The sequence below is a fragment of the Urocitellus parryii genome, chromosome 3 (genome assembly GCF_045843805.1).
Source record: "Urocitellus parryii isolate mUroPar1 chromosome 3, mUroPar1.hap1, whole genome shotgun sequence".
In the NCBI taxonomy this organism is placed as follows: Eukaryota; Metazoa; Chordata; class Mammalia; order Rodentia; family Sciuridae; genus Urocitellus; species Urocitellus parryii.
In genome coordinates this window covers 111,419,984-111,708,341 of record NC_135533.1, presented here as the reverse complement: position 1 = coordinate 111,708,341, position 288,358 = coordinate 111,419,984, and the positions used below count along the sequence as shown (strand labels likewise).

At 39.6% G+C, this 288,358-nt stretch overlaps 2 protein-coding genes across 13 annotated transcripts; one reads left to right on the top strand and one right to left on the bottom strand.

Moving 5' to 3' along the window:
* Positions 1-16,253: 16,253 nt before the first annotated feature.
* On the bottom strand, positions 16,254-59,566 carry Ascc2 (activating signal cointegrator 1 complex subunit 2). Of its 3 annotated transcripts, none has more exons than XM_026413366.2 (20): positions 59,488-59,566; positions 54,177-54,274; positions 47,398-47,556; positions 46,873-47,043; positions 45,359-45,488; positions 40,362-40,429; positions 39,031-39,141; positions 37,800-37,912; positions 33,075-33,149; positions 32,086-32,193; positions 31,791-31,859; positions 31,500-31,574; positions 29,758-29,950; positions 28,016-28,230; positions 26,991-27,110; positions 20,810-20,903; positions 20,615-20,736; positions 19,973-20,075; positions 18,502-18,581; positions 16,254-16,782 (listed from the first exon to the last, which is right to left on the bottom strand). In XM_026413366.2, exons 2-20 carry the CDS (start codon positions 54,255-54,257, stop codon positions 16,611-16,613), a joined length of 2,259 nt encoding a protein of 752 aa, XP_026269151.1. In that variant the 5' UTR covers positions 54,258-54,274; positions 59,488-59,566; the 3' UTR covers positions 16,254-16,610. The 3 variants fall into 3 exon arrangements, with proteins under 3 accessions (XP_026269151.1, XP_026269150.1, XP_026269152.1); XM_026413365.2 differs by lacking the exon at positions 59,488-59,566 and adding an exon at positions 59,096-59,182; XM_026413367.2 differs by lacking the exons at positions 47,398-47,556; positions 59,488-59,566 and adding an exon at positions 59,096-59,182.
* Positions 59,567-81,250: 21,684 nt separating this feature from the next.
* On the top strand, positions 81,251-224,332 carry LOC113200070 (phosphatidylinositol-3,5-bisphosphate 3-phosphatase MTMR3). 10 transcript variants are annotated; one of them, XM_077796007.1, is made up of 23 exons: positions 99,177-99,391; positions 166,153-166,205; positions 170,379-170,438; positions 172,770-172,854; positions 179,742-179,831; positions 180,217-180,333; positions 183,223-183,255; positions 187,439-187,521; positions 189,991-190,157; positions 197,274-197,370; positions 200,277-200,390; positions 205,913-206,121; positions 206,795-206,926; positions 207,873-207,984; positions 211,266-211,461; positions 212,566-212,751; positions 215,017-215,187; positions 216,391-216,536; positions 217,220-218,612; positions 219,688-219,798; positions 220,264-220,352; positions 221,086-221,112; positions 222,925-224,332. In XM_077796007.1, the coding sequence occupies exons 4-23, from the start codon at positions 172,852-172,854 to the stop codon at positions 223,094-223,096; spliced, it is 3,648 nt and encodes a 1,215-aa protein (XP_077652133.1). In that variant the 5' UTR covers positions 99,177-99,391; positions 166,153-166,205; positions 170,379-170,438; positions 172,770-172,851; the 3' UTR covers positions 223,097-224,332. The 10 variants fall into 10 exon arrangements, with proteins under 10 accessions (XP_077652132.1, XP_077652131.1, XP_077652133.1 ...); XM_077796006.1 differs by lacking the exons at positions 99,177-99,391; positions 170,379-170,438 and adding an exon at positions 81,251-81,303; XM_077796005.1 differs by lacking the exons at positions 99,177-99,391; positions 170,379-170,438 and adding an exon at positions 92,022-92,096.
* The last annotated feature ends 64,026 nt before the right edge of the window (positions 224,333-288,358 follow it).

Here is a 288,358-nt window from a genome sequence, read left to right as displayed (position 1 = left end):
AACCTAACTAACTAAAGAAACAGTCTTCCACATCAGGAAGAAAAACACGATTAGTGGTGAGGGTGAGCTGGATATTAGAATGCTTGTATAGCATTCATGAAGCCTTGGGTTTGATCCCCAGGACTGTAAAAAGAAGAGAAAGCATGATTAACTCAATAGAAACTAGGCCAAATGAATAAAGAAATGAATAGATAGTCAGTCAAGACAGGAACTACAAATGACCACAAACATGAAAAGATGCCCAGTTTTACTAAACACACACACACACAAAAAAAAAAAAAAAAAGAAATACTATATTTTTATTGGTGCAGGCCTGTAACTACAGCTACTCAGGAGGCCAAGGCAGGAGGATCACAGGTTCAAGGTTGGCCTGAGCAACATAGCAAGATCCTGTCTCAAAATTAAATTTTTTATAAAAAGGGCTGGGGATGTAACTCTGTGATATGCATGAGGCCCTGTACAGCCAAAAATAAAGCACATTTTTTTGCCCATCAGATTGACAAAGATGAAGAAAATGATCAACCCCAGTTTTTGGTGAAAGTGCTGCCCATGGACACCAGAACAATGGTTTGGGGAAGGCACTTCCTCAATTTTATTTTAATTTTTTACGGTGGTGGGGTTCAAACCTAAGGCCTCACACCTGCTAGGAAAATACTCTATCACTGAGCTATGTCCCAGTTTGCAATATATTCTTTCTTTTTGACTCTGAAATTTCACTTCTGGAAAACTATCCTCAGAATCACATATATGTGCGCGCACACACACACACACACACACACACACACACACATAAAGAGTCATGGGGGCATTGTTTGTAATTAAAAGAAAACATAATGAAGTGGCTAACTAAAAAGTAGATTCACACCACAGAAATCTATATAGACATTAAAAAAATTGAGGTGAGGGTTGGGGATGTGGCTCAAGCGGTAACGCGCTCGCCTGGCATTCGCGGGGCGCTGGGTTCGATCCTCAGCACCACATAAAAATAAAGATGTTGTGTCCACCGAAAACTAATAAATAAATAAATATTTAGAAAAATTGAGGTGAGTCATGTTGTGATGGTAAAGAACGATTAAGTGGGAGGAAATTAAACTGTAAAATGGAGTGTTTAGTTTAGTCCCATTTGTGTAAATCCATATACAGTGATAGGTGCACACAAAAAATTCTATGTGATATGCACCAAACTTCACAGTGGTTAGCTCTCAGGATTTCAAGGGACTTTCACTTATACAACAGATTTCTTTCTTTTCTTTTCCTCCCTTCCTCCCTTCCTCTTTCTTTCTTTCTTTGTACTGGGGGTTGAACCCAAGGGTGCTGAACCACTGAGTTACATCCCCAGCCCTTTTTATTTTTTATTTTGAATCAGGATCTCTAAGTTGCTGAGGTGGCCTCAAATTTATGACCCTCCCACTTCAGCCTCCTGAAGTGCTGGGATTATAGATGTATGCCAACATGCCTGGCAAGATATTTTTTCCTGTGACAAGCAGATATTGATCTTCTAATTAGAAAATATTTTATAAAAATGAAAACAGATAAGTAAAAAATGATTTCATCAATCCTAGCAGCTCAGGAGGCTGAGGCAGGAGGATCGCAAGTTCAAAGCCAGCCTCAGCAAAAGCGAGGCGCTAAGTAACTCAGTGAGATCCTGTCTCTAAATAAAATATAAAATAGGGCTGGGTGTGAGTTCAGTGATCTAGTGTCCCTGAGTTCAATCCCTGGAACCAAAAAGAAAAAAAAAAGATTTAGTTCAATGTTCACAGAATACTCAAAAGATATGGTTAAGTGGGAAAAAAATCACAAAATCATATGAAATATGTATAAGAAAAATTGTTAGAGCCCCATGTGGTGGCTCATGTCTCAGGAGGTTGAGGCAAGAAGATCACCTGTGCCCTGGAGTTCAAAAACACAAAAACAAAAACAAAAAAATGCTGCCTCAAAAGAAAACAAACAAACAAACAAAAAACAACAAGCCAGGTGTGGTAGCACAGGCCTGTAATTCCAGCTGCTCTGGAGGCTGAGGCAGGAGGATTGCAAGGCCCTAAGCAATTTAGCAAGACTCTACCTTAAAATACAAAATAACAAAGGCCTGGGGAGGACTGGTGATGTGGTTCGGTGGTTAAACACCCCTGGGTTCAATCCCCAGTACCAAGAAAAAGGGGGTGGTGGCTCAGTGGTAGAGCACTTGTCTAGCACGTGTGAGGCACTGGGTTTGATCCTCAGCACCACATTAAAAAAAAAAAATTAAATTAAATTATTGTGTGCATCTACAGCTTACAAAAAGGCCTGGGGATTTATGTAGCTCAATGGTAAACTACTGCTGAGTTCAATCCCTAGTACAAAAAAAGAAAAAAAAGAAAAAGAAAAAAAATTTTTTGAAATGCTTACACCAGATTGTTAACAGTAGTTAGCTTTGGGCAAGTCAGCTTTCTTTTCCATTGTATTTCTTCGATTTCTAGGTTTTCTGCATCAAGCATGTATTGTTTTTGTAGTGCTGAGTAAATAAGTTAAAAGGGAGCTGCCCCGAGAAAGAGCAAACACAGAACTGTGAAATGTGAGCCCCAACCCTGGCTCCAGGCCTGGAACCCCAGCTGCCTGGCCCAGGGTTCCCCTTCCTAAGATCCAGTGATGTCCTTGGGTGGCACCTCAAATGTGAGCTAGGCCTCCCCAGAGCTCCCTGGACAGGTCTGCCATGCAGGTAGGTAAGCAAGGATTAACACCCTCCTCCTCAGACTGGCTCCAGCAAGCTGTTCATTACTAGAAAAAAGATCTGTCTCCCAGGCTCAGCCTGAGTCATTTCCTGGAGCCAAGAGCTGGGACAGTCTTTGAGGTTAGAATGTCCCCAGCACCTCCTACCTGCTCCCCAGGGTAGGGGCATTATATAAACACATGGATACTGTGAAAAGCAAGTTCCAGAAGGTCTCTGAAATCCTCTTCTGAGGAATTGGCCTCCTGTAGAGCTCTGTGTAAGAAGGATCACCCACTCACATCTCAGTCCCCAACTTTACTCATGTTCCAAAATACCTCTCCAGGGGCTGGGATTGTGGCTTAGCGGTAGAGTGCTCGCCTAGCACGAGTGTGACCCGGGTTCGATTCTCAGCACTACATTAAAAAAAAATAAAAAAGGCATTGTGTTGTGTCCATCTACAAAAAAAAAAAAAAAAAAAGATTCTCTCTTAAAAAAAAAAAAAAAAGAGTATTACAAAATACCTCTCCAAACTGAGAGTGTCACACAGTGATAGAGCGCTTGTCTAGCATGTGCGAGGCCCTGGTTCCATTCCCAGTGCTGCAAAACAACAACAACAACTCTCTTCAGATTTGTGAAAACCGGGCTGGTGATATATCTCCGTTGATAGAGTGCTTGGCTTGCATGCACAAGGCCCTGGGTTCAATCCCCAGCACCGCACCCCCCAAAAAAGTTTGTAAAAGCCATTCATTCATCCATCCATCCATACATACATACATTAATTCAGCTGGTACATCTTTATTGAACGCCTATTCTACCTGGCACTGTTATAGGTTTCTGCTCTCTTAGAGCTTACATTCTGGTAGGGGAGACAAGAAAATAAGAATTTTAGTAAATGTCAGAGCTATGAAGAAAATAAAACTGAGTAATGTAAGGAGGGATCAGGTTTGAAAAGCAATCTTAGATGGTAGTCAGGAACGAGTTCTCCATAGAGATGATATTTGAGATGAGATTTGAGTGGAAATCTCCACTGGGCAGAAGATGAAGAATAGGCACATTCTGGGCTGGGATTGTGGCTCAGCAGTAGAGCGCTCACCTCGAGCGGGCGGAACCCGGGTTCAATCCTCAGCACCACATAAAAATAAAGGCGTTGTGTTGTGTCCATCTATACCTAGAAAATAAATATGAAAAAAAAAAAAAGAATAGGCACATTCTGAGAAAAAAGAATAGAATGTGCCAAGGACCTGAGGTGGGCATGAGCTTATAGTCCCTGAACCAAAAGAAACAAAGGAGTCATAAAGAGGTTTAGTACTGTGCAGTCTTGTAGGTCAAGCTAAAAGAGTTTGGATTTTATTTTAAAGAGAATGGGCAGGCCTTCGGGCTAGAGTTGTGGCTCAGTGGTAGAGCACTTTCTTGGCAAATGTGAGGCACTGGGTTCAATTCTCAGCGCTACACATAAATAAATAAATAAATAAATAAATAAATAAATAAAATATAGGTCCATTGATAACTAAAAATATATATATTTAAAAGAGTAGTAGAAAGGACAGCCCTTGGAGGTTTTTTTTTTCAACAACTAACATTTATTGACCATTTACTATGAGTTCAGTCATTGTACAAGTGCTTTGCACTTTACCTCTCATTTAGTGTGAATAATAACTCATAAGATCATATTATTCATCCCACTGAATAGTGAAGTGTAAAGAGCACTGATTTTAGAACGGACAGTCCTGAGTTAGGCTTCAAGCCTCACAATTCACTGACTGTGTGAACACAGGCAGGTGGCTTACCCTCTCTGAGCCTGTTTCCTTATCTGTAAAAGAAGTGATAGTGCACAATGGCAGCTACGATGCTTGTTATTTCTGGAGACCCTTGTTATTTCTGTCATCTGGGAGGGGTATCAAAGGGAGTAGGAATACTGTGTACAGTAAGTCTCCACCCAGATACCTGCTTAAGTAATCCAGTTAGAGGCAACCCTGGAAGCTTCTGGAATTTTGGAGATGCCTATCAAGACCCAAAACTTTTCAGCTCTTGGGTTATCTTGGCAGATCAAAGAAAGAAGGCAGGCAGGCCCAGGCCTTGGAACATTTTTAGGCTTGCACACCGCTCACATATTGAGATTGTCCTGGGGAGATACAGGATGCTCCCTATTCACAGCCTGGGCTCCTGGGAGATGGATTCTGAGCTCAGGGTTGGCGCACAGTAAGCTTGGGAGGCAGCGCTCTTACATTGTGTAAGGGAAAGGAGAGAGGGAGAGGCAGAGGGCCATGTCAGACAGAGGCCTCAGGAGACCCTGAAAGTCTTTAACGACCCCACGGCAGGTCTTGGTGGAGGCTGCTGTCCAGGAAGCCAGCTGACCAGGGCAGCTCGGCCAGTCCCTAAGGGGCCCGAGGCCAGCCTGCAGGCTCCACCTCCAGCATTGGGGTGATAAATCCTTCATCCCAAGGGAGCATGGGCAACAGATCTGACCATCTGCCACATCTCCTCACTCCCTCCACATCTTTCTCAGGCCCACATCATGCGTCAACCTGCATCTGCTTTCTGAGCATTTCTGAGTGAAGCCTGTCCTTGTCCTGGAGAGGAGGAGCAGCAGACTGGACCGGCTGGAGGGTAGGCAGTAAGCATGGGCCGTGGCCCTGCGGGGAACCTACCATGCCAGGGGGCGCCTGAGGTGCACGGAACCAGCATCGAGGCAATCCAGGGTGCCCGACATGTCACCCCGTGGCATTGCAGCTGGGACAGTGTGGGACACCTACTCCACACAGCCCTGCAGCCCTGAACCTCCAAACATCCACCGTCTATGGGACCTCAACCTCCTGGGGAGCTGGGATTGCAGGACAGCAGCAAAACAACTGGCTGGGGCTGGGGCTCAGTGGTAGAGCACTTGCCCAGCACGTGTGAAGTGCTGGGTTCAATTCTGAGTACCACATAGAAATAAATGAATGAAATAAAGTTTCATCAACAACTAAAAAGACTATAAAAAATAAAAATAATAAAAAAAAGAAAACCGAAGTTAGACAGACCTGAATGGAAGTTCAGGCTCAACAGTTAAGCAATAGCATCAGTTCTTTTCCAATCCTAATTAGCATAAATTTGGACCAATAGCATTGACCCAGTTGCTATATAAGCTCTTAGACTAGCCCATTCTAGCAGCAACCCCATTAGGTGCCCCCTGACCTCTCGAGAGTTCTGTCTCCTTTCTTCCCACATGAATAAATCCCACTCTTTTATACTCAGTCTTTCAGGTCCATGAATTTTTTTTTTTTGGATTTGCAAGACAAAAAGCTGGAAGGAAGATGGTGTGAGCTTCTGGGGTCTGCTGCACTCCTGCCATTCAGAGCTGTGACATGTGCCTCTATAGTAGTGGAGAAGAATCTGGCTGCAACTCTTGGAGCCAACGATGGCAGGCATTCCCTGCCTTGTTGAGCAACTAAACTACAACAGGCTTTCTCTGCTGCAGAGTCCTGAAGCTTATGCAGATCCTACCCACCAGCAGAAGAGAAGAATCTAGATTCAATTTAAACTCCGGTTACACAAAATGTGGGAAATAAAGGCAAAAAGATATATTTTGACTTATTAAATTCACCAATATTTTTGTTTGTTTGTTGGGGTTACCAGGGTTTGAACTCGGGGGCCCTCGACCACTGAGCCCCATCCCTGGTCCTATTCTGTGTTTTATTTAGAGACAGGGTCTCACTGAGTTGCTTAGGGCCTCACTTTTGCTGAGGTGGTTTTGAACTCAGCCTCAGCCTCCCTAGCTGCTGGGATGACAGGCGGGCACCGCTGGCTTATTTTGTTTTTTAAATGAGTATAATACCCATGTGAGCAAAGATACGGGAGATTGTCTCAAATCTGTGGCCCTGGAAAACACATTCAACACTGGCAATCTCTCCCTCTGGAGGTGGCCCACATTCTCCCTTGAATATGTATCTACCTTCCTGAATAAACCTGTCTATGCCTCTGGGGGAAAAAAAAAATTTAGCCCTGTAATTTTTTAGTGGTACAGGCCTGTAATTCCAGTTTCTAGGAAGGCTGAAGCAGGAGGATCACAAGTTCAAGGGCATCTGGAGCAACTTAGTGAGATCCAGTCTCTAAATAAATAAGGGCCGGGGTGGAACTCAATGGTAGAGCCTTTGTCTGGCATGTGTGAGGCCCTGGCTACCATCCGCAGCACCGCCAAAGAAAAAAAATAACCCCACAATTCGATTTCTAAGAATTTAAATTTATCCCGAGAAAATATAATCATGGATGTGGCCAAATACATAGCCGGGAGGCTCTTCATTGTTGTCTTATAGCAAATAATTAGAAACAACCTAAATGTACAACACTTACAGCACGGTACAATAGAAAACGGGCAAGTCATTAACAAGATGTAGAGGAGAACTGGAAAAATGTCCCCAGTCTGATTAACTGAATAAATGATTATAATTGCATGTGTAGTGTGATTCCATTTTTGCAGAACACCAATGTGTATATTCCTTTTTTTTTTTTTTTTTCCAAACAGTGCTGGAAAGATAAGCACTCTAATCCTAACAGTGACTATTTCTATATGGTGGGATTATCAGTGTTTCTTTTTTTTTCTTTGCTTACTTGTAGGAACCATACCCAGCGTGTTACTGCTTTTGTAATGAGAGGCAAAAGCAATGCAAGTTATTAAAGAGAAATGGATTCCATCCCATTACTCAGTCAGCCCTTCCAAAAACAAGGGGCAAGGACTGTCCTACAAATGAGTTTGAAGTCTTCCGAGAAAGGGACAGAAATCAATGAATTTTAAATGTCTGAGAGATGCGCGTAGCTGGAAGGAATACAAATTCCTTGGGCAAGATGGAGGTGACGGAAGCTGCTTGAGGGAGAGAGAAGGACGAACACTCTGTACCAGGGCAAGCAACCAGCACACACTGAAGATCACACACACAAAAATAGCTGCCTTCTCTGGGCACTCACCCAGGGCCAGGCCTGAGCCAGGTGCTGTAAATGTACTCTATGTCTCTGGATCTGCATTTCTGGTGGGCGCTGCTCTTCCTTTTATTTTATAGGTGGAAAATGAGGCTCAGAGAGGTTAAGTGGCTTGCCCACAGTAACACAGCTAACGGAGAGCCAAATGCGGGACAGTTGGTTGATAGGCTACTACTGTTCCATGCCAGGTAAAAATCGTATTTCTCTTTTCAGTGGGGCCTTGGCCTGAGAGGCTTGAATTTAGATACAAACTGAACTGCCAAGGGCAGACTCCAACCAGCACCAAGGACAAGGCAATGATGGAATGTAGGGGAAATGTTGGCTGGAAGCCATCAGTGGACAGTCCATGCTGACCGCCTTCCTACTGCTCCCTGTCCCATCCTCCTTTCCAAATTCCTGCACAGAATCATCTCTGATGCTCTGGACCCTTCCTCTCCACGGCACCTTTGTAAGGCTGCCAGGCCAACGACCCTGCTCACATACCTTCTGTGGCTCCCCACTACTTATAAGATCAAGTTCAAATTCCTTAGTCTGGACAGGCAGAGGCTTCTTCAAAACTCACTTTGCAAACCTGCCAAATAGGGTCCTTGCTGTGCCTCCCTTGGCTCTGTCCTTTTGGACCGAGGCAGTGAATGCCTGAATTAGAATCCTGGTCCTGCTAGTCTCCAGTTGGGGGACCTTGGGCAGGTTGCTTCCCCCTCTTGAAGCCTCGGTTTCTTCGTCTGGAAAATGAACTATCAACAATAACAACACCTCTCTGGGTGGCCGGGAAGGTACATAATAGGGCTTGGGATGTCTTAGAGCAGGTCTATTGGGGCGGTTTTATTATGTTAGCTCAGTGAAGGAATTAACGGGGGCTCCCTGCACAGTCTTCAGGGACCAGTGCCTAATTAGCATACTTGATCCACAGAATGCAGGCAGAGCACTTTGGGGATAACTGTGCAGCTGAATCATCCAAGTGCCTCCCCCTCATTGTCCCAGCTGCTTTAAAACCGTGTCCCTGGCATCCTTTCCAGCCCTCCGAGGCCTGATCCCATTCCCGTGTTCTCCTTTGTGTCCCTTGGCAGTGTCATGTTCAGCGTCTCTAACACTGTTTTAAACTCCAGCAGCTTCGTGTCCCCCTCGGGCGGCCCTTATCTTTTCCCCACACCTTTCGCTGTGTAACCGAGTCCTCTTTGCTTCCCTTGGTCCCCGATGTCTGAACAGATTTCTGACTCCCTCTTGTACAGGCCTCCAACAGTGAGGGCCACCTCCTGCCCTTGGACTGCAATTGCACATGATGCTTATCGTCCTTATCTCATTAAGCTTTCCTAATGAACACCTTCAAACTGAGCCCTCTGAGGGGCATTCCTTCCCCCCACTGAAAAGAGAGGCTATGGCAAAGTGGAAATTAGGGAAATATATTATGCCCAGCTTCTTTTCTCTGCTCCTTGTCCATGGAGTGACTTGAATTATAGGTCGTATCTGCAGAGATATGGTGTTTAGAATGAAGGAGGTGATAAGCCCTCTTTTCTGGTCTAAGCCAACCACATGTGGAATATTATGTCTTCTAGTTCAAGTGCCAAGCTACAGAGAAGCAGGAAACCTGAGGGACTTGAGAGCAGGTACTTTGGATGCTGATTGGAAAACCTGGGTTTGAATTCGGCCTTGAACACTTTGCAGCCACAAGCAAGCAATTGAACTTTTAAACAAGGCTTATTGTCCCATTTGTCACCAGGCCTTGTTCTGAGGATTCAGTGAAGTAATTTCCAGTCCTACAAGGCTACATGGGGCATCTTTCTAGGTTCCTGGGGTACCCGTCACACATTGACCAGACGGGCCCTGTCTCTTCTTGTCCTAACCCTATGTGTCCAGTCCATCTGGAGCCTGGAGGCTTCTGGGAGGATAGCCCTGAAGGAGTCATGGAAGTCATGCCAAGAGCGTGCACAGAAAACCAACTGGAGCGTTGGCAGGAGGTACCTGACACCCCTCTCCCAGGTCCCCAAGGGTAAACCCTGTGCGTTCATTAACTTGTGTCACAACCGGCTAAATACCAACCTACATATCCCAGCCAACCTGACTGCATCTCTACGTACAGGTAAGACACTGTGGCTTAGCAAGGTGAGTCCACCTTGCTCCATCTCCCATAGCCAGGGAGTGGCTGAGCCCAACTCCATTCTGACCCCAGCCCCAGCCATTGCAAAGCCCAATAGACTGAGCAGGGTCTTTGCATCTCCCTCTCAGTTAGTGTCTGTGGAGGGGGCATGTGGCTTTCCAGGTGTGACATCCCATACAGTTGGCTCTCATCTATTGCTGCTGTCCTGTGACAGAGGCCATCTGGCTCTGGAGACCATGCTGTGCCCACTGGATGTGTCATGTGGCACCTGGGGAGTCCATTAAAGGGCAGAAGTTTCGCCTACTTCTAAACACACTCCCATCCGAGAGCATCTCAGTGAGAGAGTCCTCAGCTTCCCCACAGGCGGGGGCCTGGGAAAGGCTGTTTCATGACACAGTTTGTCCAGGGAGGCAAAGGCCTTGGAGGTTCGGCCATCCGCAGATGAAGAATCCCTGGCCAAAACCCAGATAGAGGCCGCTCTAAAACTGCCCATTTGTATCCCTGGGACCCCAGGATTCTGTTTGAGAATGTGCTCCCGGGAACAGCAGGTGGTTTTGCAAAGAGATTTCTGGCAGGGTGGTTAAAAGAGAGGATAGCTGGGCACGGAGGGGCAGCCTGCAATCCCAGCTACTTGGGAGACTGAGGTGGGAGGATCACAAGTTTGAGTCAGCCTGGGCAACCAGTGAGACCCAGCCTCAAAATAATAATAATAATAAAGGCTGGGGATTGAGAGTGTTTTGCATAGCATGCACAAGGCCTCAGGCTCACCCCCCAGTACTAAAAATAGTAATATTAGTAGTAGTAGTAATAATAATAATAATAATAATAATAATAATAACAACAACAACAACAACAACAACAACAGGACTGGGGTTGTGGCTCAGCGGTAGAGCACTTGCCTAACACGTGTGAGGCCCTGGATTCGATCCTCAGCACTACACAAAAACAAATAAGTAAAATAAGGGTCATGTGTCCAACTATAACTAAAAAATAAATAAAAATAACAATAAAAATAATAATATAAAAGAGGGAGAGGTGGGAACTCTCACAAGTGCAGGGTAGATAGGCTGCCCATTATACTTTTCATCTCTTCTATTTGAACAGGGTTCACTACTTTCAGAGTCTCCTTTGACCTTCATAATAATGTCATCTGACCTTCACAATTGCCTGTGCTCATGAGGCAACAGGGCAGGGGAGAATGCCCTTCTCTTCTCTTCTCTTCTCTCTCTCATACCAGGCATTGAACCCAGGGGTGCTTTACCACTGAGCTACATCCTCAGACCTTTTTATTTATTTATTTTTTATTTTGAGAGAGGGCCTCACTAAGTTGCTGAGGCTGGTCTCCAACTTGTGATCCTCCTGTCTCAGCCTCCTGACTCATGAGAATTACAGGTGTGCACCACCATCCCTGGCTCGTTCTTATTTCTTATAAGAAATGGAGACCCAGAGAGGCCCAGTGATAGATCCAAGGTCACACAGCTTGTTGAAATCTAGGGCATGGTCTCTAGCCTCTTGACTTTCAATCTGGTGTTCTTTTCATTAGGGCCCAGCCACTTTTATGAGCAAATTAGCAATAAAAAAAAAATGAATATGATGAGGCCTGGGACTCTGTGTGAAAGATGCTGAGTAAGTAGATCAGGGTGAGAGATGGGAGATAGTGTGGGAGCCTCCGCGGAAACATTGCAGAGAACATTCCTAAATTTACAGGAATAATTGGTGCTCAACCCACTGGGGGCTCCTTCTCTGCCTGGCTCCTCTGTGAAAACCACTTTCCGGAGGAGAAAACCATAATTACCTCCTTGGGACAGCAGAACACTTAAGGGACATGTCACAGTGTGGAGGGCGGACTCCTGCAGCTAGAAAAAGCAGACTGGGTATCAGAATTTCTTATTTGGAAAACTAGAATTTTGTACCTATAGTTTTTTTTTTTTTTTTTTTTTGTCATTCAGACCGCAGGACCAAGTCTCTGTGGCTGGGAGAGAGACACAGAAGCCCAATGAATTCTAAAGCAGGGCAAAGCTCCCTGTCCCCAGGGGAGGACAGAATATCTGAAATGCCAGGACCTGAGATGGGGACTGTGGAGGGTTTAAATAGGCTGAGAAAACCCGCACTAACTGCCCTTTCGGGTTCTCTGAGGCCTGTCAGTCTGTGTCAAATTCTCTGAATGATTATTGATTGTTGGAAGACTATTTTCTGTATGATGTGAAGTTAGAATTTCATGCCATTTTAAGGACCATCTCTCGCTGCCCCCAGACCCAGACCATCCTCCCTACTCTACCCTCCCCAGCTGCCAGCATCCCATACACATTTAGGGGTGCAGATGGCAAAATTTAGACAGGATGAAAAAAAAATTTTTTTTCAGTGCTGGGGATTGAACCCAGGACCTTACATGCCAGGCAAGCACTCTACCAATGAGCTACATCCCCAGCCCTTTTTATTTTTTGAGATAGGGTCTCACTAAGTTGTACAGGTTGGCCTCCAACTTGCGATCCTCCTGCCTCAGCCTCCCCAGCAGCTGGAACGGAAGTCATGGTCCCTATGCTCAGTTCAGGAGGATTTTTTTTTTTTTAAACCTTGATTCAAGATGCAGGATTTCAACAATAACCTCTGGCCATAGTTAAGGCTTCTCCCTTACTTCCCAAGGATGCAGGGCTCTAGAAAAGATCAGAGCTGGCTGGGGCAGCTTCTGAAAGGGTCCTGCCTACCTTTCCCACTTACTGGGTGTGCCTGAGCTCCCGCTCCTTCTAGGCATCCCACAACAGGCTGTGGGTACCAACACTCCCCCTGAGCCTCTCTGACAAAGCCGGGAACAGAGCCCAGTGAGGCCCATTGCCTTTGCCTGGGTGACCTCTTCCCTTCTGCCTGATGCTGCAGCCTCCCCCTGCTTCTGGAAATGTCTCTTTCCTCTTGGTCTCTTTGTGTTGACCTTGTGTTTTCCCTACTACTCATTTCTTCATTCATTCATTGCAATAAGCAAGTTATTACAAATTGTTTTTCCAAAATTATGTTTTATTTTCATGTCTATGAGCCCTTGTACAATGAACTCCAAGAGGGGACAGAGGTCAGGTCTTTTCCACACATGCCTGCCACCTAGCAGGTCTCACCAATGTGCCCTGAATATAGTCACTCTCCTCCTCTTTCCTGGCCCTCCAGGGGGCCGGCTGCCCAGGCCCCGATCCCTGACAGCAGGCAGCAGGCATGGACGGCAGCTGCTCTGGGCCAATGCTGGCATCTGGCCTGGTTGGCCCCGTGGCTTTAACTCTGAGGCCCCCTTCTAGGTCTCGGGGTCCTTAGGCTCTGCTATTATCATCTCAGCTGAGGATGCCCAAACCTTCTCCCTGGAGAGGGATTAGGTTAAAAAAAATGAATTATTCAATGGGCTTAATAGCAGACTAGACAAACAGAAGAAAGCAGAAATGAATATGAAAACAGAACAGAGTGAACAAATTGGAGTAGCCTAGCTCTGTGGGGCACTGTCATAGAGTCTGACGTGGCCTAATGAGAGGGGACTTCACCTCTTGTTCTGCACCCATTTCACTGGGTTTTATTCTTCCACTAGAAGGAAGGGTCCAGTAATAAGGATGTGTAGTTGGGGAGAGTGGTACAGAGGTCGAGAGCTTAGGGGTTAAGAGTGGGATTTTAAGAGACAACCGTGGGACTGGGGTAACTTGCTGCATGGCCTTGAGCAGGTCATCTAACCTTTCTGTACCTTGATTTCCTCATTTGAACCTACCTTGTGGGATTGGACAACAGAATGCAAGGAAAGAACCCAGAAGAAACTCTGGCCATGGCAGGTGCTCAATAAGTACTTCTATTCTTATTACAAATATCATAATCTCAGCACCACAGTCATCCGCACTATTTCCTCTGTGCACACTCCTGCCACCTAGCAGGTCTCACCAATGTGCACTGAATATAGTCACTTGTGTTTCCCTTTCTTGGTCTGTATGCAAAAAAAAAAAATTAAAATACACAGGTATTCTACATTTTTGTGTGTGTGTGCTGGGATTGAACCCAGAGGGACTCTACCTCCGAGCTGCATCCTCAGCCCTTTCTATTTTTCATTTAGGGATAGGGTCTCATTAATTTGTCAAGGCTTCCCTCAAACTTGGGATCCTCCTGCTTCAGCCTCTGGAGTCACTGGAATTATAGGTATGTACCACTGCTACTGGCCGTGTACTCTACTTTTAATTTTTAAAAAAATTTTGAATACTTTCCCAGGTTGCTTTCAAGTTTCTGTTGATGTCATTTTAATAGCCTCTGCATTTTCTTTCTTTTTTTTTTTTTTTTTTGTGGTGCTGGGGATTGAACCCAGGGCCTGGTACATGCGAGGCAAGCACTCTACCAACTGAGCTAGATCCCTGGCTCATTTTCTGTGGATTGGCCTTTGTTTTTCCTTTCCCTTCTTATACTATTAAAGCCAAGCTCCTGGAGTGGCAGTGACATGCAGGTTTTGGCCCACCATTTCCTCCCCCAGGTTGCATCTGCTCTTTCAGAGGACAATTCAGAAAGGACGTGTATCCAGGCTCTGCTGCTAACTTACTGTGGGCTTTGCTGCCCTGTCTTCTCTGTGCCCTGACAGAATAAGGTTATCATAGATGTTTCCTGGGAAGCTTTGTACCTCCAAGAGGACTTGGGACCCCAGTGTCAATTTCTAGCCACGAGCGTTGAAACAGTTTCTGATCTCCTGTGAAGTGGGGGGCCAGAACCAATCCTAGTTTATAAAAAGGGACTCAGAAGCCAGCGCACAGAGAAGTCACTTAGCAAATACCTACACAGAAGCAAGTAGTGGGGATGGTGGGGTCCAGGGACTGAGCAGGGAGGGGCGAGGCTCTCACCCCACTCATAACACTTTTTGTAGTTGCCAATCTTAAACCTTAAATCTCCTCTGAGAATCTCTTTTTTTCCTTTTGCTTGCTTTTTTCTTTCTTTGGTACCAGAGATCGAACTCGGATGCTTAGCCACTGAGCCACATCCTTGGCCCTTTTTATTTTGAGACAGGTTCTCACTAAGTTGCTTAGAGCATCACTAAGTTGCTGAGGCTGGCTTTGAACTTGCAATCCTCTTGTCTCAGCCTCCGGAGTTGCTGGGATGACAGGCGTTCGTCACTGTGCCAAGGATTTTATTGGCACCAATGTGGAAACCATTCATCTGGTCTAATGGTTAAACTGAGTCCCTAAGTGGGGCGGCATGCCTCCAAGCACCGTTCTGGATGTCTCCTGAGCTGTTTTCCTTGAGTAGGTCCCCTCAAGATCTGAAAGGGGAAAGCAACAGTTCCTCTAAGGAGACCTGACTCTAAAACATTCTGAAAAACATGAGAAGTGGCTTGCTCAAATTCTTTAAGTCAGGAGGCTCATGGGAAACCTGAACACTAACAGGTGGCTGGGCAGCACACATGGACCAACTGAAGGTGTGAGGGGCTATACGAACAGCAACAGGTAAGGCAGGTAAAGCCAGCAGCTCCCCAGCCCATCTCACCTCCCTCCAGGGATGCAAGTTGGGTCTCCTGACCTCAGTGGGGAAGAAAAATGGCTCTGTCATTAGGCAGGTCACAGGCAAATGCCTCCAGGAGGAAACAGCCTTCCCGTAGCCTGTCAGGATGGCTAACTCTGAGCCTGATCTCAGTTAATTCAGTAGCTCGCAGGGAGGACACCACCCCCCATATCTGCTCTGCATCTCAAACACGCCAAGAGAATTGCGAGACGTGGAGGAATTGCTATTGATTTTCACTTGTGCGGGCTGACCTAACAAAACCAATCCATCAAGGGCCTGTCTGCCTCTGCCTCACACACTCGTCCTAACCACGTGCAAATAAATTGTACTGGCTTCCAGGGTGATTCATCAAGGTCCAGCTGGGCCTTGGGTTCAGCCGATGGGCTCCAGGCCAGACTGGGCTAGGATCAAACACCTCACTAGCAAACAGCCCCTGTTGATTTGCCATTCATCAGTGACATTCTCAGAGGCCTCGCAGCTATTGCCACACTAGGAACTGGCTGGTCATACCTGAGAAGGGGCTTTAAGGAACCAGGCCCAAGATCCACTCAGGGCCTGGCAATGACATCCTCAATTGATTCCAACCTCTCAGTTTTAGGGGTCAAACATGAGGCACTGAGTTCTGGTCCAAGTGTCCTTGGACCAGCTGTGAGATGGATATGACATCATCTATGGGGGTCTAGGATGCATAAAGGCCAGGGATCGGACTGGACATCTGTGTCCTACCATTTCTCACTTTCCTCATCTGTACCTACCTCCTAGGGCAGAGGTCATTGGACTGAATGAGATAGCAGAAAGGACCCCAGAACTCCATGCGCTCCAGCTCTTCCTTCAAACAGGCAGGGACTGGGGGCTTGGAAGGGATACACAGCAAGACAAGCAACGCTGGGAGGAGTTAAACTGAGAGCAAGCACAAAAGGTCTATGGAGGGAGCACGGGGCATCTGCCCTCTTGCCCTTCAGTTGGGGGCTGTCACTGAAGAATGAGACACGGGGAGTTGCTCATAGGCACGTCATGGATCACTGCTTGGAAGGGTCAGAAACTTTATTGGCAGGCCTTTTGTTGTTTCTGAAGATACAGACTTCAGGGAAGTGGAAACTTGCCACACAAGGTCTGGGGAGCTTGCCTGGGGCTCCGTCCCTATCCCTTTCCCACCAGTGCAGCTGGGGAAGGAGACTGCTCGCTGGCCCCACAGGTTCTTCCACTGAGGGGTAAGGCACTGTGTGTTCCTTTGGAAGGCGCTCACGGCTGGCTGGTAGATGACAACGAGGTGGCCTTCTCAGGGGCTGCAAAGCTGAGGCTGTTGAGGGGTGGAGTTGAACTTGGTGCCCCGGCAAGGAGACAACTGGGTGAGGAGGCCCTGCTGGCTCTGGCGTGGTGGCCTCAAGATGGGATCATGCCCTTGCTTCTCTTGCGGTCAGCCATGGTCCTCCGGTTGTGGTTGGCTCTCGTCGCCTTGTTGGCTTCCTTCTTCCTACGCTCCTGGGTTGTCTCGCGGCTCTGCCCATGACCCCGGGGGCCGCCAGCCACTGCTGTGGAACTGTCATGCCGATACCTGAGGGGACACAACCCATCCCCAGGAGAACTCATTGGTCAGAAGTCTTCTGGAAGAACCCACAGCCTACCTCAGAAGTCACCAGGAAAGGACACACCTCTAGGCCAGGCCACCCATGGCCCAATTTCGGATGGGAGGGAAAATGGAGCCCCAAGAGGCAAAGCTCTGGGGCCTGTGGCCAGCACCACACCTGGGGTTTCCTCTTCTCCAAGCCTTGTTTCCAGATGGGTCCACACAGCTAAGCTGGGGGAAGGAGCAGCCAGTAGACTGACTGAAGCCCACAGGAGAGGAGGAGGGCTTAGAGTGTGTCCCCTCCCGTTTGCATCTAGGGCCATCTGCTACAGATGAGACAACCCTCCTGTTCTACACCCCAGGGCCTTGCTTGGTGGCATCCAAAAACCAAATGTGCTCACAGACATGACCTGGGATCTTTGTGGCCTGACTCAACTGCTGGGATTTGCCCAGAGCTTCATGCTCTGGGGGTTGGGATGGGTGTGAAATCAGAGTGGCTTTGTTTCCTGCTCAAGAACCTTCTGTGGCTCCCACTGCCTTCAGAACAAGATCAAAGTCTTCCCTCCTGTGAGGCCTCCTGTATCCAGATGGCAGTGCTGTATGAGCTCCAGGATGAGGGGACTGGAACTCTATCCCTGCTTTGGAGGCAGATGCTTGTCCCTTCTGGATAGTTTCCTTACTGAGAAAAAGAGGGGGCTAGACAGGGGAACTTGGGCTGCCTGCTGAACACCCTCTTCCTGACCATACCTGTGCCTTGCGCTTTTACCTTCACAACAAACTCCTCTGTACCCTTTCCACTCTTAAGGGTCCAGTTCAAGTGCTCCTATGTCCCTGTCATGTGTCTCAGCCATAAAGAATGTGTGCCTGTCTGTCTAGGCATACTTGCACTTTATACTCTGCCCAGCACTAGCTAGCCCTGGACACACTGGGTTCCCATGCTGGTGATACACCTTGCAACAATATCTGTCAAGTAATGGTCATGAGTTTGAACCCCAAAGTGACCCATTTGAGCTCTTTTTTCTTTTTCTTTCTTTTTTAAGAGACAGGGTCTCACTGTTGACAAGGTTGCCAACCCTGACTCCTGGATTCAAGTGATCCTCCTGCTTCAGCCTCCTCCTAAGTAGGTGGGACTATAGATGCACACCATTGCTTCATTTTTTTAAAAATATTTTTTTAGTTGTAGATGGACACATGCTTTCATTATTTTTATATGGTGCTGAGGATCAAACCTAGTGCCTCACATGTGAAAGGCACACGCTCTACCACTGAGCCACAACTCCAGCCCCATCCATATTGATCTTTGATCTAACTCCTACTAGCTGTGTGATCTTTGGCAGGTTATTTAACATCTCTGGCCTTAATAACAGTAGCTACTTCCTAGGGTTCTTATGAGAATTAAATTAACACACAAGCAGTACTTTGGGTTGATGTGTGGGTTTCCTGGGTGGTCAGCTGGGCCTTCCTCAGATGGGTTCCCTCTCATCAGAATTAGATTCTTTTTTTTTTTTTTTTTTTAAAGAGAGAGTGAGAGAGGGGAGAGAGAGAGAGAGAGAGAATTTTTAATATTTATTTTTCAGTTCTCGGCGGACACAACATCTTTGTTGGTATGTGGTGCTGAGGATCGAACCCGGGCCGCACGCATGCCAGGCGAGCGCGCTACCGCTTGAGCCACATCCCCAGCCCAGAATTAGATTCTTGAATGCTTACCCTTTCCTGGCAAGGAAGGCCATGCGCCTGGCTTCTGCCTTCTCCCTCAGCACTGCAGGGTCCTGCACAAAATGGTCAGGCTGCGGAGAGGAGAAGAAACAAAATCTGGAATCATGAACTGTCCCATTTCCCTAAACTGTGCTGGGAGGTGCTTGAATAAATCTTGTTGATGAGTGTGTGCCAGGCACAGGGATGCCCTGGAATGGAGCTGGACTTGCTGCTGTCTGGCGCCTCACTGGGACCCTACTGTCCTCCTTCCTCCCCAGGGAGGGGACAGCTGAAGGAACTGAAGCTCTCTGGACAGGCTGGTGGGGTGGACTAACCATAGCTAAGAGAATGTCAGTGACAAATGGGAGCAAGGAGGCAAGGCCATGGAGGGGCATGGAAGCCAAGACAGCTCCTGGTGGGTGACCAGCTTGTCCTGGGAGCTGGAGGTCTGGCCTCACTTGAGTGCCAGCAGCAGGGTGCTATGCAAGAGCCTGCTCCCTAGGACTTCTTTTGGTTTTGGTACTGGGGATTTGACACAGGGGTGCTTTACCATTGACTCACATTCCCAGCCCCTTTAATTTTTTAGTTTGAGACAGAGTCTCACTAAGTTGCTAAGGCTGTCTTGAACTTGCAATTCTCCTGCCTCAGCCTTCCAAGTTGCCGGGATTACAGGGGTGTGCCATACACTCCTGAATTCTCTAGAACTTCTAGGAGAACAAGAAGCCTGGGACCAGTGCAGGGAAAAATGTGACCTAAGGACCATAGGACCACAGGCAGTCTTTGGTGGCCAGAGTTTTGTTTTCTTTTTAAATCCAAACCCAAAAAAGTAGAATTAGTAGTATAAAAACTGGGAGATTTTTCATCTGGGCTGACCCCTGGGCTGCTATTCTTGCCAGGCCCCCCTACTCAGTGACACTGGTAACCTGGCCACAGAAGCATCTGAATTTGTCATCTTGCTGGGAGGGTAATAAGGGCTCCAGGGTCCCTGGCTGATGCCCCATTCAACCTGAGCAGAGCTGCTTTTATCTGTTTTATATGCTGAAGTTCTAGCTAAGATTCGATTGAAGAAGTTTAGCTACTAGAAAACAGGGCTTTGAAACCCACTGGTCCAGATGATCTCCAAGGGTCCCTGGGCTCTAACGCTTCTCAAATCTTAAGAATTGCCACCCCAGGCACAGTGGCTGACAGCATCTCTTTTCCTAGCCCCCAGGCTTGTGGGCCTAATGACCCCGGGCAGATCAAAGGCCCAGCCTCTAATCTGTCCCCTGGGCCCCAACTGGCAAATTCTAAGAGGCAAGCTCTAAACCAGCAGCTCTCTAAGCAGACAGCCTGGGCTCAAAGGACCCCCCCTCCCTGTGATGCTGGGGCTGCCTCAGGGCCAGATGCAGGGAGCCGGGAGGGACACAGAGCTACTGATTCATTCTTCAGAACTGCACCCTCCTCTTCATCCACCACCCACCCCTGCCACCTGCCAAGGAGGTACCTTGGGAGCCTCTTCTTCAGCTTCTTCCTCCTCTTCATCCTCCTCTTCCTCCTGCCCTTCTCCAGACACTTTAGTCCTCAGTACCTGAGGGATGGTGAAGGGCCTGAGGGTGTGGAGAGAAAGCAAGATCAAAGACTAGATTAGACCTGGAGGGAGGGCTCTGGGAGAGGGGATCTGGCTGGGGCGAGGAAGCCACTGGGAGATGATCAGCTCAGGAGGCTGGGAAATCCCAGAGGGCTTTTCGAGTTAGCTTTTGCACCAGTCCCAAATTCTTTGAGGTACCAGGTTTGACACCAGGGATTAGGGGGAGACTGAGCTGGGGCCTGGGGCTGTCCAGGGAAGCTCTTCTTTGATCTGTATTGAGGAAACTCTGCAAGATTCCACTGGGAAATGTTTTCTGTACTTTAAAAAGAAAAATGCAAAACTACTTCCTGAGCCCAAATAAACACTGCCCCACTGGGGTGAAGAAGCGCTGGACTAGGAGTCCGGAAGCCTGGGTGTGGGCCCGGCTCTGCCCTGACTCGCTCACACGCCCAGGCCTTGTTGTCCTCATCTGTATAAACAGAAGGCTCAGAGCCCCCGTTATCCTCCAAGGCCAGAGAGCCTTTCTTCCCCTGGAATGCCACCACCTTGTGGCCTCACCTGCGGCTGATGAGCTCATCATCTGAGTCTACGTCGTTGGCTCCCACCTGGTTGCCATCATAGGTGTCATCGTACTCGTCCTCATAGTCATCACCACGGTAGTCACCTGGCTGTAGTGGCACCTGCAATGGCAGATACAGCTCAGGGGCTGGCTGGACCTCCCGTGCCCAGTAGAGGCCTGGCTCAGGCACCCACCTCTTCCACCACCACGCTGTATTGCTCATAGCGCTGCCGCTGGGACACCACCTCCCGCTTGTCGTTCAGCAGGCTCCGTGTGTTCCCCTCCTTCCTGGGCCAAGGAAATGGCAGGGAGAAAGGATTAAAAACATCAGGCTTCTAAGCTTTGGGTTCAATGGGTCCAGAGAGACTGGGGATCACTTCTCCACCCATCAGATTGGCCCACAATGAGGCTTGTGCTGTCCTGTACCGGGAGGTGCTGGTACCTACAGGTACCTGCATGAAGGGGCACAGCCCCTCTGCAGGACATCTCACAAACTGTTAAATTTAATACATATACACAGTTCAACCAGGACATTCCCTTTCAAGGTGTCTACCCTAGAGTAACACTGGCTGCATGTCAGGAGTTTTCTTTATAGCATTGGCTGGAAACATTAAGAAACGGAAAGAGACTAATATCTATCATGAGTGAAATGGCCAAATGAACTGTCTCAACTGTCTTATAGATTGGCCATGTGTACTTCTCAAGAATGATGTGGATTTACTTGTGCTGATGGGCAAAGATTTATTGCCAAGGAAAAAAGCAAATTATAGAAAAACACACCCAGAACGATCCCAAAAGCAAAGGTACCCCATTTCGTTTCTGTGGGTATATGTTGATGTATGTGAATGCAGAGGGCCAGGAGTCACGGTAGCAAATGGTGACCCCTAGGATGGCTTGGAGTCTTTGAACTTTTAAAATAAGCAAGAAATAATTAAGGCTACGTAGGGCTTTCTTGGTGAATGTACAGGAGCCCTAGGAACGTTTGGGGTGTGGAGAGAAGAGGCATCCTGGTCTCCTCCTCTCACCCCTGCTTCATTAGAGCAAGTCTTCTATGTTCCTGTTCCACAAGTCCAGCTTCTACAGGAGAATTCACTAGAAGCCAGGCCTGGTGGCATACACCTGTAATTCCAGCTACTCGGAAGGCTAATACAGGAGGATCGCAAGTTCAAGCCAGCCTTGGCAACTTAGGGAGACCCTCAAAACAAAACATAAAAAGGCCTGGGGTGCAGCTTATTAGTAGAATGTCCCTGCATTCAATCCCCACTATAACAAAAGAAAAAAAAAAAGAATTCACTGGAAAAAAAATTCTGGAAGTCCAAATTCCATCATATCACAGGCAAGGAAACTTAGGTGAAGTGGAGGAAGAAGGGGTGTTCTTGGGGTCACAGTGAGCTGTAGTGCAGCCCTTAGAGGGGACTCAAGTCTCTTGACCATGGTTTTGCAAACCTGTAGAAAAACTTGGCTTGTCAGACACATACCCAGGCCTGTGGAATGTAGTTTCTAGCCCTGCAGGAGAAAATCAATATGAGATGTCAGGCAAGAAAATCCAGCTTAACTATGAAATCGGGACTCTGGAATGTATCAAGGGTAATGGGAGAAAAAAGGGGGAGACACAAAGTTGTATGCTGCTTCCACAAAAATCTTAACTGGCTTTTGGGGATGGGAGGAGCTGGCACCTGAGTCTGTGGGGCTATCTGCCTAGGACAAGGGCCTGGGGCAGGTCAGTGTTGTGGTCCCAGTGTGGCAGGCTAAACTTTGCTTCTCTGCAAGTCTTTACTAAGGCCTTACTACATGTCAGGCAAGGTACTGAGGCTGAATGGGGAAGAGATTCAGAAATGCGTAAGATGGAGCTGCTGCCCTCACACTACAGTGGGGGTGACAGGCAAAGAATAACCAACACAAAACGTGCTGAATGACACAGAATGGAATGGAAACAGGAGAAATGAACTCTGGCTTGGAGGCTTAATGGGTCTGGGGGAAGAGGTAATGAGGCTCTGTGGTAGGAAGGGTAGATTGGACCAGGAGCCCCAGGGTATGGTGGAAAAGATAGTGCACTTGATTTGGATCAGGGAGAGATCTTGATTCATAGAAATCTTTCACAGTCACCAAGGAAGAGGGTCTGTGTCCATGGCTCTAGCCTTCTATCTGGCTCTCTTCACCAAGTTGGAAAACAGAGAGGAAGTGAAAGGGGCCCCAGCTTGTCCAGGCAGCTAGTGCCACTGGCAAGAACATATCCATGGGGCTGGGGATGTGGCTCAAGCGATAGCGCGCTCGTCTGGCATGCGCGGGGTGCTGGGTTCGATCCTCAGCACCACATAAAAATAAAATAAAGATGTTTTGTCCACCAAAAACTAAAAAATAAATATTAAAAAAATTCTCTAAAAAAAAAAAGAACACATCCATGAATTCAGCACACGCTTCCTGAGGGACTGCCAGTTGCCAGGATTTCTGCTGGGCCAGGAACCAAAATGAAGGCAAAGGTCACTGTCATTTCTGCCACACTCTGGTTGGTCCACCCCTGGTTCTGGGCAGTGGGGCCATTCTTTTGTACTGGGTGGCCTCTGGTGACATGGCTGCCTGACAGGACCAGAAAGAAGCCTGACAACCTGCTGGGCCCTGGAAAAGAACACAGGTAAGGGCAGTGGTACCTGAGTAGCCTGTCTGAGGAAGTGGGGCTTTGGCCCCATGAACTCATTTGGAGCTAGAAAGGAAAAGAAAAATAAAATAAAGAAAAATAAAAATCTGAGAAAAGATTAGTCTAGAAATACAGGCAGCAGTGGCTCCGGAGCAAGTTACCCAGTTGGCCTGCTGCAAGATCACAGTGAGTGCAGGAACCCTGGCTCCCCTGAAACCCAGTTAAGACCTTGTCCCTCATCTCCTCACCCTTGTTCTTCAAGGCCCATCTCAAATTGTTCCTTAGGGACCTACAGAGACAAAAAAACCCTCATTTTTCAGTTGAGGTGTTAGGGGATCCAGAGAGGCAGAACAACCTTTCCAAGGTCACACAGCTTCTAACAGCACAGGGTTTAGGGCACGCTTATAACCCCAGCGGCTCAGGAGGCTGAGGCAGGAGGATTTTGAAAGCCAGCTTTAGCAAAAGCAAGGCACTAAGCAATTCAGTGAGACTCTGTCTCTGTACAAAATATAAAATAGGGCTGGGGACGTGGCTCAGTGGTTGAGTGCCCCTGAGTTCAATCCCAGGTACACCCCCACCACCACCACCAAATTCTAATAGCACAGGGCTGACACAGGTCTCCTGACTAAGGTCTGCTCTGCTACTTCTTGACCAAGCTCAAGTCTCCTACCTCACTAAACCTCAGTTCCATCTCCAGCATCCACTTCTCAGAGTTGAAATAAGATGATGTACAGAAGTGAACCAAGTGAACCCTGCTTCTTTACTACAGGGTGTATCAGGGCCTTTAAATGTTAACCTGCTCTATGATTCTCCCAGAGGTAGAGAGAACATACATTTTTGACCACAGAACCAAAAATGAGGGAAAAGACTTGTTATCTTCTAGGGCACCATGGAACACTCCAAGGGAATTAGTTAGTTGGCTTCCTTCCTTTATTGGCTTTGATACACCTGCAACACAGTTGCTTTGTGTCTACCCAGCAGCCACCCTCCACCTCAGTCACACCCCCATAGACCCTCATTTTGTTTAGGCCTTTCCACCATGGCACACCATGTTAGAGCCCTATGATTCAGTTCTCCTGATGAGAGAGAAATTTCTTTCTTTTTTTTTTTTTTAATATTTATTTTTTAGTTCTCGGTGGACACAACATCTTTGTTGGTATGTGGTGCTGAGGATCGAACCCGGGCCACACGCATGCCAGGCGCGAGAACGCTACCGCTTGAGCCACATCCCCAGCCCCAAGAGAGAGAGAAATTTCTAGGCAAGGTTTTCTATTTTCTTTTTTTTTTAATATTTATTTTTTAGTTCTAGGTGGACACAATATCTTTATTTCATTTATTTTTTAATGTGGTGCTGAGGATCGAATCCAGTGCCTCACTCATGCCAGGCTAGCGCGCTACCACTTGAGCCACATCCCGAGCCCCAAGGTTTTCTATTTTCTAAGAGAGATAGAAACACACTGCTCTGGAGTTCCTCCTAGCATTAACATTTCAGGAAGCCTCAGTGAAATAGCTGCAGCCCCACTGAAGCCTCAAGAGACCAATGTAACCACCAAAAGGAAGCCTCAAAACACAGAACTGATGTGTCCTGGACCATGCTCCCACAACACAGGTGAACCACGCCCACATGGTCCTGTTTCGCAGCTCCTTGTCATGCAAGGGAATGGGTCTCCTTACTACCTAAGCCTTTGAGTGCACCCTACGGGATCCAACAACACACGTGAGTGTGATCAGCCTTGTGCTACTTAATTTTTCAAGGTCTCTGGAGGGTGGGGCCATGAGCCAGCTGCCCTGCCCTGATTAACACAGGTGTCCCTGCTGAACTTCCAGTGTACCCCATCCCAGGCCCTTCCCACTCGCACCTGCTTGTTTAATGGTCTGTCTTTCCCACGGTTTCTGCCTTTTAAGGGCAAGGCCCAGGAGGCTGGCTCACCTTGTTTCTCTTGTGTTTAGCACAGGATCTGGTGCTAGTAAATCGCTTAATAAATATTTGCTGAATGAATAAATAAATAATGACTACATGAATGGAGGCTTTGCCTCTTTGCAATCCACAGCCCCTGGATTACCTAGCACAGTGGGTTCAGTGAACACAGGCCAGCCAGTCTCTGCCTGACAGCCTTGAGTGCCTCAGCACCAGCCCTTCTGGTAACCCTGACAGCTGGAACCAACCCCTTGGCAAATGCTTGTGGGTGATCTACAACCTAGGTGTGGTGAGGTAGGTTGATTCTGGGAAAACCCACAGATCAAAGACAAGGGAAAAGGCCAGGTCCAGAGATGCCTAAGTTCTGTGGGGGTCCTACCAATCAGGTTCCCTGGGTTGCACTAGGGGCTAGCCTTCCATCAGTTTGGGGGACACCTGTCTGCTTCTCTCCCATAGCAGGAGCTGCTGAGGGTCATGCTGGCTTGGCACAGTGGCCAGTGAGACATCTCTGGTGGGAATCTGGGGATGTTGCAACGTGTGTGACTAAGCAGTTTGCAAGTGCTTCCTGTCCAGCCGGCCAGATGGCTTAAAGATGCCCTGAGCCTGCTCCCTAAACCTTTGGCCAGCCAAGCTTCCAGCATTGGACAACCCAAGGAAGAGGGCACAGCACAGGATTCTAACCAAATCAATAGCCTCAAGAACACAGCCAATCTCCTTCCTCTCTGAACCATCTCCATCCCATTATTATGACAGGGGAAAAGGCAGGCAGCATTTGTCCAGAGGTTTCCAGATTTCTGAGTTCCATGGACCAACACCACTTCAGCACTCTCAGGGAATAGCATAGTGCTGCAATGTCTCACTTTGCCATTCTCAACTTGGCTGTGTACTCCCCACCATCACCACTGATTCGGTTTCCTCCAGTGGGTCACTATTCCAAAGCCAGGTGATCTTTTCAAAGCATAAAACACATCAGTGGATGGGAGCCTCACCATGCTCACAATAGCCCTGGGGCCACTGTCCCTGTTGTTTAGTCTGCTTGGAGAGCTTCTCTTTCCGTCCTTCGCAGAACTCAACCCTCAGGTCTTTTAGCTTTCTGTCCCATGTCATTTTCTCAACTCTTCCTGTCCAGGTTGAAGCCCCCACTAAAAGCACAGAAGTTTGTGCACATCTACCTGATAGCCCTTGTTCTATCTGCAATGTGACATTTCTTGTTTGACAAGCTGATTAATGCAAACTCCATGTGGGCATGGGCCATATCTGTTTCGCTCCCCACTACAGTTCCAGAAACTAATTAATCCAGGGCCTAGAATGCTGTAAGTACCCAGCAAATATTTGTTAAATGAATCAATAGGCATGAATGGACTTTTCAGTGCTGAAAAAGTAGGATAGGCATATACTAAAAATAAATAGAAAAGGCCTTAAAATGGAATATGTTCACCTCGGAAAAACTCATTCAGTGCAAATCCTTGATTTTCTCATTTTGTCACAGCCTGGGGAACATCAGGTCAAAGAGTAGCTTCTGGGAAGCACTGTCCAATTCTACCACCCAGAATGTCAATGGTCAATACATCAAAAGATACAATAAAAAGGGAAGAGAGGGACAGATTTGGCCCATCTGTCCTTTTGCTATTAACAAGGATTCACCAACAATCTTTCTGCACAGCCAGAACCTGAAGCACAGTCATTAGAGAACCCGTTCCTGTCTGCTGGGAGTGCCCAGGGCCAGGCTTTAAAGGGACCCCTGAGCCCACACCCCAGAGGCCAGTTCTGTAAAGATGGGCTCTTTTGTTTCTCCAGCTTCCCTAGGACCCAAGGCACTCACCTCCTGCCCTTGTGCACTCGGCTCAGGTCCACTGAGTCCCTGCTGAACACATCAAACTCATCGTTCTGGAAGATGTTGTGACGAGATGTCAGCAGGGGAGTGGGGTCTGGATTCACCTGTCTGGGGGTATAGGACAGAAATCCATTTAGGGGACCCTGTGTACCTGGGTCCTATTCCCCACTGCCATTCTATCCATCAGATTTTTCACTCCCTTCAATAGCCACACCTAGGAAACAAGCTGAAAACCTTTAACAGGGAGACAAGGCCCTGCCCCATCTGGGCCTGCCTGAGAACACAGCCACCCTGCAAATGAAGCTCCCCCCTCAGTCCTAAGGGACCACACACAATGATTTTCATTTTATCTCTTAAAAAAAGCTCCACCCTCACTGAATGCTCACAATGGCCCTAAGAGATAGGGAGTCATAGATTGGTCATAGATTGGTCAACCTCTTTTTTTTTTTTTTTGGTACTGGAGATTGAACCCAGGGTTCTATGCGTGCTAAGCACATGCTTTGCCACCGAGTTATACCCTAGCTCTTTGTGCCTCAGCACCCTCCTCTGTAAAATGGGGGCCAAGGAATCTGAGAAACTTGACCAAAGGCACAGAGCTAATTTCACTCTTTCATTCAGTAAACATTATTTGTTCATGGAAGAACCACTCAGTGATGCTCTTAACAGTGGGCCAAAGTCCGAAAGGGTAGGGGTGATGGATATGAGAAGAGCTTTGGCCATCTTCTTTTAGAAATCTACCAGTGTGTCTGTAATCCGTCTTCCCACAACACACAGCAGGGACATCCAAGTGTGCACTGAGAACTTTCTGGGGGCCTTGGGTTTTGTGTTTCCCCAAAGAGGATTCCCAAAGAGGATAATTTAACATTAATTAAATTGTTGGGAAACTCTGCTGTGGGGAAGAGAGAACAAGATGAGTCCTGGGGCACCAGGGAAGAAAGAGTAGGAGGCAGAAAAAAAGGCCCCAGCCCTGAGGCAGGTAGGCCCTGGGGCCTCCTCCCACCTGTCTCTCCTACCTGTCTAGGCTACGGTCCAGCTGGCTGAGGGCAGGGGCCAGCCGCTCCTCCAGGATGTTGTTGATCACCTGCTCTGGGTCATAGGAGTAATGTTCTAGGCAGGCCAGGATGAAGCCTTCCCCAAGGTCTGGCAGCAGGTCCTTTACTTGAGAGATGAGTGAGTCCAGCTCCACGCCACACACGGCAGGGCCCGGGGCAGCCGCTGCACCCATGCACTGTAGTAAGAGCCAGAGTGAGGGAAGGGAAGGTGAAGCCCAAGGGTGACAGCGCGACAGACTCCAAACAGCACTGTGGGATCTTGATCTTAACTGAGTGACTCAAGTCTCTCTGAGCTTCCATTTCCTCCTCAATGAAAGTGGGACTCTTAAGATTTACTGGCTGAGCTATTTCTAGCTGTGTGGATTTGGGTAGGTACTTCCTTCTTTGAACCTGTTTCCTCTTTATAAAGCAACATACTACGTACGACTCACCTCATGGGGTTGTTTCAAATGGTTCAAAGAGAAAATGCTCATAAACCTGGTGTAGACAAGGGATTCCATAAATGTGTTCTACTAAAGATCCTTTACCAATTCTTTTTTTTTTTTTTGGTGGCGGGGTACTGGGGATTGAACTCAGGGGCACTCGACCACTGAGCCACACCCCCAGCCCTGTCTTGTATCTTATTTAGAGACAGGGGATCACTAAGTTGCTTAGTATCTTATGACTCCTGAGCCACTGCGATTATAGGCATGTGCCATTGTGCCTGGCTCTTTACCAACTCTTATCAAGATGGATGATGTTGGAAGGAATAGCAACCACCAGGCAAGGTTTGTGGAGTTTTCCTTTTTAATTATGTTCTTTTCAGTAAGGGGGATTCATTTTATATACTATTCAATGTGGAAAAAGTCTTTTTATAGTGTGGCTCAGTAGTTAGCACTTGGCTAGCATGTGTAAGGCCCTGAGTCTAATCTCCAGCACCACAAAATAAATAAATAATAATATAGATCCTCCATGACTCAGATAAAAAGACAAATGGGGAAAAGGATGGGAAAAGGTAGAGGGGGCTGTGATTCTCCAAGGCTCTGGGAGAATCATGGAGCATGGGGCCTCACAGGAATCAGAGCCTCAGTTATTAATGGGCACCAATGTCTAATTGGGCTCAGACGTGGGCCCTGAATCTATCCCCACCTTACAGATGAGGAACTGAGGCTCAACAGGAGTGACAGGCCCAAAGCTGCTCATCTGGTGAGTGGCAGAATAGATTACAATCCGAGCAACCTGACCTGAGTCTGTATGGTCTCCATCCCTACATCATGCTATGTTGCAGACAACGTAGGGGGGAGAGTTTTGGAAAAGCCTGGAGAGGAAACACTAGATCTAAAGCCTCCAAACTTGCTCGAGGAGCTTTCAAGGATACGATGGGTGGGACCAAGCAGCAAAGGAGCTCTACTTTTACCTGTATGAGGGAGAGCTTGGGAAAGCATTTCACATGGATAAAGCTTCATCTCTTCATTTTATAGAGGGGAAATCGAGACTTCACTGGCTTAAGTGACTTGCTGTCTCTTCATATTCACTCTAGCTTAGTCTCAGCTTTGGAATCCCTAAAGGCAGAACAGAACTGACCGCAAACTAGAGGCTATCAATTCTAAAAGAAACCTTTACCCTGAGTGCAGGAGTAAAGAAGGAGGTTGGCCCATGCCCTACCCTCAGACAGACCAAGTGGAGCCAGGAAGCAGTGTATAGCACCTCCCCAAGACATATACCTCCACTTCCTCTGAGTTCTCTGGATGTGATGGTGTTTGACTGATTGCCTCTGCTGTTACCGTGACCCCATTAGAATCCCCGTTAGGATCTTCGGCCACTGATGGTTCTTTAGTGTTCATTGCTTTCCTTCTGTCCACCCCTTCCCAAGCGCTCTCCACTGCCTGGAGGATGTAGGCAGTCCGGGTCTCATCCCTGTAAGGCTGTGTTAAGGGCTCTCTTTCTTGGGTCCCATGTCCTTCTCAGCTTTCCCAACTCTGAGGCAGGCAGATTTTTCAGTCTCTCCCCAGGATTCAACCATGTAGCTCTTGCCAGGGGCTTTTGGGGCTGAGCCAGTGGATGTCACTGGTACCTGGGCTGTGTCGGCACTGGGTCAGACAGACCACAGTCATGCTGGCCTTACAGCCCAGTACCTGCCACTCAAAAGAAAGCAGCTCTGGGCAGACGAATCAGGGGCCACCATCAGTGTCAGGTGTTTAAATGAACCAACAGCAATTCTTCTGCACTGACCTCCAGGAGGACAGCCAATGGAGCCACTGCCATTGAGCCTCCTGTTCAACTTTGCAGGGCATTCTGCAAAGGCTGGGAACCCAGAGAGGTCCCTGAAGCAAAAACGAATAAGCTATTCCAGATACCCAAATGGCCAACAGGCTTCCTGTCCTTTCTCCCTTTCTACCACCCAAGGTACTGTCAAACCAGAAATCCAAGAGTCACCTCCAGTACCCTCACTCCACTTCTAGTGCAAACTCCATCATCCATCCCTGGATGCTGCAGCAGCCTCCTTGCTGGCCCCTGGACTTCCTGTGGTCCCAGACCAGTGTGTTCTTCCTATGCTGGATGGAGCTTTTCTAAAGTATACACCTGACCATGTTACCTGCTTTACAGCTACAGCCTTCCATGCTCCCCAGTATTGTAGAACAGAAACCAAACTTCTCAACAAAGGTCATCCCATGGCTGTGCAGTTCAGCTGGCCCCTATATCATGTGCCATATTCTCAATACCCTCCTGTAAAGACCCTTCAATACACAGCTGCACCATGTAATCCACACATGACATCAGTGGGTTCCTCAAAGAAGCCAGTTCTCTTTGCCCTTTAACCCTTGGGAATACCTGCTCTTGCCTTAGCTATTGGTTTGATCATCTCTTATTCCTTCTGTTCTCAGCTTGGGCATCACTTCCATTAGACACCCTCACCCTGACCTTTGCTAGGTGAGATGCCATCTGAATTCTTTTCTTTTTTTCTTTTTCTTTCTTTCTTTTTTTTTTTTTTTTTTGGACTGGAGGCACATCCCCAGCCCTTTTTATTTCTTATTTTGAGACAGGGTCTTGCTAAGTTGCCTAAGACCTCACCAAGTTGCTGAAGCTGGTCTCAAACTGGAATATCAGGCATGTGCCACCATGTCTGGATGAATTTTTTTACATGATACTCTCTAACTGCCTGTTTACTAGTCTGTCCCTCCTACAATACGGACAATGAGGATAAGCACAAGTCCAACTTGGTCACATAGGCCCAGATACTCAAGAGACACCTAGAAAAAGCGGGGCTGTACCTTCCCTGCATCAAGCATTAGAGCAGTCATCTTTTCTAGAAAAAGCAGGGCTGAGTCCTTGGTAGCCTTTAAAGTTAGCTGGCTGATCCATGAGTTCTGGGACTAACCCTCTTTTTGCCTCTCTGGCTCCCAGGAGGTTGTGTCTGACCTAATCAGGCCAGACCCCATCCCAGAGGGCTGTGGAAGAAGGATACAAGACTGACGAGGCCTGCTGCAGCAAGCTGATGTCTTCAGCCACAGGGAAGAGTGCGTCATAGTCCCGGAGGAACCTGGGGGGCAGAGAGCAGATAGTAGGGACAGGGATGGGACCACAGGGACACTGTTCTACTGCAGGGCTACTCCCGGTTTATGTCTATTACCCAACCACCAAGTGTCAGAAACTTAGCGCTGTGGTGAGCATATGGCAAAGGCTCCCCTCTGTAAGGCCTTGTGGGGATTGGTGGGAGAACCATGGCCACTACTGGTCCAAGCTTAGCCACACTTACCTTTTCTCCTGCAGTAAGGAGCTGAAGATCTGAAGGAACTCTTCAATGAAGCCCTGAACATTGTCACAGCTGAAATGAGACACCAGGGAAAAGAGCCCATGCAGTGCAAGATGATCTACAGGTCCCTTCCATACCCACCCTGGTCCTCTGCAAGGCTCTGGCCAATTGGAGGAAAGAGAAATTTTTCTGGGTTTTCTATCTGCTCAGTGAACCTCAGAGCAGGGAAAGAAGCCAAGATAGAGTAATGGGAATGCTCCTTCTGGGTTTGGGGAGGGGGTCTTAGTCCAGGGGTTACCTGCTTTCTAGAATGGGAAGGAGGCAGATCTGGCTCAGGATAATGTGAAAAACTTCCATTAGCTTCTTCTTGGAATGGGAGAGCCTCTGCCACAGGTCACTTAGAAGCCTTTGACAGCAAAGAGAAAAAAAGAAACAGATTAGGAAAGAAAAAGGCACTAAAGGAGCCCCTTCCCAGCAGTTGTGGGTCCTTCCTAGGGAGCTAGCTCCAAGGCTGTTTCTCAGTTCAAACAGTGGGTCAGGAACAGGGACTTAATCACAGGGGCAGCCCATCCTATTGACTGCCAGTATTTGGGGACACTGGGTTAATGGACTTAGTGGCCAGCAGAACTTTAGAACCTTTGTGCACTTAACTCTCTACTTGTTGAAATCTTTCTTCTCAGGTCCTCACACAATTCCTTACAGCATTTACTTCAAAATAGGAGTTAGAGAAGATAATGCTAAGTGAAGTTAGCCAACCCCCCAAAAAACCAAATGCCGAATGTTTTCTTTGATATAAGGAGGCTGATTCATAGTGGGATAGGGAGAGGGAGTATGGGAGGAACAGACGAACTCTTGATAGGGCAGAGGGGTTGGAGGGGAAGGGAGGGGGCATGGGGTTATAACTGATGGTGAAATGTGATGATCATTATTATCCAAAGTACATATATGAAAACAGGAATTGGTGTGAAGATACTTTGTGTACAACCAGAGATATGAAAAATTGTGCTCTATATGTGTAATAAGAATTGTAATGCATTCTGCTGCCATATATAATTAAAAACATAGTCTTAGTAGGTAAAGAAGTAGCTCAGTGGTAGATTGAGAAATGGAAAACAAAAAATGTAGGGGCCAAGAAGCTGCTAGGTAGGGATGCATGAGTTTGAAGCTACACAGTTCTTGATCCTGCCCCCTTGCATTAGTGGAGGGCATGATGCAGCTGGGGAAGGCAGGCCCTGTGCTCAGGCCTCCCTTTCCCACATAATGTTCTTAGCTTTATCCCCGCCTCACTTGCAATCTTCAAGCCTCCTCTTCTTAATTGCAGACTCCATTTCAGGAATTGCCACTTCATAAAAGGAAGCTAGTCTGTGGAAGCACATATGGGCAAAACACCGGATTAGTTCATAAATACCACACTTTGTTAAAAAAACCAAAGCCAATTCAAGGGAGGGGAAAGGCCCTTTTGTTGCTCCCACAACCAGTTTCTCCTGGGACCATGCTGGTGCTTCCCAGACTGAGTCCAACCCAGACTGATTCACGATGCTGATCCCACCAACAACCTCATGGGAATTGGCCTATAGCTGTCCATTCTATCAGAGAACCCAGAGGGATGTCCAGAACTCTCTGAGTTTTGAGAAACATACATAATTATCCTTTTTTCTTGCTCTCTATAAACCTTTCTTATCATGCTATGGGATATAAAGAAAAACCTTTAGTTTGTGCATGATTTGCAATCTTTATTTTTACTTTTTATCTTTTTTGTGGTGCTGGGGATTGAACCCAGGGCCTTGTGCATGTGAGGCAAGCACTCTACTAACTGAGCTATATCCCCAGCCCATGATTTGCAATCTTTTTTTTTTTTAAATTTATTTTAGTTGTACAAAACACAACCTTTATTTTATTTATTTATGTGGTGCTGGGGATGGAACCCAGTGCCTCATACATGCAAGGCAAGCTCTCTACCGCTGAGCCACAACCCCAGCCCCATGATTTGCAATCTTTAAAAACTGTTTTAATATGAAAATATCAACCCGATATTTGTATTTGTTCAAAACAGACTAAATGTGCTCATGATTTAAATGTCTACACTGGTTTATAAGTTAATTCAGTTAGAATTATTTCTATAACTCATAAAATAAAATAAAAATTATATATGTAAACTCAGTTGGTGTACGCCTGTAGTCCCAGCAATTAAGGAGGAAGAGGAAGGATCACTTGAGCCCAGGAGTTCAAGACCAGCCTGGGTAACAGGTAACAGCCTGGGTAACAGGAGAGACCCTATCTTGAGGGAAAGGGGAAATAAACAGGAATCTTTCAGACAGAGAAAAAGGTTGCAATGGCAGGAAGGATGTTTTAGGTAGACAAAGTGAAGCATGTAGAGGCCTGGAGCTTGGGGAGTGTCGGGGAGTAAAGCAGGACAGCAGGAAAAGGAGCTGGTAACCATGAGAGATGATTCTAGTCAGTAGAAGGAAGATTGCGAGGAGCTGTGAAGTGCTGGCGGGGGTGGGACAGTCGAAGCCAAGGGAGGCTTTATCCAAAGGATCCTGCTGGGGTGAAGAAAGACACGGAGGAGAATATAGGGCAGGGAGGGAGACCACTTTGCCCACTTGGCACCATGAGTATCTTCCTTGTGAAGTAAGAAAGGGGGCACAGGCACAGGCATTTAGTGTGAAGGGGCTGGCAACCTGCATGTTGCCAGACACTGGCCTATTCTCAGTGGCCTCTGGTTGTCACTCTTGCTGGGTGTCTCTTTCTACTATTCTCGCAGCTTCTGGGATCTGCTCAACTCTACCTACCCATCCATATATTCATCTATTCTGTCATTTACTTACCCATTCAACAAAACATTTATCTAGTGCTGACACGTGCCAGAGATGGCAGCTGGTGTTCTGCCCTCCTTGGTCTCCTCTGTTTGTGAAAAATGAGACACTAGGATTGATCAGCCTCCCAGATAGAATAAAGTGCTGATCAGCATTTCACCCTCAAAAAGGGGGTAAGTCTGTAGCTGTCCACTTGGGAAAGAAAAAAAAAAAAAGGTATTTTTTCCTCATGATAAAAGCAACACATGCTGATAGGAAATTTGGAAAATACACAAAGTAGAAAATTAAAATCACCAAGAGGATTTTACTGTTCTTGGAATTTTGTGCCCTGTGTGTTTTCACTTATCAGATTTTCCCATTTTGTTAAAACATCTCCCCAAACGGGGTACAGATGTCTTCTGAAGGTCTTTGGAGATGGAGGTAAGTTTTAGAAGGGTAGATTTTTTTTTGTGAGGAGCTGTGGAGGTAGGGAAGAGCCACCACCCATCTTGGTGAGGGGGAAGAAAGGAAACACTTTGACCGAAAGTAACTCTGCCTTTGACCCACAAATAGCCTGTGGCTGGCCCAGCCTGTTCCAGCTGTGCTGAAGGCCAAGAACGGCTGCTGGCAAATGCAGTGACCTCTGACTGCTTTCTGGAAAGGACTGGAGTCACCCATGCAGCTCTGTTGCTCCTCCCTCTTTTACCTTCCTCTTCTTCCTTCTCACATCTACCCAATGTATCCCTGTTATGTCTCTCTTGGCCTTTTAACTTTGTGAATAAATAATATATTCACATGGTTCAAAACTCAAAAAGTATAATATATACTGTGAAAAGTCTCCCTTTCCCAATTCTGTTCCCTACACACAACTACTGCCACTAGTCCTTTTGTGGAATTTTCTAAAGATGCATTTATACATGCATATATAAACAAATATTCACATTATATATCACCGCCTTTTTAACTGCTGGGGATCGAACCCAGGGTCTGAGCATGCTAACAAGTGTTCTACCACTGAGTTATACCCCCAACCCTCTCCCAGCTTTTTAAAAATTGAATACTGGCAAATGATGAGTACTATACATGTTATTTGCTTTTTATTGTTTTATTTAATGGCAGGGCTGTGGCAGTGCGTAAAACACCTTCAGTATGGATGGGTAGAATTTCACTGTACACATTTGGATACCAGACCCCACAGATGGATCTTTAGGTTTTTTCAATTGTTTGCTATTACAAGAATAACTGCCCAGAATAACTTTGCACCTTTGCAGATATATCTGAGCAATAATTCCTAGAAGTAACATTGTAGGGGCAGATGGTATGTGAATCTTTTAACTCTCAGAGATCATGCCAAATCACTCTACATAGAGGATGTTCCAATTTACGCTCCCACCAGCAATGTATCCTGGCAACAACTCAACCTGCCGGGGCCAAACTGCCCTCTTTGTCCTCTTCTGGTGCCAGGCCTAGTAGGGCCTGCCTCTTTTGGCTTAGTTATCTTATGGTACGTATGGTACTGAAATAAGATAGATTGCCAGAAACCAGTCAAAGGATAGATAAGTGGTTGCAGAATACCTGCTACAAATTCAGCACTGACCGAGGCACTTAAGCTTCAGTTCAGGCCTTGGGAAGCTTAAGACATTTGGAGGAAGAATTACATCATAGAAAAGAGGCAGTTGTTGGGCTGGGGTTGTGGCTCAGTGATAGAGTGCTTGCCTAGCATGCATGAGGCATTGGGTTCAATCCCCGGCATCACATATAAATAAACAAGTAAAATAAAGGTATCATGTCCATCTACAACTAAAAAGAAATATATATATATATATATATATATATATATATATATATATATATAAAGAGGCAGTTGCATTTTCAATTACCAGAGCAGCGTATTCTATGTATAGCACATCTGGTTTTAGGAAGAAGGAATCCCATGTGTGAGCATGACCAGGAAGCACACAGGGAGGAGGTGGACCTGGAATACTACATGGCAAGGAGGAGTGGAAGGAGAGAGAGGAAGAAAGATAGGTAGAGGAACAGATAGAGGAAAAGGAGAGCCATGACCAGGGTTAGCCTGAGAGAAAGAGAGAGAGGGCTTTGGGAGTGCTGATCTTTAGGAGGATGGTGAGGGACTGTGTAGATGGAATGAGGAGTTTGAATTTGAGTTGGGAAGGGGCGGATGTGAGATGACCAAGGTGAGAAGCCAGGTATAGATATACCCCAAAGAGCTGCTAATAGTTGTTCATTTTTATTATTAGTATAATTATTTGAAAATGACTTCGCATGTATATAAATTTTTATATATTTTACATACACACACATATGTGTGTGTGTGTGTGTGTGTGTGTGTATATATATATATATATATTTTTTTTTTTTTTACTTTTTTTAAAAAACAAAAACAAAAACAAAAAAAAGATCTATGCTATGTTGCTATGTTGCCTAGGCTGGCCTCAAACTCCTGGGCTCAAGCAATCCTCCTACATCAGCCTACTGAGTAGCAGGTATTAGAGGTACGCATCTGGTTCCCTGTTCATTCTTTTTTTCTGGGTACCAGGGATTGAATTCAGGAGCACTCAATAACTGAACCACATTCCCATCCCTATTTTGTATTTTATTTAGAGACGGGTCTCACTGGGTTGCTGAGTGCCTCACTTTTGTGAGGCTGGCTTTGAATTCAAGATCCTCCTTATGGGGAAAGAGCCATTAAGCAAGTATTTCAGAAGGGCACATGCCAGGTGTTGTAGGAGCAAATAATTTTACCTTTCTGAGGCTCCGTTTCCTTAGCCTCTGAGACACTGGGATTATAGGCATGCGCCAAGGTGCCGGCCGGGCTTCCTATTCATTCTTCAAGGGTCATTTTGGGATTCCAGTCAGGAGCACCTCTGGGGTCTTCTTGTGTGTTCTCCCCTGAGCTAGACCACTTGGTCTTGACTGTCACTCCCTGAGTCTGCCCATCAGAGGGGCTTTGAAACAAAGCAGAATTGAAACTGCCCTCTTCTTGATTATGTTTTCCTCCTTCCTTGTACCGTTCTTAGATAAAATTGGCAGTGCTTCTAAAATATACACTCCACATGAACAAAAAGCCGTATCTGTCTTCCTCACTGTGGCATCCCCAAGCTGGAAGGGGACTGGCACATTCTAAGAAACTAGTAAATGTTTGTATGAGTACCTGGGACCAGAGCCTCTATTTCAACAGCCAAAATTTCTGCTGTACCTGTAACAGAAGTCGTGTTTCTGGAAGGTCTGGCAAGCCAAAGGGAAGATATCCAGAAAGGCCCAGAGTGTAGTGCAGGTATCACAAAGGTAGAGAACAATGTCCTTTAATTCCTGTTGCCAAAAGAAAACACTGCATTATTCTTCTCCACCTCATAGACAGCTCTGTAGAGGATACGAGGCACAGCTGACAAAGTCAGGATTCCCAGCAGGCAGAAAGTTGCTAAGGGGAAAGGGAAAGAGAACAGTAGAGGCCCCAAGCACAGCCTGGCTGATTCATCTCTTAAGAATGCCAATGTGGGAGAGCCAGCTAGCCTCCCACATTGTAGTAGCAGGGGTCTTGCTACTACAGTCACAGTAGGTCTCCACCTGGTGATGGCTAGGGTTACTTCTATTTTAAGATAAGAGTCTCTCTTCTAATCTCCTCACGACACCTCTGGTCCCACAAAGAGAAGGCATATCCTAATGAGGACAAGAATATCAAGACCAGCTTTCCTCACATTTTGAAGAGGGTATACAGGACATGGGATGCTTGCTTATTCACTGATTCTCACAACTACTCTAAGAAGTAGGCTGGGCAGCTGTTAGGATCTCCACTTTAGAGCTAAGGAAACTGAGCCTTAGAAAAAGGTAAAATGATTTGTTCCCATACCACTTGGCACATGCCCTTCTGAAACACTTGCTTAATGGCTCTTTCCCCACCAGATTGCAAGCTCCAGGAGTGCTGTCTACGGCTGCCTTGCTGCTCTGTCTCCAGTGCTTAGCACAATGTCTGAAACATGTCCCAGGTTCCTTAAATATCTGCCTTCTGTCTGTCATCCTCATTAGACTCCTAAGTTCTGCCAGAGCAGGTGCTGTGTCTGCTTTTGCTTACTGCTTTACCTCCAGGGCCTGGTCCATGCTGGGTGCTGAATAAATGACTGGCTCAAGGAATAAAGCATGAATGAGCCTACTGAGATGAACTAAGTGAGGACTACTCCCTCTCCTTTGAATTCTAGTTTCCTGTTCTTGCCAGTACCCTATAAATAAAGCTCCCAGAAAAATGCAAGCCTGCTGAAAACATTCTTCACCTGTGTGAGGGGAAGAACCAGCTGCTCGCTGGGTTATAGAAGTTGTGAGTAAAGGAAGAAGCCACTGGGACCTCTATCATGGCAATCTTCCTTACCTTGGAGCAGTTAGGCTCTGGCTACAAGGACTCAACAGAAAGAGGATGGGCTGGAGGACAATCTTACCAGGAGTGGCATGTCGCTGGGGGTCAACCGGCTCTTCTCCTCAAGCTTCTGTGGTGTGGTGCTGGCCCCTTCCCCTTGCAAACCACAGTGCTGGAGGATATTGCTGAAGACCTGTGAAAGGCAAGAAGGGACTCTCACGTCCTGTTGAACCATCATCTGAGACCCCCCACCCCCACCCCACACTCACAGCCAGGGACAAGTGATTTGAAAACTGCCTTGAATCTTGGAAATATATCATGTTCCTGGATACCAACTGAGACAATGACCTTCTCAGAGAATGGGGTAGAGTAAACTAAGTAGGGAACGATGAAACCATCCTTCTTACAGGACTGTGGAGAGAATTAAAACTATTACATGTGGGGCTGGGATGTGGCTCAGTGGTAGAGTGCTTGCCTAGCATGAGTAAAGCCCTGGGTTTGATCCCCAGCACACAAAACAACCAACCAACCAACCAACATGTATGTGAAGCCCTGACAATTCTGCAGATATGATGTGACTGGATAGGCTGGGCAAGTATATGATAAGGAATTTTTGATATACCGTCAGCAATAAATAATGGATTTTTGGATCCCTTGTAGATGGATATTTATGAGAGCCATTTTGAAATAAAATACAAATCAACAGTGAGGGGGAAAACAGAGACCATTGTAAAATCAGGCAAATATTGAAGTGACAATGCTGGCTTTAAGTAGGCTAGCATGTGACTATTCCCAGGGTTATTGAGAATGGCAGGCATTTCTTGGTTGTGGGATTACGGGAAATAGTAATATTCTTATTTCTGATTTTTAACATATCCCACATTTTCTATAATGAACACTATTTTTTCATGAAATGATTTTGTAACTTTAAAGCTCTTATTTGAGAAGCATAGGTCGCTTAGAGGGATATCCTTAGAGTCATATGGCTGTTGGCAAACAACACAGAATGCTAACCAAGCTCATTTTGTATGAGAGTCAGGCAGCTCTTAGATTTCAGTCCTTTTAAGAAGGGGAAAGGGGGCTGGGGTTGTGGCTCAGCAGTAGAACACTCGCCTAGCACATGCGAGGCCCTGGGTTCGATCCTCAGCACCACATATAAACAAATAAAATAAAGGACACATTCACCTATAACTAAAAAATAAATATTAAAAAAAAAGAAGGGGAAAGGGAGAATTTGAAGGGGTGTGGTCAGGGGTAAGACAAAGAGACCATCTGGGGAGATGGGTCTAGAGAGGGACGCTGGGAATAAACATTTTCCCCTGGCTCTTCCAAAAAAGCCAAAGAACACCATCGAGTGGGGAGGGGGTCTGTTTCCTCAATTCACTTCCCCTAGCTAGGGCTGAGAGCTGGTACCTGAAGGATAGTGGGCATGGTTTCATCCAGGTCATTATAATAATTTGGCTGCTGAGTAAAGATGTTTCCTGGAAAGAAAAGAGAAATGTAAGGAGTGGGGAAAGGTAGGAAGGAATGGAGAGGCTACATTGTAAGCATGTTCTGTGACCTTTCTCCCTTTTCCTAAGCCTCTCTGTGGCTGTGACCTAAGATGAGTCCTGGCCTCAGGTCCTGCTACACTGAGGTTTGGTTCAGATTAGTGACTTCCCCAAGTTTGGAGAGAGACCTTGATCAGTACAATTTAACCCTTTAAGTACCACTGCCTAGCGAATTATGTTTTTAAAAGAGCGGCTCTGATCAAACCAGCTCACCCTGCTATCCCCAGGGAGTGATCATACTTAGGCACCATGCCACATATGACAGCATGGGCTTTGGAAGTGGGCAGTCATCCAGGAAAATTAGGAAATATGATCTCCTTGTTCAAGAAACCTGAATGCAACAACCCAGTTCTTGCCAGGCCACACCTGCAAAATGTGAGCAGACTGCAGGGAGAAATTTCTCTGGAAATTCTCTTACCTTTTGCTTTTGAATATGCTACCATCCCAATCCATCCTACTCCAAAGCAAGAGGCCTGGGAAGGACCTGGAGGTGGACTTAGTGCACATTTGTGGTTGTTCCTGTAAGATGGAGCTCATCTCCAAGTGTTTACTATTCTCCAACTGCTGCTGCTGTGCATGCGTAGGTTAGAGCATATGGCCACTGGAACAGAAACCGAGTGTTCCACTGCCCAAATGGTGAAGGAGGGAGAAAGGGTGGAGAAGACAGATAGATGAGGACAAGATGATAAGAAATGCCAATGCCCTTAAGAGGCCAGGGTTCTTCATCTCACTGTAAGCCTCATATTTAAGGCTGTGGTCAGATGTTCTGTCTCTGGGCAGGTCTGTACATGGTTTCCTTATTGATAACCTTGATCTCAGTGTATCCAAAAACGAAAAAGATCAAAGGCCAGATGGGGCTGGATGAGTAAGCAAGTCACTAGGTAGCTGGACTTTCTGGCAACACTTTCCTGGATGCCACTTTGTTCTTTGATTCCAAAATGCTGAGTTTCACCAGCCTGGGCTTGCTCAGAGCCTCCCACCTTCAGATGGGCGCCGATCCCTCAACCTCTGAAGGTGCCCCTGGACGATCTATACATGCCCTCCTCCTCCAGACAGGTAAGAAATACCTGAGCTATCCCCCCACCAACCTCTGATATTCCTTGAAAATGCTCCTGTTCTGATGGTCAAGGTCAAGTTTGAACTCCTGACCATGGGCATGAAAGACTCTGTGAGCTCTGGCACCCTGCTGGCATCCTGGGCCATCCTCTCTCCATGCCCTGCATTGCAGTCTTCCCACACTCCATCCCCACTCAGACAACAAGCTCTGTCCCCTCCCTTTCCCTGGAATGCCCTTCAGAGCTAATTCTACTATAAAGCAGGTGTCCTCACCTCCAGGCATTGCCTCCTGACACAACAAGAGACAGACAACAGGAAAAGTCTCCTCCCACAACCCCTAGGGCCACACAGTGTTCTCCATGGCATTCTGACCACCTGGCGCGGGGAAGACACTCTCTCATAAGCCTGCCAGTGCTAAAGCCTGAGAAACAGTGATGTTTTTCAAGCATTAAGATCACTCAAATTACCTAAAGTGGTGGCACACACTTGTAATCCCAGCAACTCAAATTCAAGTCAGCCTCAGCAAATCAGTGAGGCCCTCAGTAACTTAGTGAGATCGTGTCTCAAATTTTTAAAAATTTTTAAGAAAGACAAGAGATGTACCTTAGTGGTAAAGTGCCTCTGTGTTAAAGCTCCAACACCAAAAAAACAAAATTCACTCAAATTTTCTTGCAGCATCTGAGTCCCTTTCCACTCCTTTATCTGATTCCAATGACAGTAAAAATCTCTCTCATTTTTGATCTCTTAAAGAAATAATAAAAAGGTAGGGGTCTGCAGTGACAGGCTTTGAACTGCCTCTTCTCAGGTGAAAGCAGTTCAGAAACCCAGGGGGAATGAGAGATTCTGCCAAGCAGATCAGTGCAGTCCATGAAAGGGCCAAGACCCAGTTAACTCCTGGTGTACAAAGCAGCCTCAAGAGACTAACTGAAAGGCCCTGTGTTCAAAATTACACTTGCTGTTTCACAATGCCAGCCTCAAAGTTAAAAAAAAAAAAAAAAGGGCAGGGTAAGGACTGGGTTTGCGCCCTTACAATAATCATCAAGTTCCCATTCTCTTGCCTTCTCTTCCTTATCAATCCTCTTAGGAGTAATTGCTTTGCTCAAGAATTTTGTGGTACTAAAAGTGGCTGCTTCTTGTGCCTTCTGTTCAAAGGTTGAAAAGACAGCTGCCACGTGTGTGCATACGTGTGCAAGAAAGAGTGTGAGAACCAGATATGGTGGTTCACACCTGTATTCCCAGCAGCTCAGGAGGCTGAAAGAGGAGGATTGTGGGTTCAAAGCCAGCCTCAGCAACAGAGAAGTGCTAAGCAACTCAGTGAGACTCTGTCTATACATAAAATACAAAATAGGGTTGGGGATACACATCAATGGTAGAGGGACCCTGGGATCAATCCCCCAGTACCAAAAAAATTCTACAAAATCTAAAAGACTGGCTAGGTACAGTGGCACACGCCTGTAATTCCAGCAGCTCAGGAGGCTGAGGCAGGAGAATCACAAGTTCAAAGCCAGCCTCAGCAAAAGTGAGTTGCTAAGCAACTCAGGGAAACCCTGTTTCTAAATAAAATACAAAAATAGGGCTAGAGATGTGGCTCACTGGTTGAGTGCCCCTGAGTGCAATCCCCAGTATCAAAAACAAACAAACAAACAAACAAAAAAAAAACCAAAAACAATTGAAAGACTGGTGATCCCAGCAGCAGGCAGAACTTTCTTGCTTCACCCCCACCATGACATCTCCCCCTAGATTCACAGCCATCTTACCCCTACGATGACTTTGCTTCTACTTATAACCCAGGTCCCCCAACCACCACCTCTTAAAAGTCCTTCTTCTGCAATCAACATATTTTTCTCTAGAACTGTTAAGACTTTTCTTTCTAGTGACCTCACTGAGCCCTGCTTTAATCTGCCTCCCGGAGGTGCTTTCCTGCTCCAATAGCCAATCAGCTGATGCACCTGCCTCCTATGAGGCCCCCGATCTCCACCCTGCACACTTGTATTCTCCCAGATTAATCTTGTCACCAGATGGCTCCTTGCCTTGCTCCAAGCTCCTGGAGGCTTGATGGTCTCATCACAATAAGAACTCACTCACCAAGTTCTTGCCAGTCACTGTGCTACACATGTGACTCATACTTACCCTTCTATTTAATTTCCATGACCAACTTATGAGGAAGATATCAGTTTTCCCTTTCTCCAGATGAGAAAACTGAGGCTTCCAGTGGCTCATTGACTTGGTTAAGTGGACCGAACCAAGACTACAGCTGGGATGAGAACTGAACAGTTCAACTCTGGGGCTGGCCATCTTCGTCACTTAGCAATACTGCTCTTCCAGTGCTGAAGCTTGGCATGGAGCCCTGCCAAATGGTGCTGGCTTCTCCCTCCCATCTCCTGCTATTACTCTCCTGGAACGCTTAACTCTAACCAAACTAGTAATTGTTTTCCTAACTAGTCACACCTACTGTTGTTCACTCACCCATCCTCTCAGTCTACAGTAAAATTATTACAGATCTTTCGGGGGGGGGGGCGGAAATAACTAATAATCAGTTAAGAACCAAAGGTATTCCAATGAAACGGCTGGATACAAATTTCATGTATGTAATGATATAATATATCTTCTGAAAAAATAGAGTCTCAGAACTGGGGATATATAGCTCAGTTGGGAGAGTGCTTGCTTTGTGTGTACAAGGCCCTGGGTTTAATCCCCAGTGTTACCAAAAAAAAAAAAAAAAAGATTGGAAGGAAAAAAATAGTTGTCTTGCAGTAATTTGGTAACTGTTTCCCTGTTTTTTTTTTAATGCTTTATCTCCTTCCAAAATTTTCTACACTAACATACCTTAATTATTAGGAGGAAAAGAAAAAAAGGAAAGAAGGAAGTAGGAGAAAAGGAGGGAGGGTGGGAAAAGGAAATGAGGGAGACCATCACAAGGGATAACTCAATTTTGTAAAAAGATATTTAGAAAATTGTTCTGTGTCCTACAATCTCAGGGTGAGGAGGGCTGACAGGGATGTCCAGATGCACACTTCTCTGTGCCAAGCCCAACACAGTACGTAGGCTGCAATCAAAGAGGAATCCACTGGGGCACTCCCTCTGTCATCCCACCAACGCTTCCATTTCTGATTGAACCTTCAACCCACTGCCGCCTGACAGAATCCAACTGCTAACATTTGTTCCTTTTTCAAACCAGAAGATGGGAACTCTGTCCCCATCTTCTCTCAGCAATATTGCAAATTGTGCCATTTTTGAGGTAGCCCCATCCATCATCCCGGAAGCAAGCAACAGAAAGAACAAGAACTTGAGGGGCAGGTCTCCATGGCCACATGTCCCAGCATGGCTACTAATTAGTTCTGTGCGCTCAGGCAATTCCTTACAGTCTAACTTCAGTTTCTTCTGTGAGCAGGGAAGATGACAGCACTGGTCTGAAGGCTGCTGGTGTGCTCAGCATGCAAGCGGCCTGGCCATGTGCAAATGAAGGTTAGCTATCACTGCTATTCTGACTCTCACTGCCAAAGTAAACTTCCCCATTCCTGTGATTGTTTGACACCTGGCCTTCCTCTAAGACTCCCAGATCCCTGAGGAACTGTCTGGCACACACTTTTTTTTTTTTTTTTTTTGGTCTCTACTATCTAACCACTACCACCTAGCCACTTCTTTCAGAGTTATCACTCATATATATCTGTCAAGTATTTTCCAGTACTACCTATCCCTACTATCTCAAATCCCTTGTCCTACCTAAGCACCAACCTTTGTGACCTCTGATTTGACTCATGGGGCCTTCTCTGGGCATCCCCCCAGGCCCTGCATCCTACTCACCTATCATCTTCTGGAGCAACAGTGAGTTGCCTTTTCCAAAGAGCACACAGAGGTCCAGGATCTTTGGGATATCAAAGAGGAAGTTGTTGTAGAGGATTTCTCCAAACACAGAGGGGGAAAAGAAGTGATCCTAAGGGAAAGGATAAAAGAGAGAAACAATGGAGACTATATGTTAACACATTGTACAGTTACAGCAAACTCATGAGAAAAAACCTCAGGCCCTTCAGCTGGGGACTGGCTAATCAATGATGATCTGCCCACATGGTGGACATCCATGTCTGAGCAGACCCAGCACAAGTCATTCTCCATTTTAACATAAAAAGAAGCAAACACAGCTGCACGTGATAGAGCACATCTGTAATCCCAGTGAATGGGGAGGCTAAGACAGGAAGATCATAAGTTCAAGGCTAGCCTCAGCAAATTAGTGAAACCCTGCTTCAAAATAAAAGCAAAAAGGGCTGGGAATATAGCTCGGTGGTAGAGAAGCCTTGGGTTCAATCCCCAGTTTGGGGGATAACCTAAGTCAGGGGAAAGAAGTCACAACATACTCTGAAACAGACATGGAGGATTTGTTCTGAACACTTACTAGTAAACCAGCATGATATCTTAGATTTCATAAAAATATTCCAGGGGGAAAAAAAATAAAACTCTGGAGAGATAAAATACAAGATGGAGGAGGGGGAGGTTGTGGCTCAATGGTAGAGCACTCGCCTAGCACAAGTGAGGCACTGGGTTTGATCCTCGGCATCACATAAAAATGAAATACAGATATTGTGTGTCCACCTACAACTAAAAAATAAATATTTAAAAAAAATACAAGATGGGGGCTGGGGTTGTGGCTCAGCGGTAGAGCGCTTGCCTCGCACATGCGGGACCCTGGGTTCGATCCTCAGCACCACATACAAAATAAACAAGTGAAATAAAGGTGTTAAAAAAAATACAAGATGGACAAAATGTTAGAAATTGTTAAAGCTAGGAGAGGAGTACATGGAATTCATTGTATGTGAAAATTTTATATAAATATATGTATATATTTGAAAATTTCCATACTACAAAGTTCTTAAAACAAATATATATATTTTTTTTTCATAGTGCTGAGGATGGAACCCAGGTCCTTGTGCATGCTGGGCAAGTGCTCTCCTATTGAACCATGTTCTCAACCCAGTAATGATTTTTTTTTTCAGCAATGATTTTTTGAAAGGGCATACAAGTTCCTTTAAAAAGCCAGAATTAATGACTTTACCCTCTGACGCACAAGAAAAGGCAGGCACACGTCACCTGGCTAAGGGCCCTCGGATCTCATTGATGAAAACACTTGGTGTAATGCAGATGGCCTGGTGAATTAAGAGGATAATAGAGGTGGCACAGATTTCTTCGCCAACAGTGGGAATAAAGGCAGAGGGAAGACAAAGAGGAAACTTGATGCTTCTAAGAGCCTTGCTTCCCAGGGGCAGAGAGTCCACATAGAGGTGTCGGGTGTTGGACGGTGACCTGTCATGGGATCAGAGGCTTACTTTGGATTCCTTGTGAGTGGACATTCGAAGGAAGGTGAGGAAAACGCTTCGATGTAGGTGCTTCTGCATATCAGCAACCTCAGGGGTGGGGGCCACCCACTCATCAAACTTTCTGGGGACATAACGCAGGTAGGAATCCAGGCACTTTTGCAGGGTCTCGTCAAAGATAACCTAAATCAGGGGACAGGGGAGAGAAAGGATTTATCCCTGAGACTCACAGGTGGACTGAGCTGGGGCTCATGGCCCATCAGCCCTTGCCTACTGCAAACACTCCAACCCCAGGGGACCAAGGAGGTACGAATGAGCTGAGGGATAAACACAAGTTTCTAAAAATGACACTCGGGAAGGTGTGTAAACATCACTAAGATTGTGATACGAGACGAGCACTCCAAACCACAATTTGCTGTTAAGAATCCAGTGTAAGAAGTAGACAAAAAAGCACCTCCTGGGGAAAGAAAAACCACAGCAACCAACCAACGACATGTCATGGGCTTTGTCTTAGCATTAATTTTGATAGAATGTTACCTGGCACCAGAATTTATCGTGAGGCAAGGCCAGGAGCCAGTCGAGGTCATTGGCTACGAAGGTGGCGCGTTCCAGGTACTCCTCCACTAGGGCAGGAATGTTGTCTTTAGGGGGCGGTTTGTATAACACAAAATACCGGTCTGCCTTCTGCTCGGGGTGCTACGGATCCAAAAACCACGTGTTAACGTGGCAGAGGTTAGTCAGCGAGGGCCCATTTGCCAACCCACAGCAATGACAACACTTGGCTGTTCCAACCAGTGACCCTCCAAGGAGCTTTTAAGCATAAAGAACCAAGTGTATCTAACAAAGGGGGCATGGTTGTATCCAGGGAACACGAGACGGTTGTTAAAAACCATGTTTTGGGAGAGTATTTAATGCCATGGGGCCTGGGGAAAGGTTAGGGGAAAAGAAAGCAGGACACAAAACTCTTTAATATAATCAGTTTGGGGGTTATTTTAAGTACATATGTTTGTACACTGGTACAGAGTTTAAAAAACAGGGCAATGAAATCCCAAAGCTAATAGGGGTTATCTCCAGGCTGGAAAAGAGGAGATTGTGACTTGAATATATTTTCCAATTTTTAAACAATGAACTTGTATTATTTTATAAATTAATTTTTAATTATACAAGTGAAACAAGAGTGTCTTTTCTTTCAAAAAATTACAACATGCCCTGGGGTATAACTCAGCGGTAAAGTGTGTGCATGAACCCAGCACTTAAAAAGAAAAAAAAAGGAGCAAAACAATGCTATAGAGAAGGTGATGAGTCACACCATTCACTGGGTGTCTTGGCAGATCTTTTCTAGGTGTTTACATTAAAATATAGTCATATGAGGACTGGGGTTGTGGCTCAGAGGTAGAGCGCTCTCCTAGCACGTGGATCCTCAGCACCACATAAAAAGATAAATAAAGGTACTGTATCCAACTACAACTAAAAAATATATATTTTTTAAATACAGCCATATGTTGTTTGGGTCTGTTTCTTCTTTCTGAAACAAATAACATCATACTGTACATAGCACTTTTTTTTTTTAATAACCAGAAAAAACAAATCTCACTTTTTTTTTTTTTTTTTTGAAGAAAAGATTCTAATCAAGTAGCTGCAGGTCTCAGCTTAGAGTCACAAGTTCTCTCCTTCAGGCCTTACCATGCCATGAACAAACCTCACTTTGTTCATCATAAAGAAAAGAAGATAGGCTCAGTTTTCACCCCATCTACATAAGGGTGACTTTCTCCAGGGGAAATGGTAATAGAAGGAAGGCCAGGCAACACCTCAGCTCTTATCAGTAACAGTCCCCCCAATCTTCGGCTGTTGGTCCAGAGGGTATGGAACAATTGAGAATAATGGATCAGACTCCTCAAGTACCACCCAGGTCTTTCTCCTGCCCAATGCAAATGCTCAAACTGTGAAATCTTTGGGAAAGTCTTTGGGGTCCCAACTACAAATCTGTTGAAAAGGGAAGTCTATTGATGGTAACACATTCAAAACAACTATCTGGAGCCTAAATTTGTTTCCTTGGCTTCCAAACTTCCCTCCTCCTCCATTCATTGACACTTTGCCTCTCAGGCCAGGCTACTCATTTCCCCAACACACACACACACACACACACACACACACACACACACACCCTTGCGATTCTACCTTCCCTCCAATCCTACTAACATTTACTGGGCTCCCACTGGACCAGGTGAGGGCGCATGTGAATAAAAGAATCCAGGTGCTCATAGGGCCCACACTGGGAAAGAAGCACATCTAAGCTACCAAGGGAGCACTGAACAGAGGAAGCGACCGCTCAAACCTGACAGAGAACACCGGGAACACAGAAGGAAATTAATGGTGCCTAGAGGACAAGGGATGGCTTCCTAGGCAGGTAACATCTGAGCTGAGCCTTAGATGAGAGGAGGTAAAGGACTTTTAGGTGGAAGAAATTACATTTTTTTTATGGAGGCATACAATTGGGACATAAGGGCTGGGGTTGTAGCTCAGTGGTAGAGCGCTTATCTTGCATGCGTGAGGTGCTGGGTTCAATCCTCAGCACAACAGAAAAACAAATTAAAAAAAAATAAAAAGGTACTGTGTCAGGCTGGAGCTGTGGCTTGGCAGTAGCGCACTTGCCTTGCATATGTGAGGCACTGGGTTCGATTCCCAGCACAGTATATAAACAAATAAAATAAAGGTCTATCAACAACTAAAAAAAATTCTAAAAAAAAAAAGGTATGATGTCCAACTACAACTAAAAAAAATTTGGAAAAATAGGCCATAAAAAGCGCAGAGATTGGGGGGCTGGGGATGTGGCTCAAGCAGTAGTGCACTCACCTGGCATGCACGAGTCACTGTGTTCGATCCTCAGTACCACATAAAAATAAAATAAAGATGTTGTGTCCACCAAAAACTAAAAAAATAAATATTAAAAAACTCTCCCTCTCTTAAAAAAAAAAAAAAGTGCAGAGATTGGGCTGGGGTTGTGGCTCAGCAGGAGAGTGCTTGCCTGGCACATGCGAGGCTTTGGGTTCAATCCTCAGCACCACATAAAAATAAATAAAATATTTTTTTTAAAGTGCAGAGATTGCACTGGGTGTTGGGATATGAATTTGGAGAATGTTGGAACCATAATAATGAAAGCCACCATACTGAGGACCTATCCTGTGCTGGTTGCTGAGTAGGTATGTCCCATAGCCCACTTCTTCTTTTTTTTTTAATCTACAACCAGTCAAAAGGGAGATGGGGGCTGGGGATGTGGCTCAAGCGGTAGCGCGCTCGCCTGGCATGCGTGCGGCCCGGGTTCGATCCTCAGCACCACATACAAACAAAGATGTTGTGTCCGCCGAGAACTAAAAAAAAAAAAATAAATATTAAAAAAAAAATTCTCTCTCTCTCTCCTCTCTCACTCTCTTAAAAAAAAAAAAAAAGGGAGATGGTATTCACCCCATTTTACAGAGGAGGAAACAAAGACCCAGTAAGGTTCAGGAACTTTCCCAAGGTCATTGGATTAAGGAGGCAATTGAGGCAGAATTTGAAACAAAGCTTATGCTGTAGATGTACTAAACAATCTATGGAACCCATGTGCTACCCAAGTTTAACTGCTTGTCCTTCTGACCCCAGTTCACCTTCTCCAGGAAGCCTCTCTGACACACACCCTGGTTGGAATAGTTCACCTGAGCTCCCTACAACTCCCCGCACCTGCACTCTGTGCTCACCTGTGACACTTGTTGAACAGCATCAAGAGTGCTTTCAGATCAGCACTTGTTGGGGACAAGGAGAGAAGAAGACACAGACTAGAGAAGGGCACAAGCAGACTTTTGTTTTTAGTTGTTAGTGAACCTTTATTTTATTTTTCAAATATTTTAACTGTAGTTGGACACAATAACTTTATTCACTTTTATGTGGTGCTGAGGATGGAACCCAGGGACCCACACGTGTGAAGTGAGTGCTCTACCGCTGAGCCACAACCCTAGCCCCAGGACCTTTATTTTATTTATATATGTATATGCAGTGCTGAGGATTGAAACCAGTGCTTCATCCATGTGAGGCAAGCACTCTACCACTGAGCCACAACCCCAGCCCAAAAGGAGACTTTTGGGGAAGGTAGAAACGTTCATTGCCTTGACTGTGGTGATGGTTTTGTGGGTATATACCATGTCAAATTCAATCAAGTTGTATATTTAAATAGGTAAAGTTTACTGTCCTTCAATGATACGTCAATAAAATTACATAAAAAGGAGTGCCTAACTTCTCAACTGTGACCCCCACTAGCTATAGGTCTTGGGAGCAGTCAAGAGCTTTTCCCACCTTAGCATCCCCAGTTCCTAGAACAGTATCTGGTAATGAGTGGACTTTCTATATTCATTTTCTTGCTGGGCAAAGGAATAAATGGAGGTTACAAATGACCAGATCTTGCCAAAGTCTTTGAAGGTCCTTGAATACCAAGCTCAAGAGCAGGGACTTCTTTTTTTTTCCTTGTAGGTAATGAAGGAAGATTTCAGAGAGGGGAGCAGCAGTTGCGCCCTCTCTCCTACCCAAGTCCATCCCACCTTTCAGTGAGCCTGGCTTAGGTCCTATCTGCTCTGTGAAGCTATAAGAAAATCTGCTGCCCATCAGACTTTCAGGTATCTTGTAAGGAACTCTTTTGCACTGTTTTCCAAATGTTCTTATTGTATGAGACTTGTCTTCAGGAGCACAGTCACCCATTCTGGCCCCAGACTATGTCTTGTGGGTCTTCAAGTATTTGCTATTCGAATAGTAGCTACTCAATAAATGCTAGTTCTACGTACCATCCTGCTGGGGGTCTTCTGTTCCCAACTTGAGACTTAAGAGACAAAATAGGGCAGGAACATATTTCAAGACAATTCTTTAGGATTGTGCCTGTAGAATAACATTCTTCAGTATGACCAACGAGATCCTTCCTCAACCAGGCAGCTGTCCTTCTCCATTCATCCCTCTTCTCCCCATTCAATGTTGCTATTGTCATCACCACCATAACTGCAATTTATTGTGTGTGCCAGGTTCCACGTACAGTGCTAATTCACAAATGTTTCAATTAGTCCTCATAGCCACCCCACAAAGTTTGGCCTATTATTACTCTTTTTGGATCCTGGCTTAGAGAGGTTAAATAATATACCAAATATGTGTGAGATTAATGCAAAGCCTGTGCTCATTCACTCTGCTGTACTGCTGCCACTTACAGTGACTAGTGGTTGGTGTAAGAGTCAGGGTCTCTCAACACTCTGGCATTGCAGACTTGAGTCCTCCAGCCAGGTCCTCCCTTCTGCCACTGCTCTGCCCAGCTAGTGCTTATTTGTCCTTCAATGACCAGCGCTAAATTCCTTCCTCCAGGAAGTCTTCCCTGGCTGCATGTGCCCTCCTGTTACCCTAAGACCTTCTGTCACCACCACCACCCCCCGCCCCCACTGATCTAGAGAAACAGCCATAGGTTTTGACTCATGTCACAGCCTGGCCTTCCTTCTATCACAACCCTGATCACACTGTCAAAAAGCTACTGGTCTGTTTCTCTCCTAGGCCATACACTCCACAAGGGCAGGGACTATATCCTTTCTCTTTGTAGCTCCAGCACCTGGCATTAGGTCTGGCTTTCATTTACTGACCGTTTTCTGAGAGCCTAATATGCACCTAGCACTGAGAAGCCAAGAGTAGAGTAAACAGAACAGGCCCCTGCTCTCTGGATCCCTCAGTTAATAGCCTAAGTATTCATTGAGTACATAGGAAGAATGGAGGTAGTAAATCAGACCCAACCACCCAAGGAGCCAGTCTCCACCAACACAGTCCAACAGAACTTTCTGTGACATCGGAACTGCATATCTCATATCTGGCTGGCCTATGCAATAGGCCACTTAAATTTATTAAATTAATTTAATAAATATCCATTTAAACTTATTAATTAAAAATCCAGTTCTTGCCGGGTGCAATGGTGCACTCCTGTAATCCCAGCAGATTGGAGGCTGAGACAAGAGGATCACGAGTTCAAAGCCAATTCAAAGCAAAAATTGAATAGCTAAGCAACTCAGTGACACTGTCTCTAAATAAAATACAAAACAGGGCTGGGGATGTGGCTCAGTGGTTGAATGCTCCTGAGTTTAATCCCTGGTATCCACTCACATACTCCCCCCAAAATTCCAGTTCTTCAGTCCACATTTGTAGCAATAGCAACATTACAAGTGTTCAATAACTACAGGTGGTGATGACTTCCTCTTGAGTGGCTACCATACTGAACAGCACAGTTCTAGATTTTCTGATAAATATACTCCCTATATAACAAGGTCATGGAAAAGAAACAAGAGACCATATAACAGAAAGATTAAGGGCATGGGGTTCTGGGACCAGCCAAGCTGGGTTCCCATCCTGGTTCTTCTAATTTTCTAGTTTTGTGATCCTGAACTCTCAATTTCCTCATCTGTAAAATGGGAACAATCAAAATATCCATTCACAGGGCTGTGATGTGGCTTAAATGAGATAATCCAGGGGAAGTGTTTGGATAGGTTTGGCCCAGAGCAGGTATGCAATAAATGTTAACTACTACTATCAGTGACTGTTTAGGAAGTAATAAGAAGCTATCCAGACGGCAGGAAATAAAACACTTAAGTTGTGTTTCCCACGACATTACTTTACGCAAGTCCCTGGAAAATACTTCCTCCCACCTTATTTAAGTAAGCTCATATGCTTGGGAAATCAACAAGTGAGTACAGGAACTCCAGTCCCTATGACTATCTCCTTCTTTAGTAGCCTGGCACCTCTTTGCAGTTTTAATCTCTCTCTGCAGCTGGGAATCAACAGGTTCACAGCCTCCTTAGTTTTCAGTCTCACAAGCCCTTCTGGAGTCTCTGTACGTCTCTGTGCTTCTTAACCCAGGTAAGATAAAAGACGGCCCAACCGCTGAAATCAGCATTCCCACCAAAATGTGGCCAGCCTGACACCCAACCACTCCCACAGGATCAAATCCCCAAACCTGGCTTGGAGCCAGATCCATTTCTAGCCCAGCTTGGGCTGAGTCAGAATTGCCATTGGACTGATTGGAAATTAAATGCTTTGGGTGGGAAGGAGGAATTGGGGGTGATGACATGGAAACTACTACTCAAATTCAGGCTGCCGCTCGGAAGGAAACTTCTACACTGGGCCTGAAAGGGCCTAGTAGTGTCTTAGCTACTGAATTACTGACCATGGCCCTAGGGTCATTCTTGCAACATATAAGAAAGGAATTTACTTTTTGCTTCTGAAATTGCAAGATTGATAGTATCAGGCTGAACGGCCTCAAGGCACCGGCTCACCAGCGCTGGTGAAGTCCTTGGTTTTCCTGTCTTCGGGTCCTTGTGAGTGATCTGGAGTTGGTCCAGAGGCAAAGCTGGCATTGTGCTGCGCGACCCTCCTGAAAGGAATATGGATGGGAAGAAGAGAGCAGACACACAAACTCCTGGGAACAGGACCCGTTCCAGGGCTGATCCCACAGCCCGTCAAAAAGCATCCCCCCCTGGCCTTCTATGTTGCTCCTATGAGGGCCTCCTGATCCAGACAAAGTGATCTTTTCCCTGCCTAAAGCAGTAGTTCCCAACTGTGAAGGAAAATACTTCCCAGGTGACTCCTGCCCCCTTTGAGAAGTACTGACTAAAAATTCCTAAATTACCATCCTTCCTTCATTCTGGGGACTCAACTCAGGACCTTGTGCATGCTAGGCAAGCACTACTACCACCCACCTACCACCAGTCCCATATATTATCTGTATTAACAGCTCCAGCTCTGCTCAGTAGCCTATGACCTCTGGGAAGATATTGCTTGGAGCTCTTCTCTTGCTACCTTTCCTGTGGCCAGAACAGGCCTGGAACAGATGTAACCTCATCAAATGTTTGATGAATGATTAACTATGAGGACACTCTTCTTATAACTCTCACTGGATCATAAGTCTTTTAAGAGTTAAGATCTTAGTTCTTTTAAGAGCCATGAGCCTTTTCTTACTTGTACAGGGTGTTAAGATTTTACCTCTCTAGGCTTCAGGGAAAGTCTTGATGAACAGAAGGATAAAGGAGAAAAAAATTCAGAGAAACCTGCAATCACAAGTTTCTCTTCACAGAAGCCTAAAGGGGCCTCAAAGCCAGGGACCTGGAGCTGAGAGTGTAGCTCAGTGGTAGGACATGTGCTTAGCATATATAAGGCCCTGGGTGCAACCCTCAGCACCAAACAAAACAAGAATCCATGGAGTGTCAGATCCCAGGACTCTTGTCTTCCCATTCAATGTTCTTTTTACTATAAGCTTAGCCTGACCCATAAGAGGGGCACACTTGTTGGCTAAATCATGAAACAGCAGTGACTAAGGTCCCTCAAGAGACATGTGCATTAAAAGGCCAGCCTGGGGCCTCAAGTGACACAAAGAGCCTGGCATGGTGATGCACACCTATAATCCCAGCAGCTCAGAAAGCTGAGTCAGGAGGCTCACCAGTTTAAGGCCAGCCTCAGCAATTTAGCGAGACTGTAAGTAATTAAGTGAGACCCTGTCACAAAATAAAAAAGGTTGGGGATGTAGCTGAATCCCCAGTATCAAAAAAAAAAAAAAAAAAGACACAAAGACAGATCAATCAAGGTTGAGAGGAGGAAATAATCACTGCTCGAGTCCTCAGACAAACTGAGGGGTGTGATCTGCCATATTTTACCAGATGTCCTATATCTCAGATGTTAGGCCGTGCCCTGGTAATAACAAAGACAGACTAATAAGAATAGCAATATGGGGGCTGGGGTTGTGGCTCAGAGGTAGAGCGCTTGCCTCACACATGCGAGGCCCGGGTTCAATTCTTAGCACCACATATAAAAAAGTAAAAAATAAAGGTATTATGTCCAACTACAACTAAAAAATAAACATTAAAAAAAAAGAATAGCAATATGTTTTTTTTTTTTTTTAAGAAAGAGAGAATTTATTTTTTTAGATTTCGGCAGACACAACATCTTTGTTTGTATGTGGTGCTGAGGATCGAACCCGGGCTGCATGCATGCCAGGCGAGCGTGCTACCACTTGAGCCACATCCCCAGCCCAAACAATATGTTTTTTAGATAATGAGTGCTCTTCTAAGGGCTTTTCTTTACTCATGCTACCTTGCTTTACATATATTAATGTTTGCTACTCCAAGGATAATTCTATTTTATGTGTATGAATATAAACACGTATGTATCTTTATATACATAAATGTGTGTGTATGTATATATGTGTGTGTGTGTGTGTGTGTGTGTGTGTGTATATATATATATATATATATATATATATATATTGTGTGTGTGTGTGTGTATAAATTTTGTTTTGGTTTGGTACTAGGGATTGAACCCAGGTATATTTTACAACTGAGATACATCCCCCGTCCTTTTTATTTTTAATTTTGAAACAGGTATCACTAAATTGCTGAGGCTGCCTTGTGATCTTCCTCCTCAGCCTTCCAAGTCACTGGGATTGCTAGGATTATAGGCAAGTGCCACCATGCCTGGAAGCCACTCTGACCTTCAAAGACTTTATGAACTGTATGGCCTCTATTATTATCCTCCTTTTATCAGTGAAGAAATAGAGGCTCAGAGAAGATAAGAAACCTACTCATAGTCTCACAGTGAGCAGGTGGTGAGGCAGGGTAGCTCTTAACCATTTGGTATACTATGCCATATACACTATGCTGTGTAGTGTCTAGTGGAACTTAGGGATGGGGTGGGGGACAGGAAAGCATTTCCACAGGAAAGGCTAAAGAATCAGGAGAGGGAATATAGGTGTCACTCAGTGTAAAGCACTTGCCTAACATGAATAAGGCTCTGGGTTTGACCCCCATCCCCATCACTGCAAAAAAAAAAAAAAAAAAAAAAAATCAGGAGAACCTCAGTAGTGTCAGTAGTGGAAACTAGCCAGGGAAGAAGCATGCAGAGAAAACAGCATAACAGAGGGAAGGAGATGTAAGCAGGTAGGTACACAGGAACCTTAGTTCTGGTCTGGTTTTTTGTTTATTTGTTTTAAGAGACAAGGTCTTACTGTATTTCCCAGGCTGGCCCCAAACTCCTAGGCTCCAGTGATCTTCCTGCCTTAGCCTACTGAGTAGCTGGGACTACCAGGACATGCCACTGTGTCTAGCTATGTATGTTACTTCTAATCAAGTTACTAACTTACTAGCCTCTCATAACAACCCAAATAAGGATCACAAGAATTACTATACTCAGATGTCCAAAGAGCATCCTGATTTACACAAGGCAAATAGATAAGTGGCCAAGTTGAATCTGATGCCAGTTCTTTTGCCCAGCATGCCAAAATATATCCTTTTTTTCCTAACCTCTAGTGATGCTGAGAGGACAGTTAGAAAAACTAGTGGGATCCAGATGCAGTGGTATGCACCTAGGATCCCCGCCATTCAGGAGGCTGAACAGGAGGGTAGGAAGTTCAAGACCTGCTTGGGAAACTCAGCAATACCCTGTTTCAAAAAAAAAGGGGGTGGGGTGGGGATGTAGCTCAATAGTAGAACACTTGCCTAGCATGTGTGAGCCTTTGGGTTCAATCCTCAATACTGCAAAAACAAAAAAAGAAAGAAAAAAGAGGAAACTCTAATGGTTTCAAACCAGTGCAAAAGTCTAAATGATTCACAAGTCTAGTTATTTCTAGGCTCACCTACCAGAGAGGGTAGTGGGAGTGTTAGGGGTGGAGGCTGAAGGTGGGGAAAGAGTCATAACGGGAGGCAGCTCTCCACCATTTAAATTCTAGGACCCAGTGTCCAGGCCTAGACAGGTAGAGACAGCGCCTGCTTTCAAAAAAAATTCACTCATACAAACCAGTATCTGCCAAGAGCAATTTAGGGTAAGGCTGGGGTGGTAATTGAAAACAGCTCTATATTCCTAGAACCTGGGTCCAAGCCTGGCTCCATGTGTTCTCACATATGTTGTAACTTCAAGACAGTTCTTTAATTTCTCTAACCCTTGATTTCCTCATCTATAATATTGGAATAGTAACAGGAGCTGATCTTTTAGGGTTGCTGTGAGAAATGATTAATGCTAAGTGTTCAGTACAATCTCTGGTACATAATAAGCACCCCATCAAGTTTAGTTGTTGCTATCATTCAAGTCCCAACCACAGACAGAGCACTTTGGGCTTCTTCATTTATTTAGCAAACAGTGACTGAAGGCATCCTGTATTCTGGGCTTATAAATGACTATCATTCAATGATGGAGCTATAACAGGAAATCACCAAAACTGGAGCTCAAAAGAAAAAGAAAGTCCCAGAGAAGGTAATCTATAACCTGGATGTTGAAGGTCAGGAAGAAAAGTTGGGCATTCCAAACAGAGAATAAAAATGAACAAAAACTCTGAGCCATAAAAAGTATGGCTTTGAAGAAAGAGGGAGGCATCTGGTGTTGCTGAAAATGCAAGGTCAAGGAGAAGATGACAGAAGTGAGGAGAGAACAGTCAGATAGGGAATACAGAGTCAGTTTAAAAAGAGTCTCGAATGTCATGCTAAAAATTTGCCTTTTATGTGAAGCAGTGACAAGTCACTTAAGTAGGGAAGAGACATAATCAAAAGAGATGATGATAACCTGCTGGCAGGAAAGACCTATGAACTACCTGAGAACAAATACTAACGTATTATTCATCTTACCCATTCAGAGCTTTTCAGTATCTACGATAAAGTAGGCACCAATACCCAGAGAATACTAAGGTTCACAAACAACAGTTCTGATTCTGCCCTTCAGAGAGCTTTAGTCTTTATGGGAATTATGGATACAAATCCAAGAGCCAAACAAATAAAAACCAATAGCATACTATATAAAGAAGGCTCAAAAAGCATTTAATATGGAGAAATGACTTGAGGGAAGGAGGATGTCAAGGAGTATTTAAGTTTTCATCTAAAGTATGGGTATACATTAACTAAGCAAAGATTAAACTTACTTCCAAAAGGACAAGAGACAATGATAATGACTGTGTCTGTGCCCATCACTGTATCCTTTATGTAGGCAGGACAACAGAAGCCAAAAAAGTTAGGAAAGGGCTTTCTTTAGGAAGGGAGCTGGGAATTCCAATATGGAATTCAAGCATCCCCAGGGATATTGTTGCCTCAATTTCTCTCACTGCCATCACTCTTCTAGTCTCAATTTAACATTACTCTTCTCAGAAACCTTCTTAGATCGCTCATCTAAAGTAGTCAGTCTCCCAATTACTGTTATATCTTTGATTATATTGTGTACTTACTTGTCATTGGCTGTCTCTACTTACTAGACTGCAAGCTCCATTGAGGGCAGAAGTCTTGTTTGCCTACTCTTTGCCTGGCACTTAGGAGGCGCTCAACAAGTATTTACGAATGAATGAACTCCAAAGAAACTAAAGCCCCGAACGCGGGGCGTGGGGACTACGGCTCCAAGGTCATTCTGGAGCCAAGTCTCAAACTCAGGACTCCTGACTCTAGCTGACTAGCCTCAGGGGGCGGCTCACGGTCCCAGGTGGGGCTCACGTTCCCTGGGGCGGCTGAAGCCTCGGCCCCGCGGTGGAGGCCAAAGACAGGGGATGCCAAAGCCGCCAAAGTGCGGCTGCAGTTCCTCCCGAGCCCAGGCCCTGCATCCGGCAGGGCACAGCCAGGAACTCACCTCGCCGGCTCCACTACCGGCGTTGTGCCGCCGTCGCCGCGGATCACAGTGACAGCTCTCGGAGCTCCCGCACTTCCGGGGTCAAACAGCTATTCCGCAGGCGCAGACAGGAAGCCCTGGCCTGGCCCCGCCCCCGGCGCTAACTGCCGCGGGGAGGCCAAGCCCGGGGCCTCGCCCTCATACTTGAAACTCCGCCTCTTCGAGGAGCCCGGCCTAGCGGAAGCCACGCCCCCTGCCCCCTCCTGATCAGCCGAGGCCGGGTTACTTGAGTTCATCTTTTGGAAAATCCAAGTACGGTATCCCTAACGGCTTCTCAAAACCCCGGGCTTTCCATCTCCTCCATCACCGTTTTACAAACTTAATGCAGAAGAGAAGTTAAAACAAGTCAAAAGCATAAACATGATGTTCAGCGAAAAATGGCATGCCCTACGTACAGACTGAGCTTTCATTTATAGGAAGTTCTAGAACAGGTAAAACTAATGACTGGGGATGGGGTTATGGTTGTTCCCTCAGGCTGGTGAACTCAGACCACAAGCAAGGCGGGGATGTTCCCCATCTTCATCTTGGTGTTGGTTGCATAGACGGGTTAGAAAATTCATCAAATTGTACACTGAGATTTGTGCACCTTTCAGTATGTATGCAATACAAAATAGTTTGTTTGGCTTGGTTTTAAATCAGAAAGGCATTTTAAGAGCCAAATGCAATTTTTCCATAGAATATCTGAGGTATATGTAGGGTTAATGGTGCCCAAGCCTAGATATTGATCAGAATTATCACGAAAAGCTAGTTTTATCACGAAAAGCTGGCTTTATTTCAGTGCCTTGCACACAATAGTGGTTCAAAAAAACAATCATCTCCATTATCATTAGGATGTTATGGAAGCCCTAATGGAGCACAAAACCCAGTGTTAGGGAGTGTGAAATATTACCCAATACTCTCCTAGTGCCAGCCCCCACTGTCTCTCCTAGGACTCCAAGAAATGCTCAGTCCAGTGCCTGTACTCAAAGAGCTTACAATGCAAGAAAACCAACAGCTTTGAGACAATGTGATAAATGAAGATCACTAAGGAAGTAGGGGATATGGGCTATAAAAGGGGGTTGATGATTATATATTGCTTCACAACAAAGTCCATAACCTTTGCAGCTTAGAACAACACATACTTATTAGCTCACATTTTCTGTGGGTCAGGAATCTGAATATGGCTTAACTGGTTCCTCTGCATCCAGGTCTCCAATAAAGCTGCAACCAGGGTGTAAGCCAGAACTGTAATCTTATCTGGAGACTCAATTAAATATGGATCTGAGCCAGATGTGGTGGTGCATGGCTGTAATCCCAGTGACTCAGGAGGCCAAGGCAGGAGGATAGCAAGTTTGAGGCCAACCTCAGCAACTTAGTGAGGCCCTGTCTTAAAATGAAAAAATAAAAAGTGCTTAGGATGTGGCTCAGTGACTAAGTGCCTCTGGGTTCAATACCTAGTACCAAAAATAAAAAAGGATCAGCAGAATACACATGCATGTAATTCCAATGCCAGCAGAGGTGGAGGCAGGAAGATCACAAGTTCAAAGCCAGCCTGGACAACTTAACGAGCGAGACTCAGTGTCAAAGTAAAAAAAGTTCAATGAAGTGACAAAATAAGAAAAGTTCAAGGTGTAACTTAGTAATAAAGCATCCTGAAGTTCAATCCCCAGTAACACACACACACACACACACACACACACACACACACACACAGACTCTGCCTTTGAGTTAACATGGTCGGGTTGGGGATATAGTTCCCAGTGGCTGAGTACCTGCTTAGCATATGTGAGGCCCTAGGTTTGATCTCCAGCATCACCTACATACACAAAGACAGGCCATGTTCAAATGGCCATAGGCCAAATTCAGTTCCTTGAGGGTTTTTGGACTGAGAGTCTGAAGTCCAATTTAGATTTTGGTTAAAGACTATTCTTAGTTTCTGATCACATGGCCTTCTCCAGTATAGTAAATTGCTTATTAAAGCTCTCAATCTGAGAGAACAGTCGGAAGCATCTGCTAGCAAGACAGAAGTTGCACACTTACCTAATTATGAAAGTAGTGTCACCTTTGCCATGTTGTATTAGTTAGAAGTAAGTCACAGGCCTTGCCCACAGGCGATTATACAAGGGCATAAATACTAGGAGATGGGGATCAGTAAGGGCCATCTTAGAGTCTTCCGATGCCTCAAGGACACAGAACATTACATACCCAGGTCTGCAGCAGAGGAAGTAGAGGTGCAGGGAGGTAAAGTCAACTGTGATAGTAATGATCACATCCATCATACCCTTACTTCATCCAAGGCAATGGACTGGACATTACACATATGTTATTTCTTTGACTCTTTATAGGAATTATAAGAGGTAGAAACAGTTATCATCCCCATTCTGTAAAGAGATTTAAAGACTAGATTAGAGTCACACAGCTGCTAAGTGCATAGAATAGGAATATAAGCATCTCTGTGGTTCCAAAGCCTTCCTCATAGCTTTTCCAAGAGCCTTTCCAAGCTCCAAGAGGCAAATTTGGGGGTCTGGAGTCCAGGAAGAACTCCGAGGTCAAGCGCCATAAGGTGTGTTAGGACAATGTATTCTTCCCTCTTTTGTTTCTTCTTCCTCCTCCTCCTCCTCCTCTTTTTGGGAAATCTGATCTCCTATTGACATGGAGGGGACAGAAAAAAGTGCTGGGAACTCTTTGGCTTTGTTTTTCTGTCACCACATGCATTGAACACACAAAAAACACAATCTTTGTCTTGGTGATCAGTTGGGAGGAAATCATTTATAGCAGCCTTTGGTACAGGGAAAACTTAAAATAGATAGGACTTCTGGAAAAACATGTATGTACTATTTCCATTTTTCCCTATCGGTACAAAGATATTCATGTCACTGAAGTTTTGGAGCTAAATAACATGACTATAAAAAGACAAAATATATCAAATAAAACAGTAACTTCGCCAAACATAGCTTAGTTTCTTCATCTTTAAAAGGTGAGTCATTAATGAGTCATTAATGCTCACCTCATCATCTTTAGAGGCTTCAATGAGGTAATACAGAAATACAGAAACAATGCCAAGCACATAGTAGGGCTCAAAAATTTTTGATAGGAAAGAAGGAAGGGCTGGAAAAAAAAGAGAGGGAACCAGAGAAGGAGGAAAGAAAAAAAAAGAGAGAAAGAGAGAGGAAACTCCTTATCTATTGGAGTTTTATTCCTTACATTTTAAAATTTTTTTCTTTTTTTTGCAGGAGATTGAACCCAAGGCCATGCATGAGCTAGGCAAGCCTCTTCCACCAAGCCTAACCCTTACATTTTTTTTATCTTTCTCTTTTGCCTGAAGAGATTAATAAGGAATGTGAGCTTACAAAGGAGACATCATTGTCTGAGCTAACGTGTCCAACTGAAATTAAATTAAAAAGCAAATTTAATAGGAGAAGGCTCAAACCATGCATAAAGTTTACATGTAAATTATTCAGGCTGAAGAATTTCTTGGCCTGAATTTTTCTCCAGATGAAAAGAAAAACAACAAGAAGTAACTTACTTTAAAAGCAAATATTAGGGTTGGCAAAGGAGGGGAGCATCCATGGTGCTTATAGGCAACCAAATCTAAAGTAACTAGGAAGAGAACTGTCAGTAATTGGAACCAGAAAATCAGTATAAGAATATGTGGGCCTGAGTCCTTCCTGGCCCAGGCACTCTGAGTCACCTCAGATGGATTACTGTTGCTTTCCTCTGCTTTTCAGTCCTTTAGCAAGTGTGTGTTTATGGAGCACTTTTGAGGTTGGCCGTTGTGTGGCCCATCCTGTGTTAATTTCTTCAATTTTCTCACCAATAGCACTTGATTTCTCCTTAGGGAACCATCCCTCCCACTTCAGTCCACATGGAGAAAGTTGGCTCCTTAACTAGTCTTATCATTTGGATCTGGAATGTCTCTAAAGGTCCAAGTGTTAAAGGCTTGGTCCCCCGTGGTGGCACTATTGGGAGGTAGTGGAACCTTAAGTAAGAGTTTTTAGGTCATTGGAGCATGCCCTCACAGGGGGACTGTAGGACCCTAGTCTCTTCCTCTTCTTCTTTTGGTTCCTCATCATGATATGCCACTACAGGTGCAAAGCAATGGGGCTAATTGCTCATGGACTGAAGTCTCCAAAAGCATGAGCCAAAGTAGACCTTTGTAAAAATAAGTTGATTGTCTCGGGTATTTGTTTTAGTAACAGAGAGCTGACTAACACATCCAGAATTTAGGGATTTGAGTTTTGTTAGATATCTAGTGCTATGCAACAAATCATCCCCAAATGCAGTAGCTTAAAACAGTTTTAATAACTTATTATCTTACATGGTGTCTTTGGGTTGGAATTCCAGGGTAGCTTGTTTGGGTGGTTCTGGCTCAGAGTCCTTCAGGAAGATGCAATCAGATGTCAGCTGTGACTGCAGTTATCTGAAGGCTTGAGCAGAGCTGAAGGATGTCTTTCAAGGTAGATCAATCAATCATGTTGCTGACATGTTGGTACTGGCTGTTGGCAAGGGGCTTCATTTCAGCTCCTCTCCCGGAGCTACTTGAATATCCCTGGCTTCCCTCAAAGGGAACAAGCCAAGAGATCAAAATAAAAGCAGCAATCCCTTTATGACCTAGCTGTGGAAGTCACACACAATTACTTCAGCCATATTTTTATTGGTCACATAGACCAGCTTTGGTTCAGTGATGGAGGGGACTATACAAAGGTATGAATATCAAAAGGCAAGATCATTGGATGTGGGTGTGGTGGTGCACACCTATAATCCCAGTGGTTCAGAAGGTTGAGACAAGAGGATTGTAAATTCAAAGCCAGCTTCAGCAACTTAGTGAGACCCTGTCTCAAAATAAAAAATGAAAATGCCTGAAGATATAGGTCAGCAGTTAATTTCTCTGGGTTCAATCCCTGGTACCAAAAACAAAACCCAAAACAACAACAACAAAAAAATGGGAACCATCTTAGAAGTGGGCTATCCCATGATTTAACATTTGTCTGGCCAATTGGCATATTCCAAGTCCTCAAAATGATTGGCTCAAGAATAGATACATAATCAAAATTTATCCACTGATACCCAGTTCTGGGATCTTTATTTGCAGTCAAAGTTAAATTGAAACTCTATTTCTGATGCATGCAGTATTAAGAATAAATTAAACCTGGAGTCACCAAAGGCCACTACCTGGAATCTAAAAATTAAGCCAACATAAGGGTAGCAGAATTGAGAAAAATAACAAGAAGCAGGTGGGGAAAGGGGTTGTGGGGCGGGGCAGGGAGGAATGAAAGAGAGAGATGACATACTTGAGACCTGGATCCAGATGCACCTGAAATCAGACACCTCCTAGACTTTTCTCATTTCTATTTTGCATAAGCCACTTTGAGTTGGGCTTCTCTTGCAATACCAGTTTTAGATTCTCAGTCCTTCTTGCGTCTAATTGATCAGCATTTTCTGAAGATTATGACTGGTACCCAGTGGAGTAGGAGGGATAAATTTGCATAATATTCAAGTCAATGATCACAAGGAATAGTGGGAATGACAAGTCACTATATAGGAATGGAAAGACGTTAGTTTGTGGATTGAACTTCTTGGGAATTAATGAATTGGTTCCCACCAATTGGTATTCTTCAACTGGTCTTGTGTGTTAATTCCAGGTGTGTATCCTATTCACTGAGTAAAGTTGGATAGGATGCTTGCCTTTTTTTTTTTCACTTTATAAAATTGTTTCTTTTTATTACTTTTTTGAGAATCTCACTTTTAAATAGCATTATTTATTATTTTGTTTTGGCTGTTGCTTTTTTAACTGTGAATGAAATAATGGGATAGGAAGTGTCAGAGACACTGGTATTTCTTTTTTTAAATATTTAATTGATTTTATTTTTAAGTACATGATAGTGGAATGCATTACAATTCTTTATTTTATAATTTTTTAAAATATTTTGTTTTAGTTATAGTTGGACACCATACCTTTATTTATTTATTTTTAATGTGGTGCTGAGGATCGAATCTAGGACCTCTCCTGCTCTAAGCAAGCACTCTACTGCTGAGCTACAACTCAGCCCCACATTACAATTCTTATTACACATACAGAGAACAATTTTCGTATCTCTGTTTGTATATAGAATATGTTCATACCAACTCATGTCTTCATTCATGTACTTTGGATAATGATGTCCATCACATTCTACCATCATTGCTAACCCCCTGTCCCCTCCCTTCCCCTCCCACCCCTCTGCCCTATCTACAGTTTGGGCTGCTTTCTTTCTTGAGTTTCCATTTTCTGTCTGCATCATAGGAATAGTAGTTATTTGTTAACTTATATCTATCCACTCCACCAAAATTCACTGAGCACCTACTATGTGCCAAGTACTATCTAAAAAGTAAGAAAATAGTTCAGTTCTAGCCCTTAAAGTTTTCATGATCTAATCAGAAATGTGAATAAAATGTGAATCATGACACAGGTTTGAGAAGTGGGGTGACAGATGTGTTTTTGTGTTTCAAGGTCATAAAGGGAAAAGCCTTTCATGTGGAGGGATATATATGGACTTTCTAGAGGGGATACTGTTTAATCTGAGTTTTCAGTGACTCTTGGAACTACAGGTTGGAAGAGCTGAACAGGCAAGGAACAGAATCTAGAAGAAGACCCAGAGGTGTAAAAAAAATTGGACCATTCAGTAAATTGCATAAATGAATAGAGTTTGAATCTCAGGGAATGATGATATCTTAAAGAGAGGTCCGATTATTACAGGTTTTTGTGGACTGTGCTAATGAGTTGATAGTGGGGAAGTCCCCAGAGGTTTTGAATAAAGCAAACAAATTCCAGGAAGATATTTTAGAAAAATAACACCAGTAGCTAAGGCTGGTAACAAGAATGGAGCTAGGCCTGGATAGCAGTTACCTATTGCTGCATTGGTATCCTAAGACTTAGTGGCTTACAAAGGTTTATTATTGTTCATGGTTCTTTAATTGACTGGACTCAGCTGAGCAGTTCTGTTTCAGGTGGTATCAGCTGTGCTTATCACTTAGTTACATTCTACTGGGTGCTCAGTGGAGGCTTAAAGGAATATCTAAGCTTCATGCTTGTGTCCATTATCACAGCAGCAGGGACGTCTATAACAGAGGGAAGCTCAGTAAATGGCCCCTCATCATTCAGTATACTACTGCAGTGAATCTCAAGCATAGATGATTTTCTCCTACAGGAGCACATGGCAATGTCTGAAGACATTTTTTGGTTGCTAAAACAGGAGCATTGGGCTGGGGATATAGCTCAGCTGGCAGAGTGCTTGCCTTGCATGCACAAGGCCCCGGGTTCAATCCCTAGCACCACAAAACAAAAAAACAAAACAAATCAAAACAACAACAACAAAAAACCCAACAACAAAAAAAACCAGGAGAATCTAGTAGGTAGACACCAAGAATGCTGTAAAACATCCTATAATACAACGACAGCTCCCACTATAAACAGTTGTCTGGCTCCAAATCTCAATAGTGCCGAGATTAAGAAACCAAGCCTGAATTTTTACATGGTGACTTGGACCCCAGGAGGGTAAGATTAGAAGCTGCCAGATTTCTTAGGCGTAGGCTCTGGAACTCACACATCATTTCTTCCACATTCTGTTGGTCAAAGCAAGTAACCAAGGCCAGCTCTGATTCATAGGGAGAGGCATTATTCCTCCTCCCCCTTCATGTACAATCACCAATCTGCTTTCTGTCTATGGATTTTTGGTGGTCATTTTTACAGGCAATCAACCAAAGCCAGGGAGATTACTGAATGAGAGGATTCATGCGAGAGGTGAGAGTGTTTGGAGATCAGGCAAAAAAATATCCTCATGAGAAAATGAAATAATGGCAGTTGAAATCTCTTTTCAAAGTGTTACATAAATATACTAGTTTCATAATCCACACTGTCCCCAGCCAGCAACTGCTGTCCCCAGCAGTTTTCCATTAAGCCAGGCTTTCTTTCAATAGGCCTCTGCTCTGAGTCTGCCCAATCCCCCTGCCCTCTGTCGAGTTCATCAAAGCTTCTGCTGACTCCAGAAGAATCTAGAGAATGATCATTGCAGTGAAAGTCTCAAATCATCCCCCAGGGCCTCTAATAAAAAAAACATCTGCTTGTCATTCTCCCTCACCCCTCTGGGTTTTATGCGAAAACTGTGTTAAATGATGATAATGATAAACAATTTAAAACCAGTCCTCCTTGCTTCTTAGGAGGGAGGTTTAATTTGAAGGCAGCTCATTATAATTTTCAAATAGTCATTGTCTTCTTGCCTCCCGTCGCTGGTCTGTGAACAACAGAAAGATGAAAAAAAAAAATAGTCCCCAAGTTAACACATTTGAGAAATTAGAAGGCAAAGGATTCCCAAGTCGAAGAAGAATCTTATTGAACATGTAATGCAAACTCTTATTTTATGGATGATAGAACTGAAGCCCAGAGCAGAGATAGGACTTACCCCAGCAGCTGGAGGGTAGAATGGGCACTGAAACTGAAGTCTTTCTGCTGGATCTGTCCTTAAGCCACACCCAGAGAGATGAGAGGGTAGTCCTGTCTGCCCCATGCAGCCTGGAGACTCAGACCACCCATCAAAGTGGCAATTGGTGTGTCCTGGTCTCTCCATAATCATTAGTGTGGGACAAAAGAGCCACAGAACCAAGAGGTGGAACAGTTCCTCAAGGGTTGGGACATGGTTTAAAAAGCAGAGGGGGCTGGGTCAGGGAGATCATTGCTTCACATAAAGATTGAAGATCTTGGGGCTGGGGTTATAGCTCAGTGGTAGAGCGCTTGCCTTGCACTTGTGGGGTACTGGGTTCCATCCTCAGCTTCACATAAAAATAAAGAAAGAATGATATTGTGTCAATCTTTTAAAAAAATCTTAAAAAAAAAAAAAAAAAAGATTGAAGATCTTGCTGGGTGTGGTAGCACACGGCAGTAATCCCAGCGGCTCAGGAGGCTGAGATAGGATTGTAAATTCAAAGCCAACCTCAGCAACTTACTGAGGCACTTAGCAACTCAGCGAGACCCTGCTGTAAATAAAAATTTTAAAAGGGCTGGAAATGTGGCTCGGTGTTTGAGAACCCTGGGGTTCAGTCTCAGTACAAAAAAAAAAAAAAAAGATTAAATATCTTTATTTGGTAATATCTTGTGATTTTCACATAGAGTCTGAGAGAAAGGATTTCCAAGACACCTCCAGCAACTCTGGTGATTTTTTTGTTTGTTTTTTGTTTTTTTGCCATTAAACCATGGGGTTTAAATCCAGTGGAATTTTGCCAGCTCTTTAAAAAGATTCCCTTGGGAGAATATGAAAAGATGTTACTGGAAGATATGCCTTAACCATTGTGAAAAGAGAGAAACCTACTTTCTCTTATTCCTGTGGCCTACTCTGTGGGCTCGCGCTATTTGCAGAGCACTTCAGTACCCAACTGCTCCAACTCTTGAATTCCTTAAGTCCAATGCCTTCCTCACACTTCAAGGCACTAGTCAATGAGTCAATGCAGCTTCCTCTGCCCTCCTTGCAAGATCAAGCCTCCTCTTCATCTCATCTTTCCCCAGGCCATAATCATTCTCTGGACATACACAGACTTAGCTAGCTCCCTCCATTCCCCTTGTGTAGCACTGGTCACAGCTTATAATTTTTTTCATTGACTACATGATTATTTAATGAATGCCTCCCTCATCAGGCTGTGTTCTGACAAGTGAAGGACCTCATCTATTTTATTTATCAGCCCTATCCCCAGTGATTAGCTTGGTACCTGGCACCAATACTTTGCAATTAATATGGATGTGGCTCAGTGGTAGAGCACTTGCCTAGCATGTTCAAGGCCCTGGATATTTGCATCCCAAAATCAAACAATCAATCAATCTTTGTTGCATGAGTGAATGATTGAATTAAAGGGCCAGGACTGATTCTTCCAATTCCAATTAAAGACACTATAGAGCAATGACTTCCCAGGGTCACACAGCAGGCTTGTAATAGTTTCTTCCTGATTATTCACTTCCTTAAAATGCTTTGGAAATACAGGGAATTGAAATGGAGCCATTTATATTTTATGCATGTATGCATAACCCCGCTATTATGTATAACAATAACACAAGAATAAAAAAACAAAATAAAATACCTTGGCCCTGAGACTGGGTAAGGAGGTGTGAAGCTGAGAGACTGACCTGTTTTCATGCTGTCTTGATCTGTTTTTGTTGCTGTTAAAGAATTCCTGAGGGCTGGGGTTGTGGCTCAGTGGTAGAGCGCTTGTCTACATGTGTGAAGCACTGGGTTCAATCCTCAGCACCACATATAAATAAATGAATAAAATAAAGGTCCATCAATGTCTAAAAAAATTTTTTAAAAATTCCTAAAACCAGGTAATACATAAAAACAGAAATTTATTTCTCACTCTTCTAGACTCTCAAAAGTCCAAGATCAAGGTAGCAGCAGGTTTGGTTATCTGGTAAGGATGCTCTCTACTTCTAAGATGATGCCTTGATTCTGCATCTTCTGGAGAGGCTGAATACTGTTTCCTCACATGGCAGAGGGTAGAAGGCAAGATGGTTAAGCTCCATCAAGCCCTTTAATAAGGGTACCTAATCCTATTCATGGAGGTAGAGACCTCATGACTCAATCATCTTGAAGGCCCTGCCTCTTAATACTGTCACATTGGCAGCACCAGAATTTTGGAGGGGGACAAACCTTTACTCATGTTCCATAGTCCCCCTCCTTACAGGAGATTTCCTATGAGGCAGGAATTCTAAACCCAGGTTCATGAAGGTGATCCCATGATCTATTGTGAATAGATTCCCTGAACTGTGAGTAGATATATTGGGGAACACATTTCAGTAGAGAGGCTGTAAGGCCTTTACCCAATCCTCAAAGAAGCATCCTCCAAATGCCATTACCCCTTTACATTGGCACTCTGCTGAAGTTCTTCCCTTTTAGCCTAAGAATCTCTGGTGACAGGAACATAGCTTAGTGTGAGGGCAAAGTAACACAAAGGATCAGAGACAAATGAGTTTTCAGCTTCATTTGCTTGGGGATATCAGGGAGAGCTTCCTGGAATAGGTGTCAATTAAACTGGAGTTTGGACTGTAAAAGATTGAAGTTGATTGATGTGGTGGGTGCAGTCCTGAATTCCCTTCTAGTAACCCTGATGTTTCCATCAACTCCCATGCCCCCCAAAAGGGCTTTTTTGAATTGTCCAGTGTTTGAGTCATTTATCTATCTATCTATCTATCTATTTTTTACATACATGATATTGGAGTCATTTTTATCCAGAGACCAGTCTAGTTGTCGAGTTTCTTTTTCCTTCCCTCTTTAGAAGAAAAAAAAAATGAACTGGTTTTATGATGCCAACTATTGCTGGTGGCCCTTTGTCCTCTTTATTGAATTATTCATCCTGTGCGATGAATTATTAATTTCTAATTTCATACAGCAAATGCCAGGCAAACAGGTAGAAATTGAGTTGAGACCCTGGGCATGGAGCCACAGACCTCCTCAGGTCCCCTGAGGCACAAGCCACCAGGGCCAAGAAATTATGCAAGAATCCATCAGGGGCTCACCCTGGAATGCACTTGACTGAGAATGAAGTTGGCACAGGATTAGCATGCCCCTGAAGTGGCTAGACTCCATTATCCTCTGGCTTGCAGGCTTCTCACTTCCCTGAGCCATAGCTGTAGAACTCCTGTCTGGCTCTGGCAGCTGTAGCTGGCTCTGGCACAGGGCTGCTTTCCACATCCAGAGTGGGCTCAAGCAGGATTCAGTGGAGTCATTTGAATTTAAATATGAGCCTTGTCTTCAAGTGACTCTTGCTTAGTCAAGCTGTGTCTCAACCTCAGCCCTAGTCACATTTTGGTATGTATCATTCTTTGTCGTGGGTGACTGTTCTGTGCACTGTAGAATGCTGAATATTATTTCTACATACCAGTAGCTTCTACCCACTACAGGTCTCCCACTCTCCATCCCAGTTATGACAATCAAAAATACCTCTACACATTATCAAGTGTCTTCTAGTCCCCTGGGCAAGACTGCTCCTACTTAGAGAACCATTGGGTAGGTGCCTTTACTTTGAGTCTTTTTTTTTTCTCATCTGTTAAGAGGGGATCAGAGTAATTGTTACCAGGGTGAGATGGCAATCAAGTGAGATCACAGATAAGTTTAGCTGATTCAGAATGTCTCTATCTACCCTGTGGCTTTTTAAAAAAATTATATGAACTAATGTTCTCTTTCATGTTTAAGTTCAGACCTTGGTTAAGATTGCATTTAGCTACAGATAACAGAATATCTACCTTAAATTGCTTTAAATAGTGGAAGGGAATGATTGGTTCATGTAACTGGAGGTCCAGAAGTAGTAGGTTGAGCTTCAGGTTTGGCTGATCCAATGACTCATCCATGTTCTCCAGGTCCAAATATTTCTGTACCATAGATAGTGAGGGATTCAACTGGTTTACCTTGGGATCCTAGTATGCCTTGCAATAGCAATTGGCACTATGGGCTTCCTTTCCTTCAGTGAGAAGGAACACATTTGTTCCAGCATTCTTTTTTTTTTTTGGTGGGGGTAGTACTGGGCATTAAACTCAGGGGCACTCAACCACTGAGCTACAACCCCAGTGCTATTTTGTATTTTATTTAGATACAGGGTCTCACCGAGTTGCTCAGTGCCTTGCCATTGCTGAGGCTTGCTTTGAACTCCATGATCCTCCTTTCTCAGCCTCCCAATAAGCTGGGATTACAGGCGTACCACTATGCCTGACCTGTTCCAGCATTCTAAGGGAGAGTCCCAAGAGTCACACTGGCTGGGGCACTTTGGTCACTTGCCAACTCTAAAATTAGTGTCTCCATTCAGTGAATGGCTGGGATTGGTGTAATCCCAGCTACTCTGGAGGCTGAGGTATGAGGATTGCAAGTTTGAGGCTAGCCTGTTCAATTTAGCTAGACTAAAATAAAATAAAGGGCTGGGGAATGTAGCTTAGTGGTAGAATGCCTATGGGTCTAATCTCCACTACTGCAAAAGGAAAACAAAACAATGATAATTATAACAAAAACCTCTGTGGAATGGGTATGTTGTTGGTTTAAGCCTATAAGGTCTCAGTCCTGGAACTTGGGATGGAATTATAAGTATGTGATTGTGTAAGATAAACAAATGAAGACCTAAGAACCGACAGGATACAGTGATAGTTCCTGAACCAATCATTGTAGCTTATGGGGAGGAACAGACTGTGTTGATTGGCTAAACCTGAGACTTGATCAACCCTTAGAGTTGAGGTCATGGGAAGATGGGGAGGTCAACCTCACTCAACCACAGGGACTGGAAGTAGGGGTGGGTGTTTTCCTAATCCCCAAACACAGATGATGCTACCAGAGAAGGGGATGCTGGGCAGGCAAGAATAAAAGGTGTCCAATGCATAGGGTCAAGAAAGGGCCATAGTGGAGCATGTTAGTACATCTATAGAGCAGGTCAGACACCTTTTCTGTACTACTTTGATCCTTTTGGGTTCACCTTTTACTTTGTCCTGCTGAAGGTGCTCTCAGGTTCAACTTGACAGCAACTTGCCTCTCTTATATTATGGCACAGGGGTGTGAGGTTCCTGCCAGGTTTAACACTGACCCACGTGCAATTAAGAAGTAGGGGACTTTAATCAATGCCTCATGAGGCAATTCTTGACCAATAGGGATAGGAGCCGATGGATAAATGCTTTGTCCTTCTTTTTGTTGATACTGAGGATTTTTAACTCAGGAGTGCATTACCACTGAGTTACATCCCAGTATTTTTTTTTTTAGTTGTTGACAGACCTTTATTTTATCTATCTATCTATCTATCTATCTATCTATCTATCTATCTATCTATTTATATGTGGTGCTGAGAATTGAACCCAGTGCCTCAAACATGCAAGTGCTCTACCCCTGAGCCACAAACACAGGCCCTCTTTTTGTTTTTTTATTTGAGACAGGGTCTCACTAAGTTGCTGAGGGTCTCGCTAAGGGCTAGTCTCAAATTTATAATCCTCCTGCTTCAGCCTCCCAAGTAACTGGGATTACTGGTGTGCTCCACTGTACCCAGCAATCTTTTATTACTTAGAGTGCATGTTTCCAAGATATATTTCTATAGTCATCTTAGACCATTTCCAGGGCTTATGCTACTAGTTACCCATATCAGGGCCACTCAAAGCACCAACTAATCCTGGTCCTTGCTCCTTGCCTGTCCTTTACTTCTGCTACCTGGAGTCACTTTCTAAATAAACTATTCACATGGAATGTTTTGTCTCAGACTCTACTTTTAGGGGAATCTAAGATAAGTCAAAGACTTAGCTAGTCTGAGATTTAGATTTGTCTTTATATTTTTTAAATACTACATGAAAAATAAATAAAGTAAGTTTTGGGAGGGTGTCGTGGGTGTAACTTGGTGTTAGAGCACTTGCCTATTATGCATAAGGTGCTAGGTTTAATCTCCAGTACTGGAAATACATACACACTCACATGCATATATATGTATAATAATAAATTTTGTGGCCTTACATTGGTCTCTTGCCTTCTGATCAGGGACTACACTCAGAAGATGCTATAGTCAGAGGTTGAAATAAAAGATTCTGGAATCCTAGTGAGGCCTAGGCCTTTCCTGGCAGGAGGCAGCAGCCTGCCAGCTGCTGTGTCTGGGGGTGGGCAGGCCGATAGTAGAAGTGTCCCAAGATGAACTGCTGCCCAGAGAAGCTGTCAGGGACTGACTGCAGGCATAAAGACTTTATCAGGATATTACCAACCAAACAAGGGAAGGCTGCCCCACCTCCAGCCAAGCTCTTGAACACCAACATGTTCCTGATGCCACTTGAGCACCAAGTTTGCTGGGGGTGGCTTTCCAATGACAAGGCAAAAAGCAGCTTTCACATAGATCGGAGGCTGGATCATGGATTGTCACCCTGTCTCTAGTGACTTTGTCTCTTTCTGACTGGCTACAGACATATTACCATACATCTCTGCTTCCTGCTTTCCTGGGCTTCATTTCTTCTCCAGATGCCCACTGTCAATTACTGGTACTCTTTGCATGAATGCCTCCTTTTCTTAACTCTTTAGCCCCTGCCCAGTACCTAGTGGGCCCTCCTCCTGGTAGGGCCCTTGGTTACCTGTCCTGAACTCAAATCCTTTTTTTTTTTCAATATTTTTTAGTTGTAGATAAACAAATAAAATAAAGGTATTGTGTCTATTTTTTTGTGGTGTGCTGAGGATCAAACCCAGTGTCTCACATGTGCCCGGCAAGTGCTTTACCACTGATCTACAACCCCAGCCCCTGAACTCAAATCTTGCTTGCTCCTTGCTGATGGCCAAAGAGGCCCAAAGTCCAAATTCTTCTTGCCTTCTTTTTTTTCGTTGTTGATGGACCTTTATTTATTTGTTTATTTATATGTGGTGCTGAGAATCGAACTCAGTGCCTCATACAAGTAAGGCAAGCGCTCTACCTTGAGCCACAACCCCAGCCTCTGCTTCTTATCTTTTGGCAATCCTCTAGTTCCCTAACAGAAAACAACAATAGTACTTTCAAGTCCCAGTTAAGTGCTACCTCCTCTAGGAAGTCTTCCTTACCTTTCCCAACTGAGTAAGTTTCCTCCTGTAAGTCCATAAGTTGCCTAAAATAAACCTTACTATATTACCTTGTATCCATCTGTTTATGTATTTGTTTCCTGTAGCAAGTGATAAATTCCTAGAAATTCAAGTACCATTTTAAATTCACCCATTGGGCCCTCAGGGCCAAGCCTTGTGCTTAGCATAGGAAAAGTACTTTGTAAGTATTTGTTGAATAAATATTAGGAGGCTACAAAGTATCTAAGAATTCAAGTAGAAATTATGTTCGGATGAAATTAAATATCCAGTTTTATATGATATATAAAAGTGAAAATTAATTTATATGTTGGTATGGCATATTAACAGCAGGGTTGGGAATCTAGCTCAGTGGTAGAGTGCTTGCCTAACATATACAAGGCTCTGGGTTCACTCTCCAGTATTGTAAAAAAATTTTAATTGAAAATCTCTATTTGATGCTGGGCAGAGTGGCACATGCCTGTAATCCCAGTGGCTCGGGAGGCTGAGGCAGGAGGATTGTGAGTTCAAAGCTGGCCTCAGCAACTTAACGAGGCATTTAGAAACTCAGTGAGACCCTGTCTCTAAATAAAATTTTAAAAGGCCTGCAAATGTGGCTCAGTGGTTGAGTACCCCTGCGTTCAACCCTCAGTACCAAAAAAAAAAAAAAAAAAAAAATCTGTATTTGCATATACAAATATCTTAAAACTCACATAAGCACAGATTTAAAACAGAAAGAAAAGAAATATGCTGCACTCTAATAATATCTTTTTTTTTCCCTTTTCCCAACTAGTGGTGCATGCTCTTTCTACACTTTCACTTAACATTACAACATCCACATACTTCATGTTGGAATAATGACCTTTGGAGCTAAAAAGAACTTTAGAAATAGTCCCGTCCATCTATGTTATTTTTAGAGATAAGTAAACCAAGGCACCAAGTCTTCCAATGAAATGACAACGCTAGTTTCTTACCTTCTGACCTGTGATCTTACCTTTATGCTCCAGAGCCTTTGAGATTTATTAGATACTGCCTCCACTTTTCATTCTGAACAGGAAAACACTTTTTTAAAAAATATTTATTTATATTTTTAGTTTTCAGCGGACACAACATCTTTGTTTGTATGTGGTGCTGAGGATCGAACCCAGGCCGCATGCATGCCAGGCGAGCGCGATACCGCTTGAGCCACATCCCCAGCCCCAGGAAGACACTTTTAAATGAAGATCCGGAAACACAGATGGAACACAGTTAAACTTGCGTTCAATCATTTGTTAGAGTTTAATTACATAAAATTATATACACCCATGGCACTCTCATGCTGCTAGTGTTATTTAGCCACTTTGGAAAACCTTTTGGGAGTTTTTCCCAAAGCTGAGTTTTTTCAAAGACCAACAATTCCTATCCTGCATATGATCTCATCAGAAATGAGTACTTAGGTCCAATAAGCAATATATATAAGAATTCACAGCTTCCTATTTACAGTGCCCAAAATTGGTACAACCCTTATATCCTTCCCCAGTATGACAGATAAATATTAATAAAATACAAAACAACACTGAAAAAAAATGAATTTCTACTACATGTCAAATCATGAATGGGTCTCATGAACACAATGTTAAGTGAAAGAAACTAGGTATAAAAAGGAATATATAGTATGCCTAGCATACATGAAGCCCCAGTGGTAAAATCTCACATAACTTCTCATGTTGTCAAGGTTTGATGCCCAGCACTAAAAAAAGCTCAGTGACAGAGCATTTGCCTAGCATGCATGAGGCCCTGGATTCAATCCCCAGTACTGCAAAAAAAAAAAAAAAAAAAATCATAGGGCTGGGGATATAGTACAGTGGCAGGGACTTGCCTGGCACGCACAGGGCCCTGGGTCCATTCCCAGCACTACAAAACAAAATATGAAAAGCAACACCCAAACCAACTCATATACACACTTAAAAAACAAAGATATATCATTTCAAGCATGAGAATAATAATGTAATAACATTCTATAACTTGGTATGGGTGTTGGTTACATGGGTGTTTACATACATAAAATTGATTTATGCTGTCTTACTCAGGTTTCTGTTACTAGAATGAAACACCTACAGCAATTAACTTATAAAGATAAGAGGTTTATTTGGCTCATAGGTCTGGAGGTTTCAGTCCATGATCAATTGACCTCATTACTTTGGACCTTTGATGAACAAGCATGTTATGACCAGATCATAGCAGAGCAAAATTTCTCACCTCATCCTCAGGAATCAGAGAAGAGAAAAAGGAAAGCGTTGGAGTCCCATAATCCCTTTTGAGGGCATATCCCCTGTGACTTAAGGATCTCCCACTAGGCCCCACTAGGGATTAAACCTAGGAGTGCTCTACCACTGAGGTACATCCCAAACCTTTTTATATTTTACTCCCTAAATTGCCCAGGCTCCACTGGAACATGTGATCCTACTGCCTCAGCCTCCAGAATGCTGGGATTATAGGTGTGTGCCAACACATGTGGCTAGATCACCGCCTCTAGGGCCCTGTGGACCAAATCTTAAATATATAGGCTTATGGAGGACATTCAACATCCACGCTATACAGGTTGTATAATTAAAATTTCTGCAATTTATGCATAAAAATAAAATTTTAAACATATTACGCTTTCCAAATTTTTACAATCTGAGTAAGGTTTTGTAGTCTTGTTAATTGTATTGTAACAATTAATTTCCTGTTTTTGATAACATGAGAAGTTATGTGAGATTTTACCACTAGGGAAGTTGGGTGTTGGACACACAGAACCTCTCTGCACTATTTTTGCAAACTTCTTATGATTCAATATTTTTTTTAATGGTTTATTTATTTATTTATTTTGCAGAACTGGAGATTGAACCCAGGGGCAGTCTATCACTAGCTACATCCCCAGCCCTTTTCATTTTTCATTTTGAGGGAGGGTCTCCCAAAATTGCCCAGGCTGGCCTTGAACTTACCATCCTCCTGCCTCAGCCTCTGGAGCCATTGGGACTATAGGTATGTGCCTCTGCACCCAGATATAATTATTTTGAACTACAAAGTTAAGGGGGGAAAACATGTATCTTTCTTACTTTACATTTAAAATCATGTAGTTTAAACGTATTGCCCTTTCAATTATATTCCTTCCATCTTCAACGAAATTTATGAATCAAATATTTATAGTATTTTCTAAGTGGTTTCAGGCCCTTCATCCATCCATATGTTCATGGTTTTTTTGTGTCTTCCCCACATGTCCATCTCCCTTCCTTTCTTTTCTTATATCATTGAGTTTTACTGCTTTCCTCTTTTCTGATCCCTCTAAACACTCCATTCAGTGAATATCTACTATTAGGGGGCATTTTCATTTTTGCTTCTCATAGGTTCTTCCCACAACTTGGTGAATCCAAGGGCTAGGAAATCCAGAATTCTTAATTCCACTCTCCTCCCTGTTCTAACTCCTGGTGACCTAATGGTCAGGCCTCTAATTTGTAAGTCTGGGTTTACCTGTTTGGAAAATGGGCTGAATAATAGGTGCCTCCTCCCTCACCAGGGTGTTGAACTTTAATTACTGTTTGCAAAGTTGCTTAAGATGTGGAGATAAAAGGCAGTTTTTAAAGTCCATGTTATTGGCATTAGTAATAAAACTGAGGAATTTGTTTGAGAGTTTGCAAGGTTGTCATAACTGGGAAAGGGGGAAAAAGGTCGATTTTATGTGGAAAAACGTCGCCCAAAAAACAGCCACAGGTCCTGGTTGGTATAAATAGCAAGAACATGTTGTACCTCAAAGTACTTAGCAAATTTCACATTCTTCCATGCCCCTGAAAAGATAGAATCCACACTTCCAAAATTGAAAACAAGGAGTTACCTAGGGTTATAAAGCAGGAAATTCAGGGGCCAATATTTGGCTGAGACCTTTTCTTAGCTCTCTTTAGTTTATAAGAAAAATGCTGCTAAACTACAAGATTTTTCATTTTTACTCTCAATACCTTGCCTTTTTTTTGCATTCTGGTCACATTTCTACCAACATCACAACTAACAAGAACTTTTAGAAAACTGTCAGTTTTGGGATCACTTTATAAAGGAAGTTAGGATAAAATAAAAGGTTAAAACTCAGCCCAAGCCCTCAAAGCATTTGCCATCAAACCAGAAGATAAATAGGAGTGAGTGGCCTATATTTAGAATTTACTTCATGGTGCCCTGTTATTAATAATAACTGCCCCCTTTGGTGTGTCCAAAGCCCTTTGAAATGCATTACTTCATTTGATCCACTGACAATGCTGGAATTTTGAGCTCTGATTTAAGGGTGAGGAAACTGAAGCTTAGAAAGAAGTGACTTTTTTTTTTTTTCTTTTTTAGAACTGGTGTTTGAACCCAAGGATACTTTACCACTGAGCTACATCCTCAGTCCTTTTTATTTTCTATTTTGAGACGGGGTCTCCCTGAGTTGACCATGCTGACCTCGAACTTGCAATCTCCCTGCTTCATTCAGCCTCCTGAGTAGCTGGGATTACAGGTGTGTGCTACAACGTGTGCCTAGTTCAAGATGTGCCTTTTTAAAGGCCACGAACGTAGCTGGCAAGTGATGATGTTAGGACTTGAACTTAATCTTGGGAATTAGAATGGCCTAGGGGAATCTAGAGGAATTATACAAAATGAGAGCCTTGGCCTTTTGTCTCAGCTTCAATGCTCATCTAGGCCAAAATCCAATGTCACACAGCATCTAGTCAGAGAAGAGAATGTAATGCAAAAATTATGGGCGGGGGACTTGGCCTCAGAGGCTCTGGTTTTGTTCCTGACCCTTAATTACTATGTGGATTGGAGCATTGACTTGACTTTCCTGAACTTCAGTTTCCTCATCTGTTAAATGGAAACATAATTACAGTGCTTCCTTTCTTCCTATGTTCTATTAAGAGAGGTGATGTATAGACAGCAGTTAGTCCAATGCTTGACAGACACAGACTTTGCTTAAAGTTATCAGGTGAGTTTTTTTTAATATATATTTTTTAGTTGTAGTTGAATACAATACCTTTATTTTATTTATTTTTATGTGGTGCTGACAATCAAACCCAGGGCCTCGAATGCTGTGTGAGTGCTTTACCACTGAGCCACAACCCCAGCCCCAAAGTGAGATTTTAATAGACAAATGAATGGCAAACACATCTTCAGCCATGGAATGAACCATCTTGAGTCAAGAACTCAAAGGAATTTAAAAATCAAGCAAAAACAACAACAACAATTTTTTTTGAGATCTCTATACATTTCCATGCAGTTGTAAGAAATCCCACAGAGCAATTTATGCCCTTTGCCCATTTTTCCCCCAGTGGCACTATCTATATAACTATAGTACAATATCAGGAATTTGACATTGGATACATTTCATCCACCTTATTTGGGTTTTACCAGGGTTTTTTTGTCGTTTTGTTTTGTACATGGGATTGAACCCAGGGGCACTTTTCCACTGAGCCATATACCCAGTCCTTTCCACTGAGCCATATACCCAGTCCTTTTTTATTTTTTATTTAGAGACAGGGTCTTGCTAAATTGCTTAGGACCTTGATAAGTTGCTGAGGTTGGCTTTGAAGTTGTGATCTCCCTGTCTCAGCCTCCTGAGCCACTAGGATTACAACTGTGTGCTATCACATCTGGCTTCAGGTTTCATCAGTTTTACATGCATTCATTTATATGTATATCTTTGTGTGTGAGTGTGAGTGTGTGTGTGTGTGTGTGTGTGTGTGTGTGTATTTCTATGTAATTTTAGTACATATGTAGAATTGTTTGACCACCACCAGAGTCAAGATACAAAACAGTTCCTTCCCTCACAAGGATGCCTTGTGTGTAACCCTTCTCCTTTTCTCACAGCCTAATTCCTGATAACCACTAATCTATTCTACATCTGTACAACTTTGTTCTTTCAAGAATGTTATATAGGAGCTGGGAAGATAGCTCAGTGGCATAGTGCTTACCTAGCATTCACAAGACTCTGTGTTTAATTCCCAGAACCATGTTCCCCCTCACACACACAAAAATGTTATGTAATAGAATGTTATATAAATAGAATCATACAGTGTGTGTTGCCTTTCGAGAGTGCTTTTTTTTTTGATACAGAGGATTGAACTGAGTGCTTAGCCACCGAGCCACATCTCCAGCCCTTTTTGATATTTTATTTAGAGACAGGGTCTTGCTGAGTTACTTAGGGCCCCACTAAATTGCTGAGGTTGGCTTTGAACTTGAGATCCTTCTGCTTCAGCCTCCCAAGCCTCTGGGATTACAGGTGTGTGCCTTTTTTTTTTTTTTTTTTACACAGCATAATTTCCATAAGATCCAACAAAGATCTGCAACTATTGTTGCAGGCATTAATAGTTGCTTCTCTCTTAATGCTCAGTGGCATTCTGTGGAATCAATGTACTCATTTATATTTACCAGTTGAAGAATACCAAGGTTGATTCCAATTTGGGGCTATTATGAGTAAAACTGCTATTAGCAATATGTACAAGATTTTGTGTGAACATTGCATTTCATTTCTCTGGGATAAATGCCCAAGACTAAGATTGCTCGACATAAGTATTTAGTTTTGTATGAAATGGCAATACTTTTCCCCAGAGTGATCTTTTTTTAATATTTATTTTTTAGTTTTTCTACAGACACAACATCTTTGTTTGTATGTGGTGCTGAGGATTGAACCCGGGCGGCATGCATGCCAGGCGAGTGAGCGCGCTACCGCTTGAGCCACATCTCCAGCCCCCAGAGTGATTTAAAAAAAAAATATATATATATATATATATATATATGTTTTTAGGTTGTAGATGGACACAATATCTTTATTTTTATGTGGGGCTGAGGATTGAACCCCAGTGTTTCACACGTTAGGTAAGCGCTCTACTACTAAGCCACAACCCCAGCACCCCCAGACTGATCTTGCCATTTTTCATTCCCACCAACATATGAATTATCCAGTTTCTCTGTAACCTCACCAGCATTTAGTGTTATTGTTATTTTTATTTTAACCATTCTGATGACTTAATTTTAAATTTTAAGATGATTTTTTATTATCACATCATAGTTATACATAATAATGGGCTTCCTTTTGACAAATTCACAAATGCATATAACATAATTTGCTCCACAAAGAAGTACTCTAGTACTTCTTTCCTTCCCCTCCTCTCTCTTGCTGGTCATTCTGATAGGTTTGTAGTTGTATCTCATTGTAGTTTCAATTTGTATTTCCCTAATGACTAATGAGGCTGGACATCTTTTCATGTGTACATTTTCTTCTGTGAAATATTTTGTTCATGTTTTTTTGCCCATGTTCTAATTGGATTGTTTGATTTTTACTGTTGAGATTTTAAGAGTTCTTTACTGGATATGTAGTTTACAAATATCTTCTCCAGGTCTGTAGCTTGCTATTTCATCTTCTTTGCAGAGTCTTCTACAGAGTATATGGTTTTAAATTTAATGTGGTCCAATATATTAATTTTTCTTTTTTTGAGTTGTAATTTTAATGTCAAATCTAAAACTTTTTTTGCCTACTCTTAGATCTCTATGGTTTTCTCTTATTTTTCCCCCAAAAGTTCTATAGTTTTATGCTTTACATTTTACTTCTAGATCGGTGTTAAGCTAATTTTTTTATATGTTCTAGATAATTTTCTCCCCTGCTATGATGTCCAATTGCTCTGATACATTTTTATTTTTTTGGTATTGCAGATTGAACCCAGGGCACTTAACTACTGAACCACATCCCCAGCCCTTTTTATTTTTTATTTTGAAAGACAGTTTCACCAAGTTGCTTAGGCTCACTCAGCTGCTGAGACTGGCCTCAAAATTGTAATCCTCCTTCCTCAGAGGCTCCTGAATCTCTGGGATATATGGGGTATGTCATACTGCCTGGCCACATTTAATTATTTATAATTTGGATTTGTTCCTGCCACTTTATTTTATGTTTTGTATTTACTATGCTTCTTGTGTTTACCCTTTTCTTTTTCTTTTTTTTCCTGTGTTGGGGGGAGTGGGTACCTGGGGAGGGGCATTCGATCACTGAGCTACATCCCTAGCCCTATTTTGTATTTATTTAGAGACAGGGTCTCATTGAGTTGCTTAGCACCTTGCTGTTGCTGAGGCTGGCTTTGAACCCACAATCCTCCTCTCTCAGCCTCCCGAGCTGCTGGGATTACAGGCATGTGCCACCTAGCCTGGCTGTGTTTTCCCTTTTCTAGAATAATTTTTTTTTTTTTGAGAGAGAGAGAGAGTTTTTTTTAATATTTATTTTTTAGTTTTCGGCGGACACAACATCTTTGTTTGTATGTGGTGCTGAGGATCGAATTCTGGGCCGCACACATGCCAGGCGAGCGCGCTACTGCTTGAGCCACATCCCCAGCCCTAGAATAATTTTTATTGTTCTTTCTGTTTTCTGCTCTTTCATTTTTCCTCTCTCTCTTTCTTGAGTTGCTGGGATTACAGGCATGCACCACTGCACTGGGCTCTCTGATATCACTTTTTTAAAAAGCTATTTTTTAAAAAAGCTATTTTTCCCCTTTATTGAATTGCTTTTGCACCTGTCAAAAACCAATTGGCCATATTTATGTGAGTGTATTTCTGAGCAGCCAAGAACCCAAAGGAATTTTGCCTCAAATATTGAACTCGGATAAACAAAACACAAATCGATCCATACAAAGACTGAGTAAAGACTAACATGTTAAACATTTATCAAACAACCTAATGCTCTATGTAATTAAGGATGAAAGTGGAAGAAATTGGCTGTGAGTGCCCTGGTCATTCAAACATAGTTCAGGGAAGTAGTTCAAATTGGTAGCATATATTGAAACAGGTTCTGACTTGGGAGTCAGAAAGATCTGCCATTGGACTGTGATTCCACCATTTATAACCTGAGTGACACTGGAGGTACACAAGTTAACAGGCCTCTTGGAGCATCCCTTCTCCATGATTCAGTGGAGGTCACATTACTTACCTCATGGAATTAGTTTGAGGACCACTGGGATGAGGGCCTGCAAAGTGGTTGTCACTAAGCTTAGTCTATAGTAGCAACAGATCCAAGGAATGGTTTGGAGATTTTATCCCATATTCTCAGCCCCCTCCCAAGCATCCAAATCAAAGATCTACTTAAGTAAAAAGTGGATGCTTGCAGGGTATAGTGGCACGTTCCTGTAATCCCAGCTGGTTGGAACCTGAGGTAGGACAATTGGAAGTTTGAGACCAACCTGGGCAAATTAGTGAGACCCTGTTTCAAAATGAAAAATAAAAAGGGGGCTGGAGATGTAGCTCAGTGGTATAGGTTTTGCTTAGTATTTATGAGGCCCTGAGTTCAGTCCCAGGTATTGAAAAAATAAAATAAAAATCGGTGTGATGTTCAAATGTGCCCACAAAAGCAGCTTCAGAATAAGTTACTAATTTTGTTTTTAAATTTTTACTTTTACTTTTTTTTTTTTTTTTTGGTAATGGGGATTGAACCTGGGGGTGCTTTACCACTGAGCTACATTCCCAGCCCTTTTAATTTTGAGCCAGTTGCCACAGAATTGCTTAGGGCCTTGCTAATTGCTGAGGCTGACCTCAATCTTGAGATCCTTCTGCCTCAGCTTCCCAAGTTGCTGAGATTACAGGCATGCACCACCATATCCAGCTGACAATCAACCTTGTTGAGTCCCAATCAAGGGTACCACTATTTTTTTTTTTTTTTTTTTTTGGTGCTAGGGATCCAAACCAGGGCCTTGTACATCTTGTGCATGCTAAGCAAGTGGTCTACTGCCGATGTCTTGGGGGGCACCAGAATCAGGAGGCACCACAGCTTTGTAGGTTCAAACAGCCAATTCTTTATTCCGGATCTCACACCAGCTTCCACACGCGTTCAGGGGCAATTCCCAATATGTCCGTTCCCAAATCCTACTCCACGAGGCTTTTTCCAAATCCCATTCTAATCTCACGAGAACTCAACGGGAACAAGCAGCAGGAACACCCTAATCCCAGCAGCCATAATCTTCAACCTCAACTTCCCTAAAACCCATATTCTTAAACCGGGAAACGCCTTAAACCGGGAACACCCTAAACCCAAGGACCGGGATACTTCCTCAAACCTGCAGGATACTTCCTCAAACCTGGATCCACCCTCGATCACCTTGAGCAGGGTCATCTTACTAAAGCATACATGCAATGTCCCATCGAATGTCCTCTAAGCAGCATGGGGTACGCTGGCAAGGAGATTTTGATGCGTCATACCTACTTGGTAATGGCCCTCAGCAGTCTACCACTGAAATACACCGTAAGTCCCCAACCTACTGCTTTTAAATCTTTGCCTCATAGAAATAACAGAGATGTTGGAGTATACACTATAGGTTTGTCATCTTTTCTAAAAAACATCAGGGTCTGGTGGGTTTCTCCTCAGGACTGGTCCTCATTCCAAACTCTTCTGGTCATTCTAGTTACCCTGAAAATCAGGAGAATTATTTTCATTCTCTGGATGTCATCTTTTTCATAGAGAGGGGGTACAACTTGGTGTCTACCTTCTAAGATGGCTTAAAGGTGGATCAAAAACATAACAAAATGCAGGATACCGACAAATTTCCTCACACCTCATACATGGATAGATGAGTGCGTTGAGCATGACTCAGCAATCTATGGCTCGGACCCAAATCCTCTTGTTCTTCTTTCTCTCTAGCCTGTTTTCTTAGCCTGAGAGCCAAGAATGGCTTTTACATTTTAAAGAGGAAAAGAAGGAAGGAAGTAAGGAAGGAAGACTTATGCGGTCTGCAAAGACTAAAACACATATTATCTCATCCTTTACAGAAAAAGGTTGCTTTCCCCTGTAGAGGAAAAAACTGAGGCTCCAAAAGGAGAGGATGTTATATACCTGAGGTCACAACAAGGCAGTGATCAATCTATATATTCACTCATCTATCTAAATATGTAGAATGGACTCCCTTTATAAATAAGGATATAAATGCTTATAGGATCATGGAATAATTAGTGCAATGTTTTCTAGAGTAGGTTCCATATCCCAGAAGTTGCCCAAGAGCAATGTGTCCTTGGCTCAAATGAGTTCTAGAAATTCTATAACCGTCTCTTAAACATCTTGCAATGTATATTAGTATCTCAAAGCTCTGAGAAGTTTTGCAGCAATTAAAAAAAAAATCTGGCGACTTTGTTAAACTCAACATGTCTCAAATTTATTCAACTGGTAAACTCTTTTTCCATTCTGTTTATTTTGAGGATAGCTATGCAATATTATGCCTTAGAAACATTTGGGAAACTCTGAAGTCACAGGCCAATCACTTGGGTTTGAAAGCTGGCCCAGTCACTTCTTTGAAAGGAAACAGAGCAAATCATTAGCCTTTCTTAGCCTCATTGGTGGAAAATAGAGATTAGTTTCTAGATATATTACTGATCACCTGGTTCCTGTCTTTAGAGTCACATTTCCTGCAGAGTGTTGGACTAAGGATACACAATGACTTTTATTTTTTCTCTATAGTTGGACATAATTCTGTAATTTCCCAGAAAGAACAAGGCCTCCACATCATACCCTTTTATACTACATATGCCCTGATATAGGAAGACAGTGTGTCACTTTTTAGAAAATTTGACTTTAAAAAGTGAGGAATTGGGCTGGGGCTGTAGCTTAGTGGCAGAGAGCTTGCCTAGCATGCGTGAGGAACTGGGTTCAATCCTCAGTACCATATAAAAATAAACAAATAAAATAAAGGCACTCTGTCCATCTACAACTACAAAAATATTTTTAAAAAGTGAGGAATTTGGTACCCAGGGAGACTGATGGAAGAAGTGCAATAAAAGGATCCATCAACATTCAGAGACTTGTTGGGACAGGGTTTGTTCCTAGAGGTGCTGATGAAGGAATTTGTGATATGAAAAGAATGTAACCTTATGATATCTTGCATGCTATGATTAATGTAGCATTAAATCATAGAATTTCAATAAGATCCTCCTCTGAGAATGTCTCACAGTAAGATGCGTAAAAACACCCATGTCAGTTGGTTGGTTCAGGGAATAGGCCAGCTTTCTTGTGCTTCTTGGTCATTGCATGTACTGTGCCCTCCACTTGAGTCACCTTTTCCCTTGACTTTTGCCCCCCAAATCCTACCAGTCTCTACATGAATGTTACCCGAACCACCATAAGTCTGGAGTAGGTTTCTTTATATTACTGCTGCCATAAATCCTCTATCTTCTCCATCTGAACCCTTACCTGGGCTTCTGTTGACTTTGTCTTGACAACAAGGCTCTGTCTCAGGAGGGAAGGGACTAGTTTTGTCTTGTTCACTGTTGCATGGGCAGAGCTTATCCTGGTGCTCAAACAAGGGAGTGCTCAATGGATGTCTGCAACAAGCAGAGATTGACTGAAGGTGGAAAGTAAAGCTCAGTAGTAGAGTGTTTGCCTACCATGCATGAGACCCTGGCTTCAATCCCCATCACTACAAAAAGAAAAAAAAATAATAATTGAGGGAGTATATGTATCTCTTTTGACTCTTGGTTCCCAGACACACTGGGGGAAACTGGGGCAGCTTTGCAGACTTCATAGGGCTGAAAATGGAATCAAGATGCTCTTATATTAGGTGGTAGACTCTTCTCATATCTCTCAACCATTTCTTAAATAACTTAATCCCTACCCCCACCCCCACCCCCAGCATAGCTTCCTTGGCCTTATTCTGTTCTTTTTTTTTGTCTTCACTGCAAAAGGCTAAGACTGTTTCAGAGAATTATTTTATAACAAATGGGATCTTGGAGTAAAAGAAAATTTGTCTAGCTCTCAAGGGTAGGAGAAATGCAAGTGCCCTTGGACCTTGGATTTAAATGAGCCAGCAAATCCCTGCTAATTCTCTTCCCTTGCTGGGTCCCGTCTGCTTCATATTCAGCAAAGGAGAAAGTCAGCCTGTGTCACCCGTGATTTATGCCCTGCTGTTTGCTTTCTTCCCCTAGAACATTAAACACCCTGAGCAGAGGGGGAAGAAGAGGTAATCTCAGGATGCCTGGCTGCCAGACTGGTGTCTGGGAGCCGGGGGTGGGGGGGGGTGGGGGGTTGCAGTGGGGAGTGGGGGGGGGACAGGATCTCTCTGCTCTGTTGGGAAATGGGAGGAGGTTGAAAAGTTAAAAAAAAAAAAAAAGAAAAGAAAAAGACCCATAGGGCTTCCACATAAAAGGAACAAGGGAATCTCTGTTTGCCTCAACCTCTGCAAAAATAATTGGCCTCTGAGCCAAGAAACCTGGATGCTTGATTTACTCATTTACTAAGTGCTTGCCTTTGGGCAAGACTCCTTTCTCTGGGCCTCAGTTTCCCTGGCTGTTAGGAAGGCCTGGAGGTTTTTCTCCAGCCTCATGGATCTGGGACTAATTGTCCTTGCATGGAGACATGAAGTGCATTGTAGTGGTTTACTGTGAACTATAATCCTCTTGCAGGGAGGATTTGGAATTCATCTCCACCTCCCACTTGCTGAGTGGCCTTGAGCAAGTTCCTTACTTCTCTGAGCTTCATCTGTACCATTGGACCTTCCAATGGTGCTGGCACTGAGACAACACTCAAGAGTCAGCTATTATTGGGGGGTTGTTCTTGAAATGATCCCTATCCCTGGGCTTAGTGTACCTCTACCTGAGTTCACTGCTTGAGGCCTGCTCAGTGAGGGCAGGGTGTTCTAGCAAGCACTTGGAAGTTCTGGGCAGGAGGGAAGAGGAGCTATTTTCGGTGGGTTCTGATTCTATTTGTAGCTGGTGAGTTGGCCCAGGCGGCAGGGAGGCTTTGGGCAGAGCAAGCGGGGTGCTGAGAGGGGTGTGTTGTCCTACATTGGGGAGGGAGAGGGAAAGGACAGGGAGAAGTCAGGGAGGACAAATGGAAAGGAAGAAGAAAGTGCTACCCTCAGACCCCTCCCTTCTGATCTCTTTTAGCCAATTTCATTTCCTCTGCCTTTCCTTTGGGAATTTAGAAGGGGCACCGTATCTTTTTAAAGGTGGATTTAGTTAGTAACTTGAAGCAGTCCATCAAGCCTGCTAACCCAGTGTTCCCACCCCTAGAGCACTGATTTTCACAGGCTAAACTGAGAATCACATTCCCAGTGGAATTGCCGAGTATTTAAAACCTGTAGTGGTTAAACCACCAAACACCAAAGAAGTTATTTCTCAAAGAGGAAGCACTCTCATTTCCTCACTAGACCCTGGGTGCAGAACCTGCCACCTTCCCAACTCAACAATATGGATAAACAAGTTGTTTAGTCTCTGTGGGCCTCAGTTTCCTCATTTATGAAATGAGATGGGATGCCAAGGAGAAATATTTGGAACTCCTGAGTCCTTTCCAGCTGCAATTCTGTCACTCTGTGATGCAATCATCAAACAAGGTAAGGCTTATCCTTTAATCAGAGGATGGTTGGTAGAACTGGGAAGCTCTGGAGAGAGGATGACATCTTACTTTTCTTTTCTGGATGGAAAAACTGAAGCCCTAAGGGTGAGGTCAGATCAGGCAGTAAGTCAGAAGCTCAGTTGTGTCAGTTAGTGACCCAGGTCTCCTACCTCCTACTTGAGCAGATTTTCCTTGTTACTGGACTGTCAGTTGCCTTTCCCTGGGAGGACCATGGGAACCACATCTAGTAGTGTCACTGTACATTCATTAACACATTTCATTCCCTCGATCATCTGTTTTATTTGGGGGGGTACTAGGGATTGGATTTAGGGGCACTTGACCACACGGAGTCACATCCTCAGCCTTATTTTGGATCTTATTTAGAGACAGGGTCTCATAAGTTGTTTAGTGCCTTGCCTTTGCTGAGATTGGCTTTGAACTTGCAGTCCTTCTGCCTCAGCCTCTCAAGTCGCTGGAATTACAGGCATGTGCCACTTTACCTGGGGCCAATCAAATTTTTCAGATGAAAGCCCCCAACACAGTTAGAAATGGTAGCAGGTCTAATTCAAAAGCTCGATCGCTGTTTGAGTGTTTCCTAAAGTCCAGTCATTTGGTACCAACCTCATGAATTTCGGACATAATCTGCTTTATACTAACATTTACTTCATTTTCCTTTAAATCAATTCATTATTTTATGTAAATAACTTCAGCCTCATCCTCAGCAAAGATATCTGTGATATTAAGTTTGATGTTATATGTCACATTCCACGATTAAACACTCAAGGTCACTCCAGGTGAACTGAGTTGGCACGAAATAATCACAGAGAAATTCCTTTTTCTTTGGGTCCTATGACAGCTTTTCTGACCTTAGGGGTCCGTGGAAAGAGAGAGGGAAGCACGTGCTGAAACCTTTTATTGGGAAGAAGCCATTCAAATGAGGCAAGGGGTTGGATTACAATAACTAAGGTTATATGCCACCTTGCCTGTCTTCCCTTATAATATATAATAGGTGAGTATAGCTCAACCTCTGTGGGTGACACCTACACCTGAAGACCCGCCTTGCTATCCAAGCTGGGACAACCCCCAAGTCACCACAAAATGTAGTGATTGGTCAGAGCCTCATGCTTCAGGACTGGAAGGTGTGGTCATTCAGAGCAGCTCTCCACAGTTACATTTTTCTAAATATATATCAAATATAGCTATTTAAAAATTTAAAAATACCTATGTTGATTAAAAATGACTTGACTGTTAGAAAACTTGAATGACTATTCTACAGTAGTGGTTCTCAAACTTGTTGGTTTCTTTAAAATTATTGAAGACCCTAAAGAGCTTTTGTTTATCAGTTATATCAATGGATATTATCTTGATAGGAATTAAAAGGCAATAAATAGTTTATTAAATTTACAAAGCAAAAATGTTTAGCATACTATTTTTAATTAACTGCTTGGTACATTTCTGTAACACCTTCCCCTTACAATATTATTATGTGGTACTGGGATGGAACTGAGGACCTCATGCATACTAAGCTAGTATTATTCCATTGAGCTACATTCCCAGTCCTGTTTATTTTTTTATTTTGAGACAGGGTCTCAATAAGTTTTATGGGGTGCTGAGGATTGAACCCAGTACCTGTATTTCTTTCTGTGCCTGGCTTATTTCACTAAGCATAACCTTGCAGTTCTTCTGAATAACTGGGATCACGGGTATGTGCCACAATGCCTGTCTTCCCTTACAATATTATTATTATTGTTATTTTTTGCTATGTTGGGGATCCAACCCAAGGCCCTGGAGCTTGCTAGGCAAATGCTCTACCACTGAACCACATCCAGCCCTAGAATATTATAATATTGTCTTTGAATGTGTTTTCATATAGTTTTATATTTTTTGTTTTTAATTGATAAATAAAAACTCTGGTGCACCACATGATAGTTTGATATAGATTATGGAATTGCTACATCAAACTGTTTAACATATGCAATTAGCTCACATGCTTATCTTTGTGGTAAGAACACTTAAAACTTACTTTCTTACACAATATATTGTTACAATATAGCATACAATGTACTATACACCATATAGTATGCTGTATAACTGTAGTCATGGTAACGTACACTAGACTGCTTGAACTTATTTCTCCTATATAATTGATATTTTAAATCCCTGGACAATCGTTTCTCTATCCTCTCACCCCCAGCCCCTGATAACCACCATTTTTACTCTGTTTCTATGAGTTTTACTTTTTTTAGATTCCACATGTAAATGAGTTCTTGCTGTATTTTTTTCTGTGCCTGGCTTATTTCACTTAGCATAATGTCCTCTGACTTCATGTCATCACAAGTAACAGGATTTCCTTCTTTTTTTAAGGCTGAATAATATTCCATTGTGTATATATACAAAATTTTCTTTATTCATTCATCCGCTGTTGGGCACTTCGATTGATTCCATGTCATGACTATTGTGAATAATGTCACACAAATCTAAGATTGTAGATATCTGTTGTATATGGGTTTTATTTCCTTTGGATATATACCCAGTAGTGGGATTGTTGGTAGTTCTATTTTTATCTTTATTTATTTATTTTTGGTTCCCAGGGGTGGCCTACCACTGAGCTACATCCTCACCCCTTTTTATATTTTATTTTGAGACAGGGTCTTGATAAGTTGCTGAGGTTGACTCTGAGCTAGCAATCCTCCTTCCCCAGGATCCTGTCACTGAAATTACAGGTAGGTGCCAGGATTGTGCAGCTTTGTCTTTTTGTTTTCTCTTGTGTTGCCTGTGTTTTTTGGGGGGGTCATATCTAAAAATCATTGCCAGACCAATGTCATGGAGGTTTTGCCCTATGTTTTTGTAAGAAGTTTTAGTTTTAGGACTTACATTTAATTCTTTAATCCATTTTGAGATTTTTTTGATATGATATGAGTTGAGGGTCTAATTTAATTCTTCTTCAAATGGATATCCAGTTTTCCTAGCACCATTTACTGAAAAGACTTTCCTTTTCCCATTGTTTTCTTGCCATCAATGGTCTGTAAATATATGAATTTGTCTGTGGGATTTCTATTCTGCTCCATCAGTCTGTGTGTTTTTTATGCTGTCCAGGCATAGATCTATTTTGACTACTATAGCTTTGTAGTAAATTTTGAAAATAAGAAGTGTGATGCTTTGTTCTCTTTGCTGGAGATTGCTTTAACTCTTTGGGGTCTTTTGTGGTTCCATACAAATTTCAGCATTAAAAATTATTTTTTACTGCTGAGTGCAATGGCACACACCTGTAATCCCAGCAGCTAATGAGGCTGAGACAGAAGGATTGCTGGTTTGAGGCCAATAGCAGCAACTAAGCAAGGCCCTAAACAACTTAGTGAGACCCTGTCTCAAACTCCAAAAAAAAGGGCTGGAGATGTGGTTCAGTGGCTAAGCACCCCTGGGTTTAATCCCTGCCACCCAAAACAAAACAAATACCTAGTTTGTTGAGATTTTTTTTTGTTATGAAAAGATGCTGAATTTTTTTTAAGGACATATGTTGTATGTTTCTTCTTTTTTAACCTTTATTTTATTTATTTATTTTTATGGGGTGCTAAGGATCGAACCCAGTACCTCACACATGCTAGGCAGGTGTTCAGCCACTAAGCTACAGCAGCCTCCGTGCTGAATTTTTTTGAAATGCCTTTTCTGCATCTATTGAGATGTTTATATGACTTTTGTTGTTCATTCTGTTAATGTGGTGTATGACATTTATTGATTTGCATATGTTGAATCATACTTGCATCCTAATGATTCATGTCACTTAGTCATGATGAATGATCCTTTTCATGTGCTGCTGTGTTCAGTAGGCTAATATTTTGCTTAAAATAACATTATTAAGGGCTGGGGTTATAGCTCAGTGGTAGAGTGCTAGCCTAGCATGTGTGAGGCACTGGGTTTGATCCTTAGCACCACATAAAAATAAATAAATAAAAGATATTGTGTCCATCTACAACTAAAAAAATTTAAAAAAAATTTAAAAACATTATTGGGCTGGGGGCATAGCTCAGAGATAGAGTGCTTACCTAGCATGCTCAAGGCCCTGGGTTCTGCATTATTAAAAAAATAAAATAAAAATAGCCAGGCATGGTGGAGCATGCTTATAATCCCAGCGACTCAGGGACCTGAGGCAGGAGGATCACAAGTTTAAAGCCCTCTCAGCAATTTAGGGAAGACCTAAGCAATTTAGAGAGATTCTGTCTCAAAATAAAAAATAAGCCAGGCTCAGTGGTGCATACCAGAGACGTAATACCAGTGGCTCAGGAAGCAGAGGCAGAAGAATCACAAGTTTAAAGCCAGCTTCCACAACTGAGTGAGTCCCTAGGTAACTTAGCAAGATCCTGTCTCAAAATAAAAAATAAAAAAGGCTGGGGTTGTGGCATAATGGTTAAGCACCCCTGGGTTCAATCCCTGGAAACAAAACAAAACAAACAGAATTAAATAAAAGTAACATTATAGATCCATGGCTTAATATAAATAACATATTTTCACATGAAATAACTATGTTTTCAGAAAAAAAATTGAGAAGAATGGCTTTGTTTTACCCATTTGTTCTCATGGGGTTTTTTTCTTCCTTTTTTTTTTTTTTTTGGCATTGCTGTGTCTTGAACCCAGGACTTTTCACAAGCTAGGCAAGCACTCAACCACTGAGCTACATCCCCAGCTCTATATGTTTATAAGACTCATTAAAAAACTGCATTATCATATTTGCTTCTGCATTTAGTTTGTAGCAATTTACTTTGGTTAAAGTAGGTGAAGAAAATTCAGTTACATGTGGTGGTGCATCCCTGTAATCCCAGCAATTCAGGAGGCTGAGGCAGGAGGATTGCAAATTCAAGGCCATTCTCAGCAATTTAGGGAGGCCTGAAGGAATTTAGTGAGACCCTGTCTCAAAATAGAAAATAAAAAGGCTGGGGATGTAGCTCAGTGGTAAATTGTTCCTGAGTTAATTCCCAGTACCAAAAAGAAAGAAAAAAGAAAAAAAAATCAAGTCTCATACAAATCAGGTAATCGTGAATATTCTTTCGTGATATTATACCAATATTTGACAGATTTTTTTTTATTTCAGTTGGATAAATCCTATCAATCAATTTTTAGTACTCAGTTGCACTAAAAATTTATTGGCCTATCTTACATTTGGAATGGATCTTTTATTCATGCAGGGTTTGATAACATCATGACTTGGTCATGTGGAAAATATTTGTTCACTGGGTTATTTAGCCCTTCTGAATGTTGGCACATATCATTATTTGATATCAAAAATTTATTTTTGCTAATATCACTACTCATCTAGACTTTATAAATCAGTGAGAGTCATGGTAGGACATTCAGTTTTTCCAAAACTAAAATTAAACTTGAATTTTGAAGTGACAAACTTACTTCCTTTTCTCATTTTTGAGAAATTATCTGTCAAATACCCAACCTGAATAACTGTTGTTTTCCCTCTACTGGGCATTGACTCTCTCACTGAGTCATATCCCAAGCCTTTTTTATTGTGAGACACTTTTGCTCACAATAAAAGGCTAACCTTGAACTTGCAGTCCTCCTGCTTCAGCCACCTGACTTGCTGGGATTATAGGTATGTGCCACTGCACCTGGCTTGAATAATTATAGTTTACATATTGACCATTCTTTCAAGTAAAAATAGAGTTCCCTGAAGGAACTCTAGCTCAAACAGTTGCACAAGTGTTTCTTCTTGAGACAACTATCTACTTCTGCACACAGCAAAAGTGCTTTATGCATAGAATATAATTGCTTAATGGAGCATAGTTTTTTATTTTGAAGTGTTGAAAATGTTTCGGAATGGGATAGAGGTGTTGCTTGCATAATACTGTGACTGTATTAAATGCCAATGATTTATTTGCCTTAAAATGGTTAATTTTCTGTTATGTGAATTTCAACTCAATAAAGAAATTGACCAAAATGCTTTGTATGTAATTTTCATTTCATTCCGCACAATAGTAAAAAGACTTGTATTCAAAGGTCTAGAATTAATAAAATTATGTATTTTTTAACTACTTTATAAGGTACATTCTTAAGTGAAACTGACATTCTGTTTACTATATGCATGCTGGTGAAGAATACAATGGCTACTAGTACATATTGTACCATCACTTTGATTTGTGATAACCTTCCAGAAATTTTACCACCACTGCTTTTGCATCGTTACTACAAATGTCAACATGGTAAAAAGGCAAATAATTTATTAGTATTATTATGAAGACAGTTTTGATCCATGTAGACCCCTGAAAGGGTTTCAGGGATCCTTAAGGACATGTGGTCTACAGAATCACTCCTGTAACACTGAATTGGAGCTGCACTGACCCACCCTAGCAGTAGACGGGTAATGTTATTTTGAATCACAGAGATATTATTTAATTCTCATTTCTGTCTTCCCCAAACAAGTTGTTCTTTCATATCTGAAAGCCATAGTTACCCCTGTTTACTAGCTGAGTCGGAGGTGCAGGATATGTTGCAGCATTGAAGGAGTCTGGGGATAAGCCATACGAAGTGCTCACTTTTAGCATTAAGCAGAAGGAGCTAAGGTTGGGACATATGCATTTTGGGGGGCTGAGGGACCTCTGCCTTCCAGTGGCATTGCATGACTCTGTTCTCCATCAATCATCTTTCCATCTAAGACTACTTCAAATATTCCTGGAGTAGCTGGAAGAACGTTTTTCAGCTTTGAATACAGTGGCCAGGGGTGGGAGTGGAGTAGGGGGGAGGTGAGGCTGAAAGGATATTAATAGGAGGAGAGGAAGGTCAGATGGGTAACAGAGCCCTTCACATGAGAATGAGGCAATGAGAAGATGCCCTCACTGAACATGGGTGGGTTCACCCTCCACCTTTTCTTTTTTTGATATCAGGAATTGAACTCAACCACTGAGCCTTATCCCCAGCCCTTTTTGTATTTTATTTGGAGACAGGGTCTCACTGAGTTGCTTAGAGCCTTGCTAAATTGCTGAACTTGAGGTCCTCCTGTCTCTGCCTCCTGAACTGGGATTATAGGCATGTGTCACCGGACCCAGCATCCCCTCTTTTCTTAACTCATGGTATACAGTGCTTTGTCTTCAACAAGAGTCAAATAGATCCTCTCTGCTGGTTTAGCTTTTTCATAGGGTACAAAATGTTTTAAATTTGTTACCTCAAAGAACCCGTATATACTTCTTTGAGGTAAGCAAGATAGTTCTAACAACTGCATAGGGTGATGAGGAAACTGAGGTGTATGAAAAGGGAAATGAGGTTCCCTCCTCCCATTCTTCTAATGTTGACGATTGAACCCAGGGCCTGGTGTGTGCTGAGTATGCATACTACCACTGAGTTTTACCCATAACTCCCCTGAAATGAGCTTTCAAGGCCATGCAAGCAGTTTTCTCTTTCTTAGAGAAAATTTACTAATGTCTGTTTTAAAGGTGAGCAGGTGAACCACAGTGGGGATGAAGCCTTGTATTTGCAGTCAAATTGCTTAGGTTTAAGTCCAGACTTTTACATGGAAAGTGCTTGCATTTGTGCAGGGCACATTGAAAGGTTCAATCCATGCTAGTTTTTGTGGGAAATAGCAGGCCAAATACTGTGATTTCATGGGTACAGAGAGATTGCTCCAAATGTTCTAAAAACTGGTTGAAGATTCAGTTGAGATTTCCTTAGCCCAGATTAAAAGGTAAGTACAGCTATAGTCTGTCTTTTTAAACAGAGGTGAAAGTGACATGCCAACACTTTTGCTTCAAGTGGATTTCTGAGAGCTCTGAGATTGGCTGAGTGGATTTTCACTGCCTATTGGCTGAACACTTTGTTCTGAGTCACCTCTTGGGGAGCTAGCTAGCCTAAGGATGGGCTGCCCTGATGTCAGGTGCTACCTTTGTTCTAATCAGTGGCTCCTTACCTGTGGAAGTGTATCCTAACGCCTGTGAGCAAAGGGCTAGGCAGGGAATTTCCGCCTACAGGGGACTTGGTGACTGAGGGGAAACTTAGAAATGGGATAAATATGTGGGAAAAGACTTTGTTGTTGTTGTTTTTAAGTAATTCATCTATTCTATGTACTATTTCTTTTTCCATTAAGAAAAAGAAAGATGGGCTGGGGTTATGGCTCTGTGGTAGAGTGCTTGCCTAAGGCACTGGATTTCATTCTCAGCACCACATATAAATAAATGAATAAAATAAAAGTTCATCAACATCTGAAAACATTAAAAAAAAGATAAAAAAGAAAAAGAAAGGCTATATTCTTATACAGAAAGGAAAAAGCAGAACAGCAACATATAAATAAAAGCTCAGGGTGTGATCCTGGGGAAAACACACATACAACTCACGCAGGTGCGTGAGAGCACACACACACACACACAATTCAAGCAGGAGATAACTTTAAGGACCAACAAGAGGACACTATTGGACCACAAATTTAGTTCTAGGCTGTCTGGAAGCCAAGATGAAAACAGAGACACAATTGGGGGACATTAATACTAGTTATCAGAAAGGAGGAAGTCACCAGTTTCTCTGAGAGTAAACCATTTTTCCTAATTTTGAACGGTATTGTTAATTTCTTACTTTTGTATTTGTACTGGGGATTGAACCCAGGGCACTTAGCTACTGTGCCACATCCCCAGCTCCACCCCCCCCCCCACTTTTTTTTTTTAATTGCTCAGAGCCTTGCTAAGCCTCTGAGGCTGGTTTTGCTGATCCTTCTGCCTCAGCCTTGCAAGCCACTGGGATTACAGGTGTGCACTACCATGCCTGGCTTTTACTTGAAATTTTATTTTAGGTGACCATGTCATGTAGTGGATGGTACAATTGAGTGAGTGAGGGCAGTTTTTGTTGTTAATTGGGTTTGGGTTTGAATTTTGTTTTAATAAACACAACCTATTCTAGTTTTCACTTTTTTCATCCATAAAATAGAGACAACAGCATCTACCTATAGTAGTTGTGGAGATTCAATTAGATGAATTGTATAAATAAATGTTATCCTTTAGTTGTGAAATCCAACTGCCTACTACTTGTCTTGCACAATTCTAGGTGCTGGAGATATAGTGATAAACAAGACAAGTTCTTTATCTTCAAGTGCTCTTACATTCTAGTAGGGTAAAAGACGATAAGCATTGAAAAATAATTTCAGAAAGTACTGTGGAAATAATGCAACAAATACATTTGACTTATTCTCTAGTCATCCCCACCCCCTCACCTCCCCCCTCCCCCCAAAAAATCAAAGGCATAATGTTAAAATGCATTTGAGAGGAGTTGAATCTGTTAGGACATGAGGTAATATAGTTTTGGAATGTGTAATTCTTTTGCAGGGTAAGTTCCAGTTTTTTTTTTTTTTTGCATTTGCTTTTGTTGAAAACTCACGTCTTTTCTACTGTGCTTTTGACCAGGAGCTGAGGTTGAGGCAGTTTGATTGTATTCTAACCACACCATATTTACAAGCATTATAGTAAATTAGTTTTATCCTGACTATGCCTGCAGGTAAAAGATACCACTATTCTGTAGAGTGAGCAGAAGGACTGCCTAGGTCTATAGAGTCAGGAAAAGATGCCTCCTAAAAACCTGTAGGTCCACATTTGATTTTCTTCTGATTTGTCATCGTTCTACCTTTGCCCTTGTCCCATCAGTCTAACTCTTTCTCGGCTGGGCTTCTCTAGGAGTCTCCCAAGTAGCCGGCATTACGCGCGTCTACAGCCCCTGCTCACTTCAAGGGGCGGGTCAGAGGCCTAGGCCACGCCCCGTACGACTCGTGGTGGCCCGCCCCTTTACTCCTCAACCGAGCGCTAGAGCCTACGCACGCGCTCCTGCTCGCGTCCCGGCTCAGCATCGGGAGCGCGCTCTGTGTGGCCGCTGCCGCCATGTTGTTGTGGTTGTGAGAAGGCGGTGGCAGGCGGCGGCGGCAGCGGTGCAGCCGGACTAGACGCTCCTGCGGCCCAGGCGCTGCCCCCCCGCCAGCCCTGGCTGGGAGCCTCGTGGGGGTGGCGGAGGAGGCCGTGCCGTGCCGAGCCTCGCCATGTCTTGCTCCCTGGTAAGAAGCCCACCCCCGGTCTTCTCGGGTGGTGAGAAGGAGCTGGAGGAGGGGCCGGCCTCGGCCGTGGCGCTGGGGCTGTCACCCTCTGAGGAGGCGTCGGCCTGCGGGGTTCTGGGGATGGTGTGCAGGGCCCAGGGAGAGGCGGTCTGGGTGGCTGCCGCCGCCAGGGGGAGGCGCGGGGAGTGGGAGCCCAGCGACCGGGCTCGCCCCAGACCCTAGGCTCGAGGGAGGCGGGGTCCTGGGCCGTGGCGGCCTTCCCGGTCCAGGCGAGGACGAGCTCGTGGAGCTCCTGGAGTGGGGAGCTGCCATTGGGGCCTGGTGAAATGCCGGCCGAACCCCGGGAGGTGGGTGTGCGCCCCTCCTCCTGCCCTGGCTTTGTGGAGACTGTGGAGAGGCCGGAGGTCGGGGGCCTTAGGAGCCCCAGGCGAGCAGTGCGGGCCCGGGCCTTGTGGGAAGGAGGAGTGGCCCCCTGACTGCAGCAGGGCATCCTCCTGACCTGGTAGTACTTGGGTGGGAAGGATACTTCGGGGGCGGTTGAGGAGCTCCAGAAACACTGGTCAGACAGCTCCACAAAAGATTACAGTGTTATTTCTTGGGGAGAAATTGTGCTGGATGTTTGCATCTCAGGACCCATAAGATGATATTGTTGGTTGTACTTTGGGCTGGAAACCTTATCTTAAAATTATGGGGTAGATTTTATGGTCACTTTAATGGGTTCTCTGAAGTTTGATAATCTTGTGAGTTTTGCACGTGGGCTACTGACTCAGGGCTAAATTCTTACTGTTTGACATCCACTTTGTTTTCTGACATAAGTGCACATATTCTAGTTGAGGTTCAGTTTAGTTTCTCCTAGCGTGAACAATGATTCCTTTAGAGGCTATGGTTGAATTCCAGGAGATTTTTTATTTTTATTTTTTTAATGTAAAATGTTTGTGATGGAGAAGTGAGGGGCACCTTTCCCTTTTAGATTCAGGGCCGTTTCCATAGGGCAAAAGACATGTTCTTTTTGCTTGGAGACTAAGTAAGCTGTGTTGGTAGTCTTCCCTTCTAGGGTCTATGACTTGGATAGGTAGGAAATTTACAGAATGACAGAATAAATTGGTTGCCTGCGAAGGCTTCTTTCAAGTGACCCAGAGCAATTTGAATGACCAGCAACCAGGGTGGTGTAGCCTCACTTGTACTTAATGGCAAACCATGGGAGAACTTGTCTGCCAGGTTCTTTAGTTCAGTGGCTACCTAGAAGTATTGTGGACTGTCTTACATGCTGATTGCAGGGACTTATGCAGTACCTGGTGAATTAAAATCTGAGCATGGGGCTTGGGAACCTATCATTACAAAGCTCACTGAATGATTCAGGTCATCCAGGTATGTGAACTGCCTTAGGTTGGGTTTTCTAAAGAATTCATATTAATTAACTGACTTCTGAGAGAGCCCTTTTAATTGTGTATAGATCTCTTTAAGAATTTGAGAGGTTGGGAAGAAGAGAATGCATGAGAAACTGGAAATTGCAAATTGAACATCTCTTAAAATACAGTAGATTTATGTAGGGAAAGTAGGTTTGTTGCCAAGAAGTATTGGTTCACAAGTCATTAGGAATACATTTAATTAAATTACATGCTTCTTAACTGGAGGCATATCCAGAGATAGAGAATCCAGAGCAAAGAAGCTAAGTTTGCTTCTGGCTCATAGAAGCGTGTATTGAAATTGCTTTCTGCCATCCTAACATCATGTTTGCTTCTAAACCATCTGACTCAGGTTTCTGGTAAAGTGAAGGGCGGAATGGGTGTGTTAGCAGTTATTGGAGACCAGGACTGTGAATTAGGAAGGTTTACTGTGCTTCAGGAAGTTTTTGAAATTTGCCCCAGGCTGTAAAGGGTGGTAAAGTCAGTTAAAATCTGTTTAAGTCCTGGTTAACATCTTCTGTGGTAAAGTGGAATCCCAAGTTACTAAAGGAAGTATTCAAAGGGGGTGCGGTGAGGTTGTTATAAGTTTGAGAGAGGTGGAAGTGTTCTTATAGTTGTGTAGTGGAAGAGTTTGGTAAATTTCCTGTCAGAAATATTTTTAGAGAGATGCACTTAGTTGTTCACTTCCAGAGTCAGAGATGGTATCTGTTTTGTTCCTTGGTGTCCCTAGTACTTAGCAGTTCTTGGCATATTTTATGTCCTCACATATTTTTTGAGTAAATATATAGTGTTGGTATGGGAAAAAATAGCTATGGTGGTTGATAGCATTAGTTATTAAAAGCTACTTGATATCTTGCATTGGATTAAAGAACCTGTTTTTAGTCCTTGTTGTTTGTAACTTTTGGTGTTCTGTAGTCTACCACTGAGCTATGTCCCCAGCCCTTTTTATTTTGAGATAGGGTCTAGCTAAGTTGCCCAAGCTGGCCTTGAACTTGTGATCCTTCCGCCTCAGTTTCTTTTTGTCTTCTGTTTTTGAGTCTTTGGGTGTTCTATGTTTTTTAGGTATCAGTCACTTTAAAAAAAAGCAATTTTATTAAATGCAGCAGTAGTGTGAACTCATAGGAAACTCTGGATTGGCAGTCAGATTTAAATTCTAATTCAGTTTGTGTCATTAATTGCTGTTGGGAATGTCACTTAACTTCTTTGGGCTTCAGTTTCCTCATCTATGCAATTAAGGGCCTAGACTCATTGACTAGCCTGATTCTGCACATCTTTAATAATTTCTAGTTTGGTATTCATCTCATGTAGGTAATCTTTCATTTTAAAGAAACAAACTGTATTTGTCTTGAGTTTTGCTTTTAACCTGCAGATTTTATACATTGTCCAAAAGTGTTCTGGAAATTGAGTGCATGTTGTAAGTATTAGAGACAACATGCTTATGCTGTTGTAATTCATTTAGTGTTGAAATCAGATTGGTTTCAAATAGGGAACTTCATAATTTGGTGTGAAGTCATAAGAATGGTTTGGGAGAAGTTTGTGCAATTTATGTGGTGAGTTGTTTCTTACAGACCACCCAGTTCTGTATTTTCTATGGTGAATTTATATATAAATTTGTAATTGGTAAAACATCAGTTTAAGACAAAGTATGGTATCACATTTGTATTGAATTGAACTAGGACTCTTGGTAATTTTAGAGGCTACCAAAGTTATTAGCTTGTCATTGCTATTTTTAATCTTAATTTTGTGATACTAATACTGGTATCATACTTTCGTCTTCACTTTTGTTCTGTGTCCAGAAACTTAATATACCTTTTAAGTTCGTATTTATATCAGATATTCAGATGAAAACTGTTTTAACATGACAGTGGGTTCATCAATATGCCTTGGGTTCAAGTCTAGGTTGGGCTCCTTACTAGGCCTTCTGTTTCTGGAATGCCACATAACCCCTTTGAGCTCCAGTTCCCACATTAGTAAAAGGAGAAAGAGCAACCTCTCTGCTTGTTTTGCAGGTTGTCAGTGAAGATCGAATGGAATGGTGTGTATGAAAAGCAATCTAAATATGTAGGAGGATGATATTAGAATCCTATTTTATTTTCTTGGAAGTGTTGAGTTGTGAAGCAGTAGTAAATGTGGTATATGTTGTTAAGTGCAGAATTTCCTAATGCCATTGATAGGGCAACAGAAACAGTTTCGGCTTCTGTGCTCTGTAGACACCTTTCAGCACTTGCAACTGCTAATAGAAACAGTCAGTGTTGCAGAGACTTTAGGGGTATCTGGGATATCTCATACATTTGCTACATTTCACCCATTTTCTTATGTTGGAGCTGTGATAGAAGGTGTTTGGGGTAAGGAGTTCAGCACTTTTTATGTAGTTTTAGAACTGTGTTGTCTAAATGACAGGTGGCAGTGTCATAGAGTAATGACATCATTGTGGTTATTTAGTGAGATCCTGTCTCAAAAAAAAAAAAAAGTGGGGGAGCTGGGATATAGGTCAGTGGTAGGGTACTTGCCTACATGTGTGGAGCCCTGGGTTTAATTCCTAATACCTCCAAAAAAATTTTTTTTTCTTATTTTTGTGTGGTAAAACTTTGAAAGCATGGTACCTTGGCAGTGCAGATGGAATGATTGTAAAATAGTATGACAAAACAAATGAAGTCAGAAGAAAATTGTAAGGTTGAGTTATATTAAATCTATTCTGTTAATGATGAAATATCTCATAGTTCTAAGTTGTTGATTTAGAACAACTTTATAAACAAAGTTAGCACATAAAATTATGCTAGTATGGGGCTGTGGCTGTGACTTATGGTAGAGGGCTTGCCTAGCATGTGGGAGGCACTGGGTTCGATTCTCAGCACCATGTATAAATAAAGGTCCATTGACAACTAAACAATATTTTTAAAAAATTATGCTAATATTCCTAAACACTTTTCCCCTTAAGATGGAGTATTGTCTTGGTGCTCTTGCAGAGCAGCATCTTGGATATGTCTAGGTTTAGATTTATTATGTACCTGCTTAAGTCTTTACACAGTGTTCAGAATGATTCTATTGTAAGATTTTCTGATTTTATTTCTCTAAGGTTCAAATCTAACTTATTAACTAAAGCATTGTAATTTAGTTGCAGAAGAGGTGAAAGTTCATTTAGTTCTCTGCATTGTTAATAGATTGATAATCTGACAAAATATGAAGAAATTATAAGTGTATATATCTTAACTTTTAAATTAAGTATTGAGGAATCCTGACTTAATTGGAAAGAATTGGTATTAAGACATGATGATTAGCTTGAAAATAAGATTGTTCTTTTTTTGTTCCTTGCCTATTATTTTTCTGTAAGGTATACCAAATATGTAATTGTTAAGTATTTATACTGATTCCACAAACCACATTGGAAAGAAGACTGTTTTTAATTTTGGAAGTGATACAGGGGTTTTAACTTGATTTTATTTTAAATTTAAAAATGAAATTATTTCTGATTATGAAACCTATCATATGTATTCACTATAAAAAAACCCCACAAGAAACCAAAAAACAACAGTTGAGATAAAACAGGAGAAAAAAGTAGAGATGGCTAATTCTACCATTAATATTTGGTGTTTTAATTTTTTCTTATTCATTATCTATTTTTTTTTTTAAATTTTTTTTTTTTTTAAAGAGAGAGTGAGAGGGACAGAGAGAGAATTTTAATATTTCTTTTTCTTAGTTCTCGGCGGACACAACATCTTCGTTTGTATGTGGTGCTGAGGATCGAACCCGGCCCGGCCGCACACATACTAGGCGAGCGCGCTACCGCTTGAGCCACATCCCCAGCCCCTTATTCATTATCTATTGAAGTGTTTTTTTTTTTTTTTTTAAAAGAACTGTTTTACCAGGTGTGGTGGTGCTTACCTGTAATTCATTGACTCCAGAGGCTGAGGCAGGAGGGTCAAAAGTTCAAGGTCAGCCTCATCAAATTAGTGAAGCCCTAAGCTACTTAGTGAGACCCTGTCTCAGAATAAAAAATAAAAATTACTGGGGATGTAACTCAGTGGTAAAGCACCGGTCTGTTCAATCCTCAGTGCAAAACAAAGACAAAAACAAAACAACACAATTTTCTTTGTGATATTAATGTGATATACCCTCAATGGGTAGTGCTTTGTAATATGGAAACATTATATTTTTGTTATGGATGCATTATAGTTTATAGCAATGTCAGTGGACATTGCCAACTTTTTTTTTTCTTAAAACAGTGTTGTGATGAATGTGTTTGGACATTTTTATATGATTGTGGTATTTTTTAAACCTTTTTAGTTGTAGATGGATACGCAATACCTTTATTGATTTATTTTTATGTGGTGCCGAGTATTAAACCCAGTGTCTCACATGTGCTCTACCACTGAGTTAGAACCCCAGCCCAATTGTGGATTTTTTTTTCTTTTTAAGGATAAATATTTAAAAGTGGACTTAGTTCAGAGGGTATATGGATTTCTTTTTTTTTTTTTAAGTTTTTTTTTTTTTGAGAGAGTGAGAGACAGTGAGAGAGAGGGAGAGAGAGGGAGAATTTTAATATTTATTTTTTAGTATTCGGCGGACACAACATCTTTGTTTGTATGTGGTGCTGAGGATCGAACCCGGGCCGCACACATGCGAGATGAGCGCGCTACCGCTTGAGCCACATCCCCAGCCCCATCTTTTTTTTTTTTTTTTTTTTTTTTTACTGGTGAATAATACTAGAGCCTTGCATATGTTAATAAGCAGACATTGTTAATGAACTGCACCCCAGTCTCTGGTATGTGTGTTTTAAATTTGTGTACACTCAGAATACCCTATAGATGTGATGTCTATTTTAAAATCCCACAAATAGCATATTAGTACCCAATTCCATATATTCTTTCTAGTGATTTACCATCTTTAGTTTCTTGTTGGGAGTTTAAAATAGTTTGGATTAGTTTTCCTGTTGTTTTTTTCGGCATCAGGACTTACTCTACAGTTAATTCTTCTATCTGCCCCCTCCACAAAGTTTAAGTAACAAAGGAGTACTTAAGATCAGTGATCTCCAAACTTTTTGATTGCTCTTTCCATCAGTAATAAAAAATTATTAATCCTCAATCCTTAGTATTTTTATAAGAATATACATATAGTACCCGATTATTGTGTATTTTATAGATTATAAGCCAAAAACTTAACTAGGATGAGAATTAAAATTCAGATGTCTTCTTCCTTTACCCCAGTGGAGCATCTTGGTACTCCTTGAGGTATATTATACTCTGCTTTGGATACTTAAAATTTACATTTGGATAATTAAAGAATTTAATAATGGGTTTTTATGGATCATTGAATTTTTTTTTGGTATTTACTAGTTTTACTGATCATCCTGTTTAGTTGGATTATGATAGTCTTTAAAGTGTCCCATGCTCTTGAGACTTATGTTTGTGATAAGAACAAATATAAATTTAAGGCACTTACTTGATACTTTTTGTCTTTGTTGAGATAGCTGAATTTGAAAAGTCTAGGAAACAATGTAAATAATTACTCTATTTCTTTTAGATATGAAGAATTGAGGGCTGGAGTTTTGCCTCAGGAGTAGAGCGCTTGCCTATCATGGTGTGAGGCACTGGGTTTGATTCTCAGCACTGCATATAAATAAATGAATACAATAAAGGTCCATAAATATCTAAAAATATTTTTTAAAAAAGAATTGATTTTATGTGGAGTATATTCTTAAAAATCTATGCTTTATAGAAGTTTAGTTTTATGTCCCTGTTTTTTTAAGAGCTGAGGTCTTAAAGACTGAGTGAAGGATGAATAATTACTACTTGCTTTCCTTTGCTTGCAAAGTACCACAATTAACCTGTCACTCCAACTCTGTTTGGAAGAGTTGAGCCTATAACATTTCAAGAATGCTTTCTTGGGTTGAAACTTTCCATGATGAGTCTTAAATTAAAAGGTAACTTTTTTTAAAGTTTGAATTAGTTGCTTTTGTGCCCTACCCCGTAAGTTATTAAATCAGAAACTGACTTTTTAGTTATAGAAGGACACAATATTTTTCTTGTATTTTTATGTAGTGCTGAGGATCCCATCCAGTGCCTCACATGTGAAAGGAAGGCTTTCCACCTCAGAGCTACAACCTCCCCCCTCGTTTAAAAGTAGAAAAAACACGTTTCTGAAAACTTATTTTCAGTTATTTTGTATGGGTCATTATCAGAGAAAGATAATGTTAATATATTAGAGATTATGGAGAGAGATTATTAAGCAACTTTAGTTGTTTTTTTTTTTTTAATTTTTTTGGTGCCAATTAAAAGAAATGAGAGAGCTGGGTGTGGTGGGACATGCCTGTAATTAGAGTTACTTGAAAGACTGGGGCAGAATATTTGCAAGTTCAAGGCCAGCCTGGCAACTTAGTGAGACTCTGTCTCAAAATAAAAAATTAAAAGGCCTGGGATATAACTCAGGGGTAGGTAGCACTTGCCTAGCATGCATTAGGCCCTGAGTTTAAGCCCCAGTACCCTCCCCCCCCCACACACACACAAAAGGAATGAGATAATTTATATTGAAGATGATTTACTACATACAGTATGATTTACTACACACAGTACTTTGGACAAAAGGCCAGTATCCCTTTTTTCCTATAGTAGCATGATTTATAAGGCACTTTCATATGTATCTTCTTAGATCCCCACACAGATTTGAGACCAACCTTTACAAGGAATGTTATAACTTGCTTAGGGCCACATGTAGAGGGTATGATAAAATTTTTAAAGAGGTAGATTCAAAGCTTCAGAAGTAAGGCTCTTCTCTCCCTCACTCCCTAGAACATAACCCATTTTATCCCATCCTTCTAGATGTGCAACACCTACAAAAAACTTAGATTGAGCAACAAAACAAGTCCCACTTATGGTAACTGAAATAAGTATGTTTGCAGAATTGAAAATGTGGGACTTAATGGGCTAATCCACTGCCTGGTACAGAGTAAGCTACAGAATTTATATACTGTTTAAACTCTTACATGTTTACTTACTCATGTAAATAAGTTTATAGTGTTATATTAACAATTAAATTTTCTGTGGTTAGAGTATTCATGTGATGTGAACAGAAAATATTAATTTTAGACCAGTATTTCAGATATCCTTTATTTTTCATACCAGGGATTGAACCCAGGAGTGTTTAATCACTGAGCCAATACTCAGCCCTTTTTATTTTGAGGTAGGGTCTGAGTTGTTGAGGCTGACTTTGAAAATGCCATCCTCCTGCCTCAGCCCTCCCATGTTGCTGGGGCTACTGGTATGCATCACTGCGCCTGACTTGAACTTGTAGATGTCCTTTTACCTTCTCTTAAGATACTTTCAAGGGACAAAAAAGTTAGTATTGATATAATTTTTACCTCTTATTGGCAAGAGTGTGTATGTGAATATATGAATATTATTTACATTGTGGACTACTACTCAATAAGGAAACCATACTCAATTAGTTGGTTCTTTTTTGTAGTTCTGGGGATTTTTAACCCAGGGCCTTGCACATGCCAGGCAAGAGCTCGCTCTACGACACTGAGATACATCCCCAGCCCTGTATACTGGTTCTCTAAATATGGACTCCGTAGTTTGCCATGGGGTGAATGTAAAGTAGCAAGTATGATTCCCCTTATCTGTCTTATTTTTTTCAGTTACCTGTACACATGATTTTGACTTATTCAGTAAACATTGAAGAAAATTATTCTTTCAGAGAACTAGTATACTGTTTTCTCTGGTTCTGTGATTACTTAAAATCCTGTTCGTAAGTGAATTACCGTACCTTTTATACACAGGAGTAACCCTGGAAAGACATGAGGGGAAATACTAATAGTGATTATTTTTGGGGACTTTTCTGCTTCATATTCTTTTATAGTTTCCCAGTTTTCCATAATAAGCATGTATGACTTTATAGTTCAGAAAAAGTGAATTTTGAAGGTTTCATTTTTCATTGGGTATCTTATGAAGATTTAAGTCAGTCACCAGTGAGAAAGGGGTAAAACTGGCTCCAGTTTCTAAGCAGAGAGGCAGCTGTAGGAGTGGTTTGGAAGGAATGGGGCAGGCAAGCTGATTTGAACTTTCTCATTGTAAACTCCACTCTGACTGAAGACGGTCTGGGTTTTGATCACAATTAAACCCAACAGGACTTTCAATGTGTTTTTTTTTTCTTCCTAATAGGCTGATTGAATGATACATTAAAAAAATGTGTTTCTATGAACTAGGTCAACACAGGATTCAGCCTAAACAGTCTAAGTCAGTTCTCTTGCTGAGTTATAACTAACTTGAGCAAATTATGTAGATTGTGTGTATTTAAAATATCAAGTGATGTTACCACAACTCAGCTCAGATGTGATATGAATTTTGTATATGTAATACGAATTGCAAGATATTTGGACAGACAATTTTATTAAGACAGTATGGTCTCATTGAAGTTTTGATCTTAAGGTGCATCTGGGAGTTGTCATTAATTTATATACTCACATCTGGAAATATTTTTCGGAGCTCTTTAGAGTTTAAGTGATTAGAGTTTGTCAGCTTTTGCTGTTACTGTACATTTATAGTGCCATAAATACTGGTGTGAATGGATGACATATTCAAAAGGGTTAGATTTCCATGTTAAAATAGTTGTAATTTTCTACCCTTACTTTATCCTTTTTCTTTCTTTTTGTATGGTATTAGGGCAGGAGCCCAGGACCTTATGCATGCTAGGCAAGTAGTCCATCACTGAGCTACATCCCTAGTCCTTTAAAAAAATTTAATTTTGAGATAAGGTTCCTTAGCTGGCCTTGCATTTTCAATCATTCTCCTTTAGTTAAGCTGGGAATACCACTATGCCTGCCCTTACTTTATTTTTATTTATTTTTTAAAGAATAAGATTAAAATTGAAGACTATTTGATAATAAAGGTAGCACCAGCATACATTTTTAGGAGTTAGGTTGGAGTGTGTGTGTGTGTGTGTGTATGTGTATATATACACACATACACACGAGAGAGAGAGAGAGAGAGAGAGAGAGAGAGAGAGAGAGAGAGAGAGAGAGAAGGGGGGAGAGGGGGAGGGAGGGCGGGAGGGAGGACACACATACACGGGAGAGAAATATATATTTTCAATGATGGGTATTGAACCTAGAACTCCATGCATGCTAGGCAAGTGCTCTACCACTGAACTATACCTCCAGCTACTTAGGAACTTTATGGTAAAAAAAAAAACAGGCTTGTTAAAAATAAATCCGTAATAGAAGTTGATAAAGTGTGCTGGGTATGGTGGCGCACTCCTGTAATCCCAGTGATTATATATTTGAGACCAGTGTCAGCAATTTAGCGAGACCCTGTCTCAAAAAGTAAAAAGGGCTAGGAATGTGGCTCAGTGATTAAGTGTCCCCTGGGTTCAATCTCGATACTCCCCCATCCCCCCCAAAAAAGTCTGTAAGGTATATTTTCCTCTTTTCTCCAAATTCTACAATCCTGGCTTAAGGGTAAATTGGAAATATTTTTTAAATTTAGAAAAATTTACAGAGTAATTTCTTGGGGAATAGAATTACGTTTGACTTTTAAGATTTTTTTTTTTTTTTTTTTTTTTTTTTTTTTAGTTATAGATGGACACAATACCTTTATTTATTTACTTACTTACTTTTGTGGTTCTAAGAATCCAACCCAGGGCCTCACACATGCTAGGCAGGCACTCTACTACTGAGCTGCAACTCCAGCCCAACAATTTTTTTTTTTTTTTTGCATTTGACAACTATTGATGCTTTTATATTAAAGTTAACTACTATACTTATTTGTACTATTCCTGGTTCATGAAGGTCTGTTCAGAAAGGGGGGTATCTAAGAGCTGCTGAGATAGAAAGCTTCATAATATAAGACAATTAATGTGTTAAGATTATATGGTAGAGACTAGGAGGAGTCTTGGGTTTATATAGATAAGGCATACAAAGTTATGTTTGGGAAAATTTTAGTTTTGTTGAATAGAAGATAAGATAAAGGAGTCGAAGATAAGCTTGTAAAAGTGTTGGAATTTTCGGGCTGGGGTTGTGGCTCAGTGGTAGAGCGCTTGCCTCACATGTGTGAGGCACTGGGTTCGAATCTCAGAACCACATATAAATAAATGAATAGAATAAAGGTTTGAGGTAGGAAGAATGGTAAGCCTAGAGCAAGTTGAGGACCACATTTGGGGGGATGATGGGAGAAAATAGAAGATTTAATATTCGATTAATGAGACATGATGGAAGCCAAGGAGATGAGAAGATTTTGGATTTGGTGGTCCATACTGGTCATTTGTCACTAAGGGCTAAGTAAGTAGGAGGTAACATAGCACATGTAGAAACTAGTGCTGTTCAGTAGAACTTCTTGTGATGAAATGTTTGCTATCCATGGTGTCTAGTACATATTGAACACTTGGAATTTGGCTAGTGAAATCAAGGGACTCAATTTTAAATTTTCATTTAATTTTAATATGTTTATTATTTTTTCCTTTTTAAAAAACATATAATACCTATATTTTATTTATTTAGTTTTTTTAATGTGGTGCTGGGGATTGAACCTAGTGCCTCATGTGTGCTAGGCAAGCATTCTACCACTGAGCCATAACCCTAGCCTCTCAATGTAAGTTTAAATAGTTACATGTGGCTAGTGGCTACCATGTTGGACAGTGCTGATTATGGCATCATAAAATGAAACAGTGTATGTAGATAGCAGTTGGCAAGATAAAATGGAAGCATTTAGTTATTTAAAAATTTCATTGCAGTGCTATTAAAATGCTATTGGAATTATATAGTGTAGTTTTTTCCTTTTTTGGAATTGGAGACGGAACCCAGGGCTTTGTGTATGTTGGCTAGTTTTTCAAACACTCAGAATTGTATGTTTTTTTTTCCATCTTGTTCAGTGTTGGCTGTAGTTAATTGATGACAATTCTTTAATGGAATTGTAATATGAAATATTTTTGTGACTTCTCTATCCTTTTTTCCCCTAGTCTTTAAAAAAGTTATATACATTTTAGTTATGAAAGACTAATATATTTCTTGAGACCATTTGGGTATCTGTGTTTTCTGAAACTAAAAGTAGCTTTGGGAATTTCTTAGAAATCTAATTGGAAAGAGGAATTGCCAGCAATATTGTATTTGCCTTTTAAGTTAATATTTTACATATTTTATTGCTTGAAAAATAGTTTTCTTTGAGAATAATTCATGATTTGAATTTGAAATTTTTTTCCTAGTTTTTTTTTTTTTTTGGTTGATGGATCTTTATTTATATGAGGTGCTGAGAATCGAACCCATTGCCTTGCACATGCCTACCTGAGCTATAACCACAGCCCAGAATTTGAATGTTTGATAGTGTTGATAGAACTACTTTTTTACTTACTTAAATGCATTATATTTGCAAGATGTGGCTCTATTTCAATAACGTTTTAAAGACAGACAAAATGATTAGATGGGAATGAAAGTCAGAATAATGATTGTCTTTGGTAGTGAGAACAGTGGAGATCACAGAGGTCCTGGTAATGACTTGATCAGGGTTGTTGATTTAATGGTTGTGATTAGTTTATGATAATCATTGAGTTGTGTAATTATGATGTACATTTTTTTGTATATGTGTCATATCTCAGTTAAAAACGTTTGCCCCTAGGCTGAGGTTATGGGTCAGTGGTAAAGTGCTTGCCTACTACATGTGAGCCACTGGGTTTGATCCTCAGCACATTAAAAATAAATAAAGGGGGCTGGGGATGTGGCTCAAGCGGTAGCGCGCTGGCCTGGCATGCGTGCGGCCTGGGTTCAATCCTCAGCACCACATACAAACAAAGATGTTGTGTCTGCTGAAAACTAAAAAATAAATATTAAAAAATTTATTCTCTCTCTCTCTCTCTCTCTCCCTCCCCCTCCCTCTCCCTCTCCCCCCCCTTTAAAAATAAATAAATAAATAAATAAATAAATAAATGTATTGTGTCCATCTAAAAATATTAAAAAAGTTGTTCCCTATATTATGGTCTTAGAGCTATTTGTTATATTGGAATAAAATTAAGATGCTTATACAGAAAGCACATTTCTAGTATAAATAAAAGGCAGATCCATTTCCTTAAAATTTCATAGGTGTATGAATAACTTCCTGAGTTTAAGAAAAATTTTTTGTAGTTGTAGATAAACAAATAAAATAAACGCATTCTATTTTTCCAGTGCCTCACATGTGCTAGGTCAGTGCTCTGTCACTGAGTTAGAGCCCCAGCCCTCTTCCTGAGGTCGTTTACCATTTATAATTTTATTTAATTTTTTTTGGTGCTGGGAATTGAACCCAGGGTCTTGAGTATACTAAGCGTATGCTCTACCACTGACCTAAATCCTCAGCTCAGTGTGTTTAAATCTTAAAGGCTAGGGAATCTGAAATAAAAGCTACAAGGTTATCCCATTTGGTGCTTATTATATATTTGGATAAAATATTTCCTTAGTGTAAGGTAATGTTCTTTCAAACATTCTAAGTTAAAGGCAAGTTGTTTGAATTTACTTGTTAGGGAATGTCTTACCTTTAATATAATACTGCTATATAGAATTATGTATTTTAGGGCTGGAGTTGTAGCTTAGTGGTAGAGCACTTGCCTAGCGCATTTGAGGTACTGGGTTCAATCCTCAGCATCACATAAAAATAAATAAAATAAAGGTATTTTTTCCATCTACAACTAAAAAAAATTACATATTTTATGTATCCTAAGTGTCCTTGAATTTGCATCTTTATTATTGTATCTGTATAGCTTACTCCATTTGGATATTGAAGCAGCTTTTTATGACCTTTCAGTGCATATTTAAATTTATGCACCAAAACCCTGCATAAGCATATTTTAAATTATAGCAAGTATATTAATTCATATATATTAGGTTCCCCCCAACTCCGCAAATAATTACACAGGCATTTATTGATAAGCCTGAAACAAGCTCTGAGTATTTGAAAGTTCAGATTTATCCAGAGTATTTGCTCCCATGTTAGTTTTTTTTTTTTTGGTACCAGGGATTGAACCTAGGGACACTTAACTAGTGAGCCACATCCACAGCTCTGTTTTTGTATTTTATTTAGAGACAGGGTCTTGCTAAGTTGCTGAGGCTGACTTTGAACTCACAATCCTCCTACCTCAGTCTCCTGAGTTGCGGAACACTGGGATTACAGGTGTGTGCCACTGCACCTGGCCCTGTGTTATCTCTAGCCCTTTTTATTTTTTCTTTTGAGATAGGGAGGCCCTAAGCAACTAAGCAAGGCCCTAAGTTGCTGAGGCTGGCTTTAAACTTGCAATCCTGCCTCAGCCTCCTGAGCTGCTGGGATTACAGGCATTTACCATTGCACCTGGCAGTTTTTAAAGTTTATAGGAAAAACTTTGGGGTCTTCTGAAAGATATGAATAATAGTAAACGAATGAGTAGTTATTTAATCTCACTTTGTACACCTGAAAGCATCAGCTATCTATTATTTTATTCAGAGTATGGAGCTTCCCAGTCTTGCTCAATGGATGTTCATCCATCCCTCCCATTATTCCCAGCAATTTTTTATCTTTTCAAAACTAAGAATTAAAAAATTTTAAAACAGATCCCTTTAAAAAGGTACAACAAAGTATATATATTTTTCCTCCAGTGTTATTACTTGATATAGAAACATTAAGGTGACATTACCTTCTTCAATGATATACAAAAATTTACATGTACCCACTTGTATAAAATCTCAAATAAAATTATCAGGAGGTTTTTTTTTTGAGAGAGAGAGAGAGAGAATTTTTTAATATTTTTAGTTTTCGGCAGACACAAAATCTTTATTTGTTTGTGGTGCTGAGGGTCAAACCCAGCGCTGCGCGCATGCCAGGCTAGCGCGCTACCACTTGAGCCACATCCCTAGCCCAATCAGGAGTTTTTATAGAACATTTTTTGATACTTGCATATAAGAGAATCTTTTAACATGATGACATAACTTTTGTATTATTCAAAATCTCATCTCTTACTAAAACGTGAATGGCTTGCTTGGGTATGTACCTATCTTTTCTATAATAAATACTTTGAGTCTTTTGAAATGCAGTGTTTTGGCCACATTCCAGCTCCTTACTGAAGTATGGTTTCATGATAAACCTAGCAAAAAGCACATTGGCAGTAATTCAGAAGCTGACTCACCAAGAAGTAATGATAGACACTTTGAAGGGAATGACCTATGCCAGGATCGCATTTCAAAGCTTCTTGCTATGATTACATCAGTGAAAAGCAGCCAAGAAATCAAGATGAGATCTTGCTTGTACCTCCTGGGAGTAATGGTACATAGGAAGGATGTCCATTGTAGGATACAAGTAAAACTTTTTCCCTGACGATCTTGTAAAATTTGGGGGGTGGGGAACAAATTGAGAAGTCGGAATGGTGGTGACCCTTTGAGACTTCAGTGCCTGATATGCCTTTTTCCTTTTCTGGGTCTGGATGGGAATTGCTAAGGGTTAACTAAAGAAGCTCAATGTGTATCAGTTTTCTAGAGCTAAGGGAATATACTTAGCTCAGTAGTAAGCACAAGTATCATGTTTGTGTCAGACACTACAGCTACTGTTTCCTAATTAGACCAGAAGAAACCAAAGCAAGACCAATATCAGTTCAGTTTTGAGGAACAGTTCCTTTGCTTGTTAGCATTGCATGTTTTAGAAGTAAAAATAGTATGAAAGTGAACTTGCTTCAATACTGTGAAATGCATGCTAACTCTGATGGTTTTTGTGGATTAGTGATTGCAGCTTCATTGTAAATCCAATTTCATACCAGTTTTTCTAGGTGGCCAAGTAATGTTTTATAATTGCTTCCAAAGATCACTAAACTGTTGGCTGTAAGTGAAAATAGCAGAAGTATGCCTTTTTCATGTCAAAGTTGTCCTCAAAGATAAGAAATCACCTAAATTACCTCAAAATGTTTTTCAAGGTAAGGCTAAGTGAATATGCCACAGTGACAGACTGACTCATTTTATTACAGAACTATTTTTCAATAAAAGGTGTTAAACATGATAGTATTTTAATATAGAATACTGTGGAAATTGCTTTTAGTTATTTGCTGTTTTCTCTTAAGCATAATATTTAGGAATAAAAAGTTTTCAATATTTTCTCTAGAATGTGCTTCTCAAAAGTTAAAAGTGAGCTGGCATGGTAGTGCACATCTGTAACCCCAGTAGCTCAGGAGGCAGGAGGATTAAGACCAGTCTCAGGGCTGGAGATGTGGCTCAGCGGTAGCGCGCTCGCCTGGCATGCGTGCGGCCTGGGTTCGATCCTCAGCACCACATACCAACAAAGATGTTGTGTCCGCCGAGAACTAAAAAATAAATATTAAAAAAATTAAAAAAAAAAAAAAAAGACCAGTCTCAGCAGTTTAGTGAGGTGCTAAGCAACTTTAGCAAGACCCTGTCTCAAAATAAAATATAAAAAGGGCTGGGATGTAGCTATGGTAAAGTGCTCCTGGGTTCAATCCCTAGAACAAGAACAACAAAAAAGTTTAAAGTGAGCTAGGTATGGTGGTCCACATGCCTATAATCCCAGACACTTGGGAGGCTGAGACAGGAAGATTGCAAATTAGAGACCAGACTGGGAAACTGAGTGATGTATTGTCTCAGAATAAAATTAGAAGGAGCTGGGATGTAGTTCAGTGGTAGAGTACTTGCCTAATATACAACAGGCCTTGGGTTTGGGCGGAGTTTGTCGGTGATGGTAGTTTAAAATGCTTTTTTTAAATTAAAGAAACATTCTACTTTGTAGCATTTGAGACTACAAATCCCCAATAATTTCTCTTAAAATTTTTTCAGCCTTTTTGAGATGTTGTCATTGCCCCCATCTTTATTTTTTTATTTGTAGTTGGACACAATACCTTTATTTACTTTTATGTGGTGCTGAGGATTGAACCCAGGGCCTCGCATGCACTAGACGAGCGCTCTACTGCTGAGCCACAACCCCAGCCTGCCCCCATCTTTAAACTTTTTTTTTTTTTTTTTTTTTTTTTTTTTTAGGTTCTGGGTATGTACCCACAGCTTTGCACATGCTGGGCAAGTCATTTATCACAATTACACCCAGTCTTGCTCTTTTGCTTTTGCATTGGCCCCATCTATGCTATTTCTACTTAATTTCTTATGATCTAACTTGCATCTGTAAATTATTTATTAGCTAGCTTTATGACTTGGGCAAGTTATCTCTGTGTCTTAGTTTTCCTCTCTGTAGAATGAGGATAATAATATTACTTATCATAGTAGTGTTGTAAGATTAAATGACCAATAAATGGTGTTGTAAGATTAAATGACCAATAAATGGTGAAGCACTTAATAGAATGTTCTGTGTGTATTGGCTTAAAATTATTATAAGCAAAGACCTTGACTCCTCCCTTACAGCAGCTCTTCATTTATTTTTTAATTTTGGGTAAACAGGGTTTACTCAGAACGTAACAGAACTTTGTAATTAAGGAATAATAATTTTTTTTTCTTCAGTACTAGGGATTAAATCCAGGGCTTTGCACATGCTGGTCAAGGCCTTATCATTGAGTTATACCCCTAGCCCTAAAATTTTAAAAATGGGTCTTCCCTTTCTCTTGGCTAAAATACCATATATAAGCTTACTAAATTGACTTTTTAATGCACATTTTCCCTTTTCTCCCACCGTGTTAGACTTTTCTGTAATTATAGGTAAGTGGTTTAGTATCAGGAGTTAGATTATTTTTTATAATTAGTAGATTATTACTAATTTTTAGATTATATTTTTTTGTTGTTATTTTGGTACCAGGAATTGAACCCAGGGGCAACCACTGAGCCACTTCCCTAGCCCTTTTTTATTTGAAGATAGAGGACCTAAGTAACTTAGGGAGACACTGAAGTTCTGAGGCTGACTTTGAACTTGCGGTCCTCCTGCCTCAGCTGCTGGGATTACAGGTGTGCACTACCTCATCTGTTTTTCTAGGTTACATTCTTTTTTTTTTTTTTAATATTTTTTAGTTGTTGATGTACCTTTACTTTTTATTTATTTATATATGGTGCTGAGGATCAAACCCGGTACCTCACACATGCTAGGCAAGTGCTCTGCCACTGAGCCACAATCCTAGCCCCTAGATTACATTCTTAAACCAGATTTTTTTGAACATTTAGGGGTCCCTTCTTAACACTTAATTATACCAGTCAAAGGAATATAGTATTCACTGAATCTTTTTTTTTTAGATTTTTTATTACATAATTTTTATTCACATAATTGTTCTGTTTTATTGTTATCTCTAGTTCATGATATCAAAAAAAGTTAACATTTATATAGTGGGAAATTTTCACTTTTAGATTATTTAGCAAAGATTCCCATTCCTAATTTCTGTTGCCTTATAACTTGAAAATGTATGTCAGATGTGGCCAGTTTTGTATTGCTTTTCCTTGTAACGTTGATAGAAGAGATTGGCATTTGTCACTAAGTGCCAGTAGGCATTTTTTTTTTCCCTCTCATTGGTATTGATACAGATAAGAGGAGCAAGCCTTTCCTTTTCCTGAAGCTCAGACTGCTCACACCTTCACCCTGTTCTGAATGAGGACAAAAAGGGAAAGAGGAGCATTAGATGAGAAAATGAGGAGATGGCACTGAGCCTTTGAGGCCCTGAGGTCTTTAGTTCTTTGTTTCTATGCACCACCTCCAAATCCTGTAAGACAATAAGTTCTGATTTTGTTTGAGTTTGACTTGGGTTTCTTTCACTTTAATTTGAAACTTCTAGTTCATCCTATATTAATCTGAATTCTTATACTGGGCTTCCAAAGTATTTAAAGATAATCCGGATTTTAATCTCAGGGTAACATACTAAGGTAAACTCAGCTTATATATGAATTAATAGTCAGAATCAGTGGAATGGAAATAATAAAGCATCTCATTTATTAATGACCCTTGCTTAGAAGAAAAATTATTTATAAGGAATATTATTCCTTTCTCTATATACTTACACAGAGTAGGAGTTTCCTTTAAAGAGAAAGGAAGAGATAAAGTCAGGATATTAATAATTTCATTGATTAGGTATAAATATCTTTTTTATGCCTGGGGATTGAACCCAGGTGCCTTACTTCTGATCTACATCCCTTAGTCCTTATTTAATTTTGAGATGGGATCTTTTGCTGAGACCGGCCTTGAATTTGTGATTCTCTTGCCTTAGCCTGCCAAGTTGGTGGGATTACAGGTGTGCACTGCCATGTGTGACTTATTATTTTTAAATAAAGTAGCTATGGTAGCTATAGGAGGGGCAGAAAGGAGGTAAGAAAACCTGGGTGAAAAGCATGACAGAAGAGAGCTAAGTTTGGTAGACATTGGGAAACCATTAGTAATTGATTGTCAATTTTAGAGAGGTATGATTTGTCAAATTTTACTTTTCTTGAGTGTCATATTGTCTCCTTCTGGGTTAAATGCTAGGCTTCTTTGAGAGGAGTTGGTGACAGAAATGAAGAAAAATTTTTGTTTTCTTTAGATTGACATTTTGTTGTTGTTGTTGTTACCTGGGATTGAACCCAGGGGCACTTAATGAGCCATATTTCTATCTCTTTTTTTTATATTTTAGGGACAGGGTCTCTAAAGTTGCTTAGGGCCTAAGTTGCTGAGGCTGGTTCATGTTGATGTAGTTAGGTATTATGATCAGCTTTCTTGTATTGCTTTTTAATAAGCTGACGACATATTGACTTAGAAAATCTGCTTCTTGTATTACTTGACTCTGTTTGCTTGAGGGTAACTATGAGGTGGGAACTGAAAATGAATACAGTAATTCCCCCTTATTCACAGTGTATACATCTTCCAAGATCCCCAGTAGATTGCTGAAACCACATGTAGTACCAAATCCTTCTATATATAACTATGCTTTTCCTATCTATCATAAAGTTTATAAGTTAGGCACAATTGGAGATTAACAACCAAGTCTAATGATAAAAAAGACCAGTAATATTCTGTAGTAAAACTATGTGAATGTTTTCTCTTTTAAAATATCTTAATTCCTCATTGCACCCAAATGTCAGAGTGTGGTTGACTGAGTAATGAAATCTTGGAAAGCAAAATCACAGATAAGGGGACTATACTGCTCAAAACTTTCAGGACTGTTTTGTTAGTCTTTGATGAATGTGGTTAATGAGTAGGAGTTGTGGTGAATATGAATTTTTAATTTTAACTATTTCAGTCCCAAAACAAACTTGACCCTTGACAACAGAATGTGTAAGCCAGGTATTTGATATGTCTATGCCACACTATCCAGTTTTTACTGTTTGTCCCTATGGAAATTGAAATTTTAATGCGTTGCTATGGGTTAAATATGGTTCCTGGTGCTCTGTTGAAAAGGTTTCAGTTATACACACCTTTGTGGTCATTTCTAAAGCATACATTCCAAGATTATATTTATAGTAAAGTGGTCTGTATCCCAAAATATGACTCTGGTTACTAAAGGTATAATTTTGACAAGTCATTAACTTCTTATAGGTCCTATAACTAAGATACAGAGAAAATCTTGTCTTACCTGAGCATGCATGTATGTTTGGACTTCTTTGTTGCTAAATCTTAAACAAAATTTCAACTTTAGAGAGGTATGATTTGTACAAATTTTACTTTTCGTGGAAGTCATATTGGAATCATACAGGATGTTCTATTTTGTGTGTGTCCTCTTTTAATACTTTGAGATTCTTCCATGTTATTGAAAGTAGTAGTGCTTGTTTTATTTAATTGCTAAGTAGGAGTTTAGCATGGATGTTTCACATTTCTATATCTGTTTACTAGTTGATGGATATTTGGGCAGTTTCTAGTTTTGGATAAAGTTCCTATGAACATTTGCATACAGTTCTTGGGAGGGACATGTGTTTTCATTTTATTAGTTGAATATCTAGGAGTAGAAATTGCAGGGTTGCATGATAAGTGTACCTTTGTAACTTTAAAATAAACCACCTATTTTGCATTCTCTAGTAACTTCTGAGGAATTTCTTGTACTCTGCATCCTGTCAACACTTGGTATTATTAGCCTTTATTAATTTTAGTTACTGGTGGGCCTATAGTGATATAACATCATGGTTTTAATTTGTAATTTCCAAAGACTAATGATGATCATCTTTTCATGTGCTTATTGATATATTAAAAAAGAATAGGTTTTTTTGTTTATTTTTAAATTGGAGTTTTTTTTTTTTTGTTTTGTTTTGTTGTTGTTGTTGTTCTTACCTGGGATTGAACCCAGGGGCACTTAATGAGCCATATTCCTATCCCTTTTTTATATTTTAGAGACAGGGCCTCTAAAGTTGCTTAGGGCCTAAGTTGCTGAGGCTGGCTTTGAATTTGATCCTCCTGCTTCAGCCTCCTGAGCTCCTGTGATGACAGGTGTACATCATGGTGCCTGGCCCCATGTAATTTCTTGATTACCAGTCTTGGAAATCACATGTTTTGCAAATGTGTTCTCATAGTTTGTGGTTTTCTTTTTTCTTAATAGTGTCTTCAGAGAACAAAACAATTTAATTTCTATGTAGTCCAAGTGGCTGTTTTTCACTACCCCCCCTCCCCGGCAATAGATAATGCTCTTTGTATCTTATTTAAGGATTTGTTTCTAAGGTCACTAATGTTTTCTTTATTTGTCTTCCAGTTTTTTTTTTTTTTTTTAAACCAGGGATTGAACTAAGGAGTACTCAATCACTGAGCAACATACCCAGCCCTATTAGGTATTTTATTTAGAGACAGGGTCTGAGTTGCTTTGTACCTCACCTTTGCTGAGGTTGGCTTTGAACTTGTGATCCTCCTGCCTCAGCCTCCCTAGCTGCTGGGATTACAGGAATGCACCACCACACCTGGCTATTTTTTTTTTTTTTTTAACTTTTTATAACTTTAGGTTTTACATTTAGGTCTGTGAAACGCTTTGAATTAAAGTTTGTATAATGAGTGAAGTAATGATGGAGGTATTTTTTTTTTTTTTTTTTTTTTTTGGTACTGGTGATTGAAACCCAGTAGTGCTTAAACACCGAACTGAGCCCCATCTCCATATCTCCCCAGACCTTTTGGAAAGGATCTCACTAAGTTGTCTAGGCTGGCCTCAAACTTGTGAACCTCTTGCCTCAGTTTCCCTAGTTGTTGGGACTGTAGATGTGTGCTACTGTACCTGGCTTGCTATTTGCTTTCTATTTATCTCATATATTTTGTTTTTCTCTCATGGACTTGATTAAGTATTTTGGAATATTTTATTTTATCACCTCTACTGTATTAGCTATATTTAATTGTAATTTTTAATTAACCCGGTGGTAGAGTCCATGTTTAGCATTAAACTATATCCCCAGCCCTGTTTTATTTTTTCCATGATTACTATAGCATTTACAAAGGCACAACCTACTTTAAAGTATAACTATACTACTTCATGTATTAAATAAGAACTCTATGGTAGTGTATCTCTGTTTTCCCACCTCCTGTCCATTTTCCTATTGTTTTACATTTTATTTTTAGATATAGTACAAACCGGTATATTTTAGTCAGCTTTTTCACTGCTGTGACCAAAAGGCCTGACAGAAACAATTTTAAGAAGGAAAGTTGATTTTGGGACTTACGGTTACAGAGGTCTCAGTCCAAAGGTGGCTGACTCCATTCCTTAGGGCCTGAGGTGAGGCAGAACATCACAGAGGAAGTGTGTGGCAGAGGAAAGCAGCTGGGGACATGGTACCAGTAAACAGAGAGAGCTCCCCTCACCACAGACAAAATATATAAATCCCAGAGGCACACCCTCAGAGACCTACCTCCTCCAGCCACATCCTATCTACAGTTACCACCCAGTTAATCCCTATCAGGAGATTAATGCACTGACTAGATTAAGGATCTCATTACCCAATCATTTTACCTCTAAACCTTCTTGCAGTGTCTCACAGGTGAGCTTTTGGGGATCATTTAATATCTAAACCATTAACAACCATGATTCATTGTTATTATTATTTGTTTTAAACAGTTGCTCTTAAAGAGGAAAAGATGCATTTATCTGAATTCTTCAAGGCTTGTTTTTATTAAAACTTTGTTAGAGTAGGCCTGGAGAGAGAGAGACCTTTGCCATAGGGCTAGTTTAGCCCAGTTTTTAAGGTCTTAGCTGAATGTCCTCAGCTAAATAAAACATCTTTGGTCAGAACCAAAATGTCTGTGTTGACTTTGATAATTAAGTTTAAAGTTCTCAAGTAGTTGCTTGTTACCTAATGATTGTTTCTTTATCCATGGAATCTCACCCATCACATGTGCAGCTAGTTTAAGTATTAAAGATAAAAGGGTGTCCCACAAATTACAGCCTTCCAAAACTCATCAGCGTTTCTGACTGGGTTTCTGCTCTGCTTGGATTCCCAGATTTGGAGTCTGGAAAGTGCCTCAAAGCACAAAGCTTGAACATTCTTAAGGCTAAGGTAATTTGTTTTCTCTTGGGAATCACAGTTCTTTTCTATTATTCAGTATTTAAGAATGGTTATTCCATATATTTTGCCAATTTTTTAGTTGCTTATAGTATGGGGAGTTCTAGTCTCAAGTTACTCACTCCATCATGGTCAGACTACTTTAATCTTACAGGTTGTATTTTTGTAGGTAGCTTTCTAACAGCACTTGTCCTGGTATAGCCAATATTCATGTTCTAATTGCTCACTACTAGATTTTATATAAAATAAGAAATGTTAGCCTTCCTAATAGTATTGTAAATAGTACTCTGAATGTACTATTTTACCAGTTGCATTTTAATGCCTACAGTCAATAACCAGAACTGTCTCACTGGTCCTTATACCTAGAATAGTTTGAACTTTAAGATATAATCTCATTATTCAATTTTGGATTATTGTGTTCTTGTTTAATAATATTCTAGTACATTTAATAAGATTTTTGTATTGGCTCTAACCACCTGATATTCATTAAAATATGGAAATAATTTAAGCGCACTAGGCTTTTAAAAATCTGCTTTAATATTGGAGGAGAAAAATGGCTAATTTTTATATTAAGGAGGCATTAAATTACTTTTTTTCTTTTTAAAGAGAGAGGGGGGAGAGAGAGAGAGAGAGAGAGAGAGAGAGAGAGAATTTTTAATATTTATTTTTTTTTAGTTCTCGGCGGACACAACATCTTTGTTGGTATGTGGTGCTGAGGATCGAACCCGGGCCGCACGCATGCCAGGCGAGCTCGCTACCGCTTGAGCCACATCCCCAGCCCGGCATTAAATTACTTAAGGAAAAAGTGTTGCTAGTAGTATCTCCTAGTTGGAGCATTGTTTAGGTTTACAGGCTTCAGTTTTGTTTTCTTAGCAGAATTAACCCAGTCTCTACTCATCATCTAAGAAAAAACCCTTCAGGTAAGATTTTAAATATTACACTGGGATTCACATGCGTTGTAATACATACCTCTGAGAATTCATAATCATAACGTGGTTTTCATCTGCCTAATAAATCATGCTTGTTTTACCAGTTATTTTATTTCATTGTAACAAATCTTTGTGCCACATTTGGCATTTAAATATTGACAAATGAGGACAACTAACTTCCCCTCATTTTATCATCATCATTATTTCTAGGCAACTAATATTGTTATAAAAGTATTATGCTTTTACTTAATACTTTTTTTAAAATGTCTTGGTAAAAAGTCATTTATAGGCAAATATACATATTCACAATATGTAAGGGTAAGTAAGATCTTTGGGTAGCTGGAAGATCTTATGAGTAAATAGTATTTGTTATTAAGTGGGTTTTGAATAGTTGTTGAAGGATCACTTAGTAAAGGGAAGTTGCTTATATATTTTGAAACTGTAAAATGGTTTTCCCTCTGAAATTATCAAATGTCTTATACTGTTAGTGCAAGGAATTAAAGTGTTTAATTTAGAAAAGATTAGTAACTGCTGGTGTTATTCTGGCATCAGAAAAACCTGAAGTTGGAGAGCATTATCTGTACTTGTCTCTTGGTACTTCAGAGATGGATAGTTCTTCTTCTTCTTCTTCTTTTTTTTTTTTTAAAGAGAGAGAATTTTTTTTAATATTTATTTTTTAGTTTTCGGCAGACACAACTTTATTTGTAATGTGGTGCTGAGGATCGAACCCAGCGCCGTGCGCATGCCAGGTGAGCGCACTACCGCTTGAACCACATCACCAGCCCCTGGATAGTTCTTCTTATACCAATCTCCTACAGCATGCCTGGATAACATTTTTCTTGTACTGAAAAATAAGTCCATGGTGTTAACCAGGCATCTCTACATTGATCATCTGATTTCCATAGCTTCCATGAATTCAAATTAATTTTGAAATTTAAAATCTTATTTAATTAGCAGGTAGGAATTCTTTGAAGTATTTCTCTTGCCTTGAAACATCTTCTCTTTGATACCATTACCTTTTTCCTTTGCAAGACTTAGCTTAGGCTTGTTAGTACAATAAATATTTATCTGTGTCACTTATTTACTAGGAACTGTTATGCAGTAGACTCTGGATGTATTGTTGAACAAGGTGTAGTTTCTCACTATAATGTAGCCTATGAAGGAAAAGGAATAGGAGTTGGAAAATAATATTCTAGTATAGGTGCTTTTTTTTTTTTTTTTTGCATCAAGTAGGTAGATTTTTCTGGATAGTCAGTAGTTTTCTACCTTCTTTTGGCATGGGGATTTTACCAAAATCTTAGTCAACTCAATTTAAAGGGAATATATCATGTTAAATGTTAAGAGTAAAGGGAATTTTAATTAGAATCCATAAGGCATAGCATTTTTTAAGTACAAAAATACTATTTGCTTTTAAGAATACAAAGATTTGTCTGTTTTAATGTAGTTAAGTTATGGTGTCTTATTTCTTTTCTTCCAGGGACATAGTATAAGGTAAAAACCTAAAATTATTGCTCTTAATGTTTTGGGGACAAATATGTGACTACATAGTTTTGCTAATAGTCATTGACTTATTAAGTTAATTATCTCATTTTATGTTTCCTGTCTTTTTTTCTGGGGAAGAGGTTTCGAGGCCCCACCACTTGACATGGAGCACTTTTATTCTTAGTACCATAACTGTACATACTTAAAAGTAAATGATGTTTTGTCTTGCCATGGGTTTCTCACTTATGTATCTAATGAAGTGGTTTAAACTGTCCAATTTTATGTACAAGAAAGGAGAAAGGAGTATTTTGTCAAGAGATTAATACAGTTATCTTCTTAAAATAATGATATTTGCTCATTAAGACATTTGGACTGTTAATTTATATTCACATGTTTCCAGTCTTTAGTTCAATCTTTAGAAAATATTTTTCTAGATTAAACTCAAACTCAAGTAAAATTATGTTTATAGTGTATTTGAAATATCTAACTGTACTAGGATGTTAGATGATGACCATATATGTACATTTTACTCTTTTATCATCATTATTATTATTATTATTTGGTATCTGGGACTGAACCCAGGGCTTAACCACATCTCTAGCCCTTTTAATTTTTAATTTTTGAGTAGGGCCTTGCTGAGATCCTGACGCATGTCTTGAACTTTCTATTCTCCTGCCTCAGCCTCTCAAGTTGCTGGGATTACTGGCATGTGCCTCCATACCCCACACTTTTTAATTTTTTTTTTATTTTTAAGAGTAAGGAAGTTAAGAATTTAATCATCTGGATGTGGTATCACATGCCTATAATCCCAGTGACTCAGAAGGAGGATCACAAGTTCAAGGCCAGCCTCTGAAGCTTAGTGAGACCCTGTCTCAACAAATAAAAAGGGGTTGGGCCAGGGTTGTGGTTCAGTGGCCGAGTGCTTGCTTAGCAGATGAGAAACACTGGGTTTGATCTTTAGCACCACATAACAAAATAAAGGCATTCTGTCCATCTACAACTACAAAAAATCATTTAAAAAAATAAAAAGGGAGCTCAGGTTGTAGCTGGGGTTGTAGGGTCAGTGGTGGAGCGCTTGCCTTGCATGTGAAGCACATAAAAGTAAAATAAAGTTATTGTGTTCATCTACAACTAAAAATATATAAAAAATAAAAAAAAGGACTGGGGATGTAGTTCAGTGGTAAAGCACCCTTGGGTTCAATTCCCAGCACACCCCCCAAAAAATAAAAAATTAGATAAGTTATGAACACATCAGTTTTTTTCTTATTAGCTAAAAATATTATTAGGTCATTGCATATTGTGCTAATTAAAGTGAATCATTTCTGCTAGTTAAACCATGTATGGCTAGAGAGAACATTTTGCACACTATATAAAAAAATAAGCCTAACAGAAAATTCATGGCTGAGATTAAAGACTCTAGGAACACAAGGTGCTTAAGTTGAAGTCTAGATGGATGTGGATTTTGTTTTTTGGGGGTGGTTCTGGGATTGAACCCAGGGGAGCTTAACATCTCCAACCCTTTTTAATGTTTTATTTAGAGAAGGGGTCTTGCTGAGTTGCTTAGAGCCTCACTAAGTTGCTGAGGCTGGCTTTGAACTTGTGATCCTCTAGCCTCAGCCTCCCAAGCTGCTTAGATTATAAATGTGCCTCTGCACCCAGCTGGATCTGGAATTTTAATAAACAGTATCTTGCTAAATTTGTGTATTCAGTTTTGGAACCTGAAAGATTACTGGTATTTAGAATATTTGAATGTTGTATTATATTTGTTAGGGCATGTACATAACAAAAATGATATGGTTGATATAGAAACTTGTAAAAAATATTTAAACTTTTTGAATGGGGAAGAAGAGAATCTTTACCACGGAGTCACATCCCCAGCCTTTAATTTTTTATTTTGAGATGGGGTCTTACTAAGTTGTTTAGGGTCTTGTTAAGTTGCTGAGGCTGACTTTGAACTTGCCATCCTTCTGCCTCCCAAGCTGCTGGGGTTACAGGTCACCACACACTACAAAGCTTTAAAAAAAATTTTTTTTTTTTCTTTTGCAGTACTGAAGGTTGAGAACAGGGGTGCTCTACTACTGAGCTACATCCCAAACACCTTTTATTATTTGAGATGGCCTCTCACAAGATGTCTCGGCTGGCTTGGACTTGTGATCCTCCTGTCTTAGCCTCCCAAATTTGACAGTATTATAGGCATGCACCAATGACTCAGCTTTTTTTTTTTTAAACTATATATAAATAATTGTCTATAGAGTAGAAATTGCTCAAACATCATGTAAAGCATAGGTTTAACTCACATTTGGCCTAAAGATTGATACTAACAAAATACAAAGGTAAGCTTTAGGATTTTGCTTTTCCTTCTAATTTTCCTTTGCCTTTTAATAGTCTTCTTTGAGGCCAGAAGGGCTGGGGATGTGGCTCAGTGATTGAGTGCCCCTGAGTTAAATCCTCAAGTACCCTCCCCACACAAAAAAAGTCTTCTTTGAACATATCTGAATGGCTGCTTAATTTCTTAAGGTTTTGCTTTTTTTTCTTGCAGTGCTGAGGATTCAGTCTGGGTCTTGGTTTATGCTGAGCAAGCACTCTTCCACTGAGCTGCATCTCCAGTCCATCAGTTTTGTTTATTTTAAAGTTTTTTTTTTTAAAAGCTTAGAGGGTTGGTTTGGGATATAGCCTAGAGGTAGAGGACATGCTTAGGATGCGTAAGGCCTTAGATTTAATCCTTAGCACACATGCATGCTTGCACACACAAACCTTAGAAATTTAGGAACTCTTTTTTTTTTTTTAAATATTTTAGTTGCACACAATACCTTTATTTATTTTTATGTGGTGCTGATGATTGAACCCAGCGACTCGTGCATGCTAGGTGAGTGCTCTACTGCTGAGCCACAATCCCAGCCCCAGAAATTTAGTAATTTCTGGTCTCTTTTATTTATTTTTTTGAGGTGCTTGGGTAGCCTGTAATAATTTATAATATCTTTTAAAAAATGTTATAATATCTTAATGAATATTCAGTTTGTCACTTGGGGAGTTTCTTTTGAGAATGCTTAGGATTTTATTATTTTTTTAATGGATTGCTCATTTATTTCCCAAAATTCTTAATTCACTTATGTTTTTTCAAGTGTATAGTTCTGTAAGTACATTCAGTTGTTGTGCAACTCCCGCCATTTTCAGAACTTTTCATCCTTTTCAACTAAAACTCTGGACTCATTAAACTCTAATTGCCTGTTTTCCCCTGCCACTCATCTCTGGCAACCACCATTCACATTTTCACTACTTCACTACTGTAAGTATCTCAGTATAAGTGGAAACCTAGAGTATCTGTTGTTTTGTGACTAGCTTATTTCACTTAGCCTGAAGTTTTCAAGATTTATCTATGTTGTGACATGGGTCAGAATTACCTTTCTTTTAAAGACTGAATACAGTACGTATTATATATATGTACCACATTTGTTTCTTTATTCATCCATTGATGGATACTTGAAACCATTTAGCCATTGGGAATAATGGTGTTATGAACATCCAGTTACAAATATCTATTCAAGTTCCTGATTTTATTTCTTTTGGGTACATACCCAGAAGTGGAATTGCTGAATCATATGGTTATTCTGTGTTTAATTTTTTGAGAAATATCCTTGTCATTTCCATAGTGACTGTAGTTTACATTTCTACCAGCAGTGTGCAGTTTTTTTTTTTATATCCTAGCCAATATTTTTAAAAATCCTTAATTTTTTTAAAAAAAGTAGCAATCCTAATGGATGTGAAGTAGTATCCCATTGTGGTTTTGATTTGTGTGACTCTGATTACTAGTGGTGTTGAACATCTTTTCTGGCACATATTGGCATTTTGTATATCTTTGAAAAATGTCTGTTTAAATCTATGCTAGTTTTCCAGGCTACCATAACAAAATACTGCAGGCTGGGTGGCTTAAACAACAACTTTATTCTCTTAGTTCTGGAGGCTGAAAAGTTCTAGATTAATGTTCTGACAATATTCAGTTTTTGGTCAGGCTTTCTTCTTGGAGAGCAAGCTTTCTGGCGTCTCTGATAAACTCAATAATCCTGTTGAATGAGGACTCAACTGGATGATCTTATTTAATCTTTATTGTAACTAAAGATTTTACCTCTAAATATATTGTCACATTAGGGATTAGGGCTTCAACATTTGAAATTTGAGGGGGCACAAAGTCCATAACAAAGTACTTTGTCCACTTTTGAGTTGAATTTGTTGTTGATGAGTTATTTTAAACTATATTCTGGATATTAATCCTTTATCAGATACATATTTTCTCCCGTGGAGTTGCCTTTGTATTCTGTGATAGTGCTCTTTGAGACACTAAAGGTTTTCATTGTGAGATAGTAATAGTTTATTTTTCTTTGTCCTTTAGTCACTTGATAGTCATGTCAACCAGCAAATCAACTGTTGCAGTATCACAGTGCTTATGTTCCAGTAACCTTTACCTATAGCCTAACATTACATCACAAAAACCTATCATTTACCTCTCTTCATCTTGAGACACAGACATTGTATCAGCTCATATCATGACAGGAAGGATAAGAACAAGAAGATATTTTAAGAGAAGAAGCCACATTCATATAACTCTTGTTGTAGTATTTTTACTTTTATTATAGTATTTTGTCTTTGGTTGTCATACTCAAGAAATCATTACTAAATGCAGTGTCATGAAGCTTTCCCCACTTCTTTCTTTTTAAAAAATTTTTTAGATGACCACAAATACCTTTTATTTATTTGTGGTGCTGAGAATCCAACCCAGGGCCTCATGCATGCAAGGCAAGCGCTTTACCACTGAGCCACAACTTTAGCCCCTCTGTTTCTTTATAAGAATTTTAAAATTTTTAGCTCTTATGCTTATGTCTTTGATCATTTTGATTTATTTTATGTATTTGGTGTAAGGGAAGTGTCCAACTTTATTCTTGTATTTAGGCACATGCAATTTTCCTGGACTATTGAAAAGATTGTTTGATACCAAATAGTCTTGGTATCTTTGTTAAAAATAGTTTGATCAGATAGTAGTCACTTTTATCCATGGATAGGATGTTCTAAGACCTGTGGATGCCTGGAACTGTGGATAGTACGAAACCCTGTATTTACATTGTTTTTACCTATTTTGTGAAAAATCATATGATAATTTATAAAACAGCCACAGTAAGGGATTACTGATAATAATAAAATAGAACAGTTAATAACAATATACTGAAGTGTGGTTTTCTTCCTATACTGTACTAATCTTTTCTGTCATGGTGTGAGATGATAAAGTACCTGTGATGAGATGAAGTGAGGTGAATGACAGTCTTTGTGAGTGTTCATCTATGAATAAGAGTTACTTGAACACAAGCACTGTGATACTGCAATATTTGATTTGATGGTTGACATAGCTCTTAATTAACTGAAGGATAAGTAGTGCATGTGCTGGACAAAGGGATGATTCATGTCCTGGGACCGAATGATATTTCTTTTTTTTTTTTTCAGAATGACATTTCATTATGATATTCAGAATAGTATGTGATTTAAAACTTGTGAATTGTTTCTGGGATTTTAATATTAATATTTAATTTCATACTGTGGTTGACCTCAGGTAACTGAAACCACAGAAAGTGAACTGGGCAAGGGGGACTACTGTATAAGTGTTTATTTCTGGACTTTATACTTTATTCCATTTGTTTGTATGTCTACACTACCTTTCACACTGTTTTTTTGGTTTGGTTTTATTTTACTTTTTTGTGGTGCTGGGGAGGGAACTTAGAACAGCTGCCTAACATGAGCAAGGACTCTATTTACCTCAATACTACTTGACTGACTGACTGTAGCTTTAGTATATTTTGAAATCAAGAAACATGAATTCTCTAACATTGTTCTTGATCTTCATGGTTGTTTTGGCTATATAGGGTCCTTGAAAATTCTATATAAATTTTAGGATGAAATTATCTATTTCTGCAAAAAAATGAAATGATTGAAAAAATTTTAAAAATATATACTTTTTTTTATTTGTGGATGAACCTTCATTTTTATTATATGTGATGCTGACAGTTGAACCCAGTGCCTCACACTTGCTAGGCAAGCACTCTATCACTGAGCACTCTATTACAACCCAGCCCATGATTGAAATTTTGATAGGGATTGTATTTCACTTTGGGTAGTATTGACATCTTCATATGGTTATCTTTCCATTTATTTGAATATTCAATTTTGGGAAGCATTTCATAGTTATAAATGAATTAGTTTTTTGCTTCTTTAGTAAGTTTATACCTAAATGTTTATTCTATTTGAGTCTATTGTACATGGAATTGTTTTCTTAATTTCGTGTGTGTGTGTGTGTGTGTGTGTGTGGTGTGTGTGTGTGTATCCCCAGCTCCCCCTTTTATAGTTTTGTATCATGAATAGAATTGCTAGATTTTATTTGGTTATCATATGATGTTTATCATTGATTTGGTTGTCTTAGGAATAGGCTGAACATTTTTCCCTTTTCCTTTTTTTTTTTTTTTTGTCATGCTAGGAATCAAGCCCAGAGTCTTGTGCATGCTGTACTACAGCTACATCCCCAGTTCCTCTTTAGTTTGTTGATGTTTTTGGAAGCTGATGTAACTTTGTGTCTCCTGTTTTGTTTAAATATGGAGGTTCAAGGTGTTGAGCCTTGATAATTGCAAACACACTTCAAAGGGGTAAATTCTGTTTTTTAAGAAAAGGAAAAAAGAGTTAAGAATGTAAAAACACTACCTTTTTGTTTTTATTTAAGAAAATATAATTTTTTTAGTATGTTCAGAGCTGTGCAGTTTCATTACTGATTTTAGAACTCCCCAAATGTTCCATGCATATTACTCCAGTTTACTACCTCTCTATCATTGGTAGCCACAAATTGAGCTTTTGTTTCTATGGATTTTGTTTTTATGGATTTATCTGATTAGGATAGATCATGTAAATGAAATTATACAGTATGTGACCTTTTCTGTCTGTCCTTTCACTTAGAATAATGTTGTAAGATTCATCCATATGAAAGTGTTTTGTCAGTACTTCATTGCTTTTAAGGTCTGATTAATAATATTCCATTTTATCGATATACCATATTGTTTATTCATTCATTGGCTATTTCTTACTCTTTTACTATTATGAGTATTGTTTTTATGAACCCTTATGTACACATTTTTGTGTGAACACACATTGTTGGTTATTTTGGGTGTATATCTAGGGTTGAAATTACTGGGTCATATGGTAACTATACATTTAATTTTTTTGAAGAGCTACCAGACTTTTTTCTACAATGGAGCTATTTCAGAGTCTTATCAGCAGTATATTAGGGTTCTAATTTCTCTGTATCCTTGACTACATTTTTTTAAATTAAAACTTTTTTTTTTTGGTAATACTGGGGTTTAATACTGGGGTTGAAACCTCTATCAGTGAACTGTATCTCCAGCCCTATTTATCTTTTTTGACTCTAGCCATCCTAGTGGTTTTGAAATATCCCATTTGTGGTTTTGAGTTATAATTCCTTAATGATTAATGATGTGTTGAACATTTTTCCATGCTTGTGGCCATTTGTATATCTTCTTTGGAAAAATGTCTGTATAGATCATTAGCTTATATTTTAATTGGAAACTTTGAAACATTATTGTTGAGTCTTAGGAGTTATTTATTATAGACAAAAATGCTTGCCAGACACTGTGGTCCGAGCCTGGAGGTTGAGGCAGAAGGATCACAAATTCAAAGTCTCAGCAATTTATCAAGGTCCTGTTTAAAAAAAAAAAAAAAAGGAGTGGTGGTGTGGTGCTGGGGATGTAGCTCAGTGGTTAAACACTCCTGGGTTCAATCCCCAGTACCCCAAAACAAAACAAACAAAAAATCCCCCAAAACAAAAAACCAAAAACTTTACCCTTGGGTGGACTTTTCCTTTGTCTTGATTATGACCTTTGGAGCACAAAAAACAATTTTAATGAAATCCATTTATCTATTTTTTCTGTATTTTTGCCCTTTTGGTTTTATGTCTTAGAAACCATTGCTGAATCCAAGGTCATAAAAATTTTCTCCCGTTTTCTACAGCATACTACAGGGACACAGCCACATCAGTGTTTATAGCAGCACAGTTCACAATAGCCAAACTGTGGAGCCAACCTAGATGCCTTTCAATAGATGAATGGATAAAAAAATGTGGCATATATAAAATACACGATGGAATATTATTCAGCAATAAAAGAGAATAAAATCATGGCATTTGCAGGTAAATGGATGGAGTTAGAGAAGATAATGCTAAGTGAAGTTAGCTAGTTCCAAAAAACCAAATGTTTTCTCTGATATAAGGAGGCTGATTTATAGTGAGGTAGGGAGAGGGAGCATGGGAGGAATAGAGGAACTCTAGATAGGGCAGAAGGGTTGGAGGGTAAGAGGGAGCATGGGGTTATAAATGATGGTGGAATGTGATGATCATTATTATCCAAAGTACATGTATGAAGGCAAGAATTGGTGTGAATATACTTTGTGTATAACCAGAGATATGAAAAATTGTGCTCTATATGTGTAATAAGAATTGTAATGCATTCCGCTGTCATATAAATAAAAAATTTTAAAAATTTACTTGTGTTTTCTTATAAAAGTTAAAAAGTTTTTGTTCACATATTGCTCTTATGTAATTTAAAAAAAATTTTTAAAAATATTTTTTAGTTTTTGGTGGACACAAAATCTTTATTTTACTTTTATGTGATGCTGAGGATCGAACCCAGCACCCCGCGGATGCCAGGCGAGTGCGCTACCCCCTGAGCCACATCCCCAGCCCCTTATGTAATGGTTTTTAATTTTATGTTATTCATCACTTGTTGAAAAAAACGGGATGATTCTTATTGAGCTATCTTAGCATTCCTGTAAAAAATCAGTTGACCATATATGTAAGGGTTTATTTCTGGACTTCTATTCCCTTGATCTATGTCTATTCTTATATTAGCACCACATTGTCTTGATTGCTGTCTTTTGTAATAAGTTTTGAAATTGGAAAGTGTGTTATTCAACTTTGTTTTTATTTTTTTGAATGCTTAATAAATGTGTATCTTTTCTTTTTCTTCTTCTTCTTTTTCTTTTTTAATATGGTGGTCTCTACTTGTTGCCAGGCTGGCCTTGAAACTCAGGATCCTTCTGCCTTAATCTCCTGAATATCTGGGATTACAGATCTGTATTACTACTATGCTTGGCTAAGAATATTAAAAAAAAAAAAATTTTTTTTTTGGGTTGGTACTGGAAATTGTATGCTGGGCAAGTGCTTGCTCTACCATTGAGCTACATTCCCAGGCGTAGCCCCATTTTTTAGTTGGGGGTTTTGCTGTGTTGCTCAGGCCGGCCTTGACCTTGAACTCCTGCTATCCTCATGCCTTGCCCTCATGAATACCTGGGACAACAAGTGTGTGCCACCATGCCCAACTATGTTTAGTGGTTTTAGAAACTATTTTTTAAGTTGTCAACTAAAATTGCACATATATTTATGAGTTACCATGTGATGTTTCTATATATAATATATATGCTGTGTTTTGTTCAGTTAGGGTAAGTTTATCTATGTGCTTAAATATTTGACATTTCTTTGTGGCAAAAATGTTTCAAATCTTTTCTTCTAGCATTTTTTTAAGTCTTCTAGAATTTTTGAAGTGCACAGTATAATATTGTTTTCTGTAGCCACCCTACTGAGCAGTACAACACCAGGATTTATTTCTGTTGTCTTACTGTATTGTGGTGCCTACTGACCAACCTTTCTTCATCTCTCCTTTTCTCTCCCCTGCCTCTAGTAACTGCTATTCTTTTCTACTCTCAACTTTGAGATCACTTTTTCTAGATTCCATATATAAATGAAATGATGTAGTATTTGTCTTTCTGAGCCTGGAATCACAGCCATTATGGAAAACAGTATAGGGATTCCTCAGAAAATTAATTGAACTACTACAAGATCCAGCAGTCCCACTATGGGTTAACCTATCCAAAAGGAATGAAAGTGTATAGCAATCTCACATTCCTTGCAGCATTATTCATAATAGCTAAGAAATGGAATCTGCCTAAGTGTCCATCAACTGATGACTAGATAAAGAAAATATGATATATAAGTATATAATAGAATTTTATTTGGTTATAAGAAAGGATGAAATCCTGTCATTGGTACATTATAATTATAATGGTGGCATTTGTTGTTACATATTTACACATGCACATTATATATGGCCAGTATCGTTCCCCAGTATTCTTTTGACTTTTTCGAGTATTTTTCCTTTGTTATGGAACAGATGAAATTTTTTAATGGATATACTTCAGATTATTTTCTTGTGGATGGGTTAGAAAAGTGTGCATTTGGTCTTTTCCCAGACATCATTTTTAAAGTATTCTAATGCTTAAAGGAAAGGTTTATATTTTGACTGAAATGCTTCTCCTATAGTTGGGCAAATAGTTGAGGGCCAAATGACGCTGGGAGAAACACTGGGTTCCATACAGATTGCCTTTTAATTTAAGTTAAATTCATTGAAGTTGTTTCTTTCTTTAAAAAAAAAAATATACACACACACACACACACAAAATTAGTTGTAGATGGACATAATACCTTTATTTTATTTCTTTTTATTTTCATGTGGTGCTGAGGATTGAACCCACTGCATCATGCATGCTAGGCAAGCGCTGTACTACTGAGCCACAACCCGAGGCCCAAATTTGTTTCTTAATATTTAATTTCCTGATAATATTTTGAAGCTTGATTTGTATCTGCATATTTTTACTTTTTCAAGTGAACTTTATTAATGTAAATTTGTATATAACAACATTCACCTAACTTTTTTAAAGAGATGTACACACTTGTAAAATCATTGCCCAGTCAAGATACAGAATATTCCCATCACTGCTAACAGGTTCCAGGTGCCCATTGGCTATCATTTCTCCCTCCTGCCCCAGTGAATTACTGATGTGATCTCCTTGTTGCCGTGGGTTAGTTTTTTTTTTTTCCCTTCTTACAGAATTTAATAGAAATGTTTATTTCCAGATCTTTTATAACAACTTCTGGGTTTGTGATTATATTGTTTGTTATTAAGAACATAAACTAAAAATCATTAACTTTAAGAATTATTGGTTTAAATCTTGAATTTTCTTAGTTAAGAGTTGTTTCTAAATGGTGACCTGATAATCTTACTTCACTATTAGATGAAATTTTTGTGTTAAATTCTGCAGTAGAAATACTGACATAACAAGGTTAACAGTGAATCTCTGAAATGAGATATAGGACAGGGGAAGGAAGATAGCAGAAATAATCTACCTCTATCCATTTCCATACTTGCCTTGAAAAAGTTAGTTTCATGGTTATTTAACCATTAAATACATTTTTAGGCTTATATTTTCCCTGTATATATGTATATTTGAACAAAGGACAAGATTCAAAGTGATGTTGTAATAAGTTTTGGTCAAAGCTATGTTTTTAAAACAATGCTCTATTCCCATAGTCTTCCCCAAGGGCACTAAGGGACCTTTATTTTTATTTTTTTTTCCCAGAATGTGACTGAGGCAGTGAAGGAGAGGAGGAGTATGTCCAACTTGATTTCTAGCACCCTCCCTTGAAAATATCTTTATTGAGATGTAATTCACAAATAATATATTAATATATCACCAATTCAAAATGTAAAAGCCAGTGGTTTCTAGTTTGTTTGCTGCATTGGAAAGATATCACCACAACTTTAGGATTTTTATTGTCCAAAAATGAAACCCTGTAACCATTAGTAGTGACTGGGTTTCCTTCCAGGTACTCTTCCCTTTCCTGGCCCCAAGCAACTACTTACCTACTTTCGGTTTCTATATATTTGCCCATTTAGGACATTAAAAAACAAAACAAACAAAAAACCCCCCAAACTCCTATCTAACTAGATTTTTTTTTTTTAACTAACTAGAATTTTATAGCCTTTGACCAACATCTTCCATCTGCCTCTCCTTCCTAATCACCTAAACTTTTAGTAAACACCATTCTACTTGTTCCTTCTGTGGTAACTTTTTAAAATTTCAGGATTAAGATCATGTGGCAGCTGAGGACAGTGGCCCACCCCTGTAATCCTAGCCTTTTCTCCTCTTTTCGTCTCCTCCTTCTCTCACTCTTTCTTTTCTAAAAAATTGTACCACGGATTAAACCCACGGGTGCTTTATCACTGAGCTACATCCACAGCCCTTTTTATTTTTTATTTTGAGATAGGGTCTCACTGAGTTGCTTAGAACCTTGCTAAATTGCTAAGGCTGGCCTCAAATTTGCAATCCTTCTGAGTCACATGGATTACAGGTGTGAGCCACTGTGCCTGGCCGAGTATTTTTTTTTAAGGTTAAAATACAATTCTATTGTATATATACACATCGAATTTTCTCTATCTATTCAACTGTTGGTGGACACTTCTAGATCTTTTGTAAGACATTAATTTTACAGATTTATCAAGATTTCATGTTATTATGTCAGAACTCGTGACAGCCAATTCTTCATTCTTCCTTGCAAGTACCTTGATCTTACTGTATGCCTCCTACTCAAAAGTCTGAAATGATTATTCTAAAACCAAGATGAAACAAACCCCCCAAAACTAAGATAGGTTGACGAGAATTACAAGGACTGGTTATAAATCTGAGTGCTCATATAATCTATTTCAGTTTATTGAATTGTAGATTTTGGGATTTGAACCAAGAAGTTCTATGTTTTCTAAGTACTTATGCACAATAGTGTGATGTAATATCCACAAAGTTTAGTATTCTTAAAGTAAAACCTTTGTGTATCATTTTACATATGTTTAGAGGCATGTAATTATATCCATATTAGGATACAGAATGTTTCTTTTCTTAGATTTCCTTTCTTTCTTAGTCAGAATGTACTGTTGTCTTCTATCATGATAAAACCTTTGGTTCTCAGTTTTCATTTTATAGTAAAGTCTTTTTTCAGGATATTCCTTTTTTTGGTTGTAAATAGGGGCTTACCTAACCTATTAGTAAAGTTACAATCGGAGGAAGGCAAATTATAATTCATATGATGACTAGCATCATCCTAAGTAACATTCCTCATGGTCAGAGTATATTTTACTGGAACTAGAGTATAAAGTTTTTTATCATTTGGATTTTCTTTATCATAAGAAAAATAATGAAAAAAATAATGTGATGTAATGAATGTTTATGTACTTATCTATAACTTAACAAATATTTACCTTCTGTCATATTTGTTTCAGGTTAAAAAAAGTTTTGCTAGAGTCCAATTTAAAATTTAGTATAAGTTACAGAAATAATTCAAGGTCCTCTCAGTGCTCTTCACCAGTTGCTTGCATTTTGTTTCATATGCATTTCTCTCCATTTTTGTCTCCTGAATAAGTTGGAGGCATTGTGTCCTTTTTCTGTAATTATTTGAACATATATTTACTAAGAATAAAGACATTCTCTTATATATCATAGCTACTTTATTGTTTTTGTTTTAATTTTTTTGTTAGTTGTAGGTGGACAACATTTATTTTATTTATTTTAGTATGTCATGCTAAAGACAGTGCCTCACACAAGCTAGGCAAGTGCTCTGCTACTGAGCCCCAACCTCAGTCCCTCTTTATGGGTTTTTATAGTTTAATTTAAATGTTAGATATACCTCAGAGTTGGCAAAATATTTCACATAGTACCTCAGATATGCCATCAGAATTTTTAGTATGTTTAGTATTTGTATTAAAGTACTTGAAGGTGGTACCCTGTCTGGATATTTCAGAACCCATTTTTCCTCTTATATGTATAAATTCTGGTATTTTCCCTTGTCACATTTACATTTTAATGTAAAACTGATAACAATAATCTCTTTTCCTTTTTGTCTAAGTTTTAAAATTTTGTTATAGATTATAATATTTGGAGAATTTGAAAAGATCCTATCATTGGTTTAGGGGGAAAGTGGGGCATGCAGGTAATATTTTCACATCTTGGGGAGTTTTTTTTTTTTTTATATATAAGAATCTAGAAACATACTAACTTTATTACCTTGGTCACGTTACTTGATTCTTTGGAAAGCTGAAGCCTCTACTGTGATATGAGGATAAGTAGCACCTACCTCAACAACCCTATGAGGATTAAATGAGATACTGTGTGTAAAGTACATAGCCCAGTGATTGGTACATAATTTAGTAAATACTAGATTTAAAGTTAAAGCATAATGATATTTATTTGGAGTTTGATTTTGATTACCAAAGTAATCTTTGTATTTAGAATAGGTTTTACTAAGCATATGTATTATAGTATTTACATAGTTTTTATATGCATTTCTATGTATATTTTAGCTGTAGTTCTCATGTGAACTTAGAAGTTGATCCTTCTGCAATAAACACTTTTTAAAGGGATTTTTGATTATTGATTCTACAATTAGGCTGTTAAGGGGGATGATTATATTTGTTTTGAGAGCTCAAAAAGGATACCTAGAAAGTGTATAGTTTAACTAGTTACTGATCCACAACAGGGCATTAGTGGCAATAGCTAAAATATGTGGATATCGGCTCACTTATTCCTTGCAACATTAATGAGATACTGTTGCCATTGGAATCATGAGAAAGAAAAAGTGACTTAGCAACTTTGCAAAACTAATAAGTGCCTGAATTGAGTTTTGAGGCAGGTCGGCTGACTCTAAAGCTGTGCAAGTATCTTATAAGCCAAGATTATTTAAAATACTAGTGTATGTCTTCAGTTTCTGAACACTAGAATTACTCAGGAATGCTTTAAAACAACAGAAAGTGAAGTGATAATGCAGAGTAAAAGAGGAAATCATATTCTTCCACAAGACTAAAGATGTAAAGAATAGGAGTAATATAATTTCATAAATTGTGGGGAGTAGAATAAAGTAAATTGGGGGGATCACGCCTTAAGTCCTGATTTTTGTAAAATAATTTGCATTTCTGATGAAGTTTATTATTTTCTAGAATACTTTTTTCTCCCCTTTTTCTTCAGAAGAAAAGTTCAGAAGATATAGACCAAATCAGCTATCCATTCTGAAATCCTTTAGATAGGTTGATATCTCTTTCTATTTTGTAAGCCTGTACTTGTAATGTGGACCCAGATTAGATTAGATAAAAACGAAAGACCCCTTAACCTGTGTATTATTTTTACACTACCAACCCTAATCCAGTAGTTAATTTTTGGGAAAAGTCAAATTATTTGGGTATGCTTAAGAACTTTTAGGTAGTTTCAGTCTTATTAATATGCTGGTCACATGGACCAAATTATCTTCTCCAGTCAGCTTCTACTTCCTTGCTCTTACTTTTGCTCTATTGTGCTGGTGCCCATAACAACATAAACTTACAGCCCAGTAATGCAGGGCAAATAGACTTCCTTCCTGCCCTGGCGTTTTTTTCCTGTACTAGATGCCAGCTTAGGATGGTGAGCCTCAAAGTTTAATGGAAAACCTGATTTCCTGACTTTCTCCCACTAGATTAGATTGTCTTAGCTGTTGAAATAAACAGGCTCTAAGAAGAGTAGCTAGAAAGTGATGTCTGTCTTGGATTGTTTTCCCTGCTGTATATAAACAAATCTTGTCAATTTTTTTAAAATGACCAAGATTTACAGAGGACAATAATTTACGCAAAAATAATTAATTGACACCAGGCTTTATTTACCCATGTTTTGGTAACTACATGGGTTTCTCTGTTGAGAATTGATACTACTCACGCTTCTAACCTGTGGGCTCTCCCAAAGCTGAGCTAATTTTCAGGATACTGAGTATCAGAAAAAGAACTGAGAGCACATCTTTTCTAGTATTTGTCTATAACAGGGTTAAAAAAAAAAGGGGCTGGGGCTCTGGGTTGGGAGTAGAGTGCTTTTTTGGCACATGTGAGGCACTGGGTTTGATCCTTAGCACTGCATAAAAATAAAGGTATTGCGTCCACCTACAACTAAAAAACTATATATATTAAAAAATATAAAAAAGACCTTGGGCTGGGTTGTGGCTCAGCGGTAGAGCGCTTGCCTTGCACGTGCGAGGCCCTGGGTTCGATCCTCAGCACCACATAAAAATAAATAAATAAAGGTATTGTGTCCAACTACAACTAAAAAATAAATATTAATAAAAAAAGACCTTAATCCATACCCCCCCTCCACTCTTTTGGTACTAGGGATGGAACTCAGAGGTGCTTAACCTTGAGCCACATCCCCAGCGCCCCTTTTTAAATATTTTATTAGAGACAGGGTCTCACTGAGTTGCTCAGGGCCTCACTAAGTTGCTGAGGCTGGCTTTGAACTCAAGATCCTCCTTCCTCAGCCTCTTGAGCTGCTGGGAGTACAGGTGTGTGCCACCATGCCCGGCTTCCCCACATTTTTTATTGGCGCCTTGTTGTTGTAGATGAGGGGATTTATTGTTACATATTTGTGCAGGCACACGATATAACAATATAATTTGGCCAATATCATTTTCCAGCACTTCTGCCCTCCTTCCCTCCCCACCTCTTACCCCTCGGTCCCTTTTGTCTACCCATCTCTCTTTTTGAATTTTATGAGATTTATTCCATCTTTGTTTCCCTTTTCCCTCTGTAGCTTCTGCATATAAGAGAAAACATAAGACTTGACCTTCTGAGTTTAACTTCACTTCACTTAACATTATAGTCTCTAGTCCCATCCATTTCCCTGCAAGTGACATTTTCATTTTTCTTTATGGCCAAATAAAGCTCCATTGTGTACATATACCACATTTTCTTTATTCATTCTTCTGTTTATGCATACCTAGTCTGATTCCATAGTTTGGGTATTATGAATTGTGCTGCTGTAAACACGGGTATGCATGTATCACTATAGTAAGATGACTTTAATTCTTCAGGATAAATACTGAAAAGTGATTTAGCTGGGCATATGTTGGTTCCATGCCTAGTCTTTTGAGGAGTCTCCACTTTGATTTCCATAGTGGTTTTACTAATCTACAGTCCTACCAATGGTGTAAAAGTGTTCTTTTTTTCTCCAGTCTCTCTAGTATTTATTATTTTATTCTTGATGACTGCCATTCTGACTGGTATGAGATGAAATTTCAATGTAGTTTAGATTTCATTTCTCTAATTGCTAATGATGTTGAACATTTTTTCAACATATTTGTTGGCCATTTGTATTTCTTTAGAAAAGTATGTTTGGGGCTGGAGATGTGGCTCAGCGGTAGCGCGCTCGCCTGGCATGCGTGCGGCCCGGGTTCGATCCCCAGCACCACATACCAACAAAGATGTTGTGTCCGCCGAGAACTAAAAAATAAATATTAAAAATATTCTCTCTCTCTCTCTCTCTCTCCTCTCACTCTCTCTTAAAAAAAAAAAAAATAGAAAAGTATGTTTAATTCATTTGCCTATTAAGTAGGTTATTTATTTATTTTTTTGATGTAAAGTTTTTTGAGCTCTCTCTATATTTTAGATATTAATCCTTTGTCAGAGAAACTAGCAAAGGTCTCTCTCCTATTCTGTAGGTTCTCTTCACATTCCTTATTGTTTCCTTTGCTGTACAGAAGCTTGTTAGTTTGATGCTGTCACACTTATTAACTCATGGCATTATTTCCTGAGCTTTAGAGTGTTGATGCTATGTTTTTTTCCTAGGACTTGTATAGTCTCAGGTCTAAATTCTGTGGTCTTTGATCCATTTTGAGTTGAGGTTTTTTTTTTTTTTTTTTTTTTTTTGTTGTTGTTGTTTAAGTTTTGATATTAGATTAAGCTTTTGTTGTCTTTTTCTATGTCATCTTGGTAATCATTTCTACTAATGTTTTAGCTTTATCTTGTATCTCAATTGGATTTGCAATTTTAAGATCCTTAGCAGTGCTGAATCATGTTTCTTTGGAGGATGTTGACTTTTTTTTAAAAAAGAGATAAGAGAGAGAGAATTTTTTAATATTTATTTTTTAGTTTTCGGTGGACACAACATCTTTATTTTATTTTTATGTGGTGCTGAGGATCGAACCTAGCGCCCCGCGCATGCCAGGTGAGCGCGTTACCTCTTGAGCCACATCCCCAGCCCCCCCCCCTTTTTTTAACTTTTTTTTTGTGTGTGTTTGAACCTAGGGCCTTCTGCAGACTAGGCAATCACTATACTATTGAGCAATATCCCCAGCTCCTGGCACTTTAAATGGCTGTGAGTATCAGTTGAATGCCTGCTGAGTACCAAGACATCCATTGTCTTTGATCATAGTTCTGAGGCTCAGGAGCTCTTTGTTTTCTCCTTTTTGTGCTTGTTTACTTTTTTCTTTCAAATAACGTTTAATTTTTTTAAATAAAAAGCTAGTCCGTAGAATATAAAGTAGGTGAATCATATTACTACATATAATTCTTGATCTCAAGTAGACATCAAAATATATTTCATAAGTATATATAAAGGATTTAAAGTCATTGAATGATGGTATACATTCTCAAAAGCCTGTTTTTTAGTTGATACTTCTTAATTTGGCATCATTCTCTGCTGGATCGATGCTTCAGTAGGTCTAAGGCCTCTCTGAAATCAGTCTCTGATTGGTAATCATACATGTACTTCTAGTTATATCTAAGGAGAATACGATTTTATTCATTTGTGAGCCCAAAGATAAGTGTGTTTTTCTTTTCTTTTAAAAAATATATTTTTAGTTGTAGATGGACACAATATCTTTATTTACTCATTTTTTTTTAATGTGGTGCTGAGGATCAAACACAGTGCCTCACGCATGTGAGACAGATGTTCTATCACTGAGCTACAGCCCCAGCCCATAAGTGTGTTTTTCTTGTTTACCTTTGCCACTGTTTTTAGTACCTATAAATGTAAAAGTTAGTGATGGTTTTAGCTCTTCTAAGGAATTTTGCCTGACGTCTTGGAGAGAAGTGTGTTCAGCAAGATGAGCTTGTCAGAGAAGGCAGGCATTAATGATGTATTTATCTTCATATATGTATCCTCTTTACCATGAGAACTTGTTGTTTCAGGTAAATTTTTTTTTTCTGACTTGTATGTTAATTTTGTAATGTTTATTCTACACCGTTATTCTACACCATGTATCCTCACTTGAAGTCATGTTTCTGATCACTGTGGGACAAAAAATCTTGAGTTTGCTGTCTTTTCTTTATAACCCATAAGGAAATACAGAATGCATTGGGAGATATTGAACTGAGTTGGAGACGGATAGTATTTATGTTCTTACAAAAGAATCCTATTATCCTTAGGACATCTGTGGCTTCTGGCAACATGACTTTTGGAAATGAGACACCATTTCTTACTTCTGTGGCATATTAAAGTTTTGGGAACTGCTTTGCTTTGTTGCCTTGAAAGTCAATTTGCTTTTTTCCCTCTTCTAACCAATTAAACCCTGTTCTTCTTCCAGAATTGGTTGAAGCCTTTAAATATCTTTCCCTTGATCCAAAACTTATGCCATCACAGACTCGTTATCATTCCCATGCATTTATTTCTTTTCCCAAGTTGTCTTTTTTAGAACACTTTTTATAGTGAAGTGTAACATAAAATGCATGAAATGCAGATGTACAGTGTAATGCACGATTCTGAAGTGAATACTTATGTCACTGCCAAGCAATCAGAAGAAGACTAACCCATCTCTGTTTTTTGTTAATCATCTCTCTTACTCTTTTAGTAGTTACTATTGTCCTTAGTGTTTTTTTTAATTACTAGCTTTTATTTGTATTGTTACCCTTGTGTACATCCCTAACAAAGAGGAGTTTTTCTTGTTTTTGAACAAAAACATACTGTATATATTTTTCTTTTTCATGTTTCTATGGGTTGTTGCATATTGCTCTAGTTTTTTTTAAAAATATTAGCTGTCAATATTTCTTATTTATTTGCAGTGCTGAGAATTGAACCCAGTGCCTCACACATGCTACGCAAGTGCTCTACCGTTGAGATACAACGTATAGTACACATTATTAATGTTATTGTTGTTGGACATTTGGGATGTTTCTAGGTTTGTTGCTATAAATATTCGTGTAAATTCTCAGTGTATTACTGAGGAACAGAGTTGCCAGACTGCAGTATTTCTCTTTTTTTAAAAAAAAATATTAATTTTTTTTTACTTGTAGTTGGGCACAGTACTTTTATTTATTTATTTTTATGCAGTGCTGAGGATTAAACCCAGGGACTCACATGTGCTAGGCTCATGCTCTACCACTGAGCTACAACCCTAGTCTGAGACTGCAGTATTTATCTATCTTTAACTTTCATGTTTTGTTGGTTCCCAAAGTGTTTTGTTAATTCACATTTCCAATGGCAGTATGTAAGAATTCTTCTTGGACTGGGGTTGTGGCTCAGGGGTAGAGTGCCCACCCTGCATGCATGAGGCCCTGGGTTCAATCTTCAGCACCACATAAAAATAAATAAACAAAATAAAGGTATTGTGTACAACTAAAAAATAAATATTTAAAATATTAAAAAAAGAATTCTTCTTGGTTCACATCATCATAAACACTTGCTATCTTCAATATTTTAAATTTTTGAAAATCTGGGAAGATTTTAGTATTACCTTGCGATGAACTTGCCTGAGTAGGGTTTTCTCCTTCCACATATCAAGAATTTGATTTTTGGTAAGAGCTTACTGTCCCATATAATTCTTTCTTCTTTTTTTGGTGTACTGGGGATTAAACTCAGGGGTGCTTAGCCGCTGAGCCAGGTCTCCAGCCCTTTTTTATTTTTTATTTTGAGACGCAGGGTCTTGCTAAGTTGCTTAGGGCCTCACTAAGTTCCTGAGGCTGGTTTTGAACTCGTGAACTTGCTGCCTCAGCCTCCTGAGCTGCTGGGATTACAGGCATGTGCCTCTATGCCCAGCAGATCTTTGTTTTTAAGAAAATATATTTTAATATATATTAAAATATGTATTCTAAAATATATTTGATTTAAAAAATTCAGCATCTTGTCCTCCACAGGAGTGCTGATTTGATTTAGACTGAGAATCTCAAATCTGAAACCAAAATGCTCTGAAGTTTGAAACTTTGCTGGCATTTCAGATAGGAGAGTATTTCAAATTTTTAATTTTCAGATTAGGGATGTTCAAATAGTAAAGTCTATGTAAATATTCCAATTTCGGAAAAACTCCAGGATCTGAAACATGTTTGCTCCTAAGCATTTCGGGTATGGGGTACTTAGCCTGTACTTTGGTTTTGTTGGAAGTGTTATAACCAATATTTTGGCTTTCTGCTTGGAATTCTGTAATGAGATTTGTGTGTATGAATTTCAGTGAAAGATTGAGCTTTTAACTACTTGGGTAGAGTTTAAGAGAGTTACGTGCAGTTATAAGATACACTGGTGTCAGGGTGGTGTGAATGGATGTGTTAGAGGTCGAAGCGTAATGTTTAGGTAGTCCGTGAAATATTGAGCAAGTGTATTTTTTGACTTCATCCTGAGATCAAAGATATTTCAACTTGTATAATATTGGTTTTATAGTGAAAAGCGGCTTGATCCTTCTATTACTCGGTTGAGAAGCACTAGGTAAAGAATGGAAGCAGGAGAAACATGTAGCAGTGCTGGAATGAAAATGGAATGAATCTACTGAAAATTGCCATTTCATTCCAGTGGTAACCCAAAATATTTTATAATAATGTTTGACAAATTATTTTTCTGTTCAGGTTACATGAAATCTCGAAATGAAATTAGAATTTTTAAAAAATATTTATTTTTTAGTTGTAGTTGGACACAATACTTTATTTTTGTTTATTTATTTTGATGTGGTTCTGAGGATCAAACCCAGGGCCTCGCACATGCTAGGTGAGCACTCTACTGCTGAGCCACAACCCCAGACTCTGAAAGTAGAATTTTAAAGAAACTTGGAGGGGCCCTTATATCTGCTTATTGGATAGCATAGGAATAATTTAGAAAATAGGTTGTCAAAGCATTAGGGTTACAACGTTTATAAAAGTAGTTGTGTATGAACTGATTTAAATACATGGAGAAGATTAAAAGCAGAGGTTTATTGGATAACTAGGAAACTCATAGTTTGCATTGGGGAGGGAGAAATGATTAACCTAAATTTGTGCATAGATAACATGATAAAAAGATCAGTTTATTCTATTTTTTTTTTTTACCCTGGGAGCTGGATTTTTCCTTCTTTCTTCACTTCCTACTCTAATTTCCCCCCTTTTCTTCTTTCCTGACAGAGAAAGACACTAATGGACTGTTTACAAACCCCAGTTGCTTTACTTCAAACATAATCCAGATTACTGAATTCTGTCTCCATCTATTTTTTTCTCTCAAGTAAATGTCTAATGTTTGTTTCTTTCTTTCTTCATCTTTAGACCTGTAGGATCTTTTACAACCCAATAGGTTGAATAACCCAGTTTCCTTCTTGGGGAGGTTTAAATGCGTATTAATGATAGTCTTCAGAGATGTCTATTTAACTTTAAAACACTGACCTGTATATTTCACCCTAGAAATTTTAGTCAGTCTCATATAAGATTACAGTTACTCTTAGGGAAGGTTTTTTTTAAATGTTTAAATTTTAACTATTTAAATAATATAAGTAGGCAATAAATTATAAACAGTGCTCCATAAACATAAGCATTTGTCTAGGGGGAATATAAATACAGTCAAATATAAGTTATGGGGGTAAAACATTTACACTTGATGTTACAGAGGAGTGCCAAATACCTGAATATATACAAAGTGTCAGATCAGTTAGAGAAATTTCAACTTTTTTTGAACAAGGAATATGAATACACAGGATAAAAATGAATATGGATACTGTAGGGAAGCAAAATGGTAGATTGTGTTCTTCAAGATGGACATAAAGAGTAAGTTCATTGTTAGGATTTTTTTTTTTTTTAAGCTAGTGTGACCAGGTGGAATACCAGAAGAGTAGATTTGTGACATATTAGCTAGCTAAGAAGTTACTTTTCATCCTAATAAAACTGTATTGTTAGTAAATCTGTACAAACTCTTAGATTAGTTGTAATTGTATTTTTAATTGGTAGATTTCTGATTTAGTTTTCTCATTTTTAGACGTGTTTACTTGTACTTGTTAAATACAGTTTTATTTCAGTCATAATTTACAATGGGTGATCATCAGTTAAAATGAATGAATGATCATCAGTTAAAATTAATGAACTATATATAAAGTATGCTCATTGCTGAAGTCACTTGTGTGAATTATAATGATAGCAGATTTCTCCATAAAGTCAGTACAGTATTCACATAAATTTATTTCTGGAAATGAGTTGTTTAAATGTTAAGAAAATATATGACTTCTTTTAATATTTGTATCATAGAATGTTTCATTTGTTTTTTGTTCTTTGAAGCTGTAATTTTTGAGTAGATTAGAATTCTGGATCATTTAGAATATTGCCTAATTTTCTTCTTTTCATTTATTTTTCTGTGATTCTGTGCTGGGTATCAAACCCAGGTATTGAACCCTTGAACATGCTAGGTGAGCACTCTTACTACTGGCCTACCCCCCAATCCTGATTTCTAATGTTAGTGTAAGGAGAAAATAATTTATAACTTACATTACCGTGGTTATAAAAACTTATTCAAATGAGTATTTTTGTCAAAAATTCTATAACGTTAAAAACTAAAATTTGTGATGCATTCAGATAGGAAAAGTATCCTGTGTTTAGTTGATACAGAAAATAGTAAACAAAGATTTGTATTGGAATTACAGTAATTTTCTAATCCTGTCTCTGGTTGTTTTTATAAAACCTGATACATTTGATTCAGATATGGTTTGTTTTTCAGGACTTTGTTATTGATGACAAACTCAAGAGCTTCAACAAATAAACCAAAGGGGAAATGATGGATTTATTGGCACCATACTGAAACATCTTACATAATTGAAAGAAGAACTGAAACAGGCAGCTTGGGGATCTTGAGGACTAGAAGTGGAGGTGTAGTGTCTCAAATATGATAGGTTTGCATCTCTCGGGGCATTAGTGCCATTCTTTCAGGCTTCCCCTGGTTTGTGATGTACAGTTCAAATTCCCTTCTTCCTTCTAGTGTCTGATTGTTTCAGTGGCATCACTAGACCAAAGAAATAACTAGTAGTTCCTTTTATTAAGTAGTGAGGCCTAAACAACTTAAATATTCATATTCTAATAATAGCTATTTGAAAAATTAATACACATAATTTGAAAAAAAATTTTTTCATTGGTGTGCCTGTTGGATATTGTACAAATTCTGTATCCTTGGAATCATATTAGACATTAGCACTTTAGTTTCTTGTTCCACATTGATTTTATGGGGTACTTGCTTTTTATCAGATAAGCTACTAAAAACCCAGCTTCTCAAGGAAATGATATTATTGAAAAGAATGTTTTGTGAGCTAATTTTGAAACTGTGAATTACCTCAGATGTAGTTTGTATCATCCAGTAGATGTCAATTATTGCTCTTTCCCTAAAAAATTAATGCAATCCTGTAATGTCCCTGTGAAATTACTGTAGTATCCCAGTGTGCCTTAGTGCACAACTGGGGAACCATAGTTCTAGGAGAGAAGGATTCTGATTGGTTCCCTTCTGGGTGATATGGTCAAGGGAATAGGTTATGATTTGGTTAACCTGGGTCATTTCCCACTCCTTTGTTTGGAAGGGTATAATATTCCATTGTCTTAATATAGAGATTTACCTTTTTCCATTTAAAAATCATAAATAGAACAAAATTTAACATCTTTGTATACATACCTTCCTGTCTCTTTCTATAACAAAGTCTAGTAAGTCTCACCTGTTTTGAAAGCATGGTATGTGGGCTTTTAAAGGTAGCTGGGTAATTAGAATCAAATACCTAAATACAAGAGCTAAAACTATAAAATTCTTAGGATAAAATAGGGGAAAATTGCCATGACATTGCACTTGGCAATGATTTCTTGGATATAACACCAGAAACAGTCAACAAAAGAAAAAAATAATTGAACTTCATCAAAATTAGAAACTTGTGTGCATCACCAGGTACTTAATAGAGTGAAAAGGCAAATCAAAAGAGGAAATATTTGCAAATTATGTTTTTAAATGTATCTAACAAGAAATTAATATCTATTCTATATAAAGAACTACAGTTCAACAATAGAAAACAACATAGTTAAAATAAAGGTAAAATAATTATTCAGCAATTCCGCTTCTTGGTATGGGTAACATAAGGGAAATCAGTAACTCAAACAGATTTTTGGACACCATTGTTCATAGGATTATTCAAAGTAACCAAAAGGTAGAACCTAAATGTCCATCAGCAGGTGAATTAACCAACAAAATGTGCTATATTTTGTTGGGATGGAATAATACTAAGTCTGAAAAAAGAATGTAATGCGGATACATGCTACATATAGAGGAACCTTGAAAATAATGCTAAAAGCTAAAGACGTAAAGGAACAAATACCATTAGTTCACTTATTTGACAAGCTTAGAATAGACTAATTCATAGAAACAAAGTAGAATGGTGGTTACCAGAAATTGAGGAAGAAATAATGTGAAGTTATAATTTAATGGGTGTAGAGTTGCACTTTGGGATGATGAAAAAGTTCTGGAAATAGATAGGGGCAGTGGTTACACAGTGGTGTGAATGTACTTAAAACTTTTAACCATTTTTAAGTGTATAGTTTAAAATTGTAAATATTAGACATGTTTTACCACAGTTTAAACATGGAAATATGTACACTCTAAATATGTGCAGTTTGTCAGTTATTTCTTAATAAAATTTTTGGAAAAAGATATCTGGTTAAATGATAAATTTTTTAGGACCTTAAAGGTGAAATAATAAACCATATAACTTTGAAATACAATTTGTTTGACCTCATATCTTATAATGGGAACAGATCTGTGCAACAGAGACAAGCAATGGATATGTTTTTACTTTAGGAAAGGTTTTAATTATTGAGAGCAGCATGCTCATCCATAAGGATGAAAATATACCTTATTGCTAAATAGTCCAAACATAACAGTATGTGACTTTCATTGTTACTGTTTTTTTTTTTCAGATGGGTGGGAGAAAGATATGGGTTAGTTTTATAAAAGGATTACATTTAGACTCTCTATTATTTAATCCTCTTATCAGTAATATAGATGATAAAATAGGGACTATATTCATTACGTTCACAGATAATTATTCAGCCCTTGGAATTAGTTCAGAATTATCTTGTTAAATGAGAAGGGATTGTAAAGAGTATAGGATTTTAGGAAGATAGATAGTAAATAATATACTTTGGATGATAGTAAATTATTGATGAAAATCTTGTTTTGTGGGAGAATGAATCTGTATAAATAAAAGTAGGACGTGTAAGGTCTGGGTTTGAAGCTTAGTGGTAGAGCGCTCGCCTAGCATGTGCAAAGTGCTAGGTTTGATCCTCAGCAACACATAAAAATGGATAAATAAAGGTATTGTATCCAACTACCATATACATATATATAATATATATATAATGTATTACATTATATATATGTGTGCGTGTGTGTGTGTGTGTGTGTGTGTGTGTGTGTGTGTGTATATAAGAAATTTATAGTCAATATTTAAGGGCTTCCTATTTGCTTTTCTCTGTGAGCAGTATTACTTAATGTCAAGGTTAGCCAAAATAGTGAACTTACTTAATTGAGTGGTATGGAATAGAATGAATTTACAATATAAATTATGGAGTCAGAATACCTGTGTTTGAGTTCTTGTTTTTCTACTTAGCTGATGTGGGCAGGAAACTTCCTTTCTTCTGTATATTTTTTTCAGCTGTAAATAGTAAATAAGGAACACTACCCCATAGGATTATTGTGGGGTTAAATGGGAATATAATACATATTATAATATATGTATGGGTGTGTGTGTGTGTGTGTGTGTGTGTGTGTGTGGTGTGTGTGTGTGTGAAGCTTTTCAAGAGTGCTTGACATTGGGAAGTGCTTAATAAAAGGTAACTGCCAATAATACGAGTTTTATAGCTGGTTACACTCGGATTGTTAATGTGAAATTAAGCTTGTGTGTTGCTTGATTGGGAGTGTTTTTGTCTCTGTTCTTATAAAAGTGTGTTTTTTATTTTATTTTTTATTTATTTATTTTTTATTGATTTTATTTATTTTTTTATAAATATACGACAGCAGTGGAATGCATTACAATTCTTATTACACATTTAGAGCACAATTTTTCGTATCTCTGTATATAAAGTCTGTTCATACCAATCCATGCCTTTATACATGTACTTTGTTTTGGAATATTACTCTGCACTAAAAAATGACAAAATCATAGAATTTGGAGGGAAATGGATGGCATTAGAGCAGATTATGCTAAGTGAAGCTAGTCAATCTTTAAAAAACAAATACCAAATGACTCCTTTGATATAAGGGGAGGAAAAAAGGACAGGGTAGGGACGAAGAGCTTGAGAAGAAGGTTTACATTAACAGGGTTGAGAGGTGGGAGGGAAAAAAAGTGAGAAGGGAAATCGCATGGAAATGGAAGGCGATCCTCAGGGTTATACAAAATGACATATAAGAGGAAAGGAGGGGTAAGACAAGACAATACAAATGGAAGAAATGATTTACAGTAGAAGGGGTAGAGAGAGAAAAGGGGAGGGGAGGGGAGGGGGGATAGTAGAGAATAGGACAGACAGCAGAATACATCAGACACTAGAAAGGCATTATGTCAATAAATGGAAGGGTAACTGATGTGATACAGCAATCTGTATACGGGGTAAAATTGGGAGTTCATAACCCACTTGAATCAAACTGTGAAATATGTATTAAGAACTATGTAACGTTTTGAACGACCAACAATAAAAAAAAAACAACAAAAATAAACTACATGTATGAAGACTTGAATTGGGTCTCAACATACTTTGTGTACAAACAGAGATATGAAAAATTGTGGTGTATATGTGTATTAAAAATTGTAATGCAAAAAAAGTGTTTTTTATATTTAAAAAAACTTAGTAGATATAAATTATTTTTTGTGGGGGCTAGCATACCATGGATTACAATGCTTTCTGATGCTATGGAGTCAGTTATTCATGTGCATACAGTACCTTTCAGGTTCTCTGCCAGTTACCAGAAAGCATTAAATAAATACATAAGATTGAAAAGTTGTCTTAAGTTGAAAGAAACTATAGTCCTTTGTCAATTCAAGGAAGATTGAGAAAGGATAGGGACAGGAAAGTCTTTATTTTTTCAGGGATTGAACCCAGGGGGACTTAACCACTGAGTCACATCCTTAACCCTTATTTTTTATTTTGGGACAGTCTTGCGAAGTTGCTCAGGTCCTCACTACATTGCTGAGGCTGGCTTCAAACATTTGATCCTCCTCCCTCAGTCTCCTGAACTACTGGGATTACAAGTGTGCACCAGCATGCCCAGCGGAAGTCATTTTTTGAGCTGAAGCAAATTTGTTGCCCAAAGAATGGAACATAAAAAGGAATGGTCTAATCAGAGCAAGATTGTAAGGCCTTCTAATTTTATATGGTGGCTTCATAGAGTTTAGAGAGGAATAAGACCACCATCTTGCTGTTACTTTTGTAACTTTCATATTCTTTATCTTTGTTTTAAAAAAGTATTTTTATTTTTACAAAGGCCATCCTTATAAAAATGGTATTTTATTAATACTAGTTAGGACAGTTTTTTTTTTAAACCACTACTGAAAAAAAGATGAGGACTAACATTTTAGCCTGGTTTCCATTTCTTAAAATCTTTATGCATATTAGAGAAATGACAGTTTATTTTTAATTATGATCATATATTATCTATTGGCTTAATGCTAGAACATGAAAAGTAGAAAGCACTCCATTTCTGAGACTGAGGTTGTGGCTTAGTAGTGAAGCACTTGCTTCACACATGAGGCACTGGGTTCTATCCTCAGCACCACTTAAAAGTAAATAAAAGTCATAAAGGTATTGTGTTCATTTACAACTAAAAATATATTTAAAGAAAGAAAGCTCTCCAGTTCTATGGATTATAATGAGAATTTTCACCTGTAGCTGCTTCTTATTTTTATTTTTTAAAATATTTTATTTTTTAGTTGTAGTTGGACACAATATGTTTATTTTATTTATTTATTTATTTTTATGTGTTGCTGAGGATCAAATCCAGGGGCCTTGCACATGCTAGGCGAGTGCTCTACCGCTGAGCCACAATCCCAGCCCCTTATTTTTATTTTTTAAAACAGTACTGGGGAATTGAACCCAGGGATGTTTTACTGGCAATGGACTACCTCCCCAGTCTTTAAAAAATCTTTTAAAACTTTTTATTTTGAGTCAGGGTCTTGCTAAATTGCCCCCTAGGATTATAATTGTGTCCTACTTCTCTCAGCACCTATAGCTCTAGTTGTTTTTTTTTTTTTTAAGCAAGAAATTGAACCCAGGTGTACTCTACCATTGAGCCTTCCCAACCCATCTATTTATTTATTTATTTATTTATTTATTTATTTATTTATTTATTTATTTATTACTTTGAGACAGGGTCTCCCTAAGTTGCTCAGGGCCTCACTAAGTTGGTCTTGAATTTTGATCCTCCTTTTAACCTCCTGAGTTGCCGGGATTACAAGCATGAGCCACCATACCTGGTTTATAGGTATTTTTAATTGTGTATGAGAGGAATTTTGAATATCTATCCTAGAGCTCTTAGAGAAGGCTAAATATTATTTCATTAATTAATCATCTTGCATATCTCTTGAGGGAGCTTGTAGTAGTTTGGGTTGGGGGTGGGGAGGGAAAAAGAATGCGGGAGAATAAAGAATGCTAAATCATATGTACCTGCAAAATTACAGTAAAAGTTTAGTGGCTTGGGATACTAGAAGAGGTATGAAAATCTGGTTGGTAGAGAAAAGGCAGTCTAGGTATATAGGAAATAGCATAAACAATGGCAAGGAATTTGGAATGAACATAGAATGTCCTAGAGAAGAGTAAGATCCTTATTTGAGGAAGACCTTGTTGCTGAAAGGGAAGGTCCTTTATTGGGGGAGATCTTGTGGATTGTGGCAATTATTATAAGAATACTACAATACCCTGAGAGTTAATTGAGAATGTGTAGAGAATAGTGGTTAATGTTGCTTGGCTTACTTGGTTAAGTGATATCTTATTTGGCCTTGGATACCTATGACTAAAATTCTTGCTTTAACAAATTATATATTATCTCATTATTTTGGACTTTCAAAGTTTATAATGAATAATGGAAACTTAACTAATCTTTCCTGACAGCTTATTCTATGTGAAGAAAAAATTTATGGTACAATCTAGAACCTAGAGACTTTAAATGGACAGTGGGAGTGTCTGAGATATCTATTGAATGGGTAGGTTAATAGAGGCCCTTGTTAATTTTAATTTCTATTATTTGCCTAAATCTTTATTTTTATATGAAAAGAGTTCTTCTTCTTCAATAGAATTAGTATTCATTGACCATTGATTTGAAGACATTAATGTAATAACTCTGTGTTCTAATATTATCTCTATTTCACAGGTGAGAAAACTCAGTGATATTTCCCAAAGTGACATAAGTAAATTTTGGAACCATAATTCACATCCCAAACCATCTTGATGCCAGAATCTGTGCTCTTTTTTATCTACTATACCTCATGTTTAAGAAATAGCACTATGCCTTTGGATTCAAATATTGAGTTAGATTGCATTCTAGACAGGTCATTTTCTATCTAAGTGGGACAGATAGAAATGTAAATAATTATGATAACATGTAGTAAGTCTTACAAACAAAATGAATTCTATTGAATTTCCATAGTAAACTCTGCAGGGAAGCTTTTGTAGGGATGGTAGTTTTCAAGTCAAGAATTGAAGTATTATAAGGACTTATACATCCTACTTTATTCTCATGGATAAATCAGGCAAAAGTAATAGCATTGAGAAAAGCTCATGGGTAAAAAATTTTAAAGCAGCCTCATGGTCAATCTGGATATGCCATAGGGCATGTTTTAAAGAAGGGACTCTTTAGAGAAATTTCTACTGACAAGATATGTTAGGTGATGTTAAAAGAAGAATTAATCAGAACCAGTTTTGTTGTAAGTTCAGTTGTAATGGTAATTAAGCTCTCATTAAATTTAATTCAACAATGTTTGAGAATCAATTTGTTTAGACCAAGTGGTAATGAGTGGTGACATAGAAATTGGTGAGATGGAAATTAGAAATTGAACATTTCAAAGAAAGCAATGGAAATTGGTATCGGATTTTATTGGAAGTAGAGTCAAATGGTTTCTAGCCTGGAAGAGCTAGAATGAGTGAATCCCAGTGGGAAAGGTTAATTTTTAAAATTATTATTTTTATTCTACTTATTTGTACATGAGAGCAGAATGCATTTTAATCCATCCTATACAAATGTAGCGCAACATTTCAATTCTCTGGTTGTACACAGTGCAGAGACGCACCATTTGTGCAATCATATGTGTACCTAGGGTAATGATGTCCATCTCGTTCCACTATGTGGGAAAGGTAATTTTTGTAGGGAAGAGAGGCAGGATGATATGTATTCTGTTTAGGAAATATGTAGTTGGAGGTGCTAGGTTGACAGCCTAGAGGAGAGTTGTTCTGTGGGGAGCTCTTTGGTAGCTAAAAATCTCCAGAGAAAATTGAGGGAAGACTTGACACACATGTGACCCAGTCAGGCCTGCTTATGAGTGATTTTTAGATAGTTAATGGGCTGGAAAAATAGGTCTCATGTAGATAAAAGAAGGAACACAGAAAGCATCCTGAGGAAATACAGTTATAGCAGTTTCTATATCCAAAGAATTTGTGTTAGCATATAGAACAGTGTCATCTAAACCTCTCACTACTATATAAGTTACATGTTTTTTTTTTTTTTTGGCAGTATCTGTATACCCAAAGGGAATACATCTTAAAAATGGTTAGAGTTGAAATGGTGAATTTTTTTCTTCCTTAGTGGAGTAAGAATTTAATGGTGTTTTGAATTCAGTGACATCTCAGATTCAATAAAATGTAGAATTTTTTTTCAGTGTTCACTTGCATAAATATATATATATATATTTTTTTTCTTTTAAAGGGTTTGCTGTATGTTCCATTTAAATTATCTCATATCACCAGTGGCATGTTTACCACAACATGGAAGCGAATAGTAATAGAGTATTTTTATTGAAAAAAAAATAACTATAGAATGTAGGATTTAGCTTAAATGTAACTCAGGAAACTGTTGGATGTAAATCATCAGAAAAGAAGCGTAAATTCTTAAGATTCTTTTATTTCTTTGTATTTGAGTGTGTGTGTGTGTGTGTGTGTGTTGACTAAAAACAGAAGTAGTATATAATATGTTCAATCATAGGCATGATGTTTAATAGAGGACTGAGTTTTATTCTTTTCTGTGTTTTCAGATATAATCTCCTTTGACAAACTTTTCATGTTGGAAAATTCAGGAAACATAAGAAGAGGCTCAGGTTGACTTAGGAACATGTGATATTACCAGTAGTTATGTTCATATGACTATTGGAAATACAAATTCCAATTCTGTAAAAAAATTGAATAGTACTTATGTTTTTTTCTGTATGAACAGTATACTCAGATTACTCTATGTGAGTAGAAAAAATTTTCTCTTGAAGCTGAATATTTGAGAAGTTATTGATCTTATTTTTTTAAAATATTTTTTTTATTTTTTAGTTTTCGCTGGACACAAATCTTTATTTTATTTGTATGTGGTGCTGAGGATCGAACCCAGGACCTCACAAATGCCAGGGAAGCGCACTACCGCTTGAGCCATATCCCCAGCCTGTATTGATCTTATTGAAGCTATTTCACCAGTAGTTAAATGTTTAGTATGAACGTAAATGATTTAACTAGTAGACTTTTTTTTTTTTTAAGCTCCCTTCCTTCAGGTTAATGGATTAAACAAAATGATGGTTTAAGAATGTTTTTAAAGTCAAAGTTTGGTTTTTATCTTCAGCTTGAACCTAGGCTTTTTGGAATTTCCTTGAATTAAGTGTGGTTATTTAAAAGCACGAGAGAGAAATCCCTTGTATTTACCAACTCATTTATTTATTTATTTTTAAAGTATAGATGAATCTTTATTTTTTTTTTTTTGGTTTATTTTTATGTGGTGCTGAGGATTGAATCCATTGCCTCACATGTGCGAGGCAGGCACTCTGCCACTGAGCCATACCACCAGCCCACTTACCAACTTTTTTATTAGCCCTTGCTTAATTTAGTATTTTGCCTTCCTTTTCTTACGTTGATGAATTCTTCTTTTTAACTTTTTCCTGTGTGTAGATGGCAGTTACATGTATCCTTCTGTTTACATGAGATAAATATTGCTAGTTTAAAAGGGTGGTTCTTTTTCTAGGAATGTGTTGAGTTGAAGATGGTATTTAGGTTGACAGTTTCTGTCTCTTGCCTATTTAATTATCTAAGGAGAACTGTTGAGAAAGCCACTTGAGGACTGGGGATGTAGGTCTGTGATAGAACACTGGCCTAGCATTCTCGGGGTCCAGGGTTTGATCCCCAGCACCAAATAAGAGTATTTGAGTTCACTATGTAAACAGATCCTGCACTGTGATATGTGGCTACTTAAGGTTGAGTTTTTATTGGCTTATTTTCAGAAATAAGAGTAGCCCCCTACATAATTTCCAGAATATAAATTTTATTTAGTAAAAGAGTAGGTAGGCACTTTTCATTTCACACAGCCTTTATGTTTTGAATTTTGTTTTTCCTCTCTGAATTAGTTCCTGGATGGCTGGAGGTGTATAGTTTTTTTTTTTTTTTTTTTTAAATTCAATACCTTTTAGTTGTCAGTGGACTTTATTTTATTCATTTATATATGCGGTGCTAAGAATCCAACCCAGTGCCTCACACATGCTGGGCAAGTGCTCTATCACTGAGCCACAGCCCCAGACCCTACAGTTTTCAATTTTTAAACACTGTTATCACAATTAAAATGTTTTTTTCTTTTTGATGTTAAATCATGTGTTTAAAGGATGACTCTGCATTTTCATTCAGCTTTCAGGTCCTTGTTCATTTTGATGCCTATTTCTCTGCATAAAACCCAGTAGAAGGAGCCACAACTTTTAAGAGTCTGTTTGTTTACCAAAAAAAGAGAGGAACATTAGCATGCCTACTAAGATATTTATATACCCATAAACAATGTATAGATTGGTTAGGTGTGGGGTACTGATAGCTATTTTTCAAGTGTAGTTTCCTTCCAAATTTTTCCTAAACTGATGTTTAATATCTCAACAAAATAGACAACTGCTGATATCTAGGCAAAATAGGATATACATGCTTATTTATACACAGGCATGCTTTTGAGTTCCTAAGGCAAGCTGACTTTCAGATTAGGTTATCTTTCTGGAAAAGAAACCTGTTAACTGAGATGAAAGGGGAATGTTGAGTGGGGTTTGGAGATTATTTTGTTACTTTATGGCAGAATTCAGAAGCAAAGCATATTGGTATAGCAGTGTAAATTTGTTAGGTTTCAATATGACATTGATTTTGTGTGTGTGTGTGTGTGTGTGTGTGTGTGTGTGTGTGTGTTTTGCTGGGGATGGAACCCAGGGCCTTGTGCATGTGAGGCAAGCACTCTGCCAACTGAGGTATATCCTCAGCCCTGATATGTTTTTAATCATAAATTTTGCCTAGGATTTTAGTTGACTTTCTTTAAAAAAAAATCAAATTTTTGGTGTTTATTACCTATCTCATTGGTTAATTTTTGTCTGTTGAGTACAAAAGAAAAAGGAGCTCTTAATTTACACCTTAGCAAGAAACTGTTTTTTTTTTTTTTTTTTGAGAGTCTATAAAATGACTTATTATTTTCATCGGAAGTGGTCATTTTGGTTTTTTAATCCAAGAAAATTCAATTAAAACTTTGTCCATCCTGCCTTCTAGTGTTAAAAGTACAGATTTAGTGGTTTAGTGTTAAATATATGTTAAGAGAGGGCAGAAGTCATTGTAAGATTATAATGAGAAATATTAAGTTTCTATGAATTTCTGGAATTTGAATAAAAAAGATTTGATCTCTGCATTGCTGGTGAGGATTCTGATTTGGATCAAGGTAGGGAGGAAAGAGGGAGGGCTTGTGAACCACAATTATTTCTTTCCTCTTCATCAGTGATTAACTGAGAACAGGTAACAGGGCATTAATGAGTGTACAGGAATTTGCCTTCTCATAGGTAGACTTTGGAACTAGTAAAAGGAACAAAAGTCAGGAAACCTTTTTCCAATGCTTGTGGCTAGTCTTTCTGATCTTTCCATAGCAATTACAAGTATTGAATTACCTCTGGCACTCTGATCTTGCTTGTTTTTTTTTCCCTCCATTTTAAAATTGGTGCATTATGGTTGTGCATATCTGCTTGCCTTTGAATTCAACTTATAGTGATTGCTGAATTTCCTATCTTTTTTCTTAATTAACCAAGACTTAAATATTTCCTTTTGCTCTAAAGGTTTTAACTTTTTCTTTTAGGAGATAGGGAACATTTCTTTATTTTAGATGGTGAACTTAAAATACTGCCTTATAAAATTAGACTTTTAATTCTCAGTTTCAGTAGTAAAATGAGGCCTACCCCATGTTCTTTCTTCTGGACATGCAGTTAAAAAATAACATTATGGTTTATTTATATAACTTACGTATAATCCTATTAATAGTTTAATATATTTGAGTTCAAGTATGAAGTGAACCTGTTATGCATGGAAGTGATTATAAAGAGCAAGTCAGAATATACTATCTCAAAATTCTTTCTTAAATTTAAAAAAATTCTTGCGTGGTACAGTGGCATATACCTGTAATACCGACAGTTCAGGAGGCTGAGGTAGGAGGATCATGAGTTCAAAGCCAGCCTCGGCAATTTAGCAAGGCCCTAAGCAACTCATCAAGATCCTGTCTCTAAATAAAATACAAAGGTGGGGAGGGATGACTGGGAATGTGATTCATCCCCACATTAAGCGCCTTTGGGTTCAATCCTTAGTACAAAGAATGAAATAAGAATTCTTAACCCTCCCCACTTTAAAACCAATCACATACAAATTTTTTTAATCTGTTTTGGTGATCAAGTCATCATATATGCTTGATATGTCCCCTCACCTGCCCCTGCCATGAGGATTAAGTTTAAAGAGAAGTGGTTGTGAAATTGTTTTAAAGGGTACCCAGTTATTATTGAATTCATCATAGTTAATCTTTTCTGATAACTGGGGGCTTCCCACTTCCTATTTCTTGATGTGAAAAACAATAAGGTGTTGTGAAGTATCTTAATGTCTAAAAATATCAGAGCACAATGATCACTTTGTGTTTAATTTCTCATGTTTTGGGGTTCACATTTGGAAAAACTTTTGCTAGCATTTCAGTGGCTAAATGAAGAAAAATGACCTTAAACATTGATTACCAGCTGACTTTGAAATTCTCTTTCTTGCAGAGCCTTCTTTGAGGAATGTGTTCAGAACCTCTCCCACATTTTATATATATATAAAAAAAGTCCATTTATGTAAATGAGAAATGGGCCAAACGCCACCATTAATGTAGTACAGAACCAGACAGAATTGATCTTCTGGTTATTATCTGTTGAAACAAAGCTTTTACCTTTTTTAAATGCAGGGCCTGTGCATGCTAGTCCAGCAACTATCACTGAGCTACATCCCCAACCCTTTTAAATTCAAAATTTTTTTTTTAGTTGTAGATGGACACAATATTTTTATTTTTATGTGGTGCTGAGGATTGAATCCAGTGCCTCACACATGCTAGGCAAATGCTCTACCACTGAGCCACAACTCCAGCCCCTGCAACCCTTATAATTTTATTTTGAGATAGGGTCTTGTAAAGTTGCTAAGATTGACTTTGAATTTGCAGTCATCCTGCTTCAGCCTCTCAACTAAGTGAGATTATAGTATAGGTATGTGCCATTGTGCTCCACGAGCTTATGCTTATTATAGTGACATTATCATAAATGTTAGTGGTTTAAGAGTCTTGGTACCACTATAGTTTCTTTTGGTACAGAAATGTGATTATAACATGAAGTTCATGTTATAATCACAACTTGATAAGCCCCCCCAACCTCCGCCCCTGCCCCAGAGAGGGAGGTAGTTTTTTGGCCCCAGAGAGAGAGGTAGTTTTTTGTTTAGGAAATGATAATGTTTTAACTGCTTATCTGTGTCCCACAGCTGGCAGAAAACTGTAGTACACTGATCATAAAGTTACATATTGAACTAAATACTGCCAATTTGTTTTATTGTTTTCGAAGTATAAATAGGGAAAAAAGTCAAACAGTGAACAATCAGGCCTATGAGATCGTAGTTGATAGTAAAATGGCAGCTGCGGAAGGATTAGAACTTAATTTTGTTCATTGCTGCATCACCAGTGTCTGGAGTAGTACCTCCCATCCAAAAATATTTGTTGAATGCATGAATTTTCACCACTTAAGCATAGTAGGTGGATGCAGTAATGTTTTTGATTTTCTCCTTGTTTGTATTTTTAGTTATACTTGTCTTAAGCAGTAAAGGTTTTTAGGAAACTTGAGTTTGAGGGAATAAGTTTAAGCCATAGTTGCTTTACCCAGATGATAAATGCTTGTGTTTGACTTAATGCCAATGATTAAATCATCTCTACCAAGGAATCCTACCCAACCTACTACAGGTATCCTAGTTTTGAATATCTAAAAAGTTAATAGACATAAATAAGGAGAAAAGAAAAAAATTATCCCTTCCAGTGGCAGTTGTAAAGCTTTTTTTTTAATCTCGTAAAAAATTTATTTATTTATTTATTTTTACATAGGATCTAGCTATTTGACCAGGATGGTTCTGAACTTTTGGGCTCAAGTGATCCCATCTTAACCTCTAAAGTAGCTGGGACTAAGGTCTGTGTCACTGTGCCTTGCTGTAAAATCATTTCTTAAAATTTAATATTCCCGGATCTACTATTTAGTATTGCCTCCACACTCAAAGTGTGTTCCAAATCTGTTTTTTTTTAAACTATTCAGTGCATGTGCAAGAAGATCTATTTGTTTTCATATCCACAGTAAATAAGATTGTTTTAAAATTATTTAATGTTGCTTGCCTTCTTAAAGTTTTGAACTCTTAACATCCTGCATTTGAAAAGTGACAGGGCTATTTGAAAATTACTCCATTTTTCAAAATGTATTTCAGTTAAAAAAAAAAAGTTCTCCACTGTCCCCCCTCCCATCCCCCCCAAACATTTTAGGATGCCTGGCCTTTGTTTTAGTTTTTCCTTTTTATTTATTTTTTCAGAATAATAGGCATGAGTTTATTGGAAAGGAGAGAAGGGGACACAGTAAAGGGAGAGGAGTAGGTTCTCTCAGGAGAGGGACCCTTGTTTATATTTACTGATTAGTTTTTATGTTTTTTAAAAAATTGGGGTTGTGGCTCAGTGGTAGCACACTTGCCTGGCATGTGTGAGGCACTGGGTTTGATTCTCGGCACCACATAGATCTTTATTTATTCATTTATTTCTATCAACAACTTAAAAATTTTTTTTAAAAAGTTGGGGCTGGAGTTGTGGCTCTGTGGTAGAACGCTTGCCTAGCATGGGTTTGAGGCACTGGGTCAGATCCTCAGCACCGCCTAAAAGCAAATAAAAAAAAAAAAAGGTTAAATTCTTTAAAAAATGTAATGGCTTCAAAAGATTATATAAATCATCCAGATTGGTGTACCTCTTTGCCCTTGTTGAAGCTAGTGTGGTAGGTGGCACATAGGTAATCACAAACTATACTGAGTAGATACTAAATTTGTCCATTCCTTCTTGGCCTTCTCAGGGCCTCAATGACTTTCATAGTCAACCTCATTATCTTCCAGAAAGAGAGTTCATTGAGTATATTGTGTTAGGTTTCTTTCTCTGATCAAACTGTGTGATAACATCTTGTGTCATAGTATCTAGTATTCAACTGTGTTGATTTTTATTCTTTAGGGTTATCTCTTACAATAGATAAAATCATATTCATATGGTATAATATGTAATGGTAAAAAACTTACATCTTAATTCAGATAGCTTCAGAATGATTTATTTATTTTATTTTGGGTACTGGGAATTGAACTCAGGGTCACTTGACCACTTTGCCACAGCCTATTTTGTATTTTATTTAGAGACAGGGTCTCATTGAGTTTCTCAGTGCCTTGCTTTTGCTGAGGCTGGCTTTGAACTCGCGATCCTCCTGCCTCGGCCTCTGGAGCTGCTGGCTACTGCATCTTGCCAGAAGGATTTAATTTTTGTATTCCCTTGTGATGGAACTTAAGAGTAACTTTAACATTTAAGAGTTAATTAACCCCTACCTCACCCAACATAACCATATTAAATTCTCTAGCTCTAAAATTAAAATTATGTTCAAGGCCCCAAAACATAACTACTTTGAGGTACACCTGACTTTTATCATAGGAAGGCGCTCGTCACCTTTTTAATTTTTTTCCTTTTTGTAGATGGACAGAATGCCTTTACTTTATTTTATTTTTATGTGGTACTGGGGATCAAACCCAGTGCCTCACGCTTGTCTCCCGCCGAGCTTCTTTTAGACTCATGGCACTTATGTGACAAATAGTCCTTAGAGACATGGGCAATGTATTTTGCTGGTGGTGTTTCACAGTGATATGCTTATTTCCAGTCAAGAAGATGTTTGATTTTGGTTATTGGGAAGAAGATTCCTTGCTGTAATTGAAGCCTACCTGTCTCAGCCTTTTCGTTAAATCTGTCTTTTTATTTGGTTCATTTCTTGGAATTTTATGTGGAAATTTTACATGAACACTTAATGAACATATTTCTGCCAGAATAAGTAATTTCTAAAACATGTCAGATAATTCTTAGATGTAGTGATTTTGTGTTGAATTTAATCCCACCCCACAACCCCAATTATATTTTTTTTTGGGGGGGGGAGGTACTGGGGATTGAACTCAGGAGCACTTGACCACTAGTCACATCCCCATCCCTTTTTTGTACTTTACTTAGAGACAGGGTCTCACTGTGTTGCTTAGTACCTAGCTTTTACTGAGGCTGGCTTTGAATCCCCAATCCTCCTCTCTCAGCCTCCCAAGCCTTTGGGATTACAGGTGTGCACCATCACACCCGGCCACAACCCTAATTATCTGATGGACATATGTCTTCTTGGGAGGTTACTAGAATATCGTACATAGCTGGCTAGCTTCCTTGAATTCCACCCTCATTTTCTAATGAAATAGTTCTTTTTCTGATTCTTTAGAGTTTCAGTATTCATTATATTCTTCTTCACATATATGACTTCATGTCACTTAAACCATCAGCTCAAAAGAATTGTGTCTATAAATATTGAGAGAAATAATCACAAAGGAATTAGGTCAATTATGTCTTTTATTTCTGTAAAGGTCAGAATTGTTGCCTAGTAGAGAACAAATTCTTTGTGCCCCTTTCTTTTTTCTTAAAGATTCATTGGTAGAAGGCAATTATATGTACCAAAAACTTTAACTAGGAAGTCCAAACCAGAGTAGCTGTGACCTTAGTTTTTAACGTACCTGTTCTTTTAAGTTGCGGAGATTTCCTTGACAAGCTGTCAGAAATGATGCTTTCTTGACTGAAGAAAAGCCCTAAAATAGGAGGTTCCTGGAAAGCTCTTTTTTGTATATTTCTACTGTTGCAGAAGGCATGCGAAGGCCTGGCTGGGTCTTAATTCTGTGATTTAAATAGTATAAAATTTGTGGTTATTTGCTGCAATAAAGAGTGTTTTCTGAACAGTCTTTATTGCAGCAAGAAAAATCCATCATATGTTCTAACTTGTACAGAAAAACCTGGTAGTGAAATCTATCTTGATTCTTAAAATATTTGTCATTATAAAATGTGTTTCTTTTGCAGATTTCCTTGTGAAACCTTCTGATAGAAAAAGTTTTCAGTACAAACTTCATTTGGTAAGTTATACCCCCCCTCCAATATTCTCTCTCTGCTGATTTGAAGCAGGAATGATGATGGTGGTGGGGAGTCTGTCTTGTCCATAATTACTTAGATGAAGTTTTCTGTTCATTTTAATGTCTTTAAATATGGTGTGTGTGTGTGTGTGTGTGTGTAATTTTAATTTTATTTTTCCTTCATTAGGATATAGGGAGAGTTACTTTTTCCATATGTAATTGTGGTAATGTTCTGTGCCTGGAAATTTGTATTTAAATTGAGAGTTAATGAGTTGCAGCAAGTATTTCTTCTAAAATAAACAGCCCTTACCAATCTGGAGTTTTAAAATTGAAAACTTGAGTCTTTGAATTTTCTTAAAATTAGTATATATTTATATGATAATTAATGCCTCTTAATACTAGAGGTAGTAGTACAAGTGTGAAGTTTAATTAGAAAAACAAGTTCTAAAGATTTTTCTAGATCTTTCTCCAGTATGGATATTAATCCGGCAGTATCTGTCCCTTACTGTATCTTTATTATAGCCTTATAAATCTGTTTAATTTAGGGAATTATAATTCCCTTTCATTGAAAAAACAAAGTTGTGCTTTGCTTTTAAGTTATTAAATCCAAACCATTGTCTTGGCTTATCATTGCCCTAGAACATGGATCCAACTCCTTAGCATGGCATGTAGGGCTCTTTAGAGGTGGATTTGAACAAATCTTCTATAGCTAATAACCTGTTACCTGTGTACCTCGGATGACTCTTGTTGTAAACACACTTGCCTACTTCCTGTCTTTTTAATACTGTTCAGTGTTCATTTTTTTTTTCTGCTATATGTACCATTTCTGTTCAATCTTTGTCTCATAGTTCAAGATCTTGCTGGTTTGGCTGGGCATCATGTTGCACGCCTGTAATCCCAGCAGCTCGGGAGACTGAGGCAGGAGGATCACAAGTTCAAAGCCAGCAACAGTGAGGCCCTAAACAACTCAGTGAAATACAAAATAGTGACTGGGGATGTGGCTCAAGCGGTAACGCGCTTGTCTGGCATGCACGGGGTGCTGGGTTCGATACTCAGCACCATATAAAAATAAAATAAAGATGTTGTGTCCACCTTAAACTGAAAAATAAATATTAAAAAATTCTCTCTCTCTCTTAAAAAAAAAATTGAACTGAGAATGGGACTCAGTGGTTGAGTGTTGCTGAGTGCAATCCCTGGTACAAAAAAAAAAAAAAATCTTGCTGGTTCTTGTTTTTTTAAGAAGCAGTTATTAAAATATAATTCTGGCGAGTGTGGTTCTATAGTCCCAGCTACTTTGGAGGACAAGATGGGAAGATTGCCAGTTTGGAATCTGTCTGGGAAGTTTAGTGAGACCTTGTCTTAAAATAAAAATGGAAAAGCACTGGGAATGTAGCTCAGTGGTAGAGAATCCCTGGGTTTGATTCCCAAGATGGTTTGTGGGATTGGGGGGGAAGATTCACATACTGTGTAGTTCACCATGTAGAGTATATGATTCAGTGAATACACTATTCACAAAAATCTGTAGCCATCACTTGCCTATTTTAGAACATTTTCATCACTTCAGAAAAGAAACTTCATATCCCCTAGCTGTCACTGTCTCTTGCCCTCCATCTCTCCCAGCCCTAAGCAAATACTAATTAATTTTCTATCTCTATAGAATTTCCTTGTTCTAGACATTTCATGTAAACATAATCCTGCTATGGCATGTAGTCTTTTGTGTTTGGCTTCTTTTATCATGTGTTCAAAGTTTATCAATATTTCATTCCTTTCCAAGACTGAACAATAATCCATTGTTTGGATACCATTTTGTTAATCCAAATGTTCATATAGTTGAACAAATAGTTTCCACCTTTTCGTTATTTCGGTAATGTTGCTGAGAACATGTGTGTATAAGTTCTTATGTGTTCATACTTTTTTGTTTTCTCAGATAAATACTAGGATTGCTATTGCTGGGTCAATTGGTAAATCTCTATTATTGTTTGAGGAAATATGAGGCTGTTTTCCAAAGAGGCTGCACCATTTTATATTCCTACCAGCATCATAAGAGGGTATTTGTTTACCTTTTATAGCTATTTTTAAAATTTCTTACATGGACCATCCATTACTATTAGACCTAAGCAAATTCACATGTCTTAATTGTTTATCAGACTAACAGTAATGATTCAACTTCTTCCTTTTGTGGTGAAAGTATAACTACCACAATGCGGCCCAAGTTATGCAAGTGAGGTGTTGCAATAACCCTTGAGTATTTCCTAAGGATTGTTCATGACTGTTCTTTGTAGTTTTAAAAGGAACCTTTAAAAACTTCTTAATTCAGATTGGTTGCAGACTTACCCATGATCTTCTTGGCTTTTACTTATGAATTTGGAATTCCTATGGCAATTTTAATTTTTCTCAAATTCTTAAAGCAGCACTTCCGATTTTCTGATTTTATTTTATCTACTTATTTTCTTTCCTGAATTGTAAATTCTCCACTCTCCCTTAACCCCTACATCCATGTTTTTACCTTTGTTATGTTATTATACTACAAAATACCTTTCAGATCTTTGTCTTTCTTCTGTCTGTACTTCCACTCTTCTAAATCAAAACACCATCCTCTTCCTGTAATTGTTCCCGATTGTCTTCTTTATTTTTTCCGTTTTTTAATCCAGTCACCACACAGTAGTCAGCATGATCTTCATATCACTCTTCTGTTTAAAACCTGTAAATGGTATCCTGTTGTGCTTGGAATATAATCTTTACATGATCTTTTCCTTATACATTTCAACTTTAAATTGGGCTACTTTCACTCTGATTCAATATATTTTAGCTAGAATGATTTCTTCCTTTTAGTTCTTCAAATATGTCAGTCTTTCTGGAATACTATGCTGTTATCTATACCAGAAGTTTGACACCCCCCCCACACACACACATCCCAGCCAGCTTTTCTGATGTAGTCAGTCTCTTGCATCCTCTTATTCATTCTTTGTCTCAGCATCCTAATTGTTTCCTTCATCACATTTAACATACTTTGTAATTATTATCTTTTTCTGTCTGTCATTGGAACAAAAACTGCATTAGTGTAAGAACCAATACATAATCAAACTATCTGACATAGGTTCTTGGGTAATTTTTGACTGCCTGCAGTGTAGTACACTGTTTTCAAAGTCTTTATGTGGTATAGAAATCAAAGGCATCACTTCCGGATGAAGACTTTTTAAATTGATTTAGTCTTTTAATGCTAAGTGGCAGATCTTCATTGTGATTATTTCCATGCTTACTAAAAATTTAGCCTTAACTGTAAAGTTAGCATATGCGTATATGATGTAACTGCTGATCAGCAGTTTACTTTTTTAATTTATTTTATTTATATATGACAGAAGAATGCATTACAATTCTTACAACAATTTACTTTGTAATTGGAATTTAATTTAGTGAATTGTCACTAGATGATTACAGTTCAGCTGGTTGTCTTACTCTGTGATGCCTGTATGAGTTTTCTGTGCATTTTTTTCCTGGGGAAAAAAATAAACCTTAAAGGACACTACATGTGCTGGGTGTTGTGGTGCAAGCCTGTAGTCCCAGCCACTTGGGAAGTAGAGGCAGGAGGATTGCAAATTCAAGGTTAGCTTAGGTAACATAGCAAGACCATGTCTCAAAGTAAAAATTAAAAGGGGGGTGGGTGGGTAGGTGGGGCTAGGGATGTAGCCTAATGATAGAGTGCTTGCTTAGCCTGGGTTCAATCTATATTACCGCCCCCCCCCCCACCACACAAAGTCACAGAGTGCACATTGGTGTTTATTGTATAAACAATAAATTTGGTTTTGTGATGTCCAGAACTTCAAGTTTTTAAAATGTTTCTCTATAACAGTCTCAACATATGTATTTTTAAATTGACACATAGTAATTGAACATATTTATGGAATATAGTCTGTACAGTGTGATATTTCAGTACATGTATGCAATATGTAATGATCAGATCAGATTTATTATTGACATTTATCACCTCAGACATTAATCATTTCTTTGTAGGGGGGGGACTTTGTGTTCTAAATCCTTTATTTTGATATAATCAACTGTTGTTGACCACAATTACCATATGGTGCTATAGAGCATTAGAAGTTATTCCTCCTCCTATCTAGTTTTACCTCTGTATATCTGTTAACCATCCTCTCTCCTCTCTCCCTCACCTTTTAGGCTCTGTTAGCCATTATTCTATTGTCTGTTTCTTGGAGATCAACTTGTTAGAGTCTACGTGTAAGTGAGAATATGCATTATTTGTCTTTTTTGTGTCAGAATTATGACACAATGTCCTGTGTTTGATCTATATTAATGCAAATGATAGAATTTCATAATTATTTTTTTGTGGGGGTACCAGGGATTGAATTCGGGGGCAGAGCCACATCCCCAGCCGTATTTTGTGTTTTATTTAGAGACAGGGTCTCACTTAGTTACTTAGTGCCTGGCTTTTTTGCTGAGGCTGGCTTTGAATTTGCGATCCTCTTGCCTTAACCTCCCGAGTGCTGGGATTACAGGCGTGCACAACCACATCTGGCTCATTGTGTTTTTTTATGGCTCACTAAGTTGCTGAGGTTGATTTCAAACTTACAGTCCTCCCACCTCAACCTCCTGAGTTGCTGAGTTTATAGGTGTAGGCCACTGTGCATAATACCTCTCTCCTTTTTAATTCTAACAGTTTCCCTCTTACATCATCTTTACTTCCTATTTCAAGTACCATATTCTGTTATTTCTTACGCTTAACTCTGTTTTCTTTGTAGCGTCTATTAGCTAACTACTTAACATTAGATCCTGTTTGTTTCTCTTGAGGAAGACCGCTTCTTGACTTTTTATGCACAGTTGTCTTTCTAAAGCCTAGCAATGCCTGGAATATAGTAGGTATTGAGTATATTTATTGGAGTGAACAAAGGAAATAATTTTATGCCAATTTGGGTCATTATCAAATCACAAAGATTTGGTGTGGGTTTGAAGGAATGTCAAGAATGATGACTGTGACTTGGCTTGTTACTGAACCCCTGTGGTCTTTTCTCTAAACAATGGATTATATCAAGCTCCTGTCCATGATCTTCATGGCCTCTCTTTATACTTATACAGCTTAAATGCTGTTCACACACTAATGTCTCCCACATTTATATTAATATTTCTGACTTCCATCTTTTAGATCTCTAGTCTGGTTTATCTAGCACTTTACTTGGGATTTTCAACTGGATATTTGATGTGCATCTCAAATGTAATATGTCTGAAATAGAACTTATGATTCTCCTTTGTTTCTTCACTATGGATGTTCCCCATCAGTAAATCCTTGCTTTCAGTTGCTGGGGCAAAAAAAAAAAAAAAAAAAAAAAAAAAAAAGACTTCCTTTTCTTTTAAATTTAATTCATGAGCTCAAATCCTGAAGATGATACTTGCAAGGTGTATCCAGAATCTAGCAACATCCCACCATTTCCATTACTATTACCTTGTCTCTTGGCTGGATCATTGCAGTTACCTTCCAACTGTTTCTTCCTTTGTTTCTTTCTCATTCCCAATAGTCTAAACTATTCCCTACCTAGATTCACTAGCCAGAATAATCCTTGAAAGTAAATCATTTGATGTTATTCTTGCTCACAATACCCCAAAACCGTTGTATGATATGGACCCTGCTACTTCTTTGATGTCCCCTTTTCTGTCATTTACACTGTCCTCTGTTTTGTCATATACACTGTCTTATATGGTTTATATTGAATATTAACCAGGATAGCCTCTGTTTTTTGAACTTTAGCAAATCAGAATTACATGAGACTAATCTATTCAAAGAAAAGAGCAACTTACTAAAGATAATACTTTAATAGCCTATCTTTGCATTTCTAGTAGGGTATTCTTCCCCTTTCTCTTTTTTGTTCTTAATAAAACAGGTAAGAGGAGCTGGGCACTGTAGTACACGGGAGATCCTCACACTTCAGCCTCCCCAAAAGCCAGGATTACAAATTTGAGGCCAGCTTGGGCAACTTGGCAAGGCCCCATCTCAAAAAATAAAAAAGGGTGATGGTATAGCTTGGTAAGAGAACAGTCTGGACTCAATTCTTGGTACCTCCAAAAATAAATAAATAGATAGATAGATAGATAGGAAGTATTAGCACAGGTGAGTATAGAATATTGGAATAACAAACAGGTTGTTCATATTTTGCTTGCTAAATATGTTTGCTTCCCATAGACAGAAGATCCATACAAACATTCTGAAAATTATAAGAATATTGTTTTCTCATTTGCAGGTTGATTTTAATTATTACTTTCATCCAAGATTTAGCCTTTTTTTTTTTTTTTAACAACTATCATTGTAAGAATGTTAGCATTTGCTACCTTTTTTTCCCAGAACTAGGTTAAGTCCAGAAAGATTTTTGCAAAGGCATTATCAAGTTTGGAATTGACTAGTGAGAACTGACAGGGTGACATTCAACTTTTTCTTGAGTGATTCTGTTCAGTTTTTTAGTTTGTATATGTGCAGTCCCTTTAATTAGGATATACCAATTAGGGGAAAACTATTGCCAATTTTGCTCTTTTTCTCTTTCTCTCTCTCTCTTTTAAAAAAAGATCTCAGCATAAGAGAAAGAAGAGCTTTGCCAGACACTGAAGAAGGGACGGGGATCTCTCGTCCTAATCTGGGCCTCCTGTCATGGTAAGTATAAGGAAATAAGAAAATTGGAGTTGAACTCAATTCTGACAATTCAGCTGAATACTAATCCATACTTACCCATTTCTGTTTTTGTTAGAAATCATTTTTCTTTCCCCTAGAATCTCTCTTCTTTTATTATTAGTAATGATAGGGTACTCCATTGTATGGACCAATTTCATTTCTCTTAACTTGAATTCTGTGACCTGGACACTAAGTCTCATTTTAAATCAGCTAGTGAATGGAACCAAAGAATAACATATGGTTCCTGGACTCTAGGTTTTTCATTCCTTTTCTAGGAAACTGGGTTGGAGTATAGCTTAATAGTAGCCCAAGGCTCTGGGCTCAATCCTCAGTACCAAAAGGAGAAAAAAGAAAAGAGAGAAAAAGAAATTTCTAGGAAGTAGGATATAGTGACAATGATTTTTTCATCTGAATTGTCTTTACTTTTTTAGTTGACAAAATTATGTATATTGTGTGCAGTGTTCTTTCAAGTGTGTATATATTGTAGAATGGCTACATTGCGCTAGTTAACATGCGTTACCTCACAAAGCAATTCCCTATATTCCCTATGAGTCTTGCTCTCTTTCCCCCCACCCTCCTTTCTTGCCCTTCAGTACTAGATATTGGACCCAGGGCTTAGCACATGCTAGGCAAGTGCTCAACCGCTGGGTTACATCCCCAGCCTATCTATGTCTCTTCAAAGCAGTATTTTGGTTTGGTAGTAGGGCAGCAGATCTGCATTCCCCTGCTTGAATCTTTGACTGAAAAGAACATATCATGGACAGTTCAGTGATTTCTGGACCATTTAGGGTCCAGGGAAGGCAGAGAAGATGGAGCAACAAGCCAACTACGTTTTCATTAATCTTGAGGACATATAAATAGCATTTCAGATCTTAAGAGAAAAATGATTCTCTGTAATATTGTCCTGTTTCTACCTTATGGTGTTTCCTAGATCCAAACTGTTTCATGCTGGTGCACAAAAAAGGAATTGAAAAGACCATGTTAATTTCAAGCTTCATTAGGGATGTGTATGGAAAATGCTTTTAAAATTAAAAACATAGTAAAACAAAACAAAAAAGGTAGTTGTGCAGAAATGTCATATGAAAAAGAGGAGAAAGGTAACTGTTCTCTTCTTAAAGGTAGACTCTTTTTTCTTAGTTTGTGGGCATTACAACTTTCTCATTTCTTGTACCCAAACATTGATGAACTTTTACTGTTAATTCTCTAGACTACATTTTATTTTACTACCTGTCTCAGGGTTTTTTTTTTTTTTTTTTTTTTTGTGGTGCTGGGTCTCAGTTTTTAATGAATTGAAAAAGTGCTTGCCTTATATTTATATGGTATGCTATGCCAATGCTAATGTTTATCAAATTATGGGCTTATGAAAGCAGATCTGTTCTATATGGAGACTTTGTCCTTCAACTTATACCACATAGCTAGAAACAAATAGCATGGTCCTCTTCTTGGTGCTGCTGGGATCTCTTTGGTGCCCAACTATCTTCCTTGTGTACTTCCTGCCCCTGTGCTGCAGAAACGCTCTGGAGACACCTCTATGTGTGATAGTTGGTAAACAGCTTGACCGTGGTGCATCCTGCCCCCCACATAAACCATTATAACAATTTTTTTTTAAATTCTCATTTGTAATTCTACCACCAGAACTTATGGTTGTATGTTTTCCTAAGTAGTCCTTGTCATTCATATATCTACATATATAGTTACAATAACATAATGAAGTCTTTTTCTCATTTCATTCAATGCATTAAATGTTTTCCCATGTTGATTTACTGGATTCCTAAAGATCATTTTACTAGCTACATAATATCTTGCAAGTTATTGAGCCTTTGATCCACTCATATGGTATATATTTAATATACCATATTATTTTAACATTCAGATTGTACATCCTTAATCCTTAATTTTGTGTAAGAAAGGAGCATTGAATTTTGTTTTTGATGTATATTTCTGTAGTAATCTGAAGGTAACATCCTCTCCTGCCTCTTGTAATCTTAAAAGATCTAAAATGATATTTAAGTCTCTTTGAGAGACCAGGAATTATGAAAACATGTTTTTATTTTCAATATGGAAAATCTTAAGCATAGACTATATGAGGAAAGAATTTGTAGTGAACTCTCATATCAGTTGCAGTAACTATCAGTTTATGGCTACTTGTTTTATCTGATTCCTACTCTGTGCTTCCTAGCCCTTTGAATTGTTTTGACCAATTTTCAAGGATTATAGCAAGGGAAATATATTTTCAATGACTATAAATACTAGCCCCAAGAATAATGTATGGACAATACTGACAGTAAGAAGACCGGTGATTACTTTTACATTTTTTGAACATGAACACAATATATATAGATTCAGTTCATAGGACTTAATTGGTCAGCAGTCTTCTCTTATGTGCTTTAAATATTCATATTTAATGTTGGCTTCTCCTCTGAAGTATGTACTTAACTTTCTTACCTGCATAATTTAGCAGTAGCAGAAACCAGCCTGAAACTGTGGTTGACTGATCCCTTTTCGGGATTTCGCAAGTGACCCTTCTAACTTTATAGAGCTAGGTGGAGCCAAAGAAATACCAGATTCTACATCACCTGGCATTCCTGCGTAATACCAGGAAATCAACAATGTGGAATGCATTTTTTAATACTAATGAATAAGTGCATATAGCCTAAGCAAAATCTGTTCCCAGCTTTTTATCACACCACTACTTTCCATTTCTTCCTTTTCCCAGTTTCCCTCCCTATTAACTGTGTCAAGTTGGGTTTCCTTTTATACCTTAAAATCACAGAGACTATAATAAAATTAGGCTGTTAGTTAGTTGGTCCTAATGTTAATTAAATCTTTGAGGTTAAATGCAGTTCTGTGTAAAGAGGGACATTTTTCTTTCTTTTTTTTTTAATATTTTTTTTAGAGGTTGATGGAGCTTTATTTTATTCATTTATTTATATGTGGTGCTGAGAATCGAACTCAGTGCCTCACACTTGCCAGGCAAGTACTCTACCACTGAGCTACAACCCCAGCCCAGGGGGACATTTTTCTGAAGCCTTATAGGTAATATGAGCTGAGGCAGTAGTTTTTTAAAAGAGCATTTATTTGATTTAACTGAAAATAAGTACTTCATGTTCTTGTCTTGCTGGCTTAATTGTCAGTTCTCATATGTTGAAAACAATTTTCTTTCAGTGTTCAGTAGCTACTTTGGTTAGGTACATTAGTCTGGATTAGCACCAAAGTGAGTGTGCTAGCAAGAATGAATAGGTAAATGGCTTCTCTTTCCCTTTTTTTCCTTTTTCCTTTTCTTTCTCTTTTTAAAAAGCCTGCTACATTATTTCAATTCTGAGCTGTTTTGAGGGTCAGTGGAAAACTGGGTCAAGGAATCACATAAAGAAATAATGAGTGCCTCTGTAAAATGATCTTAAAGACAGTAAAAACTAAAAGTTTAGGCCTTATACATTTATGTGAGTTAAAAAGCTAGTTAATGTGATGCTGAGAAGGTATGTTTAAAGTGTACTTTCAGGTAAGAATTTTTAAAAGCTGTCCCCTCTCCCTCTTTTATAGCAATTCCTACCTATTCCCTGTTGGTTCATGAGAACATTTTTCTTGATTCAGGATTCTCTCTTTTCCTTTTATTTCCTTTAAGTGTAAACATTAAGCCTTCATTAAGTCAAGAGATACCTTTTAATAATGAAAGTAGGATTTTTTTAAGCCAGTACTTATGGTAGAAAAGTGGGTTCTTTTTAAAAAAAATCACTTCCCCCTGTTCTTTCACTCATTAATTGACTTCAAATGAAATGAGTGGAAAGGCATAATATAGTACAGATCAACACAACATTTTTCTTTTTTTGTATTTTTTTTATTTTTTTTAATTAGTTACACATGACAGTACAATAACCTTGACATATCGTACATTTGAATCAGATGGGACATAATTCAACATTTTTCATCTAACAAGTTATTTTGGTGTTTATAGGAGTGGAGCCATTTACAGACTTTAGTACACTTTAGGTAATTATTCTTTCCGAGACCACTAAGCTCTGTCATGTCAGCCTTATTAAAGTGCCTCACTTAATTAAGTATTTAAAAAAATTTATTAGTTATTGATGGACCTTTATTCATTTATTTTTTTATATGTGGTGCTGAGAATGGAACCCAGTGCCTCACACATACTAGGCAAGCACGTTACCATTGAGCTACAACCCCAGCCCTCATTAAACATTTTTATTTTGGCTACATAAGAAACAAAAGTTTTTTTTTTATATATAATTTTGCTTTTAAAATTATTTGATTATCAGCTACAGTTTCTTAACAATTATCCTGGGATGCTTGTAATCCTAGGGAAATAAGTTTTTTATAATAATAATAAAAGTATATTTAATAATGGAAGTTTCATAATTTTTCATAGCATTTTATAAACCATTTGTAAAATTATATTTTTATAATTTGAAGCTATTTAAAAATTTTAAATATCAATCTTTTTAAAAGGCCCTTAAAAAGCTCATGTCTCAAAATAAAATGGTTTAGTCATTTTGTAGCAAAGATTGCTAGAATGATGGTTGAGGTCATTGTTAAATTCTGAGTGGCTTTTTCTGTCATGGATTAACAATAGGAGAATAGTTTTGGGACAAGTTTGGCCTTTCAAATTATACAGCTTTAATTGTTACTTAGTATTAGAGTGCTGTCTGGAATAGCAGTTCTGAAACCCTTTGGTCTCAGCATCTCTTTTTACATTGATAAATTATTAAGGGCTCCCAAGAGGGCTTGTTTATGTGGTTTATGTTTGCTGTGTTTACTGTAATAGAAATTAAAGCTGAGAAATCTCTCAAATGCTTATAAACTCATTTAAAAGTAAGAAATTACATGGCAATATAAATATTTTTAATTAAAAATAACTTCTTATCCAAAAATTGTGTAATTTTTCTGATCTCTTTAATGCTTGGTTTAATAGATGACACATTCTCATATCTACTCTCACATTCAATCTATTAAAATATGTTTTATTTCAAATGTGAGGAAAATTCAGCCATACATAAATAGGTAGTTAGAAAAGCGAAGAATATTTTAAAAGTGTTTTAGATAATCACGTGTATTTTCTTTTAATACTACACCAAAACTTGACAAGTGGTAGTTCCTTAATTTAGTTGCAGTGTGAATCTAAAACTATAAGTGAACCTCTTTGTTCTATTTTAACCGTTTTTGATCTGTCTTGTAATTTTTTGGCAGGTGTGTGGTTCTGGGGATCAAAACCAGGGCATTGTGTGTGCTAGGCAAGCACTTTACCCCTGAACTCCAGCCCTTATCTTGTACTTTTATCCATGCATGATTTAAAATATCATACATTGGTCATTAGGAAAATAATAGGTTCATTATGCAATGCAGGTCTTTCAACTGTTGACATATAGTGAATTTTTAAAAATCATATTTGATATATCACACTGATTTTATTACAAAATTTTTGAGTATTGGAAAGCTATCAAATTCATGGTGGCAGATGACAGGTTTTCCAGTATTGTAATTTTTGCATAAAAAATATATTGTCATTTGGAAAAAAGATCTGCCATGTGGCCAAGTCTTAATTTCCACAATTTGTCCATCGGTTATTCTTTCAATTAAAAATTGTGCATAAAAAATGGCTAGTTCATTGTTAATTGAAAGTCACATAGATATTTTTCCTTGAAGCAACCATAATATTTCATATAATTTTCTCCTGCCTTTTCCAAGGTCATTTTTAGTTAAATTGGTATGTCTGCCTTGATTGTGCTAAGGTGCTCAGTTTACCCTTCTTATTCTTTTTACAGTATTAGAACAAGTGTCAACACAGTAGGAAAAAGGCAGATAATGCCTTAATATTATTGTGAAGGTGGTTTTGACCTCAGAGAATCTGCAGACTTCACTTGAAGAACCACACTGATAAAAGTAGTGTAATATGGTTTTATTTAACAGCAACTCTAATCCTAAGAATTGTTTATACTCCCCCCCCCACCCTGAGGAGATTTATAACATTGTGATAAGTAACATGTGCTAAATGTTCAGTAAATAGTGGTTATAAGTTGAACATGATGTGGTTTTTGCTGTTTTAAAAATGGTTGTGTTAAAAAAAAAATGTATGCATGTATGAAGTCCTGGGTTCAACTCCCAATACTGCTCCCCTCTCTCCTCAAAAATCTGTGTAAACAGATTTTACTATCATTTTGAGTCAGGCTTTCTAACAGATTTCTTTTAGGTCTTCCTGTAACATTACTTTTTAAAATGTGAATTAAATTGTAGTGCAATTTAGATGAGAAGTTTTTGTTCTTTTTTGAAATTTCCTTAACAGAAATAGATTTATTTGGGAATATTGGGCAGAGTAAATTAGGGCTGGTATTCACACATGTTTCAAATTTGTTAAATTTAGTTTTTACTTTTTCTTAAATATTCTTTCAAGATTCGATTGATGAAAATTTCACATAAAAATCAAAGGTGACACAAAGGCTGGAGTCCCAATATCTCCTTCAATGGCAGATCCCACTGTGTCCAACTTCCTCTCACTAGGCCCCACCTTTTAAAGGTACTTGTAAGGTCTGTAAACAAGTCAAAATAACACCAAAATACCAGGTGTTATTTTGACTTGTTTACAGACCTTAACAGGTACTACCACCTCCCAGTAGCACCACAGACTGGTGGCCAGCCCTTTAACATATGGACCTTTGGAGGACACTTATCCAAACCATAGTAGCAGTTAATATGTTGATGGAATAGTTTGGGAAATTAATTTTTTTTCTTGCATTTTTCTGCCTATTTGCCTTGGTCATTGGGCTCTTACTGTGATTATGTGAGAAGACATGGCAGAAAAACTAAAAATAGATAACTAGAAGTTTTTGAAGTTATTTTAAAATTTTTGTTTTTTTCAGGATGAAGAGACTCGGCACAGTCTTGAGTGCATCCAGGCCAATCAGATCTTTCCCAGGAAGCAGCTGATTCGGGAGGATGAGAATCTTCAGGTAATCATAGGCCACTTTGGATTGTAATATGTATTTAGCATCATAGTAATGATGTAGCAGAGCTAATGGATTAAAGGTTTGGACTTATAAACATATATTTTTTTAAGCCATACCTATAGAAATGCAAGCTGGAAGCCATTGTAGCAAGACTTATGTTCTTAGAAGTCATTATTTGAGATGATGTTCTCTATCATTTTTTTAGGAGTCCAGGATTTGAATAATTATATTTGAATTAGGGGGTATAATCTCGTCCTCTTTACTTATGTACTGTACTTTAAACTTGGATGACTGTCCATTTAAAGAGGATGCACTATCTATTCACTCGACCTTTGTTTAAAGACTTGGCCTTAATTGCTTCAGAACTCTGAGTTTCTTCATTTTGAAGGTTCCTTTCCTTGAACTTCATGGAGAGAGCACAGAGTATGTGGGTCGTGCTGAGGATGCCATCATTGCCCTTTCAAATTATAGACTTCACATCAAGTTCAAGGAGTCTCTTGTTAATGTAAGTGATTACTAACTACTATCTCTAAGGTAGACATAGAAAGTTTAAGTTGAAAAAACTTTGTAGTGTACTCAGACATACAGGATTTGGGTGTGTGCGAGCATTGTGTGCTCTGCTTTTCTCTGTTTTGCACTTGAAGGACATTTAGTCAGTCAGCAATTCTTATGCCTTATTTAAAATGATGTATTTAGTTGTCAGCTGAGGTGTTCAATGTTTAGTTAAAACTGAATAATTTGCACTAAGTAATGCCTTATGTTAAGCTTTATAAAAGTACAGAGTCTGAATAAGCTTTTATTCCTTAATTGTTAGTAGTTACCAACTACTTCCTGGGCCTTAATGTCAGATGATATGTGCTTTGAGCTCACTGCAGACTCATTATAGGATGAAGTTACTCTAATGGCTCCTAAGTGGTATAAGTATAGATGTTAAGTGCAATGTTTATTTGCATAATGGACCATATATTACCGAAGAAAAGGAATTCTCAAGGGTATACTTACCCTTTTTCAATTATGAGGGTCTTTTCAGTGAACTGGATCTTTCAGTGTACTGCTGTCATTAGTAGATTTAAATGAAACCCACAGAGGCACAAAAGTTGTACTTGCACAAAACAAATGCATTCTTCATTTGCTAGTATTGTGGTTTTCTGCATGTCAGTGCTAGCACAGAGAAATATATTTTAACACCTAATAAGAGGTCAGTATTATATCCCATTCAGATTGTGTTTTGGTTTTCATTTTGTGGTTCTTTGAGATCTGTCACTTTTATTCATTTTACTCACCAGTCCAAAAGTTACCCAAATCCTCTTTGATTTACCATGAGTCAGTGGCTGCCATTTTCTTAGTATGTGTTATCTAATTTAACCTAATCTAATCTCTTTTTGTAGTTAAACATTTATGTTCAGGAGCTCTTTTGACCTGAATTCCTCTGGATTCTAGATTTGGGCTACAATCTTGGCTGTTACATCAATTTTCTGTCCATCAGTTAAAAGTATGTGCCAAATTCATCAAGGAATGAGGCGATACTTATCTTCCATACCATATAGCATTATGATCAGGAGGATCCATTTGGATTTGAGTGTATGATGGAAAAGAAAAGGTGGAAATTCTAAAATCTCAGCCATCAAAAATTTCCCGTCATCTACTATGGAAGTAATAATTAATAGAACTACACAATTTAATTTTGTGTTCTTTCAGTGTTTTAAATGGATGGAATCAATGAAGTTATTTCAGTAAAAGTAAATTGCATGTGAAAATGATAGTTTCATGTCATTGCATTTTCCCATGCCATACTGTATTATCAGCATTTTGGGTTTTAACTGGTTTTAGCTCTATTTTGGGAATGGTTGGTTGGAGAGTCTTGCCATTCACTATCTTAAAGCCCTTCAGTGTTTCTTTTCTATTTCTAAGATGAAAATCAAATTACTTTGCATGATGTAAGACAGTGATCTTTGAGTCCCTGCTAGCTTTTCTACGTTCTTCTTCCCTCTTCTCACCTTTTGTACCAGTAAAACCAGCCTCCCTGGACTGGTCAGTCATACCTCATACTTCTCTTTACTTCAGTTTTACTTCTTATCTCTCCCTTCTTTCCTGCTCAGCAAACATCTCTTCATCTCTCAAAACCCACTTCAGGTTACAACTTCCTCTAAAAAGCCTTGCTCAGTGCTCATTCCTTTCCTGACAGTTAATTATAGTCATGTGGCCTCTTCTTTATCTTGAACATATCTTTACAATATTTACTAGGCATATTGTAATTTTTTGGTTTTCATCTTTGTATCTCCAGGATCCAGCTTGTTTCCTGATGTTTTGCTATCTAATAGATATTAAGTTAATTGAAGTTACTATGAATTTGAAATAGACATTGAACAATTTTTTCCCCTTTTTGAATTTATAGTTCATTTTAAAACAATGTATTTATATGGGAATAGGCCTGTATATTTTGTGTGTATGTGTGGTTTTTGTCTCAAATAGTAGCTCTATTGTAGGTTGTTTACTGGAATTGTGGCTCCCTTTTACAGATGAAGTATTATGCTTAAGGAAACTTACCACTGCTCTTACTTTTGGACCCAGTTCCTCATATACATGTTTTCTCTAGCATTATAATTCTAAGGCTTAGAGCCTACATGTCACTTAAAAGCCCAAAATAATGGCTTTGCACAAAAAGATGGTTGTGCAAAAATATTTTGACATTGTGGTGTCTATAAACACTTCCTATTTAGATAGATCAGCCTTTCTCCATACTAATATGTTAATCTCATCATAGCATTAGATTTTTGGAACCTCAAGTTATTCCAGGAAATAATGACTTCTCCTGCATCAGACATGGGTGGAGATCAGAGGGTTATTGACAGTGTTGTTTCTCACCTCCCTCCCTTTGTCCTTTCCTCAGCAAATAAATACTTTAGTAAAACATAGGAGATCAAGAAACCCCTGTTAAATATGTTTGATTTGGATGTAATAATCTTTAAGCCATCAGTATCGAAATGTGCCTTTCTGTGTTGTAGCATGCCCCACTTTACATCATTTATCACTTTAGAAAATGACTTGCCATTAAGTTTTAAAAAGCTACCTGATATCATGTATTCTCTTTTAATTTCACAGCACATTGAGTAAAATGTGTCAGTAGATTTAGATACCATGAACATCATTACCTTAATCTACACATATTCACTAAATATCAAGGTTCCAATTCCTAGGGTAAACAATCTCTGTAATAGAGTTTGTTTGTAACATTTAAGGTATGAATTGCTTCCATTCTTAGTTTTTTTCCAAAACTATATTTTTACATATATGCAGGTATATTTCTTTGAAACTTAGATAATATATAAACAAAGAAATGTTCAAGTGGAATTTATGAAAGTTTAAAACAATTTTTTGTTGTATAATTCAATAGACTGCTTCTCAATCTGCTGCTTCTGAAATCCCAGTAAGTAGCATGAGAATCCTAGGTGTTACTGTACCTGTGCTTGGAACAAATTGGTTTGAGTGTCAGATGTACAGTTTGCAAATCAGCAAAATGTGTCTTCTCTGCATGATTTGCTTTCCTGTTCTAGTGGTATGCTTTGATGAGAACAGATTGTGGGGTGAAGATTAAGGCCCATAGTTTATACATAAGTGATGGAAATGTAATCTGAGTTTTAGCTAGAAATAATTTGTAAAATCAACATTTGTATTTAAGAGGACATTAAACTTCCGTTTTTCAAGCCAATCTGTCAATGCCTGTTAGGAAAAAAGTGTGGAAATATAGTAGTTTAGAAAACCTTTTCTTTGCACTTTGCATTTTCCTTCAACAATCACCTTCATTCCCCATATTACCAGGAGGAGGTTATTGTTAATACTTGAGTATATTTTGGCATAGCATTCATATAATAGTTGAGGCATCTGAAATCAGGGCTGGAAGGAGATAGCTTGCATTTATGTATTTTTCCTCCTCTGATTAGATTGGGTGCCTAGATATTCCATTTTATTTTATATTATATCATTAGAATTATTATTTTTACTGTGTTACTGTCAGTTTTACTTCATATGTACAAATTAATACTTCTCATTCAGATTATGAAAAGAGTGCTTGTTTTTTAAAAGGTAGAAATTATTCCACTTCTAAATCCTGGTGCTTGAAAATAATACACATGCATGCATACACACACACACACACACACACACACACACACACACACACCCAGAATGAATTCAAGAGTTAAACTAGAGTATGATGATGTCAGATCCCTCATGAATATGACAGTACTATGGGTCTTTAATACCTATGCATGTCTATTAAATTTTTAAATTGCTTCTTTTTTGCTTTTGTGGATTGATGCTCTTGGGTTTTGGTGCCTGTAAAGTGTAACTTTTGGCCTTTTGAGGATTTGATTAACAGTACCAAATGTTTTATGCATTGTTTGAGCATGAATTTGGTGGAATTTGTTAGACCAAATGCACTGTAAAAAGATAGAATTACCTGACAAGTAGAAGATGGAAGAGAAAGAAGCAAAAAGAAAATGAGTTGTTTGAAACATCGAATCATTGGTCTGGAGAAGGTTTGAAAGTGATTTTCTATTTCCTTTGCAGATGGAATTGCTTCTGAGGAATCTTTATTTTAAATTCTGTTTTTCTCCTGACAGTCCCTGGTGGAGAAACCAGATTTTTGTTTTTGGAAGTAAAGTGAAGGAAATCTCGTATTAAACAGAAGGGCAGTCAGTCTTAGGGGAAGAAAGAAAGTCACACCATATGTGGTCGAAGGAACCTGGGTTAAAAGGCAGCGTGGAATTCTAACCCAGACTTTGCTGCTTGCTTATAGTGCATTTCAACCAACCTGGGCTAGGAAATAGACTGGGCTTGAATATTTGATTGTTTATGAGGTTGAGTAGTGCATATGTTTAGTCATAGAAATGGTAAGAGATCCTTTCCATAGGTGAGAAATGTTAAGAAAACTAGAGCCATGTGGTAGGTCTTAAAGTAGAAAAACAGTATAGTTGAATGTCAAAGAGGAAAAGGTGGCAAATTCTGCCTTTTTAGAAGGAAGAGAGGACAAATCAGAGAGGACAAACGGAGAAGTGAAAAAAGGAAGCATTTATTGATACAAAGTTAGGTGTTTCTCTTTTAAATGTCCTTGTTCTTGCTACATATTAAACTCCCCTGCATGTGATAGTTTGCATGAGTATTAAAATCCGCTTTTCTGTATATCTGACTTGAGAACACATTGTTGGTTTTGGTGTCTTGTCTAGTATCTCTAATCTGATTTGAAACATAGAACCAACATTTTTATTATTATTCTTTAAAACTGCAATGTTAAGATTCATACAAATTTTATTGAATGCACTTTAGGTAGCAGATATTTTGCATGCTCTGGGGGGTTTTAATTCGTATTCTGGGAGTTTGGACTCAGGCCCTTGGGCTCTGGTCCAATAGTAGAGATGTAAAACTTGTCTATTATTTGTAATAATGTAGCACAGGCTGATAACATTCTCCCAACAGCTAATAGAATAAGTGTTTTTTACCTTTTCTAGCTATAAGGAAAGGCAATTGAAGAGGACCTGGGATGCAGGTGACTACTGGGAGAGCAGCCTCTCCGTGTGGATTTTTAAAACTATCACTTCACCCCAGGTCTTGTACATGAGACCTAGTAAATTGTGACTATCTGAAATTTAGAAAGCAGAGGCTGGTGGCATATAAGGGGTCTGGAGGTTCATTCAGAGAAGCCAGGAAGCAGGCAAATTTTTAATTGGTAAAATTTTAGAAAAACAAGCCTAGAATTCAGGCTTCTCATTTGCCTGTCAGCTAGCCACTTTTTGTGGGGGTGGGGGCAAGGTAGAATGAGAATCCTAGGTGGTTACTGCACCTGTGCTTGGAACAAATTGGTTTTGAGTGTCAGATGTACACTTTTTAAGCCATCAGTATCTAAATGTATAGTGGGAGTACATTTAATAAATAAATAAATAAAGTAATGAGAGTCTATTACAGGGCACCAAAAGGACTGGCCTGAGAACAAATCAGTGTCATCTTCTAATCTCTATCTTCTTAATCTCCATGTTCCTTCTTTATAATTTATCTCTACTGACATTTTTTTTTTCTTTCCTTCTTAGATGTACAGGTCTTGAAAGAATTGTAGCCACATCGGCTGCAGTTTCTCACAACACCTTGGGGTTAAGGACTTAAACAAAAACTGAAAGCCAAAAGTTTCTTTTTTTTCTCAGAACACAGGCAAGATTTCTTAGTCTTTGTCCTTATTCCCTGTCTTACTACAAGTGTAAGGGAATTTTTATAGATTATAGATTTAGAAGCAAGAGGCTTTAGCCCTGAGGTAAAAACTCACAGCCATTTATCTGAGCAATATTATTTTGCTTTCTTCTCTTTTTAAATTCCTGGCCCAGTTTCTGTTTCTTTGTTTTAGATTTCCAGCACTGGGCTTCTTTTTGATCTCTGCATCCTTGTTCTCAAGAGTTCTCTGCTGACTATGGCAGCTGCATGGTGAGGCAGGGTTTGCAGAAAGCCTGTTTCTGAAACTGATTCAGCTGACATGAGGGCCACCCTGTGCAGGTAGAACTCTTGTCTCTGCTTTGGAGGAGGCTGTATCCTTCTCAAGCTAACCAAGAATTGTTGGGAGACTGCTTGCAACTCCTAGAGCCAAATTTTGGCTGGGCTTGATATAGTGTAAAAGACAAGTGATCCACTACTTTTCCAAGGGATAAAAATATCCACTTATTAATTTACCAGCCTCTGTTTTGAAGGCTTGGAAACTGCTTTTTGAAGCCAGTTATTGAGTCAGGATGATTTCGGGGACAGAGGGAGAAGGATCCTCATGTCACCCTTAAGATTTGCACCCCGTTCAGATGCTTTCCCTCCTGTCTCTGATCCTATTCATTATTCGTACAATCCTGTGTTCAAGTACACACTGTTGATCAGATCTTCAGGGGGAGAACCATTACAGCCTGCTCAGATCTCTCAAGCCCTACTTGGCAAACAGGGTTCTTCAACTGGTCTTTTGAAGCAAGTTGTACCTACTGTCTTGACCACTGTGTGACCTTCTCCCTTCCTTCTGATTCCTGTGGGTCTATCCTACTGAGCTGAGAGCTGGACCAGGAGCTACTGTCCTGTCTCTTCTTTGCAACCTACAGGCAGTTCAGACTTCCAGCTTTTTCACAAGCCTCCTTTCTGCCACTAAGTCATAAGCCCACTCCATTTATCAATATTCCAATAGAGTCTCACTTGCACTGTGTTCTGTGATTCTTTATTATAAGCAAGACTGGACTATTACTCCAGTACCCTTCAGTTTCTGTGTCATTGCAAATCATAGGCAGCAAAAAACCGTAAAAGTAGTACTTTGAGAGATGAGCTTGTGAGTTTGATGTTCAAGTGACATAATTATACTGTTTTTCCAGAGGTGGTTCCTCCCCTTTGTTCCTTCCCTTGCCATGACATGGCTTGAGGCTATTTATGTAGAATAAGGAAAGCCCTAATTCACTTTGTAGTTGATCACTTGGGTACTATTAATTCTGCTAAATTTACAGGGTTTTTTTTTGCTTCTTCCCCCAGGAGATCTTTCTAATCAGTCTTGCTGGGTACACTGAAGAACCTTTTTGACTAAGGGACTTCATCTTTTTAAATTACAGGTTCCATTACAGCTTATAGAAAGCGTTGAATGCCGAGATATATTTCAGCTTCATTTGACTTGCAAAGACTGCAAAGTTATAAGGTACGTTTGTGCAGCTTGTTTTGTGTGGAAAATGTTTTTTAAAGAATGAAGGGGCCAGGGTTGTGGCTCAGTGGTAGAGTGCTTGCCTATCATGGGTGAGGCACTGGGTTCATTCCCCAGCACAACGTAAAAACAAACAAACAAAACAAAATAAAGATATTGTGTCCATCTATACCTTAAAAAAATGAATATATGGTTTGGTAAATGTGGCAAAATATCTTCTTGAAAGTAAGCACTGTTAGGAATATTTTCTGAGTAGTTCCTACAATATTTTTTTGAATATTTTGCTTATGTTGACAAATGCTTTATTTTTCATTTGGAAATAATTTCAAGTTTTTTAAAGTGCAAAAATAAAAACAGCATAAAAGGTGAATAGTATAACAGGTGAACAACAGAGTCACCTGTAGTTAACACTTTACCGCAATTTGCTTTATCGTTCCCAGAACCCTTCTGAGTATTATGATGTGTGTGTGTTTAGGTGGGGGTGTGTGGGAGGGGAGGAGAGTTTCCTGAACAAATTGAGAGTAAGTGACGTAAACATGATTCTTAATCCCAAAATACTTTAGAGTGCTTTCTTAAGAATAGGGATGTTTTCTTCCATAACCATGGTATCATTCTCAACATCACAGTTTTACATTGGTAATACTGTTATCCAGTCTACTATCCATGATCCCTTTTTTAAAAAATTTTAGTTGTAAGTGGACATAATGCCTTTATTTTTATTAATTTATTTTTATGTGGTGCTGAGGATCGAACCCAGTCCTTCACCTGTTCTAGGCGAGCGCTTTGCTACTGAGCCACAACCCCAGCCCCAAATCCATGTTCCAATTTTGATAGTTGACCCACCTCATTCATTGTGGGAATCCAGTGTAGCTCAGATAATAAATACATTTAGTTGCCATAATTCAATAGCTTTCTTTTAATCTGGAACATTTTCCACAACAGCCTTTCTTTGTCTTTTGTGACATATACATTTTGAAGAATATGGTCTTTTCTTTTAATAGAATGTTTCTTATTTTGTGTTTGTCCTATGTTTCATCAAGATTAAATTGATGTTATACATTCCCAGCTGGAATACTGTGTATTCAGTTGGAATTTTGTATTGTGCCCTTTTCAGGGCATTATTGTGTTACATCCAGAGATGAACAGTCTACTTGTTCCACATTAGTGAATTTTGATTATTTCAATCAAGCCGTCATCTGATTTCAGTGTAATTTCTATATTTTCTTCCTTACAACTAATATAGTCTAGGGAAACACTCTGAGAAAATGTCTTACTTCTCATCAAAACTTTTCCATAAATTTACCACTCATTGATTATTTTTATCTCATCTAATTTTAACTATAATGGTTGCAGAATGATATCTGAAATGTGCCTTTTAAATTTAGTAGCTCTAGAAATTTTAAATTCTGAACATGTTTATTTTATCCTTTTGACCTGTTTTGAGATACCAATAAGCATTGTATGTCAGCATGTCGATGAGTCAGATTGATTGGGACAAGGAAGAGGTATAAATACTGTCCTTATTAGTTTTCAAGTAAATATTTAAGTTGCATGTTAGCCAGTGAGATTTAGTTTACTTATGATGATAGTGACTATCACTCAGTTTTACAAAGTTTGCTTATTAATTACTCAGTCTTAAACCTCAAATACTTAATTGCTAAAAAAACAGTTTGCATTTATTATTTTAACCTCTTAATTGTACATAATGAAAATTGCAATTGATAAAAGAGAATTTGTTTTGTTCTCTGCATGTTCACAGCTGAAAATTTCAATGTAATCTATCTTATTTGTATCCAGACATGCTGATTTGTCCTCATTGCTAAACAGACAAATTTTGATTACTCCCTAGCTGGCTAAAAGTAGTATTTGTGTGTGTTTTTTTTTGTTTTTGTTTGTTTGTTTTTTTTAACCTTGGTCTAAAATGTCATAACAAAACTAAAAGGACTTTTCTAAATATATTTCTTGAAAGGGACACCATAATACTGATTGAAGAAGTAGAATGAAATCTCGTTCTGAAAGACAATAACTGCAATTTTATTTTAATTATTATAATTAATCATTATAAGGAGAGGTTTCATTAGATTATCAGATTTTCCAATGTCCAGCTCTTGTCTTTTTTTAAAAAATACTTATTTATTTTTTAGGTGTAATGGACACAACACAATGCCTTTATTTTTATGTGGTGCTAGGATCGAACCTGGGTCACGCCCGTGCGAGGCGAGCACTCTACCGCTGAGCCATAATCCCAGCCCCAAGCTCTCGTCTTTTTGATATTTTGCATTGCTGGCTAAAAATTTTTGGAACTGTTCTTTATTATAAACAGTGAATATGTAAATGATTGCCTTTGATGCTTTCTGTTCAGTTAGTAGTTCACTATAAATAGACACTCTCAAAAATGGTGCCTTTTCTTAGATTTCATAGTCAGCTGTCATCTGATGATATTCACACTTGTTTGACTTTACAAAGGTGTCAGTTCTCAACCTTTGAACAGTGTCAAGATTGGCTTAAGCGACTGAACAATGCAATCAGACCACCTGCTAAAATAGAAGATCTCTTCTCATTTGCATATCATGCTTGGTGCATGGAGGTCTACGCCAGTGAAAAAGAGCAACATGGAGACCTGTGCAGACCAGGTAACCCTTTCTAAAATGGGGCTGGAGGTAACCTTAATACAAAATGGGGTGTCTTAGTACTCTTATATTCCAATCAATGTATATTTTATGGATCATAGCAAGTGCCTATTTTCTTCTAATCCTTTTAAGAACATATTGTTGTCAGGGGAAGGGAAGAATAAAAGATTTGGTATTGTGTTCTATACCTAAAAGCAACCATAATAAGGTTCATGGGTATTATGGAATCCCATTTGAAGGGAGTTTCGAGTTTTGTATATAAGTTTGGGAAGACTTCACATTAAATGACTTTTGAGCCGGGTGAGGTAGCACACACCTGTATTCTTAATGACTCAGGTGACTGAAGCAGGAGGATCATGAGTTCAAAGCCAGCCTCAGCAACTTAGTGAGGCCCTAAGGAACTCAGGGAGACCTTGCCTCTAAACAAAATATAAAAAAGGACTGAGGATGTTGCTCAGTGGTTAAGGACCTCTGGGGTCAATCCCCAGTCCAAAAAAAAAAGGCTTTTGAGTAGGCTTTGAAGGTTGAATAGGTGCTCATTGATTAGAGAATGGGGAACATTAGATAGCAAGTAGCATGAATAGAGGTATACAGGTTTGAGAATAGGGAATACAAAATAGCTTTTTGCTCTCATAGAATTTTCAAGGCATAAATTAGCAGTAGTTACCCCTTTCTGCCCAAAGATGAAGAAACAAGAAATCCAGAAAGGCAAATTTGTCTTCCTCACTGACAAATACAGAGACGCTGAGCCAGTACTAAAACCCAGATTTCCTGAATCCTCATATAGTCCTTGTCTCTTTCAGTTTCTTTCTCCCTCTGAAGTGGCTTTGACCAAGATCATGTTATTTCTCTGCATGCAGTTTTCTGTAAATGTTATGCTCCCATAAGTGGAACTTTGCTGGTCCAACAACAACTCTTCAGTGTGTATTGAATTTAAAAGCAGTGGAAAGTTGTAAGCTCCCTTACTTTTGGGACTTTTTTCTTTAAACCTGAAATTTTAATACTGAATCTTCAATTTTCGGTGTCTGCCCTGGTCATTTAAAATATTTGAGGCTAAAGGGGCTATGTTTATATTACTTTGTTTCCTGACCCATCAATGATGGAAGGGAAGCTTTTGGTTCAGATTCTTGTCCTAGTTAATCAAAATGCTTATGACAAACATAAGCCCTGTCTTACTTTAAATGATGTTTGATATATACTTTTGCTTGATTCTTATTACTTCATCAATCAGGCAGGATAGATTGGTATCCTTGTTTTAGGAGCCAAAGAAATGGAGACTCAGAAAAAGGAAAGAAACACAAGAAATGGGGAGCTTAAAGGTAAAACCTGTTGCCATGTTCTACTACTAGTCAGTAAGCAAGGTAGGACTTAAAACCAGTTCTCAGTTATTGAAAGCCAAGGTGTGGGGTGCTATAGCTACCTAGTGTGACGAACAGAGGTACCTACCCTCATGGAGCCTTAGGGGCAGCCTCAGAATCCACAGTCTACTGAGCCTGTCTAGGCTGGTGGAACCCAGTCATTCACAAGAAACAGTCCCCACCTTGAAAGTTTCTCACTTTCCTTTCTTGATAGGTGCCCCCTCTTTTTCCTGTTTTTCATTTTTCTTGAGATGCTGTCATATTTTAAATTTATTTTTGAATTTGTTTATGGCTCTTTTCAAGTTTGGAGGATTCTAATGGTAAAGTTTACAGGCAACAAAGTGTATGAATCTTATGTGTTATGTTTTCTGAGTTTTTAATCATTGCCTCTTATTTATTAAATTTTTAGTTTCCACCATCTCTTAGGATAATGAATTTATTTAAGAGTGCATCATACTTCATAATGTTATATAAGAATTGTGATTTGTTTAGGATCCCCAACTCTAAAGAGACATTTCCCAATTTGGGGTTGTCAGCTTTTGTCAATAAGGCTTACTTTCTTCTGTCCTTTCCTTTCACTGAAAAGTCCTCATTTTTTTTAAAAAAAAAATTTAGTCATCAATGAATCTTAATTGAGTTTATTTATTTAGATGTGGTTCTGAGAATTGAACCCAGTGCTTCATACATGCTAGGCAAACGCTCTACACTGAACCATAACCCAGCCCCAAGTCCCCATCTTTTTAAGAAGATTTATTTATTCCCTTGATACTTTCAGTTTCTTTTGTATTTAAGCCAACTCTTAGGGTATTCCTAACATGTGCTAAGTCAGAACCCCACTCTTTTTAATTATGGGTAGCTTTGCCCTAAGAGGGGTCCCCAAGTTTTTTTCTTCCTGATAATGTCTGGTTCTTGGCCATCAGGACTTAGAGATATCTACAGTGTCCTCTGTCTTTCCACAGGCTTATTATACATGTAAGTGGTAAAGTTCTGATTTTGGAGTTCAAAAACCTGAATTTAAACCTATACTATTTATTTGAAAATAATATCAGATAAGTCATTCATCCTTTCTGCACTTGGGTCTCCTTTGTTCTTCAAACTGGGATATTCATACTCTTCCTGTCCGTACTGATTAAGCTGGATGTCCTAAAGAGCAAATCTTTTAATGCTACAGAGTTCAGTTCAGTAAATGTTTTGGGTGCCTCCTATGTGCAATGCTTGTGAAGACTCTTTGAAAGTTATGCAACTTACAAGGTAATGCTGTCATAACCAATGTTGGAGATTCTCTGAGTAAAGGTTACCTTTTGTTCCTTCCCAAGACACAGGGTCCATGCTGAAATCAACCTGCCCCTGCTCACATGGAATGTTATTGTATTTTAGTGACCTTAAGTGTGTTGTATTATGGCTTTTGTCCTTTTATGTATTTTCACTATGGACTACAGAAGAAAAATTTGCTTTCAATAAGAAACAGAATACTCGTGGTATTTTTAAAAGCCAGTTCACCTAGTTCTCCTGTCTCCACCCACTATTGTTGAGTGTTGGTTACTCACCGTTTATGAGCATTCCAGACAGCCACATTCTAATAAGTCATCTGAAAGGTGAGACAACACTTGAGATTTTTTAAAGTGATGCCTTTGTATAATCTGCCTCAATATGTGAGATCACAAGCATAGCCTGAGAGTTAATAGTCTTTCAGCAGTTAATAAAGCCTTTTATCAGTTCTTTGCACCTAGCTTGATAAGATTAGAATGTATCAGAGAGGAGGAAAATGGCCAAAACACACGATTATCTTGGTACTAATATAAATTTTAGTTAAGCCAACGATACTGTGGCCATAACTCTAGGTCTTAATCAGCTTTGGAAAAAGTCTTAGCATTGCTATTGGAGTTCAGTGGTGAAACCTGTAAAAGTTTTCACCAAACCCTTGATTCTGTCCTTAGCCCCATCTCACACTTTATACAAGGAGTGGATTCAAAGCTTTAGCTTCTCTCCCATGTCTTTCAGCTTCCTGCTCCTCACTGCAGCTGGCTTCTTGGTGATGCCTCTGTATTAGAGCATTAGTCTAGAGTCTTGACAGATGATTGGGCAGTTCAACTACTAGTTTAGCATCAGGTGAGAAATGCCCATTAAGTGCCTCTTGTTTTTCCATTAACAGCATATAAGTCTCAGTCTTATCCAGGCTTGAATACAGCCCAGGAAGTATGTACCTAGAGGACTCTCTGGGATCTCTGTACATATAAAAGGGTGATTCTTCCCTCCATATTTGAAAATTTGGAGACCTAGTTTTTACCCCTCTGAGTCTGGTAGGGTTTGCTTCCTCACATGCTGGGTAAGAGCCTATCTCTTTTATCCTAGGCCTTTGACATGTGTGTATTGTGGGTTTTAATACCTAGAATCACCCAATGAGCTAGATTTGGGGGGGAAGAATTTTTTTGAATGTAGATTGATTCTGTGATTATGATAGAGGGAACTTATTTTTTAAAGTCAGTTTTATCTCCAGTGAAATGAAAATTGTTGGATTGTCTATAATTGTAGTATAAGAAATATTAAGCATTAACAATAGACAGATCCCCATTTGGGAGTGAAGGAAGCAGACAGGAAGAGTTGAAATGGAAATATAAAGCCAAACAAAAACCTTATATTGATATAAGGGGTGTAAACAAGGACAGGGTAGGGACGAAGAGCTTGAGAAGAATATTTACATTAAACAGGGATGAGAGGTGGGAGGGAAAGGGAGTGAGAAGGGAAATTGCATGGAAATGGAAGGCGATCCTCAGGGTTATACAAAATGTCATATAAGAGGAAAGGAGGGGTAAGACAAGAGAATACAAATGGAAGAAATGATTTACAGTAGAAGGGGTAGAGAGAGAAAAGGGGAGGGGAGGGGAGGGGGGATAGTAGAGAATAGGACAGACAGCAGAATACATCAGACACTAGAAAGGCAATATGTCAATCAATGGAAGGGTAACTGATGTGATACAGCAATTTGTATACGGGGTAAAAGCGGGAGTTCATAATCCACTTGAATCAAACCGTGTAATATGATGTATTAAGAACTATGTAATGTTATGAACGACCAATAAAAAAAAATAAATAAATACAAAAAAAAACCTTATGGTCACAATATTTAAAATAAGTTCTGATATTACAAAGTATACAGTGTTGAATAAATTAAGACATGGGAATGCTGAGGTAGAAATTCTTATGAGGAATATGTTTATTCACTTTTCTGGCTAAATAAACATAGTGAACATTTAACACAAATTTCAAAAGCGGAATTACTGTTGTCTATAAGATCTGCTGTTAAATTTTTATTTTTTTATTTTTATGTGGTGCTGAGGATTGAACCCAGTGCCTCACATGTGCGAGGCAAGCGCTCTGCTACTAGCTACAACCCCAGCCCAGATTTTTTTAAAAAAAGCATTCACTAATAGGTCATGAAATCAAATTGTAAAGAAATGAATTAAAATGAGAAATGTCAAAATGCATCACACACATGGTAAGGGTATTGTTTGTGAAAATCTTTCAAAAATATAAATGTAAAAATATTTTAAACTGTGTTGTGATGTAAACATCAATGTAATTCATATTGTGGGTCATGATAGTCAGTTTCAAAGTTTGTGAAGATCACTGATTTATAGGATAACATAAAATAACAAATTTTCTATGGTCATTAATCGGTATTTATTTTTCTGCTTGAAGATCAGAATTTTGTGCTCTGGATGGTGATTCTAAGCCCTTCTTTAACTATTGGTTCTATGTGGCAAATTGTTGCTTAGTAGTTATAGTAGGTTATTGCCAGTGATTGTTTTTAAATCACAAGATCTTTATGTTGGCTAGTATGGAGAGATTAATGTAAAACATCCTTAATAAAGGTATTTTTGCCTTTGCAATATTTTGGACCTGTTACCAGGAAGAAGGAGGAATCTTTTCTTTCATTACTGAATTTGGAATTTGCCAGTTTTACAGCCTTCAGATTTTGATTTTTGAATGAAAGACTTCCTGTTTTGTTCTTCATGGTCAATATTCCTTGCAATTTGTTGACAGATGGCACCCCATTTGGATAGCTTTTTTTTCCTATTTGGAAACCTACTACATTGCTTCTAAAACTTTTCTAAATGGAGCAGATTCAGCTATTATTTCTCTCTGCATCTCTGAACATCATCTTTTTATAGTTCTCCTTCAGGAAATACATAATACCTAGTCTAAGCTCAAGAAAAGCAGTTTAAATGGGAAGTAGTTTTATAGAATTGTCCTTCATTCAAGTAATTGCTGTTTCCTATTCTGTAATTCCTCTCCCAGGGAGAGGAAAGCTTTATGCTTTGATCATCAAAGCAGTCTGTTTTGTGCTTTTATTTGTCATGGTGATTTCTTTCAGCCCTCACCAGCATTTATTTTACAACCTGTAACACCAGGTTGTGTATGTTAGGGGTCTGCTAATGTTTTTGTTTTAATAATTTTATTTCTCTAGTAAATGTGTTTTTAGGGAAGAAGATATTTCAGACTTACTGACTTTTATGTTAGGTTCATTTTTACCTTTATTGCTATCATATGAGGAAAAAAGCCAAATTCATCAATGCAAAGTAGCCAGATTTTACCTATTTTTGGGTACTAGGAATTGAAACCAGAGGCATTTTACCATTGAGCTATACCCTCGGCCTTTTTTGGTTTTCATTTTGAGACAGGGTCTCCTTAAGTTGCTTACAGCCTTGCTAAGTTGCTGAGGCTGGTCTTGAACTTGGGATCCTCCTGTCTTAGCCTCCTAAGTTTCTGTAATAACAGATGTGTGCCACTGAGCCCAGCAAGCATTTTAGTTTAGTATTGTGTTTCCTGGTGCATTTGGGTAATGGCAATTGGGATTCCATGACTACTACTGTAGTTCTGTAATCTCAAAGTCTCTAAAAACCAAAAGGCTTCTCTTACTGTTCGGTGACTTGACCTGACCTGATCTGAGCTGACAAGAAACTACTTGTAGCTTTATTAATCCCACTTGGTATGAATTACCCATGTTGTTCACTGAGGGGGAAAAAAATTCAGCAAGGCATGGTGGTGCATGCCTATAATCCCAGTAGCTCTGGAGGCTGAGGCAGGAGGATTGCAAGTTCAAAGCCAGCCTCAGCAAAAGCAAGGCCCTAAGCAACTCAGTGAGACCCTTTCTCTAAATAAAACACAAAATAGGGCTGGGGATGTGGCTTAATGGTTGAGTGCCCCCAAATTCAATCCCTGGTATATAAAAAGAAAAAAAAATCAATGCTTTATTAGCTCCTGTTGAGATCATGAACCTAATAGTATAATATATGCACAATCTTAAAATTCAGAAAATTCTCAAGTTCTGAAATGAGACACAGTAGGTTTCAAATGAAGTATTGTAGATCATTATTACTCCTGGTGATCTTGTTAATTAATTTTATTTATTATGTCAGTCTGAGTGTGAAAGTATGAAAGTGACCAGTATGGTCAAAAGAAGGAACATGTGTTTTAGGGCCAGAGAGATAAGCCATAATAATCTGTCAGTCTGTTTGTTCTCTGTAAAATGAGCTATGCACTGTTGCCCTCATAGTTGATATTAGAGATTACATAAGTCAATTCTTGATCAAAGTTAAATTTTTTTCCTTTTTCTTCATAAAAATCTTAACTTGGACTTATTTATACAATTCCTGTCTTTTAACATATTTTTAACTGTAATGGAACAAGGTAACCATGGTTTTATTCTGTTTTGCAAAATGATAGTCATTTTTTCCTTTCTGCTGTCTTTGGTCCCTAGGGGAGCATGTAACGTCAAGGTTTAAGAATGAAGTGGAGCGAATGGGTTTTGATATGAACAACGCCTGGAGGATTTCTAACATCAATGAGAAATATAAGTGAGTTATATGGGTCCCTGTAAACTGTGTTTGACAACCAACACCTTTGCAGAAACCCCAATTCTCATGTGGAAGAACATTTGAACCCAGAATTTTCTTTGAAATGGTTTTATTTATTAAGTTTAACCATACGATCATCAAAGTACTTCTTGAGCCTTTCATTCTGTTGCTTCCACTGGAGTGGAAAGTGATCCGGGAATCTTCCTTTCTATCCCTCCAGGCCTCTGTTGTTTTTGCACATGCATGTCTAGATCATATTGTGTGTACCTGTAAGTAAGCATTATTCTCATCATCACTTGGCATCACCTGAGAATTAGGATCAATGAAAAGCAGTGACAAAACCTTCAGAAACTAGTTTTTGTGACTGTAATTTCATTCTGAATCTTATGAAATGGACACAAGTAATATTCTGGTCTTTTAATATGTTGATATAAAAGTAACTTCATAGTCATAATCATTTCCCCATTAAATATTCATGTAATAATTATTAAATATTTAGCTATTACTTGTTTTCTTGAAACATGTAAGTGCTTTGGTGGGGAGAAGACAGTTAACTACTGTGATTTCGGTTATCTGAGTTTCTGTAAAACAAAATTGTCCAGAAAATTTAAATTAATATATCCTTTTCTTAAGTTTCCTTGCAGCACTAATCATCCTTTGGTTCTTTGAGCTGCCTCACTTTATGATAGCTATTTTCCTGGTCTATTTGTGTCTGACCATCACAGTATTTCACTTTTCATTGAAAAAACTATAGCTTGTTACTGTATACAGCTTTTTTTTTAAAAAAATATTTTTTTAGTACTAGATGGACACAATACCTGTATTTATTTATCTTTATGTTGTGTTGAGGATTGAACCCAGGGCCTCACACATGCACTCTACCACTGAGCCACAACCCCACCCCTGTATACCGCTCTTAACTTGGACCTCACCCATGGAGTTAAAAGCCTGGGTGTTGTGAAGAATCACAGTCTGCAGATCTGTCTGTCATATCTTTACTTATTGTCAGTGACAAGTCACAGCAGAGAAGGAGAATGAAGACTGGAGAAGGGAGAGCCTTAGAACCCGAGATTATTATAGGCTTTGCTGATTATAACCCCCCTTTTCTAAAATGGAATTGCTTACTCAGAGTGAGCAGCTAGTACTTGCTTAAGGGCTGACTTCTGGATAGTGTTGTACCTAAACGACAATGAACATAATGTTCAGAAAAATTGGTGAGTCAAAAACCTGAATTAAGCTAGGCACAGAGGCATATGCCTATAATCCCAGTGGCTTGTGAGCCTGAGGCAGGAGGATTCGAGTTCAAGGCCAGCCTCAGCAAAAGCGAGGTGCTAAGCAACCCTGTCTCTCAATAAAAGAAAAAAGGGCTGGGGATGGGGCTCAGTGGTTGAGTGCCCCTGAGTTCAATCCTGGGTACTGTGCAAGAATGCGTGCGAGCATTTTAAAGCTTGTATATTAGTCATTAGGAAAATAATAGGTTCATTATACATTGTGCAGGTCTCTCTCTCTAGGTTCATTATACATTGTGCAGGTCTCTCTCTCTCTCTCTCTCTCTCTCTCTCTCTCTCTCTCTCTCTCTCTCTCTCTCACACACACACACACACACACACACACACACACACACACTTAATTATTTAAAAACAAAATCCCTAATATGGATTTAAAAAATTAACTTCTTGTCTTTGAGTCTGCTAGTTCCACTCTAAAACAAGTCTTTGGGTCATTGTAAAGTTCTATAAAAGGAAGAATGAGAGCCACATCTCTTGAGTTTAAAACAGAATGAAAGGAATGAAACTCATGGTTAGAATATTAATCATGATCATTGTGTCCCAGGTTAAATTTATGGAGTAGGTGTTAGAAAGTTTGTATAGCTGCTCTTGATCATAGCTGTTTTCTTAGTTGAGTGGCTTTTTAATTCGTGATACTTTTGTCTTCTGGAAATTAAGAAAACGGTTATCATAAGGAGAAGGGTGCAAAGTGATCAAAATCTCCAATTCCCAATCCAGTGCATTTTTCTATTTCTTCCTCTAATGCATAGAATAGTCTAGAGTAGAGGGTGGTGGTGGTGGAGGTGGTAGAGTTTGTGTGTGTTAAGATTTGGATTAAAGTCTGTGGCAAGCTTCACTATTAAAAAGATTGGGTTACCCACAGAGAGAGACTGTCCTGTAAATACAAACCTATCAGAAACACAGCTTCCTGTGACACCAGCTTGACTGGCATGCAGCTAACGTCTTCTCTTAAAAAAAAAAAAAAAAAAAAAAAAATTTTTTTTTTCTTCTTGAATATAATTTGTTCTGAAGTGTGTTTTATAGACATTATGATTATTAGCTCATTCACATTACTAACTTGGCTCTCAAGGAGACTGTGAGTGTGCACCTACACTGACATGTGGTATTGTTTCTTTATACTCATGGCTGCTCCTGTTACCTGTAATTAGGACAATCTGTTTGGTTCAAATCAAAGAGTGAATTACTCATAAGAGGTCTTTGGAAACTTGAAATTGTGAACCTTTATCCTTTTTCACATTTCCTTCAACAAAAGTCTGAATGACTAAAGGTCTGTTAGAGGTGAACCCCCTGCCCCAATAATTGGGTCTTGTGTAGATAGAAATTACCTATGTATTTGTTACAACAGAGAATTATGATAAATAAGGAGAGTGCCCCTCAACTCCCCTACATCCTGCTTTCTTGAATAGATTGCCAGATTCTCAAAGGTATCATCAAAAGCAACAATCCAAGAGATATATAAGCAACCATTTATCGTGCTTCATTCTATTGAGACCAAAACTCAACTAATGCCTCCTTGCCTTTTAAGTGGTTTTGTAATAGCATGATCAGAATCTCTGTGCTGGCTCACCTATTGTCTTTCCCTCCCTTCCCCATCCCCCCTTTCATCTTTCTTATTAGGTTATGTGGTAGTTATCCACAAGAGCTCATAGTGCCTGCCTGGATCACTGATAAAGAGCTAGAAAGTGTAGCAAGCTTCAGGTCCTGGAAACGTATCCCTGCTGTTGTCTACAGGTAAGTGTAAGATGGATTAGCCCCAGCTTTGGTTGGTGCTACTGCTTGTTCATTACTTGTGGTCTGCTGTCTCTGCTGTTGCTAATCTAGGGAGGGAACAGTTCAGAGAACTTTCCAGGCAAGTCTGTGCTTCCTTATTGCTAAAGCTGCTTTTCTAGTAACACACTGATAATGCATCCTGTGCATTAGCTGGTGATTCAGTTGACAGTGATGAGAAAATTTTAATAGAAAAGCAGATGGATTTGTTATTTCAAGATCCTTCCTAGTTCATTCTGTGAGAAGATCATGTGCTGGTACTGCATTTAGCTTTAGATATTAGCAGGGCTTTTGGATTGAGAGAGGTGAGTCCTAGAAATTGAGTCTTGAGAATAGTGTTGAATCATCTGTGATTATCTTTGTGATTGACACTTTAGCATGAGGAAGAATTTTGTTTTGAGAGAGCATTTAGAGAAAAAGGGTGGGGCTGAACTTGGTTGAAGATTTCAAATATCCAAGCTGTGAGAACCAAGGAATGCAAGTTCTAGAAGGAGATGGTAGAATGGTGATGGAGTACAAGTTTTGGAAACACAGACTGGAGGTCAAGCCTATTCTGACATTCTTTGCTGTGACCTTGAGTAAGTCTCCTAGCTGACCCCAGTCTTTTCCTAATGAGTAGAAGGGGAATGATAGATAGGTCTTACTTTGCAGATGTACTGTGACATCTGAATGAGGGCCTATAAACACTGGCTTGAAATGTTTGGAGCAGATTGTAGATTGTATACTTGAGCCCTGCTTTTATAATTCAGTGACTATCTCAGTTTTTACACTATCATGTTAAAATTTCTAGGAAGTAATTATTACATCCTATAGCATTCTCCATTTCATTTTTCCACTTTACAAACTAATTGGTCCAAGTCAATGGATTAGTTAGAAACTCTCAATGCCAGGAGGCATTCCACTGAAATATTGAGGTTGTAGGAAGGGATTTCTCTCCTTGTGGAGATCTTATGGAGATAACCAGATTTTCATTTAGTTCGTTGGCAAATTCTGATGCTCACCCTGAATACAGATGGAAAGATTTTTGCCAAGGCTCAGTAGAACCCATTAAGTTTTCAATCTCAGTTTTCATCACTCTTATTTTCAGACAGTCCTAAAATAGTAGGTCACCAAATTTACCTATCACTCAAGTGGTAAGGATGACACAAGAATTGGAGAGCAGTAAAAACTGAAGGGATTTATGACTCTTAATCAATGATCAGTCCCATTAGAATGGGGAAAGAAGCCAGCCATTGCTCTGGCCAGCAAATGCTTTAGATCAGGCATTTGCAAGGATTGCTGGCTTTGAACATAAGGGGGAAGTACTCTCATTTTCTAAGTTAAAGGCTGTGATTGAATCTCCCTTTTGGCAGAGAAGCCTAAGAATACTAGTTGAAGAAAAACTAGAGTATAATACAAATAAGAAGCCTTTTTTCTTTTCTAAAATTTGTTCTAGAGGGCATGAACTCTAGAGCTTTTTTCCCTTTGTAGAGACCATAAAAGTGAAAACTCTTACTTACAGTTTTTCAGAGAAAGTCTCTCAAAAGATTACAAATGAAAGTTCATGGTATAGCTTTTGTAAAGCCAAATAGGTTTTCTGGAACTGGTTGTTCTGTCTCAGAACATATATCTTTTTTAAAAAAATATATTTTAGTTGTAGTTGGACACAATACCTTTATTTTATTTATTTATTTTTATGTGGTACTGAGAATGGAAACTAGCAGCTTGCTCATGGTAAGCGAGTGCTGTACTGCTGAGCCACAACTCCAGCCCCAGAACATATATCTTTTTTTTTTTTTTTTAATGAATTGACCTTGTTTATTTGGCAGTAGATTTTGATATTTCTTTTCTGTTAACTTGTTATGGTTAATTTAAATTTAACTTATGTTGAATATTATATAAAATACAAAATTTAGACTAAAATTACTGTTTTGGAATCTTGCTTAAAAATAAAATTGTAATTTCTCCTTTATATTTAGTGTTGAAACAGTAAAATTAGATGAAGGTTAATTTTAAAGCATCATAAACCTTCTAATTCTTTAATATTTACTTAAGAAAGTATACTAATCATAATCCAGAAAATTTATATGAAAGAAATTTTAAAAGTTATTTATAACCACATCAGCTATTATAATATAGGAATATTTATGCCCACTCTAATATAAAGAATGGTCTTTACTTGTTATCATTGATATACAGTTTTATATGTGGTTCTTCCATTTAATATTATTCATGTTTCTAGGTGTTTTCACAATCATCTATTTTTTAATACACCAGTTAATCAAGTGGATTAATATTATTTAGCTGTTTTTTTTTATTTTAGAAAGGCAAACTTATAATTCCTGATACACATTTCATTAGTTTTTGTTTAATGACTAGAAATCCTTATGTCTTCAGAAAATATTACATATTCATTGAAACACACTACCTATCTAGTGATTTATTATATATCTACATCATATTAGATAAGAATTCCAATTATTTTTATGTAATAAAAGTAAAAAGGAATTTTGCATGTTGGCTGTGTTTCACTTTATACATTATTTTTAGGCCTTTATAGAATATAAAACTTAGAAAAACATTCTCAACTAATATTCTTATTTGATGTAAATGGCTCAAACTATAGAACATATCTTTTATCTGAGTGCCAAACTGGGTTGTTAGTCGGCAGCTTTTTTTTTTAAAGGGAAACATGAAGTATGTTTGGGACACTCTCTGTTCTACCAGCCTAGGTGGCAGAGTGCTTCTGAATATGACAGACACCAAATTCAGTAAATATGTTACGTGTGTGTGTGTGTGTGTATGTATGTATGTGTGTTATATTTTGTATTTTGTGGTAATGATTCCTGAGGTTGCCAGTAGCCAGTTACTTGATAGCACCAGGCTTTCTCCTGCTGTGATGAGAGAACACTTAATTGGATTTATAACTGAAGACAGAGATTGCTCTAACATGGCAAGATGGTGCAAAGAGCACCGTCTGTAGTGCGATTCACAGCTCCCCCACTTTGTGCATGTGGTGATTATTAGTAACTCCTAATCATGTAGAGGGCTTGCCTAACCTATAAATTGGGGATACTTCAAAACAGTTTTTTTCTGTGTAAAATTGAAGCTTTCAGTGTTTTAGTGAGGCTCATCCATTGGCTATCTCAACTTCTGTAATTTTCCTCGTTCTCTTTATTAAAGTGATAGAAATACTGTTTAATTAGTGAGTTTTAATTGTAATGTTTAAGTTCTCTTTCATGAAGTCTAAAGCATTTTAGAAGGCAGTAGTCCAGTTGAAATACAGCCATTGACCCTTAAAATCCAAGACCTAGACTGAAAAGTGCCATCTACTGTTCCTCTTGGGCAGTGCTGGGAAACATTGTGGAGAAAGAGGATGCTCAGGAAAGGTCCCACCAACCTCTTCTGTGAAGATTTGCAGTCATTTGCCTCAGTGGTTAACCAGTGCCTGTTATTTGCAAGGCATTGTTAAAAAATCAATGAGGTTTTCTTTTCTTTTCTTTTCTTTTTTCTTTTTTGTTATTTGTTTTTGGTACAAGGGATTGGATCCAGAGGTACTGCTTTACCACTGAGCTTCATTCCCAACCCATTTTTCATTTTTTTTTTTTTTTTGAGACAGGGTCTTGCTTAAGTTGATTAGGGCCTCCCTAAGTTACTGACTGGCCTCCTTGCAAACTTGGGATTCTCCTGCCTCAGCCTCCTATGTGGCTGGGGTTACAGGTGTGAACCACCACACCTGGCCAATGAGATTTTATGTCCAGTTTGGCTTCATTCAGCACATGAGCCAGTTCAGGGTATTAGCAATATTTGTCTCTCCTGGTGAGGGAGGATTTAAAAACTATAAGTAAAGTGGTATTTTCAGGGAATTTGATTATTGCCAAATTGAATTTATTGCTCATGAGCTTTAGGATTAAAAACAATAGTCTTTCTCACTTTGTTCCCTGGAAAAAACATAGATTCAGTAGTATGTTTTATTTAAATTCATCTGTGTCGTATATATGTGTTTGTGTGTATGCTTATACATGTTTAAAAAAACAATTTTAAAGGAAAGTAAAACAAGTATTTTCCTTGGAGTTATAGAATAAGGGCATTTAAATTTTTTGTTTACCATCTGTTTATTCTGATAATTTATTTTTACTGCCAACTGATTACTTTTATAACAATAACAAATAGCTTAATTGAGCTATGCCATGTAAAATTCACACTTTTAAAATGTGCAGTTTAATGACTTTTAGTATACTATATTCAGAGTTGTTCAACTGTCACTACAATCAATTTTAATACATTTTCATCACCTGGAAGAGACATTCTGTACCATTAGCAGTCATTCCTTGTTCCCTCCTCAGTGCCCTTACCCCTGGGTAACCAGCAATCTGTTTTATCTACCAAGTCTGGATACTTTCATATAAATGGAATCATAAAATATGTGGCCTTTTGTATCTAGTTTATTTTATTTAGCATAACATATTCAGGGTTCATCAGTGTTGTAGCATGTATCAGAACTTTATTCCTTTTTAGTGCTAAATAATTTTTCTAACCTTTTAATTGCTATAATTGCCAAATTAGAAAACACTTTGGGTTTTAATAGCATCTTAAAGTAGACTGTGAGTATGATTTCTGCTTTGGGAAAAAAGATCTGTCAGAGTATGATTTATTGAGGTTGCTGTTCTTTTACTAAGAGCCTGAGGAAGGATAGTGGGCTTATTGAGCTATCTCCCTAAATAAGAGCAATTTTTGACTCATGAAATCTCAGATTTTTGTCTAGGCAAGTGTTTTCAGTTTCAAAGGTAGGATCTGTTTGGGGTGTGTCGGGGAGAGTGGGGGGAAGAAGGCTCAGCAACTTTAATGAGGCCCTAAGCAGCTTAGCAAGACCCTGCATAAAATGTTTAAAAAGCGCACTGTAAGGGGGCAGCTGGGGATGTGGCTCAGTGGTTAAGTGCGCCTGGGTTCAATCTCTTTGTTTAAAAAAAAAAAAAAGCCCAAGCTGGCCATGAGTGCACAGTTGCTGCAGTAGACCCTCGGGAGTCAGTGAAGCAACACATTTTCCCCTCTAGTTCAGCATATATTATTCTAGGGTATTTAGGTACCATATCAGAAAGGAGGAGTTAGTTATTGACTAGAAAATTAATGTAGTATTTGTAGATCATTTTTTTATTTCCTAGAAATACAATATTCAAATATTGAAATTATGAGTATTCATTTATTTTCTCTAAATGAATATTTCTCTATTCATTTTGTTAAGTAACTTTACAGAGATCTCTGTGATGGTATGGTACTTGAGAAAGATACATACTGGTTTTGTTGTTATTGTTGGTGTATACATTTTTTGCCCTCTTTAATATTGAGACAACTTGAAGCCAGTTCAGGACTTACCTAGAGTAGGTTGTTCATTAATGTGCTTAAACTTCTGTACCTTACTCTCTGTGTGAGTGCAGAGCATTTGAATGGGCCTCCCTAAATATGTACCCTTAAGATGACACAGTTGTTTTCTCTTGTTCCCGGCACAGGCACCAGAGCAATGGAGCTGTCATTGCCCGCTGTGGACAGCCAGAGGTCAGCTGGTGGGGTTGGCGAAATGCAGATGATGAGCACCTCGTGCAGTCAGTAGCCAAAGCTTGTGCTTCTGATTCCCGATCGAGTGGTGGCAGCAAGCTGTCAACTAGGAATAGTTCCCGAGACTTTCCCCATGGGGGAGACCTTTCCGATGTGGAGTTTGGTAAGGTGCTACCTGCACCCACAGCAGCAGTTTTATAGTATATGAGAAACTTTTCTTGAAGTGGCCTTTTCTTTTTTCTTTTTCTTTCTTTTTTTTTTAGTTGTAGATGGACACAATACCTGTATTTTATTTATTTTTATGTGGTGCTGAGGCTCAAACACAGTGCCTCATATGTACAAGGCAAGTGCTCTGTCACTGGGCTACAATGCCAGCCCGAAGTGGCCTTTTCTTTAGTACTTTCTGGAAGAGAATTTGATGGGATTATTTGAGGAGTCTTGAGTCTTGGCCAAGAACCAGAAGACTCTTTGTTTCAAGCCTGGCTGTCATGACAAGAATGGAGTATGAGTGTGATGGGGACTTGTAGTGTATCTATGCTCCTTGTAGGGACGTACCAAGTTTTGGACTATAGGTGTAGAAATGAGATATAGGAGGTTGGGCTATGTGGATCTCCATGTTTATCTCAGGAGTTGGTTTTGGAAAATGAATTGTCAACTTTTAATAAGAAGGGAAAATAGAAAATAAACTAAGAGTAGTTCATCTATCTAGGTCTGGTTAGGAGGTTTCATTTGAGTTTTTTGGTACTACGGCATGTGTCTCTGGTTCTAGTTTTCACAGTTCTCAGCGACACAGGTTTATTTAGTTTTTACCCGTCCCCCCTTCCTGATGTCCGTAGATTCTTCTCTATCAAATGCTTCAGGAGCAGAGAGTTTAGCCATCCAACCGCAGAAGCTTTTGATCTTGGATGCTCGCTCCTATGCAGCAGCGGTGGCAAACCGAGCCAAAGGAGGAGGCTGCGAATGCCCAGGTAAGGTGGATGGTGCATGGTCCTCAAATACTATCTCCTTATGAGTCCAGCCCATGCCCAACCTGGACTTAGTTCTCAATTTGAAATAAGTGACAAGCCATATTTCTCCCCTTCTTTCTTGAGAGAGCCAGAGTTTCTCTTTATATTCTTAAAATTGTGTGTTCTTTTCCAAGCAGATATGGAGGAGGAGGTACAGTGAAGCCAAATAATCTTCCTTTCCTGCCAACCTTTAGGTGATAAAGAAAGCAAATCTTCCATAAGACCTGTTTACATTTGGATGCTGCTTTAGTGGCTCTATTTCTCAGTCTTCTAAAAGCTTTTTGTTGCCTTTGACAGTGGGTATGCTCCTTACTGGCCTCCTGGCAAACTCCATGTGGGGATTTTTTCCTTAGAAAACCTGGGGTGAAAATTGTCCTGACTTGTAACACCTTTGCTGTTTGAATGGTGGCTTTCTCTGAGGAGAGACTCCTTGGTACCAGTTGTGGCTGATGGTGCAGGAAGAGGTACCAAGCTCCTTATTTAGGTGTGACCTGAGCTGGAAATTGGAAGCAGTTGTACCAAGGTAAAATTTAAATGCATGAAGGCACTCTGCCAGATTCTTTTCAGAGACATTTCAGAGCCACAAATAGATGAGGCCCAGGAAGTAAAGATGAGATGGAAGTTTATAGGTCTTTCTTTTAAAACATAATAGCTTTTATTTTGTTAGTGCCTTCTTTACAGCTCTAACCTTCCTTTTTCACCTCTTTTACAAAGACAGCTAAAATGCAAGTGCTGTTTGCCTCTTTGAATAAAGCACTGGATTAATAGTCAAGCATCACAACATTGCAGTTTCATTAGTCAGCAGCTGCAATGGATTTGTTTTATAGCCAGTTTGCATCTTTTAAATTTGGTCATGCAGGCTTTAAATTCAACATATTTGTGTTCTCTTTATTGTTATTCTTTCCAGATTATTACCCGAACTGTGAAGTTGTGTTTATGGGGATGGCAAACATTCATTCTATCCGGAGGAGTTTTCAGTCTTTGAGGTTGCTTTGCACACAGACGCCAGATCCGGGAAAGTAAGACTTTAGTTTTACATAGCTCTGTTTTTGTTGTTAATTAAATTTGAAGGTATCTTCTCCTGATTCATGGTACACTTAAGTTACATTTTTAGCCTTTTTACATATTCTTTCTGCATCAGGAGCAAGGCAGCATAAAGCAGAGATGGAAGAAAAACCCAGCCCTTTGAAACATTTTTAAATGTGCAGCAAAGGAAAAAAACTCAGTCCTTTTTAGAACAGAAGCATTACCTTGTTTGTGCTGGGACTCCCACCCTTTCTCTTTCACGTTGTTTTTGTCCTAAAGCATTTTTATTCTTTGTTTTCTGAAATCCTATAGTGACACTTATTTGCTATGAACTGGGTTGTTTTACCACAAAAAGTCAGTTTACGTTCATGTTCTAAAATGGGTTAAACTTGTCATTAGGTCAGTTTCTTTCATTCTTGCTTTTGATTTCTAAACTACTCTTTTATTTACTGAGAACATTATCATGCTTTTTATTGCTCATTAAAAATGAATGGTTTGCATTTGTAATAAGGAAGGTGAAGTAATACCCTCTGCAAGGGTACTCTTTGAATACAAGATAAATTAGGAGCAGGGCTCTGTAAAACAAATATGGACAATAAATATTTAAAAGCCCCTGTTCTACTATTTCAGGAAGCTAGAGTTGGTGCCAGAGAAGACAGAATTCATTTTTTCTAGAGTTTGTGCTAAAGCCCATATTCATTTCCCTGGGTCCTGTTCAGTAGATCTCATGATCACATTGAGTTTTGCTGCATTCTTTATTGGATTTATTAAATCAGGTACTGCCTAAACCACTTGTATTGACTTTTAGTAGCAAAGGATTAAATTCATTACAGTTCCATTCAGCCCTTAGGTTAAAGCAAGTGTCCTTTGTGGGCAGACTGTTCAAAGAAAGGAGCTTCCTACTTTCCTTTGGGATTTGCTATTTGCAATTCCTACACAATTCCAGGACCCATCTGGCAGCACCCTTTCCTCTAAGATGAGGCATAGAAGGTGCCTGGCTGAGAACCCAGGAGACCTGCTGAAAACTGAGTTTGTGACCCTGGCAAAGTGACTTTACTACTGTAGGTCTTAGTTTTTTGTCTATAAAACATAGATTGCCAATTATGTGATCTCTCATATCATCCATATTAAAATTACAAAAATAGTTGGGTTTTTTTTTTTTTTTTTTGGTACTGGAAATTGAACCCCAGGGCACTTAACCACTGAGCCATATACCTAGACCTTTTTATTTTTTGAGACAGAGTCTTACTAATTTGCTGAGGCTGGCTTTGAACTTGCCATCCTCCTGCCTCAGTCTTCCAAGCCACTGGGCTAGAAAAGCTAGTTTTTGAACTCAGATTATTAGCTCTTACTTCCTCCAAATTAATATCTAGGGAATTTTATTAAAGAAGCAGCAAATCATAATGCACTACTGAAGCCTCTTGTGGGGGAAAAAAGCCGCTTTGGTAGTGATGGGATGGCTCTAAGTTCATCCCCAGTGGTGGTTTGGGGTTGTGGAGGATTAGGGGATGTTTCTGCTCCAGTTTGAGAGTAGCACAGGGGAGTGTGCTGTATTCCAGAACCTCCTCTGCTGGCATACTTAAGAGTGCAGCTTTTCCCTTAGACTAGGGTAGCACCAACTGGTATTTTATAACGGTTCAGTCATGTTCAAAAGAAACCTACACTGATTCTTTTGTTTACCATTTCTCCAGAGGTAAGAAGATAATTTCATTTTTGGTCTCTTAAGCCTATAGTTTGGTTTCCTTCACGGCTATGTGAAGAATGAGAGTAAACAATTGGTACATCAGGAAAAAATGTTTCCTAGTATCTACTAGGAGATAGAAAGTCTTGATATTGTGTTTTTACTGATGGAAGACTTACAGCTCATTAAACAGTAGGTCTCCTCTCTGAATACTAGGCACTCAGTACATCTGTGATGGAAACAGTGTCAGCTCTCCAAAGAGTCATAGTCCAGGTGGTAGACGGTACTAATCTATATGAAATCAGTACATATGCATTTAATTCTGTAGTCTGCTTGTCTGGCTGGGAAGATCCCCCCCGCTCCTTAGACTCTTCCAAAAATTCATTCATTCCCTGAGATTTAGTAGACCTTTATGGCTTTGTCCTGTAGTCCTAGTGTTGGCAGTTACTCCTAAAACAGATGTACCACCACTTCTTCATCTGTATTTATTCCTTCCTGTCTGGCTCATTGTTTGAAGACCTGGACTTGTCTTAACCACAAATTTTGCATTTTAGAAAAATCTGAACTCATTTTTGGGAATTAGGGGCAGGGAGAAGCACAAGAAACATATGTAAACACAGATTAAAACAAATCAAAACAAAAACCAAAAACTCAAATGTGCAGGTGGTGATTACTCCCAAGAGGCAGTTCTTGCTATCTGATATTCTTGAGTGCTTCTTTAAAAAAGATTCTTCTAGATCCCTGCTCAATCTGGTCTGGGTAAAGCCTAGCAATTCCATGTGGCCATTGGTAGACTAGTTTCATAAGTCTAAATCATCCTATTAGGCTCATCCAGATTTAAAATATATATATATATATTTATTTTAGATGGGCACAATACCTTTATTTTTTTATGTAATGCTGAGGATCAAACTGAGTGCCTCATATGTATAAGGCAAATGCTTCACTACTGAGTTACAACCCCAGCCCCATTCAGATTTTTTTGAAAATTTGTTTTTAGTTATAGATGGGCACGATACCTTTATTTAGCTTATTTATGTGGTGCTGAGGATTAAACCCAGTGCCTCACACATGTTAAGCAAACACTCTACCACTGAGCTATAACTCCAGCCCCCCATGTGTGGTGTCCAGTGTTCAGCTTATATCTCATTATAGATTATTTATATTTTTAAGTTTACTTTTTTTTGAGAACTTATTGGGAAGGATTGTTGATTCTTAAATGTCTTCTGTTTTACATCTTAGAAATATCTCTCAAAAGGTTCCACTTTTCTTATACTGTGTGTATGTACTATGGACTGAAAAACATTAATTTTTTAATTTTCTCTGGGAAATTACTCATCAGCTTGTTAGAACCAAAGGTGTTAGAACCAAAGGTGGTCTTATTAAATACAGTCCCTATTTCTGAGGATGTCCTCTATTACAGAGTAAGGCCTGAGTCTTGTTTTTGAACATGTTTTATAAAGAGATTTTCTGTCTGTTTTGGCAGTGTCACATTTGAAGAGAAAAATCTTGGGGTATTGCTTTTTATTTGACAGGCGTTGGATATGATCAATACATCATAAAAAATTGCCTCATCCCTTCCTATTTTTATAGTTGGCTTTCAGCTCTTGAAAGCACAAAGTGGCTTCATCACCTATCTGTGCTTTTGAAGTCTGCCCTTCTGGTCGTGCATGCTGTGGATCGTGACCAGCGACCTGTACTAGTGCACTGTTCAGATGGCTGGGACCGCACCCCTCAGATTGTGGCACTGGCTAAGCTCTTGTTGGACCCTTATTACCGAACCATAGAGGTGAGTGTGTCCAAAGTGTGGGAGTTGGTACTGTATAACAAGTGTGGGTGGTCTCCGAGAGTCTTACGATCATTTTGTTTTTTTGGGGGGGGGGTAGCAATTAGGTCTAAAGAAAGCCAAATTTGTTTTTAATTATTCCTCCTGCACCTTGAGCTACATTGTTAGAGGTGCCTGCTGCAGTTCTTATGCCTGTTAAAGTGTGACAGATTGTAGGTTACAAGGTATTAAGAAATATAGATCTTTTCTTTTATAGCCTGTCTACATGGGAAAGTTCTGGCTAACCCAGGAAAACGAGGCTTCTTTAAAAAGGATTTTGGTTTGCTTTAGGTCTAGATATTACCAAAAGAGTGTTCTATCAAGAAGGAGTCTGACCCTAAAATAACCTCCTTTTGGGTTAAAGAAGTAAGAAAAACCACAAAGTACGCTTAAACATATATATAAACATTTGTAAAAATCTAGGGTGGGGAAGGATTTTACAAAAATGACTTTGTAAATATAGCACCAAATATGCAAAATTCAAAATAAAAGGAAAATTAAGGGGGAATATATGGCTTTTATAAAACACTTAATATTAATTTTCTCTGGGAAATTGTCCCTCAAGTGCCACGCACAGTGGTGCACACCTATAATACCAGCAGCTTGAGAGGCTGAGGCAGGAGGATCATGAGTTCAAAGCCAGCCTTAGCAATTTAGCAAGACCCTGTCTCTAAATAAAAATACAAAAAAGGGCTGGGGATATGGTTTAGTGGATTAAGTGCCCCTGGGGCTCAATTCCTGGTACTCATTTTATACACACACACACACACACACACACACCCCTCAAGATGTTAGTCTGGAGGCTAAAAGTATGAACAGATTCAAGAAAGTGGCTTAGTTAACTAAGATGCATTGTTAGGGCCCTTTCAGGGAGTGTGGAATGGAGTTCAGATAATTGAGAAAGTTCCTTAGACTTGTGTACCAATAAAAGGAGCTGGCTATGGACCTAGGCTAGAGGAACCTACTGGGAAGCTGTTAAAGGGGGTTGCTGGTGGTGACACCAGGCTCAGGACTGCTACAGTGTGGATAACCCAGCACAAATTGTCTTTCCTGGGTGCCTCCCTGCAGGGTTTCCAGGTCCTTGTGGAGATGGAGTGGCTAGATTTTGGCCATAAGTTTGCTGATCGGTGCGGTCATGGGGAGAACTCGGATGATCTGAACGAGCGTTGCCCAGTGTTTCTGCAATGGCTTGACTGCGTTCATCAGCTTCAGAGGCAATTTCCTTGCTCTTTTGAGTTCAATGAAGCATTCCTTGTGAGTTTGGGCTTCTGATTCTACATTTTGGGAACCATCAAAATTGGAGGTGTTACTTACGCAAATATTAGTGGTCCAATTTTCATATGAAAGTATGTAGCCTTTTTATAATTTAAGTAGAGGGGTCATTATTTTCTCCTATTTTTTTGAAAACAATAATAAATAGGCATTTGTTTACTTAGTGAATCCAGATGTACCATTTTTTCTTGTAAACCTTGAGTTGTTTTAAACTTAGCTTTTAAAAGAAATGATAGAAACCCTAAATAGTAGTTAGAAATAGAAGCAATTAGTGTGTCCCATATTCCCTCCAGTCCATCTACCAAAGCCCCTACTGTCTCCAAAGTTCTCTGCTCCCTTCTCCTTTGATAAAAGATGCACTATCCTTGTCCTTTTTAGCCCTTCTGTTCTGCTATACACAGTTCCCGTCTCCTCCCATTTGTCCTGCTGTCTAGCTCCAGCATTTCTCCTCTTTCCTTCTGCAATGGCATATTTCCCTTTCCCAGATCACAGCTGTCAACATACAGACAAAGTATAATGTATATATATTGTCTTATCAAAACCCTTTCTTGGTCCTGCATTCTGTTCTAGCTATTATCCTGTATTTGTGGTCTCTTTTACTGCAGAGCTCCTATATTAGCTATCTCAAATTTCTTCTGTTTTTTTCACCCACTTCAGGAAGGCATGCACCATAACACTTTGCCAAAGCTACTCTTGTTAAGGTTACCAATGATCTTTCATGTTGCTGACCCAGTGATCAGTGTTTAGTCTTTATCTCTTTGATCCATCAATTGTAATGGCACAGTTCAGTTTCTTTTTTGAAATACTTTCTTCAAGTTGACCTCTTACACTTACCACTCTTATTCTCCTCTTCCTCTCTGACTGGTCCTTTCTGTCTGCTTTGCTGATTCCTCTTGGTCTCTCTGGTTCTGAATCTTGGAATGCCCCAGGGTTCATCCTCCAGGCTACTTTTCCATGTAACTACTTGAAGGATCTCACCCAGTCTAGTGGCTTTAATTGCTCTCCATGTGATGAGAATCCATTCATCTTAGACTTCTACACTTAACTTCAGCCACAATCATGAATACTCGGTATCTCTATTTGGAGGTCTTAATGGCATTTCAAACTTAATTCATTTAAAACTTGATTCTTGATTTCTATATCTCCCCACAAACTTAATCTTGTAAGAGTCTTCCATTTCACGATATGGCAATTTCATCCTTCCAGTCATTTAGGGCAAAAACATTTATGCCATCTTCAACTCTTCCTTCTTATTTCACATTCAGTCTATTAGAGTCTGCAGTTCTGCTTTCAAAATGTGTCTAAAACCTATTATTTATTGTCACCTCTACTGTGTCACACTGGTCCAGGCCACCATTATCTCCTACTCTCATTTCATATAGTCAAGCTAGTCCTTCTAAAACATTAGACAGACCATGTCATCCCCTGCTCAGAAACCTCCAGTAACTATATTTCATACAGTAAAAGCCAAAGTCCTTAAAATGGCTTAAAGGGCCATCCTAGAGGTTACCTCTCTAGGCTTGTTTCTTCCTACCCTCCCTCCCTTCCACTGGCCTCTTAACTATTTCTCAGACTGTAAAAGTACTCCCCTCAGCCGTTGTGCTTGTGGTTGCCTCTGCCTAGAGCATTTTCCATCAGATACTCACATGACCTCTCTTCCTTCTATCAGGTCTCAACCAGTGAGGCCTTCCCACTGCCTAGCCCCTGCCTGGTGTCCCTCTCGCCCTGTCCTATTGTTCTTCATAGTATTTGTCACCTCTGCCCTAGCTAGAGTAAGCTACATCAGGGCAGAAAAGCTGGTTGATAATTGCTGCATATCCATCACCTCTGGTACCTGTAGTCATGCCTGGGGCAAGTGAAATGTTCAGTAATGATTTGTGGAATAAACAAATAGTTTTACAAATGTGCTTTCAGCTTCGACACAGTTTTACACTGACCTGCTCTTGCACCCAGCTTCTGTGCTCTGTTGCTCTTGAGGATGGCTGTTAACTCAGAAGCTCAGAGACTGTTGAACAGGGAATCTAAGAGGAATGGGGGTGTACCAGTTTATCTTTAACTCAGGAATGCTGGTGGATAGAGTCAGGCCCTGGAGTTGGTGGCATGAAGAGGAGGCTATTGTGTGACCAACCGGGCTTCCCTATCCTGACAGCGTAAACTGAAGTGCTTTCAGATATGTCGGGGTAGATGGCTCTGCTGGGCTCCCATGTGTGCCCTACTGCATGATTTTGCCTCATTGGACTCCCATAGGTGAAACTGGTGCAGCATACCTATTCCTGCCTCTTTGGAACATTCCTGTGCAACAATGCCAAGGAGAGAGGGGAAAAGCATACTCAGGAACGAACATGTTCTGTATGGTCGCTTCTTCGGGCTGGCAACAAGGCTTTCAAAAACCTACTGTATTCCTCTCAGTCAGAAGCCGTATGTATCCTTCAGTCTTTCCTCTGTCATCAGCAGAATGAGTTTGGGGTGGGGGACATATGGGAGCCTGTTTGAATAGTGCTTGTTTTTGTGAAGGCATCTCTATCTATGGATGAGCTGTTTCCATTTTCCCTCACTATGCTCAGAAAGAACTGTTTTCTGATGATGCTCTGACCTGCTTCTGACCACTTTGCTTAGGGAGTTTTAATATACATTTCTACTTTGCCACCCTAGACACCAATCTTTTCTGGCACTTCCTCCAGAGCTTAATTTATTTGTAGCATGTTTTGTTTAACTGGTGGAAGAGCACTTAAGTTGTTTTGTGGGTGCTTCTCATATCTCAGAAGGAGCTGTTCCTAGGCCCCTGGCACCACCTCATGTACCAGGTGATGATATCCTCTGAAGCTTCTGTCTCAGCACAAAACTGGGTCTGATACTGATTATGTGTATGTGATTCTCTGCTCATATGAGAGCTAGCAGGCCCTTTAAGACTTTGTCCCTCAAAGGAATACCTTCTGTTCAGCAGAGAAAAAGGGGCACATATATTTGCGTGTCAGTAGATGGTAAAATTCCTTTGTTCAGAATGCATCTTGAACCCAAAAGAAATCAAAGCACGTTAATCAGAAGTTATATTGCTTAACTGGGCTATACATATGCTTCTCATTACATTTAAATAATCAAATCAAAGATTTAAGCCAACTGCTTCTCTCCCTCCTTCACCCTGCCTCCTGGAGGAGTAACAGTGCAAGAAGAAAATACCCTCCTTTTTCACATGATTAATTTAAATGATCCTGTAAAGCAGGTTTCACAGTTTCTGCTGAAGCCAGGCTTTTATACAGGAAACAAATAATCACTGTAACAGAATGACTCACTTTCTTATGTAGCAAATCAAGCTGATGAAAGTAAGTCATTCAATAAAGATGACCTGAGAAATACTTAATGAAAAAATGGACCTTTAAAAGATCCTTTCAGACTTTCATGCCCATAAGAGGTGCTTAGGTGAAAAATGTTGCCAAACAGAATCTCTAGTCCTATATTGGCCTTTTTAGGAGATAGCTCTCTATCCACTGATGCTGCTTCCCCAGGGATCAGTGTCCTAGTGCTGTGGGGTGTTAGAGCTGGGTGTATATTCTTGATCTTTCCAGATATTTCTAAAATGCTTATTGGGACATATGTAAATCTGTGTCCTCTCCCCCTCTTCAGGTACTGTACCCTGTGTGCCATGTGCGTAACCTGATGCTGTGGAGTGCAGTATATCTGCCCTGCCCGTCTCCTTCTACCCCTGTGGATGACAGCTGTGCACCATATCCAGTCCCAGGCACCAGCCCTGATGATCCTCCCCTGAGCCGGTGAGCCCAGGGGTGATGCCACAGGCCTCAGGTCCTGTGTGGGTATATTCCTGTATGGGAACATGCCAGGGATGGTTAAAGATCATGATATTGTCTGGTTCCGCAACATGTTCTTAGGTCTCTAAAGTTTTCTCTGGGAAGATAATAAAGAGCCTGGTTTCCAGAAGTGAGTTGGGCCCTGTTCTACGACATGCACCAAGCAGTTTCTCAGTGATAGAGTACATCCTCTGTGCTCTTTGTGAACCCTGGTTTATATTTCATCCACTACTCTCTGCTCCTGCCTCCCTGTTCTGATTTGTCTTCTGAGTTTGGAAGCAAATGCTGTGAGATGATAGAAATGTTGGCTTTGCTACTTATGAATTAGCTTTATTAAATTCAGAGTGATTGGGTAATAAATTAAAATACTGTAATATCAAAGAATCAGCAGTCTTACCTTGCCACCAGTTGAGGAAACACAACAGCATCAGGGAGAATGCCTTTTGAAAATAACATTTGATGTTAACTTATTTGTATGGATGGGGCATAGGGTAGAGGCATTGCAGATAGGAGGACTTATGAGGGAGCTTTGCACTCCAGAACATTATTTGAGATGTCATAGCTCCAGCTTGTTAAAACCTGTTGTCTCCTGATCTCCTCTGAATAGCCTCCAAGATTCTCACTTTTCCCAAACTTCTTTCTTTTAGCCTACCAAAGACTAGATCATTTGACAATCTGACCATAGCCTGCGACAGCACAGTACCTCTGGCCAGCCGGCGAAGCAGTGACCCCAGCTTGAATGAGAAGTGGCAGGAGCACCGGCGCTCTCTGGAACTGAGCAACCTTGCTGGTCCTGGAGAGGAGCCTTCTGCTGACAGCCTAGGAAAGCCCAGCCGGGTGCCCGGGGGTGCTGAGCTGTCCGTGGCAGCTGGGGTGGCTGAGGGGCAGATGGAGAACATTTTGCAAGAGGCCACCAAAGAAGAGAGTGGGGCTGAAGAGCCTGCACACACGGGTAGTGTGGAGATGCCACAGATCAAAGAGGAGAACAGGATTGCAACTGAGGGCTCAGCCATTGTATTTTACCAAGAAGCAGAGTTGGGTGATGCTATTCTGAGGAGCCATCCAGACTCCAGCCTGTCTCTATTCTCACAGGGTATTCCTGAAGAGCAGGGTGGGCCCAGTGTTCTCTCCAGTTCACTCCAGGAACCCTACAGGGGAGAGGATTCTCGGGAGGTTTCTTTGGAGCAGCCTCCAATAGAGGATATTGCAGAGAACCAGGAGGATGCAGCTCCTTCCATCCCAGTAGATGTAAAAGTTGGTTATGGTACCTCACTGTCTAGTTCTCTGCCACCTTCCCAAGTCCCTTTTGAGACCAGAGGACCAAACATGGACAGTTCCATGGATATGTTGATGGAAGATAATGTGAAGTCAGAAAGTGGACCCCAAGTCCACCGTAAGCCTTGCCTGGTTATCACTGGCAGGTTCAGTGGCAAAGATGTGCTTCCCCCAGCACTGGAGCCCAGGCCTGCTGAGAGGAGCCTCATCGAGAAGCCACAAGGGGGGTCTGTGGTACACAGGACTTCTCCTGGCAGCACTCTTAGCCCAACACGGGCCCCTTGTGCCTTGCCTTTAGCCGAATGTAAAGAAGGTTTTGTGTGTAACAGTGCCCCAGAGACTGAAAACAAGGCCTCAGAGCAGCCCCCAGCACTTGGCACCCTCCAGAAGTACTCCACACCCAATGGGCACTGTGCCAATGGGGAGGCTGGGAGGAGCAAGGACTCGCTGAGCCGCCAGCTGTCTGCCACAAGCTGCAGCTCTGTCCATTTACACTCGAGAAACTTGCACCACAAGTGGCTGCATAGCCACTCGGGAAGGCCATCCGCAGTCAGCAGCCCTGAGCAGCCTTCCCGCAGCCACCTGGACGACGATGGCATGCCTGTGTACACAGACACAATCCAACAGCGCCTGCGTCAGATCGAGTCGGGCCACCAGCAAGAAGTGGAGACCTTGAAGAAACAAGTCCAGGAGCTGAAGAGTCGCCTGGAGAGCCAATACCTGACTGGATCACTGCGCTTCAATGGGGACTTTGGAGATGAAGTGGTGAGTGGGTCATGGTTCCTCTGTAGCCATCTGAGCGAGGATGGGCACACTTTTTTACCCAGTGCATGGTGACTGGTGAGGATTTCTAAATGAATTGAAAAGGTTTAAAGTAGCCCTGTTCACGGAGGCTGAAGATCAGCCTCCGCCATGTAAATGGAAGACTATCTCTTTTCTGCTTTGCTTACTTTCATGTCTTGTTTGGGCAGTTAGAGAAAGGAAAGAGCATGCACTACATGGACCTTCAGATCTCTTCAGAGAGAGGATTCTCTGTTTTCAGAATGACATTTGAAGAGTAACGCCAAGTATTTTGTGAAATTGTAGTGCTTGTCCTACATTAAAAACTAGTAAATTGATAGCCTTCCCAGATGTGGGCTGTAACTTTGAAGGTTAGATTTTTTTTTTTTTAAACAAATGTTTGTATCTACTTTTTGGTAGATGCTGGCAGTAAAAATGGAGAGAAGGGTTTGGTTTCTAACTGATGAAACTGCCAATCAGAAATGAGAGTAACAGAGTAGGGTTTTCAAAGAGGGGCTGTCTTCTTGGTGGGTCTTGTCAAGTGCAATTGTGAACTGGGCTCTGAAGCAGTCATTGTACATTAAAGGCGGGCACATCCAATGACTTTCAATCCAGAGTAACTTTTTGGCCTTTACTTCATACTAATGATGGTTTCTCATTGTTGCAAAGAATCCTTCAGAGAAAGGAGGCCATGCCCAAAGCACTATTTTAACAAAGTGGCGTGGTTGGATCAGCAGGTCCACCAGGGCAGCTTACACTGGGAGTTCAGTTCCCACTCCATCCTGGTCACTTCTCTCCCACATACTTCCTGGAACCCTAAGGTCCATGTTTTGACTCCAGTGTCAGTGCACACAACCTGGGTATCTCCTTTCAACTGAGCCCAGCATCATCTCTGTACCTGTTTAGCCCAAGGCCCAATGGTTGATGTATCTCAGATTCGGTAGCCCTAGTACTTAGGCCTGCACCTAGTCCTCAGTGCTCCCTTCTTCACCAAGCCCTTTCTTCTTCTTTTTGGAGGAGACCGGGTTCATTCTGTTCAGCTGTGTTTGTTTGCCAACAGACTTCAATCCCTGACTCGGAAAGCAATCTGGATCAGAACTGTTTGTCTCGCTGCAGCACAGAGATTTTCTCTGAAGCCAGCTGGGAGCAGGTGGATAAACAGGACACAGAGGTACAGGCTCAACCCCTGCTCTCAGTGCCATCCATGCAACTATTTGGTGGTTTTTCTTCAGCCCCATTCCTGCACCATGCCCCTTACCAAGGAAGAACCTTGTAGCACAGTTAGTCCTGAGCTTCTGATATTTCAGCTTCTGTGAATCCACATCAGGCCCATCATTTCTGAGCCAGAGAGACTCAGCAGGTTGGCCCTCTGTCTACATTGCCTCTGTGAACTGGACCCTTGCCAGCCCTCACAGCAACCTAGGGTGGTGCTGCCACTTTATCTCAGGGGAGATTGGAGTCCCCTCCAGGGAAACGATTTGGACGCCTTTCTTGTACTTTTGGCATCAGACCTGCTGGGCTGGTGCTTCCAGAGCCAATATGGTCCTTGTGACTCTTGCTGACCCCAGCATGGCTCTGTTGGCTCCAGCTGCCTGGCCCATCCTGTCACACTAACCTGGCCCCATCTGTTTTGCAGATGACCCGTTGGCTCCCTGACCACCTGGCTGCCCACTGCTATGCGTGTGACAGTGCCTTCTGGCTCGCCAGCAGGAAACACCACTGCAGGTGCCCGTGGGGGGTGTGGGCTGGGTGTGGAAACTAAGCTTTGGCCCACAGAGTCTGCAATATGGTGGATGGCAGGCATCTGGCCGGCAGTATGCTGTCTGGGCAGACTCTGGCAGTGTGCCGTCTGGGCAGTACCTATGAATTTGGTGCGAAGAACTACATTTGATCTTTCTTCCAGTTGAGAGTGATCACTATTATATTTTGAAATGTTCAAATGATAGCTTCTCCCCACCCCATGCCCCAGATTGGTAAGGCAATAGCTACCACTCAAATCAGTTTCTTATTCCCATCATAAAATTCAACATTACTACTGTGAGCAAAAATAGTTTTCTGTCTGTGGGCAGGGTACTTCATCCCTGCTCCTTGACCCTGAACTTCTTGTCCCTATGCCACTGATGAACAGCTGTAGCTGAGGGGAGTAGTAGAGAGCCGAGGATGGTCTTCAATTCATATGGCTCTCAACTTATTTTCTCTTTCTTGGTTTGGGTAGTGAATTACTAGGGATGCTTTGGCTTCACTGGGGTAGTGACTGGCAGATGTTCAGTGTTCTTGGGATAGAATGTTTATCAGAATTGGACCATTGCTCACCACATGCGTGAACCTGGTTTGAAAGTGGGACAGCATCTTTATCTGTTAATGATGCTTCTAGGACCACATGTCTTCCCACCTTGCACCCCAAGCCCAAATATCTTTGGTTGGCTTCTCCTCTGAGCTCTTTCTCCCCTCCTTGCAGGGACACTGACCGTGTTGATCAAACGTGGTGAGCATTTGCAACAAACTGTCTGTGATGTCTGCACATCTATAATAACTTCTCCACACTAATGCTGTCATCTCCCCTTTCTGCACTCAGTGGGGTGAAGCCTGAGGTTGGGGAGCACAGGCAGGCAGGTGGGCTTGGGGGTGGTCCTCAGCAGCTGATGATGGAGACCATTGAGGTTGAGTCCAGCTGCAGCCATGTGCTTTTCTCTTGACCATACAGGTCAGCTGGGCTATCTCGTCTGTAACAAGAAACAGTGCTTCTGCAGGGTCTAATTTTATGGAGGAGCCAGTTGGGTTTTCAGAACTATTTCTTTTGGGTCAGTCATTCATTGAAATGATGCTGTAGCTTCCAAGTATCAGTGTGCCTTTTTGTTTTGTTTTTAAAGAGACAGAACTGAACAAGTGATCTTCACAGAGAATGTTTTAGCATGGAAGACTTTAAGGGCAGACTCCACTTAGGTCTTTTGGAGTCCCCTGAAAGAAGTCAGAGAAGCTTAATTGATCAAATTTGTATCAGATTTTTGAGCTGAACTCCAGCAGGAATATTTAAAAAAAAAAAAAAAAAGCATAGGCATTCAGAAAATTTTCTGTGTAACCACAGGTTCTCCATGTGTTCATTTTAGTTTTCTGTGGCTCTGTGGTCCACCTTTTTCTCTGTAATGTTCTTTTGTCCCCAAGTAGTCTTAAATATTCTCTCCTGTGCCTGAGTGGCCTTAATCCAATAATAGGTTTTCATACTGAGGGGTTTGACTGAAAAGGGCAGAAAGAGATGCTGGCTGAGAAGGAGGCTTTCCCTTGAGCTGCTTTCCCCTAGCCATTGGTGGGCTGTGTCATGACCCTTGGAGTTTGCTGTGCTGAGCTCATTGTGATTAGTTTGTACTTTAAAGTCCAACAAAAGTAGAGTTATAATGTAGGCAGAAACTGATCCTCTGTCAGTTCTCTTTCCTGTTAGCTATGATGGGCATTGATCTGGACCACACAGATGCATCAGAGCTGGGCTTTCAGTGGAAGAGGGTGGAGACCTGGGGCCTGTGTTGTAGTCAAGCCTTCTGGCAGATCTTTTTGAGTTTCCCTGGAGATAGATGCATGGGGCAGGGCAGTGAGCCATACTGACTGACAGCTGTCTAATAAGGGTATGTGTGTGCACGTATGCTCATCTGTGCTCTTGTCTTTATACCTCTCCTCTCTTTCACTTTCTGAGCATGCATTATGGGCTGCTTGACTCCTGGCTTTGCATGCTGCCTACAGAGCCATCCTGAATGGGAGCAGTCTGCCCTATAAGTTGTTGCCTCCAAACCTCTTGGGTAGTGGCCCTTGGATAAGGCTCCTTATCCCCAGCTGGGCTGGATGCTTGTTTCTTTCCTCTGAGGGCCCAAAGACAACTCCATTTGACTCTGATCACTCAGTGATCACAAGCTACACAGAGGCCATTGCCTAGGTAGGTGTGGCCACTGGGTAAGTTTCTGGGTCAGGACTTACCATTTAGCTAGTAACTGCTTCTGCCGTGGAACCATTTGTTCTCACAGAGGTCTGTCAGGCAGCATCTTCCTGTACACCTGATAACCTTGAGCCATTGTGGTAAGACAGCCAAGTATCCTTGGCCTTAAAGTGAAAATGACATATGATTCTACTAGGTAGGGATATCATTCCTGCCTATCTTGTTCCTGGGCCAGAGAAATGAAAGTGTTTGATTTCAAGGGAGTCTCCAGCATATCCTAAAAAATCACACAGAACAAAATTCTGTTGAAGTTGGTTTCTTTACTGCATACTTGCTAATGGAAGCTAACATTGTTTTGTTTCTTCTTATCTCAAGGAACTGTGGGAACGTATTCTGCTCCAGTTGTTGTAACCAGAAGGTCCCGGTTCCTAGCCAGCAGCTCTTTGAACCCAGTCGAGTGTGCAAGTCTTGCTATAGCAGTCTACATCCCACAAGCTCCAGCATTGACCTTGAACTGGATAAGCCCATTGCTGCCACTTCAAACTGAAGCTCAGTGACCTTGGGTGGGCAGAGGCCAAGCTGCTGTCCCTCTGACAGGGCCACACAGCCTGAGCAGACCTAGAGGCCCATGCACTTTGGAATGGGGGCATGGAATCACCTGTACAGAGTGACAGAAATTGGGATGTACCACTGGATTGTAAATTGATTTTTTTTTTTTTTTTTTTCCCTTTTCCCCCTTTCCTTCCCCCTTCCCTTTTCCATCCTCCTTCTGCCTTCAAAAAGGAAAAAAATCCCCTGGTTGTTTTAATTTTTTTTTTTAATGGAAGACCAGAGGTTGCCAAGTCTCCTGTAATTGCTGAGCTGCTTACTGTCAGGCACACTGGGAGATGGCTTGGTGCTTCCTTATGGAAGGAGGCTAGTCAGAGCCAAGAGTGGAGGCCTGAGACAGTGAGCAGGAAAGAAGGTTAGCATCAACATTTGTGATCATTCCTCATACCACCACCACCACCACATCAAAGTTGGTTGGGAAACGTTTGTTGCCAGGGAAGCTGGAAGCATCTTTCTCAAGAGAACCTTCCCAGGTGCCTTCTCTCTCTTTGAGAGGAGCTGGGCCATCCCACTTTACAAACAGAAAATGAGGTTTATATTTGGAGGGAGGGGCACACACAGCAAATGGATCCCTCAGGCCCCATTTTGGGGAAGGTAGAAGGAGCTAGGGATGGGTGATCAGCATGTTGTTCCCCATGGGATTCTGTTTTTAACTTGACCCAAATTGTCTAGGGCTCCCTCCGTTTTTCAGGGGGCTGCCTCCTGGGCAGGCCAGATAGTGCTTCCTTGGGAGTGAGAGTACAGAATGGCCAGAATGTGGTGTCCTACTTCCATGGCCAAGGCCCGCCCTGAGCCCCAGGCACACCTTGGAGCCACTTCCAGGGCCTGGTCCCCCAAACAATCTTTCTTCCTCAGCCAGGACAGGGAAATCCAGACTCAGGGTTCCAAAAATTCCCCATTCCCAAACCAAACAAATCATGGATCTTCCCCTTAAGGGGTAGAATCAGCCTTTATAGTTATGAAGGTCCCCATACAATCAGCCTTCCTCCTCCTTCCTTTCTTGGAGCAGCAGGAAAGGTCCAGCAGTCCCCCTGCCCTGCTTCTGGCTGCCTGAGTTGGTAGATGTCTGGCTGCTGGCCAGCAGTAAAGGGCCACTTGGTTACTCTGCAGTGTTCCTTAGAGACGTCACATCACCTGGAAGAGATTTGGGGTACCTTTCCTCAGTGAGCTTTGATGTGGTCCAAAAAGAGCCTTAAATCAAGAGTATTTGTGATGGAGGTGGGTGTGGGGAAGGACAGGGAGGAATTTAGGTTTGTGCTTTGTGATGTTGGCATCCATGTTTTGTGCCTGCCCTCCCTCTTGGAGAAGGGCCATGCTTGGTTTTGCTGAATGCTGCTAACTGGTGGCAGGGTACATCATGTAAGGGGAAAGGGTGAGGTTAGGGAATGCTTAAGTTCCAGCCCTTTCTCTTTGGAAGCAGGTCCCTGGCCAAAGGCAAGCTGTGTCTTAGGAAGGTGGCTCCTACGTGTGCCTGAGTATGGTTACACGTGGCCCAGAAACATTTCCTGGCGCTGTCAGTCCAGGCAAAGCCCAGAGTCTGAGCTTAGAGAAACAGGGTGTAATTCTTCTCCACACTCCACATGCTCTGATGGTGAAGGTAGGGAGAAGTAAGTGTAATTGAAGATTGTGCAGTTCTTAGTGACAGGTGCCAAGAGGTTATGATACGGGTTTCTTGGGTCTGATGTACAGTGTGAATAAATGCTTGCAGCTCTTAGCTCTTTTTTGATCAATGAAGCACTTTTTTAATATTTTTCTTTGTATGTAAAGGAGGAACCATAACTCTCCGTAGCTGTACATATAACCCTTTTCTCCTAAAGAGGAGTCGGTCAGTGCTCCTATATTTTTCATTTTTTGTCAAAGCAAGAAGTAAATACTTTAGAATTGTTAAATATATAAATAAAGTGAATAAAGTTGAGTGTTTCACATGGTGGCATTTGCTATAACATGTTTTAATTCTTTGCCCTGTGGTTTATCCCCTCTTGGTCACTTGGTTTCTTGGTCTCTTGGTCTCTTGGTCTCTTGGTGCTGATGGGAAACTTGACATTTGGCAAAGGAAAATGACAGATTTCTTTTCAACTCTAGACCTTGGCAAGGAGATTGATCATGATGCCCAAGCACTGAAAAACACTTCCTTAATGATTTTACCCCTAAGCTCTCTCAAGTTAAAAAGGGGCAAAGCCATTGGGCATTTGAACAAGTGACTGTTCTTCTGCATCGGAAGAATTGCACATCAGTAATAATTAAAACTACCTCTGACCTCTAGGCTCCTTGTTTTTTTGTTTTTTTTTTTTGGCTGCTCCTCTGATTTCAGGGCAGCCAATTCTCTGGCCCCTGAACCCCCACTCCACCTCACCCAGGGAGTATTAGAGCCTGCATGCAGGAGGGAGCAGGCAGAGACATGGTGGGGGGAGTGGGTAGAAGACATCTTAGCCAGTCTTTCTTGGATGAAATAATACAAGTGGGCAGCAAGAGAACTTGGAGGCAGAAATAGAATTGAATATGACTGGATTATGTGCTTAAATAGAGCATCATCCTCCCTTCCCCCACAGAGAGGAAGCTCCATTCCTTAGATTTTTGACTTCTGTTTCTAGCTGAGCAAGGCCATGATATCTAGTTATTTCTGGACTATTACTTTTTCTAAAAAGAAGTGGATTTTCTTTCCCTACATGGCTGTTTAGCATCCTGTCCATCCTGTGGGTCTGTAGGTGAGATGTATTACCTCTTTGGAAGGTTGTTGTTAAGTGGCACCTGGCTCTCAGGTCCCCAGCCTAAGGTCTGTGGTGAGTCAGGTGGGCTCTGAAGAGTGACCTGTTCAGAGCACCCCAGGGGGCCTTCACTCTTCAGGGCAGGCTTTGTAGGATCTCTTTCTGGATTTCCCTTCTCCCTAAAGTGCATAAGCATTTAAAAACAACTCAGCTGGTTTCAGTTTGGAAACTGTGGGTGCCTTGTCTGAGAATAAAACTGTCCTCTGCAGATAAAGAGGGTTCCACCTTAGCCCCTTGAGTCTGGTTCAGTCAACTAGGGAGCCCAGTCTGCATTCAGATCAAGGTGTGGAAGAACTTGAGTGGTGTCATGGCTAATGTGTGCCTATACACAGTACTGCTGTTCTTGAAGTGTAATGGCTCAATCTTCATCAAATTAAAACACTGGCATAATTTAGCAAGCCCTGTTGGGGGCCCATAAATGGAGAACTGCTGGGGATAAGAAGAGAGGAGCCAGAATACATACCTGCACATTATGACTGCCCTATGGAAGGTGGCTGTGCATGAGAAAAGCCATTTTCCATGGGCGAGGCCAGCTGTCTTCAGGCCATTATGTAGAGGAATTAGGCCTAAAGTAGTTGGCACTAACAGAGATCTTGAGCTACCAGAATGTCCTTTTCATCTCCGAACTTGAGTATCCTGGTGTTTTTTCAATACACATATGCCACTTTGACCTCCTTAACTCCAAGTATCTTTCCTCCCCTTTATTCCCATGATATGGCTGCCTTAATCCATTGGGATTTCCCAGTGGAGATGTATATAACATTTTTTCTCTTATCAATTTTGTGTATCTGTTCACTGTTAACTTTGCATGTTAGCAAAGAGTATTCTAGGAAAAAGGTGCCATGGCAGATCTAAAGGAGAATGAACAGAAACAGTGCAATAGAAATTGTTGAATAATTTCTAGTTTTTGATACTAAAATAGGAATCAAGGGTATATCCTAGAATAAGATTGCAAGTGATTGGTCTTGAGATAACTGAAAAACTTGACTCTACTTGAGGTTAGGAGATCCCATGCCTATGGAAGTTAACTGTAGCCCTGACCTCTGTCTTTGAAGAACTAGGGCTGATTTGAAGGTGCTGTTACAGGGTTTCATCTAACTGGTACCTGTTCAAGTGGCCTTTCTCTGGGGCTGCAGCTGTACCCTCCAAAATTGCATTAACCGAGAGTAGAGCTAATAGGGTTTAAAATGGGCTCTAGGCCGTGGAGAGAATTGGAAAACATGACAGGAGTCCGAGCTGTTTAATTTCTAGTCACATTTCCAAGGAGGTTGTTTTTAAGTTGAGGTTACTGACAAGATCTCTCAAGGGCAGGACCAGAATGCATGAGAGGCTTCCTGTCGAGTAGGAGGTGACCCTTCTAAGAGTCTGACACTTAAACATGAGTCCTATGATCCTCAGCTCATAAACACACGGAAGCCTTGCTCCTCTGGGCTTGTCTGCTGCATGTTTGTATGCATATGCCAGTTGCCTTGCCTGATCTAACAGACGTCTTGGACAGGGCCAGGCATGAGGTACGGTATGGGCAGGGGAAGGGGCATCTTTTGAACTGGGAATTAGTCTTTAAATGCTGCTATTGTATTTTATTTACCACTTAAGTTCTTTTCTATTACACCTAAGTTCTTAGTCAACTTTTCCTACATTGACTAGTTGTATTTGAATTGTATTTTCAGTAAAGTTTGTTTTACGTTGGTACTTAAAATTGGCCTTTATCTGCTTCCCAACTGGTTTATAAGATTTAAAAGAAAAAGAATGAGAATGTAACCTATGAGGCACAGATGCTGGTGAAGAGATGTACTGGTGTGTTGCTGCTGACAGTAGTGCTTACCTGTTGTAACAGCATTGATTCTGCTGTAGCCTCATTGACCATTTAAGTTGAATAAATATGCCATTGTTACACACAAACAGTTGTTTAGCCCCTGGATTTCAGTTGCCCTTATGGTTCTCCAGTCAGTGCTGAGGCAAGGTCTTGTGTGCAAGGGATGAATCTGCTCAGCCTAGTCCAGGAGAGGGGTTCAGACAGGAGGTGGTGCCATGGGTCAGCATTTATAATCTCAAAGCAGGGTACAGAAATCCTGGACTTTAAGGTAGGAGGGGCCTTACATCACTTGATTCTGTGGTTTTTCTTTTTTTAAAGAGAGAATTTTTTAATATTTATTTTTCAGTTTTTGGTGGACACAACATCTTTATTTTATTTTATGTAGTGCTGAGGATCGAACCCAGTGCCCCGCGCATGCCAGGTAAGTGCGTTACCGCTTGAGCCACATCTCCAGCCCCATTTCTGTGGTTTTTTTTTTTTTTTTTTTTTTACTATTCTGCAGGACCATAGTAGGTCGGGAGCCCTAGGCCCCTGAAAGGTCTACTAACCTTCCTAGAAAGATCTGCTAAAAAGAAAGGCTTTGGCTCTTAAAAGTCTAAAAGCTATTAATTTAATCCAGCCTCCTTCCTTTCATTGAAAAAACAGGCTCAGAGAGGAGCAAAAAGTCATATGGATTACCCAGTGAGTTAATAGCAAAATTTGAATTAAAACTTCCTGGCTCCCTCCCCCCTCATTTCTTGGGTTTCCATAAGGCAACCTTATGTAAATAGCTATTTTAGCTTGGTTCCCTTTGTGTTGGCCAGACCAGAAATCTTGGAGAGGGGCTTAATAGCTTTTACCAAAAAAGCTGTTAAATTATTAACCCTACTTTCTGTTCTAATCCAAATCAAAAGGGCATGATAATATAATTTTTTTTTTAATTTTTACTTTTTCAACAGTATAAAAACAAATGATATCATTAGTATGAATAGTCAAAATTCAAGTCATAACATCTTTAATCACTGGGGTTGGAGAAGGAACTTTTTTTTATTAATGCAAATGGATTAGTTGGGAACTCTTTCAGCATCCAGTTTACTTCTGAATTGTTTTGGTTGTATAATATGGAAGGGAATAAATCCTGATTTCATATACATAAGTGATTTTAAATAGTAAGTCACAGCTTGCCTGCTTTCTCTGGTTCCTGATAGAACTGCAGTAGATGCTTGAAACAAATTAATAAAATATTCATCACTTGCCATATATCAGGTAAGAAACATCCAAAATTCTTATAGATGGTGGGCCATTAGCATTGAGTTGCTACAGCTTGGTGATCACAGCCCCTGGCCAGCACCCTCCTGATCAGTGACTTCTGCCTATATAGGCCACATGCACAACAATGGAGACCATGCTGTGAGGTGTTCACAGCCTCAGCTAAAGTGTGTTTTAGACCCTTAAGGGTACATACTAAAGATTGTTTTTAATATTTAATGCTGCATTTGGAATAAATGTATGCAAAGAATGTCTGAAGTGATGCCACAGGGGTCAATTTGAAATGCACCAGTTTGGTGGAAAGAACTAGACCCAGGTTTGAATCCCAGCCCCAAAGTACCAGCTGAGCTGCCTGTGGGCCAAATTCCACTACATCTTCATCTATAGCAGAGCACCTAGCACAAAAGGGGTTTGAAGCTAGTGTTTTGTAAATGCTCCCCTTCCCAAAGTCCCACAAGATGAGGTGGCCTTTGGCAGTCAGACATTCTTTTTTTTCTTTTTTTTTAAATTGATTTTATTATTTTTTAAATACACTACAGCAGAATGCATTACAATTCTTATTACACATATAGAGCACAATTTTTCATATCTTTGTATACAAAGTATGTTCACGCTAATTTGTCTTTTTACATGTACTTTTTTGCATTACAATTCTTATTACACATATATACCACAAATTTTCATATCTTTGGTTGTATATAAAGTATGTTGACACCCAATTCAAGTCTTTATACATGTACTTTGGATAATGACGTCCATCACATTCCACCGTCCTTGCTAATTTCCAGTGCCCTACCTTTCCCTCCCACTCCTCTTCCCTATCTAGATTTCGTCTAATCCTCCCATACTTCCCCTCCCTACCCCACTATGAGCCAGCTTCCTTATATCAGAGAAGACATTTGGCATTTGTTTTTTTGGGGGATTGGCTAACTTCACTTAGCATTATCTTCTCCACTGCCATCCATTTACCTGCAAATGCCATGATTTTATTCTCTCAGTGCTGAGTAATCATGCCACATTTTTTTGGCAGTCAGACATTCTGACCCATCATAGCCCAGCAATGCTTCTGATCCAGCCACATTAAAAAACTAGCGTTAGTGAAATTTGGTATTTTTGTTCTTACCCTTTCAGATGCATAAAACAAGTGATGCTATTCACATGAGTCATCTAAATTCAAGTCACCTTAAATCAGTGAAGTGAGTCCTGGTTGCTTTGACCTCAAAAGATTAAAATTTTTTGACTTTGAAGCATTCTGATCTTAGTTTTTCACTAATTGCAAAGGTATCACTAGCCAAAAACAAACTAAAGTTAATGTATGTGTTCTATTATAGAATCGAAACAATTTTCTAATACAGGTCTAAAATCATATAAAGATGGGCTGAACATGTGGTTCAGTGATAAGACATTTGCCTGGTAAGTGCAAAACCATGGTTTCTATTCCCAGTACCACCAAAGGAATAAAAAGCATATAAAGGCAGTAGGAAGGAGAGGGGCTGACAAATTGCCCTTTGGGGTTATTAGAGAACTCCTGAGTCCTGCCCCAACAACAATCCTGCTGAGGCTGGTGTCAGGTGTGGCCTCACTTTGCTGAACACTGAGGAGTTTTAAGTTCCCAACTGAAGACTGAGCTGTAAGATGTCAGGGGGAGCAGGGTGGGCTTTGCCTATATGCAGTGTGGATGCCTGAGGTAGAGGCACAGGCCAGCTGTGTTCTAAACAAAGCATCTCTCCACCTGAGGGTAGAAGAGAAAGTAAAGACCTTGCTTTGAGGTGGTCTCCCTGCCATCATCCCCCATGCCATAGGACCCTAAAGTAGATGAGCATAATTAAGATTTTATCATCCAAGTTAAAACAGACAGGATAGCTGGGAATGGTGGGTGGCCCATGCCTGTAATCCCAGTGGCTGGGGAGGCTGAGTCAGGAGGATCACAAGTTCAAAGCCAGCCTCAGTAATGGCAAAGTACTTAGCAACTCAGTAAGACCCTGTCTCTAAATAAAATTCAAAATAGTCCTGGGGATGTGGCTCAGTGGTTGAGTGCCCCTGAGTTCAATCCCTTGTACAAAAAAAAAAAAAAAAAAAAAAAAATGTGAGTTCATGGTAAATGGTTCCCACTACATTTCTCCAGTTGGAGGATGAATCCCTGGAATCTGAGGTTCAAGTCCCCCAGAAGGTGCTAGTGTCAGCTGGTGTACACTGTACTAGCATAGCTCCTACTGTGGGAGTCCCTGTCAGCTCTTGGGAAGTGACATGTGACCTCAGGGGCACCATGATTCTGTCTTCTGCTTTCTGATTAATAAGGTAGCTAGCTGCTGTCTTGGGGCTCCTGGCTATGTCTGGGGGGTGACAGTAAGATGTCTACTTTCCAGGAAGTTACTGAGATGAGCATCAATTGAAATGGAGGCTGCTGTTATAAGTTCTTGCCTCTAAATAGCTGCCAACTGAGCTGTGGAATAGGATCTTAGTTTTATTGGGGTTGAGAGGAACGGGGCCTTGAACCCTCCACCCCTTGCTCTTGGAACTGCATCCACAGAGGAGCTGAGAAGCAGCTTTCTGAACTAACTGGTTTGAGCTAGTGGCTCTCCCCTAAAGGATGCCTTGCAGCCACGAAAGAGGACAGCCACGGTGGAAATAGCCTGTATGGGCCCTGCTCAGGTTGACTCGGGGTGTGGGATGTGGGAGAAATGAATGGTGAGAAAGCCTCAGAGCAGAGATTTCCCTCTGGGTACTGTGCCAGCATCTGGCTAGCTTGGGGAGAGGGAGAGAACAACTGTCACCAGCACTGCTGCTCTTTCTCCTCTTCCCCACCTTCACTTTTTCTTTCCCTTCTCAAATACTTACCCAAAGGTTCTAATAGGATCCTCTGCCTGAGAGACCCTGAGAACTGAGGAACACTCAGGGCAGTGAGCAGGCCAGACCCACGTGACCTGCAGGCAAATAGCTCTAAGTAAGGCTTGTTTTTCTCCTGAAAAGAGAACACACTATCTTTTGCTGCTCATTCTAAGTTGGCTGACATGGGAGCAGTAGTGGTGCATGCCTGTAATCCCAGTGGCTCCGGAGGCTGAGTCTGAGCCAGGTCAGACCCCTGTTCCTGGGCTCCCAGGGCTCCAGTGCTGCAGGAACTGCTCAGCTGTACCCTCCAGGCCTGCTGAGGTATGGGGCAGGAAGAGGCTACGGGGGCTGAGGGACTTTTAGCAGCCCAGAATGTGAACATCTATTTACAGAGGCAATTTGGAGGGTGTTCTCACTGCAAGGAAAGTTCTACTATTGAATTTTCCAATAGTATTTTTTACTTTAAAATAATTACACTGGGTTTGGGGATGTAGCTCACTGGTAGAATGCTTGCCTAGCATGCAGGAGGACCTGGGTGGCATCCCTAGGATGGCAAACAAAAACAAAGAATCTAAAACATTGTTATTAACACAGTATAAAAATTACCACTTCTTAGAGGCAACTAATTTAAACATCTTTATTTAGTGGGTTGTCATGGTTTTGGCAGTGGTTTCTTTTTTTGTTTGTTTATTTTGGTACCAGGGATTGAACCCTGGGGCACTGAACCACATCCCCAGCCCATTTTTTTACTTTATTCTTTTGAGACAGGGCCTTGGCCAAGTTGATAAGGCTCGCTTTGAAATTGGAATTCTCCTGTCTCAGCCTCCCAAATGGTTTTGGTTTTTTTGAAAATGCAAAATGCAACAAAGCCTTACTAATTTTTAGCATGTGTTAAAGACTAGTCAAACTATGGTACTGGTTTTTTCATCAGACACCCTACACTTTTGAGGTTGGGGCCCAGAAGCTGACAAAGATGACATCAGCCAGGTGGTATAGAGCTTTATGCCACGTCTCTCATAACTTTAGATTCTTTCAGCCTGATTTGGCTCCTCCCCAGTCCCCAAAGCTATGGAACCCTAAAGTCTAAAAAGCAAGCTCTTGCTGTCTCTGCCTCTAGCAAATGTCCAAGTGTTAACTGAGGAAAAAACCTAATAACCTCTCCAGCTTCACTTGCTTTTAGTTGATGTAAAAATGACTAATTTGTGTGTGGGGGGGGGTGTCACACAACTGGTAGTACATTATTAGTCTCCCATTAGCTTTTGGGTTAAGATAATAATGGTTGCCTAGATTACTTTTCAGGGACTTAGGCTCCTTTTGCTGAAAATACGGATTCCTCTCTTGGGCCTGTAGATTTCCAGTGTGTGGCTGGAATGAGATGAAAAAGCTTAAACATCTCTGCCTTCATATTGTGTCTGTCTCTTTTGCTGGCCATGATCTTTGGGTCAGATTTCTGCATGTAGCCATGTGAGAACATTTGAACATTTGAGAAATATTTTGTTCAGAGCTATCCAGAGTTGAGCTGATTAGACTTACTGAGTCTCTTTCCTCCCATTTCGAGGCTAAAGACACCTACCAGCCACCACAGAAATACCAGGCCATGAAAGGAACAAAAAAAGGTGGCACAAATTTTCTGGAAGATTTCTACTTTTCTGAGAAAAGACATGAATATTCCTCCCCTTTATTATGCATTATTCCTACCCTGTTATCTGTAACTGCTCAACCTCTATGGAGTGATTTGTGAGCATGGGTTGGTTCCCATTTCTCCATTCTTTGATCACTGAATAAAGCCTTTCTTTCTCCCTAACACTCATCTCTTGAACTTTGGTTTTTCTGTCAGATGAACTGCTGAACCTGAATTTGGTTACCTGTCTTCCCCTTCACCGTGGAGCTCCCAAAAGAGTGAATTAGCTCCCCATGGTGTCTACTTCACCTCCCATTCCTCCTCACTTTCTTTGCTCCTGCTGCCCTTGTCACTGTGCTCCAGTGTCCCCAGCCCAAATATGCACCCCAGATCCAATTTCAAAGCATTCCTTCTTAACACCCCCCTCCAACAATGCATAGTTGCTACACCTCTGGTTCCCTATCTGCAGCTGCCTTTGACACCCTCTCTCTGCTTCCTGGGTGTGGGTACTCCTGAGACTCAGCTCTCTTTTCTCCTTTCACATTTGCTTCCCAGGAGATTCAGAAATCAAGTTGGGGGTGTAGCTCAGTGATACAGCATGTGCTTAGCATGCATAAGGTCCTAGGTTTGATCCCAGCACCACAGAAAAAATAATCAAGGTTTTCAAAATGGAAACTCATTGCTATCACAGCTCCATATGAGTCTCTTTAGGAATGCAGGGGAGCCCACCTTCTGCAGGTGCTTGGGGAGACTGTATCAGGTGACCTCCCCAGACAGCCTATGTGACCATGCCTCTGGTGTACACCTGGTGCTGCAGACCCCCACACAGCTCAATGATGTTAGTATAGGACTAGTTCTCAGGGGCCTGGAGAGACTGCCGGCTCAGCCAGGGTTCACCTAAACTGGCCTCTGCTGTTGTCCCCTGCTTCTAGGATATAGCTAGCACCTAGGGCCGAGTAAACCCAAGTGCCATTTTGCCCTCTTCTTTTCCAATCCCGAGTAGAGACTTGGTCTCCTGTTTCCATGTTGTACTTGAATTCATGCCAACATCTCCACTGGCCTTTCCTGAGTCTGGGAAAATCTCTACCATTCAATCTGTTTAGAAACTGGGTCATAGAAAGTTCTGGAAGGAAGGAACCAGAGCAGCTAAAGCCACCACACTTGGCTTCTGTATGGCCTTAGAGCAGAAAAGCTGGTAGCAGGGCTCCCAGAGCACCCTACCCAGGCCCAACCCTCCATGGAGCCTTGTCCTCCAAACCACTCCAGTACCCCAGACCCATGACAGTGCTTGAAGCGACTAGTTGCAGCTGAGGGCAGGAGTCCAGCACTGCTCAGGCCCCTCTGTCCCACTTCATTTCTGTACCCTGTAATCGCACTTTGTTGGCAACCCTGGCCAAGCCCTCAGCTGTGAGGTCTTTGCATCCAGTAGCCCTGGATGTGCCCTACGACTCATTCCTTTAACAAGGAATTGGGGGCTGAGGCTCTTACAGACTTATCTGATGACTCAGATGCATCCCAGCCCTGCTATTCCGTAGACTACATGGCATTTCTGTTTCTGGCACTATTTGCCCTGAAGAAAGTGCCACCTATTACGGAAGATCAGGCAGGTAAATAAACATTCAAAGACTGTAGCCAAAAAGAACTGGGGCCTGAAAAAACATTTGAGACTCAAACTACTTAAAAGACCAGAGTTTCCGGGCTGGGGTTGTGGCTCAGTGGCATAGCGCTCACCTTATACATGTGAGGCACTGGGTTCCATCCTCAGCACCACATAAAATAAATAAATTAGTAAAACAAAGGTATTGTGTCCATGTTCAACTAAAACAAATTTTTTAAAAAATACCAGAGTTTCATATAGAAAAGAATGATAAATGTGTGATCAGGATTTTGTCTTGAAAAATGAAACGATTATTTAAAAAGTATCTCTTCTAAATTAATTGACAATCATATTTTGAAAATTATTTTTAATTGTCAAAATTGTATATATTTATCACACACATGTTTTGAAATATATATACATTGTAGAATGGCTAGATTAAGCTATAACAAAACATGCATTACCTTATTATCATTTTTTGTGTAGTGAGCATGTTGTACAGTATATCTCCAGAACTTACTCCTTCTAATTGAAATTTATATACTTTGACAAACATCTCCCCGATGTTTTGTTAAAACAAATATCTTTCAACAAAATGTAATTGCACTGAGCTAATTCTTAGAGCAAAAAGAGTATTTGAGGTTTATTTTCCTCCCCAAATTATATTATTGGACAATAGGACATCATTTCATGTTCACGTATCTAACACTGGATCATTTTTGCAAAAGTTAGTTGAGGCCTTCAATTTCCCTCTTAATCCTTTGACTTTGATATCCATATATATATACATATATATACAAAGCATATATATGTATACATATATATACAAAGCATATATATGTCCCCTTTGTTTGTTAATGAACTCTTTCAGATCCTTCTGCCAATGGCTGCACTCATTTGAGCAGTTCTCCCGAATCACTTCCCTTGACTTTATGAAATGCTGTATGTTTTACAAAACTTAAATTGTATCTTGGCAGCTGGGCACATGTAGACCCTACTACTCAGGAGACTGATATGAGAGGCTCACTTAAATGTAGGACTTCAAGTCCAGTCTGGGCAACATAGATAGATCCTATCTCCAAACAAACAAGCCAAACATATTTTGGCACATTTTGTTGTATTTTCAGTGTCAGACATTTCCACCATCTCACAGTGCATGATAGACGAGATGGCAGAGGGGGTTCTGTGGATTTAGAGTGTTGAGCATGTTTATATGGAGAGTTGCTTGGAGAATACTTTACATGTCCAATGCCTTCAGCTTTCCTCCACAACCTATTGGTTACAGGAACATAGATAGTGATTAGTTAGCTACAGCTCAGAGGAAGAAGGGAATCCATGGACCGTTCTGTCCAGGAAGCCTGTCTTTGAGGAACAGTGTAAAGTTAGGCAGCAGCGACCAAAAGGAGGCAGATTTAAAAAGGCTGCTGAACGAGGCTTTATTGAGATTTCGCTCCTGGGCGGGACCCTCAGACCAACAGAGTGGGTCTAAGGAGAAGCACTGTTGGGGCTTGACCAGACTAGAATTTTTATTGAGCTTAGGGCAGGAAAGGAGGGCTTGGGACAGGAAAAGGGGTTTTTAGAGTCCCTTGTCCTACTGGAGTTGGTTGGGGGAGCTGGCTAAGATCCAGGATTGGCCAGGAGGCCCCGATGATTGACAGGAGGTATGCCAATGCCTGATTGGTGTTTCTTAAATGCCTGGGTTGCTTGGTGCTTTGTTCCTCAGCCACTTCCATCCACCTGACAAACAGCAGTGACTTCAACAGATGGCCATGTTTGGTCAATGTCAGTGCAGAAGGGCAGGGTTGGGAAACTGAGCCAGACTGCACAGGTTATTGAAAACGGGAAGGCAGGAACTACCTGTTAAAAGTTTAGGCCAGGGGCTAAACTTGATGTGGCTCAATCGGTAACGCGCTTGCCTGGCATGCGCAGGGCGCTGGGTTCAATTCTCAGCACCACATAAAAATAAAGATGTTGTGTCCACTGAAAACTGAAAAAAAAAAAAAAAAATAGGCCAAAAAAGTGTCCCATGTCAAGCCAAACACTGGTCTTCCTTCTACAGCTAGCTAAGGTTTCTGAACTGAGAGTAGATTGAGATGGTGATATTAGTTAAGGTTGATTAATGGCCAGGCACTATTTAAGTATTTCCCATCAATCAATACTTTTAGGGCTGGGGATATAGCTCAGTTGGTAGAGTGCTTGCCTAGTATGCACAAGGCGCCCTGGGTTCAAGCCCCAGAAAAACACACACACACACACACACTCACACACACACACACACACACACACACACACACACACACACACACGAGTGCTTTTAATCTCCTATCAGCCTACCAAGGTAGATACTATTATATCTTCATCTGAAACTAAGGCAACAGCCTATTGAGCTGTGAAGGCCCCTTCCTTGCCCAAGGTCAGCAGAGCCATCGTTTCCATCTGTGCTTCCAGAGGTTGGGCTCCCAAAAAATGCGCTACAGTCTCCCCTGAGTCGGGTCAGCTGAGAGTGGTGTACTGGGGCTCGGAAGATGAGTTGGGAGGGGCAGTAAGAGGCCATGTGCATGACAAGAGGCCTCAATCATGGGAGAGAGCCCAAGAGCAAGAACAATTCCAAAGGAGCACTGAATTTGAAAGTACCAATGCTATTATGTTGGACTGACACAGACACATTTCTTTCCAAACCTCAGAACAGGATTAAATTATGCATGAAGCAGTCCACCTTGCAAGAAGGAATCAGCTACTCACTGAATTTCACTTTGATTCTTAGGCAGAGCTTCTGTGTCTAGCTAGGGACAACAGCATTTAAGACCAGTTTGCAGCAGACACCAACTCCTCAGAGCTTCTGACAGCCTCAGTCTGGTAAAGCCACAACTTGGTTCCTGTCCAGGAAGTACCCATATGTCCCTGGCTCTTAGTCACTCATTAGATAGGAGCCCTGACCCAGGTGATGGGACCTGCATTCCAGCCCCTTTACTTGCTTATCTTGGGGTAAGTTTGACTTCTGTGCTATGCTTTAATTTAACATTTGTGAGGATGTTTATTCAATCTGCCCATGGGACTGTTGAAGATCAGTGAAGAAATTCATCAAGTGTCATAAAGTGAAGAAATTCATCAAGTGTCATAAAGTCTGGCTGGTCTACATAGTGTGAGGAGGGGCATCCTGCCAAGCTGGCTCTGTGACTGACCTCCACTCTCTACCTGCTTTCCTGTGTGGTCCCTGTGGAAGGCAGAGGGGATCTGTTCATCTGCCATGCAGCCTGTCAGTTCCCTGGCAAAGGTGCCCTCCTCTGATGTGTACCTGCCAAACCAGAGAGGCTCATAGTCAGTTCTCTCAGTGGGTGGGAGATGCTAGGGAGCAGTGAGTAGTGAGCAGTGAAATGCAAACCAATGACAGGGCCAGGTCATGGGTTTTTCTTTAAGTTACATTTAAAGTTTTCTTTAAGTTACTTTTAAGACAAATAGGTAATCAGATAACAGAAAACAACAGGTGTGCAGATCTTGAAAAATAGATCGGAACAAGGCAAGCAATTAAGAAATAGGTCCAGAAAGAAAGATTAATGAAACTATTACTAACTGTTGGAAGGATCAACTGGGGTCATTGTAAAGCTGGAATTTATGGCCACAGGTGTCTCAATATATTTCAGAAGAGAAAGTTTCTTAGTAATGCAGCCCCACTGCGGCATATTCTGTCTGGTCATTGATCCCAATACTCACATTAACATGAGATTGACTTGTAGATGATGACCCCCCTGAATAGGATGGCCACTCTATTCAGGATGGCCAAGTAGGGTCAAAAATTCCACTGCCTGACGTGAAGGAGGAATTGAACATATGACTGTCAAAGAGTGCTGAAGATGGACCCCAGTATCAAGGCAACCATAAAACTCCAATAAATTTGGAGACAGGGGACTGGGGCTGTGGCTCAGCAGTAGAGCGCTCACCTAGCACATGCAAGATTCTGGGTTTGATCCTCAGCACCACATTAAAAAATAAATAAGTAAATAAAAATAAAGGTATTGTGTCCAACTACATCGAAATAAATAAATAAGATAAAAAATAAATTGGCAGGCTGGGGTGGTGGCTCAGTGGTAAAGTGTTTGCCTTGAATGCATGAGGCCCTGGGTTCGATCCTCAGCACCACATAAAAATAAATAAATAAAAAATAAAGATATATGTCCATCTGCAACTAAAAAAATATTTTAAAAAATTGGAGACAGCACTGTTTTCATTTGTTGTTCTCTGCTGGGAGACGACCTACTCTCTTGAGAGTGCTCTTTGTTTGAGTCTTACTTTACTTTATTTATAATAAAGTTCTCTTGCATGGCTTTCGGTGTCTGCTTTTAATTTTTCTTTCTTTGGAACATAATAACTGAGGTTTGGAGCTTCCATTCCGCACTCTCCTGTGACTTCTAGCCTGGTGATAGCCATCTACATGACAGGTATTTGAAACTCACCTTGTTCCTCTTCCAGCTTTGGAAGTCTAACTTAGCCTCTGATATCTTGCCTTTTGCTTTGGGCTTCTTTGTACACTTTCCTCTTCCATGTCACACCTGTGCGGTTTGTCTTATGTCATCTGTGTTATGTTTGTTCAGCTTTTCTGGCAATCCTTTTTTTTTTTTCTTTCCTGCTAACATACAGACCTACACCCCTGTTGCTTTTTGTGGCCTTTTTTTTTTTTTTTTTTTTTGGTGCTGGAGATTAGAACCCAACTGAGCTATATCCCCAGCCCCCTTTTTTTTAAACATAAATTTTTTTTAGATGTTGATGGACCTTTATTTTATTCATTTATTTATATGTGGTATTAAGAATCAAACCCAGTGCCTCACACATGCTAGGCAAGTGCTCTACCACTGAGCCACAATCCCAACCCCTATCCCCAGCCCTTTTTGTGGCATCTTTTTTGAGCAAGGCCACCAGAGGGGCAACGAGACTCCACTGTGGGGCTATTGCCTTATGCTGTTCACCTGACTCTTTTCAGTAAGGGCATCACACCACCTTCTTTTAGAGTCTATGATCAGAATCTGGAGGACAATAAGTTCATCATCTTTACCCATTTACAAATCACCTCACTGAGCACTAGTTAGTTTAAGAGGACAAACCACTCAGGTGGCGGTGGGTCAATGAACCATTGAGTACCACTTTCATTCCTTCCCTTAGGGCGTCCTCCTGCCTGCAGTGCTGCCAACCTTTGCTCCATCCCCGCTGTGTTCTGCAGGGAGTTTAGTTCTGTTAACCTGGGAATTGGCTTCCTGGCTCTGTCAGGCCTGCCTTGCATGGCCTTATCTGGCCAAGTTCTGTTTCCTATGGAAGGGGTCAGCTCTGACGAAGCAAGCACCCAGCATCCAGGTTAATGGATTCTCTGGATTGGTATCTTTAGTTTTCATTTATGTATGTGGTCATCTGCTCACCTACTTACAGTCAGGAAGAACCTTTGACTATGTAGGAGGATACCAGTCACATTACAATGGGAGCTTCATCTCCATGTCAGACACCTCATTAGGCATACAAGGACAGAATACTTGTCCTTCTGGACAGGATGGTTGTGAGAAGACAGATTCATGTGATGAATCCTGCAGAGCAGTCTGGGGACCTGTGGGAGCCACCACTGAGCAAGGCGGGAAGGAATACCTAAAAAAGTATTATTTAAACTATGGCCTGAGGATGCAAAAGCAAGGGATGATGCTAAAGCCCTACTCTCATTTTGAGTTTTGACAAAAACCCTTTAAGATAAGTAGTATTGTTCTCATTTTATAGAAGAGGAAACTGAGGTTCCAGAAGGAGGACTCATGAGGCTGCCTGATGTACATGGCAGTAATTGAAGAGGCTGTTGTCAGTCATGGCTAGGAATGATGGTGACATCAGTGGAAAGTGCTAGTGCCAGCTCAAGAGAGACACAAATACTAGAAGTGATAGGATATTAGAGATGGGTCAGCTGAAGATGACTCCCTGTTTCTGCCTTGATCAATGAGGTGGACAGTGATTGACATTTACCAAGGTGGAGAAAAGTGAGGAGGTTTGGAGAAAAAAAAAATCTCATTCACCTAAATTTGATACATTCCATTTCAATAAAAAAGTAATATACATATATATGTAACAAATATATATAACAAATATAATACATAACAAATCTATATTTATATCTTTATCTATATATTTGATTGATTAAATTAAAATACCATGGAGATAATTCCCTGCCCAGAACCTCTACCTTGTGTCTACCCCTTCTTCAATACCAGCATTCTCTTGCACATTTGAACCTTTCTTCCTCCGATATCCTCTTTTCAATGTCTCTTTTCTGATTCCTGGGCCCTCTAGTACCCAACCCCAGGCACATCAGGACCAGGAGAACACCAGGAAGGAATATGTCATTGTCTACCCCACCTTCTCCCTCAGAAGCCACCCCACACTTTCTACTCATTTTCCCACACTCTCCATTGTCTTCAGAGCCTCTGGTCCTCAGACCATCCTGTCTGTGCAGATGAGGCTTTGCAGGCATATGATCTCTGCAGTCACACTGGGGCTTACATTCAGAAAGGCTCCACCATTGGTTAATGCTCATCTGTTGTGGTGTTGAAATTCCTAAGATATTTAACAAGAGGTCCCACATGTTCATTTTGCACTAACTATGCAGCCAGCCCTGTACACATGTTCATATAACACTGGTACAAGCAATCTTATTTCTAGCTAGGAAGACCCACTGCTTTAAATTACAGAGAGATATGGGGGGGGGGAAGAGAGCTCCTTTGTTTCTACAAAATACACAGTTTTATGTGAAATTTTATGTTTCTTCCTAGGTAATAACTTAGGAGGGAACCCTTGGGAATAGAATAGAGAAATAACAAATTATGGACCATTACCTGTGCCTAATTGTTTCTTTATGGCTTGAAGTGGAGGCTCCTCTGAGTTGCTGTGGCCCTCAGTTATAGGTAGGGAGCGTGGGCTGCTTAAATACAACATGGGGCCTTGGGGAGGAAGAGGAAGGAGATCAAGGGATCACAGTCTGGCTCTTGAAGTCCTAACTGCCACCCAGCCCCCAGGTTGGAGGATTAGGGGCCCCTTACCTGAGGTTCTAGTTCCTTCCAGCCCTGTAAGTGTAAAAGTGCTGTCCTGCATATCCTTCAGGCTACAACTCACACTTGTGTCCCAAGAAGTTGATCTTATCTGCCTCCCAGGCTCTGAACCACTGCAAATCCTTGTTGATTTCAGCAAATGCACATTTAAAAAGTTAGCGTATTCTGGGAGTGTGGTTAGGTGGCAGAGCACTTGTCTAGCCTGTGCAATCCCAAGGATGTGAAAAAAGAAAAAAAAACACAAAAAATAATTATTTATGAATAAAAATGCAGAAGTGTTTTCCTGCTTATTGTCACAATAAACTAATGAGCTACTGAATGAAGCATTATGAGCACTCAGTATTACTTTTTTGTAATAAGAACATCAAAGACTCAGTGAGCATAGCACACACAAAATATATCCACCTCAATTCCTTGTTCCCAAGGACAGAGCCAATATTAATCTGAAATGATTGTCAAAGTTTTTAAAAATGTGTCAGTTCTTCCCATTTCTTTTTCTTCAGCTGATCACTTAACTGCATCCTGCTCTGAAGCTTGGCTGATTTCCCTTGATTCACAAAGTGTGACTAAATTCCTTAGTCTGGCATTTACTGGCTTCCTATTCTGACATCAGCTTACTTGCCAGCACTCTCTCCCCATGGCCTGCATCCCAGCATACTAGGTTATTCTTTTTGGTGGAGGTGGAATGGGAGTGTGGGGGGTAGGGGGTGGTGTTACTGGGGATTGAACTCAGGGGCCCTTGACCACTGAGTCACATCCCCAGCCCTATTTTGTATTTTATTTAGAGACAGGATCTAACTGAGTTGCTTAGGGCCTTGCTGTGGCTGAGCTGGCTTTGAACTCAGGATCCTCCTGCCTCAGTCTCCTGAGCCACTGGGATGACAGGTGTGTGTCATCACACCCAGCTACTAGATTATTCTTTACCCAGAGCACTTTCTCCCTTGTGTTTTGCTCCTGTTTCTTCTCCTGCAACTTGCTTATTTCTAGGTATTCAGAATCCTGGAAGATTCATTCAAAAGGAGGAAAATAGGCCCAGTCCTTATCCTCAGGAGCTCTCACTCTCCTGAATTCAATAAGGAGGAAGCAAACTTTTCCTGGCATACTGAGGGATGTGAAGAAAAGGAATTGGGAGGAGCTCTGAGAGCCACAGCAGGAGTTTGGTCCAATGTGGGCTTTGGGAAGGTTTCCTTGAAGAATGGAATTTCTGTAAAAAAGAAACATTTGGCAACTAGACTGGGCAACTATTACTGTTTGTAATAAGACCATTTAGAGAAAGCTATGAAAGCCAGGGAGACTTGAAATCAGATGAGATAAGCAAGCCATCCCACTAGAATTTCTCTTCATCCAGACAGGATAGAAAAGCCAGCCATAAAATCTAAAAATATTATGTTAACCTTCCTCTGACTTTCTAAGAATGGGCCATAGGGAAATTTTCTCACCTGTGTTGTTTGACTATAGGTCATAAAAAAGTGACATGCCCCATAACCTGGAGGAAGAAATGCTATAACTGAGGGACCAAGAAGAACCTGGACAGAGAGGCCTCCCCAGAGTCAGTTTCTCTTAGCTCATAGCCTTTTTGTCCAATCTCAGTTCTACATGGCTGTCCATGCTTTATTGAATCAAAGCATAAAAATGGATATTTCACCTGGGGTCTTAGGTCATTAATCTGAAAATTCCCCTGTAAAACTATGATTAAATAAATCTGTTATGGATTTTCTCCTCTTCATCAGTTTATTGCTAGTTATTTCATCAGACTTAAATCTTGAAACTTCAGAGGGAAAGTCTGAACTTCCTTACAATAAAAAACAGGCAAAGGAGATAAGAGAAAGAAAAGGAAAACCTGGAGAGAATATGGTGTCAAAAGAATGGGAAACAGAAAAACAAAACCAAAACAGGGAAGAGAGTGCTTCAGGAAGCAAAGCATCTGCCCTGATGGGCCTCCTGGGAGGGCGGGGAGGGGGGATACACATAGAACCAGGTATGCGCGCTGGTTTTAATGGCTACACAGTACCCCACGGCCTGGATATACCTGCATTAGTTATCCATTGCTGTGGAGCAAATTACCACAAACTTAGAAGCTTAAAACACACACCTTAGTGCACAGTCAGGTTGGCTGAATTTTCATTCTGCATCTCTCATGACTGAAATCTAGTTGTCACTAGAGCTGCCCTTCCATCTTAGGCTTGGGGATTCTTTCAGGCTCTTCCAAGTTGTTGGGAAAAATTGAGATCTTTGCTGTAAAACTGAGGTCTCTGTTTTTTCTGTGGGCTATCAATCAGGAGCTGTTCTTAGCTTCTAGAGATTTCTTGTATTCCTTTTTACATGGTCTCCTCCATCTTCAAAGCCAGTAACAAGGAATTGCTCATATGACAAATACTCCTCAAACTTCAAATCTCTTTTAAGAAAAAGCCCAGTCTTTTTAAAGGGCTCCTCTGACTAGGCCAGGCCCACCTGGAATAATGGGAAGTGCTTGTTTTGACTGTGGTGAGAGGGTGGGGCATTCTTTTATTTATGAGAAATGTACATTTTATTTTTAATTAAAAATACAAACAAACACCTTGAGCAACTCTGCTGGCCCATCTAATGTAGCCCAACTGTGGGAATAAAATCTGCTATATTTACAAGTTCTACCCACATTCAAGGAGAAGATCATTAAAAGTGGATTTCATTTCAGAATACTCCCTACCAGGATACCATACAACCACCTTCTAGTGTATGGACAGGTAAGCTGTGTCCTATTTTTTGACTTCTGAAAATAGCTACAATTAATGTTCTTTTGCATGCTATGTAACTATTTATTTTTTATTGTTAATTTTTTATAGTGTTGGGGATCAAACCTAGGACCTCAAGCATGTTAGGCAAGTGCTCTACCACTAAGTTATATCCTCAGCACACTTCTATTTTAATGACATTTCTGGGTTGAACAATAATCATACTTTAACTTTTAAAAATGTGAATAGACTATTTTTTTAAGAAAAAAGAAAAAAGTCTCTGGGGGATCCATGTATAGCAGTCATTTTTTTTATAGCAGTCTCTTTTAAAATAAACTTTTAGGGTTGGGGGTAGAGCTCATTGGTAGAACACTTGCTTAGTATGTATTCGGCCTTAGGTTCATAACTAGTATCTCAAAATTAAACTTTTAATTGAGAAAACTTTTCTACTCTTTTTTTTTTTAAACAGGGGATTTAGGGGACTGGGGTTGTGGCTCAGTGGTAGAGTGCTTGCCTAGCATGTGTGAGGCACTGGGTTCGAGTCTCAGCACCACAAATAAGCAAATAAATAAATAAAAATGTATCAATAACTAATACAAATATTTAAAAAAAATAAACAGGGATTTCACTCAGAGCCTGAGTTAAATAAGCAGGATAAACAGGAACATAACCACAGAGTCATATCCCCCCATCCCTACACCTTATTGTTTAGAGGGAAGTCACCAATTGTAGACTTATGGAGCAAGAATTATACACCACCTCATTGAAGGCAAACTATCTATGTAAGTTATTTGGAGTTCTTTGGCATAGATTTGCTTAGTCTCCTCTGTTTACTTATGTGATCATTTATTAATGTCAGTATGAATGCCTGGATGTTTACTTAATACTTTGGATTGTAACTTAGGGTTAGAACAGGTTCATTTACATGATTGGGTGCCGTTAGTCATTTATACTGACAGATGACAGTATTTCTACCATATAACCATCACTACAGACTCTAATTCTCTGGTATAGTATAAAGTTCTCTAATTTAAATTAGTTCTCTAGGGGCTGGGGATGTGGCTCAAGTGGTGGCATTCTCGCCTGGCATGCACGGGGCGCTGAGTTCGATCCTCAGCACCACATAAAAATAAAATAAAGATGTTGTGTCCACCGAAAACTAAAAAATAAATATTAAAAAATTGTCTCTCTCTCTCTCTTAAAAAATAAATAAATTAGTTCTCTAAAGTTAATCCCTTGCTTCATATTTGTGGCTCAAGTTAGTCCAACTTTGACCATTGGAGTTTTTCAGTTAGCTCTTTTTCCCCTTTAAAGACCCACCTTTGGGGGGTTTTGTTGTTGATATTGTTTTGTTTTTGTAGTACTTCCTCACTTTCTGGCACTATAAGATGCCCCAGGCTTATTTTGCAACCATGTGCTGCAAAATGACATTCTGGCCTTGACAGACTGCATATACATTGGTGGTCTTATGAGATTACAATAGCATGGACAATTTTCTATGGCCTAATGAGATTGAAATCATCATGTCACAGCACAACACATTATTACTCATGTGTCTGTGGTAATGCTGGTGTCAACAAACCCACTGTACTGCCAGTTGTATAAAAATATAGCATATACAATAATGTAAAGTACATAATAATAAAGGACTGCACTGCTGGTGTAGGTATTTAGTATATTGGAGTCAGATGCATGCTGTGGTTTTGCCATTTTTATTGCGTTATCTTTTTCTTATTGGTTTCTAAAAACATTATATTTTGAAGTTATCATATATACAGATGGTCCCCAACTTACAATAGTTCAACTTAAAAATTTTTAGCTTTATAATGCTGTGAAAACCACATATATTCAGTAGAAACTGTACTTTAAAATTTGAACTTTACTCTTTTCTTGCGCTAGCTATGTACTAGGATACTCTTAACTACTCTCGGTTGTGATACACAGCTCCCAGTCAGCCACAAGATCACAAGGGTGAACATGTACTGTGTTGCAAAGTTATGATGTTTGGTAGGTGTTACTAAATGAATTTTTGACACAGGATATTTTCAATTTACATTAGGTCTATTGTGAAGTAACCCCACTGTAACTCAAGAAGCATCTGTAATGTAATCCTAGGCTGTCATTTTTTTGGTGGTATTTTTGCCAGTTACTAAGTGTTTTGGTTTAGCTCTGGAGCATCCCCCAAATCTCATGTGCTCAAGAGTTAGGGCTTTGGGGAAGTGATTAGATCATGAGAGATCTGACCTCATGAATGGACTACCAGAATATAAACTGAATGGACTACCAAAAAGTGGAACCTAGTTGAAGGAAGTAGGTCACATGGGGTATGCTGGGCAGGGTTTATTTTCTCTCTATCCCCTTCTTCTCTCTCTGCTTCCTGGCTGCCATGAGCTGAGAAACTTTCCTCTACCACACCTCTGCCATGCCGTTTCTATCTGGGAGCCAGTCAGCCATGGACTGAATTTCCTGAAGCCATGAGCCAAACAAATTTTTCTTGTTAGGTAATTTTTTAAAAAATTTTTATCCTAGGGATTGAATCCAGGGGTGCTTAACCTCTGAGCTACACCCTCAGCCCCTTTTATTTTTTTTATTATGAGACAGAGTCTCCCAAAGCTTAAGGCCTCTCTGACTTGCTGACGCTGGCTATGAACTTGTGATCCTCTTGCTTCAGCCTCCCAAGTCGCTGGGATTACAGACCTATACCACTGCACCTGGCTCTCGACAGGTATTTTGTCACAGCAATGAAAAGCTGATCAACACACTATGCTATTGTCTTCCAGCCTCAAACCTATCATTCTATACTCTGCTCTGGAAGGTTGGGACTGACACTGCAATACTCTAAAATCTTCCTTAGCCAGCTGGCTTCCTGATAAATCCAGCCAACAGAGGGCACTAGAGTGAGACTGGAGGACAGGCGGCGGGAGCTGCTCCTTTCTGTTTTGCTTGATGATCCTCAGTGTTGCTCTGGCATTGGCTCCTTACCAGCCCTTGGTGCAGGTTTCCAGCCTCTCTCTTTTTTTTTTTTTTTTTGGCGGGAGGAGGGCACTACTGGGGCGTGAACCCAGGGGCACTCGGCCACTGAGCTACATCCCCAGCCCTATTTTGAATTTTATTTAGAGACAGGGTCTCACGGAGTTGCTTAGGGCCTCCCTTTTGCTGAGGCTGTCTTTGAACTCATTATCCTCCTGCCTCAGCCTCCCAAACTGCTGGGATGACAGGCGTGCTTCCAGCCTCTTATAGTCATCCTAAAATGAGCCTCATTGCAACCATTGGGGATACCAGCCAGGCTGCACCATAGCCCTCTAGGGTCATCCACCTCCAGTTTAATACCTGGAGTCTGTTGAATATGCTATCTTACACTGCACAGAAGACTGCAGATGTGGTTAATGTGAGGACCTTGAGATGAGAGATTATCCTGGCTAATCTGCCTGGTCTCAATAGCATCACAAGTATCCTTAAATATGGAAGAGGAGAGCAGAAGGTCCAGTGTCAGAGTAATGTGATGTGCAAAGGACTCAACCTGCCATTGCTGGGTTTGAAAATGGAGGAAGGAACCATAGGCTAAGGAATATCAGTATCTTTAGAAGCTGGAAAAGGTAAGAAAATGGATTTTTTCTCTAGAGTCTCTGTAAAGGAACAAAGCCCCACTGGCACCTTGAGTTTTAGCTTGATGAGTTAAGCCAAGAACAGTCATTGAGGTGCTTAAGGAGAACAGTATCACCAGGGACACTGAGTTCTAGTTGGTTTTGCAATTAACTAGCTGGCTGTGGGGATATTTGTTAAATTCTTACCAATTTTTTAAGGCTTAGTTAATATTTTCTCTTTTCTACAAGTCCCCTCCCCACCCTGCCTGACCTCTTAGTCTGAACTCCTTTGTACTTGGTGTTCCTCATAAAACAGAAAACTATATAGATTTGAAACCAGGTGATATTGGAATCACAGTTTTCATCCTCGTGTGCTCCACAGGAATAGGTCTACACAAGGACATAAAAAACATGGGCAGAATTCTCCTCTGCACTAAAAAACAATTTTAGTGGGACACAGGAAGGAACAAGTGAGCCACTTAATACTTGAGACTCAAGCCTTCTTTTGATAATGGACTTTATCTGTAAGCCCTGCGATGTGTGTGATTAAGCACTACAGGATATATTTTCTCTGGATCTGAAAGGTTCTGAGCTGCCTGGAGTGCTGATGTTAGATGGAACTGTCTGGGAAACAGGCCCTGTTGTTATGGGGCTTCAATCATATCCTACACCTCTGAAGCCTGAGAGCTTCCTTTTTGCATTGCACAGGATATTGAAGGCTTTGCCCTCACTGGAATATTGATATGTGAGAAGGAATGATGGTGACCTGCTTTTCCTTTTCTTTTGAAAGTTTTGCCCATTAAATATATTCTTCTTTAAGTCCATGAAATTCAGTATTGTGGAAACAAAAAGCTTTTATTAAATGCCTCTCCCACATTTTTTTTAATATTTATTTTTTAGTTATTGGCAGACACAACATCTTTGTTGGTATGTGGTGCTGAGGACCGAACCCGGGCCGCACGCATGCCAGGCGAGCGCGCTACCGCTTGAGCCACATTCCCAGCCCCAACCTCTCCCACATTTTGAAGATCTGTTCTCCTGTTCCTAATTTCAAAAAAACTTATGGGGGAAAATGTTATCATCTAAGGAAAGATTGGAAAGTATCCAACTTTTGCAGAGTCTAACCAAGAACAGAGGTCCTAAGTAATTCAGAGATTTCCAAAATTAAATTTTTTTTCAATAGGCAGTAGGTAATGAGAGAGTACCTCTGGGAGCATGGTGGGGACAAGACAATGACTGGGAAAGGGTATAAGAGAACTTTCTACATACAGCCATATTTATACCCTATAATTGGACACTTGGACACCCACGAATACATTTGTTAAAACAAAGAGTAATAACAGCACATTATGATGAACATCATGCCTAGGAGAATAGAGATAGAAGTCACCTGGAAAGGGACTTGGCCCCTGCTGTGCTCAAATGTCCTGCTGCTTTCATCTATTGGCCTGTTGAAATGTGGCTTCTAACAGAGGGGAAAATGACAGAAAAAGATGTCCTGTTCTCCAGAGTTGTTGAAAAAGATGTCCTGTTCTCCAGAGTTGTTGTGGGGAGGCAGGGGTAGAACAGTGGAAAATGAGAAAGTACTAGGGAAGCTGTACAATGCATAGTAGCTAACATGAACCCCTTTCCAAACTTTGGTATTTTGTTTCTCTTCTAGCAACATGTGAAAGAAGCAGCCACGGGAGGTGGATCAGAGCAGAGGTTCCCAACTTGTAGTGAGGGGGAAACCCTAAAGTTTTGAGAATTTCAGAGGGTCATGAGGTCTCATCTATTCTCCTAATAATTCTAAGCTATCATCTTTTTACTTGCTTTCTCATATAATTGTACACTGGAGTTTCCAAAGGTTGCATGACATGTGAGGTTTTAGCAAATTAAATGCAAAAGCAGGTTGAGAATCCAGGTGTCTTTTGTAAAAGTCAGAGATTAAAGAAATTTGCAAAGATGTAATGCCATTTTTCTCACTAAAGAGAATATCAATGTCATTCTTAACTAATTTTTTTGTTTTAGAAAATAATTATTTTTCATAAATTTTAATGTTAATATATAATAAATTTATTATTTCTATTTTAATAAGTTAATAAATATGTTAACATTTCTCCATTTTGATTTCTAATATGGTAAAATTTGATAGATATGACACAAAGGTTCTCTGGGGGGTTGGAGCAGTTTTTAAAATTTTCTTTTTAAATTAAGATAATTTATATGTAGTGCATACACTTTTAAGACATACCTTAATTATTTTTTTACATAATGTATACCCCATGTAACTTCACCCATATCAATATATAGAACATTTCCATCACCCTGGAAAAATATATCGTGTCTCATTCAGCCCACCAGAATTGACCATTATTTTGATTTCTGTCACCATAGATAGTTCTTGAACATTATATATATATATTTGTTCTGGGGATTGATTCAGGGCCTTGTGCATGCTAAGCATCTGCTCTATCAGTGAGCTACACTCCCAGTCCTATGTCTAGCTTTTTTTTCTCTCAGCATAATGTTTATCAGACTCCTCTGTGTTGTTCTGTGTACTAGTGGTCCATTCTTTTTTTTAAAATTTCTGATAATGGTCCATTGTTTGATTATATCACAAGATGTTTTGTTTTTCTATTGATGGATATTTGGATTTTGTCCAATTTTGGCTATTAGGAATATGCCGTCATGAATGTTCTTGTAGAAGTTATTCATGGGCAGTGAACTAAATTTCTTAAGCATGTATGTGGTGTAGAATTCCTGGGTCCTACAGTAGGTATATGTTTTGGTTTTATAAGGAACTAACAAATAATATGTTTGAGAGTTACAGTTACTCCCTATCCTCAGCAACACTTGATAATGACCATTTAGAATTTTATTAACCATTCTGATGGACATGTATCTCATTGTGATTTTCATATGCATTTTTTAAAAATATATTTATTTATTTTTATTTTAGTTGTAGGTGGATACAATACCTTTATTTATTTATTTATTTATTTATTTATTTATTTTTATGTGGTGCTAAGTGAGCACTCTATCCCTGAGCTACAACCCCAGCTCCTCATATGCATTTCTTTGTAGAGGTATTCTGAGCACCTTTTAGGATGTATACTTGTCATTAGAATGTCTTTTGTGAAATGCTTGCTCAAGTCTTTAGCTCATTTTAACACTGAATTGTCTTTTGCTTATTGATTTGTAGGGTTTCTTTGTATATTCTGTATACAGATTCTGTATTGGTCAGTTGATAGCTGACCTATTTACAGTCTTAATTATATATATAATTTTTTAGTTGTAGTAGGACACAATACCTTTATTTTATTTATTTATTTATTTTTATGTGTTGCTGAGGATCGAAACCAGGCCTCACACGTGCTACGTGAGCGCTCTACTGTGGGGCCACAACCTCAGCCCCTGATATATATATTTTTAACCTTTATTCTGTTTATTTATTTTTATGTGGTGCTGAGGATTGAACCTAGTGCCTCACATATGCTAGGCAAGAACTCTACCACTGAGCTACAACCCCAGCTCCCTTAATGATATCTTTTGATAATGAGATGTTCCTGATTTTAATTAGGTCTGATTTATCAATCTTCTTTTTTGGTTGAATGCATTTTGTATATGATTAAGAAATCTTTACCTACCATGATCCAATATTAGGAAAATAGTCTATGTTTTCATTTGAAAGTTTGATTATTTTAGCTTTTGAATATAGTTCTAGAAAACAAATTTTTGTGTATAGCTTGAATTAAGAAAAAGTGTTTCTTATTCCCCATGATCGTCTCAATCCAACAGCATTTTATAAAATTTTATCTTTCCCTTTGCAACTGCAAAGGTAATTTTAGATGTAAATCAAGAAAACATACAGTAATCCCCTTCCTAACTGTGATTTTGATTTGCCTGGCCTCAGTTACCTGCAAACAGTACAAAACTGTTACATGGAAAATTCCAGAAATAAACAATTCATAACTTTTAAATCCATAGCTTTTAATACCATTCTGAGTAGTGCAATGAAATCTTGCACAATCCCATTCCATTCTGCCTAGAGCCCAATCATTTTTTGTCCAGGATATATATGCTATATACTCTATTGCCTATTAGACACTTAATACCCATCTCAGAAGATCAACTGTCCCACTGATACAATATTTATTTTCAAGTAATTCTTATTTTACTTAATAATGACCTCAAAGCACAGGGTAATGGTGCAAAGAAAGTACAGGACATAAAACATGGCAGGACAGATTGACTCTGTTTACTGCATGGCAATGCTGCAGGGTACATAGGGACAAACATAGTACATATATGTCCTTGACTTACAATGAAATGATATCCATTGAAAGCAAGAAATATCCTATGTTGAAAATGCATTTAAGGGCTGGGGATGTGGCTCAAGTGGTAATGCGCTTGCCTGGCATGCGCTGGGCTCTGGGTTCGATCCTCAGCACCACATTAAAAAAAAATAAAGATGTTGTGTCCACCGAAAACTAAAAAATAAATATTAAAAAAAGAAATTTAATACTCCTAACCTAACTAAATAACAGCTTAGCAACACAGCACCATAGAGTGAGTTTCAGTTTTTTACCCTTACGATCATATGGCTGACTGGAACTGCAGTTCACTGCTGCTGCCCAGCATCTTAAGAGAATATTATACTGCATATTGCTAGTCCAGGAAAATATCAAAAATTGAAAGATGATTACTAGTGAATGCATATAAATTTCACACTATTGTATAGTTGATAAATCGTAAGTCAAACCATCATTAAGTTGGGGACTGTCTGCATATGTAGGGTTAGGGACTATTCAGGGTTTCAGGCATTTTCTGAGGGTCTTGGAACTTATCCCCTGTGGAGAAGTGGGGGTGGTGTGAATTTATATCTGAGGGTCGAGTTTGGACTCTTTCTTCTATTCTAGTGATTTATTTGTCTATCCTTGTTCCACAAGTACCCTATTTCAATCTATAGCTTTAAAGTAAACTTTAAGGTCTGGGAGAAAAAGTCTAAGGTTTTGTTTTTCTTAATCAAGATTTCTTGATTATGCTATGTTGTGTGTGTGTGTGTGTATATATATATATATATATATATATATATATATATATATATATATATTTGGCTTAGTCATTGTAAGAATATGAAGGGGTCCAGAGACTAAAATGTTTGAGAGCTGCTGAAGTCCAGGATCAGATCTCAGTTCCAGGATGTATTAGCTGTGGGACTTTGACAATTAATTTTCCCAATGTCTCTGTTTCCTTATCTCTAAATTGGGACAATAATAATACTCATAATATAGGGTTGTACTTATCAAATATTAAGAATTATAGGAATGTTTTTGTGTTTATGAAAATAAATAGAATGAGCACATATATTCAAAATAATATAAAGTCAAAGAAACATAAAGTCTGCATAATCAGAAAGGAAAACATGGAACTTTCTATGAATCTCAGGATACTCTGAACCCAGGAATATCAGCTTCATTTGAAAATAAACAAAAGTATACAAAGTATATAAACATAAAAAGTGTATAAAATCCATTGTAGAATGAGAGTTGGGGCTCCGTGGTAGAGCACTTGCCTAGCATGTGTGAGGCACTGGGTTCCATCCTCAGCACCACATAAAAATAAATACATAAAATAAAGGTATTTAAAAATCCATTGTATTTTTCTGCTAGCAATGAATTACTGAAAGGTGAAATACAAAATAACATTCAGAGCTGGGGGGTGCAGTGGAACATATCTGTAATCCCAGTGACCCCAGACTGAGGCAGCAAGATTACAAGGATGAGGAAAGCCTCAGCAATTTAGGAAGGCTAATAAGCAACTTAGTGAGACCCTGTTTTAAAGAATAAAAAGGGATGGGGATGTAGCTCAGTGGTAATGTGCCCCTGGGTTCAATCCCCAGTACCAAAGCAAAACAAAAACAAAATAACATTCAAAAAAGCAGCAACCAACATGAAACACCTAGGGACTGATTAAACAAAATATGCATAAGATCTGCACAATGAAAACTGCAAATCATTTTTGAGAGAAATTAAGGATAACCTAAATACATAGGGAAATACTCCATGTTTATGGATTAAAAGACTCAGTATTGTTAAGATGTTAATTCTCCTAAATTGATCTAAAGATTCAGTGCAAACCCAATCAAAATCCCAGCAGACAACTTTGTAGAGATTGACAAGTTGATTGTAAAATTAGTATGAAAATTCAAAGGACCTAGGAGACCCAAAACAATCTGAAAAAAGAAAAAGTTGAAGAAACCAAATTACATGTTTTCAAGATTTATTATAAGCTATGGTAATCAAGGTCAGAAAAATCATAAGGATAGACAGAGATTAGTGCAAATGGGCAGAAAGGCCAGGAATGGACTAACATATGGAGAGTCAATTAGTTTTCCACAGAAGTGCCAAAATTATTCAATGGAAGAAAGGAGAGTCATTTAAATAGGTAGTACTGGGAAAATAGGATCTCTAAGTGCTGAAGATAAACCTCAACCCTTCTTTTTTTTTTAAGAGAGAGAGAGAGAGAGAGACATCTTTTTTAATATTTATTTTTTAGTTTTTGGCAGACACAACATCTTTGTTTTGTATGTGGTGCTGAGGATCGAACCCGGGCCACACGCATGTCAGACCAGCACGCTACCACTTGAGCCACATCCCCAGCCCTCAACCCTTCTTGTATACCAGGCAAAGTAGATCACTGACCGCATGAGTGCTCAAATATAAAATGTCTAGAAGGAGAAACAGATTTTCTGATCTTGGGTTAGGCAAAGAATTCTTAGGAGGGGGAAAAACACTAACCATTAAAAATATTAATAAGGGCTGGGATTGTGGCTCAGCAGTAGAGTGCTCACCTAGCACGGGCAGGACCTGGGTTCGATCATCAGCACCACATAAAAATGAAGGCATTGTGCTGTGTCCATCTACACCTAAATTTTATATATATATATAAAATATATTAATAAATAAGACTTCCAAAAAATTAGAAACTGTTCGTGAGGGAAACAATAGTTGCAAAACACAGTTAGGATAAAGGACTTGTGTTCAGAACATGTAAAAAACTCTTATAATTCTATACTAAAATAAACTGCCCCAATTTAAAAATGGATAAACAATTTGAATATATACCTCATGAAAGAAACTATAAGAATGGCAGATAAGCATATGAAAAGATGCTCAACATTATTAGTCATTAGGCAAATATCAATTAAAATCACAATAAATTACCACTATTTACCTGGTAAATGGATGAAATTGGAAAAGTGACAATGCTAAGTGGGGTGAGCATGAGTAACAAATGAAATGTCATATTTTGCTAGTGAGAATACAAAATGGTAAAGCCACTTGGAAAACATTACACAATCTCTTATAAACATATTCTTCCATATGACATAGCAATCCTAATTTTAGGTATTTATTTACCCAAGAGAAATAAAATCTTACTCACACAGACACCTGAATGTGATACTCATAGTACCTTCCTTTATAATAGTTCCAAACTGGAAACAAACCCAACAGATTGTTACATATCCACACAATAGAATTCATCAATAAAAGGATCAAACTCTTTTTTTAAAGAGAGAGAGAAAGAGAGAGAGAATTTTTAAAAAATATTTATTTTGTAGTTTTCTGTGGACACAACATCGTTATTTTATTTTTATGTGGTGCTGAGGATCGAACCCAGCGCCCTGCGCATACCAGGTGAGCACGTTACCACTTGAGCCACATCCCCAGCCCTGAACAAACTCTTGATACACATAACAGCATGGATGAAACTCAAAGACATTGTGTTAGGTTAAAAAAAAAAGAAAGACATGAAAGTTTATACCATCTGATTATTCTTACATGACATTCTGGAAAAGACAAAACCGTAATATCAGAAAACAGATTAGTGGCTGACTGGGAGTGAGGAGAGGGGATTTGATGTAAAGGAACACAATACAACTTTTCAGGCAGTGTTTATATAATTATATACTTTTGTCAAAACTCACAGAACTGAATACTTACAACAGGTACCTTTTGTTATACATAAGTTATATCTCAAAAGGTCTGACACTTAAAAACAATTTTCAAAAATTAAAACAAAAATCCCACGAATTTGGGAGGATGAGGCAGGAGGATTACAAGTTTGAGACCAGCCTGGGCAGGGACACATCTCAAGATAAAATAAAGAGGGTTGGGGATGTTGGTTAGTGGTAATGCACTCCTGGGTTCAATCCTCAATACTGAATGAATGAGTGAATAAATAAAATCAAAGGTAGGCATTATCTTTAACATAAGGTATTTCCTTTAAGCATGACCTCATATAGAATGTAGAAGAATAAGATATACAGTAGTCCCCTTTATCCACAGCTTCACTTTTCATGATCAACTGTGGTTTGAAAGTATTAAGTGGAAAATTCCAGAAATAAACAATTCACAGTTGTAAATTGTACATCCTTCTGAGTAGTGTGACAAAATATTGCACCATCTGCTCTAGCAGGCCTGTAACATCAATCAACCTTTTGCCCAGAGTTATCCAAGTTGTGTATGCTATCTGCCCATAAATCACTTAGTAGCCATCTCAGTTATCAGACTGACTGTCATGGTATCATAATGCTTGCATTCAAGTAGCCCTTATTTTTCTTAATGGTGGCCTCAAAGCATAAGACAAAGTGATGCTGGTAATTTTAATATACCAAAGAGAATTTGTTCAGTAATTCATTTAAGTGAAAAGGTGTAAGTAAGTTCCTTACCTCCTAAAAAAATCATAAGCTGCTGTTGATAAGATATATGATAAGAATGACACTAATATCTGTAAAATTGTGATGAAGGAAAAAGAAATTCATGCTAGTTTTGCTGTTGAACTTCAAGCTGCAAAATTAATGGCCACAGTGTCTCATAAAGTCCTTAGTTAACATGAAAAAATGTATTAAAACTATAAGATTCAGTACTATTCTCCATTTCACTGAAGGTCTTGGAATGTTTCCCCACTGATAAGGGGAGATTACTATAGAATTATGGGCTGGATGAGATCAATTTGAAGCCACATGAAATAAATATTACCTATATACATGATTTCTACTACTTAGATTTAGAATACTGGAGTGGTCTATGCCAACTCTGTAGCTCAAGGTAGGAACCCACTTCCCTCTGATTTTTGTACTTTCTTAGCACTGAGCAAATGCTAGACTTTCATTAAGTGTTTGTTGGAATGAACTTGTCCTCTGGGTACTAAGAGATGTGTAGCCTAATTATAGCAGTGGGTATAGCAGATTGGTAAACTCAACAGGAATGATCTGGACTATGTGTCAAGAGTTCCCAAGAGTCAACAATTCACTAGAAGAACTCATAGGACTTGGAAAAAGCTGTCATACTCAAGTTTTCTTGTAATGAAAGGATACATATTATACTAAGAAAGGGGAAGATGGGGCAAAATAGGAGAAAACAGGCACAAGTTTTCTTCTGCTAGTCTTACAAATAGTGCCAAGGGGCTGGGGATGTGGCTCAAGCGGTAGCACGCTCACCTGGTGTGCGTGCGGCCGGGGTTTGATCCCCAGCACCACATACAAACAAAGATGTTGTGTCCGCCGATAACTAAAAAATAAATATTTAAAAAAAAAAAACAAAAAACAAAAAACAAATAGTGCCAAATTCTCTCAGAAATGATGTGCAAAGTGTCACTAACCAATGAAGCTAATTGGTACCTTAGTGTCTGGGATATTTACTGGAGATCAGTCACATAGGCATGCATCCTCTTTATAAATTACCTCAGCTATCAATCTTCAGCCACACAAAAATCAAACTGATGAAGTATGGCTCAGGATCTCAGGCACATAAAAACATGTGTTCACTAGTGTAATCTAAATGGTTTAACTGATACAATGTGGTCCAAGCCTTCATGCATGCAAAATACTTATTAGGGTGAATCTTCCAAGCTTTGGGGGTTGTCTTTCAAAGCTGGTCAAGGACTAGTCCTTTCTCTAGAATGTGCAGGGTTTGAGTAATCCACAACTTCTGATTTAACCCTTTACTATACAGACTGTATCAATATTTTAAATCCTGGGTACATTAATGAATAGGTATTATTCATGTGTATATAAGGCTATCTATACTCTCAAAATTTAGATCTCATATTTTATGTATGTGTATTTTTTCTAGGAAGAAGCTTCACAGCTTTTATCAGATTATCAAAGATGCCATAACTAAAAAATATTAAAAATATAGAGTGATGTCAGCAAGATGGTAGAGTAATAGGCCACAGATTTCATTCCCCTAGAGATTCTGACTAAACCACAGTATAGAGTTCAGAGATGTTCTTATGAGAACTCTAGAAACCAATTAGAAAGTCAATACCAAGGCAAGGGCAAAGTAAGAATCTACTCATTAATAGTCCTTCCCTACAAATCAGATTGCTTAATGTGGTCAGGAAAAAAAAAATCCCAATTATTGGATTTTCCCTTGGGAAAGAAAAAGAATAGTGGATCATATGCCCAATGTTCTGGCTTTCTGGGGCCTTCAAAGGAACTGATTTATGTCTTGTCTGAATGCTGAAGGGTATACTTTGTATGCCTGGGAATTCCTAAGAACCAAGGAGAGCCTGGTGGTTTGGTACAGACCAGAGAACCAGCAATACTACAGACAGACACCAGAGGAAGAAAGAAATGATGAGGGGGGGAAACCTCTCTATTTGGGAAATTCCATGTATAAGTTCAGAGAGATAATGTTCCCAGAAAAGGCTTGAGAGGTCAGTAGAATATCTAGGTGTGCCACTTGGCAAAGGTCTGTAAAGACTGGAAAGACAGTTGTTTTTTCAAATGCTGACACTGTGACAAAAAATAAGAAGGCATATGAAGAAACAGAAAAACATGTACCAATTAAAGGACCAAAATAAGTCTTCAGGAATTGACGTAAAGAAAGATGTCTATTAATAAGCTGTAAAAGAATTCAAAATAATTGTCTTAAAAGAACTCAGTGAGTTACATACAAGAGAACAGAGACAACTTAAGGAAGTCAGGGTAACAATGCATGAACAAAATAAGAATATCAACAGAGATATAAACTATAAAAAAAATGGATCAGGGGCTGGGGTTGTGGCTCAGTGGTAGAGTGCTCACCTCGCATGTGCGAGACCTTGGGTTCTATCCTCAGCACCACATAAAAATAAATAAGTGAAATAAAGGTATTGTGTCCAACTACAACTAAAAAATAAATATTTTAAAAAATGGACCAAACCCTGGTGAGGGACAGGTTTTTCTTGTGCCCTCTCCAGAACCTGATACATGCACTACCAATAGAGAAGGCAACCCAGTCCTGCCTCAGCCTGGACCCCTGGGGCTCAGAACAACAGCAAGAGGCACTGAGCCCCCATGTCAAAGTTAAATGTTTTTGTTTCATTGTAGCTCTTCCCCCCCCCCCACACTTTTCTGATGATTGATTTACAAAAGAAAGTAAGCTTCTCAGGAGGCTCTGGAAGTGGGGTGGAGGAAGCAAGAAGACTAGCCTTTAGGAGGGGTAGGAGTGTTTTGCCAAAAGCCTGAGTAGAGTGGTCTGGATCATCTGGCAACCTCCAAATGGGAACCTCAAAGTACCTCTTGTGTGGAAGGGTTCCTGGATTCTCCCCAGCCCCACCCTCTCCTTCAGCCATGTTGATGGCAGAGGCAGAGAACATAAGAACTTACAGCCCGATTCTCACTGGAGAGGAAAACTTGTCATCTGGCTTTGCGGAGAAGGTTCTACCTTACACTCGTAGTACATTATCTTTACCACATTTAAAAGGACAAAAAAAAATGTAAAATACTTGAATGAGCGTGTATTATAACATTAATATTATTGAGAGTATCTGCTTTCCAGGCTGAATTGATTCATTCATTATTCTAGTCCTGATTTAGTCCTTTGTAATTTGTGATAATTATGCTTTTCTTTTTAATACAAAAATGTATAAAAATAAAAATTTGAAAAGGCAAAATTAAAAAAAATGGACCAAAGAGTAACCCTGGAACTGAAGAATATAATAACTGAAGTGAAAAATTCACTAGAGGGATCCAGTAGCAGAAGAAAGAATCAGGGAACACAAAGACAAGTCATTAGAAATTATTAAGTCAGAGGAGCAAAAAGAAAAAATGGATGAAGGAAACCTAAGGGGAGTATAGAATAAAATGAAATGTTCAGAAAGATGCATTAAGGAAGTCCCAGAGGAAAATAGAGAAGGGGTTAGGTAGCTTATTTGAATACATGGTGTGGCCTATAACTTTCCAAATCTGAGGATAAAAATGGATATTCAAATTTAAGAAAGCTCAAAGGACTTCAACTAGGATGAACCCAAATAGGTCCATATAGAGCTTATTATAATCAAACTGTCAAAAGTCAAAGACAAAGAATCTTGAAAGTGGCAAGAGAAAAGCCATTCATGACATAAAAGAAATGTACCATAAGATTATTGGTGTATTTCTCAATTAGAAGGGAGAATATAATATGAATGCTTCATCAAAACTAAAACCTTTTGAGCCGTGGGTGTGTCTCAGTGGTAAAGTGCTTGCCTAGCATGCACAAGGCCCTATGTTCAATCTGTAACACTGGGGGGGGGGGTGGTAGGGGGAAATACCTTTTGTGCTCCTAAGGACACCATAAAGTAAGTTAAGACAACCCAAAGAATGGGAGAAAATAATTGAAAATCACATACTTGATAAGTAGCTGTGCCCAGAAGATATGAAGAACGTTTACAATGTAACAATAAAAAAAATAAACAACCCAGTTAAAAGTGGGTATAGGATTTGAATAGACACTTCTTCAAAGAAGAAATACAAATGGCCAATAAACCAATTAAAAGATGCTTAGATCATTAAACACTAGGTGTAAAGCACATCAAAACTACAATTAGATATAATTTCACATACACTATGATAACTATAATAAGAAAAATCAAAAGGGAAAAATGATAAGGCAAGGATGTGGAGAAATTGGAATGCTCACACACTGCTAGTGTGAATATAAAATGGTGAAATTACTTTTCAGTTTGGCAGTTCTTCAAAGAGTTAGACATAGGGTTACCATATTATCCAGCAATTCCACTTTTAGTATATTTACAAGAGAAACTTGTATATAAAAGTTGATGGCAGGACTATTCTTAATAGCAAAGAGGTGAAAGCAATTCAAATGTTCATCAACTGATGAATACATACAGAAGATGTGGTATTTATGGAATACGATTCAGCTGTAAAAGGAATAGATGCTGATTATACTAAGTGAAAGACACTAGACACAAAAAACCATGCTGTATAATCCCATTTATATGAAATGTATAGAATGGGCAAATCCATAGGGATAGAAAGTGGATTAATGTTTGACAGGTGCTAGGAAAGGGAGAAATGGGGTATAATTGCTCATAAGCATAGGGGTTCCTTTTGGTGTGAACAAAATGCTCTGGAAATAGGTGGTAGTGATGATTGAACCACTTTGTGAACATATTCTTGAGAGAAACAACTCATAAAGAGGAAAGATTTGTGGGGCTGGGGTTGTGGCTCAGTGGCAAAGTGCTTGCCTCGAATGTGAGAGACCCTGGGTTCGATCCTCAGTACCACATAAAAAATAAATCAACAAATAAAGATATTGTGTCCATGTATAACTAAAAAAATATTAAAAAGAGGAAATATTTGTTTCAGCTCACAATTTCAGAGGAGTTCATGGTTAGTTGTCTCCACTGCTTTGGTGCCCATGGAGAGGCAGAACATCATGGCAGGGAGTATGTGGTGGAGCAAAGCTGCTCATCTCATGGTGATTAGGGAACCTCTTAATCAGAGATCATTAGTACTTATACATTTATCATTTGATTAGTATAAAGTAAGGAAAGAAAAATGGTCCTCACAGGGTTGAGGCAGCATGGTATCATTGGAGTTATCATTTTTTTTTCTAAGCACCACAAAATATGGAAAGTATAGGGCCTCAAAATATGGCATGTCTATAGTGTGGTAAATTTTGAACATCACTTCATCTTAGATATCTGTGCAAATGTTCCAAGTAGAAATCATGGTAAGCCAGTTTAAAAGTCCATTTCATTTGAAACTTCTATTAAATGATAATCATTAAGTGGAATAACATCACTTTACATGTCACAAAAACTTTCTCTTCAGCAGAAAACATTACCAAGTAGAGCCAAAGAACATTTCTATAATGCTTGAGAATTCAATATCTTCCTTGATATCATTTTTCAGTCTGGGCATTTAAGCAGGCAGCAGCAGCCTGTCACTTACAGCCCCTTTCATTTCCTGTTCCAGTTCATTAAACTTTAGGCTTTCCCAGAAGCACATGGCCCACATGGAAAATCCTTCTGTCAGTCAGGAAAGACCAGTTTGAAGGAGGTAAAAATTGATATGCAACTCTGAGTGGGCATGAAGGCCACAATAAATTGCTACCTACACATGGAATTATATTTTGTAGACTGACACTGTGGGAAGAAGGAGCAGGAGCCTTATATTTCAACCTTATAGTTTATTCATATTGACTGGTTTCTCTTTGGTTGCCAAAGGATGAATAAAGTTTAGAAGCTCAGCCAAGTTGACAACCTTTAACTTTGCCTTTTTCTCTAGAAAATGTCCCAAATAAGTCAGCTTATACATACAGGCTACATTCAAAACTTCAATTCTCTAAATAGTTTTTCATCTCTTCTCAGTGATGTTTAAAATTTGAGGACTCCAGAATCACATTAACACAAACACTTGTAAAACTCACAGACTGCTTTTCCCAGTACAAACCACATGGCTACGTCTGTTGGGAGTGTGTGGTAGATCAAAGCTGCTTACTTCATGGGGACACAAAGAAAAAGAGAGGAAGGCGCCAGGGTCCAAATATCGCCTTTAAGGACACATGCCCAATTACCTAACTTCCTTCCTGCCAGAAGGTTCTCTGATAGCACCCCAGGCTGGCAACCAAGTCTTTAGCATATGAGCTTTTAGGGGACATTTAAGATCCAAATGATAACACTACTCCATACCCCAATGGAAACTAGAATAAAATAACATCCTAATATAAAAATGAGAGGGCTTGAAATAATGCAACAGGCACGAAAGAGCCACATTTGACTCAACCTTAGTAAGGAAGGAGCCAAAGATGAAAGGGGACTCTGTACTCAGCTCTCCTCTTAGCCATGAGGTACTTGGAATTGTAAAGGCAACAGATAGCTTTCAGGAGCATATTGCTGCCAGATCTTATGAAAAGATCTTATGCCTCCTGTTCTCTCCTGCTTCATAAGTGGTGGGCAAAATGTCTGCTTTTATTGGTTTGAAGTAGCCTAACCACTGCTAAAGAACAAATAAAGGAAATTATATAAGCACATTCTTCTCCTAAAATGTCATTTCCTTCTTGAAGCTATCTTGATTCCCTAGTCAGAACTCACAGATTCCTTCTTTATTCTCTATCACATACTTTTACTTCTGTTAGTATTTGGAACTATTTTCCATGTGAGGAATATGTTTACAGGTCTTCCACTCTCACTAAGTCATACACTTCCACAGCTCAGGGACCAAGTCATTATATCTCTGATCTCTAGTAGCAAGTAGAGTGCTTTATAAATGTTTGGTGCAAAATAAATGCTTGATGAATGAATAAATATGATGATGTCAGCTTTGCGATGACTGCAAGTTATGATGCTTTTAGGAGTTCTTTTGAAAGTCAAAAGCAAGTAGGATCCTTCCTACTTAGCTGCTTTCTATACCCCAATTTCTTTTCTCTGTATTTGGTATCATGATAGTGTTCACTGAAGATGTCTTCCTGGGAATACACTGTATATTCAATATGTGTATTTTGATAATCCTCAATACACCATCTATTGGAGTAGATTTCCAAGGTTTAACTGAATTCAATGGGCAAAGTTCCAACTGGTTTAAGGAGACAAAAGGGGGTCCTGTTTCCTCTGTCACAGTGTACTAGCTGTCTAATGTCTCAGCAGAAGCTCTGAGATTCTAAAAACTGAGAGCATGACTCCACAAGACTCCAACAGATGCTACCAATATGAAATGATTAAGAAGAGCAAAGAAGGAACTCCAGATTTCTTTTCACTGGGAAGGAAAAATTGTCCTTAGCACTCAAAGGACAAGGTGTAAATAGAGACTGATTGATGAGGAGTAATAAATGCTTCAGATATAGTCAAACAACACAAATATTTCTAAAGAGAGAAAAAGTTAAAAATGGTCAGTGATGCTGAATGCAGTGGCATGTGATTGTAGTCCCAGCACTTGGAAGTATGAGATTGAAGGATGGCTGAATTCAAGACCAGCCTGGACAAAATAGCAAGAACTTGTCAATAACTCACTAACTACCCAATTAACTAAATTCCACTAGTCAAAGTCATCTCAAACAAGATTTTCTTCCCTTTTATCTGTTTTATGTGTTATTTACTATGGGTATAAGGTTTGGCAAAACTTTTAACAACTAAAGAATTTTGACCTTTATTGTGAATAATGACAAATTTCTAGCACAATGCACAATACCCACTTCCAAAACAAATAAGATACTTTGTTATGACAGGAATAATTTCCAGTCTCTTATCACTGAAAAGAAAGGGGAGAGAGAAAGGAAGCTGGGAAATTATTTGAATATCACATAGTACTTTAGAGTTCATTAGGCCATTATCCCTAGAGTTAGATTTAATCAGAGTACAAACTCGAACGTTTTAATTGGCAAGAAACAAGTCTTTAACTTGGGATTTCTGTGTTTGAGTTGTAAGTCAGGTTTACAGAAAAGTAATCAGAAACTAGCTTGACTGAAGACAAGAAAGAGCCTTGAAATTAGAGCTATGAGAGTCTGGGTTGTGCTTGTGACTTGCTCTCTTAAGCTTATGGACCTTGAGCAAATTACTTAAACTCTGATCTATAAACTAAATGACTAGACTTTGATGATTTCCACCCCACCCCCCTGTAGCATTATCAATTTTTAATTGTTTAACATTTTCTTTAAGTCATTGATTAGTTCATTCAATTATCTATTTGAAAACCTTCCAGGAACATAATAAATGAAATAAAATTAACAGTACCTACCCTCACGGAAAAGTGAAGGCTTTACCCACAGTTCCTAGTGTAGAGCCAGGACCAGGTGTTCATCCATCCATTCAAATTCTAAACAAAGGTCACAAGGAGCCCAGCAAAGAATGAGCAGGAAAAGGAGAAGGAGAAACTTCACAGAAGATTAGAGAGGGTAAATTATCATATCAGTCCATCAATGTTTATTGAGTGCTCATAGTGTGCCAGGCACTGTGCTGAGTAGTTAGAGATCCTGAGGTGGTAACTCAGACCTCTGATAAAGCTTATTTCTATTCTAGATGGTGGAGATAAAAGAATAGGTTAACAAAGTAGAGAAATCCAATGGACATAAATTCTGTGAGAGAAAGCCAGGTGTGGTGTCGAACGCCTGTAATTCCAGTGTCTCAGGAGGCTGAGATAGGAGGATTGCGAGTTCAAAGCCAGCCTCAGCAATGGAGGCACTGAGCAACTCAGTGAGACCCTGTCTCTAAATAAAATACAAAATAGGGCTGGGGATGTGGCTCAGTGGTTGAATGTCCCTGAGTTCAATTCCTGGTTTAGAAAAAAAAAGAAGAAGAAGAAGAAGAAGAAGAAGGAGAAGAAGGAGAAGAAGGAGAAGAAGGAGAAGAAGGAGAAGAAGGAGAAGAAGGAGAAGAAGGAGAAGAAGGAGAAAAAGGAGAAGAAAATAACTGTGAATGGGAAGGACTGCCATTAATAAAGGGAGGGAGAAGGTTTTGGGACATGGTGTTAGTTAAGTGAGCTTAGACCTGAAGGCAGATGACAATTAGGACAGCCAGCACAGTGGTCCAGGCAGGGACACATGTTAATGGTGAGGTTGGAAGGGACCAAGTCCTTGTGTGTGGTTGAAGCTTCAAAAGCAGTTACTTCTGGAAAGTACAGGACCAAAGCAGTACTGCTTTGGTTCTATACTTTTGAATGGCAGGACTGGGAAGAAGGAGGGCACTATTGTTGAGGTTATGAAAACCTGCACTAAAGGAACTCCTGGTCTTCTAACTCCTGGTCTTAGCAGCTTGAATCTATTCATTTCAGGAATAAAATAAAAACAGGTGTCAAGCAGCCCACTCCTTCCTCCATTGTCTCAGGGAATCCCATTGCAGAGGTTCAAGGGAGTCTAGGGAAGGAAGTTCCACAGGGTGCAATTTATATACTTGGGGGCTGGGGTTATAGCTCAGCGGTGGAGCGCTCACCTAGCACGTGCAAGGCCCTGGGTTCGATCCTCAGCACCACATAAAAATAAACAAATAAAATAAAGGCATTGTGTCCAACTACACCTTAAAAATAAATATTTTACACACACACTTGGATACACAGGAAATGCTGTGAGGAGACCCTGGCCCTACTGCTGCCAGGGGCGACCTCTGCAGAAGGGGCTGAGTTCAGGGGCAGGGTAAGGAGACTCAACGTAGATTTTGTTTTATTTTCATAATTACACATTGATATTGAAAAGAATACATACTGGGCCACTAGCAGGGAAGAAGTGGGAGATGCCCTGGAAGACCGAGGAGCTCTGCCCTTGGGATCCCGAACCCGTGCTTCTGTTGGACTTCAGGTCCCTCCAGGTACAAGCCTGTCTGGCCCTCACCGCCCTGCCCTACCCTCGAGTCTCTCTGGGACTCCCAGCCCAGCCACCCCTCCTATAGCCCCAAAGTCCTCTGGGACCTCACCAGCCCAGCCCAGCGCCTCACCTTGGAGGGCAGGCACCGCCTCAGGAAGCCCCAGGAGACTGTCCTCATCCTACAGGTTGCCCAGGTGGGGCGGCCCAGGACGCAAGCTTCCAGGCGCCTTGAACGGGTTGCGGTCCCTGATCGCGCCCCAGACTCCCAAGGCAGCGCGAGCTTGGCGCGGGGCCCTGCAGCCTGGGAGCGGGCGCGAGCTCTCAGAAGGGCGGGAGAGACCGGCGCTGGTTACTCCGGAGTGGAAGCCAGAGCCCAGCGGGCTGTGAGGGGTCCCGCCTTGAAGGGGGCGTTATCTGCCACTCGCCCCTTCTTTGCATATTCATGAAGCTGAGCTCCGCCTTCCGCTCCGGAAAGCCGCGGAGAGAAAATACATTATTCATGAGGAAGGATCGCCCCGCCCGGGAAAGCCGGGCTGATTATTCAAGAGCCTGAGGGGGTCGGTTTGGAAAAGGCGCGGAGTCGGGGTGAGAGGGAGGCGTCGACTGGCTGAGGTGAGCTGTCCAGGGCCCAGGTCTCTGGACAAAAGGCCGCTTGGGCGTTGTTAGTCACAAGTTTTTTCCTGTTAAATTTTGTTTTCTTTTTCTTCTTACTTGAGACTTTTAAGTTTGATTTAAAAGTTTTTCGCGGGGGTCCAACGTATTCTGAGGGGAAGCAGAAAAACCCGCCTAAGGAGGCGGCAGAGGGGAGGCGACCACCCCCCACGACTTTCCACTAGAAAATTCCACCTTTTACGAAAACGAGCTGAAGAAGGAAATAGAAATGCGGTGGGACACCCGCATCCTGCCCTCTGGTAGCTTTAAGATTCACTTCTGAGGCGCTGCAGGGACGGGCCTGGGTGAGGGCCCCACAGCCATCATTAGCCACCAGGCAGCCGCGGGCTGTGCCCTGGGAGGAGGCGCCTGTGGAGCTTTGGGGGTCTTCCTCCACCTGCCAGGTTCTCTCCGCCATTGGCAGGTCCCCCTGTAACCACTGCCTGGTGCAGACCAAGAGATGAGCCAGGTGGCCCCCAGTCCCCTGGGATGGCCTGGCTCCTCTTTAGCCTTATGGAGGATTTGCCTTTTTATCTTTGTAGACTTCAGTCCTCCAAACAGGCCAGGGCGGCCAGTGTCCTAGAACTTAATACTGGCTAATCACCAAAATGTGTCAGGTGTGCAGAGCGCTTGACTGGCTGTGCTCACCTGGTGAAAAGGAAGAAAAGGCTTGGTTGTTGCCCCTGAAGGGATTTAAAATCGTATTAGGATGATAATCCACTCTCTCCCCCATTGACTCTAGGTCCCTTGAGGTAGGAACCCTGTCTGCCCGTTTCTAATCCTGCAGGATGCCTGGCACATCGCAGTTGCCTAGTGAATGTTGAATGAGTAATTGAAGTAGCATGAAACAGACATTTCCAAGACCAAAAGAGCATGACCAAATACCCAGTTAATATGGTGGAAAGCATTTACTCTGAATGAGCATGGAATAGCAGAATTATTAGGGTCAAATGGAATTTGTTAAACTGCTGAATAATAATTTATTGAAGCAAGCTCTCTGACAGGTCTACATCACTGAGTGAACTTTGGCAAACAAAGTTTCCTTGCTGACCTTCACTTTCTTTTTCTTCTGGCTTTTATGTTTTACATTTAAATCCATGGTCCATTTTGAATTAATTTTTTTTTGTACATGGTATGAGTTTTACGGTTAGGTTTGTTTCTTTCCTCTTTTTCTTTCTCCTCCCTCTCCACTTTCTGCCCAGGACATCCTCTTGTTCTACCACTGTTTGTTGAAAAGACTGTCCTTTCTTCACTAAGTTCATTTTCCCCTTCTTTAAAATGAAGGGGTTAAATTAATATTAAGAGGAAATCTCTGTCCCCGTTCAGCTTTATGAATCTTTTCAATCCATTTCTCCTGACATGCACTCCCTTTGGGCAAAGCTATCCTTCATATCATATGTGTGTAAAGAAGATCATCTAGTTGAAATTCAGAATTCATCTCTTGGTTATCGTTCAGTTAATAGGGGATTTTCCTGTAAAAACTATGGGTTGGGAAATTAGGTGAAAACATGTAGAAATTCTTAGTATTAAAAAAAAAGAAGGGGCTGGGGTTGTGGCTCAGCGCGAGAGTGCTTGCCTAGCACATGCAAGGCACTAGGTTTGATCCTCAGCACCACATAAATATAAATAAATAAAATAAAGGTATTGTGTTCAACTACACAAAAAAATTTTTAAAAAAGAAATCCTTATTGTATCAAGTATGACTTTTGGAGGACGAACCTAAAAATTCTGGGTTTTACTTCACTTGGAATGGAAAAAAAAAGATGGTTTAGGTCTCAATTAACAAAACAGCAGCTGGTTAATCTTTCTTTTGGATTCATTCATAGAAAGGGTAAAATAGTAATTGTGTCCTCATTTAAAACAAGAGTATTTGAGATGTAGGTCAAGAGCTAAGCCTCGAATCAGTTTTTCCCCAAAGGAACACAGAAATCTCAACTCTCAAGAAGATCATTAATCCTTGTCACAGAGACAACATATCAAATGAGTGAATGATATAGTTGCCCTGTGAAGTTTCAGATGTTTGTGGATCCAGTATGCAAACAAATACATAAGCAAAAGACATTTGAAAGAGTTATATTCTTAAAGTCCATAGTTGTGAAATCTCTTTTTGTTTTGTTTGGTCTGATCTAAAGCTGAAATGACAAAACATGGATAAAATGAGAAGTGAACACATTTGAGAAATATTAAGGAGACTGGACAGAGGAATAAGGAGGGGATCAGAGTTCAGTCAGGTATTTTAGGCTTGGTATCTACTGATGTCTTTCACTTAGAACAGATGTAGATTTTTAGGAAAAAGAACTCATATTTGCATGTGCTAAATACATCAATTAGAATTATCTAATAGACTGGTAGAGTTGCTGGCTAGCAATGGACAAGAAGAACAACCTGGTCTGGGGATATACATACAAAAATGGTTAGAATAGAAAGTGTAATTGAAAATTAGAGTATATTTGTTCATCCAGGGAGTGTGTTTAGAAGTGAAAAAAGAAGAGCTCCTAGGACAGACCTGGAGGAACATAAAAATGACAGTGGAAAATGGGCAGGGAAAAAAGTTTGCACTGCACAGTTAGAACAACTGGAATGCTAGAGGAAAATCAGGAGATTGAACACAAATTTCTTAAAGCAAACATGATTTGTTACATGTAATGAAATATGTATCAGAGAACGTACAAGTGTTTTTACAAATAATGACTAACTTGATCCTTGAAATAGCCCCGTGAAGTAAATACTGTTATTATCTCTATTTTTTAAATGAGAAAATTGAGGCACACAACTTGCGCAAGGTCATATGGTGAGTAAATTTCAGATCAAGATTGGATTTTAGGCAGCGTGGCTCCAGAATAGTACAAGTGCTTAGCTGCTATGCTATGCTACCTCTTCTGATAAACAGATACTCACATAAGAGCCATGGAAAGTTGGATCTATTGTCTCCATTTTGCAAAAAGGAAACCAAGTCCCAGAGATATTAAGTAATTTAGCTAGAATTACACAAGTGCTAGCTAGTTGAGTCCGAATTTGAACCCAGATCCCTTAACTCCAAAGTCTCTTCTATTAGATTGTACTTCTGGTTATTTTTTCTCTGCATTCATACATTTCTGTGTATACAATTTAATTTTACTCATAGATAGCAATTCTTAATGAGTTTACCCTGTACTAAAAGAGTCTAACTGGAATCTTTTCTCACAAACAAGTGCTCTGGATGTCTCAGGATTTTCAGTGATAATATCATTTTTAATCCAGGCTGTCCATACACTCTAAAAAAATATAGGTGTAGTAGTGCTTGTGTTCTAGTTGGTTGATACTATTTTCAGGGCTAAATTCTCTAGACATGCCATCAGAATATCTTACGATCATAGAGAAATAAAAAAGGACTCCACCAGTATAGAAAGTCATTTAAAAGTCATTATTCCTTTTATTTATTGTCTATAAAATGAATAACTACCCCAGTAGGGGGTCATGATTAAACCAAGCAACTAGATCTGAAAGTCTTATTGCTATTCTCCCCTGCTCCTCAAGAATTTTAATTCTTGAAATTCAAGAGAGTCAACAGTGTGTTGAATCAGATTTAATGGTTATACTCTGAAGTCAACAAAAGATACCTTGGAGGCTTTAAGGACTATTAGGTAGTTTTTAGTTTCATAAAAAATATTGTAATAGGGCTGGGGCTGTAACTCAGTGGGAAGTGCTTGCCTGCATGTGTGGGCACTGGGTTCGATCTTCAACACCATATAAAAATTAACAAATAAAATAAAAGCATTCTGTCTACAAAAAAAAAAAGAAAGAAAGAAAAAGAAAAGAAATTGTCATAGAGTGTCCCCTAGTGCTGCTCTGAAGAAGTAATTTGAAAGAAATTAAATATTACCAGTTTATAATCTCTATCACCACCTTGTGGCAGTGCCCTGAAATAATTCTGCCCTCTTACTGGCAAAAATCTTCTAGAATCTTGAATTAACTGATAATGAAATAGGGAATGGCCTATCCTGGATGATCCAGAATGAAATTGCTTCAAATGTGTTATTTTACAAATATTTTCATCAGAATTCCATAAAACATTGAACAGATACCCCAAAGGAAATTAAATTAAGGCCTTTGAAAAGGAAAGCTCTACTTTAGTTTTTGTAGAAGCAAAAAGGTGAAAACTAAATATTTATTAGCTTTTTTTAAAGTTTGGAACACTATACATAAAACACACCTCACCTGTGCTCAAGTGTACAATTTAGTGGCACAAAGAACCTTCACTATGTTGGGTAACTGTCACCACTATGCATTTCCAAATCTATTTTCCCCTTAAATCACCTCCATTCAAAAGAAACTCTACCCATTAAATTTCCCATTCTTTGCACTCCTGGTAACCTCTATTCTGCATTATATCTTTACGAATTTGCCTGCTATGGTTACCTTGTCCATGAAATCATTTAGTATTTATCCTGTTGAGTCTGGCTTTTTTTTCGCTTAGCATAAAGTTTTCAAGGTACATTTACATTGTGGCATGTATCAGCATTTCACTTCTTTCTAAAGATTGAATAGTATTTCCCGTATATACCACCTATTGTTTATATATTTATCTACAATTTGTTGCTTGGTTACTAGGGATTTAACTCACGGGCAATTTGCCACTGAACCATACCCCCAGCTGTTTTTATTTTTTATTTGGGACAGGGTCTCACTCAGTTGCTTAGAGCCTAAGTTGCTGAAGCTGGCCTTAAAATGTGATCCTCTTATCTCAGCCTCCCAGGTCGCTGGGAGTAGAGGTGTGGACCAGTGTGCCCAACTGTTGTTTTGTTTTTGAGACAAGTTCTCATTGTTTTCCTGGGCTGAACTAAACCTCTGTCTCAGTCTCCTGAGTAGCTAGGACTGCTGGCCCATACCACCACAACTACTGATTCATTCATTTACTGATAGACATTTGGATTTGGATTGTTTCCACTTTTTTTGGGGGGAGGGGTAATACTAGAACTGAACCCAGGGATGCTTAACCACTGAGCCATATCATATCTTAAGTCTGGCTTGTTTCCACCTTTTGACTCTTACAAATAATGCTGCTGTGAGCATTATTCTAAAAATACCTGAGTTCCCACTTTAAATCTTTTTTTTTAATCTGCATACCTAGGAGGGGAATTTCTGGGTTTTATAATTCTGTTTAAAGTTTTGAGGAATTGCCATACCATGTTCTCTAATGGCTGGACCATTTTACAGTTCCATCAAAGTGGATTAGGGTTTTAATTTCTTCCACATCCTCACTAACACTTATCCTTACCCACTGGATAGTTATCCTAATGGGTATCAAGTGTACATGTCAACTTTTGAGTTTAAAATTTGCAAAAAAATTACATATGAAGTTAGTTCAAGAGGTGCTTCTAAACCCCTGCTATACGCAGAGCACTTTTACACTCTGAGGGAATAAAAAAGGTGAATAAGATATATTTTTAAAAATTTTTGTGTGATTTATATTTTCTCCTCCAAATATATGAATGAATAAAATATCACATAATTTGCATTAGGCAGTTGATAAAATTAATCCACACACCTTATGCTAAATTTATAGAAAATTGGTTTTGGAAATTAAAATGTTTCTTAAACATATTTACTTATCTAGTTCTCCACTGGAAAATTCACAATAAAATTTTTCTAGTTCAGATTTATTTTACAGTTTATATAGGAGCAGATAGGACATTTTAGTATTCATTTTTCCTTTGTCTTTTCAAATTTGAGCTTGGTTTATTTCTGCCTAATGAATAACTTGGGAAATTGTTTATATAACTGTCCTTGATTTTAGTTTTTTGTTTTTAGAAATTTTCATTTCTATCTTTGGGCCACATAAAGATAGAAAGTACTGTTATGCAAGCTATCTACTTAATTTAAATCTTTTTTTATAGTTGTAGATGGACAGAATGCCTTTATTTTATTTGTTTATTTTTATGTGGTGGTGAGGATTGAACCTAGTGCCTCTATTTAATTTTTTTTAATATTTATTTTTTATTGGTAATTGGACACAATACCTTTATTTTATTCACTTATTTTTATGTGGTGCTGAGGATCGAACCCAGGACCTCACTCATTCGAGGTGAGCACTTTACTGCTGAGCCACAACCCCAGCCCCTCTACTTAATTTTTAACAGCTTACAATTGTTGAAAAAAAACTGAAGCAGTCATACAAATGGCTTCTGCTCAGCTCCCTCATTCCATCAGAATACACCTACCACATAATGTATTTGTTTTCTATTAAAAGAAAATAAATGACAATTTAATGAGTCACTTTCAAATCTTTGTGTCTTTTTTGGGGGGGGCAGGATTTTTATCTTTTTATCAGTTAATTGGTATTAGTATTCTGGGAGATTTTATCTGCCTAAGGGACTGAGGATATCTAGGAAATTAAAATAGATTACAAAGTTACTTACTGGGTATTTATTTCATATTGATATATTTCTATCTTCTGGAGTAAAAGAAATCACAAAGGGACATTTGGAGATAATGATTTTTTGTTAGACATTTACTTCCTGAAGCAATTAGGAATTTTGTGCTGCACATGGTGATAAAGTTACAGTGTAGAGAGAGCACTAACAGAAACTTGAATGTTTGGAGCCTGGGGGAGTATGTTGGTCAGCATTCCATCACTGTGACAAAACACCTGAGGTAAACAACTTAGAAGGATTTATTTTGGCTCAGGGTTTCAGTTCATGATTGGTTTGCTCCATTGTTTTGGGGCCTTTGTTGAGGCAGAATATCATTGCTGGGAGTAGATGATGGGACAAAGCTGCTCACTTCATGGTGGCCAAGAAGCAAACAGAAAGGAAGGAAAACCAAATGCCAAATATTTTCTCTGATATAAGGATGCTGATTCATAATGGGAATGTGGGGGGATAATGGGAAGAATAGACAAACTCTAAATAGGGCAAAGGGGAGGGAGGGGAAGGGAGAGGATATGATGGTAGGAAAGGCAGTGGGATGTGAGGGATATCATTACTCTAAGTACATGTATGAAGACATGAATGGTGTGACTACGTTGTGTACAACCAGAGATATGAAAAATTGTGCTCTAGATGCATTCTGCTGTCATATATAACAAATTAGAATAAATTAAAAAATATGTATATGAAAGCAGGCAAAAAATGAATGTCTTTGATAGGAAACTTGAGAAAATTCAGTACTTAATGACTAAAGGTTTTGAAAATTCTTTTTCCTTTGTTATAATTCATACATTAAAAACATTTGAAACACTAAATAATGTTAAAAAAAAGAAAGGGCATATGCTCAATGAATATGCTCAATGACTTAACTTCTCCTGACTTCCTAAATTTTCTATCCTTTCCCAATAGTACCATAGGCTGGCAACCAAGCCTGCTACATATGGGCCTTTGGGGGACATTTAAGATGCAAACTGTAACAGGGCACATGCCAGGGCCAGGTAACCTTGCTGGATTAGGAATTTCATTAATGAATAATTTCTTTATTCATTGAGATTCAGTATTATATGTAACACTGTGTTATTTTCTAAGCATATACCCAAACTAACCCAAACCCCAAGTACTTAATCTTCCAGAAGTTAATAATTTGGTTAGGGAAATAAGTTCTATAGGAGAGTTAAGTCAATATGCCTATATTTACATATTTGTGAAAAAGAGCAAGGCAATTTAACTCACAGAGATTTAGAAATTCAGTATAGATTGGAATTAATTGTCTATTCCTTATGAAGGGGGTAGGACTTAAGCTGGCTCTTAAATGATAAAAAGACTCTGGAGAGACAATTTTATGAGGAAAACAGCCTATGGGTTAGCATGAAATAAGAATAAGCATGACATATTTCAGAGAATAACAAAGAACCTATCTTTACAGAAGTGGAGAGCTTATGTTGGACAGAAGGTGGGAATAAAATTGGATAGCAACTTTGGGAACAGATTAATATGATCCTCACAGCTGCCCTAAGGAATGTATGCTTTATTCTGTAGCTACAGGAAAGTCAGAGGGATTGTTCAGGATAGTAAGTAAAACAATTTTCCTAGGAATATTAAATTATAGCAAAGATAGAAAATATTGAAGTTGAAGGAGAAATAGGAAAGAGAGAGAGAGTGAGAGAGTATAGTCGTTTTTCTGGCTTGATTTCAGTGCAGTCTCTAAGTAGATCCTGATCTCATTTGGTTTCCTAAGTGTGTTTCTTTCCTGGGAGGAAAATGCTCTGCTGATTATATGAATACTAATCAGCTTGACAGTTATCTTTCTCAGTGTAAATTAACAAATTAGCCTTTTGATACAACCAAATCTTTGTTGTTTGGACTGCATGAGCTACTTTTCCCAATAAATTTTAAGTGTCTATGTGGTTTTGTTATTTAGTACTAAAAACAACAATAATTATGGAAGCCAATATTTACTCACCATGTAGGTATATGCCAGGCACTGTGCTAAGAGTTTTTATGTTATTTCAATTTCACCTCAAAGTAAATGTAAGGAAGAAACTAGAGAAGTACAGTAACTTACCCAAGATCACTTAGCTTGACATCTGAAGAGTCAAACAGCACTATGGCATTATATATTATTAAATGTTTTTATGGTAATGTGATATAGATTTTCATGGGATTACAGGTATGCACCACTGCCCCTGTCCTCTTCTACTGATTTTAATGTTGGTTTCCTCTTCTTTTTCTAGGTACTTGAGATGTAATGGTAGATTATTTATTTGATATCTTTCTATTCTTTTAATGAGCTCAATGCTATGAACTTTCCTCTTAGAACCAACTTCATAGTCCCAGAGATTTTGATATGTTGTACCATTATTCTCATTTACCTCTAAATATTTTTTTATTTCTCCCCTGATTTCTTCTGCTATCCAGTCATCATTGAAAAGAATACTATTTAATCTCCAGATGTTAAGAATGGTTTCTATTTTTTTAATCTCATCATTGATTTTTAATTTCACTCCATTATGAATGTAAGGTATTTATCTCTATTGCTTTTGTATTTGCCAAGTATTACTTTGTGACAGTGTTGTGCATAACAGAGTTGTGGCAGAGTTATGGCAGAGTTATGACAGAGTTGTGTATGTGCACTAAATGTGCCATGTCACCTTCTTTTTGTTCTGGGAATACATGAGCACTTAGCTACTAAGTGCCTCACATAGTTTCCTCTTTGTTCAGGGAGAGCTCTTACCACAAAACCTGAAGCTGAATCAAGAAACAGAACTATACTCAAAATGCCCTCATGCTACTGTCAAGTAACTATTCCCTTTTCCCATCAAGAGAAACTACTATCATGGCTTCTAATAGCATAGATTAGTTTCACTTGCTTTTGTATATTTTCTTACAATTAATTTTATTTCCTAAAAAGGAAATGGTGCATCATAGTAGTACATAATGGTGGGTTTTGTTTCATATTTGTGTATGCACACAGTATAGCACTGCTTTTGAATTTTATGTAAACGAAATCATACTTATTAAGTCATACAGTATTAACTAGTATCTGGTTCCTTTTGCCCAGTATTGTGTGTGAGTCACTTATGTTGTTAAATATAATAGTTGATCATTCATGCTCATTACCCTCTAGCATTCCACTGGTGGAATATACTATGATTTGTTTATGTATTCTACTGTTGGGTATTTGATTAGTTTGCAGTTTGGAGCTTTTACAAATAATGTTATTATGAACATTCAGATACAAATCATTCAGTGAACAAACATAAGCACATATGTTAGGTGTATACTTATGAGTGGGATATTTAGTGTTACATAATACTTCCAAGTAGGTTTGCAAAGTGGTCATACCCATTTACACTCCCACGAACAATATTTAATTGTTTTGTTTCACATCCTTGTCAACATTTAATATTTTTTTGATTTTAAGTCTTTCTTGGTAAGTCTATAGTGTTTTCTCATTGTGATTTTTCATGTGCATTTTTTTTGTGATGAAGTTCATTTTTTTTCATTTCTTTATGGGCACTTGGGATTCTTTTTGTGTGGCATCTGTTCAAACCTTTTGCCATTTTTTTCTGTTCTGCTGTCTGTCTTTTTCTTGATGAAATTTAGTTTTTTTTAATATATTCTGGATATGAATCCTTTGTCAACATGTATATTGAGAATATTTTTTCCTAATCTTGAATTGCTTCTTTGCTCTTAAGAGTATAGTAATGAAAAGAAAAATGTAAGTTTAATTTACTCCAATTAATCAAAATTTGGAAAACACTTTAAAATGAATTAACACAACACCAGCTGGAGTTCATGAGACATTTTGTGTTTAGTTTAAAGAACACAGCAAAATTTGCAGTCTCACAGGGTAATTAATTGTGAGTTAAATGATCACATTTTAATTTTTGTGTTAAGACATATACACAAATAAACATTTTATAGTATGACAAACATATGCTGAAATGAAAATTCAAGATACCCAACATAAACAGTAAATATTCTATATGTGAGATGACTGTTAATACACTCTTTAAATAACAAAGCAGAGCTGGGTACTGTGGCGCATGCCAGCCTCAGCAAAAGTGAGGTGCTAAGCAACTCAGTAAGGTTCTTTCTCTAAATAAAATACAAAATAAGCCTGGGGATGTGGCTCAGTGGTTAAGTGCCCCTGAGTTCAATCCCCAGTACTGAAACACATACACACACACACACACACACACACACACACACACCAAAAAACTAAAGCCGATTCACAAATTCACGTATCTATTACTTTCTAATGACATTCTTCATATGGCACAGTATTTCTAAAAGCAGACTAACAATTCACTCAAGAACAACTATATAAATTTGTTTGAAATGCTATACACACACTCACAGTTTAACAGGAAAGTATTGCTACTTTATTTAGAACCCATCTGACATTTTACAGAACATTAGTATTTCTCAGACTTTTATCTTAAGCACAGCATGCAATTATGGAAATATATGGTAGTAGAAGAGTAAGTAGATTAATAGTAGATGAATAGTAATTCCATGTGACCAGAAAGCAGACTGTATAGGAGGGAATAACTGAGTGGGGGCATTGAGGAAAGGGTAGGAGTTGAGGCCACAGAGCTAGACAAGGACAAGATTCTGATGGTTCTCAAGTGTACGCTAAAATACATGAATTATATTCTGTATGGACAGTGAGAGTACTTTAAGATTTGTATTCTTTTTTTCTTTCTTTTCTTTTTTTATTTTTTTTATTGTTGGTTGTTCAAAACATTACATAGTTCTTGATATATAATATTTCACACTTTGATTCAAGTGGGTTATGAACTCCCATTTTTACCCTGTATACAGATTGCAGAATCACATCAGTTACACTTCCATTAATTTACATATTGCCATACTAGTGTCTGTTGTATTCTGCTGCCTTTCCTATCCTCTACTATCCCTCCTCCCCTGCCCTCCCCTCCCCTCTCTCTACCCCCTCTACTGTAATTCATTTCTCCCCCTTGTATTATTTTTTCCTTTCCCCTCACTTCCTCTTGTATGTAATTTTGTATAACCCTGAGGGTCTCCTTCCATTTCCATGCAATTTCCCTTCTCTCTCCCTTTCCCTCCCACCTCTCATCCCTCTTTAATGTTAATCTTCTTCTCATGCTCTTCGTCCCTACTCTGTTCTTAGTTACTCTCCTTATATCAAAGAAGACATTTGGCATTTGTTTTTCAGGGATTGGCTAGCTTCACTTAGCATAATCTGCTCTAATGCCATCCATTTCCCTCCAAATTCTATGATTTTGTCATTTTTTAATGCAGAGTAATACTCCATTGTGTATAAATGCCACATTTTTTTTTTTATCCATTCGTCTATTGAAGGGCATCTAGGTTGGTTCCACAGTCTTGCTATTGTGAATTGTGCTGCTATGAACATCGATGTAGCAGTGTCCCTGTAGCATGCTCTTTTTAGGTCTTTAGGGAATAGACCGAGAAGGGGAATAGAATAGCTGGGTCAAATGGTGGTTCCATTCCCAGCTTTCCAAGAAATCTCCATACTGCTTTCCAAATTGGCTGCACCAATTTGCAGTCCCACCAACAATGAACAAGTGTACCCTTTTCCCCACATCCTCGCCAGCACTTGTTGTTGTTTGACTTCATAATGGCTGCCAATCTTACCTGAGTGAGATGGTATCTTAGGGTGGTTTTGATTTGCATTTCTCTGACTGCTAGAGATGGTGAGCATTTTTTCATGTACTTGTTGATTGATTGTATGTCCTCCTCTGAGAAGTGTCTGTTCAGGTCCTTGGCCCATTTGTTGATTGGGTTATTTGTTATCTTATTGTCTAATTTTTTGAGTTCTTTGTATACTCTGGATATTAGGGCTCTATCTGAAGTGTGAGGAGTAAAGATTTGTTCCCAGGATGTAGGCTCCCTATTTACCTCTCTTATTGTTTCTTTTGCTGAGAAAAAACTTTTTAGTTTGAGTAAGTCCCATTTGTTGATTCTAGTTATTAACTCTTGTGCTACGGGTGTCCTATTGAGGAATTTGGAGCCTGACCCCACAGTATGTAGATCGTAGCCAACTTTTTCTTCTATCAGACGCCGTGTCTCTGATTTGATATCAAGCTCCTTGATCCATTTTGAGTTAACTTTGGTGAATGGCGAGAGATAGGGATTCAGTTTCATTTTGTTGCATATGGATTTCCAGTTTTCCCAGCACTATTTGTTGAAGATGCTATCCTTCCTCCATTGCATGCTTTTAGCCCCTTTATCAAATATAAGATAGTTGTAGTTTTGTGTATTGGTTTCTGTGTCCTCTATTCTGTACCATTGGTCCACCCGCCTGTTTTGGTACCAGTACCATGCTGTTTTTGTTACTATTGCTCTGTAGTATAGTTTGAAGTCTGGTATCGCTATACCGCCTGATTCACACTTCCTGCTTACCGTTATTTTTGCTATTCTGGGTCTTTTATTTTTCCATATGAATTTCATGATTGCTTTATCTATTTCTACAAGAAATGCCATTGGAATTTTGATTGGCATTGCATTAAACCTACAGAAAACTTTTGGTAATATCGCCATTTTGATGATGTTAGTTCTGCCTATCCATGAACAGGGTATATTTTTCCATCTTCTAAGATCTTCTTCTATTTCTCTCTTTAGGGTTCTGTAGTTTTCATTGTATAAGTCTTTCACCTCTTGTTAGGTTGATTCCCAAGTATTTTATTTTTTTTGAGGATATTGTGAATGGAGTGGTTGTCTTCATTTCCATTTCAGAGGATTTGTCGCTGATATGCAGGAGTGCCTTTGATTTATGCGTGTTGATTTTATATCCTGCCACTTTGCTGAATTCATTCATTAGCTCTAATAGTTTCTTTGTAGACCCTTTTAGGTCTGCTAGGTATAGAATCATGTCATCTGTAAATAGTGATAATTTAAGTTCTTCTTTTCCTATTTTTATGCCTTTAATTTCTTTCATCTGTCTAATTGCTCTGGCCAGTGTTTCGAGAACTATGTTGAACAGAAGTGGTGAGAGAGGGCATCCCTGTCTTGTTCCAGATTTTAGAGGGAATGCCTTCAGTTTTTCTCCATTCAGAATGATGGTAGCCTGAGGCTTAGCATAGATTGCTTTTACAATGTTGAGGTATGTTCCTGTTATCCCTAGTTTTTCTAGAGTTTTGAACATAAAGGGATGCTGTACTTTGTCGAATGCTTTTTCTGCATCTATCGAGATGATCATATGATTCTTATTTTTAAGTCTATTGATGTGGTGAATAACATTTATTGATTTCCATATATTGAATCATCCTTGCATCCCAGGGATGAATCCTACTTGATCAATGTGCACAATTTTTTTGATATGTTTTTGAATCCGATTTGCCAGAATTTTATTGAGGATTTTTGCATCTAGGTTCATTAGAGATATTGGTCTGTAGTTTTCTTTCTTTGAAGTGTCTTTGTATGGTTTAGGAATCAGGATGATGTTGGCCTCGTAGAATGAATTTGGAAGTTCTCCCTCTTTTTCTATTTCCTGAAATAGCTTGAAAATATTGGTATTCATTCCTCTTTAAAGGTTTTGTAAAACTCTGCTGTATACCCATCCGGTCCTGGGCTTTTCTTAGTTGGTAGTCTTCTGATGGTTTCTTCTATTTCCTCAATTGATATTGGTCTGTTTAGGTTGTCTATATCCTCCTGACTCAATCTGGGCAGATCATATGACTTAAGAAATTTATTGATGCCTTCACTGTCTTCTATTTTATTGGAGTATAAGGATTCAAAATAATTTCTGATTATCTTCTGTATTTCTGAAGTGTCTGTTGTGATGTTGCCTTTTTCATCCCGTATGCTACTAATTTGAGTTCTCTCTCCTCTTTGTTAGCATGGCTAAGGGTCTGTCGATTTTATTTATTTTTTCAAAGAACCAACTTTTAGTTTTGTCAATTTTTTCAATTGTTTCTATTTCATTAATTTCAGCTCTGATTTTAATTATTTCTTGCCTTCTACTTTTTTTGCTGTTATTTTGCTCTTCTTTTTCTAGGATTTTGAGATGAAGTATGAGATAATTTATTTGTTGTTTTTTTTCTTTTTTTAAGGAATGAACTCCAAGCAATGAATTTTCCTCTTAGAACTGCTTTCAATGTGTCCCAAAGATTCCGATATGTTGTGTCTGTGTTTTCATTTATCTCTAAGAATTTTTTAATTTCCTCCTTGATGTCTTCTATAACCCATTGATCATTCAGTAATCTATTGTTCATTCTCCAAGTGATGCATGATTTTTCCTTCCTTCTTTTATCGTTGATTTTCAGTTTCATTCCATTATGATCAGATAAGATGCATGGTATTATCTCTACTCCTTTATATTGTCTAAGAGTTGCCCTGTGACATAATATATGATCTATTTTTGAGAAGGATCCATGTGCTGCTGAGAAAAAAGTATAACTGCTTGATGCTGGGTGGTATATTCTATATAAGTCAATTAAGTCTAGGTTATTAATTGTGTTATTGAGTTCTATAGTTTCCTTATTCAACTTTTGTTTGGAAGATCTGTCCAGTGGTGAGAGAGGTGTGTTGAAGTCTCCCATGATTATTGTATGGTGGTCTATTAGACTCTTGAACTTGAGGAGAGTTTGCTTGATGAACATAGCTGCACCATTGTTTGGGGCATATATATTTATGATTGTTATGTCTTGTTGGTGTATGTTTCCCTTGAGCAGTATATAGTGTCCCTCTTTATCTCTTTTGATTAACTTTGGCTTGAAATCTATTTTATTTGATATGAGTATGGACACTCCTGCTTGTTTCTGAAGTCCATATGAGTGATATGGTTTTTCCCAACCTTTCACCTTCAGTCTATGTATATGTTTTCCTATGAAACGCGTCTCCTGTAGGCAGCATATTGTTGGGTCTTGTTTTGCGATCCATTCTACTAGCCTGTGTCTCTTAATTGGTGAGTTTAAGCCATTAACATTTAGGGTTATTATTGAGATATGGTTTGTTCTTCCAGCCATATTTGTTTATTTATGTTACTAAACATGGTTTGTTTTCCTCTTTGATTATTTTCCCCCCTTTACTGTCCTACCTCCCACTGTTGGTTTTCATTGTCATTTTCCATTTCCTCTTCCTGTAATGTTTTGCGAAGGATATTTTGAAGAGATGGTTTTCTAGCTGCAAATTCTTTTAACTTTTGTTTATCGTGGAAGGTTTTAATTTCATCTTCCATCCTGAAGCTTAATTTCGCTGGATACACGATTCTTGGTTGGAACCCATTTTCTTTCAGGGTTTGAAATATGTTATTCCAGGATCTTCTAGCTTTCAGAGTCTGTGTTGAAAGGTCAGCTGTTGTCCTGATTGGTTTACACCTAAATGTAATCTGCTTCCTTTCTCTTGTAGATTTTAAAATTCTCTCCTTATTCTGTATGTTGGGCATCTTCATTATAATGTGTCTAGGTGTGGATCTCTTATGATTTTGCACATTCAGCATCCTGTAGGCTTCTAAGATTTGGGATTCTGTCTCATTCTTCAAGTCTGGGAAGTTTTCTCATATTATTTCATTGAATACATTGCTCATTCCTTTGGTTTGGAACTCTATGCCTTCCTGTATCCCAATGACTCTTAAGTTTGGTCTCTTTATGTTATCCCATATCTCTTGGATGTTCTGGTCATGGTTTCTTAACAGTCTTGCTGAGCTGTCTATGTTCTTTTCAAGTTGAAATACTTTGTCTTCATTGTCTGATGTTCTATCTTCTAAGTGTTCTACTCTGCTGGTAGTATTCTCAATTGAGTTTTTAAGTTGGTTTATTGCTTCCTGCATTTCTAGGATTTCTGTTTGTTTGTTTTTTATTACCTTTATCTCCCTGTATAGTTGATCTTTTGCTTCTTGGATTTGTTTATGTAATTCATTGTCAAAGTGGTCTTTCATTGTCTGATTTTGCTGTAAAATGTCTTCCTTGAGACTCCAGATCATCTGAAGCATGTATATCCTGAATTCTTTATCTGACATTCCATCTGCTGCAGCTATTACCTCTTCTAAAGTTGAGTTGACCTGCATTGCTTGTGGTCCTTTCTTTCCTTGTCTTTTCATACTGCTCGAGTTTCTTTCTACTTGGTGAAACTATTGTGTTTTTGAAATTTTCCCCCTATATATTTATATTGCTCTTGTATAGTTGAAAAGTCTCCCTTGCAGGGGCGGGTAGCAGCTGTGCTCCTCCTCCAATTGGGGTGATCAGTCTACCGCTGGGCCTATTCTGCCGGTCGGTCGCAGGTCTGCCTACCTTGTAGGCGTGGGCGGAGGCTCTGCTCTGCCCTTACTCCAATTGGGGTGACGTGTCTACCATGCCGGCGGGTCGCTGGGCCTGTTACGGGCGCAGGTGTCAGCTCTGCTCTGCCCCTACTCCAATTGGGGTGATGTATCTACCATGCCGGCAGGCCACTGGGCCTGTTTTGCTGGTCGGTCACAGGCCTGTCTACCTTGTGGGCCCAGGTGGCGGCTCTGCTCTGCCCCTACTCCAATTGGGGTGTGGTGACTACCACGCCAGCAGGTCGCTGGGCCTGTTCCGGGCGTGGGCGAAGCCTGTGCTCTGACCCTACTCCAATTGGGGTGTCGTGTCTACTACGCCGGCAGGCCGCTGGGCCTGATCCGCCGGTAGGTCGCAGGTCTTCCTACCTTGTATTTGCGGGCGGAGGCTCTGCTCTGCCCCTCCTCCAATTGGTGTGATGTGTCTACCATGCCCGCGGACCGCTGGGCCTGTTTTGCCGGTCAGTCGCAGGTCTGCCTACCTTGTGGGCGCGGGTGGCGGCTCTGCTCTGCCCCTACTCCAATTGGGGTGACGTGACTACCTCGCTGGCAGGTCGCTGGGCCTGTTCCGGGCACAGGCAGTGGCTCTACTCTGCCCCTACTCCAATTGGGGTGACGTGTCTACCATGCCGGCAGGTCGCTGGGCCTGTTCCAGATGCAGGCAGTGGCTCTGCTCGGCCCCTACTCCAAATGGGGTGACGTGACTGCCACGCCGGCGGGTTTCTGGGCCTGTGCCGGGCACGAGTGGCGGCTCTGCTCTGCCCCTACTCCAGTTGGGGTGACGTGATACCACGCCGGCGGGTCGCTGGGTGTTTTCCGGGTGCAGGCAGCGGCTCTGCTCTGCCCCTCTGGCTTGATGACAAAGTGAGAGAGACTCAGGTGTATGTGACTCACTTTCTTTACCAGGAGACCAACTGTTTCTGTCGCTGCTGGTATCAATGAAGTTATCTCCTCCACTGCTTTCTGATGACATCAGATCTCTGCCATGTTGGTATCCTATGCAAATGGCAGCATTTCGTTCCCTTTGCCAGGTGACCAAAGCAACGGGTGAGTCCTGACCGGCCCTCACAAGCCCTGTCTCAATCCTGTTGCCACTGCCTATGAAGGCTTGGTTGGTATTTACCTCCACAGTATTCAGCAGGACCTGGACCGAGAAGCAGTTTCCGCGGGTTCTTTAGCCCTGGGCCAGAGCAGTTCCGGGAGCCGGAATTCGGCCGCTCTGGGCTCGGTGTATGTTCTGATAGGAGCAGGCTCCAAGAAGCAGTTTCCACGAGATCTTTAGCACTGAGCCTGAGTAATTTGTCTGCGAGACGCAGACGAATAGCAGCCTGAAATTACCTGTTCTATAGCTGAATGAGCTGCGATCAGTCGAAAACAGGGTTGGTGATGTCAGCTCTTCAAGATGGTGGCTACTGGCTTCCTCTGTGGTCTGACCGGTGTGGAGAACCAAATTGTACTGCTTCCTTCCCCCGTCTCAAACCAAGAATTCAGCACTGAGTACAGTGATTGCACAGCTGGCAGGAGCCCACAGAATCTGCAGCGCTGTATCTTTGTGTTGCTATCTTCGTTGTTTCCCAGCGCACGCCACAGACTCTAGCCGCGGGGCGATTTGCTGAATAAGCAGCGTGACCCTCTGTGCGGACAAATTGCTCGAGTTTGAGCCCCCGTAGCTGATCCTCGTGTGATGAAAATCCTTCCTCTAGGTTTTAGAGCACCCCAATTTTGCTGGAAATTCCTAACAAGATAGCTTTTAGCCGTTTTAACTCGTCATTCTCCCGCACAGTGACACGGTACATGGGGGTGAGGCACTCCCTTTCCCCCTTTTTTCTTTTAAAAAGCTGGCAATGATTTACTCTCTCGAGTCTCTGCACTCTCACTCTGAAGACTCGCCATCCTATAATTACAACACAAAAAAGAATTAACAGCAAAGAGAACAATCCAATAATGTACCAGGCTGAGTGTTTAAGAATGTTTCCAGGGTTAAATTCACCTAATTCCTTCAATATTTAATTAGCTAAAGCAGAAGGATCCAAAAAGTCAGTTCTATTATTTTGAATATCTTGGATATAATGATGCAGTTCTAAAAGATCTAAGCTATTATTATTATTTTGCCAAATACCCAACAAATGGTTCTTAACCTTCTCCCAAACCCAGAGAGAAGCATTGTACTTTGCAATTGTAACACACACATATTTATAACTTGCGTGGCATTTAAGCCTTTCCTTAAAGTTTAAAGCTGAAAGTTCATCACCTATATTTATAACAGTCACCTCTAAGCCATTTAACTTAGTCTCAATCCTTTCATCAATATTTACTTTATTGTGAAGAGTCTTGGAAGTATTTTGGGCTAAATTATTAAGAAATTTTGCATGTTGACTATTTTGACATAAAGTGATCGAAGCTGTGATTGTAGATGCAATGAAAGAAACCAAGGCCATAAATCCCACAATTATAATTCTAATGGCACTTCTAGGTCTCACTAGCTTGGTATGGATTTGCTGTAAGACTTGAAAACCAGCATCAGAGTACCATGGCTCTGAAATATTATCAGGCAATTAAACAAAATAGGGTTGATGAAGTACCAGCATTCCTTTTTCTCTATTATATCTAGTAATACAATTGGTTAAGTTACATTTGTTACATGTTACAACATATTGGTCATCTATCCATTTAACTATTACATTTCCAATGATTAAAATGTAAGGAGATTGGACACAGGCTTAAGCCACAGCAAGATCCTTCCTTACAGCTCTTTCCAACAAATTTTGGTAAAGGCTTATCTGTAAAATGTAAGAATTCTGAGGCAGCAAATAAACACCAAATATCTTTTTGAATACCACCCTCCCTGTAAGTAAAAATATTGTAACAAATCCTGCAGGTGTCATAGCAGAATTTTTTTTGTAATTGTCTTTTATCAATTTTTGGAGACCAGTCTAAAATATACCCACTATCTTTAGACACCTTATGTTGTACTGGAAAGGTATTTACACAATCTATCCATCTATGAAAGGTGCCAATCTCAATTGTAGAACTATTAGGACAATGAGGTATTCATAGTAGTTTTGCAGAAATGACTGTTTTTTTTTATGGGAAAGTCCCATTTTGATCACTGATCTAGTATAAGGTTTTAAGTCTTCATAAATAGTATGATTAATCAGTCTAGGTCTCCCAATCACTGTCTTTTCCTCAAATGATACTCTGAGATAGCCAACATGTTTATTGTTGGACCAACACAAAGGTAATTGGGCACTGTAGCCAGAATAATTAAATCTAGTCACATGATCCGGAGTAATATGAGTATCTGTAAATCCTCCCATCATGAATGAGTTCCTAGTAAACACAGGAATAGATTCTCCAGTCCACACAGCTGGGCGTACCAGGGGTGGATCTGGGAAATATGTCCAGTAAGTGTCTGCTCATCTCCCTTTTACCTGACAACCCAGCAGGGCAATCACAGTAGCTACCATCATCAATGGGGTCTTATTCCTTCCTAGGGGTTCAATTATTCGTGAAGCGTTTGTTGTCAGTTTCTTCACATCTTCCCATGAGATCAGCTTTTCAGCTGGGTCATGTTGGTTCCTCTTCATTCTTCTTTGATATCTCTTCCTTTTGAGTGGAGGCTTCTCTGGGTCGATTTTCAGTCACTTGAGTCTCGATTCTATCTCTTCCATGTCTGATTGTGCGTTCAGGCACCCAGATAGGACAGAAAGCACCTTCTGGAAAAATACAAGCATGACCTCTGCCCCACATAATCACTGGATCTGGACCTTTCCACTGACCCATCTGTAAGTCTTTCCACAAAACTCTGCCTAAAGGGCCTGTTGTTGCAGAAGACATATGTCTCTCGGCTGCAGTGTGATCTTCTGCATCACAATTTAAAAAATTAAAAACAAACAAGGCATGGTTGAGACTATTTTGTGGGAGTCATAGATGTTATTCTTTTAATTTTTGTAATTGTAGCTTAATAGATAAATGAGATCGTTCTACAATGGCTTGACCTTGGGGGTTATAAGGAATTCCTGTTTTATGGTCAATTTGAAACTCTTGGAAAAATTGTTGAAAAGAAGAGCTTATATAAGCTGGTGCATTATG

Bases quoted from the DNA above. Each gene is read 5' to 3' on its own strand.
- LOC113200070 (XM_077796006.1), top strand. The intron at 206,927-207,872 runs GTAAGGTGGATG...TATTCTTTCCAG, and splicing joins AGGAGGCTGCGAATGCCCAG to ATTATTACCCGAACTGTGAA. The intron at 219,799-220,263 runs GTACAGGCTCAA...TCTGTTTTGCAG, and splicing joins TGGATAAACAGGACACAGAG to ATGACCCGTTGGCTCCCTGA.
- Ascc2 (XM_026413365.2), bottom strand. The intron at 27,111-28,015 runs GTAGGAGAGACA...CTATACCCCCAG, and splicing joins CTGGACCGTAGCCTAGACAG to ACAGGTGAATCCAGACCCCA. The intron at 18,582-19,972 runs GTACCTCCTTGG...TCCTCTCCGCAG, and splicing joins CTGAAGAAGAGGCTCCCAAG to CCTGACCATTTTGTGCAGGA.